This window comes from Neopelma chrysocephalum, unplaced genomic scaffold (genome assembly GCF_003984885.1).
Source record: "Neopelma chrysocephalum unplaced genomic scaffold, ASM398488v2 Primary Assembly neopelma1_147, whole genome shotgun sequence".
In the NCBI taxonomy this organism is placed as follows: Eukaryota; Metazoa; Chordata; class Aves; order Passeriformes; family Pipridae; genus Neopelma; species Neopelma chrysocephalum.
The window spans coordinates 6,292,814-6,567,588 of record NW_020897809.1 but is presented as its reverse complement, the minus strand read 5'-3'; the positions used below and the strand labels follow the sequence as shown (position 1 = coordinate 6,567,588).

General features: G+C 44.4%; 7 protein-coding genes across 14 annotated transcripts in view; 5 read left to right on the top strand and 2 right to left on the bottom strand.

The window, feature by feature from the left end:
- Positions 1 to 12,659, top strand: part of MCM2 (minichromosome maintenance complex component 2) — a 12,804-nt gene extending 145 nt beyond the window's left edge. The window contains exons 2-16 of the mRNA XM_027700917.1: positions 500 to 690; positions 1,284 to 1,459; positions 2,112 to 2,375; positions 3,391 to 3,610; positions 3,877 to 4,084; positions 4,797 to 4,931; positions 5,122 to 5,313; positions 6,387 to 6,480; positions 7,006 to 7,256; positions 7,511 to 7,637; positions 7,857 to 7,969; positions 8,106 to 8,348; positions 9,139 to 9,321; positions 10,557 to 10,712; positions 11,594 to 12,659. Coding sequence (XP_027556718.1) covers positions 500 to 690; positions 1,284 to 1,459; positions 2,112 to 2,375; positions 3,391 to 3,610; positions 3,877 to 4,084; positions 4,797 to 4,931; positions 5,122 to 5,313; positions 6,387 to 6,480; positions 7,006 to 7,256; positions 7,511 to 7,637; positions 7,857 to 7,969; positions 8,106 to 8,348; positions 9,139 to 9,321; positions 10,557 to 10,712; positions 11,594 to 11,704 — 2,664 coding nt within the window. The 3' untranslated portion in view covers positions 11,705 to 12,659. The remainder of the gene's footprint in view (positions 1 to 499; positions 691 to 1,283; positions 1,460 to 2,111; positions 2,376 to 3,390; positions 3,611 to 3,876; positions 4,085 to 4,796; positions 4,932 to 5,121; positions 5,314 to 6,386; positions 6,481 to 7,005; positions 7,257 to 7,510; positions 7,638 to 7,856; positions 7,970 to 8,105; positions 8,349 to 9,138; positions 9,322 to 10,556; positions 10,713 to 11,593) is intronic.
- Positions 12,660 to 23,195: 10,536 nt separating this feature from the next.
- On the top strand, positions 23,196 to 55,684 carry PODXL2 (podocalyxin like 2). 2 transcript variants are annotated; one of them, XM_027700737.1, is made up of 8 exons: positions 23,196 to 23,294; positions 33,548 to 33,841; positions 43,226 to 44,112; positions 45,132 to 45,206; positions 48,107 to 48,263; positions 49,147 to 49,208; positions 50,833 to 51,012; positions 51,360 to 55,684. In XM_027700737.1, the coding sequence occupies exons 1-8, from the start codon at positions 23,240 to 23,242 to the stop codon at positions 51,567 to 51,569; spliced, it is 1,920 nt and encodes a 639-aa protein (XP_027556538.1). In that variant the 5' UTR covers positions 23,196 to 23,239; the 3' UTR covers positions 51,570 to 55,684. The 2 variants fall into 2 exon arrangements, with proteins under 2 accessions (XP_027556538.1, XP_027556536.1); XM_027700735.1 differs by lacking the exon at positions 23,196 to 23,294 and adding an exon at positions 27,587 to 27,749.
- Positions 55,685 to 56,687: 1,003 nt separating this feature from the next.
- On the top strand, positions 56,688 to 84,348 carry ABTB1 (ankyrin repeat and BTB domain containing 1). The gene is made up of 12 exons (XM_027700576.1): positions 56,688 to 56,820; positions 58,458 to 58,520; positions 59,617 to 59,672; positions 60,738 to 60,882; positions 62,776 to 62,935; positions 63,811 to 63,856; positions 64,837 to 64,953; positions 69,768 to 69,883; positions 75,308 to 75,406; positions 75,996 to 76,163; positions 79,085 to 79,285; positions 80,974 to 84,348. Exons 1-12 carry the CDS (start codon positions 56,765 to 56,767, stop codon positions 81,178 to 81,180), a joined length of 1,434 nt encoding a protein of 477 aa, XP_027556377.1. The 5' UTR covers positions 56,688 to 56,764; the 3' UTR covers positions 81,181 to 84,348.
- Positions 84,349 to 90,235: 5,887 nt separating this feature from the next.
- Positions 90,236 to 198,964, bottom strand: MGLL (monoglyceride lipase). Of its 6 annotated transcripts, none has more exons than XM_027700892.1 (9): positions 198,893 to 198,964; positions 194,877 to 195,006; positions 153,199 to 153,337; positions 132,725 to 132,831; positions 106,678 to 106,814; positions 105,062 to 105,172; positions 101,036 to 101,125; positions 95,049 to 95,264; positions 90,236 to 94,050 (listed from the first exon to the last, which is right to left on the bottom strand). In XM_027700892.1, exons 2-9 carry the CDS (start codon positions 194,893 to 194,895, stop codon positions 93,925 to 93,927), a joined length of 945 nt encoding a protein of 314 aa, XP_027556693.1. In that variant the 5' UTR covers positions 194,896 to 195,006; positions 198,893 to 198,964; the 3' UTR covers positions 90,236 to 93,924. The 6 variants fall into 6 exon arrangements, with proteins under 6 accessions (XP_027556693.1, XP_027556696.1, XP_027556695.1 ...); XM_027700895.1 differs by lacking the exon at positions 198,893 to 198,964 and adding an exon at positions 196,043 to 196,124; XM_027700894.1 differs by lacking the exon at positions 198,893 to 198,964 and adding an exon at positions 195,274 to 195,408.
- KBTBD12 (kelch repeat and BTB domain containing 12) lies at positions 169,427 to 211,082 on the top strand. Of its 2 annotated transcripts, none has more exons than XM_027700890.1 (6): positions 169,427 to 169,457; positions 177,830 to 178,964; positions 179,926 to 180,196; positions 183,308 to 183,458; positions 195,101 to 195,298; positions 208,421 to 211,082. In XM_027700890.1, exons 2-6 carry the CDS (start codon positions 177,895 to 177,897, stop codon positions 208,588 to 208,590), a joined length of 1,860 nt encoding a protein of 619 aa, XP_027556691.1. In that variant the 5' UTR covers positions 169,427 to 169,457; positions 177,830 to 177,894; the 3' UTR covers positions 208,591 to 211,082. The 2 variants fall into 2 exon arrangements, with proteins under 2 accessions (XP_027556691.1, XP_027556692.1); XM_027700891.1 differs by lacking the exon at positions 169,427 to 169,457 and adding an exon at positions 172,084 to 172,375.
- A 13,511-nt stretch (positions 211,083 to 224,593) lies between these two features.
- SEC61A1 (Sec61 translocon alpha 1 subunit) lies at positions 224,594 to 235,720 on the top strand. The gene is made up of 12 exons (XM_027700734.1): positions 224,594 to 224,678; positions 226,043 to 226,110; positions 226,783 to 226,848; positions 226,939 to 227,017; positions 227,824 to 227,955; positions 228,795 to 228,904; positions 229,105 to 229,258; positions 229,577 to 229,737; positions 230,391 to 230,588; positions 230,998 to 231,189; positions 232,625 to 232,701; positions 233,377 to 235,720. Exons 1-12 carry the CDS (start codon positions 224,672 to 224,674, stop codon positions 233,561 to 233,563), a joined length of 1,431 nt encoding a protein of 476 aa, XP_027556535.1. The 5' UTR covers positions 224,594 to 224,671; the 3' UTR covers positions 233,564 to 235,720.
- Positions 235,721 to 253,055: 17,335 nt separating this feature from the next.
- On the bottom strand, positions 253,056 to 269,171 carry RUVBL1 (RuvB like AAA ATPase 1). Its single transcript, XM_027700738.1, has 11 exons — positions 268,938 to 269,171; positions 268,091 to 268,177; positions 267,345 to 267,477; positions 263,261 to 263,412; positions 261,909 to 261,998; positions 260,917 to 261,066; positions 260,296 to 260,359; positions 258,950 to 259,148; positions 257,084 to 257,186; positions 253,958 to 254,049; positions 253,056 to 253,650 (listed from the first exon to the last, which is right to left on the bottom strand). Exons 1-11 carry the CDS (start codon positions 269,076 to 269,078, stop codon positions 253,491 to 253,493), a joined length of 1,371 nt encoding a protein of 456 aa, XP_027556539.1. The 5' UTR covers positions 269,079 to 269,171; the 3' UTR covers positions 253,056 to 253,490.
- Between the last annotated feature and the right edge of the window lie 5,604 nt (positions 269,172 to 274,775).

Sequence of the window (274,775 nt, the reverse complement as noted above, 5' to 3'; positions counted from 1 at the left end):
GGGACTGGGACTGGGACTGGGACTGGGACTGGGACTGGGACTGGGACTGGGACTGGGGAGCCGTGAAGCTGGGGTGCGACCCCCTTGGGGTGTGGGCCCCACGTCCTCCCCGGGAGACTTGGCGCTGCAGTCGTGCGGGGTCCAGTGAGGATTTCGGGGGGGGGGGGGTTGTTGGGGGGATAATGGGGGTGCTCTCGGCGGGGGACACCAGAAACGCCGACGGAAGTTTCCCCCGTAGCCTGCACCGGAGAGGAGAGCCAGTCTGGGACAGGATCGGACCCTTCCCCTCCGCTCCGGCTGCACTGGGCTCGGAGGATGGATTTACCCCCGCCCCCCCCAGCCCCGCCATGTGTTTCCATTGTCATTTGCGAGGAGGGTTAATTATTATTATAACTCACCGGTGATCCGTGCCCCCTTTCTGACCGCCCCCCCCCGAAAGCACTGATCCCCCCGCGGCCCCGGGCCCCCCGGCCTCACCCCCTCCCTCCTGCCCTCGCAGGACTCCTCCGAGTCGCAGACGGCGGTGACCAGCCCCGTGCGGAGCTCCCGCCGCGGCGATGCCTTCACGTCCAGCCCCGGCCGGGACCTGCCCCCCTTCGAGGATGAGTCCGAAGGGCTCCTGGGCACCGGGGGGCTCCCCGAAGAGGAGGAGGAAGAAGGGGAAGAGCTCATCGGGGAAGGGATGGAAAGGTAAGGAAAGCGGTTGGAGCCAGCTTCTGCCGAGGGTTGTGTCCGTGGATGGGGTGCTGGGCACCATCAGCGCAGCCAGCGACGTGGAGTGGGGCTCTCAGCCGTGGTGGGGTCCCTCTGTGTGCTCGTGGGTGGGGTGAGAGGGCTGAAGAGCTGCTGCACAGCGGGCAGAGGTCGGGGCATGTTGTCGTTTGAGTCCTGGGAGAACTGAGCAAAGCTGGGAGCGAAGTGTCATCATGGTCCGGAGTGGGTAAACCAGGATCTCCCTGGATGCATGACATGCATCCAGCCCAGCTCTCTACTCCTGCAGGCATAAATTTTAATGCTTTTTTTACTGCCAGCCTGTGGGCAAGCTGAGGAACTTTACAAAGGCTTGAATGCTGGCATTCCTAACCATGGTTCTGGAACCTTGTCATTAGTATCAGTGCTGCTGGAGCCCTTTGCTGCAGGGCATTGTCCATTGTGAAGCGCCTTCCTGCTTAACACTTTTGTCTTGCTGCAGAACAACTGTCCAGACACCTGCCCAGCAGGAGCCAGAGAAGGGCTGGAGAAGGGCTTTCCTGGCCTGATTCCATGCTCTATGTGTGTCCTAGGGACTACCGCCCCATCCCCGAGCTGGATGTGTACGAGGCAGAGGGCCTGGCCCTGGATGATGAGGATGTGGAGGAGCTGACTGCCAGCCAGCGGGAAGCTGCAGAGCGAGTGATGAGGCAGCGGGACCGGGAGCTGGAGCAGGGCATGGGCCGCATGAGGAGGGGGCTGCTCTACGGTAGGTGGAACGAGCTGTACCAGGTGGGCTGCTGATCCTCCTGTGGTTGACTGTAACCTGGCCTGAGTGGACTCTTACCCTCAGGTTAGCATGGAGGTCTCTAGAGCTCTGGTGTATTTGGGCCCCTGTAAAATCACTGGCTGTGGGCTTGGCTGGATTCACCAGTGCATGATCCCTTTCATTTGGGCTTCCTAGGAACTCATTTGGTGTGTTCTTCTGTGTTACCACTGAAACAAATTCAGGATCCTGGGCCAGTATCGAAGGGTTGGGATTCTACCAGGTGTATGCTATAGGGTTTGTTGGTGGTGTTGTTCCTGTAGAGACTTTTGTGGGCTGAATGGAGGGGCCTTTGATGCACTTAGAAGCCTGTCTCTTGTGTTTCTGTTTCTGTCCATTCAGTGCAGTAATGGACGTGAATGTTTGCTGTTACATACAGATCTAACTATTCACACCCCTAAAGTCTTTAGCTATGTTGTGGAAGATGTAGGAGCCACAACAGAACTGGATTTAGGCTGGGCCCGGGATGTCTCTTGGTTTGTATCCCAGGCTCTGACCTATTTGCTTCTACAGCCCATGTAATCTGACTGTGACTAATCCAAAGAGTGGGAATGGGAATCCCAGCTCTTCAACAGTTTTTCCTCCCAACCCTTAGACAGTGATGATGAAGATGAAGACCGTCCCTCGCGGAAGAGGCGGCTGGCAGAGCGAGCTGCCGAAGGCATGGAAGAAGAGGATGAGGACATGATTGAGAGCATTGAGAACCTGGAAGACATGAAAGGACATTCAGTGCGGGAGTGGGTTTCCATGGCAGCTCCCCGCCTTGAGATCTACCACCGCTTCAAGAACTTCCTGAAGACTCATGTGGATGACCATGGGCACAATGTCTTCAAGGAGAGGATCAGTGACATGTGCAAAGGTGGGCTGGGTGATTAGAGGCTCTCTGTCTCCTCTTTATGTGGGTCACAGTACTTTGTGGCGATCCGGTCCAGGGGTGGATTTTTTTTTTCTGCCTGCCCTCTTTGTTCCAGACATCGAGTCAGCACTTTAAGAAAGTCTCATGCTGATGGAGATAAATGAATAATGGAAACATGTCTATTTTCTTTGATTCTGGCTGACTAATTAGAAGGCCCCTGGCATCTGCTGCTCATTAATATTCATATTGTAGAAATGCTAGGGAAGGAATATGTGGGGCAGCAGACAGTGGTCTGCAAGTTTGTGGTCTGAAAGAGACAACAATTGCTTGCTGTCTGCGCCACTAACTTTCTCACACTGGAAAGTGGATTATCCAGCAAGGGGACACAAATAGAGCTTGTGACTTTGGAAACCGTGTCAGTGTTGCAGCCTTGTATTCTGACTAGGCACTGCCAGAAGAAGCAGTCATTAAGACTGTCATTGATTAATTTTAAAAGCAGAAATTGTCACATCTAGGAACAGCTCATGTAACTGTACTTGTTGTATTTCTTCTTTATATTGAGCAGAAGCTTGAGCCATGGAACAGGATCAGTTTTATACAGCTAGGAAATAAAAGGCGTTTGTCTCATCCCTTTCTATGAACATAAGACACAGGAGGTTTTTTGTCAGCCATTCAGCACACATAATGTCCCTCCTATTAACTTCAGTTTCCTGGAGGTCTCTGAGAGAGTTGTGTGTCGGGCTGAGGCTTTTGAATCTCAGGAACATTGAGCCTGGGAAGTATCTGTGCAGAACTAGAGAGAAACAATCACAAGCTTGGTACTGATGAAGAATTTTTTAGAGAAATCAGTTTAAAAGAGTTTTCCAACCATTTTCAAATTGTTGACTTTGAAACATTTTTCAGGGAAGGTGCAGACATTGCAGCCTGCAGGATATAGGCTTGTCTGTTCTGGCTGTCCTTTGCAAACTCCTTGAGTGAGCAGGCTGAAATTGTAATTCACCCCATTTTTTTTCTTAAGAGAACAGAGAGAGTCTGGTGGTGAACTATGAGGATCTGGCAGCCCAGGAACATGTCCTTGCCTACTTTCTGCCTGAGGCCCCAGCAGAAATGCTGAAGATCTTTGATGAGGCAGCCAAGGAAGTGGTGTTGGCCATGTACCCCAAATATGATCGTATTGCTCAGGAGATCCATGTCCGCATCTCCCACCTCCCTCTGGTGGAAGAGCTGCGGTCACTCAGGTAAGCAGCAGAATTACCAGCAGTGGCTGTGGGGCCTGCAACAGGCTTTGAGGGGCTTGAGAGTGCTCACCTGTGAGCTAAACCTCTGGGTAAATCTGACAGGATGACTGAAGTTATCACAGGAAAAAAGTCATATTAAGGATGAAATTCCAAGATAAAACACAAACATTGGTAGAAAACTTGTGCTTTTTAGCAAGAGTATTTCTGTAGGGTGTTTTGCCTTCTGTGCCCTGCATCCAGGGCATCAGTGTCCCCTCTTTCCTCAGGCAACTGCACCTGAATCAGTTGATCCGGACCAGCGGAGTGGTGACAAGTTGCACAGGGGTCCTGCCCCAGCTCAGCATGGTCAAATACAACTGCAGCAAGTGCCGCTTCATCCTGGGACCCTTTTTCCAGTCCCAGAACCAGGAGGTGAAACCTGGTTCCTGTCCAGAGTGTCAGTCTCTTGGCCCCTTTGAAATCAACATGGAAGAGGTAAGAGATGATGTGCTTGCCTGGATGGGCCTGGCTGCTCGTCCTGCTTCACTGCCTGTTCCTCCCAGCCCTGCCTTGGTTCCCACCCTTTGAACAGCTTGTTGTAGGGAGAGGGTCTGCTGCTGTATCCAGGGGTCTGTGAAGATAGCTCTTGTCTATTTGAGGTCTTGACCTGAATGTACTCAGTTTAGCAGCCAAAAGTAAATTACTGTCACATTGTGTTTGGATTGAATCTTTTGCCACAGTCATCTCTGTGGTACACAGTGATTTATCCATATTTTAAAAATGCAGACACAGACTGCCCAGCTCTCCTCCTTCCTAAGTTAGGTCAGTGTGTCCTGAACTGTCAGTTTAGGAAACCAGAAGACAATAGCAAAATCATTAATGTAGAGCTTCTGACTTTCATTCTTTGCTTTCACACCTTTATCCTTCACAAGTGAAGCATTCTCTTCCCAGGAACTGGTCCAGTATTTGGTGGACAAACACTGTGGAGGTTGAAACACAGTGGTGAGATGTGGCAAAGTGTTTTCCCATCCCCATTGTTGCCTGTTGTATCCTGGAATTGCTCCTCACAACCCCCATCCTCCCATGCCCTTAGTTTTCTAACCAAAGTATAGTAAGTCTTTGAATGGACGTTCTCTGGTGAGGTGAAAAGCATCAGCTGTGCTGATGGCTGCCAGACCTGCTGGGTAACTTCTGTTCTGTTCTGCAGACAGTCTATCAGAACTATCAGCGCATCAAGATCCAGGAGAGCCCTGGGAAGGTAGCTGCTGGCAGGCTGCCCCGCTCCAAGGATGCCATTCTCCTCGCTGATCTGGTGGACAGTTGCAGGCCAGGGGATGAGATTGTGAGTACATTGTTCAAGTGCGGGGTGAGCGCAGAGCATTTTTAAATTCTGACAGTGACATCACCGGAACATCTGTGGGGATGTGGGGAGGGATTGTCCTTGGATGCATTTGGGCGGCCGCTTATCTTAAAATGGAGAAGCGGCTGCGTTATATTGTGCAAGCACTGACACAGAATTTCCTGCTTCCCAGGAGCTCACAGGGATCTACCACAACAACTATGATGGCTCCTTGAACACTGCTAATGGGTTCCCAGTGTTTGCCACTGTGATCCTGGCCAACCACATTGCCAAGAAGGACAACAAGCTGGCTGTTGGAGAACTGACTGATGAAGACGTGAAAGTGATTGTGGGTCTGTCCAAGGACGAGCAAATTGGGGAGAAGGTGGGTCAGCTTCAGAGATCCCTTCTTTTCCTTTTGACAGCTTGCTGTGTCAGCTGGCCAAACAGTGATTAAAGGAATCTTTAGAAATCCCAGTTCCCTCTGAATGGTCTTCTGTAGCTCTCAGACAGCTGTCGATGAGAGTCAGTTATAGGATGGAACTAAATAAGAAAGTTTCTTTGTACTTTCGGAGGTCAAATTCTGTTTCTCCCCTTCCTTCTCTGAGCCTTCTACATCCCAACAGGACTGGAAGACAGGAGAGAGGCACTCACACTGCTTGTATCTGATCAGTTTTCTCTCCCTGTATCTTGAAAGCAAAGCAGGGGAAGTATTCTGAGAGGCCAATGACTGTGTCTCCAATCCCCTTAAGAGAGTGTTATTACTTACTTTAAGCTCTGGTAGAGATCTTAGCTTTGTTTCCTCTGTATGCTAAGGCCTGAACCCAATACTTGAAAGAACAAAGCTCCTGGATTGGTGCATGTTCAACCTTACTTGGGTCAGGTTTAAGCTCTGTAATGGGAGACTTTGTTCTGTTGCCTTAGATGTGCTGTTCTTATAGTAACAGCTGTTGCAGTGGATGCAGAAGCTTCAGTTGAGCCAGGACTGTTTTGACATGAGTATTCTCCAGCACCTGGTTATTTTCAGAATACTCTTAAAAAAATAAGCCAGTTTTCCTTAATATCTGACCATGATGACAATTCATGTGTGGCGTAGCCCATTCAACTACTATCATGTGGAGTGACTAAGCCTCAGATCAAGGTCTCCAGCTTTACAGCAGCTGATAACAGCCACTGTGATGTGCATTGTGTACAATAGGGTTGTGGAGGCAGTGGCAGCAGCTTCCAGCACCAGACTAAATAATCTGCCATGCCCCAACAGCACCATTTTTGTGAAGCTCCTTTAGGGGACACTGGGTGGGTAGTTACCTTTGAAAAAGCCGCCACACTCTGGATAATAAAATACTCTTTGGAGACAGCAGTACCTTAAGAGTGGCTTTAGATGTGGCACCTTGCTGATTTTCATGCAAAATTCTGCCCAGAATGGGAAATGGGCAACTCATCTGGCTTTCCTTTCAGATTTTTGCCAGCATTGCTCCATCTATTTATGGACATGAAGATATCAAGAGGGGCTTGGCTTTGGCTCTCTTCGGTGGAGAGCCCAAAAATCCAGGTGAGTGTCACCTGTGTCACTTGAGCCTCACTCGGGGAGGGCAGATGGATCTGGGTTTGTCTGTGCTGTTGCAATGAGAGTGATTACAGTTGTCTGAATGGCTTGGTGACAGACAAGGTAACAGACTGAGGGATATCTGCGATTGAAATGGCTGCTTTTATCACACTGAAAACTCTGTTGTGACAGTAGAAATGCTAGGACTGAAAATAGCTCCTGCTGCAAACTTGGGCAAGTTTTTATCCCTCCTCTAGGAGGTCATGTTCGATGCCCCTTCAGAGGTTAGACCTTTTGGCACCCTAATCTGTTATAATCTTCCAAGAAGGATGTATTCAGGGAGCAGGGTTAGAAAGCCTGTTTTACAAACGCAACCACCTCCAAAACTGAGTTTCTTTTTCCCTCAACTTCCCTGTAAACTGGTTGTCCTGCCTGCTGGTTGCCCTCCCTTCAACTTTGTGGTGCTCAGGGCAGGGTTGCTGTCAAGCCATGCACTCAGCTGCCAACGTGGCTTTCCCATGACTTTTGTAGGTGGCAAACACAAGGTCCGTGGTGACATCAATGTGCTGCTGTGTGGAGATCCCGGTACTGCGAAATCCCAGTTTCTTAAATACGTAGAGAAGGCATCGAGCAGAGCAATTTTCACCACTGGCCAGGGTGCTTCTGCTGTGGGCCTCACAGCCTATGTCCAGCGGCACCCGGTCAGCAAGGAGTGGACTTTGGAGGCAGGAGCCCTCGTGCTGGCTGACAGAGGTGTCTGCCTGATCGATGAATTTGACAAGGTGAGCCCAGCTTCCTCTCTCTGGGAGGGATTAGTTGTGAAGGCACCAGATATAACCTCTGCAGTGAGGACACAGCGTAACTCCTGGGAACATCACCCAGCTGACCAAGGTTCCTGCAGTTTGCTCAGGCCCTTGCTGGTCCATATAGCGCAGTTTGCTGCCTTTTCAGAGCATCGAGAGCTGATTCCCCTTGGTGTGTTGGGCAAAGGGGTGTAGACACAGGTTCACTCTGAGTCATTCTTGCTTTCCTGTAGATGAATGATCAGGATAGGACCAGCATCCACGAAGCCATGGAACAGCAAAGCATTTCCATCTCCAAAGCAGGCATTGTCACGTCCTTGCAAGCTCGCTGCACCGTTATTGCTGCTGCCAATCCCATAGGTAAGTGCTGAGAGTCTACAGGACCATCTCAGGCTTCCGGCATCAATCCATGGTCATGAGAACTGTGGCAGAGCTTCATTTCACTCTGTGTGATTCCTTCAGTCTGGAGCAGAGATCAAGTGAGCGGTAGAGTCTTGAGTAAAGTGCTGAAGGTCTGTACTTGCTCCAGAGCTTCAGCCTTGGTGCCCATGTTTGACTTGGGTTGTCTGTGTGCTCCAGGTGGGCGATACGACCCGTCATTAACGTTCTCAGAGAACGTGGACCTGACAGAGCCCATCATCTCTCGATTCGATATCCTGTGCGTGGTGAGAGACACAGTGGACCCTGTGCAGGTACAGGCTGTGCTGTGAATCTGAGCTTGTGCTGGGCTTGCAGAGCTGCTGTTGGGATGCTCAGCTGCAGTTGCCCATTGAGTTTTTGTGTCCAGTGAGTGTGTTCAGTGTCTATTAGTCTACTCCTCTCTTGTAGGATGAAATGCTTGCCCGGTTCGTTGTTGGCAGCCACATCAAGCACCACCCGGGTAGCAAGGAGGCAGTGAATGGGGACGCTGATGAGGTCATTCTTCCCAACACATATGGGGTTGAACCCATTCCTCAAGAGATCCTGAGGAAATACATCATCTATGCCAAAGAGAAAGTCCACCCCAAACTCAACCAGATGGACCAGGACAAGGTGGCCAGGATGTACAGTGACCTCAGGAAGGAGTCCATGGTGAGAATACTCAGGAAAGGGGGGAAGAAACATGTATCTAGTCTGCAAATCAGCCTGAGACTGCTCCAGCATATGTTGACACATTCTTGCCTTTCCCATCACAAAAGTCTGTGCCACTGTTTTGTGAGAGACAGGCAGATCCTGCAGTGTCTGCTGAACAGATGATTCTTCATCTAAATGCAGAGTCTCGCCTGTTGGTGATGTGTGGACTGATGGGCTGGACACATGTATAGTGCCTGCCATGGCAAAGTCCTCTTGTTGTCACCCAGTCTGGCAGGCCCACAGGAGATGTTTGCATTCACTCAAACCCATATGCTACTTTACAGGGAGCCATTATCTGTAGAAATGCCCTTCTCTTTTGTCTGTGGGATCTCTCAGGCTCATTTCATGCTCTCCAAGTGGAAGAGAGAAATTTTTTGAGGTCAGAGGGAGATTTTTGGAGCTTGGGAAAACTATAGCTTTTCTTTTTTAATTGGCTTTTTGTTTCCTTAATTCCTCCAAAAAGTTGCTGGAGGAAACCGGTTTGCTGATTCTGGAAAGGCCCCAAACAGTGGCAAAGAGCGACCCCACAGCACCCCCTCGCACTGTGCTGAATTCAGATGAACAGTCTGTGCCAGGCTGTGTGGCTGTGCCAGCAGGTGGCAGAGCCTCCTTAGCCTGAGTCCCTGTCAGAGGCCCAGAGCAGCTTCCTGCAGTGTGAAGGGAGTGGGATCCTGGGCCAGAAGCCACCTGTCTTGCCCTGTGTCTTGTATCCTTCAGTAAGGTGTTGCCTCCTTCCCTCTGCCCTCAGGCGACCGGCAGCATCCCCATCACGGTGCGGCACATCGAGTCCATGATCCGCATGGCCGAGGCTCACGCCCGCATGCACCTGCGGGACTACGTGGTGGAGGACGATGTCAACATGGCCATCCGGGTGATGCTGGAGAGCTTCATCGACACGCAGAAGTTCAGCGTCATGCGGAGCATGCGCAAGGTGGGCACTGGCTGAGCCGAGTGCTGGAGCTGCACCCCAGACCCCCAGGTGCAACTGCAGCCTCCTTGCACTGCCCTGGCTGTGGGAAGAAGCTCTTCCATGCTCTGCAGGGGTCTGTCCCATAGAGCCAGGTGCTGAGTCCGTGTAAATGGAGTACTGTGGGTCTGAAGTGTTAAGCTCCTTGCCTGACCATCCAGGAGCCACTCTGGCAGCCACACTTGCACCACCTAAGCTGGGACTGAGGCCCCTTTGCAGCTTCACACCCCACACTCACACAGTCACACAAGGTTTCCTTAACAGCTCAACCCCAGGTTTCCCATAGCAGAGTCTCAGATGTCTGGATCCCTAAAATGATTTAATCATGGTGCAATAACAAAATAACAGCTCAAGCTGGGCGCCTCTGAGGGACCCAAACAAGACACTGTTCCATTACTGCTGGTCATTAGTCTCAGGTGGGGCAATGTTTTTGTTGGGCCTGAGAAGGAAGTGTACCCCGAGCCTCTGTATTGAAAGCACTGCCGTATATCTTCTTTTTTTACACCTTCCCTGATATTTTGGCACAGGGCTCCTACTGCTGCTGCCATCAGATGATTGAGCTGAGCAGGCACTTGGTTTCTGCACATTTTAGTAGGGTCCTCAGGGGACATATAACCATGGGGCAGCACTCACTGGTTTAGTGTGCAGTCTGCCCTTTTCTCTGAGTAGCAGAGCCTGGCTCCGAACAGCTCTTGGCTGGCCACAGCCTGGCATTTATCCACTGTTGAGTGTCTGCCCTCTGTCTGGACGACTCGTGGCCTCTCTCTTTGGCCGCAAACAGGCAGCCAAGTGTGAGCGTCTGCTGAGGAGACCCAGGGCAGTCTGGGTTAAGGGAAGCTGCTCTGTGCTTTCCTCAGGACCAGCCCTCCCACGGCTGTGTCCCTGTGGGCAGCACACCTCCACAGCAGTGCACTTCTGGCCCCCAAGAGGCACCAGTGTGCCCCCAGAGATTTCAGATGGAAATAAGAGCAGTCAGCAGAGGAGTGTTGTGGCTGTCAGAGAGCTGCCACTGCATGTGCAGGTGGCAGCTTGTCAAGGCCAAAGTCACTTGAGAAACACTAAGGGCACAGGTGACAGCAGTGTCATTTGGTTCCCCTTGTGCTCTGTGGGAGGAGGGGGTTGGTTGGTGTTGGGCATGGGAGACTGCAGTGCATCACTCCGTTCCTGATCCTCATGGCTCACCTCATCCTTCCTCCCAGACATTCTCCCGCTACCTTTCATTCAAGAGAGACAACAATGAGCTGCTGCTGTTCATCCTGAAGCAGCTGGTTGCAGAGCAAGTGATGTACCAGAGAAACCGCTATGGAGCCCAGCAAGACACCATAGAGGTCCCAGAGAAGGACCTGGTGGACAAGGTACGGGCATATAACAGGCTGCCTCTGGGGTTGGTTCATGCTCTCTCTCTGCAGCCTCAGAACCAGAGGTGCTCTCAGACTTGTAACTTCTTTTCCTGCATTGTGATACCAAAAAAAAGACTGGTGTTAATCAATTTAACCCAGCATCTTCTCTTGTCTGGAAGCACCATATTCTTCCCCTTCTGTTCTCATACACCCTCGTAAAGCTTTGGGGTTGGAGTGGTAAATCCTGCAGTATGGTGCTTTGCGGGTGAATGACGACTCAGGTTCCCTGGCATCTGCATTTGAAGAAGCAAAAAGTAGAAAAATCTCTGTGTATGAATTTTCCAATCCCTCCTGGGGCTCACTCACCTTCTCCTTAATGCATCCTTATCCCAGTCCAAAGACTGCACTCCTGACTCGGCCTTTCTGTGCAAAGTATTGACCTTGCTTGGCACTAAAGCAGTGTTTGACTCCTGGGTTGCTGCTTTTCTGCTCCTTGCATGGAATGTGCAGAGTAACTACTTCCAAAGCCACAACTTGGTGCTGCTGGTGTGACCACCCCCAGTCAGGGGTCTCTTGCAAAACTCTTACACTGGGTGAGGTACTGGGAGCACTTTTGGATAGGACTTACATTCTAGCTATAGTGGGAGTAAAAGGACAAGCTGAGAGCAGGCAAATGCTGAGCCAGCATCTTTTCTTTGCTCAGCTCAGCTCTGCCAATGCTCCTTCCTCCTGACCTGCAGTCTCCCTTGCTACTGCAGTTCTGGTTCCTGCTGAGCAAAGCAGAGATTGCTGACTGTCAAATTTTATGCAGCCTTTGCTATGGAACACCACATGGTTCTTATTTATATTAAATAAACATTTACCTCTCCCCTCCCTCCTTCTCCTCCTCCTCCCAGGCTCGTCAGATCAACATCCACAACCTCTCAGCCTTCTTTGACAGTGAAGTGTTCAAGATGAACAGGTTCAGCCGGGATGTGAAGCGGAAGCTGATTGTCCAGCAGTTTTGAGGCTGGCAGCAGAGTCTGCCACGTGCTTCTGTGAGATGAGACCTCTGTCTTCCAGCCCTCCAGGAATGCTACAGAGATCCTGAGCTGAAGGGACTAGGCTGCACATTCTCTTTGCTTGCTTTGTGCCTTACGGATTAAGGGAGGGCTGAGCTGCTGAAGACCTTGTAAATAGAACAGAATTAAGTAGTTAAATGCCCAGTCAAGTCTGTTTAGCAACTTTGTTCACTATTTTGCCTTGTAGCTAAGCACAGCAGGGAGAGAATTGCTGGCCATATACATAGCATGTTTGCTGTTTGTTTGTCACTAGTTGTTACGGGCTCCTCTGCAGGAGGGACCAAGTGGGAGCATTCGAAAAGCATTATCCACGCCCCTTGGATTACAAGCACCCTCAGGGATTCTCTGTTCCCATCTCTGGCGACTGTACAGCCTGATGGGTGATAATTGAGACTGCTTTCAACTCTCCATGAACCAGCCAGCCTCTCTGCTCCAGGCCCTTGTGCCTGACACTTGACATTTCCCCAGGTGCCCACATGGGCTGACCTTGTGCTTGGTTTCTGCAGAGAAGGAGTGGGGAGACAGAAGAAGATGAGAACTGAAACAAAGCATAACTATTTCTGATATTAATGGTGATCTGTGTGGGCAGTGAAAACTCCTTCTGTACCTGCTGGGGAATGTCCAGAAGCCCCAGCAAAGAGGCTTCCCTTGCCTTACTGGGTGTTATTTCTGTGCAGCTGCCAGCAGATGTCAATTTATGCTGGATCAAAGTGCTACCTTTGGCACCTAAACCACCCCCTCTCACACCCGTTTCTTAAGGGTGAAGAACCCATAGTGCTAGTTTTGGGCATAGCAATGGAAGAGGAGCCCTGAGCTGGATGTTTTCAGGGAGGACAGGATGGGCTCAGTGTTCTTATGCAATTTTCTTGCTGTATGTGTTTTAAATACATTTTTTTCAATACTTCTGTGTTTCCTCCTCTTTTGGGAACTCCTGCAGCCAAGGGGGAAAGCAAGAGCATAAGCAAGCAACTTGGATGCTGGAACAGCTGTTCTGCAGTTTGTAGGATTGGGTTTGGGTACAGACACATCCCATATTTGCGCTTCAAGTTAGTAGGAACTGACAGTGCCCAGGAGACGGTTGCCCACAGGACAGTGTCGTGAACGCTGCCTTTCCTACCAAAGGCCTGCCTACAGCATCTTTTCCTGTCTTGCCTGCTTATGTCTGTATCCCAAGATACAGACTGTCCTATAACAGTATGTATTTCCCACCTCCCTTCTGTATGCACACGTGGGTTAGACAGCCTTGATCTCATGTCTTGGCTGCCACTTGGATTCCAGTCTGGGCAAGGTGCAGCTGAGGTCTGCAGTGAATGTTTTGCCTGGCCAGAGCCGCGGGACCGTAAGGCATCTCCAGCCTCCAGCCTGAGCTCACGGGAATTTCTCAGCTGGCTACTGCAGTTCTGTGCTGGCCAAGCAGACACGTCCCTGGCTGCTGACACCGACACCGTGGGGTTTGTCACAGTGATGTGTGTGTGTGTGTGTGTCCTCTCAGCCTGGTGTTTACTGGGAGCCAGCAGTGCTTGAACCCTGCTGGGGGCTGAGCACATGACTCTCAGCCCGAATCTGGCTCGGCATGTTGCCTTTTCTGTCTGCCAGCTCCCTCCTGTGTACTTGTTTAACTGTTTTGGCTGTTTTCTTCTCTTCCCACTGGGTCTGTGTCTACCAGGGCTTTCCGCAGGCAGCCCATAGAGACACTTGCCTGGCATTCCCTCCCTGCCTGATTGAGCCCTTTGCCCCTGAATGTGTGCCTGGGTCAGGTCTGCACTGGGGATGGCTGAGCTACTGTGTGCCTGAAACTGCCTGGTGAGGTCCAATGTGGTTCCTCAGGGCTGGACACAGAGCTGTTAGCTCCTCACCTCCTAATGCCAGAGGCCATGGGCAGAGACATGGGGAGAGCAGCTGCCAGCACATGCACACTGTGCTCAGATCCGTGGGAACCCACATACCTTACCAGGGAAGGTGCTGGCCCTGAGAGAGCAAAACCAGTGATAATGAGGGATGAAACAATCTTGTCGAGCAAACTGGTGTGTTGTGATGAATGTTGGGTGTGGGAGAAGAAAGAGGCTTTCTGTCACACTGTAGAAATACAAAATGCTTTGTAAACACTTGCAACCTTGTGAAGCCTCTGCTATGCCTGTAGTGACCCACAGAATTAAATATGTGGGCAAATGTCACCACAAACCATGAGAGAATACACAGGAATGGAGCTGGACTCCTGATTTTCCCAGCTCCTTGCCCTGCTGCTGGACAGGGCTGTTGAGAGGCACCGGTCAGGTTTGTCCTACAGCTTTCTCCTGCCTCCTGTGCTCTGGTCCCACCTCACTGGATACACAGGGGGAGCAGTGGCAACAGAGAGATGCCATTGTTGGAGCCACTTGTTTGTCATTGTGCTCACTCTGCCTCCCAAATCCTCACCACAAAGGCAGTTGTGCCCTCCCACCGTGTTGTGTTGCCAGCATCCAGCAGCGCAATGAATTCTTGCAGCTGCGCCCTTGCTAATGTTGGCATCAGTTGCTCAGTGGAGTGTTAATGCCAGTCTGAAGGCATGTTCCTCCTCTCACGGCCACTGAGCTTTTCAGGTCCCCTGGAGCAAGTTTTGGCTGTTCACAGCATCAGGTGTCTGGTCTGGACAGGGGTGCAGACAGGGGTGAAAACTGATGCTGCTCTGAGCAGGGACTGCCTTGCCAGGAGGCATGTTCCAGCTGAACATAGCAAAGATTTTACTGCAGGGCTCTGGAGATCAGCAAGCCAAGCCACACTCTCATGAAGCGAGGAGTTGCTCCCCTGACAACCCTGAGTTTAGCCAAGCTTGAGCACTTGGCTTCTCGCTGCTGTGATTCAAACATTGCACAGTGCCTCTGACAGCCTGGGGCAAAGGCAAGAGTCTGGGGGAGGTGGGGTCTGTCCAAAAAAGGCTATGCTTGGGTTTAGATGGAAGATGATGAGGGTGCTCCTTGCAGAGCAGGCAGGGCTTTGTGGAGCCAGGTGGTGTCCCTTCCTGTGGTCATTGTCCCCTTGGGGCTATGGTTGTTGGCAAATGCGGGGTCAGGCTGGCTTCGGAGAGCATCTGGATTTGAATAGGGCATGATGGGCCTGATCCTGATCCAGTTTGATTTGAATATGCTGTGTGCACTGAGAAAGCAGCAGGGCTCTCTGCATCTCATAATAAGCTGTTTGACCTTAGCTCAGCATGGAGTGAATACACACACACACACTCAAAAACAGCACATACATACCTGCTTGGGGTACATGAGCAGGTGCCAGCAGATACCACCTCACAGGTCAGGATGTATGATCTAGGGAAAAGGGGGAGATAAGCCCCTTCCTGCAAGCTCTTTCCTACCTACCAGCAGGATTTAGATTCTTGATAGCTTCTGCCTTTACTGTGATCATAAACCAACACACTACATCTGGAAGTCCTGGGCTGTATCCAGTGTGCTAGCGGCTGTTTCTGAGTCAGCCTGTCAAATAGTAGATGCCCCTTGAATAGGGAAAGTTCTATATTCAGCAATGTGTGTTTTTCCTCAAATTAGTGCCAAAGCCTCTTGGAAAAATTAGCATATGCAGCATTTCTGGAACAGCAGTGTTTCACTTTCTCCCATGCCAGACCTTGGCTGATACCCACTCTGTCCAACTCCTCTGTGTATACTAACGAGCTGCCTGGAAACTGGTTCACAAGAGCTGTCACAGTGTAACTGTGCTCAGGATGTAGCAGTTGTATTGGATAGTGTCACCTTCCTGTCCTAGAGCAGTCCAACCAACTGCAGTTCAGCCAGGAGGGCTGTTTCAGGTGCTTACAGCTCTGCCCTTGTTGACCTCAACTGACCTGAATACCTGAATTCCATCTTCTGAAGACAGCATGGGAATATATTTACAGAAGATATGTGTCTACAGATAGAGGTGAGTCACTGCAAACAGCTACCTCTCCTGCTGTGCTGCATGGAGGATGCATTCTGAACTTTTCAGTGTTTTTCTATCTCCTAAAATACTTTTCTACTTAGCAAGGCAGAGCCAAAATTGGATCAGACTTCTGCTGTATTTTGCATCTATTATACAGTCCTCGCTGCCATCACTGATTTAATGTCTCCATTATCATGGAGCACTGGTCTGCCAAGGACTCCAGCCATCCAGCATGCTTCTTGGCCACAACTAAACATCTGTGAGGAGCCTTGACAGACTGCTGAGCTCCGCATCTTTAAAGCAAAAGCACCTTGGAAGGGCTTGTGCCTCTTTCTGCTCATCTTGGAGGTCACTTCCCTCTAAAGGTGAGGCAAAGCTGTGGGGAGAAACCAGGGGCAGCGTCAAGTTTCTTCTTTGGCTGATCCAGTGCTTAGGGAGTTCTGAAAGTAACTGTCCTGTGTAAAAGATGCTGAGGAGCTTCAGTCCCATCAAAACACATGGAAACACAAATGTGGGAATGCCAGTAGTCCCCGTGAGCTGGTGCGTGGCTCTCCTCAGAGCCAAGAGAGACCAGCCCTCTTCAGATACAGGCTGCTCCCTCTGCTCTGAAAATACCTACCCACATTTCAGCTTAGCCAGCTATTAAAAAAAATAGAGTTTTTCTGAAAATGGCATTAGCCTTTTCACTTTAGCAAGGAAAGGTAGAAACCACCTCTGGGGTCTACTCAGTGAAGATACTTTGGTCATTAGGGGATAGAAACTCCCCTCCAATTTCTCAAGTTACTGTGCAAGGAGAGAGGCTTTTGTTTTCTGGGTGCTGAGGGTACTAAAGGGCCTTAATTTTCTGGACCAGGATCTCCTGAGTCTCTCTCCACACCCACAGCTTAGTGCTCTATTTAAGCTCAGCCTGGGGCCCCCTCTGAGCTTTGAGGTGGGAAATACTGGTTTGTGGCTTGCTGTGCCTGGTCACATTCCCCGCTGCTTTGGGCTGTGATGTGTGGACTGCTTTCCTTACCTTTGTTGTCTTCTGCGGCTATGGAGCTGCCAAGTGGTCACTGGATGGTGTCTTACCAGCAGACCTTGACTAACCTACAGACTGACTGCCTGGTTTGCTGTTGGTCAGGCTTCATTACCATGAGCTTCTCCAAGGATCTGGACTCCTGGCTGAATCTGGCTGCCATCTCTGAGCTGCTCTGTTCATCTGCCTTGGGTACTGGGGGGCCTGTCTTGCTGGCTGTGGTACTCAGCTCCCTGTTATGTGCTCCTCAAACCCAGCACAGTTAGGGCTTAGCAGTCACTTCTTTGGGCTCTGGTCATATCTCTAAAACAGGCAGAGCTAAGACCAAACCTTCTGTGCCTTGTCACTGATCTCTTGACTCTACTGGGCTTTAGCCTGCTTATCCTTCTGCCCTAGTCAGAAGCTTCAGAAGTTCTGAGGCTTGCTGCCCTCATGACATCTCCATTTCTTCAAATTTTTCATCCCTTCCAGAAAGGCATTTGCTTAGTGTCTAAGTTGATGAGCTCAACACAGAGATAAAGGGGTTCCCTAAGCTGTGCTGTACAGAAGCCCAGATTAAATGATGTGAATAACCCCAAGCAGATATAGTCCTTTTGCCTTCCTGGCTGGCAGCTCAGAAGTGACCCCTTGTGCAAGTGGAGGGCTGCAACCATCCCCCTGCGTGCCAGCTCCGACAGAGCAATGTGACAGGGTTACCATTCCCCTCGAGTGAGGAGCCCTGTCCCCTGGACTATAAGGAAACCTGCATGAGCTCTCAGCTGCAGAGCTGTCTGCTTCCTTGCCCCAGGTGGCTCTGTTAAAGGTTATTCTGGCCCCTTAATCAAATTCAATATAGCTCTGTTTTGCTCTGCCCTCTAGGAATCCGCTGAGGTTTGCTGTCAGACTGGCTATTAATGCAGCAATCAGCTCTGCTTTGGCGAGAAGAGAAACGTAAACCTTCAGGGATGGGAGACAGCAGGGGCACGTGGAAACTGGAAAAGTAAAGCACAACTCATGCTTGTTCTTCTTCTGCACTTTGCAGCAGGGAATGGGAAACAAGCAGGGCTGGTGGCAGCACTGTGTCCCAGGTGGGCAGCGTGCCCTCCCCTAAGGGGAGCAAGCTGATGCAGAGAGATAAAGAAAGGCTCAAACTGATACAGAAAATCTTGCTTGGGCTCTAAATAGAGCAGAATCTGTTCCCTTCTAATTACAGCCTATCCTGGGAGGCATTAGTTGCTCCAGGTCACTCCTCTTGAAGTGTTTATTATACATCTTCCCCAGCAGGATTTTGGATGAGAGCAGGAACTGTGTGTTTTGCCCAGAGAATGGCTGCGTGCCTGGGCTGCGCAGGAATAGAGCGGGTACCCGCCCCTGCTTGGTACAGTCAAAATGTTTCACGGTGTCCCAGCATTCAAAAGGCTAAGTCAGCAAATAAGCTTATAAAAAGCTTGTCGGAGGCTCTGAAGTAAATTCACGTATTCTAGAACAAGGGAGAGGTTAAATCTTTCCTTGTGCCTGAGGAAGGAGGGGCTGGGCAGGATAAGGAGTTTTCAAGCTTTCCTCTTCTGGAGGGATGAGATGCCAAAAGGCAGCACAGCTTGATAGAAGATGGAGTTAAATTGCATGGTATGCCACAAGCCTGCTGTGTCACCCAGCCTCTGTCCCAAAGAGCCAGCAATTGAGGTAATGGGAACAGTCTGAGACTAGGTTTTTTCCTTCTGATCTAAGAATCGGCACAGATCACCTTCTGCTGCCCAGACAAGTGTCAGGGAAGAAAGGTTAAACCCTTTTCCTGGTACTAGTGACATCTTACATTTTCTAACACTGCAAGAACTTAAACATCTGACTGTTTATTTGTTTTGCTTATTGTTTATTTTCTTACTCTGCTGAGCAAGGGTAATAGATCACTTTCACCTTTGTAGGTGAATTTAATTTTGCTGTATTTAGAAGAATAAAACATCTCACCAGCATATTTCAAGTTAATGTGTTGCTATTTTTTTTAAAGCGGAGTTTCAAAATAAATTTCTGTTGAGACTAGACTTTGTGGTTAGTTTCTTTTTAATTGACAAGTCCTAGGCACCAAATTCTTTCCTTTAGCTATCACCTCATTCCTCTACCTCAGCAGTATTTGTTTGCAGGCATCTTGAAAGAAAATGTGACCCTTACACTGAAATTGGAAAGCTGGTTAAATTTCCTGAAGGCAAAAGCTGTTACAGTAACTCACAGGGGGAGGATGGCAGAAGGATTTTCAGTTTTGCCAGCCTAAAATACATGCTTGCTTTCTGATTCTGCCTAACAGACGTAACTGTGAAATTGAACAATTTTGGGGAAGAACAGAAAAGCACAGATAATGGTAATACCGAGAAAAATTTCTGAACAGCTTTGATGCAGCTATAAAAAAGCATTTAGTGCAATTGTAAAGCCTCTTTTACCAGTGCTCTGAACATCGTTGGAGAATATACACCAGGTAGGGAGGCTGGAGGAGATCAAATGAGAAATGACAAGCCTTTGACTATAAAGCTGTCAATGCCTCAGAAGAGAGCCAAGCCACTTGCACCTATTCCAGGGAGCGTAAAATGGAGATGCAGGGGCTGTGCTGGGTTTAAGTTCATGCTGTTTTTAAAGAGAACTGGTGTTGCCCGTCTCTGCTGGCTGTTTTCTGCTCTGCTGGCAGCACTGACCTGGCTGATCGATGTTGCCACTAATTTTATTTAATTTTCTTGCCTAAGATGTGTCTTCTCCTTTCATACTCCCCCTTTGTTGCTCAGTCCGAGATTGATGTATAACGTCAAAATAAATCCAGCGAGCACCACGAGCTTCTAAGATTTGGGAGCTGGATATGGCAGGGTCAGGAGATCTGAAAGGCTTTTAGTTACCCACTTGTAGTAAGCCACCTGCATGCGAAGACAGCCAAATTACCAGCAACAAAGTGAAAAATGACAAGGGCATTCATTAAATGCCATGCCTGGGCTAGAATCTGAGTGCACTAAAGTGTTTTTATCTCATCTAATGGGTAAGCGACAGCTCGGTAGTTCCTGCTGCATTTCCTGCTCGGTGGGGGCTGGGGGCTGCATTGATTCGGGGATAAAAAGGACTTTCAGAGCACTGGAAGGATGTGGTCTAAAAGAAGCCAAAAGCGAGTACTTTGGTTCAAGCCTGTTGGCTTTGCCTTGCTGCGCTGGGTAATGGGTGCAGCCAGTCTGTTACCTGCCCTTGTCACACTGGGGGGAGCTGCTGCTGGGGAGCAGATGATGAAAGGAGAGAGCTGGCAAAAAGAAGCCGGTGACTGCACAAAGGGGTGGCGTGTGCCAGAGCTGGTCTGGTAGAACTGTAAAGGTCAGTATTGATAGTACCGAGTACCCTCTGTTGGCTGTTTGATTCATTACAGAGTTCAGCAGGCTTTGGCAATGACACCTTTCTTTAGTTGTTGAAAACCAGCAAGTTCTTGCCAGAAAAAAATACCGTCAACGTTTCTTTCAGGAGATTCACTCTTCAACCAAAAATACATTCAATTTATTACAGGGGTAAAAAAAGAATGGAGTATTTTTAGTGAACGCTTCTCTGAGGAATAAGAATGTTTGAATTCAAAATCCTGATCACCTTCAGCCCTACATCCTGCTGTCTCAGGAACATGCTGTATGGGAGAGGTAGAGCACGGGGCACCTGGTACAAAGCACTGCAAGCACAAAGACATTTGGTGAGGCCGTGACAGTGTGGCTGCTTCCTCACTCAGAGCTTGCAATGTTGGATTTTAGCATCTCCTGCCCTCCTAGAGTATGTAATGAGAAAATTGTTTTGAAACCAAAGAAAAAGACTCTGCTGTTGAGGAGAGCTTGAAAACATGAGCCAAGTGCCTAGTGGGAAGGGATAGATACATTTTTTGGTCCTTTGGAGTCATGTTTGTAGCCTTGTGATGCTTGACTAGGTCTCTCAAATATTTGTCTGGGGATGAACCGAGAGCTGCACAGCTCTTCTGAGGGGCCACACTACGAGAGGGGAGCGGAACGGCTGCAGCCCATCCAGCTGGCAAGAGGGGTTGAAGCACAGGGAGCTGGCACGTGTTCTGTCTCAGCTGCTGTGGTATTACAGGACCTGTTGAGCCTTATTTCTTGGACACCTGTCTGACAAAGCCCTTGTTTGAGTCATTTACAGTAATGTCGTGCCCTGAGGCCACTAAAGATGTGTTTAATTTGAAATTGAGTGTAGTTGGAGCAGTTGGCCTTGTTGCTGCAATAATGATTTTCAGCAGGATATTCAGCATGTTCCTTTGCTGTGCTATCCACCAGCACCGCTCCAAGAGCCACAAATCCATGAACTGCTGCAATATACATTTTTTTTTTCAGTAGACACAGCAGTTTGCACAGAAGGGCACCAAGAAGGGGACATCAGTTCTATTAGTATCATAGTGACAGTCTGGGATATGGTGGTGACACACCATGGAATGGTTTTCCCAGCAGGTGTGGGAGCAGCTGTCCCTGCTAGGACAGAGACTCCAACACAGACCCAGCTCCAGATATTGTATGGATGCAGTCGTACAAGTCCCAGGATACAGTGAGTGCCTGGGACTTCTCTGTGGTGGCAGGAGCCCATGTCCTGCAGAAAGTGTGCTCTCTTGGAGGAGCTGTGGCATCAAGAGGAGGAATTACAGGGAGAAGCGAGCAGGCTGCACAGCACCAGAGATGAAGGAAGACAGGATCTTCTCTGAGACAATACAGCTCAAACAGCTCCCAAACCCAGTGAAGGTAGAGAAGCAGGCAATGCCCATCCCTAATTTTAAGGTAAGTGCAATCTCTGGAGAAGGTGAAGGATGGAAACTTATGACATCAAGAGGAAGGCTCCTGCTCCCCCTGAGGACTTACAACTACAAAATAAGTTCATCTCCTTCAAGACTTGAGCCAGATACAGTCCACATCAATATCTGCTGGAGCAACAACACAGAAGGACATAAGCAATCCAGGAGGATCCTGGAGTGTATTGACAATAAACTCGTAAGTGATAAAGGAACCAACAAGAAGAGATGCTCTGGTGGACCTCATATGAAGCAGCAATGAGAGGTTTGTTTGGGCTGTGAAGCTCAAAGGGAGCCTGGGCTGCAGTGACCATGAGATGGTGGACTCAAGATCCCAACACAAACTGAGAATAGCAGCTGACAAACCAGAGTCAACCTTCCATCTAGAGGGACCTTGACAGGCTGGAGAAATGGGCCGACAGGAACATACTGAAGTTCAGCAAGGCTTTCAAAGGGCTGTGCCTGGAGAGGAACAATCTCACACACCAGTATATTCTAGGGCCGCTCAGCTGGGAAGCAGCTTGGCAGGAGAGGACCTGGAGGTCATGGTGACACCAAATTGCATGTGAGCCAGCCATGTGCCTTTGCCACAAAGGCCTTGATAGTATCCAGGGCTGCATTAGGCAAATCACGGCCAGCAGGTCGTGAGGTGATCCTGCCCCTCCACTGGGCACTGGTGAGGCCACACCTGGAGTGCTGTGTCTGATGCTGAGCTCCCCAGTAAATGAAAGGCATGGACATACTGCAGAGAGTCCAATGAAGAGCCACCAAGGTGATTAAGGGACTGGAGCATTTCCCATATGAGAAAAGGCTTTGAGAGCTGTGACTGCTTTTTAGCCTGGAGAAGTCTCACGGGGGATCTTATCAATATATACGAATACCTGAAGGGAGAGCACAACAAAGATGGAGTCAGGCTTCTTCCAGTGGTGTCCAGTGAAAGGGCCAGAGGCAATGGGCACAAACTGAAGCACTAGAGGCTCCCTATGAACATCAAGAAACACCTTTCTACTGTAAGGGTGACTGAGCAGTGGCACTGGTTGCCCAAAGAAGTTGTGGAGTCTCAAAAGCCATCTGGTCATGGTTCTGGGAAACTTGCTGCAGGTATCCCACCTGAGCAGGGGCTTGGACCAGATGGCCTCCAGAAGTGGGGAAATGAAGTTGCCCAGGGGGGAAAAGTTTTTCCAGGTGATGAAGTGAGGCAGGAGCTGAGGAGTGAAGGAGACATAGTGGCCCCGTGGGTCATGGGCAGCTGAGGAGAGGTCAGCAGGCGGAGGTGAAGGGTCTCTGGTCTGGGGACCGTCCCTGTCGGACCTCGGTGTGCCGGCTGAGAGGGAGCCGCCGTCCCGCGGGGCTCTGCCCCTGCCGCCGGCGGGGTCCAGCGCATCCCCCCTTCCCACCCTCGGGGCTGATCACCCGCGGCTGGCGCAAGCAGCCGCTCCGCCGGCGCTCGTTGTGGGCGCCCGGGGCGGCGTGCGGGGCCCTGCGGCCGGGGGGGCGCCGGGCCGGGCGGGGGGCGGCGGCTCCGCAGCCAGAAATTAGGAGCTAAAGAAAGGGCTGCGCTCCGCCTCTGCCTCGCCGCTCCGTCCGCGCACCCGGCGGGCAGCTCGGACCCCCCCGCACCGGTTCCCCCGCCCCCGGAGCGGCGGCGGCGGCGGGAGGAGGCGGCGCTGGGCGGCGGGATGCGGTGCGGGGCCGGGCGGCGGGCGGGCGCGGCGGCGAGGGGCAGAGCCCGGTGGGCGGCGGGGCGGCCCCGCTCCCCGTGAAGAGGCGGCGCGGCAGGGCAGCGGCCGCCGCCATGCAGCCCTTGCACCGGGCCCCGGCGTTGCTGCTGCTGCTGTTTCTGGCCGCCGGTGAGTGAGGCTGGCGGGGCTGGGGGGGACCCCCCCGCGGCGGGCTGGGCAGAGGGTGGGTGTCGGTCCTTTCCGCGGGCACCGGAGCGCCCCGAGCACCGGGACCCCCAGCGGGGGGCGGGTCTGTCCCCCCCTCATCCTGGAGAACCGCGGTCCGCGGAGAGTTCAGTGCTTCGGGGCACCGGGACCTCCGCAGCAGGCAGGTCTCCATCACCCACCCCCGCACAGGCACCGTTGACCCCGCGTACCGGGACTTGTGCGGATCCCCGTCCTCCATCCCGGAGCTCTCCCTGGGTACCGGGCGCTGCCCCCCCACCCGAACATCAGAGCCCTCTGGAGCGGCCGGTCTCTGCCCCGGGACCTCCGGGGGTGACAGGGGACCCCTGCGCTCCCGGCATGGCGGGCTGGATGCACGTGGGTTTCACCCCGCGGGGACGGGGGTTCTCCCGGGCTCTCCTGCCCCGGAGAGGGGGCACGCGGCGCTGGACCCTGCGGGGACCCCGTGAGCACCGGCAGCGCTGGCGGAGCCGGGGGTGGGTGGTCGCGGCCCGGCCGGGGCAGCCCCGGCTGCGGCAGCACTGCCCCAGACCAACCGCCGGGGTATCGATGGCTTCGTCTGGCGTCGTGGTGATTTTGCGAACTACCGCGAAACTGGTACAAAGGAACGGGCAACCGCAAATTGCTCCGCGTTTCCCCAAGAGCCTCCTCTTGAAATTTGGAGGAGAGGTAGGGTGCCAGGGAAAGGCAATTAAGTGCAGGAATAATTATACTCGGAATAGTTGTGAAGGTTCTGCTTCTATTTTTAAATAGTCTGGGGAAATTTTCCAACAAAGGGATCCCCTAAAGACCCGTGAGGCTGAGATTACCCTTTTCCTCCCTACACCATCCCTTTGTACAGAAATCTGGTTAGTGTGGAACAGGAGTTCTGAACGGGGACATTTAAAGTGTGGGGGAGCCTTTGTCTTGAGTCATTCTGGCAGGGAGGGAAGGGCTGAGTTACCAACCAGTCACTGTCTTCCAGCACGACCGAGCTGTGATACAGTGACATCCAGCCCGCTGGCACATCTCTCTTATTACCCCAATCTCCCCAAATGTTCATGAGGGAATGTGTCATCTGTGGAGCCATTCTGTCCATGAGCTGTGAGTCTCTGTCGTCTGGGACTCCCTAAAGAGAAGAGATAAAGCCTTTTAGGTTTGCAAACAATAGTGAGCTTAAAGAGCAAAATGGATCAGAAAACCTGTTGGGGTTTTGTGCCAATACTCAGTGGCACAGAAGCAATAAGTCTTTCCAGAGCTGAGCAGGGAGCCAATTTTGTGGCTTCCTTCAGGCAGGTTGTCCACATTAAGGGAAAACCTCGGGCACAGCTGGCAAAGGTTCTTTAGCCACATTTCAGCAGGAAACCTGAGTCTCCAAATTCAGCCAAACCTCTGCCTCCTCCACAGTGGAGGGCAAGATGCACGGGCGGGGGGGGGGGGAACTGCCATATTCCCACCTTGCCTAGCTGCTGGCAAGGGTTGGCCCCATCCCCATAGCCAGAAAGCTGCATTTACTCTGCACGGGAAGGAGATGGATCTCGTGATGGTTTTACACTGTAGCAGCCAAAAGGACCACCACTGGTACGGTTATGCTGAGGGGAGGGTGTGTTTCCTATTCTGCTGAGGCTGCTGGAAACTTTCTGGTATTGCTGTCCAGCTGGTGGTGATACAGAGGATTTGGGTCCTTGGCTTTCCCTCTGATCCTCTCTGCTGTCCTGGCAGGGATAGGAGTATGGGTGGGAGGCACGTGGCAGCTCCGAGGGACAGCTCAGTTCCTAGTTTAGTGAAACTGATAATCCTGGTGGGCTGTAGAGATACTGGAGGGCTAGACTCAGTTGGCCAGACTTCTCCAGACAATTGGACTTCTACCTAGATGGGAGGTCAGAAGTGGAGATACAGATTACTGGGAATTTATACATTAAGGCCTGTTTTGGTTAGTAGCTTTGTTCAGTGGTTTAGGATCTGTTCCAGTCTGAAATAACTCGGTGCACTCTGGTTTCACTTCTCCAGCCCTGCAGGACGGGAATTGTTAATCCCTGAAAAAGAGCTTCCCTCGATTGGGAGCCTCTGCAGACCTGCAGAATGTGCTGAAATGGGACATGCACCTCATGAGGGTCCCATCAGACTGCTGAGCAGCACAAGTCTGCTGGCAGAGCATGGAAACATCTCTCCAGGCTCTAGGGTATCTAAGCCCCTTTGGTTTTGCAAGTAGGAAAATTATGTGATTAAAAGCAGGGGGACAAGGAGGGAATTGGTCTCTTTCCTCTTTATCTCCCCAGGTGCTTGTCTTCATGTGGGCTATTTAAGGGGTGTTTTTTTCCCTTCTACCTGCTTAGAAGATGCCTTGTTAGCATTGTGTGAACAAGCCAGAGATGAGGGAGTATAGATCAGGATGGATGAAAATTCCCTGTAGTCAGTTTTAGCTTGGCCTCTTCAGTGCCATAAGGAAATGTTCATTTAATTATAGGCATCAGGGGTAGAAATAACTACATTAAGCCCTCAAGGGGAAGCTGCTGGCGACGAGCTACAGATCAGAGCGCACAAAAGTTTTTCCACTCCCTCAGTGTGGGAAGAAGCTCCGGCATTTTGTGGGTACCTGAGTGAGCAGCAGCAGCTGCCCTGGCAGCCCTGCTGCAGGGCCAGGAGAGAAGGGCTGCAGGGAAGGTGCATTGTGGCTTGCAGCTGGTGCTTGAGTGAACTTGCTTCTTGTTCTTGCTGGCTATTTGTCGAAACCAGGACACTGTTGAAACACGTAATCCCCAAAGAATGGAGAGGCTATTTGTCAGCCACATGAGCACAGCCCACACCGAGGCAAAGCAAACACGTGTGTTGATTTGTTCAAAGGGCCAGGGATGCTGGCAAGGAAGATACACCCTGCTGGGGCTCAGATCAGCCCCTCACCGCCCCTGTGGCTGGTTAAGCCCTGTTGTGGTTGCCAGAGTTTGGATGTACATTCTTGTTCTGGTGATAATTTGATTACTGTTGGGCAGCCAGCTTTGCAGCCCGCCCTCTATATGCCAACTGCAACCACTCTCAGCTATTTCTGTCCTGCCTGATGTGTTGTGAAGGTAGTCAGGACCCATACATGTGCTCTGGGACCACCTAACCTTTGCATGAGTTTTTTTTGCCGGGGATGCGTGAGGTTGTTTGGAGAGTGGAGCCTCTTGGGGGAGAATCTGCTATGCAGCATGTGGCAGGGCGGTCGTCACTGCTCTGCTGCAGGGTCTGGAGTGTAACCATTTTGTGTTCAGTGTTGTGCCCAGTGAGTTTTAAAGGCCTTATGGGATGTAAAAGACTTCTATTATATTTCGACAGGCTACCGTGTCTCAAGGGAAGTCCCTCCTGCATCTGAGGTAGTGCTTGCTCTGCCTGAGCAGGGTGGCTTTGAAGATGAAGCAGCCACAAGCCTTTATTTAGTGTGCTAGAAATCAAACTGAGCACCATGGGGTACATAGTCCAGGTTGGAACAGAGCAAGCGCAGAGGAAGCACAGGCCTGGCAAGGCAGATGAAATGCTTTGGGCCTTTGAGAGGGCAAAGAAGTCTGTGGGCTGTGGTTTTTCTCTTAGATCAATGGCTTTCATCCTGTGGTCTGTTAACCCCTGGGGGCCTGTGGGCTGTTTGAAGAGGCCTATGAAAGGTAACTGAGGAAAGAAAATTGACTTCTGCTGTGTACAACTGTCTACCTGATGCTGTTTCCCCAGGGGCTGCATCTCCCCTGGCCCCAAGCTGGCAGCTGCCATTGTCAATAGCGAGAATCGCGAAGAGGAGCAGACGTTGCAGCAGCAGAGGAGGGAAGTGTGAAGGCTACGAGACAATCTGGGGAGGGAGTGAAGGCAAACAGTCTGGGAGACTGAAACCAAGTGAGATTGTGACTCCCGGCATGAATGGCTGAGCGAAGGGGGAAGGACAGGCAGGCTTGTTGGAGTTGCCGTGACCTGCTTGCATGGAGTGTCTTGTGTGCAGACGAGTGGAAGTGTTTAGAGCAGTCGTGATGTTACTGATTGTAAGGACAAGAGACTTGACTCACCTCAGTGCTGGGCTGAGGGTGCCTGTCACCCCTGGAAGGCAGGCCCTTGGTGTGCTTGTGCTGACAAAGGGCACATCTGCAATTTTCTGCAAAAGCAGGTGCATCTTCTGGCAGTGCCGTGCCATTTCCCAGGACATACCTGGGCCTGCGTGCTCTGGATGTTCTCTTCTGGAATGCCAAGGGAGCAGATGTTGGCAGTCCTTTGTGAGGTGGTAGCCACTCAGTACGTGCAGACACGCACTCCCTGTAGCCGAGTGTTGGAGCTCTCTCATTATGCTTGCTGTAAAGAGCTGTAAAAGCTCAAAGATGCTGGCACAGCATCCCTTTAAAAAGCTGTCCCATTGCAAGGGCTTCTTCAGTTGTGCCTCGTCCCTCTTGTTGGTGCAGGTTGGTAAGTATGTGCTCCCTGCTGACCCAAGTGCTTTTCCCATTGCTTTCTAAAATGTACTGGAGCCGTGGGAAGGTGGATAGTTTTAGAGGGATGCTCCGTAAGGGACCTGGATGCTGGCAGTACTGGAGGAGGATGGCAGTCTGATCTTGTTTTCTGAAGCCCTAATTGGAAATGATCTCAGAGATTAGGGACATGGCTGGATGTATAAGTACTCTAGTGCAGCATGGGAGAGCAGCAATGAGGCCATGTGGGAGCTAGACTGGGAGAGGTCTTAGGTGGAGGTGTCCCAGAACAGGTATGGTCTGTAAGTCTGAATTAGCATCAAAGGGACTTGGTTTGATATACAGTCATCCTGTGCGCTTCCCTGTGCAAGCTGTTGAGGGTTTGGTGTGCAGAGACTCCAGGTGACTTTGTGGGAATCAGCTTGGACATCCCTCAGTCAAACAACATTTTCTTCTCTTTCTCCACTGGCCACGGTTGGAATCCTTTTTTGTTATTTAAATTGCTCTGTGTTTTGTTACGTTCCTGAAGTGGTTTGTGCCTTGGCTGCTCTGCCCTGGGGCCTCTCTCCTCTCTGCCCTTGGGCCTTGCTCCCCGGCCTTTCCAGGCGTGGTGGTCTGGGGGAGGGAATATCCCTGGCAGATGCTTCCCTCATCTGGTCATTGTGTTTCTGTCCTAACTGATTATCAGTAAATGACCCATTCCTGACCCAGCTCTCCTAGGAAATAACATTGTTGGGTAGCTCCTGGGTGTGGGGTGGGCTTGAAAGGAAGGTCAACGGTAGCAGGGCCAGATGGACATTGTTGCGGCTGCTGCATTGGCAACACCAAGATGCTCTGACCCCCCTCCCTGGTAGCCATTGTGCAACTGTGCTTGGGAGGAGTGTGAAGGCTCTGCTAGTTGGTGGTGAGAGACAGGTAAGTCAGAGTGTGCTCCAGGCAAATATTCTTCCCTTCAGCAGGCTGATCCTGCCTCTGTGGTGTAGCCACAACACACATGAAGGAGAGGTAAAACCAACCTTCTGTTGGGTAAACTGAAGAATTTTCCATAGATCAAGCCAATGTGATGACATCTTAAGGGATGGTTGTATGTTCCTTGGAGAGAAATTGAAGTTTGCTTGTTATTAATTAAAAAGCAAGAAAATTTTGACACAGTCACAGCCAGGTTCCATTTCATCTCCCCAGATCCCTCCTCTCATTTCAGCTGGACACAGAAATTACTTATTTCCTCTTTCACTCCTAGTCCTATTCAATAGGCCAGTTGGGAGCTTTTAAACAGCTGCCCTCTCCAGTGGAGAGGTGGCTTGCTTTGTGGCAAAGGGATGAAGCAGTTCTTGGTCAGCTAATGTAGAAAATATTTTGGGATTCTCTTAGAATTGTTTAGAACTGTGAAACTGCTCTTATTCACAGCAGTTTGGGAGAGAGATGGCAGATAATTTTTTGTCAGGTATTTTCTTCCGCTGTTGAGCAAAACTCCCCCATCTCCTTGTCCTGTTTTCTTGAATCCTCTGCTGAGCTGAACAGAGCAAGCTTCTCCACTTTGAGCTGGAACTGTTTGCTGTGGGATCAGTGGGGTCAGCGACTAGAAAACTCATTTCATCAGTGTGTCCCCATGGCCAGCTTTTTTCCAGTGAACTTGGAAAGGTAACGTTACAGTATTATTCCCTGCTGTTGGAATCGCCCCATTCTGCTCCTTATAGAAGTGAAGCACCTTTTGCAAGGCCATTGTTACCTCCACGTGTCATCTTTGTGGGTACCAGCAGCAGGACAGCTCGCAGCCACTGCGGAGCTCCCATGCTGGTTTCGGTGCTCTCCGCCTTTGTTCCCTCTCCCCCTCCAGCTACCTCTCCCACTTTCTCTTGTTTCTCGCTCCTCCTCTGTCTGTTCTGGGGAGGGTTTTTCCTCCCGTGCTCACAGCCCTGCTGTTTCCCTGAAGGCTGGCTGCCCTCTTTAGCATGCAGAGCCTCATCTCCTCCAGGTTACGCAGAGGTGCCGCAAAAATAGAAATGAGAGACAAACGCCCCATTGAAGCAGCTGGCAAGCCCTGGCTCCGTTCCCTGCTCCCTCCCATCTACAGTTGCAGGGCTTTATTCGTTTGTGTTTCTTTATTCCTATCTCTTGATCTGCCTTTTAGAATACAAAATTGAGAGACTGACGGCTGATAGAAGTTGTCTAATCCCTGTTCCCCATCCAAGGAGGAAAATGGCCTGGCACCGAGGTCTTGGGCATTAGATTTCCTCTCTCAGCTGTGCTCCCCTGCCTCCCAGCTCAGCTTGTGCTTTGATTCTTTCTTTGCCTTGGACTTGACAGCTGCGTGGAGCTCCTTTATGAGACGCTTGGAAGAGAGGGGGAAGGTGCCAAATCTTGGGGCTGCTGTTTGGCACCTCAGCCCATTGAGTTTTTGCTACTGGTGCAGATGGTATGAATGAAGTGGTGTCAGGATGCTGTCTGGAGAGGTACTGATTTTTACCCTGGTGTGATAGTGCTGTTAGCCCTGTGGCATTCGGGCTGGTGCTGGCACCACGGAGGGTTCCCCCAGGCCAGTCTCTGCATCCTGTGCCTGTGGATCAGGCCCCAAGGTCTTACTCCAGATCCACCCCAGGAGAAACCTGGCTTGCTTAGGCTGTGCATGACTCATTCTTATCTTGGGCTGAGGAAAGCACAGCATCCCAGTAAACCAGATAATGCAGCTTAGGGGGTTTTAACTGGGTAAACACTTCAGAGTTAAAGAAGGGTAAACAAACTCCCAGCATCCAAGCTTCCTGCATGGATGGAAATAACTCTCTGGATGCCCAGGTTCACTTGCCATGAGATGTCTGTTGAGAAGTGGTGGGGTGGACTGTGGCTGAGTTCTGGAGGCAGCCCAAACAGGGTGTAGCTGATGGAAAAAAAGGCCTGAGCCAGCCTGGGAGCTGGCACAGAGTTACATTTTGAGGCTTTGCCTTGCTGCCCAGGAGACCCAGGATGTGTTTTGTAGTGTGGCTGGAAAGCCGAGGTGCCACATCAGCCACATCTGCTAATGGGAACTGGGGGAAACTGAAGCATTGGGGTATATAAAGAACTTACTTAGGATCCAGGCGGTCAGTTACAGTCACAAATATATCAAATAGTCCGTGTGGTCTTGGACCACTTGGTGTCTCCCTGTCCTTCTGCTCTCCTTCGGTGGATAACTTTGAGAATAATGTTTCTTTTCTCCTTGCTGCTCTCTGTCATGTTTGCTTAAGCTGTAAGCTCCTCAAGACAAGTGCTCTCTCTGGTGGGCTGCACGGGGCTCAGTGCTCTCTGTCAGTGATGCAGGTGTCTTGTGTCAGCTGGGGAAGCCCAGCCTGGGCACCGTCGTGTTGGAGCCTGCTGAGCACCACTGGATTGGCCTGGGGGCCTGGCCAGGTCTCTCTGGATCTGTGCTCATGCACAGGAGACATGTGAGCTCTTGTTTCCAGCTGTGGACTTCACTGTGCGTGCAGGGCTCGCAGGGAGCAGGCACATCCCCAGGGATGCCCTGAGGCATTTTGGTTGGCTCAGTGATGCTGGAGTAGCTTCCTTCCCCTTTGATACTCTGCTGTTCCCTTTTTTGTTGCCATGCTGGCCTCAGCTGATCTTGACTTGGATCAATAGAGCAAAATAAACGAGATTGAGAAGTGCTGAAGCCTGGCCCAAGTGCATATGGGAAAGGGTAACCAATATTGGATTTTGCTCGGTTCAGAGAGTAGTGGAAGAAAGTGGAGAGCGTCAGAGCAGGCAGAAGACTTGAGAAATTCATTTCTGGATTTTAGTGTTCCCAGGACTGGTTTGGTAATCAGTCTGGCAGGTGAGCAGCAATTCCCAAACTTTTTGTGCCAACAGGCTAATGTTTTCATCAAAAGCACCAGGGCCGACCCATCTGCCATTGCCCCACAGCTCATCTTAACACTTGTCTTGATTTGAATTTGTCATTCTGGGATGTGAAATTGTAGGACACAGTGGTGAGAAGCAACCTCGGGAGGTTGCCTAGTCTGTGCCCTTGCCTCAAGGCAGTTCAGCTCTGCTTAAATCATTTCAGGCCACGTGTATCCAGATCTGTGTGCAGCATCCAGGTGATGTCTCAGCACTGCTTTGTAAAAGCTCTCTATTTCTAATACTTCAGGACTCTGCAAGGATTTTCACATCTGCATTCCAGTGATATCTCAGAGCTGTTTCTAACACAGGAGTTTTGCCTCTTAAGACATTTCTAATGGATGTTTTCCTATCTTGTATCAGAAATGTTTTGTGCTAGTTCTCAAGGGGATAACTTATCACTTTGTACTATTTCTTTTCATACTATTTCTGTTATTCCCATTCTCAAGATCACCTAGCTGTACCTACGGTCTTTCTGTGCAGTGAGGATGTCTCCTCGCTTTGTGTCCTTGGCTAATTTCATTATCATGTTCCTAATTTTTCTTCCAAGGTCACTTAGGAAAATGTGAAAGAACAGCAGATCCAAGGACAAACCTCGAGGAATTCCACTAATAGCCCCCCTCCAGCACAAGCCTCTGTCATTTTTTGTATAGCCAATGCCATACAGTTTTCCTGCTAATTACTGTCTTTTCTTGTGTCTCTGGTAATTCTGCGTGAGACACTCTATCAGATATTTGACTAAAGTCCAGATGGATTAGATCTGCTGCATTTCTGTTGTCTAGAAAATCGGTTATCAAAGAAAAATACCAAATTAGTCTTCATTTCAGCTTATTCAATTAGTTCAGTTCAGTGACTAGTTCATTAAGAATTGAGAAACTGAGTATGAGCTGAGAAAGCGAGAAAATGTGTCCCTTTTTCTTCTAATCTATGAATAAAAATCAGCTGTGAGAGGATGAGATCTTCTAGTTTTGATATGCTGAAGAACAGAGGGCTGGGAAGCAAATTGTTCAGTTCACCCAAATTAGTTACTTTGCTTGCTTAACAAAACTGTTTTAAATGTAAAACATGTTTTGGTAATTTTATTTTTTCCTTATGTCTCCATATTTATCATGGTATTTATCAGCTGAATAAAGCCAAGTTCCAGGTGCTGTTTTCTTGCATTTTGATTGAAGTTCAATATGCATGTGAATGTACCTTGACACAAATCACAATTAAAGTCTCATCTAGGAATCAAAAAGTGTCAGTCAAACCTTCTAATAGATAAAATGGAAATAACAAGGGTATAATGTTGAAGGAGAAGTGTAAAATGCAGCCTGCTTCCTTCCTTAGTGTTAGGTAGATGTTTGCTATTGTCACATTTTAATTCTTACCTCTGATGGTCAGCCCTTTCTTATGAAAACCAACATTGTGAATGCAAAATGAAGTTCAAATTAATGACTTAAAAATAGATTTTCAGCCTCCTGATTTAAAATATGATTAATATTGGAGTTGTAAATAATATTGGTTTGAATCAGTCCCCCTGCATAAAATATAGCTGTGGGTCGGGACAGTCGGATAGGAAACTATCATTGTCTTCACAAGGCCAGAGTTTCATGGCTGAAGTGTAAGACATTCCACCTCCTCTCCAGGGTGGATGATTAACAGGGCACCCCATCCTTTCAGAGGCAAAAACACCTTGGAAAGAGTGAACCATCAGTACCCCATGGAAGAGAGGTGCCCCAGGCTAGATGGCTGCTTGCCGCTGAGACTCCTCTGTGTGAATGCTCATCTGCATGGTTGTGGATGTTTCCCAAAATACCCTAATTTTCCCCATCAGCTGAGAGCACAGCCCATCTGAGGGGTAGCTTGGTTTGGCAAGAGCAAGGGGAAGACAAGCCTAGTGAGTGTCAGTCCGAGCTCTGATGTGGTTTTGCTGTCATTATACAGGGACCTTGTGCCTCTGTCTCGCATCCTCGGAGGACCCAACTGCCGATGGCCTCACATCAACTTCCCTGCTGGAGTTTGCCATGATGTCCCACCTGGAAGCCATGAATTCCCATGAGCAAACCAGCCCGGAGACTGCAGAGCCAGATCTTGCCCCTGGCTCTCTGCATGCTGCCCCAGGGTCAGGCTTTGCCAGCGAGGAGAATGAGGAGTCCAAGATCTTGCAGCCCCCACAGTACTTCTGGGAAGATGGGGGAGAGCTCAACGACTCCAGCCTGGACTTGGGACCGGCAACAGGTAGGTTATTTTTACCCCATTCTTCCGCCCTACTCTGCAGGGGCTCTGGGGAGATGGAAGAATGCAGGGATCTGTCTTGCTGCTTTGACACAACTCTTGCTAAGAGGGCCTGAGATTAAACGTCAGCTCTATTTTCTCACCTCAGTGCCTGATGTGTCCCCAGTGAACCCTGAGCAAGCACAGGCTTTAGAAACCAAGTTACAGTTGAGCCTTTATTCCTGAGCTGCTATGAGCTGGGAAAAGTGTTGCCCTCCACCTAGTTTCCCATTGCTTCATGTCTTTCTTTCTCTCTCTCCCCCTTTTATGCTCTCTTCTCTCTCCCTTCTTTCTATTGCTGTCTATTAAGCACAACTTTAAGGTCTCAAGAGCCTGACTCTGAGATCAAGGCCATTTTAGGGTTTGACTCAAAGCTGGGTTGCCTGGGTCAAATTCTGGATTCCTCAGTCTGTGACTTCAGTGTGGATTTGGCCAAGAGAAGACAGTCTTGTTGTCTACCCTGTCCTGCTGCTTCCTGAGGAGTCATGACCAAAATGGGTTTCATTAGCATTTGAGCTTGCTTTCCTCTGTGGAGCGTTTTTTTGAGATCACTGAGCCCCTCAGTGGTCTCCCCTCAAAGCCCTCGTTGGCTTTGAGATACTCTCAAGAAGGATGGGGGGAAGGAGGAGGAGCATTTCAGGGTTTCCAGTAGCTTAGGAGATTATTTCACATGCTCCTGCTCTTAAGTGTCATGTGGGTCATGTATTAAGTGTTACCCAAAGGCCAGGCTTCAGCCTTACCCCTCCTCCCTCAGCTGGTATTGCTGCCTTCCTCTCAGCAGATCTGACTGAGGTCTACAGTTAGAAAGCACAAGTCTCATTTTATCTTCATTCCTATTTCTGTGACCTTAAAAAACACCTATGCTCACACAGGGCTGAGGCTGCTGCAGAGCTACGGCTGGGGCTGCCCGCTGGGGCACAGTGCACGCTGTGGGGGCAAGGGCCATCCCAGCTTAGGTCTCCAAAGCCCTTTGCTCAAAAGGCTTTGCTCAGCCTTTGCTCATTGCTGCTGAACTTATCCGGCCCTGCTGTTGCTACCCTGTGGCTCCCTGGCCCCCGGGGCGCTTGCAGACCTGGCCGTGGGGCAGCTGTGCAGATGCTGCCTCACAGGGATGCCGGGGGCGGATGGTGCCCGTTCCTGCCAGCGCATCCCTGGGACAGGCTCTGGCTCAGCCGCTCTCACGCGGTGGCAGCGCTCAGCGGCGCTTTTATTGGTGTGCCAGCAGGCACCTGCGTGTACTCACAGATCTGGACGTGACTTGGAGAACAGCATGTGCTTGTGCATTGAGAGCGAGATGACTGGGTACCGAACCCAGCCGTGCCTCTTGCACGTGCCTTGCCCCATTTGCATGCAGAACACGCTCCTCTCTCCTTCCGTTCTTGCCTGCAGTACTTTCCTCCATGAACAGATGTGCTCTTTCAGCTGTCCTTTTGCATACCCTGCCCTATCCGCTGCCCAGTTAACTGCTGCTGTGCTTCCAAGCACTGTTTCTTCCCCTGACCATTGCTGTGTCCAGAGCTCATGTCTCAATGGCATTTTAGAACCTTGGTTAATAGAACATTTTGAATTATTCAAGAGCTGGGAGCACATTTCTACTTAAAATTTAATTAGAAACCTGCTGTGTGTCATTTTACAATAAAGGATATTGTAATAGCATCCTTAAATTGGGCAGCCTTCTCCTGTCATGCAAGGCCTCTGTATGAGAGAGGCACACAACCAATGAATCTTACATGCTGCATGTGTGACAGATGCCATGTGATACCTTGTGGAACTGTGTGATGACATCTGTTAGGTTATTTTCAATGTATAAATCCATTAAACAGTTTTCAACAGCTGCTGTTAAAGGAGAAAAAAAGTTTATGGTGTAAGTTTTTCTTATGTGAGATTTCTTTCTGTGTAGTGTAGCCCGGCATAGCTGGTACTCTGTCCCAGGCACACATCGGAGATATTGCATCAGTCGAGGCACGAAACAGCATTGTTGTACTACTAGAGAGTGCAAATTCCTTGCTATGAAAGGAGACCTGTGCTGGCTTCTTTCCATGTTTGGTGTAAAGATATTGGGCCTGGAACTGCTGGTGGTCTTGCAGATAGGCCAGATCTCCTGCTATTTCAAAGGTGCATTAGTCATCTCTCCTTTTTTTATGTCCTTCTGAAACCTATGTGGGGAGACTCCCCTGCCTTTGTGTGACTTTGAGGCTGCAAGAGCTAAAAAGTAATAACAATCTGCAGCTCTGCAGCTGCTGCTCTTTTTTTTTTTTTTTTTTTTTTAAGCACACTCGAACATCCTTTAAAAATATTTCTGGAAAACATGTGGCATATAGGACCACCTGTTAGTCCATTAGAAAGTGAGAACAAACCCCCACTGGCAGAGCACAGCTCAGCCTGGGGCTCTGGTTCTCCTGAATAATGTGCTTTTGCAGATTTATGCTACGGAACAGTGAATCTATATTGACATCAGTGAGCACCAGCCTGTGGAAGGGCCCTGACATTTGTCTCATTCTCTCTGAGGGTGCACAGAAGTGTACACTTGCATGTGTGCTGCCCCATGCACAGCTGCTGCCCAGTGGAGCCGCATGTGGAAGAGATGGATTAGGTCTGGTGGGAATGTGGATGCCATATCCTTATGGAAAGAAGCAGCGTGTGCCTTGTACTTTAGCCAGAAGGCAAGTCAGTGGAGCTGTGAACCTGTTACTTCTGCATCCTTTCAGGCTTCCAGGGAACCTGGAAGCTTCTTAGGTTGTAGTTTGGGTATGGCTGCTTTGCTTCACCTTTGATTGTAAATTGGCCTGAACCCCAGATCAACTCTGAAGATAGAGTGAACCTGCAGGGACTCACATCTGGCCCTTCTTGTCCTCCTTTCCTTTCTTCCCACCTTTCCCATTTTGTGTTGCCTGGAGGCTTCTGGTCTATCATGTTTCCTACTGCCACACTGGGCAGCAAATGCAAGATGTCATCTAGCTTTAGGGCTAGAAGATGGGAGTCATAGGGACTGTAGGTCTCTTTGAGTCCCTGATTTTTAATGAAGGAGTTATCTGGTGGTGTATCCATCCCGGAGTGCTCCCTGCTTTGCACCTCTCGGTGTTCTCCTTCATTTCGGTCAGAAAGCACCATCCCATATGTTCCCCTTCCAGTGAAGGCTCTAGGTTGAGGCAGGCTTATCATTAACTGCTGGGAAGTGTGAGCTTCTGAAAACTGATGCAAGGCCTGTGAGTCTCTAGTGGATGAGGTCACTTAGTCCCTCTCCTCCCCTGCCCAACAGCTGAGCCTCCAAGGACTGGAGTGCATCTTCCAGTGTGATGGTGGACTGGCATGAGGCTCACTTCGTTACAGCCAGGGTCTGCTCTTTCAGCTCCAAGGTGCTTGAAGACCAAAGCATGACTGTGCTGGGAGGTATCAAATCTAGTCTTATAGATTGGTGATTCACTAGGACAGCATGTGGCGCTTTGGGGGGTGGGGGAGAAAATTGTAATCTTTTAATTATTCATAGTAATTAGCAGAAGGGAATCCCAGGAGAGCTAGGATGGGGAATAGCAGAACAGACAATTTAGGACTGTATTCAAAGAAAAGTAAGTTTTCTGACAAGCTAATGGAATCAAATACTTTCCATCTCCTCTGCTAGTGAGATTCACTTCCTTCCGTGATGAATTACTTGCTTCTGGCCAGAGAGATCCCAGTATCTTTCAGCCTTACTGGAATCTGCTGCTTCTTCATCCAAACTGACAGCAAATCTGCAGTTCTTAATACCATCTTCAACCCAAGCATTAATGAAATGAAGCACCTGGTAAAGACTGTCTACATAAGCAGCTTAGCGCTGAGCAGCCGCCTGCCGAGCTCAGCTCCCGGGATGCCTCTTGTTTATGCCCTGGTTTAGTGTACAGTGACACATTGGGTGATCTGCCTTGGGACAAGCCATCTCAGTCAAGACATTGCTGGCAAAGGCTGACCTGTGACAGGAGAGTTTCTCTGTGCATAGTGTTGTTCTGGTGCAGCTGTCCCTGACTGACTGTGTTTGGGTGAGGATGGCTTATTCCAGCTTTATTGCAGTCCTGCACTCAGCAGGAAAGAGGTATGAGGCTATTTGGGGAACAGCTGTAGCACTTGGTGCCCGGTGTCTGCCTCAAGCAAATTCCAACCATAATGAGACCTAACAACTTTGCTACCCTGGGTCTCTCTCTTTTGATTATGATCTCTTTTGTGTGTGTGGACCTGGTGTCTTAGAGTCGGAGATAGTAACTTCTCCAGGCTCTTCTGGGAGATTAGTATATTAGCCCCAATTGGCTCAATTCCAGCACCAGTAATTGTATTTTGCCTCTTTGAAATCCCCCTGCAGTTTCAATCAGCTGGAGTATGACTTTTTGCAGTAAGTCTCACTGCTTTTTATATTGCAAAAAGGGAAGCAGATACGGCCTCAGACCTGGCTGCAGTTTTAGCAGTCAGTAGAGTGCACCTTGTGCTTCCAAAAGTTGGCAGGTGCTTTAGTATGAATGGTGCTATGTGTTGTGGTGGGAGCCCAGGAATGTTCTTGTTTTTGTTACAGTGCCCTCTAGTTATCAGTAATTCAATCACTGGTTAACATGTTTCAGTTTAATCCAATAAAGACCTTATGGTCAGGTTATGTGTACTAAAAACAATGAGGATCACCCTCTTCCTGAGCTGTCACAGTTGCTTTAGACTGTTAATAGCAAATACAGGGTAGGGAACCTTGTAGGGCAGTAACTGAGACCTGCTCTTCTGAATGAAGGAGAAGCAGAAATGTAATGAATTAAATGTCTGGCTGGGGAATCATGCTTTGGCACAATGCCATGTCTTGGCCCATCTGGTGTCAGGGAAGTTTTGGTATTGATTTCAGAGGAAGCAAGACATTACTTGAATGGCGGCTTTTGCAGAGGTTTGAAGCTCATGTTCACCTCTCCCAGGGAAAATCATCTCCCCGGGTGAAGAAAATGCATCTGTGCGACCCAGACCTAGGTCTGCTGGGAGATACAAAGGGCAGGACTTGGAACAGCATGAGGGCTGTGCAAGATGGTTTCTTTAGAAAATAGTGCCTGAGGGTCTTTGTAAGAGAGCTTGGAAGGGAAAAGCTGGAGGATTGTGGGAGGCAGCTGGATACTGCAATATGAGTAACATCACCGCTGATGGAAAGCATTTAGGGGCGTAGCTAATGATGTGGTGGCAAAGAGGTTGAGGTAGAGGTGTGGAATTTCATATCGGTGAACCAGACTCCCAAGGGGATGATGTGACTGAGAAGCTCTGGGAGGGTGTGTGATTTAGAACTGTGGCTGCCTGCTTTACTCATCTGGTCCATCCCTTGCTAGACTGTTTGGCCAGAGGTGTTGGGACGGTTTCATGGCTCCAGCAGACGGTTCTCCTGAGCTGTCCCCCTCTGTGATCAGGCTGGCTCCATCCTGGCTTGGCTGCTCTTGTTTGTGGCTGGAAAGGGGTACGTGGTGTGTGCCACCTCTGTGTGTGGCCACAAGCTCCTTCTGTGCTCCAGCCTACTACTGATCTTGGTGGGAGACAGCAGACCCTGGCAGAGAAGGAGCTGATAGTGTGTGCAGTTACAACCTCCTCAGGCAACCGTGGGTTTGGCAGTGCTCTGCTTCCTCGCTGAAATTAGATGAGCTGATAAATGAGCCAGGCAAATCTGGCACTGCATTCAGCTCCATAATACCTACCTCCTTTGTCAGAAGACTCTGCCCCATTTCTGCAGCAGGAACCCAGATCACCTGTATCTCTCTGGCCTCTCTGTTCCATGGCTGATGTTTCTCTCCACAAAAGCTGGTGGGAATGGGAGTGGATAGCACTGGCCTAGGAAGGTTGTAAGGTCTGTGGGTGCACTGCCATGTGCCCAGAGCGTGGGAGCAGAGTGTAGAAGGTCTGCTGAAGGTAGAGGAGAACCAGGTGGGCCAAGTGGGTTGTTTGAGAAGACCACTTAATGAAGGGGAACTGCTACCAGAATGCTGGAAGAGCTGCTAAAAATGGGAGATGCCCTTCGATTTCCCTTAGGGCTGGGGGGTAGAGCAATCCAGGGAAATGCTGAGAAGACTCTTCAAATGGGGAAGTTCTTAGGTCTGCATTGCACAGATGATGAGTGACAGAGGCCAGCTTGTCTGGATGGAGCCTTGGGACCAGCTTAGGGGCTGGGATCATACCAAGGAGATGTACAAGGTACAAAAATTCCTTCAAACTGTAGAAGAGGGATATAAACTAAAAGAAAATATGAGTGCCTTAAAGAGACCTGATCTTGACAAGTTGGCAGATGCCCTTGTTTGTAAGACAGTAGAAGCTGATTCCAGACAGGAACTAAATGTCTAGCTAAAAGTCTGGAAGGAAGGATTGACTCATCATCACTGGCATCTGTATGTGGCACCTGGGGATATGGTTTAGGGGTAATTACGGTGGTGCTGCTGATGGTTGGACTAGATCTTGAAGGGGTGTTCCAACCTTGATGATTCTGTGATCCTGCCTGAACCTGGGAAGTGAATGAACCCTTTTGGTAACTGGGTTGTATGGAGAGCTCCTTGTTTTAAGGAGCACAAACCAGCACCACTGACTAAAATGCCTCAGGTGTCACTGTTCCCCACATGAATCTGAGTAACAGCCCTCAAGATTTGAGGGGAGTTCATTTTCTAATCAGTGGGGTCTTATGAACCAGACAGGAGAAAGATTCTCCAAGCTTAGTATTCAGGGTAGTGGGGAAACTGATGACAAGTGGTAATCTTAACACGGTAGCAAGTGTGAGGATTCCTGTGTCTACTTATACTTTGTGGATTTGCTGTCCCAGAGAAGTAGCTCAGGTTTCAATCTTTGGCTGCCTTGTAGGATGGAAGTCTGCTGGGAGAGAGTGGGATGGGTTCTTCCTGGACTTTCATTGCCCAGGAGAGATGGCAGAGGCGTCAGTCCCTCTGGCATCTTTAGATCTTGTTGGTGGAAAGGCTGCATGGCTGCACCATGCAGGGCTTTCCCCCACGGGAGCTAGCTAATCTGTGATAGAGCACTTTAAGGAAAGGTTGAATGTGTGACTTCAAAGGAGAGCTGACAGGCTGGGAGCATTTCTTTTTCCCGTGGGACAAACCTCACGCTGCTTTTCGTAGTTTGTTTTTTTGCTGTGCCCATCTGCCAGTTCGTGCTCTCCTCCAGGTGGGAAGAGGAGCAGGGAAGAGAGGAGGTGCAGAGGAGTCAAGAATAGCTGAGAGTGTCTTTAGGCAAAGGGGATGGCAGATTGGATCACTGATCCTTGAAAATAACATCTCATCTGACAGGGCCTTGTTTTAAGGCGCGAAACCCTCACTTTTCACCCTCAGCATGTCAGGGCAGACAGGGTTCTTGCTGGGGTTTTTAGTGCAAACCCTGAGTATCCCTGGAGCAGGAGGAGTAGCAGAGCCCTGGGAGATGCACTAAACTTTTATCATCTGTCTGAAGAGTGTCCCAACCAAATACTCTCAATCCCATGGTCCGTGGCTGTTCCTGCTGTTACCCACCATCCATCTAGCAAGGCAGTGGCTGTGTCTGCAGACACTGGCGTGTGTACCTGTGGGTGTGGGCCTTTGGGAAGACCAGTGCCAGACAGTGGAGGAGAGAGAGGGTTTTTTTGTCTGTGCTGCTGCTGATTGCTCTTAGCAGCCTCCATGGCCTCTGGGGGAGCATCACCAGGAAGGCTGTTGGGTAGCAAAAATCTTTTAATCCTCAGGGTCCCTGGGTAGAGCCTCAGTCAGGATGATGCTCTCTAGTGAAACACAGCAGCAAAATGACCTGGCTTCTGCCTGCAATGTCAGTAAATCTCAGTGGCTTCTTTAGAGACAGAACTGGGAGACAGTCCCAACACCATGGCTCTGAAGGTCAGCAGCTGGATCATGCTCATCTTTGGACAACATGTGGAAGGAGCTGCTGACAGCATGTAGGGAATGAGCTGTGGGTTAGGGAAGTTGCTTGCCAGCTAAACAGGAGCATCCCTGCACCTCCTGTTTTGGGGCGGATGGAGCAATGTGTTCTCTGCTCAGGACAGGTGGGAAGGAGCATGCAGGAGTAGCATGGGCAGTCCTGATTCCCCAGGAATATCCAAGGCAATGAGTGTGTTTGATGACATGGCCCTCTCTGCCTGGGAGCTCACACTCGCTCTGGCAGCAGCAAGCGATGGATTTGAGTCAGGGATGCATGGAGTTTTTTTGTGCAGATCTCTGTAAGGCATCCAGACAGCTGCTGCCCACTGTGCTCAGTGGAGCATCTGCTTTGGCAGGCAGGAGGGGAGACAGGAGCCTTGGGGATTTCAGACAGTCACTTGCTTAATAACCATAGACAGGGCAGGGGGCTCATTTCTGGCTGTGAAGGGATCGTCTTCCTTCCCTTTCTCTGAGAATGTGCTGTGCTTGTCTTGGGGAGAAAGGGAGTTAATTGGGATGCAAACTCCTGAAACAGAGCTCCGTGGGTATGGGCAGTTTCTCAAGAAAGATGAAGGTTGATTTATGCCTGCTGGATTTGTGCCTGCCACTCTGAGCTAAACATGTCTGATCTTACAGATACTTTTCTTATCCTGGGGTGGCCTTGCTGGCCTCCAGAAGAAAGCCCTGCCTGCTCTGACCATACATTAGTGACATGCATCTTCCTCTTCAGCATCTACATTTGTCTAGCAACAAAAAATGCATTTGTGGTTAGAGCCACAGAGCAAACAGGGGCTGAAGCTGGAGGGAGGGGAGTTAGATTTGGCTGCTGTAGCAAAACAAAACTGTTCCTTATTGACACAGGAGTCTCATAATGCAGATGTTTGTGAGATGACTTTTATGCTATGAAGTGCTGTACAAACTGAAATTCTGCATTTCAAAGATGCCCAGGTTGATTCAGATTTTGGTGGTATTACTTGGGTGTGCCAGGGAGGAGGATTTGGTTTGCTGCACTTTTGTTTCTCTTCTCTAGTATTTCTCATTTAGCTTGTGACTGACTGCTGCTAGTACCCCTGTCTTTCTGAATCCCATCTGAAATGAATCTCTGGATCCCAGCCTAGTCCCAGCCCGATTCCTAACACTCATAACCTCAACTTAAAGATGCCAGGTGTCAAAACTCTTATTATTGTCTGTAAAAATGCCTCAGGACAGAAAGGATGGGGAGAATGGACATGCAAATTGCCCCTAGGAAATGTGGACTCACTGGGATGGGATGGGATGGGATGGGGTGCTGGAGAAGTGCACTTATTGGATGGGGTTGTTCTTTGCTGTGGCAGGCTACCTGTTCTTAGTGGGTCTCTGCCACTTGACCCAATCTCTGGCTGGACACCTGTAATGGGGCCAGCTCTCTGCCTTTCGGAGTTCTTAGTTGCTTTGGACGTGACATGAAGTATTTTGGATCTTTTCCTAGATTACAGCTTTCCTGCTGCGTCTCAGAAGGCGTTGCTGAAACGGAATGGGACACAGGTGGACAACTGGGAAACAGCCACTGTCCAGCCACCAGCAGAATTTGTTGAGCCTGACCTGCACACGCCTTTCTCCACGCTAGAGGAAGAGGAGGGGCTGCTCCCTATAGACCACTCAAGAGGAGGAGTGGAGAGCCTCCAGACCTCCGGGCCAGAAGTTACGTCTTCTGAACCAGTGGACCAAGAGGACTCCTTCTCCCTTCTGTTTTCCACAGCTTCCGCCAGGCCAGGTATTGTGACTGAGGCAGCCATAGGAGGGCAAGAAGAGGACTCTGTTTCTCCAGGCGTAGACCTCGGGAGCAGCATGGGACCAGGTCTTCTACCTGTGTCCTCTATTTTTTCTACTACTGTTGGTGCAAGATCTTCCAGTGTTTCAGAAGAACTCTTTGAGGTGACAACTGGGGACGCTTGGGCTGTTGGGGGACCAGATTCAGAGCTTACTGTGAGTACCACAGGAGCAGAGCTTGCAGAGACCACAGTGGAGGCTGGTGTGGAAGAACATTCGGCCAGAGAGGAGGTCTCAGAGCCCACGGTGGGGTGGGAGATGCTGAAGCCCACGATGTTGACTGAGATGGAGCAGACAGTAGAAATGCCTGTGGGAACACCCTCTCCTGCAAGCAGCTCCCCAGACACCCAGACTCGTTCTGGGAGTGAGCAGCATCCCACTTCTGTGTCTCCGTGGGACAGAGCTGATGAGCCTGTGCTGGATCCCATTTGGAATGACACTGAGTCAGCCACTGAGACTGTGACAGCAGAGAGGAGCTTGTCACCGCAGGCTGGGGATGCCCGCGTGGCCATGCTGCCAACAGAGCTGCCCTGGGACTCGGCACAGGTAGCACTGGGAGCAGGGAGTGGGTGGGAGGTTGCAGTGGAGGTACTTGGGTGCTTCCCTCTTGTGGGGGTGTTTAACCCCATCCTTAAGTCTGACTGGTGGAAGGAGTTTTGTCTATTCACCCAGCCAGGTGAGTGAACCTTCAGGGAGAGTTTTTCACAGCACTTCTTAAGGGTATCCATCATACTTGGTGAAAACCCTGACCCCTCACATCTTCCCAGCTACACAAAATCCTGCTTCCAATAAACAGAAGAAGAACACCTTCCCTCTGGAGCATGCACAGCAGAGAAAGCTCCTTGTTTCCTCAGCCTGCATTATTGGAAGTGTCAGGACAAAAATGGCCCCAAGGATTTCTGGAAAGAGAGTGAGAAGAAAGTGCTATTTTTGCTGCTGCTGCCTGCAGGGACCAGATGCAGAGCAGGTGGAGCACAGTACAGTGACCTGTGAGGATGTTGTTCTGGGAGTGCCTGTGGGAGAGGAGGGGTGTGGTGAACTGTAGTTCCTGAATCCAGCAAACTGGCAGCTGCTTAAGAGAAGATATGTAGCAGGAGCTGACTGGTGAGAAAGTACCAAGCAAAGCTTTTAATTTTGCTTTCTGCCTTTTGGTACTCAGGAACCTGAACAAGTGACTTAGCCCCTCTGTGCATCCTGTCCTGCCTGCAAAGTGCTGCCTTGTCTCACCAGTCTGTTAAAAGTCCTCAGAGGCTCCTGGTTAGGTTTTGTGTTAAGTGCTGAAAAGGCTGCAGGCTAGAGAGCTTTCCACTGAGAACCTGAGTCCTCCTAGACAGAGGTGGAAGGTAAGCTGGTCTGTGGCAAGGTGGTGTAGTAACTTTGTTCCTGCTACCTGCACTGTCATTGAAATGGTGATTCCTCCTCAGTACAGAGAGTTAGAAGACAGTCACATCCTTTGAGAAGTGCTTCTCAAGGGGGTATGGCACCTTGCTTCTGTCCCTTGTGTACCCTGTGCTTTTAGCAGCGTTCACTAGCTGAACTCAGCTGTCTTTGTCTTGTCTTTTCAGGTGATCTGCAAAGACTGGAGCAACCTTGCGGGGAAAAATTACATCATCCTGAATATGTCGGATAACATTGACTGTGTAAGTCAGTCCAAAGAGATTTGATGGCACAGGGGGAATGGTGCTTAGAGAAGAAGAGGCAGGCCCAGCTCTTGATGTCTGCTTTCACTACAAAACATTTTAAAAGCACTAAATCTGAACTTCCCTGTAGAGTCTGTGAAGAGAAGGAGAGGAGGACAGAAATATTTCTGTTCCCCAAAGAGTGGGCGGAGAGAGATGATTTTGCTGTAAGTCTAGCACATGTCAGTACCATGTTGGATTTTTTACTAACTTCTGGCTTGTAGTCTGTGCCAGTCTGTACCTGGATTGTCATGAGACATGAGAGCTTTTAACATTGCACCTCTTACTGGTAGGAAATGTGGCAGGATTGAAGTGCAATTCTCCTTCCTTCGCTTCCTTTTCCTTCCAGCATGTAGTAATGATCCTCTGATGGCTCAGAAATAGGGACTCCCATTTACAGTGTGCATGGTTAAGTACCAAGCAGCTATCACTAAATCTTCCTTAAGGGCCTCCTCTCCCCACCCTCTTATCTTATGTGTTATCTGGGTCTGTTAACCAGCCATGCTCTGCTAATCCAATGCAGAGGTCCATCCATCCTCATAAAGCTGCAGTTAATTCATGAGCCCAGAGTCCCTTGTGGATCCCTGGTATTGTTCACTTCTGCTTGGCCTTTTATCAGGCACTTAAAAACCAGTTGTGCAAGGCCTGGGGTCAAGGTGCCTTTCATATTCTAAGAAATTATTATGAGCCTGACAGCCTGAGACCAAAATGTTTAATTGAGGAACTGTGTTCTGGCCTTCTGTGTCTGCACTCTTGCTTTCTGAGGCTCCTGCTCTGGGCAGAGGCAGCTGGTCTTGTTCCTGCACTGACCTATTGCCACTTCTGCTGAGTTGTTGGTTGGTTGGGTTTTATTTTTTTTTAAGGTGAACTTTCTGGGGACATGGAAAATGGCAAAATTTCTATACACAGTAAAGCATGTTGAATGCTCTAAGAGTAGATGAAAAGTCACTCTTTTTCCTCCTGATTTAGACAAGCCATTTGGAAGGGGTTTAAGTGTCTCTGCTACAGTTAACAACTGCAACACAGAAAATCAGTCCTTGAAAACCACAGTCCTGCTGCCCTGTTTCCTCCATGTCCTAGTCCCCATCACTCTTTCTCCCATCTCTGCGGACTTTAAATGCTAGGTAATTTTGTAATACATAGTAGCTTCCTTCCTGTGTTCATTTGCATTCGTGTTGTTTAAACCACTGTAAGGGTGAGAACTGAAAAGCAGATGTGCAGATGTCTCTTGATCAAATTATGTCTTTGCTGTTGAATCCTCAGTTCTGCTTTGCTGAAGGAAGACGGTGCCCTGGGATAGGCAGGACTGAACTGTTTTTCTACTTGATTTCATGTTTCAAAACATATTTCCCAGTGAATGATTTGTGCTGTACTACCCCTTATTCAAAGGGACATTTGTCGACATACATATTTAACATGAGCATCACTTCATTCCCTGCCTTCCATTACCACTTTGCATGAGCGAAGCTGGAATCAAACTCTGCTCCTTTCCACTGATCTTGGTGCAGTTTGTTTCCTACCCGTGGTTATTTACTCAGTTTGGGCACCTCACCTACAGTCTGCCTGTCCCTTTTGTTCTCTACTTTCTGTATCTGAGCGCTATTGTGTTTGTGAGGAAGAACCTCTGTTGCAAGTACTGTAATTTAAATTAGTGCAAATGAGGATTCCCCACATATTTCCTGTGTTTTGGTGCCATGATCTGGTGTGGTACCACTGAAAAGCCAAGGGACAAGTAGGGTGCTTAACCCCTTCCAGAGGGTTGGACCTTGAGCTTTAATATACTTCATAGCACCAGGCTTTTACCTGCTGTAGGGATGATGCCTGTATTGCTGGGTTAAGCTGCAAGGCCATTTGTCTTCCCAATGGGCTCTGGGCAAGTGAGTCACTTCCATCTCTTTCTGGGCACATCTCTTGCTCAACATACCTGGGAATTTTGCCCAAGTGAGGACTGCAGGATCTGACCCAACAGTGGTACCTGGCCATATACCGGGAGGTGATCTCTGCCTAGGTGCATGTGCATTCAGACTCCTTCACTGCTCCCTTCTCTCCACCATGGAGAATTTGTCAGTACTCTACAGCCTCTGCTTTCTTCATCACCAGAAACATCTTGCTTCTGTCCTGCTCCTGCTCCTGGCCTCAGCTGCTCCTCCTTCCTCTGCATCCTCCAAAAGAGAGCCTCAGGCTGGCAGTGGGGCCGTGAGTGGGAGCTGCAGTTCATGGTGCTGCATCGTGGTGCTGCTTCCTCCTGCCTCCCCGTGCCAAAATCCATAGCCTGATGAGAGTAGGCACTGGCAGGCCCTTGTGATTCAGGCCCCAGTCATCGACGTCTTTTCCAATTAGGCCATTTTTGGCACAGGCCTGTGCCTGCCCTGAGCGCTTCAAATTGCCATGGCAACAAGAGCTCTCCATTTTATTAATCATCTGTGTGGCCTTCAGGTTGGCATGGCAACTGGAGATAAGAATAGAAACACAGGAGTGAGAAAGCAGCAAAGGAGCCTGCTGAGGGATGGCTGGAGCATGTCAGGCTGAGCGGCACCCGCTGACCCAGCGCTGGCTGTGGGGAAAAGCCTGATTCCTTCTTACCTTACATGATAACGTTGCTTCAGGATCCCTGTGTGCCAGAGGAGCTGGGCTTGGTGTGGGACATATGGCAGCCACAGGAGCCAAGGAGGGTTGGTGCATCAGGAGATGTATGTAGATCCAGCCTGGGGCACTGGGGATGTACGGGGGACTGTTCCACCAGGTTTAACACTGCTGGCTTTTGGGCACGCCTGGTGTGGGGTCTCAGCCGTACCAGCCCTGCAGTGCTACATCTGCCCTGTTCCCACCATGTGCTCACCAAGGTTCCTTTCCCATGGCAGGAGGAGTTTCGGTTGGAGAGGGGTCCCCAGCTGTTGGCACTGGTAGAGGATGCCTTCTCCAGACAGGCCGATGGACTGCAGGACCGCTGGCTGATCTCTCTGAGCAAACCCAATGAGAATGACAAGCACTTGCTAATGACACTGGCAGGGGAACAGGGTAAGTGCTGAGAGAGGGAGCCTTCCTGTGATGTGGGGGTGCATTTAAGGGTCTCCCAAATGGATGTGCTCAGCCATGTTGGAATGAGCTTTTGCTTTCCCTTTCAATCCCACCAGTTCCCAGTGTTCACTAGACTTGAGGAATGGAGGGGGACTGAGGACATAACTCTTTCTTCACATCTGCCTTCTGGCTTGCCCCTCACTGCTTGTACAAAGCTCTGTATCTACAGTTTGCTCTCTCCCTGGATTACCTTCACCTGAGCATCTGTCAGCTTTCTCCTGATGCTTATGTACTCTATGGGCAGGATGCAATGGCAGGGTATGACATCCTGCTCTTGGTTCACTTCCCAACCTATCAGTTCTTAAGTCTTGTCTGAATTAGGATAGTCCTGATGGTGCGTCCCCTGCACCCCCAAAGAAACGAAAGCTGGCAGCGAATATGGGACATTTTACCATCTCTTTATTTCCATTTTGGTATGGGGGTCCTTCTCCTGTACTGCTTCTGTTGACTGCATAATGACAGAGGCCTTCAATGTTGACATTATGGCCTATATGACCTATATGAACCTGCATCCATGACTTTACGAGCGTTGCTGCTTGCTCCCAGAGCAGACACAGATCCTGAGAGCTGCTCTGGCAGTGGGAAGGGTATCTAGGTGGCTTTGATATCAGTTTTCCCTGGATTTTTTTTACTTATTTAGGGAATATTTGGAGGTACCCTTGTCTATGGTCCTTGAGTTCTTTCAGCCTCCTGACATAAAGCACCAATGAACAAAAACATGTGTTCCCCTGCCTCCATCCTGTTAGGGATTTCAGACTGATGAATACATCTGACTGAGTAACCTGAGCTGAGAGCAGCACTGATCTCTTCCTCTGCTTTACAGGCGTTATCCCTACAAAAGATGTTCTCATGGCACTGGGGGATGTTAAGAGGAGCTTAGCTGAGGTAAGAACCTATCTGCCTGCATCCATTTGTTAAGACTGGCTGTACTATTAAAATAAGCAACTTGAAAACAGGGAGCATATCTCAGTCTAACCAAGTGCTGAACCCACAGCAGGCAAACAGATCAGTCAGACGCTTGGCAAACTCCCTTCTCCCCTCACTGGTAGTTGCCAGGCCATCAAATGTCTGCTCTCTTTAAGAGATAACTATGGGTTATTTCCTCCCAGCTTTTCTGTTTTTGTGAAACTGCTTTTCACACATTCATTTTGTTGGGATTCTTGGTGTCATCCCTTCTATGCTATTGTCAGTGGCAATGTGGGTGCTGCAGAGTCCCTGATTTGGCCCTACTCACCCTACAGCTGTTTTTTATATACATTGGCTTCTCTTGACATGTTCACATGCCTTCTGCAATCCCAGGGTCTGCGTTTCACTCCTTTAGACAACTGCCTACACAAGGGCAGGCAGAGGACCAGAGATGATGGATGCCAGATTCCTCTGCCAGCTGCCTCTAGCTCTCACATATTCCTTTCTAACCCTGGGCAGCTTGGAAGAGGATAGAGAAAAGGACAAATTAGTCCCATGATCTCTGGGTTTTTCCCCTTAGCCTTAGAGGATATGTAGGCCTGATTCTGCTTGGGTTTTTTACACTACTGGGAGTAATTTTGCTGATTTTTAGCAGCAGGGTTGGGCCATTGCCTTGTTGGCTGTCTGCTCTCAGTTTTTTCCCTGACCTAAGAAACTGGTGCAATCAGACAAAGCAAATTAAGTGCTCAGTGCTGTATTGATTGGCTTACACCAGAGAAAGTGCAAAAAGCCAACCCTGTAGAAATTGTGTGACTAAAGTATCAGCACCTAGAACTGTCCAGAAAGATGAATTTGTCTTGGTGCAAGGTCTGACTTTGCAGTTGTGGCCCGATGTTAACCTGAGTCCTACCAGAGCAGCCTCACCACATGCCTCCAACTCTCCAGCTCTATCAATAATGAAACACTGCTCACTGCACTGACCTTGTGCTGGCATGAGATTGGAAGGAGGAGGGAGGATATTCTCTTACACCCATCATACTTAGTATTGATACATAACCTGTTTGAAATCTGCTAAGTCACTGGGACCGATGTGGGGCTGTTTGCTGACAGCCACAGGGGGCCCGTTTCTAGGGCAGCTATTCCTAAGCTTTTAGGATCAGTGGGCAGCTGTCCACTTTCAAGACCTCACAAAGACCTCTATGCCCTCTTAGGACCTGAGCTTTAATGGAAACCTATTTATTATGGTTACATCTCTGCCAAGTAGTCACCAAAGCCTCAGTACCCATCAGTGGTCTGTGATTCTATGATTGTAGTTTGTCTTGGGTGGTTTCTCCCATGAAAGCCTCCTTGTTGTGCACATAGGTGTGATCTTTGTGCAGGTGATCAAGATAAGATTGTGCCTACTGTCATTTGCTGAAGTGTCAGCTTTCATGGAAAATGGTGTTATATTTAGTTATGTGCCTTCTAGTCACATAAGACTAGACTTTCTGACTCTCCAACCCTGCCCACAGTGGTGGTCCTGTACTTGGACCCTGGAAGGTCTGAACAGGATCCCACCTGACTGCAGGCCAGGACATTTAGTATACTGCTTTCTTCCTTCCAGATTGGTATCCAAAACTACTCAACCACCACAAGCTGCCAGTCGCATCCCAACCAGACACGCAGTGATTATGGGAAGCTCTTTGTGGTGCTGGTGATCATTGGCTCCATCTGTGCCATCATCATTGTGCTGGGGCTCATATACAACTGCTGGCAGAGACGCCTGCCCAAGATGAAGAACATGGTGAGCACTGGATGGGTGGAGAAGGTGGCTAGACTCTTAGCCGTTGGGAAGGAGGGGACTGGAAAGTTAAGAGGGAGATTGTTCTCCCCTGTCTGCTTACAGGACATGGCTGGATACACTGCTGGAGCAGCGAGGGCGTCCATTCATGCAAGAATGCAAACCTGTCTCTTGCTGTGCTTAGGACAGCTCGTTTCCACTGCGAGAGCTGGGCTAGGAGCAAATTTACCTTTTCCCACTGACCCTGCAAAGTTCTCAGTGACCCTTGTAGCCTGATCTGATTGTGCATCTCAGCAGCTTTAAGACCTGTCCTCTTTTGTCTCCATTTGTGTTCCTCTCGTCCCTTCCAGTCACACGGGGAGGAGCTGCGCTTTGTTGAGAACGGCTGCCATGACAACCCCACCTTGGATGTGGCCAGTGACAGCCAGTCAGAAATGCAGGAGAAGAAGCCAAGCGTGAACGGTGGGAACACCATCAATGGCCCCGACAGCTGGGATGTCCTGATCAATAAGCAGGCGAGCGAGGATGTGGATGTGTTTGAGGAAGACACGCATCTTTAGAAAAAGAACGGAGGGAACCACCCTCTTAAATTCACTTGTTTCTCTCCTATCTTGACTGGTGGACCATGGGATCAGGTGGCTTCTCAGGAACTTCTTAAAACCTTGGAACAGGTCTTTGGGCAAATTTTCTCAGTAGAAGTCCTGAGCCTGCATCTGAGGCTTGGAGCCAGGAGGATCACTGAACAGAGGGAAGAGGGAGGGGTGGGTTTGTAGGTCTCTGTGTGTGTGTTCCTATCAGTAGCACCAATGCTTTCATCACCTTTAAATGCACTTAAATGTAGCTCTCTTGTAGTGGCTGAGAGTGGCTGGGCTTAAGAAGCAAGATGGTGAGGCTGTCTGCCACCAAAAGTCCAGATTTGGGGAGTAAATTCACTTTCCAGATCCTGACCTTGAGATCATGTTCAGTCCGTGCAGGTGGAGTAACACCTGTGCATTCTGAATGGAGGGGAGCCAGGATTCAGTCGATGTCCTGGGCAGAGTTTGCATTCCACATGTGAAAACAGGTTTTGTAGTGCTCTAGCATTCAGCTGCTAATTAGATGAGAGCTGATGTTTACATTCGGGGAAAACATCCCCCCTGCTGTCATCTTATTTCACCCCTGGTACCACAAACAGCCCCACTCTCTTTTTCAGCTCCACAGCTCCAAGCTGAGTTTGCAAAGTTTGAGCACTTTACCCTTGCTTCACTGGTTACAGAGAATTCGGTGCCATGGTGCAGCATCTTAGCTGGAAATTTGTTTTACGTTGGAGAGTTGCTCAAAAATGACATTTACATGCCTCTTTAACGCAGCAGCCTGGGAAATCATCAGCAAAGTATCCCATGTCTAAATCTCAGTTTTAGACTGGCAGGCCTTTTCCACTCCAGTTCTATTTTTCAGGATAGTTTGGTTTCAGTTGGTCATTTTGAGGTAAAAATAAAGACTATGTGAGACTTTATAAACAGTTGAAAAAGTTAAAACTCAGAAACAGGTAATTTTCTGGTCCTTTTGTTTCAGCATCCTGCCCTGAGGGGAGGGTGGAAGTGTTTAATGTCCCACGGGTTTAAATTGAGGTAACATCTTTAAAATTGCTGTATTTAAGCAAGTGTAAGCCAGATGAGATGAGAATCGATCTAAGGGCTCCCCAATGAACGTTTCTCAGGCATGCCTCAGGCAACTTTGAGTCTCCAGCTCCCTGAAGACTCGTGATAAAAGGCACGTGAATATGCATAATTGTTCTCTGAGCCCTGCCTAAACTGAGACTCGAAAACATTTGTTTCTTCTGTCATTGAGGGACTGAGGGACTTGCTTTGGTCAGAGGCAGCAGTACTTCTCTCTGTTACGATGACCTGCACGCTTGCTCACTGAGAGATGCAGTTTCACACTTGGTCTTTAAGGGAACCTTTGTACAGAAAGGCCCCAGATGTGTAGCCTGATGCCGAGCCTGTAAATCTATCACTGTATGTATAGGTATTTTTAGCATGTTCATCCCTGGTGTGTGTGCCTAAAGTCAAGGTGCAAGAGTGTTGTTTCAGTTTGCATAGCGCTTTGCATACAAACTGAATCACAGGTCACCTTGATGTAGGACCACGTTGATACCAGTCTATTGGGGAATCAAACCATTGGTTTCCTATCCAGATTCCAGTTTTCAGTGGTTTTAGCCTGCCTCCATATCTTTCCCTGTTGTGTAGAAGACAGTGGATCATCAGCCCCTTTTGTATCTTGGTAGGGTTGCAGAGATGCTCAGAGGAGTTCCTTCTGCCCCAGCAGTTGGTAGTGGGGGACAGTCCACGTACATGAACAGCCACAACAGCCACATGTGGCCCTTCTTTGGCCACCCCTCACTTATGGCTCCTGCTGAGTTTGATGGGTCTGTGTAGTGTAACTGCACAGCTCCAGTGGCTGTGGTGATGGCACTTTGGGGCTCACAGGATGAAATGCAAGTTGTTGTTATGGTGACTAAATTAAAGCATGGAGTTAAAACTTGAGTTTGTATAGCACTTAGCATAATGGGGGCTGGCATGCCCGTGGCCTTTAGGCAGCTTCACCGTGTAAATGTTTCTAAGTCCAATAATCCTCATTAAATATATTTTTAATGCCCAGTGGCTATTGAAAAGATAAAGCCACCCATTAGATGTGAATCAGTTCACCCACAAACCCCTTCCTTGGTGCATGTCACTGCTAGGAGCTGCTTTGCTGCCCTGTTTCCTCTCCACTATCCTAATTCAGAGAAGCAACAAGGCAGTGGTAAAGCAATGCTGCTGGCTGGGCTAAGCACTTCCTGATCTTGTGTAGAGTCTTCAAACTTTGAAGAAACCAAGGGGGTATGTGGGCCTCATGATGAGTTAAGAAGTTCTCCTGATTTGCTCTTGTGGCTTCTTGTGGCCTGAAGGTTTTCCAGAGACACTCTTCTCCGTCTGGAGCATCCAGGTGATCTTGAGTGTCTAAGGGGGGCTGTCATGAGGCTAAGGACAATTTTCTGCTGTCTCTGACAGGGTGCACCTGGCTGTGTGATCCCAGTTTAGCTCCCGAAATCTACTGGTTGATAGCATTTCACTTTAGTCTGGTGATACTTTTTATCCCTTTACTGTTTGTTTTTTCTCTGTATCATTTTTTTGCACTAGGCTGATCTTTTCAAGTCGATTGCACTGTTGTCCCTCTCCTGCCAGTCTTGCAGAGACGGGTCATCTCCGGGGACCTGTGGGCTGGGGAGCACTGTAAAGAGCTGGATAACCCACTTACTCTGTTCAGTGCTTGCATTTTCAGCTCTGCACAGGGAGGAAGAAAAACTTTGTCTTAGCATTTGTAACAGGAAGCTTTTCTATCACCTTAATGTAGTTAAACTTCTTTTTAACAAAAACTGTCAAAGCTGGACTTCTCAGAGTGGTGTGCCAGGCGACAGAGCAGATGCAGGAGACAAAGCAATTCCTGGAAAACTGTTTGCCACCGACTCGGACATCACCATAGTTCCATCTGCCAAACGTTTGATCGCAGTGACACCTGGTGGCTGTTGGGAGTTGGAGACGAAAAATAATAACCCCCCCAACAATTTCCTTCTTTTAGCTCTGGATATTTGTTTCCTGTGACTTGCCTAGGACAGTCACCTGCTTTATTCACAAGGGACTGCAGGACTTGCCTATGAGCAGAGGGGCTCACACCAGGCGTGTCAGGGATGGTTTGTGTGAGGACATCCCTGTCTGCAAAACAGTGAAATGGCACATTCTCTGGAGTCACCAGTGTGGAGGGCCTGGGTAGCAATACAGAGTCTCAGCTCCATTTTCCTGCTTTGTCCTCCACTTGCCTTCTCTGCTCCTTGGGACCACAGCTAGAAGGCAGAAACTCTGGCTTGATGTGAAGGTGGTTCTTCAGAAAGAGCATTGGGTGCTGGTATGAGGAGTGCAGCACCTTGGGGAACGTCAGCGATGGCAGCATCTGGAGGTACGGCCAAGATCAGAGTGGATCTCCGTTTGTGGAATGGTGGCCAGATGTGGTCTGGGATGGCCAAGCTAAAGATTACTCCAAGATGTTGCCCATATATCTGGAACAGCATCTGTAATATGGAGTCTAACGTGTTCCAGGACCCTGCATCCTGCACGCTGCCTCATGGTGGGTAGGGTGGAAAGAAACAATGAGAAGTGACCCAGTAACTGCACTGTGGAGTATGCAATGCAGGTTCAGAATACAGTTCAAGATACCACCTTAAGGATCCCTCTGGCACAGAATACAGTGTGAAATGAAGGTACATTATCCTATGGATTATTGCAGCATGACCTTAGAGCGTTGCAGCAGGGTCCCACTGCAGCCACTGCTGTCAGCAACTCGTCTGTTCCCATCTGCCTTCACAGCCATGCAGGAGCACATCTCTCCTTCACAGAGAGTTTGGGGCAGCTGGAACAGTCAGAGACAACAAGCTCCTTCGTCTGTGCTGGCTCATGAGAGTCTTGTGGGCTCATAGCTGACAGCCAGGCTCCCAGCCATTCTTCTCAACACCTTCATTCCTGTTGGACCTAAACTGTCTGCAAGCCCTGGCCACTGCTTGGGATTGCTTAGAAACAGTCGTGTCTGGCCCTGGAAGTAACAGGGTTGTGGTTTTGTTTTCTTTGCAATAAAATGCACCTGCGGGGTGTCTGAACACTGACCCGAGTGCAGTGCTTTGCTTGGTTAGATCTGCTTGAATTCACATGTGTTGCATCTGGTAACTCACTGTCATCCTCTGCTGGGATGGGGCTGATCAGCCTGGCCCCCCTTTCCCCACAGTGCACTCCTTAATTCTCCTATCCCAGGTTTCTGTGGAAGCCCTGAGCTGTGCCAGGTGCCCAGGCTGCAGGAAAGTGGCTTATCCCCTGGGGTGTCCTACCCAATACCCGCAGGACCAGCCCAGGACCCATCTTTCCTGCTTGGATGGCTTAGCACGAGCCTCTTTCTGGAGCAGAGCCCCTGCATGTGTGCCCAGCCTGTGCCATGTGTGTCCCACCCAGCTCCCCACCATCCCACACCTGCTCGAGAGCTGGACCCCACAGGGAATCACAAAATTGTTGGGGGTGGAAGGGACGTCTGGAGATCATCTAGTCCAACCCCCTTGGTGAGGCAGGGTCACGTAGAGCAGGGGACACAGGAACACATCCAAGTGGGTTTGGAACATCTCCAGAGAGGGAGATTTCATGGTGTCCCTGGGCAGCTGTTCCAGTGCCACCCTCAATGTAAAGAAGTTCTTCCTCCTGATGAGATAAAACTTCTTTTTTTTTTAGTTTATGGCCATTGTTCCTCGTCATGTCGCTGGGCACCACCGAAAAGAGTCTGGCACCATCCTTTTGGCACCCACTTTCGGGATATTTGTATGGATTAATGAGATCCTCTCTCATTACAACTGCACGTGGTCCAGAGAGAGCCCTGCCGTGTGGTTCCAGACCACCTCGCATCCACGTTCTGGACCAGGTCCCCTCCTCGGCTGTGTCCCGGGTCAGACCCCTTTCCCAGAACCACGTTCCACGCGTGTCCGGGGGCGGCCCGGGCTGCAGTTGGTCCTCCGTGCCGCGGGGGGGCGCTGCGGGGCCCGCGCTGGGCCCGGCGGGCGGCGGCGCCGCCGTGTTTACATCGCCCGGCGCTCCCGCCCCGCCGCCGCTGCCCCTCGGCCCGGCCCGGCCCGGCCCGGTCCCCGCGGCCGCTCCTCCGCCCTCCGCGTCAATGCGGCGCCGCCGCTCCGCCGCCTGTCCCGGCCATGGACACCAGCGACCTGTTCACCAGCTGCAAGAAGGGCGACGTGAGCCGCGTGCGGTGAGCGGGGCCGGGCCGGGGCCGGGCGGGCAGCGGGTCCCGGCGTCCCCCCCGTACCGACCGCTGGTCACCCGGGCTGTGGGGCCGGGCCTGCCGGGGCGGGCGGGCCTCGCCGGGACGGGTTTACCTGAAGCCCACCCAGGCCTCCCTGGCGGCTCTCGCAGCCTCGGGGAGAGCCGTTTGTTTCTTTAGACGTCAGTGCACCTTGCAGCCCGGGGAGCTGGGTGTGCACAGGGTCTTTGCCGGTGTGCTTCGGTTTGTGTGGGGTTTCTGCCAGGTGTCCGAGTGTCAGACGGCCACTGCGTACCCGCGGGTGTGGATGCTGCTGCCAGTGGCGAATGTCCTTGCACGATTTCTCTCTTCAGCTGCTGTTTCTCTACTCAAATGGTGTTTGGGTTGGTAGGAAGCTGGATCCCTGGGAAGCAATCGTCGTGGAAATGTTTAGACGCCTTGTGCTGTAGACTGTGGTAGAATCTCTGAGAAATACCAGGATGCCAAATTTCAGGTCGAGTCTTCTTGCTCACGTCAAAGCAGCACAGCTCAGCTGCAGTGATTTTGGATCAGGAGACATGGGCTTGTCTGCAGGGTGAAGGGTTGGGGTCATGCAAAGGCCCAGGGTTTACAACAAACTCTTCTCCTGCATCTCATGGTTTGAGTGTAAGACTTTCCTTCACCTTTTTATCCTACTTGATTTTTGTAATCATGTTAGATCATAATCATGCAAGCAGTAAATTTCTTGCAGTTTACTGTAGAAGAAAGGGCCTGGGGGGTGGCCTTGCAGAGGTTTAAGATGACCAGTGTAGAAGTGATAATGGAGAAATGGTTTGTCTGAGAATGCTGACAAAGCAGGGGGGACACGTGGGACTGAGTAGAAAGGAGCTGAGTTGATTGGGATTTTGAATGTGATCAGAGGAACCTGGAGTCTGAGACAGGAAAGATGAAGAGAGTGAAAGGGAGGACTGAAGTGGTGGGTGATAAAAAAGCCCAAACTTGAGAATCTTTATGAAGGCTGAGTGGGACTTCTGCGTGTGGTTAGCAGAGGTGGTTGTTGGAGTAGTTGTGGACAGGCTCTAACAAGAGCCAGGCTGTGTAGGAGATTTGTCTGCAAGGCAAAGCCTGGCTTCTAGATATGCCAGAGAGGGAGTGTTGGCAGCATTAGATCTAGCCTGAATGTGCAGGACAAGGAAGTGGCAGGAATTCAGAGCAGTCTGGAGTGACACTGGTGCTATTGCTTGTGTCTGGAAAAGCAGGATGGGAGTCCAGCTTTGGCCTTGTGGAATTGACCACTTATTTGTAAGCATCCAGGCTGTGAACACAGTTGGAGAAAGTACTGCTAAAGTGCTCAGGCTTCTTTTGTGATTACTGACCTGTTAGGGGTGGGTCTGATTCCATTCTTTCCCCATGTACACCACTTAAGATTGAAGGGAGCTGCCAGACCATGCTGCAGAACACCATTCTTTGGGTTGAAGGTTTGACTGATGCCCCTTCAGCTGTAGGTGACAGCTCCCCAAATCCAATGCAAGATCCTGTCATACCTTTGGAAGTTCCTGAGTGAACTCAAAGTTACATTTTTGAAAGAGGAGAATGTTACTGAGTAGCTGCAAGAAGTTGTAACTTTGCTCTCCCTTTTCTTCCAGATACCTTCTTGAACAGCGAGATGTGGAAATTAATGTCCGTGATAAATGGGACAGCACACCCCTGTGAGTGCTGCAGCCTGGAGCGCTGGCTGGGTGGGGTGTAGGGCCTTCAGAGCTCCTTTGCTCTCTCAGCAGCAGGAGCCACGAGCACTGTTACGAAATGTCTCAGGTTCTGCTTTTCGGGAGCTTTGGCTAAATAGTTCTGCTTCTCTTCTCTGCCAGTGCTGTGCTAAATATGTCTTTGTCTCCCCATCTGACTGACGCTTGCTGTAGTGATGCTCAGAAGGGTGGTTCATTTTGTGACCAAATTACCTAGATTAAGCACTCTGTTCTTGGCTAGATTAGACTATTTCCTCATCAAAGACTATGGCATTCTAGTACGTCTTTTCAAGTGAAGGCATGGCTTGATGAAATGCAAAGTGACTGTGGGGTCACAGTGTGTCTGGCAAGGCTCTGAACATGCAGTAGGTAGTGAGGAATCCCTGTGCAGCTGCTGAGGAGCAGGGTGTGAGCTTTTTACCTCCCCACAACTCCAAAGTGCATTTAGACATCTGCAGTATATTTAGAGTACAGAATAACTTCCCAAAGTAAATGTAGACTAACATTTGGCTGCTGCAATGCACATTACAGAATTCTCCTAGTTTATAGGACTGTTTGAGGTGCTTGTGAAAGAGAATCATGAAAGGCTCAGACCACAAAAGAGAAACCAAAACTCATCCTAAGTAGGACTTAGAGGAGTGGATTTGCTGTACATCCAGTGAGTGCTGTTGCCTCCTCATCACAGAGTGCAGCAGTCAGACAGCAGAAGGATCAAGGAGTGTTTTTGAGAATTCAGTAGAATTGCTGAGTGCCCGTGAAATGTTCTCCATTAAAACGAAGATGCATTTGGCAGCTGGTGGCGCAGCAGAAGATGCAGGACCTAGATTGGGACCTTGAGATCTCCTTGCAGTGCCTAGGAGTGCTGAGAACAGATCCTGCTTAGTCTGTTGCTGGGATCAGACTCCTGTGCTATTCAGTAGCAACTCCTTACTCCTAAGAGGAGTCATCTTCTAAGCTTCTCAGGGATGCTCTCAGTGCTGTGGTGTGTGTACCTTGGTGTGCCTAGACACTGAATTTTGCTTCCTGCTGTATCTGATGATCTTTCTCTTGTTATTGTCAGGTATTATGCCTGCCTGTGTGGACATGAGGAGCTTGTACGCTATCTTCTAGCCAATGGTGAGCAAAAGTGTCCTGATTATGGGTGCAGTATCTTTATCCATATCGATCCACTGGGATTGAATATCCTTCTAGCTGTCCCTTGTGGAAACTTCTTCTGTTACCACCAACCATCTATCAGCAATCTCAGGCTACAGTGGGAGTCCTGGACACACTTTCACGGTCCCTTTTGTCGGCATTTGCTGCTTGAATTTGCTTCTTGAAATTGATTGAAATGTCTTGATTTGCTTGAAATCTTGAAAATGCACAGAAAGGGAAGCTTTCTTATGGTGGCTCAAGGCAGCACGACTTTCTGAAATCACAGCTGGTGTTTTTTGAGGGTGCATTGCTGGAGTATGCTGATGTAAGGGTTGTACTTCACATGAAGAATTGTCTGTGTAAAATTTTCTTGTACTGTTCTGATAGCCTGGCTTTGTAAGCAGGATTTAAAGGTGAAATGCAAGGGATTTTGCTAATCTCAAACACAGCAAGACAAATAATCCAGGCCAACTGCCTGCCCATTTGGTTCCCAGCACCCAAATTCCCTTGGGTATAGTGGTGTTCTGGCAGAGGAATTGGAGTGCAGAGTCAGATGTCAAAAGGTTTGTGTTTTTTACTGCATTCAAAGCATCTTAATCAACCACTTGTGTAATTCTAAAGTAGCAAAATGCAAATGCCCTCCAAATTTCTAGCAGAGTCTAACCTATAGAGGCATCTTCTACCTTATGCAAAGCAGAAATGCTTTTTAGGAGGAGCTGTTAACAGTCCAGTAAGTGATCATACTCTTTGTAAAGTAAGATTTGTCTTCCCAGAACACTACTGGAGCCATGCTGAGAGGCTTAGTACCCAGGTCATTTTATGACAAATGAGTCATGACATCTTCAGAAAGGGATTTGGCTGTGGGACAACAGCTTTAGGTTGTACACATGTGAGGGAAGCTTAGTTTTTGTAAATATACTCGGCAGCACAGGGGATCACAGTGAAACATGTCACCAGACAGAAGTCATACTCATTTAGTGACCACCTGGGGACACTTGGGAAGGATTTAACTGTGCCTGCTGGCACATACCTGTGGTGGTTTTGCAGGAGCGAAATGTGAGGCCAACACTTTTGATGGGGAGCGTTGTTTGTATGGAGCCCTGAGTGACGCCATCCGACGTCTGCTGAAGGAGTACAAACAGATCACAGCAAAGTGCATGAGGAGAGACTACTATGATGTCTTCCTGCAGAGGTAAGCAGATGAGGCATGTGCAGAGCATTCCATCATCCTTCCGTAGCTGCTAACCTGGATATTTGAGCTCTCTGCTAAGGGCAGCTCTGAAAGGCAACTGATCAGTACTCTGTCTCATTCCTGAGCATGTAGAACTTCCTAAGGGATGTTCCTTTCTGCCATAAAGGGATGACTTCCAGGTATGTGTGCATATAAAATATAGCCTCCAGTGACTGAGGTACAGACTCCAGAGCCAAAGAAAACTGGTCTTTATAATTCAGAAACACTAAGCTGTCATCTTTGACTGTCAAACCAAAATCAGATCACTAAAACTGCATCAGCAATTTAGGATAATATGTCAACTGAAATTTAATTTCAGGCCTGAAGGTGCTATAGCCTGCAAGCAGAGGTTTTCAACACTGATAACAGGTTTCTCATTTGTGAAATATAGAGCGCTTTAAGAAGTCTGAAACTCACTCATAGTGACAGCGTTCGGTTCTTTCTTTTTGTTCATTAAAATCTGTTAATTTTAAGATACTTCTGAAAGTTGCCTGTCATACATTGTAGTCTTAGCCTAGACCATGAGTAGCAGCCTGACTTGCTCAGGAGTAGAGGAATAGTGTCAATCTTTTCTTCTTGCTCTTTCTCTACCCTGATAGTTCTGATGTTATTGCACAGACTTTTTTTTTCATTTTTATTTCCCATTGGACTGACGTAAAAAACCCCACAAGGTTTCAACGTTTGTATCTTCGAAATTGAGAGCTAGTAAGTCCTAGAAAGATCTGACAATCTTTCTGTTACTATAGAGTCCCGATTTCTGAAGCTGTGGGGAAAGAGGGAAGGAAGGAAACTCATTTATCTGAGTAGAATCCGATTCTGGCTTTCAGAGAAGTAAAATTTTGCAGGATGATTTATTGCTGCACTGGTGACTCTGTGGCTCAGATGATGCAGAGTTGAGCTAAAATGTGCTGGTTTCTGCTTCTCATTCCAAGCAGACCTTGTATTAAAATTGAGGCAAAGGGCAACAGTAGGGGGGACAAAAAATAACCCCCTAATGCTTCTTTTTGATTTTGGGCAAGATGCTAGTAGGAAGGATGCTCTAGTGGCAGGAGACTGAGATCAGCAATCAAGACTCTGCTCTGACATCATCTCGTTGTGTGACCCCACACCTTTCTGTGCACCAGCCCTGCTCTCTAGAAGAAGTATTATGCCTGATGTCCACCTGTTTCGACCTCTTGGTTTGTGAGGATATATATGCAAGGGGTGATTGGCATTAGGAAACACTGGTGATGGTTACTGTAAACTCTAGAAGAAGCAGTCTTGTTTTTTTCCTTTTAAAGGAGGAGGGTATGGGCATGCAGTCATAAAGAATGCTTCACCTCTGATGTGGTAATTGCCTGCTTTTTATACCTGTTACATCCTTCCTTCTTCTGAGGGTGGGTGACATCAAGTCCTCTCCTATTTGCTGCGTGGTTAAAATATGCACACTGATAGTGCCCAGAGAGCAGGAAAGTTGCACCTTACTTTGTAGTGGGGTAATTATTTTTGAGAGTGTGTCCTTCTGCAGAGCTTTTTTGTCATCTGACAATTTAAAAGCAGAATTAACTTTTAGAGATGCATTTGGGGGCAACTAGTTCCACTTTAAAATCTGTTCCCTGCATTCAGGTGGTCCCCTAAGGCAGTAAGGTTTCTTTCTCCAGCCTTCTTGCGCTAACAAAACTTCTTCAAGTTATCAAAGGGAGGGAGAGATCCCAGTCTAGTGTACGAAGTACCAGCCCCAGTGCTGACCTTCTCACTGGTCAGGGAGAGACTGCAATGCCCAGAGGTATTTGTTCATTTAGGCCTAATTGTACCATGTCCCCCACTAGCTTTGCTCCATTCTCTCCTGTCTCATTCTCTCTGTGTCCCTCACAGGTTGCTGGAGCAGGGTTACCAAAGCGACATTGTTTTCATTGTTCATGGCAAATCCTTCTGTGCCCATCGCTGCATCCTCAGCGCTCGCAGTGCCTACTTTGCAGAGATGTTTGAGACCAAATGGAAGGGGAAAAATATGATAGTGTTGAAGCATCCACTGGTGAGCAGGATTGTTTTTCCAGTTCTTTCCTTTCTTTTACTGTTCCAACTACGTGAGAAAAGTGAGTAGGAAAGACAGTTTGAGGATTAACTTCCACAGCGAGTAGCTTCTGGAGCTCAGAATGACCCAGGTTGAGGAGAAGTAAAATGCAGTAAAATAGCATCTTATGTAGATAACAAAAGGCTGCAGACTGTGTACTTCCCCTTTGTTCCCTCTGTCACATATCTTAATTGCAGTACCAGGTAGCTGTTACCATCTGCCAGCTGCATCACAACCCCTCTGTGGGATGAGTTAGGTCTTTCTAATTCCTGGTGGACAGGTGGTCTGTGGTGAAGACATCACCTCCATAATTGGTACTAATTGAGTCCCTTTTGTTGTCTTTGCAGTAATAACTAAATAGGCCATAAGTACATTCCATCCATTAATCACCAATGCTCCAGCACATTTCCCTTGACTCTGGCTGTGCAAAACCCCTTCTAAAAAACATACTTCCAGTTTCTCTGGACATTGCTCTCCTTTCTCTTTGTGCAAGAACATGTCTTTCCTCTCATATTAAGAAGGGGTGGAAATGTTTATGACCAGTGCAAAGCTGGATTTTACAGAGTCTGTATTACAACCATGTCTTTGGAACACCTCCATTAGTCGAGTCCTGTCCCCTGAGGCACTTGGGGGATTAGTATCAGTTGATACAGTAAAGAGCTGTGTAAGCCAGGTGGAGTGACAGCATGAGGAGCAAGGAAGTGGGGTGCAGTGTGTGAGTTGTTATTTAAGTGGGGTTTTTTTGACTGTTCAGGATCATGTTTCAGGCTTGTTATTAAGTTTATGGGAATTCTAACAGTAACTTTCTCATGGTTTTTGGTTTTTTTTTTTTTTAGATTAATCCAGCAGCCTTTGGTGCTCTTCTGCAGTATCTATACACAGGTAAATGACTTACCCTCAAGTGCATGTGTTTGTGGCAGGAGGGCAGCTGTCTGCACCCCTGCAATATCACTGTTTGAGTGGCCCAGGCTGCACTTAGCTGTGTTAGGGTGCACCAGTCACCAGCACATCCTTCCTGCTGGCAGAAGGGGAGAATGTGAGCAATCACCTGCTCTTCCAAATTGTTTGTACCTTTTGCCAGTTGTTTTCCTGCCAGTAACTATGCAGTCAATTAAAAACAAAATCAGCTTGGGTTGGTTGGTTGGATGGATTTGGAGAATGTATTTTTAACTTAAGGAAGGTAAAGCCAGGTTCCCACATAAAACATTTTCAGTCTGGCAGACCTGAGCAATGTGTGCTGAAAGCTTTGACTACTCTCTAGGTTTGTTTTTTTTTTTGAACAGAAATTAATCCCAAACCTTCTCTGAAAATGCCCAGTGTTGTATTGTAGGTATGCTAAGTGCTGAACTATCTCAGGCCAGGAGGGGGTGCCAGAAAGTAACGTTTCCTGCAAGGTTCTCCTTCCCCAGTCCAGTGTGTTCAGAAATGTTCCTTGTCATGTTTTCAGTGATTGTAAAAGATTCTGGGATGACAACTTGTGAGCCTAAAGTCTTCTCTTACCCAAAGCCAGGCAGCCAGTGGTGGCAGTCATGCCTGCTACTGTTGTGCTGCTATTTTTTTCTTTTCTGAGGGAGTTAGACATGTTTTGTGTAGCCTGTTTGGTCTTTGGACTCTTGAATGAAGCTATTAGGATAGACCCTGGAAAGTGGGAGTGTGAATTAAATGCCAAACTGTGATTGATAAGTAGTGGGTGGTGGGGTACCAAGTCTTAGCATCTGGGAGCGAGTCTCAACTGCATGCTGAAAAGTGAGGCAGTGTAACTGCTGAATTTCTGTGCCATCAAGTCTTCAGACTATAACTTTTTGCCATTTTTACACCTAAGTCCATGGGTTAAAAGAGCTGACTGCATTCCTTCTTGACAGGTCGTCTTGATATCGATGTAGAATATGTCAATGATTGCAAGAGGTTGGCCAAGCAGTGCCGGCTGCAGGACCTCATCGATGATTTGGAGACCAAATGTAAAAAAGTCTATGAATTTGGTAAGCATTTTACTTGCTGTTGTCTCTGCTGTGCCTGTGTGCCCTTTCAGGGAGAAACAGGGAGGTGTGATGGTGGATGTTTCATGGTGTCCTTGGGGCTTCCAGAAAATGATTCTGTTGTGGAATTCCCATGTTTGCATGATAGTTTTCAGTCGTGGCCTCTCTGTAGAGCAGCTATAGTGGTTTCTGACACATGCATGTTTATCATTTGTATTGAATGTTTTCATTACAGTGGTAGCAGGACTTTGCTGTGATTGCCAGACATTCAGTGGAGCATGATGGGGTATATTGGGAAGTACCTTTTAGCAGAGAGCTTGTTTAAATCCCTGGGGAGATAAAATATGTACAGTTAAAAGTAATTTTCTGAGTTTATCTGACCCTTAACCAAAGTAAAATGTTTGATAATTGGCCCAAAACGAGTGCAGAGGGAGATATAACACTTCTTTTAAAAGCAGAGAAGTATTTCTGAAAGTGTGCATGTATTAATAACACATGGATGTGCCAAACCTTAAGTGACACAATCCTCTATTTAAGGACTTTTTGTTATCCAAATAGCTTGTGATCGAATCATGACATAAGCTTATTGCATGAAAACCAACACTTGGAGTTTATCATCATCTCTTTAGCTCAAGCTAAGGGACACGTGAAGAGGAATCAAAACAGCACAAGTAGGGCAAAGTGGTGTTAGTCATAAAGTAAAAAAAAATAATCAGGTAACAAAACCTTCAGGCTGAAAACATCTGATTATCATTCCATGCTCTGAGTTAAATCTTTTACTTCAGTCAAGTAAATTTTGGTTTGAGAAGAGACTCCAGTCTGTGGCTTTAAAGTCAATAGCATGTTCTTCTCTGATCAAAGAGGTAAGGGTCTAACTATTCCATCTTTCCCTTTTGAATACCAGTTGTGATTATTCAGCCTCCTGAAGTCGCAGGGCTCAACTGATAGAGAAAATACTTCTGGCTTCAGAAATTCCTCATCTACAAATCACATGGAAGATATTACCATGTGTATGTCTCCCCTTGGGCACGTGCAGTTGTTTGGTGGGGGGGGGTACAAGATCACTGAGGTGCAGCTATTCCCATGTAGACCAGGGTGCAAGTCCTTATGGAAGCTGTATCATAAGTCTTACTTCTGCCATGTAAACACAGATGTAAACATGGATCTGAAGAGATGAGAAATGGATTTCTTGGTTTCTTGCTACAAAAAGTGTAAGATACTGGTTTGTATTAAGTAAGTGGTAGAAAAGGGAGTGGTGAATGAATATAAAATAAAAATTACTCAGACAATCAGGTAACAAAATTATCTTGTGGCATCTTTTGATGTCAGAGTAATTCAGTGAAATGCTGGAGATCTGTTTTTTCCTTTTTATCTTTTTTCCCAGGATCTAGCTGAGACACTGAAGGCGACCATTCCACCTTAATTCATCTAGTTAAAATCTCATATTGTATTGTGGGAGGAAAATAAGGTGCTTAAATTTGTGAACTTCAGGAAAGCTGACTTCTTGGTGGGGTTTAAAAAGGAAAATGAAGTAAAGTTTCAGGTTAGTTGGAAGTTTCTGATACAAGCTCCACTTGGAAATGTAATGCAAATTTCCTGGATGGCATCAGACAAATAATTTAATTTCTGTGTTCTTTGGGACAGGAACAGTTGCTCTTCATTTCTGAGGCCTGACAGAAGATGTACTCAATGGGTGGTGTAAAGCACTGATGGAAATACTAAGCTTGATTTTTATTATGGCAGGTTGAATTCAAAGGAATAGACAGAACTGCTGATAGGTCTGTTAAAAGTTTGTTTGTTGTATCAGATCTCATATGGAAGCCAGGAAAATTTGATTCTGCAGAAATTAATGTATGTAAGACTTACAGAAGTTAAAAATTGAAAAGATCTTAGATCACATTGTGTCTGGCACTTGACAAAGCATTATTTCGAGTGAATTAGAAACCTCTGCCTGCTCAAAGTGCTTCGTGTGGAGTAGACATCTGATTCAGGTCTGCAGAGCAAGGCCATGTCTTGCATCTGTATTATGAAGTTGAAATGTGAAAACAACACTCAAGCCTCTGAAGCTCCACTGGATAATTGCAGTCTCTGCAATCTCATTATCTAGAGTTAATCAGTATTTCAAAAGCACTTAGTATCTTGGCATGCACAGACAGTTTAGGAAGAGGATGACCCAGTGCCTTCTGTTTCACCTGAGATATACTTGGGTGTGAATGCCTGTCTATTTTCCTTCACATGTGTATTGTGACTATAATGAGAAAAAACTATTGCAGTGTTTGGAAGAGCTCAAACAATTTGTCCAGATTAAGCCATAATCCTTCCTTTAGAAGCATATGTATTAGAAATTAAATGTTTTGCAGTTATTTCGGCAAGTTTTAGGGCAAAGAGGGTGAGAACAAGGTTTGTCATGCTTGCCTTTGTAGCAGAGACACTGGCTGTACGGAATCTGTGGTTATAGCTAATTGTGGCATTGGGAGGAGGATGTGTCTGAGTGTGGCATCACTTTGAAGGGTTTGAAATGGGAGTTTGTGTGGCTTTTGTGGCTGCATTGGCTCAATTTAAACAAAAGACTACAGAGAAGTATTGAGCAATAAAACCAAGGCAGCTCATGAAGTGGTAGATGATGTTCAGTGCTGTGCAGCCAGGCTAGACTTGGGAAGAAAGACACAATCCTCTGTTCTCGACTTCAGCCATAGTTGGGTTGCTCCCTCGAGCTCCTTGCATTGTTTATGCTGCTTTTTTTAGAACCCCCTTCATTCCTCTTTCCTGCAACAAGGTCATGATCCCTACTGCTTGCTTGCAGCCAACAGCTTATTCCTATTTCACCACTTTAATTTTTGTTGTCTCTGTTAGGAAAGATTTGCGTGTGATACCGAATGTTGTTCCCTTGTATTTGAGAGATGCAGTGTCTGAATAGATTTACTTCTCAGACAAATCACTGTTCTTTTGTGTGTTGCTGTGAAAGGGCACAGATGCTCTGTGGATCCCAAGAGAACTCTTTGCCTTGACTACTGCTTAAAACTTGCTGGTCCATTAGCACTTACAGAGCCTGACTGATCTGGTGACTGTTACAGTAAGCACTACAGAAATATGAATGATTCTCTCTGCCAAAAAGAATTTCTAATTTCACAGTGAGAAATTTGCTTCTCTCACGCTGGTCTGTAAGTGGACAGGGCTCTTTGAGAAAATGCACTCAGTCTGGTTTGTGTTGGTGCCAGGTCTCCTCTTGGCTTATTTACCTTGGAAGTCATCTATCTGAGGGTAGTGTTTCGTGCTAATAGGGCAGCCTTTCTTCTTGCTGGTGAGCTTTGTGTGTAGCAATCCTGGTACCTGGCTATTTTGTCCTGGTGGATTATCCTTCTCTTTCCAGTAATCTCTCTGGGATATGCAGCCTATTTCGAAGTACAGTGGTGGCATATCTGAAGGGTGCAGCAGTGATGTGGAGGAGGGGGCGGAAAACTTCTTTTGTGGCACGTTGTGGTCTTGTTTCACCCACGACCCAATGGAGTCATCCGATGGAGCTCATGTAATGCTGCACAAAATGTCAGGAGAAATGAGGTCTCAAGGTGGCGTGATTCACCTGTGAGGGGTTTTAATGCCATGAATCATACCTGTCAGAAATTTTTCTGAATGCCTCATAGTTAACTCTGCATCTCTCTGGCTCCCAACAGCATCTCAAGCCTTCCTCACCACAACTTTGCATTTTCCGGTGGTACTCTGTGTTTTTTCACAAGCTTCTCCATATACCAGGGACTCTTGAACATCGTACGTGTTCTAGTCCTCGCCCCAAACCATGCTGACCTGAAAACAAACCTGAGGTGGGGAGCTGTGGGACAGAGGTGGCCAGAAAGAGGAAAGGCTGTGCTGGTGGTGGTATCGCAACACAACAGCTGGGTGTACTTTGAGCTGCTGCTTGTTTGAAGTTAAGATTGGCTTCTGTGAGCTCCACAGGAACTTTGGTCATAGCAAGGCCACTAAAGTATGATCATGTGTTTTGCTTTCCCTTTATTGGGCGGTTTTATTGAGTAGGCTGATAGGGCAAGACAGTAAGACACACTAGGTCTGAAAAAGGCAAATTAAGTTGCTGTCTTTGAATGATTTATTTGAGCTCTTTGGTGGTAGTGATGCTTATTTAACGTTTGCAGAGAACACAGGCACATGCAGGAGTCTGGGTGCTCTGGGGGTCTTTGTGCTTTGGGGATCCACAGATAGAGAGTAGAGGACAGACTCGTGCATGCAGAACTTACTGGCTAAACAGGAAGAAATCCCTTTGTTCCCTGCAGTGAAGTTAAGATGGGACAGCTGAAATGGGACCCATCAGAGCACATGACAGAGCAGAGAGGCATGGAAGCAGAATAATTTTAACTAAGACCTCCCTGGCATGGGCTTCACCTTAGGTGACACTGTCAGCAGTAGGGGTGGTCGGCTGGGGAAGGCAGTGTATGAGTGGCTCCTACAGGGATGAGGGTATCCTGATCCATGGTCCTCAACTGTACTTGATGACATGGATTGCAAAGAGCAAGTTGGGCTTGAAATATGCCTGTGACAACTTTGTGTTTCCCACAGTTGATTATCCAGCATAAGCAATTAAGTGGAGGCTTGAGGAGAGACAACAATACGTGCATCCCCTTCTAGCCCTGCTCACCAGCTGTACTGAGGGGTGCTGAGTGTGTGTTTACAGAGAAGAATTGTGTGTGTTTTGCAGTAAAAGCCACATAGCAATACTGATTTTCCTGGAGTGTCTCTTATCTAAACGGGAGAGAATGTTTATAGAGGAATTTAGGCATCTCTGCTCTCTTTTTTTTTGCTTCTTCCAGTCTCTTCCAAGCCAGGGACCTGTGTGAAAGTGCTGACGATTGAGCCCACAGGTAACTGCCGGCTGCAGGAAGATCTGGCTCTTCTGGCAGACTGCGCCCTGCCAGCCGAACTGCGGGTAGGGAGCACTTCTACTCCTTCTGCTCTCCGTGGGGCTGGGATATCTGGGCACACATGTTCACTTGTGTTTTGCCATTTAGAGTTTAGTGCTTGCCTGTTTTCTTGTGCTCCAAGTGCTGAAAGGCTTTTATTGCTGGGAAATGCTGTAAAATTGTTTAATGGGGCTGTCAGTGCTGGTCCTTCCCCTTGGATTTTCCCCCCAGCAGGGATCTTGTAAATAAAACCCTTTTCATGTGGTTGGTGGGGATTTCCCCAGTGACTGCAATGGGACAAGAGTTGACCCTCAGCTCTTCTCTGTGCCATCTTTCTCGAGAATTAGAAGTGTTTTAGCAGCAGGCATTGGTACCCACAGGGACATGCAGGTGGAAGGTGGCTTGCTGGGGACTGACACTATGCAGTGGAGAGGTGCTTTCAAACCCTGAAAGTGTTTCCGGCAGAAATGTGAGTCCCTCTGAAGAGAATTTAACTTGACTGGCAATAGATCTGCTTTTCCTAACTATGTCTTGACCCTTAGAAATAGCCCCCGAGGTTGATGATGACTGTGTTAAAATACCATCAGTTTTATTAATTAGGATCATATATATAGATCTTCTCTCCCAGTTGCAGAAGAATGGGGATAAGTATTAATGATCTTTATTCTCCCTGCATCTGGTGTTTTCTGTAACATCATCAGATTCATTTTGCTCTTATGTATGCCCTTTTTTCCCCCTCATTCTCATACCAACCACTATATTTAATAATGTGGACTCATTTTAGGTGGCTGCTGTGCCCAGAGTTCGTATGACTGAGTGATATAGCACAGCTTATTGCCTTTTTTCTTTCTGTCCCCTGCCAAATAGACCTGCCTGGTGCAAGACAGCACATGTGTGTGTCAGTACATGGATAAGGTTTCTTACCTTAATAGGCCAATATGTTTTGTACTGGCTTTTTTCAGACATATTTCTTTATAGAGGGAGTTTTTCTCCATCAAGTTTACGATTACCAGTACAGGAATCTTTCCTGCATAGCCTGCCTACTCCAAATAACCGTGCATTTGTTTGTGGCTTTCAATATACTTTTCTGTATGCTTGCAGGTTTTAAAGGGAGGTGATACTATAAGTAAGCCTCAGACCACCTCCCCAGGAATTAAAAAAAGGATAAAGGACCCCAAACAGTGAGATTTACATAAATTTTTAAGTCACTTCACAAATAAGAAGAATACATCCTGTTTGATTGCTTGTTTCCAGACCTTAATGACTGTTCTTCTAGAGGGTTAGAAACACTTTCCTTTTTAATTCTTTCATGTAGAATAGGGGCTGGAAGGAAAATAGGAAAGTTGCAATAATGTAATCATCTGACAGCAGTGTAAATTGTGAGCTGTGGTTTGCTTGCTGTGTTCATGGATCAGAATGAAGGCAAGCATTAGAGTTGTTATGGCTGTAGAAGTAAAGAGGGCATGGGCACACATCTGCTCACTAGAGAATTTGTGTGCCATGCACAAAGGTAGATGTTTTGTTTAACCCTGATAAATTCTAAAAGATTCTAATTTTTCTCTTTTTTTGTGATACTTTTTTTGTGATTAACTTACAAAGAATATATGAACAAAGCTCTTCATCCTAATACCATTTATATCTCATCCTAATGTTTCCAAATTGTTAAATTCTGTGAATCAGGCATGTTTTCTCTGGGACAGAGGCATTGCACATCCTCGTTCTTCCAGGGTTTGTTGCTATACAAGGAATAGTATACAAACTATGTAACTTAAAATGTCAGGGATAACTAAATAGTCACGTACAAACATTCATGTTCTCAAGAGAAACATCCATTATTTTTTTCCAGCCTATGCAGAACAAAATAGGTATTTGGCTTCTGGATAAAAGCCAGAATTTCCAGAATTTGGCAAGAAACATTTGTAGCTGCTGCATGTTATGTAATGCCATATTATATGAAATAGGGATTTGTACAGCTTGCTGTTTCAATATAAACAAATAATTTGCATGTAATGTCTTTGATACTTGAATGATGCAGGAAACTGTGCATCCCAGTTTCATAGTTCAGTAATGTAAAACAATAATGAAAATTTGATATCCAATTACAGTTCATTATTATTTTCTAGGGTGAGAACTATCTATTCTTTGAAATCTTAAACACGTTTATAATTCTGGTAACTTGTTTCTCTTTCCTGTTTATGCTTGGAAGCCTTTTTTGTGTTTTTCAGTGTTTGCTTCTGCAAGTGTGTTCGTTGTCTCTGTTTTGTTTTTGCGAGTGTGGTTGTGTTCTCTGTTTTGTTTTAAAGTAGTAATGGCCAGGATTTTTCTGACCACAACAGCTGCTTCCTCAGTTTGTTGCAATAAAATTTAGTAGTGACAGTTTTAAGTCAAATATCATCAAAAGCCAGGCAGCTGTCAAAAACCATGTGGCTTCCCACTGTCTGCCTGCCTGGCTCTTCATCTCATGTCTGCCAGGTGACCTCTGAGTTAGAAACTCTAGGGCTTCCAGTATATGAGACTGTAGGCACATGGTTTTCTTGTGATTGTTTTTCAATTACCTTTTAACTGAGATCTTATGTTCCAAACCAAGATGAAATCAGACCTAAAAGGATCAGAGTTTGCCACGAAATAAATATTGTTCTTTATCTATATTGTCAGTTGGTGTGGCTGCCAAAAAGTGACCATTTGTCACTTTTGGGGTCAAACTAAGTCTTGCAATGCGTAGGAAGAACAGTTTGAAACAAGTAGATGGGTTCCATTATGTCTGACTCTGCATCTGTGTGCTGGAGTTGTCCATGGCATTTACTCCTGTGCTTTGCTTCGCCCATTTGGCAGAGGCAGATTAACTGAACTATTTACAACATGCTTCCAGTTTAGTTTTTTTTTGTATCCAATCCACTTGCATCTGGTTATGAGCTGCTAATCTTCTCTTGGATCACTAACCCCTGTATTTTGTGTTGTAATTTATTTACAATTTTCTTGCTGAGATAATCTGGCCAAGGTACAAATTGCTGCCACTGATTTGTTTTGTATGTTTTTGCCTTCAGCAACGTTTCTATTTAAGCTCTAATAGGAAATTTAGCGGTGAAGACTTGGTCCTCCACATGTGATGGCTGGAAGATGCTGTGAATGTTCAAGCAGTCTTATGCTGTAGAGTGTTGAGAATTTTTCTATATGGTGATTGAGTTATGTGGAATGTGTTTGCACTTCATAGGTTAGACTGTGTTGTGCTTCCTGGGCAGCATACTTGACTTTGGCAGCTGTGCTTTGCCTGGACAGAGGCATGTGAAGAAGGTTGTATGAATAGGGGTAGTGGGAGGAATAAGCTAATTTTCTGCAGGGAGATCCTGAAAGGGAGATTAAATTCCTCAAGCATGACAAGGGAGGAGAGTAGAAGTAGTAGAGACTTGAGAGGGGAGTAAAAGGGAAAATTCTGCAAAGCCACTTCATGCAGAATGGGAGAGACAAAGACATGAACCTGCTTTTATAGTAGAATTGGAAATGACTCTATAACCTGAGCATCAGAGTGGGGACCAGGAAAGGCTAGAGGTAGAAAATTTAACCCAGAAGAGTTTGTAATCAGGGAGACAAACTCTGAAACAAATAAAACTCCAATGTCCATTCCAGAGGGATGGATTCCTTTTAGATATTTACTTTTGAACAGTGAAAGGAGAGCAAAGAAGGGATGCACGTAGGATATGAGGAGTTTGTCTCAATTACAATTCCTGCGCCACAGAGTGGCATCTTATCAAAGCCTGTTTATGGGTTTGCTTTACCTGTGATGTGCCTCCAAATTTGTAGCCTTCGAAGTCATGTCAGAATTTCTAGGAGAGGACATGGAAGCTGTCACACAGGGTGGGGATAGCAGCAAGGCAAACAGAGCAGGCAGTTGGATCATGATGCTGGTGTTTTTAATGCATTGCTCAGAGTGAGGCTGCAGGTCCCCAGACCATGGTTGGAACCAAGGACCAAAGCCTTGAAACATGAGACTCAGATAACAATAAAATAGCAGCATGGAGAATCTACAGGTGGGACAGTCTGATCTCATCTTCAGTGCTGGAGGTGCCCTTTGTGTTACAGCTGTATGAAAAGCCGGTGATAGATCATGTGGGCAGCATTCCTTGAATTGCTACATCTCTTCTGGAACAGGAGTTTCCCAGTGGAGCAGGAGAGAGGTGCTATGGAGAGCCAGCATTACTGTGACAGCCATGTGCACGATTTGAATGTCCCTGGGCTTATCCTTTGATTAGGAATCAGAAACTGCCAAGTGTTGTTGTGGACAGACAAAGGGCTTGGTAAATGGGTCCAGGTTGCCACGTTCACTGGTGGCGTGAGTTTTTGCCAGCTTGGTGCCTTGCTACATCTGAGAACATATTTTGTGAGAAACCTCACTGCACGTGAGCTGAGCTTGGCCGAGAGCACCAACCCAGTCTGTTGTTGCAGGCTGTGTCTTTGTTGCAGGCTGCTCGGGAGGGAGGAGTCACCTGCTCTTCAGTAAAGCTGAAAGTCAGCTGCTTTCAGTCAGGATGGAGGCAGGCATGTTGGAAATGGTGCTTAGGTAGTCTGTGATTGTGAGACTGATCTTTATGGTCAGCCTGGGATTTTCCCAGGTGCAAGCTTGGGTGTAGTTTTCCTGGATGAGACAGAGCAGGAATAAACTCCTCGGCCCAGATAGCTCAGGGGCATGTGCTTGGAAAGGAAGAACCAGGGGAAACTTTTGTTTCCAGAGATTGTCTTGGTTACATGACTGTGAATATAAACTTTTTTTTTTTGTTACAGTTTAATTACCCTGTATACAGGATAAGGTGAAAGTGAAAATATTTAGAAGTGTCACTTTAAAGTAACATAAGGCAAACAGATTCTTTTTTGTGTGTGTCTGCTGTCATGGTTGGCATGTGGGACTGGGTGGAGGTGTGTTGGTGTTAAAATAATTCACTAGAGTATTAATACTGCAACAACACTGGTTTTGGCTGCAAATCAAAGCAGAAATCTGAAATGTGCTTTAGCAATGTTGGATTATTCAAGTGAGGCAGTAATTATACCCAAACCATTTCAAACTGGTGTATACATCAATGTAATCTGTATGTTACTACATATACCCAGTAAAAGGCTAGTCCTAAGCTCTAGTATGCTTATGATACCTATTACATGCCTCCACTTGGTTATCTGCCTTGTTAAATGGCACAGAAACACCTTCCAGAGGATCATGAAGTTTCCATAGATAACGGAGACAGCTGTGACTTGTACCAGGAATACCTCTGTCAGGAGTGCAAGTTCTCCAGTTCCTCACATTGAAATCTGTGTTCAGAGCGTCTCTGGTGCTCTGCACTGTGCTGAAGGAATAGGTGGATGAATAGGTGGATGATGGTTTCCTCCTTGAGTCCAAACTTGGGACCGTGAGCGTGTTTAAAGCATGAATGTTTTAGGCAGGGGTTTCTGGTTTTTCTTCCTAGGTTGGTTTTGGGGAGTTGCCGTTTGACAGCACCGACAACTTTAACAGCTGTCCTGATGTGTGTTTCCGGGTGGAAGATTACAACTTCTTGTGCCATAAGGTATGTGCTTCTGCTCTACTTCCTTCTCCTTCCCTTTTGCTGAGACTCTGGTCTACCTGTGCCCTCCCTCCTTTTATGCTGGATACACTCTGCAGGAGCAACATTGCCTCATCAGTTGCAAAACCAAAAGCATTATTGCAGCTGGAAAACTACATTTAAAGCATTTAACCAAGCAGCAAACCCTGCCTTTCTTGCAGAGATAAATAGATAAATTTATAGATTTGGCTACAGCGTTCACAGCTGAAGAATCTCCTGCTGCTTGTTTGTTCAGTGTCTGGAGAGTGGAATTTTGATCTGCAGGTGAACAGCAGTAAGAATAGATTTTGAGATCCAACCTCCAACTCAAGGTCCTGCCCTAATGTCATGCTATTTTCAGATCTCTTAAGTTTGCAAATTGTGTTTTTTGTTCTGACAGTAGGCATGTATAGAAATAAGGTATGGAAAAATGTTGGAGATGTAGCTTCAAAATAAAGGGAAAATCAGAGTTACAGGGTCTGAACTTCTGAAATATCTTTCAGCTGCTCTGATAGCCAGCTGGGAGTGCCCTTTGGTTTGGTGCAGTGAGTTTTGGTTTTTCTCCCCTCTCCAGGCATTTTTCTGTGGTCGCAGTGATTATTTCAAAGCCCTCCTTGAAGATCATTTCAGTGAGAGTGAGGAGCTGCAGACACAGCCCAGCATCCCTGTGGTGACACTCCACAACATCTCAGAAGACATCTTCATCCGGGTCCTCTACTACATCTACAGTGATGATACAGAGGTGAGACCAGCCATTGGTCCTTTCCTTCTGTGCTGATTAGTGCTGAGATGTCTTGAGCAGTGTTTTTCTACAACACCTGGAGCAGGGTGTGTGTGGGGGGGTGGGGAGTGTCTTCCTTAATTCCACTGACCTACTCTGCTACCTCACTTTTGTCTCAGGAACCGACATACTGGGACGTACTGTTAGCCAGGCAGGGTTTTAGTTCATATGCATGATGCTTATGAGCAAATCCCTATTCTTTTATCACATAATAAAAATCTGGAAATGAGGTTGCACGTTCTTCATTGACATGATAAACGCAGGGCGTTGCAGCTTTCCCTCTTTGGCTCTGTGGCAGGATAAGGGGAGCAGCTGCCAGTAGATGGCAGATTGAACACATTTGGAGATGTGGAAGTGCTGAGAGATTTTGCTTATTTACTCTTGGCATCATAGCCTACTTTTCCATTTGTAGCAAGTCATTATTTCCAGAGTTATTTATTGCTGGGGTAGGCAGAGGTTCCTCTGGGAGACCAACGCCTTGCTGTGCTCAGTATTGAAGGCAGTAACAAAATGGCCCTAACCCACCTAGTTTTCAGCCTAATGGAAGGTGCAGCAAATAGCAGCATTTAATTAGTTTCCTGCTTTGGTTTTGTGGCAAATGCTTTCAGCGAGGTCTCGCTACAAGATCTGAGAACACATTCTGGCATTAGGGCAACGATCAGAGACGCTGCTGCACCTGCCAGTGTCACTTCTCCCAAGCAGTGTTTGTGCTTTGGGGTAGGTGCCACATGCAGGGAGTGCACACAGCTGTGACCTTGTTTCTGCTGAGCTGTTCACCTCCAGGCAGTGGTAGGGAGAGATGTTTGGCAGGCAGCAAGGGCAGGATTGCCATTGGTATGCCAGAGAGCAGATCCTTCTTGTCTGCACTCTTCCCTCAGCCACGCGCTGAAGGGGCAGGCAGAGGGGGAAAGAAGCTGCTTGGGGTTGTGAACTTGTGACTGCACCACAGCGTGACCCTGTTCCCTTGCACCTCTCCAGTCTGCTTGCCCTCCTCGTGATGACTCACAGGAAGGATGTTTCCAAACAGCTATTCCTTTCCGAGGGATGCCTCAACTGTCCTGTCTGGGTTTGAAGCAGGAGGACAGACCAACAACGAGTAGGAGTCGAAAGGATCTTGCTCATGTGGTTTCTGTGCAGAATGAAACCTTGGGTTTCAAACTGAGCAGCCAAGCTATGAGCCTCTGCAGACAGTTCACCTCTCATGAGAAACTGCCAGGAGAAATGGTCAGGAAAACAGGAATATAGCTCAAGTTCCACACTTCCATATGGAGTGTTCTCTCTGCCCTGCAATTCTCAAACCAAGTATCAGCATTCTCAATTGCATGTTTCTTTTTCCAAATGATTTATGGTGTCTCTCTGCCATGTAGTAGTGACAGTGTTTGCAGTTGTGGGGAAGAGCGTGTGCTGAGGACATAAAGAGTTCCAGGCACAAAAAGAAATTGCTGATCAGAATACTCGTGGGGGCTCAAGGGCAGCTTTTGCAGGAACGTTTGCCAGGTTTGTCCTTGATCAAGCAGTTGGGGGCTACAGCCATCAATACTGCTGACTCAAATGCCTCCAACTCCTGAGGTTCCTGGAGCTTATGAAGGGACAAAGCAGCACTTGATTAATAACCCCAAGAGCTTTGTTACCCCACTGTGCATACAGGCCTCGTGGTGTGCCTCTTGTACATCTTGCATTCTTCTGCACAGCTGCTGCAGGGTGTTACACAGCTGAGGCACTTGCTGTGAGCTCTCTCCAAACACGGGTGCAAACAGCTGTGGGGGAAGAAGTAATCTGCTGTTTGTGGTTGTCAGAGTGAGCAACTGAGCAACCACATGTGTAGATGTGGACAGTAGTGTGTTTGCTGCTGGCTGGTTATCAGGGCAGAGTCCCATGCTGCAGCCAGTTACCATTGCTCAATCCAGACCAGTGCCATTTGGTCTCTAAGTGCAAGGGACCTCAGCTCCTCCACGGCCAGGGCATGCTGCATCCTGCAGATCTGCTGTCAAAATGGATGTGGGGAGCTGTGCTCTTTGCAATTCACAGAAGCAGGAACAGAGAGGCTCTAGTTCCAGGTTAGTGACGCAGATGGCTGACTAAAATAGGATTTGCCCGGCCAGGGGGAAGAGACTGAGTGAAACTGGAGGTGGTTTCTCCGACATTATCTACAGCATTTTTATCCTCAGATCACTTGCAAGTACCCAAGAGGGAAATGGGAGGGTGGTTCTCTAGCTCAAGAACCTGAAAATGTTAAAGGCTGTTCACAATAGTTCAAATTTGAGCATCTAATGCATGAATTTAATTCACTTTCAATTCCTGTTAAAGCTCCAGTAGTATTTGATGTGCAAAATATGTTCCTCACCTAGCTGGGCCTCACTTACAGTTTATTTGGGGTACAATTTTTTTGTCCTTGGGTGTACCCCTGTGCCAGGGAGGTTGTGCTGGGTGAGTTAGCAGAGCCAGTCTGAGCAAGGAACTTAAGAGAATTTTGCATGTTTTTCACAAAATGTGAGTCTAGCAGTATAAGATGGGAGGAAAAATGTGGGGATAAGATTCTCTGTCCTGCCAGTCTGTTCTGTTTGTCTCTTTGAAGTACATCTGGTAAAAGCTACCTCCTTCCACTGCCACACTGAACACTTCTTAGGAGCCAGCTTTCAGGTGCACTGCAGTGTTTCAGCCCTGCTCTGTGCTTAGCTAGAGGGGTTATGTGCAGCATGAGAAACTTCCTGCTGCATTTGGAACCCCTCTGTGGTAGGAGTGGGAGACCCAGCCCGAAAGATTGAGGTCCTCTCTCTCCATAGTTAACACTTGTCCAGTAATGGGCCAAACAACACTTTAGTTTGCCAGAGACAAGTCATGTGCTTAGAGCCAGACAGTAATTCTCATTTTTTCATTACCAGCTGTCACCAGAAAATGCCTATGACGTGCTGTGTGTGGCAGACATGTACCTGCTGCCTGGGCTCAAGCGCCTGTGTGGCAGGACCCTGGCCCAGATCCTCGATGAGGACAACATCATCAGCATCTGGAGGATCGCAAAGCTGTTCCAGCTGACCCGGCTGGAGGACCAGTGCACGGAGTACATGGCAAAGATCATTGAGAAGGTACCAAAACACTCCCCGTGGCACTGACCACATGTACTCATAAATCTAACTGCACAGTGAGCCATAGAGACAACAGATTTTTTGGTTGTACTTTGGTCTGTACTAAATGGTTGGCTGCCCTGGATTAATGTGTTTCCTGAAAATGTGCAGCAGTTAAGTAGCAAAGCACATGGTGAGTTAGAACAGAGGAGGAGTGTGGCAGTACCTGATGTCACCCCAGTAAGCCACGTGCTGGTGGCTGTCTAGCACATCCCTGTGGACTGTGGGGTGAAAAACCTGCCCAAAAAGCTCTGCAGGTACCAGGGGCAGGTGATTTTCACTGAACTATCAGTCACTGTGCCCAGAGTGTTGACTGAATACACAAGCTTCAAGTTTCAGAACCCAATGGGTTGTGCAGGGAAGGTCTATTCAGGAAATGTTTTTCAGTGTTTGCTGGAGGGAGTTCTTCCTGGCATAATGCTCTAGAGAGGAGAAATCGATGTGATCTCTAATCTCCAGGATGACAAACCAAATATTAGGCGTTTGCACAGGGGAAATTGGCTGTTGAACAGCAAGAAGTAATGAATTTAACACTGAAATTTTCTTTATGGGGCTCCATTTAGTGTTATCTGTAGTGATTATAGTTTGAAGTTTCAGGACTCATGGAGAAAGTTGCCATATGGATGGATAAACTAGAATCTATGGAGTGTTTTTAACCTGAGGCAGATCTTTATAAATGGCTTGTACAGTTTGCATGGGAATGTAACATTTTCACCTACAGCTTAAAAGGTGTGAAATTATTTTTGGCATGTGAGAACAGTGAAGGAAATGATTCTAGGGCTGTTACTTTGTTCAGTGCATAGCTTGCACCCAGATTTTGGCTTCTGAAAAAGCTGCTGAATATCCCAAGTAGTGGCTGGGTTAGGGCTGAGGTAGGACCCAAAACTGGCAATGTGCCTTCCTAAGGGTGTTGGCACAGACAGAGCCACCCCAGCTGTTCAGACATCAGCCCTTGCCAGCATCTTGTGGAGATGCACTGATGGCAGCAGGGAGAGATTTTGGCAGTGTGGTAGCAGAGCAGAGCTCAGCAACCTGCTGAGTTCAGTGGGCACAGTTCAGTAGCGCAGACAGACGGAAGCTGCCTCTCACCCTTCAGCTCACCACATGTTCCTGGGGAACCTGATGGAGAATCATTCATGGGTGACCCAATTCTGTCAGGGTGGGCACAGAGCAGAGCAGCTGCCTTGCTGATGATGGTGGGGCTGAGTCATTGTGGGAGGATAGTCATCTATGGCTCCTAGTTCTGAACTGGGCACAAGCTTGTCTGCTACAAGACTTTTCCCCAAAGTGTCTGGCAACATCTCCTGGTTCCTGCTGAGGACCTTTCTCAGGGAATATTGTGTATGTGCCCCAGTACCAAGGCTGGGGCTGCTTAGTTAGACAGTGTTACAGTGTGCTGTTGGAGGTGCTTACAGTTGTGACTGTTTATTGTTGGAGTATTGTTGGAGTATCCTTAGAATGGATGGCAGGATGCATCTCCAAGTGGTGTCTGGAGGAGATGTAGGAAGATTTGGGTCTCCATGTACCCTTAGCATTCCTTTTTTTTCTATGGGGTCCTTTAACAGTGGCTGAGACCATTATCCCAACCCTTTATATTTGTTTACCTGTCTTCTTGTCTTCCTAATGGTTCTTTTGTCCATCCTGCCCAGCTGGTGGAGTTGGAGGAGTTTGCGGCTGCTGTGAAGGAGAACGCGGAGGCTGTGGAGGAGCGGCAGGAGACTGACTCCATTCCTCTGGTCGATGACATCCGCTTCCACATCACCAGCAATGTGCAGACTTACAGTGCCATTGAGGAAGCCAACCAGAAACTTGAAGCTCTGGAAAACCTCCTGGCCAGTATAGGGCTTGAGTGCTGATGAGTGCAAGCCCTGCTTGTCATATGCAGCCTGCGTAGCCCTCACTGGGTTGGCTCAGAGTGCAAGAACATCCCAGTTCCTCTTCTCATTCTTTGTCCTCCTTCCCATCCACTTTCAGGCATGATTTCTTTTTAATTTATTTGTGTCTGGACATTTGCATTTCTGGTTTGTGTTTGGTTTTATTTTGGTTTTTGTTTCTCCTTTCAGAAGTAGCTCCCAGAGCTCATCCCAAATCGTAGCTGCTCCTTTTTACAACACAGTGCAGACAGGAGACTGTGAGCTGTTGGGGGTGGTGATGGAGCTGTTTTGGGGACTTCTACTGCCTGGGGTTAGGACCCATCCTGTTCTGTTGCCCAACAACACACTTCTGGAACTGGCTCATGCCAGAATATTTGTTGAATTACCACCAGCAGAGGAAGAAAACTGGATTAAACTCTACAAATAAGTATATGAGAAGGGAGGTCAGCACTGTCACTGTCAGCATTTTAAGACTGGCAGAGGTGGGTAGTGCTTTCCCGCCAGGGACACAGAGGTACTTGACTATGTAGAAGGCACTGTCTTCACCTGCTATTTTAGTTCTTAGATGAAAAAAACCAAACAAAACAAAACAAAATAATTTCCAAGTCTTCCCTAGCATTTCATTGCTTTGAAGTGCTCAGAAAAAAAAGCTTTACTTTCTGAACAGGCATCTTTGGGAATACAGTAGAGACCAGAGTCCTTCCATTCTTAGAAAGCAGTAGCTTTCAATGCACAAAAGAAGGCAGAGCAACCCTTTTCTTCCTAACAGAGGAAGGAAACACCTTCTTCTCAGAAACAGCACTTTTCCCTTTCTTTTTGTCTATTGTGGTAGAGCAAAGCTGACTTGCTGGTGGGTCAGGGAAGAAAGGGCACTGGAAATCTTTTTTAAAAGGAAAAGGGGTCTTTTGGGGCCTCACAAGGCTGCTGTCCCACTCATCAGCCTTCTAGCTTTTCTCAACCTTGAGCTTTGTAGCTTCATTGTTCTCCAGGAAATTCACTGTTTGTACTAACGAATGTTTTTGAATCTGTGTTCTGCAGTAGGTCGTGTTATCTCGTGTTTTCTCCCTGGATTCCTAATGAGGGTAATGATGTTCTTTCTCCTTAGCACTAGTCAGCAGGCAGTACCCCTGCATAAAGCTTGTCTTGCCAAATAGGCTGCCCTTGGCGCTGTCCGTCTCTGGAATGGTGTGTCAGGAGAGTCTCTGGTCTCCAAGGCACAGGCTGGGTGTGCTTTGCTGTGCTGTGCATTGGGAGGGAGAGGAGGCACTGAGTGAAGCACATAGGGAATCTTGCACGGGCACTGGGCTGCCATTACCACTGCATATTGTCATTTTGGTCACTTTGTGAGGCAAGATTTTGAAATAATCTGTGTCAGGTGCGCTTTTATTGTGTGATGTGGGAACTGGACATGGATCCCTTGCAGCTTCAGGGTGTTGCTTTCTGTAATGGTGGTGGTGCCTCACACAGGAAAGGAAAGCACCTGCCTGTACCTGGCCTGCATTGAAGCTGTTGACAAGGCTGTGGGCAGGCTCAGGGCTGTGGGCAGGCTCAGGGCACCACCTGCTCTAGGCAGAGTGGGTTCAGTTGCAGTGACGAGGGAACACTGGGCTTTGGCCACTGTACTTAGGGGAAGCTGGACTTTGGCAAAATCATGTGACAGGATTGAGTTGCACTTAACAGAAGCTGGGGACAGAGGTGGGGCGGGGGGAGCAGGGATGAGGTTCATTGACATAACTGAGCCCCAGATGCTTGTGCACTTTGTCATCTGGGTTTAACTGGTGTCTCTTGCAGATCAAGTCTCAAGTTCAAGCAGGGCGTGCTTCAATTCTGTTTCAAAATGCTTGTGAGGAAGTGCAAGGAGCTGTTGTGGTTTGTTTTCTGCTGCCATATTAGTGTGAGGGAAGAGATGTGTCCCTGCAGGAGTGTGTTGCTGTGTGGAAGCAGGAAGCAGCAGGAGTGTGCTGGTGACGTGGAGAGAGCTGTACATCTGTGGAATGTACCTACACGTCCATCTCTGAGCTCAGTGTGGCTTTGACAGGACCCCTAAAGAGCCCAGCCCAACTTGTACTGATAAAAGCATCTCCATGAACTTCAGGAGGGGAAGGGCTATTAGGAAAGCTTTACTTTGAAGTCCCATATATTTTGGAAAAGAAGGGTGAAAGCAGAACTGCTTGTTTTCATGCTGTCAGGCTTATGAAAGCCTGATACAGAAACAGCTTAACCCAGCTGGTTCAGTTCCCCTGCGTTTCTCGTCCCTACATGGCTGAAGATGACACTGAACATAAGCAGGATGTTTAGTTTATCACATCCCTTCTACTCCTCCAGCATAAATTCCACATCTGACATCTCAGTAGTTGGCTTTCCACAGCAATGGCTCTGACATCCCTGCACAAGGCTTGCATGGAGCCACCAGAGAACAGAATGTGGCCTTTGCCTTCTGCTTGTACTGAGCGAGATGCAGAAGCAGGATTACCAAAGAATGTGTTAATGCTTTTCTCTGCAGATGCCTCAGCTGCTAAAGCAAATGGACACTGGCAATGGGCAAAGCAGGAGGGAGGCAGAGGAGTGGCAGCAGTGCTGGGAAGTGTTTTCCATATGGCTGCTCTTGAATAATTCCATTCCTGCGTCCTTAAGCGTGGAGCAAGTGAGGCTGCAGTTGTACATGTGGGAGGAAAGGTCAGTGTGGCCTTTTGATCTGCCTCCCCAGTAGTGCAAGTCCACGTGGGCTTCCAAGCAAATGCCTCATCTGTCTGCGTGCACTTAGTGGTCACATCTGTGAGGTCTGTCAGATTGTCCAATTACTCGAGATCCTTTAACCCCCCCATGCCTTTTGGCAAAATAGGGCTATCCAAAAGCATGCATAAGCAGATGGTCAGCATGCAGGCAAGCTCTCTAATTAAGATGAGCCAGGACAAACTTAGATTTGAATTCACTTTATTCTTGCTGCAAATGATTTTATCACAAAATAAAAACCTTCTGATTTTTCTTCTGTTGCCAGCGTCCTTTTTGTGTTTTGTTGCCTCTGTCCTTTTTATTTACTTCTAGCCACTTGCTGAAATAAAAAGATTGTAAAATTTATCAGAGCAACATTATATTTAAGAAGAAATGTGTAAGCATGTGTGCAGCAATAAAATAGTCTATTTCACTATATCTGTTGTGGCTGTGGCCTCTTTGTTACCAACTGACAACATCAGTGTGGCTTTATTTTCAAAAGGACTCTGTGGGCTCCTTTATTTTTTCTTACCCAGGCCAAGGGCTGGCTCTGCACTGCCTGGCTTCCAAGCTCTCCTCTCCTTGTGACCTGTTTGTACAGTCCTGACAGAACAGTTGAGTAAAGCACTGACTTGTTTTTACTGGCTGCTTTTTCCCAGGATTATTCCATTTCTTTAGTAGCACTGTGGCACAGGCTTGGTCAGTGTGGTGGGGGTGCGTCAGGGAGGTGATGTTTGCCTTGGAAAGTTGCTCTGGGCAGCCCTGGACAGGTAAGTTGTTCCTCCCTTTCTTCTTGTCATCCTGTGCCCCTGTCATTGCTGACTGGTCATTAAATCCAAGATGGAGATTTCTCAACTTTTGTATTTAACTACTCTGACTTGTTCAGTGCACTCCTGGAGTCTGAAGCATGTGTTTTCTCTGAAATCTTGAGGCTGCTGAAGTGCCTGGGCAGTCCTTTCTCTCTGAGAGCATAGGCATTGTTTTCTCTTTTGCTTTCTTGTATGGTGGCTACAATCATTTTGGTAAAGGCAGTAGCTGAGCTGTCTGTGCAGCCCCTGATGACTTCAGAGCACGACTGGCATTCAGGGAATGAGCATCCGTCTTGTCTCTGTTGTTCTGGGTAGGAACATGCAATTTTCATGGGGGGGAGGAAGGTACTAATAACATCTGAATGACTAATGCTGTTGAAGGGAGGATTTAGTAAAGTTCAAGGTTTAATCAGGTTTTTGGGACTCAACAACAGTGCACAAAAGGAGCATCATGCTATGAGAGCCTGGAGTAAGCAATGAGCCTCTCCAAGAGGCTTGAGCTGTTCATGTTGTACAGTCATGGTCAAACTGGAGATGGCACCTTCCAGCGTAACAGCTCACAGTCAGTGTGCATTGTCAGGCTCATCTGCTCAGGGTGACGCTGTGTTTTTCTCTCTTGCTGTGGGCAGCCTGGTGAGGCCCATCAGAGCCTGGGGAGCTGGATTGCATCTGTGCTCAGTTTCCAGAGGTGAATGAACCTCGCTGGCAATGGGAAACCACGATTTGGCTTGGTTCTCTTCTCACGGGGCTTGAGGTGTGCTGGCAGAGCAGGTTTTTGTTTTACCTTCTAAGCTGAAACAGATTTGACATAACAAATTGGTTAAGATAATAGAGGCCGCAGTAGCACGTCATTTATCAGAGTCAGGGCCTGTTTTGAATAAGAGCGCTGGCTCTGCTGGGGTTGCTGCATGCCTTGAAGAAGTGCTGAGGGAGAAGGGCAAAAAACTTTTTCTAGGTTGCAAATGGTTTCTAGAGTTCTCAGGCTGGAAATCGGAGGTGGGTTATTGGCAATAACCAAGGCGAGGGCTGCCTATTAATTAGGGGACAGCAGCCACATTTGGGTGCAGCTGTGGACATGCAGGTCCTTAAGCCAAGGTCAAGCTACAACTTCAAGCTTACATGTGAACAGCATCTGGGGAAGGGGGCCAGTGTGCACATGCCCTTTGCTTTTCCTGGTTGTGGTTAACTTTGTAAGCCTACAAGTGCAGGGCAAGGTTTGAAAGGCATTTCAGTAGACTAAAGAAAGCCTTGGAAGAGGATCAGTACCATGCAAATAACTAGCTCTGGTCCCAAGGGTCTGGCTGCTCGGTTCCCAAAATAAGCTCTCAGAAATGAGTGTGAGAGCTTTCCTCTCCCTCCTCCTGTTACCAGCAGAGCAAGCTCAAGGGGAAAGAGAGCAGGATTGGAAAGTGAGATCTGCTCGCTCCTGACGGCAGTGCTTTGCCAGTGGGTCTGTTTTGCTCCCTGCTGTTTGCTGGCTGTTGCTTTGGCATTGAGGGTTAGGAAAGGGATATGAAGGGAGTGCTGTGGTGTGGCCAGATGCATCCGTTCAGGGGCTCCAGGTAGGGTGGGGTTGATACAAAGTAACTTGATGTAGCTTTCCCATGGAGGAAATTGAGCCAGGTCTGTGTTGCACTGGAGTGTCGTTAAAACCCCAGTAAGAAAAAATGCCTCCCTCCTCTTTATTCTTTTATCTTATCACTTGGTTGTGAGCCAGGGTCATCCCAGTACCATTTGTACAAGGCTGCGACAGAGATGAACCGTGCGAGGCAGGCTGTGCAGAGACCTGCTCTGAAGGGAAGGCGAGTGTGCTAGTTACTGCTCCTGGAGATAGGCTTTAGGAGATGAAGGCTGATCTTTCATATCAAGGCTAAGATGACATTCTATCTCTCCCTTCTGCTCAGAAGGTTTTATTCTAACATATTCTTGGCACAGCATAGCAGAACCACCAATATTTCTATAAGTTTTATTAAGCTTGCTTCCATAATGGGAGCCAGCAATCTGCTCTCCAGAACTCCTTCCACCCCCCTTCTCCCTGGATCTGAAACTGAAAATTATCCAGGAGTTTCACAAAAGAAGTTTGTTGGTGGCAAGTTCAATATCCTTCCCTTTTCCAAAGGCTCTCTTTGAGAAGCTGACAGTGCTTCAGAGGAGTTGTTTTCTCCTGTGTTGCTGCTCTGGTCTGAGTGCCAGTCGGGCACAGCAACTTCAAAGCTGTTCAAGTTGCTGGCTCTGGCCACACTGCTCCTGGAGTGACTACTCCTGCCCTACCTGGAGACAGGGGAGATGGTATTTCTTGTTTCCTGATTTTATGTGACCTTTTCCAGTCAGGCTACAGTTAAACAACAGCCCTCCAGGTCTGAAAGCATGCAGGGGGCAAGCATTTCTCTTGCTCTGCCAGGCACAGCGCTTGCAGTGCTGGCTGTGGTAACAGGACACATCAGGCTCCTGTGCAAAGTCCAGTGTTTACTGGGAATCCAGGACTTGCCAGTCACACCAGTGCCCCCAGGCTGGGTTTTGGCACAGAGCAGCTGTAGCGTGGTATGTACATACACTCGGCATGGGAAGAGAGGACTTGGTGTTAAAAGTGCACGGGGTGAGCCCTGGAAGCTTTTGATGTGGCAAAGACAAGGGCTGCCCTGTGCTGTGGGCAGGCAGCTCGCTGCTGTTATTGCATTAACTAACACAGGGAAGGTACCACTTGTCCTTTGCACCTGAGCTGCCACTCCTTCCCCTCTGCCATTCTTGTCTCTGCATGTTTTCTTAGGAGACAACTGTTTTCCATGCTTGACATCTTGCCCTCCCCTCGGCTCCCCCCCAGGCCAAGCAGTTTTCTTTGCCAAGTTTCCCTTGGATAGACAACAGCACATATCATGCGATCTATCCAAACTCCTAATTGATCTCTCAGGAATTGTTTTTTATCTGAATTCCTGGAATGTTTCCATATGCTGAAGAGTTTCCTCCGGAGGGAAGGGAAATTTATCCTGTGCCACTCCCTCCGGAGGAGTGGTGACCACTGGAAGGCTGGTTGTTTGGCTTGTGCCTGTTGGGAGACGTGGGCTCTGCAGTGTTTGCTCGCAGTTGTGACTGTGTTGTTTAAAAAAGCAGCTGCTTGGAGAACAGCAGGAAGGTGAGTGGTTGCTCCGCATCAGCAGCTTCCCTGTCAGATGGAGAAAGAGAGCATCCCAGATGGATAAGCTGGGAGAGCACTACCTTGTTTCTGTGTGCAAAGGAGACTTGCGCTCGTATGTGGAGAGAAGAGCAAACGACTGATCAAAAAAAGCCCCGCTTCTGAGAGCCTGGAGTGAGCAGGAGTGGTGTCTGCAGGCAGTCAGGCTGCCGGCACTGTGTGCCAGAGCGGTGGTCTCTGGTGGTGCAGTGGCACCTGCACAACCCCATCAGCTCCATCTCCTTTTTCCAAAGCTGGGCAGGGACAGTGGCAGCCGGAGAGGTGCAAGTCCCTGCTCACCCCCACCATCAGCTCTGGAGTGGATCACAGCCCCGCTTCTCCCTCCTCCGATGCTTAACCATTTGCAAATGCAACTGAAGCACTGCAGGTTACATGCTGAGCAGACCTTCTAATTAAAATTCCTCACTACTCACTGGAGCTGCAGCAGTTGGTTATTCTCAGTGCCTGAGCCTGGCCAGGGTGATGGGCTGTGAGGTCCCAGAGGTCTGACAGGGGCAGGGGCCCTGCTGCAATGTGACTGAGTGTGACACCTCTTGTGCCATGCCCTGATGGTGAAGCAGGCTGTCTGTTCCAGGGTGGCTGGAAAGGACTCTTAAGGAGCTCTCCCCTCTACTGTGGCACTGCTTTGGCTCCTGCTTTACCATCCAATGGCTGATCCCCACCTTGCACCAACCCCCAGAGCCAGCCTTGGATAACACAAGACCGAGCACAGGCCAGGGGAAGAGAAAAAGGCAAAAGCTTCAGGGTTCCTGCAGACTTGCAGGATCAGACTGGAAGCACAGGCTAAAAACAGAAAAGCCACCAATGGCTGTGACAGCTCGCTGGGCACCAGACGGTGACAGCAGGAGAAATTCATTGCCAAAACAGCTCCTCTGTGCTGGTGCTGCTCCCAGACTCACGAAGGACCGTCCCCTCCTTCCTGTGCTTGGTCCCCGTCCCAGCACCATGGTGTGCACCCTCCAGTGACCCTCAAAACTATGATGGGTTTAATAAACCACCAAAATACCAGGAGAAAGAGCTGTGGACTTGCCAGTATTAAAGGAAATCTCGTTACTAATGATGTTCCTTACTAGCATGGTGTGCCCACTGGCTCGACAAAAAGCCCCAGCTCTGCTGTCTGTGTTGATGTGCATCAAAGTCCTCAGCCAGAGCTTCTGACCCAGTGAGCTGGGGCGTAATCAGACACACAGTCTGCACAGGGCCACACAAAGAGAAAATTATTCTCTTGATTTGGTCATTCGAGGCACAAGGAGGATGAAATGACTCGCTGAAGGTTGCAGTTTAGGTCTGGTGCCACTAATGACTCTGGCCAGGGGGCTGGCACATGGATGCACTGTCTTGTCTGTCCCCTGCTGCAGCAGTCATCACCCATTTGGGAGGGCAAGTGGCTGGGGAGCCCTTACAAACCAGTGGCTTGTCCTGAAGTCTGTGCAGGGAGGAGAGCAGGAGGGGACCCTGTGGCTGCTCTGTGCTCCAGCCCCACTCTCTGGGCAGGGGGGACATTTCTGCAGCCCTGGGTCTGGATGCACCAGGGACTCTTGGAACACCTGGGCACTGCCTGGAAGCCAAGAGCATCAAGCCCTGCTCCCCAGCCCCATCTGCAGTTGCAGCTGGGGGCAAGAGGTGGGATTTAAACAGCAGCTGCTCCTGGCCACGGTACAGATGCTTCCTGTTGGAATTGGTTTTAGTTCAGGACTATCATCATATTTTAATGGGCTTGTAAAAGCATGGGAACCAGGTCTTGAAGCAGGCTAGTTTGCCTGTTACTGCATATCCTCCACTCGCTCCGCACTGTTGTTTCGTCCGGGTTGTGGGAAGCACTTGGGAATGATTGTGGAGGTTTTTTCCCTATTTCTTTTTTCAAGCTAGTACCTCAGCTATAAGTAAAAAAAAAAAAAAAAAAGAAAGAAATGAAAGCTTTGAGGAATGTAGAGCTGGCTTTCCTTGGGATTATCCACACAGAGAGCCCTGCTTGATCCAAGTAAGTTCTAAAGACATCCTGCAGTGCCCTGAGGTAATTTTTTATTGGGCTGCTCTGGGCTATCCCAAATAGACATAGGCATGAGGCCATGGATTTCAGGACACTTCAAAAAGCTGACCTTGAAGCAGAAAGGGAACCTAAGGCCTCCATGAGACTGGGCTGCCCCCAGACTCCTGGTTGGCAGTGGCTGGGAAGTGGGTGCCAACCACACTGGCAATTTGACAGCACCCGAGGGCTGCACCTCTCTCCTCTACAAGCTGAACTGGAATTTAATATCTCTCTGCCTTTCCCTTCTCACCCTCCAGAGGGATGGCAGTCACCAATGATGCCCTCAGACACACTCAGTTCAGAAAACATAACTTTATTATTAGTTGCAATATACATTGTATTCCTTTAAGAATCCTAAATTGTATATGGTTTATCCACTGAAAATACATGTGTATGTATATATGTTTTTTATATATATATATATATATAAATGTATTTTATTGAACTGGAACACAGCGGAACAAGAAAGACGACCTCAGGAATTACTTGTAAAAGGAAATGTGATCCCAAAGGGTTTGTGCTGGCAGTGTGCTAAGGTGAGTGGTATAAAAAGAACAGGCTAAATAGAAAACATGATGGGTTAGGCAGTGGGGAATGGCCTCTCAGTGCTACAGGTGGTGATATATACAGTAGTTACACATTGCTATTGCTCAGTCATGAGTGCCACCTATTCTCTAAGACAGGCTGGTCTCTGGTGCGGCCCCGCACAGCAACATTCCTAGGGCTGGCTGTGCTCCCTGCAAATGGTACCTGCCAGTTGGAAATAAGAGTGTAATTACATTTCCCTCAGCAGCTGCTCTGCTCATTGCTAATCTGGTCAGCGAAGGAAGAATTCCTCCGGGGCTTGGTGAAACCTAACTGGGTCAATATAAAGTAGCTTACAGGCGGGGGAAGGGATCAGCTACAGCAGCAAGAGTTGAAATGTGCAGGCTGAGCTGTGGCAGGTGCAGAGCAGTGTCTCACCTGACCCAGGCTGATTTGCTCCTGGCTCCTGCTCTCTGCACTCATATCCCCACCCGCAGACGGGCTGTGGCCCCTCTCCGCTTGGCAGCAGGGCCGGGGACGTGTGGGGTCAGGGTGGGCAGTGTCTGGCTTTTTTTGGGTAGGTTTCCCCATGTTAAATGCCTCAGAAGGTAACGCTTCAGAAAACTGGCTGAGGTGGCAATAACTGCTGCTGTGCCATGGCTTGGGGCTCATTTGGCATTTTTTTGTTGTTTTTGATGTTCTTCGTAGGTTTTGTTTGTTAACCCATTTTTCAAACACATCCTCCCAAGGCCACGTGCTACTGCTGAGCTTAGCTATAGACAGAGGGACAAGTCTTCCCCAGATCAACGTAATTGATTTATTTCTGTTGAGCTGCAGGTGCTTCTTGGGTGAAAGGACACATTTTAGCAAAGGCACTGACCACGGACCTTCCTCTGCCTGAAGCCAGGTTGGAGGGAGCAGACGGGCTCTGACCTTCCTGCTGAAGGGTCACTTCCCTCTCCCCTCCTGCAAAGTGCTTGTCAGTTTGGAAGGGATGTAAAGAATGTGGGCACTGATTTACTCCTCCTGACTTCCTCGAGAAAAGTGCTTTCAAAAATCCCATCCTTAAGTGATCATTTTGCTACTACCCCCGCAATGTCTGTCACCTCTGGATCACGCCCACTTGTTTCCCCTTCCAGCTGAAGAAGCAGGTGAGATTTATCACTGCTGTAGTGTTTCTCTTCTTACTGTCTTTTGCTAGCAGCATCTGGTCAGGAGGGCACTTGCTTGAGGAAAAGAAGTTGCCTCAAGACAGGCTGCTGGAAAATGGAGAGCAGGTGACCTGTGCATTGCTCCTTCCCAGAACAAGTGTCACCAGAGGTTTAGCAGGGGCTGCTGAGAACAGCTGATTGCACTGGAATAATATGTCAATAAAAAGCTGGCATTGCTGGGAGAACTACAGCTTGTTCCTCTCTTTAGAGGCAAAAAAATACAAATGTGAAAGTGCCTGGATCAACCTGTATAAAAGAGCTTCCCTGACTTGGGCTCCTTAGGGCAATTACAAGGACACAACCTCCATCCACACATCTTCCATCCATCCATGCTGCTGGGACCAAATGGATCCAGGCCCTGATTCTGACTGTTATTGCACAGAGGTCCCTTCCATGAACCTTGCCAGGATTGCTTTCAAAGGGAAGAAAGGTGGGTGAACCCCACAACTGTTGGAGGTGGGATCCAGCCCCAGGGACATAGCGATGGGTCCCACTGCTGCCAGGGAAGGCAGTCAGAGGGGCTGGTTTGCCTCTGGGGGAGATGCCCCACCCTCTCATAGTGCAACATTCGCAGTTTCTTCTTGCAAAACTGGTGGGAGAGGTGCACGTTAAGCCCCTTCCCTTTGGATAGTGCCAAGAAGTATATTCATGATTAGGGCTATTACACTGGACAAATCGACCTGCACAGCCACTGTCATCACTACACAGCTTTTACTGTGTCAATGCAATGTCTCTGCTCTATACCTGAGTTTAAGCTCTTTCCTCTCACCCTGCTGCTACCATAGACCCAGGCAGCTCTAGTATTTGGCTTATCTGCACCACTGGACCAGTCCACAAGCTCCTCCATGGCAGCTTGTACAGTAGGGTCTGCGGGTGCCCCCAGTGCAGCAAGGTGTATGTTGGATGGATGGTCAGACCCTGTACTCTGTCTTCAGCTCTCCACATGTCCTAAAGGGGTGAGCTTGGCCCCTCAGTGACCTACCCCAGTGCTGATTAGGAGGAGACTGGGATGAGCTTGGACAGGATCTCTGTTCATGCTGTGGGTCTTCTGCTAAACCAGTGGACCATGAGGACACCCACTGCTACTCCCCACCCACCAGATGCTCCGTGCTTTTCTCTAGCATTATTTTCAGGACACTTTCCAACTGATGAAGGAAAACAACAGATTATGACTGTAAAGTTATGGTGAGAGGACTGGATCCTGGTAGGACAACATTATTTCTTGCCAAGAGAAGGAACGATTAACCTCTTCTTTTCTCTTCTCCCATTTCTTCCCCAGCTTCCAGCCACCTCTATATACATCATATATTATATTACTATATTCTCTTATATCTTTGACTTTGCTCTTTCAGTTTCAGTAGCACAAGTGATTAACTCCAAAAGAAAAAGAAAAAGGAGAGTAAAAAAAAAAAAGGAGGGAAGGGAAAAACCCCAGCCTCTAGGAGTATTTACAGAATAGTTCATTTTGCAGAGGAGATGAGGTTTGGCATTGGGAAAAGCATGGGATTTGAATGTGCTAAGTGGGTTTGATTCCACATTTCTGCTCTTCCTTCTGGAATTCTGCTCTGATGAGGAAAATTAAAGAGCTGTTCAACATGCTTTCCCCAAGTGCAAACTTGCAGAGGACACACAGGGCGGCAGGGGAGGCTGTCTCTATGCTCTCCCCTGGTCTGGCCTGCTTCTAAAGGTAGTATTCAAAGGGGTCTGATCTTGAAAATCAGCCTTTCACCTTCAGGGAGCCATCAGCTCCATCTTTAGCCTCTCCTCACCACCCAGCACCTTCATTAGTGCTCTCCTCACAAGGACCAGGGCTTTTAAGGTACTGACTGGTGGGACAGGGAAGGGACGGTACATACCTGGAATCAAAACCATGAAGTGGAAGATACTGACTTCTTTTACATACCAAAAATTATTGCAGTATAAATACACCGCTGTCAACCCAGCGAAAGCAGAGAAGGGGAAGCCATGGGGGAAGTTTGGTGGGTGAGGGGCATTTCCGTAAAGTTGCCTGACCCAGAAAGCTTTGACAGCTGCTCTCATAGCTGCCAATTCTTCTCCAGATTAGGGCAATGGCCAATTACATCAGCAAATAATGCCCCACCCTGTGCCTCTCCCCCCACCCTCCCTTATGCTGTGCGTGATAAAATATCCCACAAGTCCCTCCATGTTAAATCTTTTTCTGAGAGACTTCTAATAAGAAAAGCATCTATTCCCAGAAAACCCCAGTAAGAGATGCAAAAGCAATTGCTCTTAAGTATGGCTGGTTTCCCCAGCTGCTGAAACCTTCTGGCCAATCCACGTCAGTATTTCTGTGAAGACAGAAGTAGAGACCTCGGGCAGCTCTTTGTGGAGGGCATGATAGGCTTCCTCATACACCTGCAACCAGGGAGAGAGCAGAGATTAGCACAGAAAAAATAAATCTGCATGAAAAAAAACAGCCACCAGTCCCTTCTCTTCAACACCCACAGGTCCGACATGTCCCGCCCACACCTTGTCAGTTTTTTCCCGAGATGTGGCAGGTTATGAAATCAAAGAGATGTCACTGGTGGTGTTGGCCTTCAGCGAGCAGGAAGGTGTTGACATTGCAGCTTGATGTCTGCAGGTACCCGAGCACCCTGCTGCCCTTTAGGAACACAATGCATGTCCCAGCCCCATCCATTTCTTGCTTCTTATCCCACTAAGGAGGAGGAAATACTTACCATGCCCTTGGAGTGTAAAGGACAATGGGGGATGTTCCCATCATGCCTTGTGCAATTTTACTCCTTTTATGCTCAGACTATCCAGTTACTTTTCAAATGACAAAAGCTTTCCCCGGTCTCCCTGTCTCTCTTTCAGGCTCATTCATGTGCTAACAATTGGTTAATCAGCTGTGGCTCTCTTGAAATGAGCAGATGTGAAGTGGTTTTTGTTGTCCAGCACTTTGGAAAGACCCCCCTGTACCTTTACAAGCTGGGGCATGAGGTAAGGTTGGTGCCTGCACAGTTGGCATTGTTCAGAAGAGCTTTTAGGGTCAGCACTTTACTTGCTTATAAGCCTCACTCTACTTCTATGCCAAGCTGCTTCATGTCCGAGAGACCTGTAGGCACACAGCCACCGCTGGGGCAGATCTGGAGATCACCCACCACTCCCTGCCTGCAGCCCAGCTGCAGATGGTGAAAGGCCACCACACCGTGCCGAGGGAGGGCTGAGCTTGGGCTACCTCCTGGTGAAAGGGGCTGTCACTTGAGCAAGTGACACTTGCTCAGTGTCACCAACCCATCACCCCTCTTCACCTCCAGCTCTGGAGGTCAGCAGGGTCCCTACCCCTCACAGTCAGTCATGCTCAGGCCAACACTGACAGGATAATACCCTAAAAATCAAGAAAGCAAGAGGACCTTGAGCGTTTTGTCTTGACTCTGCACTGTGTCCATCAGTAAGTAAGACCCTCTGATATCACAGAGCTTGTCAGAAGAGCCGTGTAGCACCAGGATGGGCAAAGTCAGCTTTGGCAGAGCTCGCTCAATTCTGGCAATAGCATTCATCAGCTGGATGACAAAGGAGACCTTCATGCCACCGTGGTAGACCAAGGGATCAGATGTGTAAGACTCCATCTGCCAGGAAGAAAGAGGTAATTTAAGGTTAGAAATATTTCATGCAGACAAGGAAAAGCAGATCAGCCTGGTAGTGAGGAATCTCTTCCTTTGGCTTGCACAGCCATTTCCTACTCTCTCAGGACATCCTGCCATCAGAGTCAAGGTCAAGGTCTTTACTGTGGCTTCCCAGAACTGCTCACACAACCTGGCATGCTCTTCGTTTTGTGTTTCTCTCTTACACCACTAGAAAATATTCAAGCTAAAGCTCTTTCTGTAGGGAAACAACCAGTGTTGAACAAAGACTGTTCCCATGGGGGCACCTCCCTGCATTTTCCTCCTCTGCTGTGCCCTTCTGTTGCTCAAATGTGATATATCTTCTTCAGACGGTTCTTCAGACTGTGTTACTTAAAAGTGGATGTTCTCCAGGTCCTTATCCTCTCTGCTGAGGGCTCAGATGTTCTCAGACCATGACCTACACCTATGGACAACTGATAAATCTGACTGAAAAGCCAAGGGGTCATCTCTGGATGCAAAGTGTGCACAGACAAGGAAGCAAATGATGTTATTAGGTGGTAGGCAAGAAAAAAAATAGTCAACAACTTGCTCAGCCAGACTGTGAGGGGATAAAAATGCACAAGAGCTGGTGCAGAAAGTTGCTAGGAAGGAGTAGTTACCGCAGCAGGCAAATCTACAGTAAATATTTGTATACTGTATGTGGAGACGGCCCACACAGCCCCTACCATCGCAATATTTGCCAGAAAGCTTTGATTATGGGCTGGTCTCTGGCACAGCCTTCAGTTTCTCCCAGCCCTGGCAGATGTTTATAGAAATCATGGTTATTTATAGGTTAGCTGAAAACAGTCTCCTCCTCTCAGATCAAGCAGTGGGGTCTGTTCAAATTCTCCCTTGATTGCAGAAACCTGACATCCTCTTGCTGCAGCATGTGCCTGTCCTGAGAGGACCATGGGTAGGAGCTGAGCCATCAGGCCACCCCAAGGACACGTAGCCATGTGTAGGTGTAGGCACAGGTGTGCACTGCAGGGCAGCACGGACAGAAAGGTTTTGGGGTGGATTCTGCCTTCATCTCCCCATGAGATGAAATTCTCAGGGTGGCAGAAGAACACTACATGGTGGGGCTTTCCCACTGGGGCCATTGAGTTCCCAGAGGGTTTAAAGCCACTTTCCCTTGTTGTCATCTCAAATGTGCTGGAGTACAAAGCACTGGAAATGGAGCTGGCAGTGAGTTATGCTCGTGCTTGCAAGTCGTTCCCTATCACTTTGCTGTTTCCAGTCTCTACCATGTCCTGCCAATTGAATCCATGGTTCTATCCCTAAAAGCAGGGATTAAGAGCAGCTGGTGCCCTTCAGACCCAGCCCACAGTGCTGAAGATGGTCAAGGGAGCTGTAGAGCCAATTTGATTTGCATTGGATTTGGACCAACGAAATTCAAGTTGTTACAGAACTCACTAGGGGTTCTTGGATGTGGTGGATGCTTCTAGTATTTGATTAGGGCCATTGTTGTGTTTTGGTCTCTGTGCAAGATCATGGCTACTCTGAAGTGAGGGGTAATTTTTGGCAGGGAGACAAGGATAATCATCACATCATAATATTACAACATTACACGTAGTATCTCCCTTTCAAAGAAGCAAGTGCCTGTGCATGCTGAGAGTCTGGAAATCTGTTTGTAAGAGGCCACTGCAAAGAGGCTGAACATCCTCTGCTCCTGCTAACATCCCTAGGAATGTTCACCTAGAGGGTGAACAGCACATGGTCCCTTTGACTCCGCATGGACCCTCCAAGTGCCCAACCAGCTGGTTGGTGCAGAAACCTCCACCTGCATCCTCCATCCCCTACATTTCTCAGCTGTACCTTCCCTGCTCTCCAACGTCCTTCAAAAAGGGCAAGAAGCCACCTGTGCCTAGAAAGAAGTTTCCTCTTGTGAACATGCTCATGGAAAAAGTTCAGATTTGACATCCAAAACACCAAGCACCCAGTGTGGTGTTGCTTGCTCTCCTGTTGACAGATGGGTGTACCCTGATATTCTTAGCCAACATGTTGACTTTTCACCAGCATTTTGAGCAAAACCCCTGTGTTGCATTGGCTACTTAGCAACTGGCTTCAGCCTAATCTGGATCTACGTCACAGCGCTGTGCTAAAGCAACACAGCTTTAGAATGAATTTATTTTTATTTTTTCATTCTTTTTTTGTTTGTTTGTTTGTTTTAATTGAAGGTAATAAATGAGGGACTTTGCAGGGGGGATTCAGGAGGGGTGGGTGAATGGATTGACAGCAGGTCCCTTCCCATGAAGTGAACAAGGTTGATGAATTCATGTGAGTTGGCCCCCTCCCCAGTCCTATAAATGCTGGAAGAATGACCTAATAGGCTTCCTTCTTTCTCCTGTTCTTGTCTGAAAGAACAGGGATTTTTTTTAGCTACTGAGCAGCCAACAAATATTTTCATGTAGATGATGACGGGAGAAAAAAATAATAACCCAATCCCAACCCAGATTGATCAGGACTGATTGATCAGGGGGAGTATCCTGTTCCCAGTCAATGAACAGGAATCCTTGTCAGAGTTAATGCTCAGTGCATGGGAGGAGTGCCAAGCAGCAGCTTGGTGGGGAAAGAATGGAAAGATAGGGAATGGGCTTTATATTCTGCAGGCTGTAATCTGCAAACCCTGCAAGCCCAAAGCTGTCATTGCTGCACTGAGCTCTGAGGCAGCGGGGGCAAGAATTGAAAGTGACCCTGCAAGAATCTGTAACTGCTTCCAGCCGCACCCGATGAGCGCTCTGCAGAGTCCATCACAACAGCTCTTTTTATTCTTTGTGTAATTCTAAGACAGGCAACCATCAGGTTGCTGCATCACACTGCCCTGTGCACCTTCCCTTTGCATCTTCCCTTTGCATTTTGCAGAGCAATAGTCATTATAAGGTAATTGCAGCCTTATTGTATGCGGGCTTTGCAGGAACAAGACTGAAGTCAGGAGGACCATTCCACTGAAATCAACAGCAGCTACCACAGAGCAACAGGGTACAGAGGTGCCTGCCACTGTGATGTCATTCCTCCTTGGAATAACACGACTGGGTTTTTGAGGTTGCTTCTTGCTGTCTTTTGTGTCTCATGTTTGATACAGCAAACAGATCAAACAAACATCTCCATGTGTCTCCCCGTGTTTTAGTCTGTATACACTGAAGACAGTCTTCTGGGAACACAGACTCATCAGGAAATTCTTGGATGATGTCTCAAAAATATTTCTAGCGAATAGAAAGTTGGTCTGGCAAGAGAGTATGTGTAATATATAAATAATGGATGTTTCCAGCACATTGTGTGCTTTGAAGCTGAGCTTCTTGAGTCCAAAAGGAGGGTGAAGTGTGCTTTAGAAGCAGCCAGAGGACCAAGATACTGTGTTGTTTTCAGTGCGTGCCTGGAGCCTCAAATCCTGGTGTTTGAAGGGGGTCAGGAAAAGTGGTTTATGTCACAACCCACAGCTACTATCACCTCCGTGTTCACTTGCAGGTGTGAAGGCAGCACAGAACACAGGGGTTTGTTGTCTTGTTTTGAAGTGTTTCATTATAAGCAGGCTCTAATGTAGCTGACCTACACCTTTATTCATCGCAAAAGGGTCTCCCTTGCTCCATGGAAAGGGAAAGAGCAGAGGAAAAACAATACCCTAAGAAAGCTTTTGAGACTTGAAGCATCACAGAGCAGAGGAAGCAGCAGGAAATACGTGGTTAGAAAGGCAACACAGTAGCATTTATTATAAACTATGTCCAGCGGTTGCTGTGGTGACTCCTAACATCACCCCAACAAGGAAATGCTCAGTCAATACTATGCACCAAATTAAGGGAGCTCTCTGACACTTTCCTAAATAGATTTATTATTCAGGATGTCCCCACATCATCACTTTTCTCCTGCAAAGTTATCGAGTGCAGCACAGCATCTTCCAGCAGAGGATCCAGCTCTCAGAGGTGTATTTGAAACTGCCACCCTTAAGGACAAGCTGCAGCAGAGAGCTCGGGTGTCACACAGGAAATCAATGCAGAATCAGGCACAGACCCACACATCCCAGCCATGCTCCCTCTTCAGGTAGAAGGTAATGCTCTCAAATTCCTCTCCTCCTGCAGAGCACTGATTGTTTGCATCCTCTAAACACAAACAAAGACTGAAAACTTTCTTCTGTGTGATTTTAGTGAACTGGCAGTCTAATTTAAACCTTTTCTCTAAATTACATGCAACAAGTTATGGCAGCTGAATGTGATTAAGAACAGGTTTCTACAGCTTGATTTGAATCAGCCTTCTTCCCAAGTATATATTTTGTGCAGCCTCATATGGTACTTTAGAACATATGTCCCACGGTGCATCAGCGGATGCACATGATCTCGCTCCATGCTAGTCCTCACAGTTTCCTAGGACTTTGTCTTCTTTTCCTCAGCTCCTTGAATCTTTCCACCTCCAACACAGTGAAATCTTATGCTCTGTTCACAGATAAGTGAAGTGAAGGTTGTTGGGCCAAAAAGCTCTCTGGCAGTGCCAAGAAACAGCCCTGAAAGCCTTGAGGCTATTCTGGGAGACTCTTTGCTTTCCAGTTTTCTGAATAGGTAAAACAAAGAGATGGGCTGTGCTGGGGCTGGATGCACTGCACTCACATCCTGGCACTGTCTTTGCCCCTGACTCTTCCAGCTTCAATTCTAATGCCAGTTGTGCTGCCTGTCCAGAGAAAGGCAATTTATTAACTCCTAGTTAAGATATGAACCATTGCATGAACAGCAGATAAAATTACAGTATCTCTCAAAGAGATGTGAGAGCACAGGAAGAAGTGACCACTGCATCAGTGAAGCTCCTGAGACACTCTTGGGTGCCATTTTCTATCTTTCTTTCACCAAGTTCTGGGTCCAGCCTAAGCACCTTCATTCACTTACAGTTCGTGTCTCCCTCCTTTCACTCCTCTCACGACAGTGAGAAAGAAGAACCCTTGTTAGGTGTTGTTGCAGCACTTGCAACGACATCTGTTTTTGCAGTGATGGCATGAATAGGCTGACACTGTCATTATTACTAAGAGTGGGTGTGAATGGGAGAAGAGTCCAAAGCTGCTGTGGCACTACAAAAACTCAGTCCTGGGACAGTTCCATGCACAGTCATAGTGGTGAGGCTGGAGCTGGGTTGTTACAACAGCTGCTTCAATTGCATCTCCTTTAAGTATTATTCTTGGGTGCAGCATGAATACATCATTTATTTGTAAAGGTTGTAGCAGAGTCAGAGTGTTATCCAGACCTCATAGCAAGTTCTTTGGGACAAGCATACTCTTTTGCTCTGGTGGAATGTATCTGGCACAATGTGATGCTGGTTTGGAAGCAGGAAAACAAATTTCCAGTACTGCAGGGTTTTGCACAATTTCACTGCAAAGAGCAGACTTTGACAAGCTGACTTTAGCAGTGTGTTTGCAACCTGTTCGAATTGGTTTTTGCTGCTGTAATGAGCAGTGGTGGTGCAGCAGAGACCAACGTGTCTCCCATGTGCTGCCCACCACAGCTGTAGCTCTCCATGATGTCTTGTACCCAGAGTGGCTGTGGATGCAAGGGAAGGGAAGGGAAGAACAGCTGGTTTCCTACAATCTTCTGTGTGCAGTCAGTTCCATTGACTTCAGAGATGTGTCACCTTTTTACACCAGCACAGATTTTGCCCTCCTTATTTAGCAAAACACTTGTGATTGTTTTTAAGAGAGAAATGGTAGGACTGGGACAAGATACCAACTATGCAGTGACTTTCAATGGCATTAAGGTTCTCACCTCTTTCTTGTTCCGGGAAATTGCATTTGGATCTATCGATCCCAGTGACAGGTTTGGGAGAACAAAGTTGAGCACTTTTGCTGCAAAAACCTGTGGGAGAGGAAAGGAAGCAGTTAAAGAGCCAGTTAGAGCAAGAGAGAGAACATAGAGGGCCAAATCCTGAGCTGATGGGAATCAGTATGGGAGGCAAATAGTTGAGAATAGTCAACTGACTCTGCAGAAAGATCTGTCCTATATTTAAAACATTTCTCTTAACGAGAAAGTGTTTAAACTGCTCCTGGGACCGGGGAGTGGGTGTGCTAGACTGAAATGCCATCAGCTGTCCATCCACATGCAACAGCACAACTTCATTGTACTGCGCCTCTTTCTCATTCTCGAGTTAATTTCTGAAAAAGCCTCAGTCAAGCACTTTGATAGGAAAAGGTCATTTCCAACTCTTGGGAAGGATGGGTTTTGGTGTTTTATTGCCCTTTCCTTGCTGCCACAGCTCTGATTTCAGGCTGCAGTGCATAAGTGATATTGGGTGCAATTTGCAGTAGTTGCTTAGGCTGCACTCATTTTGATAAGCATATTCTCCGGGGAACCTGTAAATAAACAACAGCAAAGTGAGCATGCATTGGCTATGGGAATCCATTGCTCACACGACTCCTGGGAATGAGACACAAAAGGACTCAGCAGCCCAGGCTGAAAACTGCTGGCAGAAGAAAGGGTAATATCTTTCATTTCAATAGCAGTACAAGAATGTCGATACCAGGGTTCTGCTCTGAATCTTTGGTAGCTGCCTTTATGTGATCACCACTTAAGTCAGCAATTAGTGTTCACTGGTCTGTTTTACGGCCCTTTGGTGTTTATAGCTAACACTTACAGGTAGGCTGTTGCCCGTGCCCTCTGTTTCTGCAGATATATAATCACTTCTGAAGCACTCCCTGACATTTCAGATCACAGATGACACACGGCTGAGTAATTATGATGTTAGAGGAATAACACAAGGTTGAAGTCAAAGCCATCCAAGAGTGAAAAGCAGTAAAGACTCACAGCAGACTTGGGAGCACGTGTGTACCTTGGGGTGGGTATGACTAGGAACCACTGTCACTGTCTACCAGTACAGTAGAGCCCCTCACTGGCTATGACATTGTGGCAGCAAAACTGAGGTCTCTGAAGCTAGACTGGTAAAATAACACATCCTCACCAATGCAGGAATGACCTTATGATGCAAACAAGCAGGAATGGGGGTTTCTTTGTTTCATATTAACTCCAGGCAATGATGATTTGAGCTCTGCACCGTAACGAATCGTGGGCAAGATTATGGTCTGTGAACCTGATGACTAACATCTATACTAAACTGGACAGAACAAAGCCAAAAAATGAGGTTTTAATATAGTACTTTCTTGCAGTTTGATTATACCTTAGAAAAAGTCCTCTGCACTGTTACTGGGTGCAGATTCAGGCTGAATGACAGTGAGCAACATAATGTCCAGTCGGGTTGGAAAGCAATAGATCAGCAAGAGGCAAAATGGAAAACACAAAAGGTAAAGAGAGAATATTCTGTAGTGAGTCCTTACACAGGAGGCTGAGGGTTAGTACAGGATTAATCACCAGGGGATGTGTCCTAAGGGGTTGTCCTGCCCACCTGATTTCAAAGCATTCAATAGCAGAAATGAAGTCGGAGATGCTCCTTCACCCCTGCTCTGCCCTTTGCCAGCATATGTGACTCCTATTTCTGCATCCTTTGAAATTTTGAAGATTCAGAGCTGAATTTTGTACAGGTCATTTGAGAAGAAAAGGGGGAAGGCAGCAAGATCCTTCTCACTCCACTGGATTTGAACTGGATGCTTCCATCAGGACACAGGATTTATAGGGCACTGATGAAATTGTGAAATTCCTGCAAACACACTGTGCTTCTGCTGCTGCCAGGGCCAGTTCAGCAGTGAGGGAAGGTATTTCTAAGAGGGACTGAAGGACCCAGTGTGTAGTCTGGCTTGCTGTTATTGTTGCCTTGAGCCCTCATTTGTTCAGGCCAAGGTAAATTCTTGCTCAGCTGGAAACTTCCCCAGCAAAGGGATGAATTCAATGGTCCTTGGGAAATGGCCCAGGGCCGAGAAGTCATACCAGTTCCAAGGGAAAACCCAAGCCTTTGTGCCTCAGAAGAACAACCACCATGAAATGTTTTTTGAGTCTCAGAGGAAAAAAACACACAGCATTATGGGAAAACGTGACTTATGAAGGAATACTCTGCCTGTTTTCAGTCCTTCCTCTTGTAAATTCTTTTTCAACTCCAGGACTGAATTCAACTGAATTTGACAGAGCGGAGCTATTTCAGGAATAATTAATTTTTTATCAGTTTTGAGATGTAACAATAGATTTGAAAGGGAAAGAAACTTATTGTGCTCTTGGAATACTGTATGTAAGAGAGTTTGTAGGAAAGAGACCGCATAAACACCTCCAAAATACTTCAGTTAGAGAACAGGATTTCCTACATAAATGCTTCATTGCGTTTATTTCCTACACTGAAATAAAGCAATTATCTGGTACAGATTTGCAACAAACCAGACTACAGTAATGCTACTTCCCACAGAACCGTGAGCCCTTTTTTTCAGAAAGGGTTTAGCACCGAGCAAAAGATATAACTCTAGAAGAAGGAAAATGTTTCCCTATTTTCCTTGACTCAGTCAGAAAAAGAAGGCTAACTATCTCTCGAATTCAGACTCATGGGATTTTTTCCCATTCCAAAGCAAGAAAACGTAGGGGTACTGGTGCTCATGGGACCCTTATGTTGAGTCAGGTGTAGTGTCACCTGTGGAGAATCAGTAACCAGCCTCCTAAAAGCAGACTTCTGTGCTGACTCCTATTTAAAATAGTTTACCTGGATTAGATGACTTCAGGATTCACTTCCCCTCTGAAAAATAGGTGGGACTGTGGGAAAAGCACTTAGAATGAAAATATTGACTGGCATCCAGATGGTGCAGATCTCAGCAGGGTTTTGCATTTTAAGGGTAGAGGTCTTACTGTATTTCCTTCAGTGGAAGAGAGAGGTGATTAGAAAGCACCCTTTGGTGCTTGTAACAATTTGTGAAGTCAGTAGATGTCTTTAGCTACAGCAGAAGGTAGGACAGGATTATACTGAGAGGTGAGGTAATCTGGTTTCTTCCTCTCAGAAATAAAAAAAAGGAGAAATAGCTTAGAAGTAGATTAAAACAAGAAGCTAGTCCTAGGAGAAGAGTCTAAGGAGAAAGGATAAAGGGACACGTCCTGTGGGAATGAGATGCTTTGTCCTTCCTGCTGGCTTAGCTGCTCCTTCCCTTTGCTTCCAGCTTCTTTTAGGATTGTTATTTATTCTTTTAAAAATGCAGAAAGGAGGAGAAAGCTGAGGCTCAGTTGCCTTGCAGAACCTCCCTGGGGAAGGGCAAACAGGGCAGTGCAAATGTGAATCAGAAATTGCTCTGAAAGGCAGATGTAAACGGGAGGGGAACAAAGCCTAAGTGCACACCAAAGGAGATGGTCTTGACAAGAACCAGTTATAGTACCAAATGGGGTGCAGCTGGGGAGTGATGCTTTAGCTAGAAGCCTTCTTTGAGGCTCATGAAGGATGCCTGGGACTCAAGAGCTCTAGTTCTGTTTAGAAATCAGTCTATCCCCAAATGCCAAAAATAACCCTGACCTTACTTAGCCAGCAGTCTGTGTTGCAACTATACCAGACTCTGCATGAGTCAGGAAGAAAGATGTGTGAGAGGAAGGGAAAGGACAGCACTGTGTGGGCTGACACAGGGTGAGGTGAAGAAGGCACAGTCTGCTACCACCTTCCAAGGTACCATCATTACCTGACTCTTCATTAAATAAGTTCTTCTGGACAGGTCAGCATTCACTTCCGCTCTGAAAAGTAGGTGAGACTGTGGGGAAGGCACTTAAAAGAGAAGTACTGACTGGCACAGATCCCAGAAGGGTTTTGCATTTCAAGGCCAGATGTCTTAACACATTTCCTTCTGCAGAAGAGTGAGGTGACCAGGGGCAACATGGGTTTGCTCTTACCTTGATGGGAGTGGCGACTTCTGGGCTGGCTACCACTAAAGGAGAGATTAACAGCATGCCTGAAAACTCACTGGGTCGCTCACTAGCTGTCAGAATGGAGATGGCTCCCCCCTGCAATGCAAAATAACAGCCCACAGCTTAATACAGGTGCCAACATCTTGTTTTTATGGTAATCCTGTTACATGAAGGGGTTTAGTCCAAGCAAGCAGTCATTTCTGCCCCACTGAGAGTGCAGCGTGGTCAGTGAGTAAAGCCGGAGGAGTAGGAGCACCAGAAGTGTCTGGTTTTTGTGGGGGAGAAGAGACCTGGTTTCTGTTCTCATGCTATAAACCCTCACATCACACCAAACTCAACTCTCCATGCAATGTCCATCAGCTCCCTTGTGTCCTCCTCACTTAAAAGGACTAAGAAGTAAGAAGAAAGTGTCTGAAGTGGTAGTTCAGGTAGGACTTGAAAAATAAGTTGAGGCTCTATCAGCGTGACAGACTAGTGCTGCATCGGGAAGATGCCGTGAAGCCGGGCTCACTCCGTGCCAGGCACTGGTAACCTGGGCAACAGCAATGCTGCCACTGGCATGTGAAAATCTTCACTAATTAATGGGAATTAAATATTCTCCTCCTCAGAGTCCCCAGCCCCTCTGGCCCCACAGTGCTGTGCCCAGGGCCTGACAGCCAACACACAGCCCACGGCGCAGAGCCGAACACCAGCCAGGCTGAGCCGTCCCACGTGAGGACAGGGGTTGATGGCAAGGGGTGGGGATCAAAGGGATCTGGAGGGCTTGCTCAGGAAAGTTTGCAGAGGATTAGTTGCCAAGGGAAATATCTGGTGAACTTCCACACTGCTGGAGAACCAGGGGCTTGTTAAATGGAGCAGCAGCGAGAAGCATCTCAAAGACCTCACTGGGAAATTAGCTCCTTGTTACAGCGGCTTTGGAGCCTGGCGAGCCCTTCAGAGCATGCCATGCCTTCTTATGCAAGAACACTTGTTTATCTGAGCATGGGCTGAATCCCAAAGTACTTTTTCATTTTCTTCTCCTCGGGGAAGTCAGGGAGAACAGATCAACGACATCAGTGGGAATACTGCTAGCTTGAATAAAGGGATTTGGCCCGTGCTGTCAGAATCAGGCTTCAGATCTGTTCACCAAATCAGTGCCTTTGTTTTTGTAGCCCTAATCCTTGGTACATTTTCCTGTTAAGTTGTTTAACAGAATGAGGCTACAGAGTATTTTCATGCTTCATCCCCATGCTGCTCTCAAAGCTTTGGAGGGCTTAACCTCCTGGTTACTGGTTAAAATGAAAGGGGAAGCCCGATGCTGTAGGGAGCTGGTGAGACTTGGTATGTACCTTATGGGAATGAATGGTCCTATTAAAGAACAGGCCTGTTGTAGCAAATGCCACTGATTAGGGCCATGATGGGGGTAGAAAAGTTAAGGACTAACTACACTCATTGCAGATCTCAGGATTATGGCATGCTGGCAAATCAGTCAGTGAATGAAACGAAAGGGAACATTCCTCATAGTTTTGTTTTCCTGCTGTGGAATGAGTTATTTCCTGCCATCCACATGAGTATCACAGCATGTGCCCTGGATGCTGGGAGGGGTAGGGGATGGTGCTTACCATGGAGTGCCCCAGAATGAGAACAGGCAGGTCAGGGTGCTCTTTCTTCATGAGGTCAATGTGCTGCAAGCTGTCCCTGATGAAGATGTGGAAATCTGAGACAACCATACGATCACCCTCACTCTGCCCATGGCCAACTGTAGGGGAAAAGGAGAGCACACATCTAAGTCCTTCAAAGCAGTGGTTGCAATCAAGAAAGGACCTAACAGAAATAAGCCTGTTGTACTGCTATTGTCCTAACTTGACCTTCTCCTGCAGTCAGCTCTCAACAGAAAGAGTGCTGCAGAAATAGAGAGAAAGCTGCACAGAGCTTAACAAGTGCCATACTGTCTATGATCTGATTTAAAAAAAATAAATCATAGAATCACAAAACGTTAAGGGGTTGGAAGGGGCCTTAAATTTGGACTTCTATTCCTCTGTGTTTCTACCTGCTCTTCAAAACTGAGAGTACTGATCTATTTCTTGCAGCCTTCAGGGTGAGGAGAGCAGAGAGGCTGTCTTGCTGTGCTGTAGAAATTGTGGGTTGTAGTGGTGCATTTTCCCCTGTTCCCCCCAGTCACCGCATCCTGGAAAATGGGGTTTTGCCTCAGGGATCATATGGATCTGGTGGTTCACTCTACACAGCTGTAACTGCTGTGTAGAGTCTTGGCAAGAAACAGAAAAATTCTGGAGACTTGATGTGGTCACTGTAAACCTAATGAGCCATGGACACTGGCTCTTCCAGGGCTTGGGTGTGCATGAGCTTCCCAAGTCCTGCCTTTTCTCATGGTACCCTGGAGCACCAGGTGGGTTGGAAACCTCCCCTGTACGAGGTGAGGGGTCAACAGAGGAGGCCAAGTGATGGAGGCTGCAGCAGTGGGTAAGTATCCAGTGGCATCCTCCTCCTAAACAAGTGTTAATGCAAACTGTACTGCACCTGGACACTGCTCCCTCAGTCTGTATCTGGGAATTGTCTTGTCTGATCAAAGGGAAGGGGAAGATTAAAATGGGAGATGGTGAGTTGCCATGGGAACAGCGGCATCCCTGGCAGAGGTGGAGTCAGCATCGCCACCAACACAGCCCCAGGCAATTCTGAGCTTGCAAAGGCTTGAAATTAATACCACCCTGGGAAATAAGTTTGCATGTTTACCTGACCATGCATGCATGTAATTGTCTATCACAAATAGGATTCATGCTTTAAAACAGCCTCCTAGCTTGTTTCTGTTCCATGTACGTTTTTAAGAAAAACTGTGAAGGGGAAAACACATCCCAGAAATAGGATAGGGTATAGGGAGTCTCAAACAACATCTCCCTCCTGTTGTGTGTTTCTCTAGACTTTCTCCAGTGGGCACCAAGGCACAAAGGGGCAATGACTAGTCAAAGAATGTGAAGTACCTGATAATTGTTTACATGCTGGAAGGTTGCCCTTCCCGTGACCAGCAAAGAAAAGCATTGCTGGCCCAGCCACAAAGGTAGTTACATCTGCTGCCAATGGTCATACCAGAAATCAATATGTCTCAATTTTCTTGTAAGCCATCCAAAAAATCACTTTGCAAATTAGGCAGAACTTCTAATAAAAAGCTGGACTAAATTCACTCTGTCTAGGAAAAACTGAACCCCCAAACTTGTTCTTTTGTCCTGCTAGGTGGTCTCCACAGCTGGATCATCTGGAAGTGAAGGCTGCAATCAGCCACACTGGCTGCCAGAGAAACCCATACATGTTATGCTGGTCAGTTATAAATAGCATATTACTGGTTCTGCTTTCCATGCACATATTCCAATTCCTGCCAGAATATGGTACAGCAAGCATCCTCCATGGCTCAGTGACCAGGAACAAATTTAAGAGCAAATTAAAATGCAAGTTGTGATAATCTACAGAAGTAAAACCATGTGTGTGGCTAGTGGATCTATTAATTTTAAACTGATTTTTATTACAGATGGAGAGTGAGCTTTTTACACCTTTTATACATATCCAGTCCACTCATTTTATGGCCCTCAAATGTGTTATCTGCCTATTATTTAACTTCAAATGTAGCAAGTTAACATGAGTTGAACAGTCCAAAAGGACTGTTTTCTCTTAGCAGAGCTCTGCATTTCAACTTCTTTTTTCTTCAGTGCTGCTTCACTTGCTTCTAGTCTCTCCTCTCCAGCTGAGCAAGCAGAGACAGCAATCCCCCGTGGCCCAGGTCTGTATATGGGCCATGACTCCCTGTTGTGGAGCTGTGAGGATTTGGTCTATTTTTGAACGAGAGAGAGACAGTTTTGAAAGCCTTCTTGGTCCTCAGTGTGGAGAATTTCCCCTGGTCCTACCACACAACAGTGACACAGCTCATAACAGTGAGAGTAATGACTGTGGAGTCCAAGAAACACCTGTGCAATGCTGTGACAAGCTTCTCATTGAATTTCTGCAGAGTTTGGGGTTTTTTTTTAAACTTAATGAACCCCCACTCAGATGGCACAGAGCCATGCCTGAGCAGCAGTCTGTCTGCATGTATGGGAAGGGAAGGCCATGCAAGTCTTCACTTTGATACTATCCCTGCCCCTTATGCAAGGTTAGCTGGGTGGCATTGCTAGGTCACGTTCTTTTATTTTACTATTTTTCTCTCTTCCCCTCCAAGAAATCGAATTTATTCCACCAGAGAATGAGTTTATTGCAAGTTTGAATCCCCCAGCCAAGAAAGCTTCAGGGTAGGGAACTAAGACCTCTTCTATTAGGTTGAAAGACTTTTCACAACCAAACATCAATACAGTCAAGAATGTTTTTCTTTGACCTTTTGCCTTTGGAGCTATTAAGAGTGAAAGGTCAGGTTCATCTTTGATGTAAAGCTATTTGCTTCGTGTTTTGCTGGAATGAATCTGATGTAGTGGTTCCATAGTGCCAGTGGCAAAACAGTGGGTGCAAGAGGAGGGGAACCACCTTCACCCAGGAACTGGAACTAACCAGAGGCTGCTCTACACCCAAGAGACACTACACAAAGGGAGGCAACGGAGAAGTGTGTCACAAGAATCACAGCTCCATGAGTTCCTCATCACAGCACTCCCCCAGGGGCCCCCGGGTTTCAACAGGGCAATGTGAGGTTATAACCACGAGATTCTCATCTGTACAGAGTTGTGACTGATGGTGCACATCCACATGGCACCCTCAGTGTTCAAAAACTATCAGAGGTTTTCTTATCTATCTGGCTTCACATGCAGCTCGTGTGGTTCACTGCTAGGACTGAGCAGGTGCAGTGGCTCAGTGACCGACCACTTCAGGTTGCGAGGACTGAGCTAACTGTGGGCACCCTTTCCTTTAAAAATAAGAATTCAAAACACATATTTTCAAATGGCAAATCTAGAATTAGGAGGTCTAGGTATCCATTTCCAACCAAACACACCAAAAATAACATACTTTGCTCAAACGAAGTCTCAATAAGGGCTGTGATGAACTAGACCAATGTCATAGCTATTCAATTCTTCCCTCTGTATTTTCTGCATGAGCTTGCTCAGACTGTGGCTCTGCCACCAGAGAGTCAAGAACAGCAACTCATGATCAGTCAGTCTGTCAGAAAGCATGACTTCAGAGCGTGATTTCACCTATGATTATAGATTCTCCAAAGTTACACATGTATCTGGAGGGAATAATACTGACTGGCTGTGCAGGAAGACAAAGCTGAGAGTTCAGCAACGGAATATTTGAGGGTGTGAGGGCTCTGAGGAGTGTGTATAACCATGTAGGTATGACTCTGCCTTTGAAACAGATTCTGTGGCCCTGCAAATGTGTACTTCTACAAGGCTCTCCATTCCTCAAATCCCATATTCTCTCATGCTCTGGGAGTTCCTTTTGAAAACCATTCCCAAACAGCCACATTATTCATCTGACATTGGCTCACATGCCTCAAAAAATGTTACATCCTGGTCAGATTGGAGATATGCTGAAAAACACGTAAATAAAAAGCACAGTCCAACTCGACACTCCCTTCCCTTCCCTTCAGTAAAAGCCAAATAGGAACTGCCTGAAGAAATAACCAGCCCAGCTCTGGGCTTGCTGGGCAGACTCAGTCTGATGAGGAGAGCTGTGCTGGATCGCCACTAGCATGATGCTTTTCTGCTGGGGCTGTTGGGGCGCATCATAGCTGAAGAAATCTGTCCTTAAATGTACTAAGCAAGACCAACAGCAAAGAGGAAAGCCTGACAGTGCCTGTCCCTGCACACCACAGGGTGCATCAGCACCCAGCCCTCCAAGGCACCGCAGGGATGGATGAGTGCAGCAGCACATCTTGTCCACCCTCAGACACCTGCACTATTTGTGCTCTAAACACTAACTTTTACATGAGCCACACACTATACATATTCCTCTCTCTTTCCAAGTGCCCAACCCTCTGACAAAGGCAGAGCCTGACCCAGGTGAGAACTGAATTGCTCCTCAGACCTTCAGCAGGAACGTTTTGCTGCAGAAGATGAGGTGACAGGGGAAATGCAGGGTCAAATGCTGAGTTCAGCTATGCTGCTGTAAATTTACCAATTTCAGTGACGTTCCTTAAAGCTCACAGTCATGGGAAAGCAGAAATTATAGGCTGTGTTGTTTTATCAGCCTTTGCTCCCTATTTATTATGGAAAAGCTATAAAACAAAGAGACAGGACAGGGGAAATCTGCCTGGGGAGCAGTAATTCTTCAGGTAGAATTTGGATCTTGACTTTTCACATATTTTGATGTTTCCAGCTTTGGGAGAAAGGGGATGGTTTGGATCCATTTTTATTGTAGTGAGGACACCATCAATGGGGTGAAATGCTCTCCCTAGCCAACTGATGGTAGAAACAATCAGGAGGGATGCAGGACTTGCATCCTGCCTCAGGATCCATCACACTATCTGTTTCTTTTCCTCTCTAGATGCATAATTCCAAGATTTTGGAGTGAGAGAACCAAAACAAGGAGAGTTAGGAGTAAGGCCAGGCACTCCAGGCTTACGACTCCCTCAGCATAAATATGTTTTAAATTGCAATGGTACTAACACAGGAGCACCAGAGTTTTCAGTAGTTAAAGGTCAGAACTGCCACCACTGCGAAGTCAATGATTCACAGACACAGATGAGGAGCCTCTCTGGTACTGCAGAATCTCACACTGGAAAGACACATCTTAATTATGGCAGAGGGGGCCATTGGCAAGGCTTTGTGTTGTAGTGTCTGATTTAATAAGCTGGAGCATGGGTGTGATTCCATTCCCAAAGGAGCTGTTGGAGGCCAGAAAAGGTGATTTTAGTGCTTTAGCACTGGCACTGCAGCAGCAGTGGGCAGTAGAACATTACAGCATGGACAGGGGTGTGCAAAGGAAGGGTTTTTGTTAGAGCCCACATCCAAGCTTAGGCTGAAGACCATCTTCCTTCGCTGCCTCCTGCTCAATAAGCTTGCTGGAGTCTGACATATCCATTTGAAACAAATGCCTAAATGGCTTTTGGAAAAAAAAGGTATTAAGGTTAGTATTATGTGTTTATTAGCTTTCTGAAAGATTTGTTTTATTCCTGAAGTCATCTGCCTCTATTTTCTGCCCCAAATTTGAGATGGGATGAACTTCTCACTGGTGTTTGGACACTGCAACATGCAGGAAGGTGAGCCCACCTCACCCTTTTTTACTCTCACCCCACCACAGCTGATGCTGCTGGTGAGAGACATGAGAACAGTATGTCCTCCCTGCTGCTCAACTATCTGGGTTAAGGAAAATACTACATAATTAAAAGTTCTCATAGATGCTTTCCCTCTGCAGGTGGCCCACACAGAGGAGCAATGGAGCTCCTCCTGGAGCCCGTGGGAGGGAGATGCTAGTGACAGAAATTTGGATGACTCTTCTGGTGCACAAGGTGTAATGTGCCAACTTAATCCCTCTCCCACAATCTTCCTGAGCTTGTGACAGTTGCTCAGGTTGGGACCTCAACCTACCCTGAGATCCCGCTGCTATGGGAAGGGACCATTTCAGCAGCACACTTTAATACCCAAATTCCATAGACTGTGAGACAGAGACCCTTGTCTGCCTCTGCTTTCCTCTCTGCCTTTTCCCAAAATGCATTCAGAGTTGGAGGTAAACCTTAAAGCACAAGATGCAGTAGACACAGTTTTCCAGAATGTTTCGGTTTTGGAAGCCACTGCAGCAGTTAATGGAATGGTCTCACAAGGCATTGTGGCTGATGCCTGTATTTATGAGCTCTACTGAAACTCCTCTGAGCTTTATTTTACACTTGTACAGCACCCAGCGCCGCAGGGCATAACCACAGACCTCGGTCCAAAGTACAGCAAGATCTAAAAATATTAATTAACTCTAATCCCAGACTGTAAGGCAGCATGGTTTTGCAGAGGAGGGGATGGGAGAAAGCACATAGATGGAGAATGTGGGGGAGACAATACACAAGACGACACTAATAACGGGTTACATAGCAAATGTTGTGTGCAGCCTTGATTTTCTGCTTGGGTGTTTTTTAAGGTTTAATGAAAAAATATTAATGAACTAGTAAACACTTGAAATTGTCATAGCAGTTCACTACTGAAAAAACTATAGTTGTGTTGTAATGAATCAAGTACAGATCCTTTTCATCAAGTGAGCAAAGCTCATTAATTAAACATACTGGATTTCAAAGCTCTCAATGTTTAATTATTTGTTTAACAAGCAGTACATAGAATCCACCATTCAGACACACAAACAACTAAAACAACAGGAAGAAGCTTCAAAGCAGGACAATCAACATCTGGAAAAGTCAACGGACTGGTTGTATTGTCAGTAACATGTAAAGCAAATGTTCCAGTGGCAGAACAAATACACACAGGAAGCACCTCGGAGATCATCCTGCAGATTCCTGCCCACCAAAGCAGCTTTCTTGCCCTCAGAACAGACTCAGCACAGCGAGGGAGCCTGTTCTGGTTGTATTTCCCCAATTTTTTTCCATTCCTCAACCAAATCGAGTCTGATGCACAGGGGGCACTCTGAAGTGTCTGCCCTCCATCTGTAGCTGCTCTTCATTTTGCTGCAGGTGGAGAGCAGAGGCAGGACAGACAGCTGAGCTAGGAGAAAGCAGGGTAAGCTGTCCTAGGATTTGCCATGCTACCTTTTCTCCAGTCAAGCTGCCATCTAGGCCAGCTGCTGTGCTTACCTGGTAGCTAAACCTTGGAGGTGAGTCTCAATGTCCACCTGACTGAGCCTTACCTGTGCATCATTTCTCTCACCCTCTTCTGATAGCTCTGGTTTCCACAAGAGCAAGCAGTCTGACACAAGCCTACAGTCTAAGGCTTTTCCAGGAGGACTACTTTCACATCAGATGGGAAACATTAGAAACTAAAAGGAGAAGGTTCCCTCTCGCCACTGATTCCATTTTTATGTTCTTCAAGGATCTGAAATACAGCTCAACATATGCTTATCCTTAGTGACTTTTGACCTCTCTTCTCTGTCTGGATAGTTCTCAGCATCCCTTCTTTTGCACCACCTGTACAGATGCAGTGAGAATGCTGGGCTTTCCATGACCATATGCATATTGTACAACCACTAGATATGGTACTCAACAGCATCATCTCTCCACGCTTGGTGTTTTATGTATGAAGCATGTAACTCAGAACTACAAGTGGATTCTGCCTCTCCTACCAAAAGGGAGTCTTGTCCTGAAGGTACAAGTCCGTCAGCCTCCCTCTTCCTCCTCAAGGTTAGGAAAATCATTTTCCTTTCAGCATTTGCTGGGTAGTTTTTATTCGCCTCATATAAAGAGTGCAGCAAATTGAAAGCCGTCTCCTCCCACATCAGAGACACATTTGCAGAGCTGAGATATTTTTAGAACAGTGCACACAGAGAAATATTGTTTGTTGTCTTGGTTAGGAAAAAAAAGAAACACGCAATTTTCTATACTAAAATGATTTGTGCCTTATTGCTGGGGTACAGAGAACCAGTCATCTTGCTGAAGCTGTGTAAAATTTTTTCTGTACTCCAGAGATGACAAACAAAATGCCCTGGTACATATCAGAGCAGCTGTTAATTCTGTCCAACAAGGCAAACTGTTTCTGTCAATGTTAAGCGCCAATTCTTCTCTAATGGATACAAACAGGGTTCTTTTGGCTTTAGAAGTCTTGCCCATTTCTTATGCTGTTGCTGAATTTGGCTCTGAATTGCAGTTCCTTAAAAGTCTTCCTGGAACATCACGTTGCTCATGAAAATATGCCGAAAAAACCAAGCTGAGTGCTTCTGTTGCAAAATAATGAGCTGCATTTACAAACAGCAGGTACCGTGGCCAGACTGGAAACGTAAGTGTCCCCTGGGATGTTGTGTAATGAAGGGGAGCAAAGCAGTAGGAAAACCTGCAACATACCACAGTCACTTCCCACACTGCCTGCAGTAGGGCAGCTTTGTCTTTCCTACCTCAGAATCAGGAAGATGCTATGGGGTGGCTGGTGAAGCTAAGGGCCACGAAAGAGGAATATGGAGCCCACCTCCTTTTCCACAAACCACATGGACAACTGTATTCCACTTTCTTCCTCGGGCCCTTCTGCAATGCCACCTCAGCCAGCCCTCAAGAACATTAAAACAGAAGACAGCTGGCAGGAATGCCCTTCTCTGCCAGGCTACTGGGATCCATGGTTTGATAATGCAGCACAAAGCCACTTTAGATGGTTGAGCAGCTGTTGAGTTCCTCTGCAAAAGAGTTTCTTTTGCTGATGGATGAAATGACTCCTGTCTAATCTCTTTTCCCATGGAAAAGAGATATTATACACAATATAAATATAAGATATATAATCAGCGAGGCACAACTTACTGTGCCTCTATGGAGTCAGAGACACTAACTAATCAGGCACTAAGTGATTTTATTGAAGGTCCTATAATAATTTTTAAAAGGCCCTATAATTTTTAACTGTTATTCTTGCAGTGTTGCACTAAGATTTTGCCCTCTTTCAAGAGGAGCAGATAATTTTCTGAAGTATCATTGAGATGACTTTATTTAGCAACAGATTGGTCTTCAAAGACTTATTCTGGTGTGACATAGAAGCAGTATCAATGCCCAGACACTGCAGAAAAAAATGCATGGACTTTGCTGGAGTTAATCCAGGGTCCCATTAGTTCATTTGACCTATATGCTGCTGATCTGCTAAGAACAGAGAAGAGCCTCTTTTCTGCTCTCCACATATGACTTAAGATAACACTAATGGTTGCTAGAGTTTCACCTTCAGTGGAAGAGGCAAGCAGACAAGGACAATCTCCCTGTTATTTTAATTTAGCTTTAAAACCATACAAAATTTTCTTCTCTTGTCTTAGTATCATAAATTCAAAAAAAAAAGGGTGCAAACTTTATTTTTTCCTAGCTGAAAACAAGGATGAAAGTCCACTTGCATTAACTTTCTGATCCAAGTTACAGCTTTAAAACAGCTGGGGCACCAATTCCAAATGTCAGGATTTTCAATGAAAAAGCCAGTGCTGGAGTGGAACTGCACACCCCCCTTCCCCTTCCCTGCCCATTTATTCCAAAGCAGGCTGGCATGTGGGCTGGCTCTCCAGCACGCACATGCTTTTAAGTCCTAAACGACAGCTTGTTTAACTAGAAAACATTTCCATTTTTTTCCTTAACAAAGGCCATTCATTTCTTGCTCTTCTATTTGCTTAAAGACGGTTTCATTTGCCCCGCTTGAGAGTTTGCACAACCCTCCTGATTGTTCCCCTGCAAGTTAATGACCCACCTCTGGATGGCTGAGCAGGGAGCCGTGCCCGGCGTGCTGCCGCAGCATCAACCCAGCTACTTACATTGCAAAATCCATACATCTGCCTTGAATATTTTTATGCTTGAGAAAACAATTGAATCAATTCATGTTGTGGAAGACAGACCTAATTCTTCCCTGCTAACAGTGGATTAGGCATCACGAAGAAAAGAAGATGAAAGCTGGATCGTGTAAGAACTCCCTCCATGCTGTTGATGAATGTCTTGGGGGACAGATGCAACTTCCTTTCAAGCTATCTTCAAAAGGTTCCCCTCCATGCAGACCACCCACTGGGAACCCACATCAACAACAACAACAAAAAAAGAATTCAAAAGACCCATTTTTCATCCGATTTATTTACATGTTAAAATAAACATAAGTTCCCATATAGTGCAAGGGTTCCCAGTGGGTTCTGTTTAGTCTGTGAGATTGCTGGCGCAGGAGTTCAGCATTTCTCTACTCCAAAGCAATCTTGGCACAGATTTTTTAGTTATATAATTTTTTTAAAGTAACTGGCAAATGAATAATAATAATGTTTCTAAAAAGAGGGACTCGTGTTCTAGGATACCAGTAAGGTGTTTTACCAACTAATCTGCCTAAAGGTAGTCAGCAAACCTGAGCTCCTGAGCTCCTAAGCTCCTGCCTTCAGGGTCAGCTTTCCCCGTGGGTTGCACTTCCAGTTCTCAATCAGCCTGTCCAAAGGGAGCTTTCCCACAGAGTTAAAGAATTTTCGCTTTTTGCTTCACTCCTTCGTGTTCCCACATGGCAGTGCCACCCTCATTAGACAGGATTTGTCCCTGTTTCTGACAAGGCATGAAGGAAATACCACTCTCCTAGAGCCGATAGCTTTTTATACCCACTTTGCACAAGCTCAATGGGTGAGCAGCAGGTGGATTATTTGAAATAAGGGTAGGCTTTTTTTAATTTGAGGGTTTTTTTTTTTAACAGGGTACATCCGCACAGAGCTATAGCTCACTCAAACCCTACCAAACCTGCTTGGGAGCAACACAATTAAGGAAAAAACCTCCTGATTAAGCAGGTCTGGCAGGAAGCATTCCTGGGTGGGCCAGTCCTGCCCAGGGTGCCAGAGCATAGTCCCACGGCTGCCAGTTGGCTCATGGCTGGGTGGCATTTACATGGTGCTTGGGGGAAGTCACGGGGAAGTGGCAGGGCAGAAAATAGCTCTCCTAAATTCGTCTTGCAGCAAAGCTGTTGTCCTTTCTTGGTAGAGATTGATTTCAGAGTTATTGTTTCAGCTGCTTTTTCTCACTTGATACCGTTTTCTCTGTAACTCTCCTCCGTGCAACTCTGAAATTCTCCTCAATACTTATATATTTACCAAACGAGCCAGGATCCAATAGGTAGGTTATTGCTTTCTGTGCTCTATCACTCATTTCAAACCATGGCTGGGTGACAGTAGACAGTGAATACTGCCTGGCAGGTCTGTAGTTCAGTAAACAACGCACAGATACAAGTGTTGAGCTGCTGAAGGTTACAGACCTGCATGTTGCTTCTGGGCTATGAGAGCTACTACACAATCAGCCAGCAAGGGCATATTTGCAGCTCAGAGAGAGCTCTCTTCAAAATCTGGGCAGCATAGGTGTAAGGTTCATGCAAAGGCCTGGGACTGTAGTCAAAATGACAGGTGGCATCAGGCAGTCTCACATAAGAAGAGCCCCCAGCCTCCTCTCCCTTCCCCCAGCCCTCTGCTGAGCTGAGCATGAACTTGGCACCAGGACGGGTCAGGTTGCCTGCTCCATAGCATTAGACAAGTTGCCAGGATCTGCCAGCAGGCTTTGTCTCTGGTAAATTCAGAACCAGAAAATAAATGCAGCATGGAGAATGTCAATTTTAAGGAATCTGGGTTGATAGCATTAGTCTTTGTACCATCTACAATTCAGCACTTTTTTTTTAGATTTTATTTTTGAATCTAAACAAGGATTCTCAGATTGGAGAGTACTGCCAAGCCCTGAATAAATCCCAACATTAGCGATGCTGTGGGTATAGCAGCTCTCCCCGTGAACTGAATCTGCAGACGGCATCTTCAGAGAAATTAACCCTCGAGTGCCACAGGACAGGCTCTGTGGCATCAATTTCAATGCTCTGGGAAATCTCACCTTGTGGTTAAAACTGGTTACTCCTATTCATGCAGTAATACTGATGAAGGGTGGAGTAAAGCACAAGCTTAGAACAACTTAGAATAGCTGGCACAGAACAACATTTCTGCATTGTTGGTGAAGTGGTCAAGTTTCCAGGCGCAATCCCAAAGACAAATTCAGCCAAAGGACATGTAACTATACCAAACTAGTCAAGTGGCTTGTAATTACCTGACATATGACTGTTTGTTTTCCATCCACAGCCCCATTCCTCAGTAGTTCTGAAAGCACACACTTAGCATTTGGACATAAGAAAACACTTTATAGTTGCAATTTAACCTTTTTTTATTCTGCTGCTTCATCCCTTTAAATATTGGTGAGATTTATTCTAAGCTGCTCTCTTCACTTGCTGAATCTTCCTTTCAGCCTGTGAAGAGCCATTCACAGTAATGGTTTTGCATTCTTGGAGCTCAGGGCTTTCCATCTGCAAGCTCTCTAGAAATGGGTCAGCATCATGTTTGGATTTTGCCATGACTGACCTGAGATATACTGAGGTGAAGTGTTTTTTCTGAGATCCAAGACACATCTGGGGCAGAGCCAAGTGGGGGTTTCCAAACACCTTCTTGTATAGTTTGCTACTGTGATATAGAATGAGCCACATCCTCATCTGAATCATACAGGATCCATTGTAGGACTAATGAAAGGACTACCTGCAAAAGTTATCTATGGCTAAAACTGCTGCTCTGTTGAAACATAACAGACCATAGGCCAGATCAAAGCTATGTGAAATTCAGGGAAGTCTTCAGAAATATAACCAAAAGAGCTTTTCTCATTTAGGTCACTAAAATTTGGCCACAGCTGTCACAGACCAGGACATGCTACCATCTAAGGACTGGCTGTGGCTCACAGAAATGGGCTGATGAGTTCTCATTTGATGTCTTAGTGCATTATTAAACTTAAATACCCCCACTGTGACTGGATCTCTGACAGCCAGAATGCACAGGAGACTTCAAAGCAGGCTTCACATACACCTTCAGGTAAGACTTCTTCCAGATGGCCTTAGGTTTTGTGAGACCTTTTGCAATCCTCATTTTGTTATTATAAAGAAAGAAGATGCTCAAGGCTAAAAGGAATGTTACTGGAATGCTAGAGAATCTCATCTGGGTTAGAGAATGAACCAGAGGCTAACCAGATGTTCTGCTTTACTTTACTAGTGGGCTCAGAAGTGAAGAGGATCACACTGCCAGAGGCTTTAAATTATCAAGATTAATTTCCTAAAATTCTGAAATAATTTTCCCAAATCACCAACCATGATTCTTAGTTCCCTGTACCCCCCTTTATCAGCTCAAATTACGTTTTCTTCTCTAAAATAATAGTCCAAACTATGTTAGCTTTTTACTAAAATAGGAAAAACAACCTTAAAACCTGAGTCAAATTCTGACCCCACTGAAGTTACTGACATTTAGGTACTGCCTTCAGAGGATGCAAGCATGTGCTTGTAGAGGTAAAGAAGCAATTAAGGCTCGAGCAACTAAGAAATAAATCCCCAAACCATGTAAGAATCACATTATAAACATAGGTTTAGATTAAAGGCATTCTGAAGTGAAAGAGAAGCTGCAGTGCTGTGCTGGGCATGTACACACTGGCATCATCCCTGAAAGAGTGAGAGGCAAAGCTGGGGGCATCTGGCCCTCAGTATGAATCAGATGATGCTTCGAAGGGGGAAGGAGAGGCAGAACCAGGAAAGGTCCAAGGGATGTGTAGTAGATAAGTGAAAGATGTCAATGTTAATGCCTGCCAGGCTCCACAGACAATGTGTGAGACCAAAAAGACCCCAGTGTAGGCAGGAATACGTCGGGACAAAAAGTGAGGAGCTTCTAAGAGTCAGAGGAGTAAGAACCTGGAACAGCCTGCTCAGCTGGAACAGTGTTTGCTGGCGATCAAACTTGGTTAAAAACTGAGCTTTAACCACTTGTGAATAAGACAGAAGGATGCTATTTGCAGGAACAAATGCCTAGATAACGCAGGGAGTGTCTTCCTGCCTGTGCTGCTAATACAAGTATGTTTTAACAAAAATAAATGTCCTCTTTTACATTCAAAATGAAACTGCAATAGCAGAAGCATGATAAGCTTAAAATACCAGACACTGTAACCAAATATGTTTCTCTGCAACACCTTTTTGACTTATTGAAGAGGGAAGAACCTGAATATGTGAATCAACAAAGGATTAATTTTCCCATTGTTCACTATTTTGCTTCTGGGACTTGTTGCTGCAATATGCACTTGTTTGCAGTCATTGCTAGGGAACATTTTTGGTTTTTTAAAAATTCTCTCCATTTTTTGTTATAAAAAATATGTCTATTCATTTTAAGACTTGTGAGACAGTCCCTTGAAAGGTCTGCTCATGGTATGTAATATACAGAGCTGCTCCCAGGAAAATCAACAGGGCTAGTTATTTATGGAGGAAATCCACCAGCTGGAGTCAGGCAATCCAGCCCCGAACAACATGCCACATTTTATGAATGAGCAAATAAACAAACAACAAACATTAGAACTACAAAGTATAAAAAGCAGTACATGGGCTGCTTCTGTGTCTTTATTTTGTCAAGTGTAACTCTGGTCCCAGCCCTTAACCTGATATAAGAGCTTGGGCCATGAAGGAACATGAGGCTGGGGGGGCTCATGCCTCACAAGGAGCCTAGAGTTGGATCAGACCCTGCATCAGCTCCTGGCATTTCACACTGTGCCAACACACACACAGTGCAGTAGGTTTGCCTGGAGCAGGCCCAGAGAATCTGTTAACAGCAAATTTTGGTGAAAATTACACTGAGACTGACACAGTTTTGATCAAAACACACAAATGCATGCAGCTTAAGTGAGCCTTCCCATGACTTCAGACCACTACTTATGTTATAAGGAAAATCAATTCTGTCATTACAAGTTTTGAGAAGTTTTGCTGCTTTAGTCAATCATTTCCCCTGATACTGTGGCTGTTCAGTTCAGCAAGAGTAATTTTATTCATCACTTTCCAATGTAGGCAGGGCACAAAGAGCATTGAAAATGAAGATGAAATGGCAGTTTCAGACCATTTATTGACAGGTTATACATTTTATTTCTCTTTGTAAAGCTGCCTGTCCTTTGGTTTTGTTCAGTGCAAATAGGAGCTCTCTTTGCATATCACACTCCTTGACAGGTTAGTGCTGAACTAGGCACTAAACTAAGCTGGACTGTACTCCTTTGAGTCCTGTTATCTATTTAAAAAGATATTGAAGGAAACCAAATAATATTTTAATCCAACAGGATCATATACACCAAGTAATTTTTTCTTTACTTTTCAGATGGTGTTCAGTAACTTGAAACTCATTTGAAACTCAATACGATGACAAAGTCCACATCTGCATGAAGATACATTTATAGGTGAGGAATCATCAGTAATTAGCTTCAGAAACAACCTCATCCAAATTAGACACGTCTGACAAACAATAGGAAAGCTAGTCACATTAATGAAATGCTGTTGCTATGGAAAAACTGTCCCTGTAAAGGTGAAAATAAACACGTTTCCTTTTTCTCGTTGTGCAAAACCACCAAAAAGTATCTCCCTGAAGATGAAGCTGTTCCTAACTGTAGGTACCATTAAAGTCTGCATTTAAGAGGGTCATTTCTTCACCCATTTCAAAATCTTCTGTGCTTTATTTTTGGAAGCAACATCCCAAATAGTAGCAGCTAGGATGCTCTTTAGCTCTTAAAGAATAACTGATGCTGGGACATATTCAGTGATTATCTAATTCAAGCCCCTACTTCATTCAGTCAGGTTTTTCAGGGCTTTGTGAGTGGGGTTTTAAATATTCCCAAGGCTAGGGTGTCCCCATCTCACTGGGTCCTGCTCCAACATTTGATTGCCCTCATGGTGAAAACATTCTTCTTGTACATAATTGGGATTTCTCATGCTGTGACTTGTGTCAGTTCCCTCCCATTCCATCACCGGGCTCCTCCAAGATGAATCTGGCTCTGCTGTCTCCACATGCTACCACTGGGGACTTGTAGACAGCAGTAAGATCCCTCTTAGCTTTCTCTTCTAAGGCTAAATAAGCCTAGTTTTATCAACCTCTCCTTGTACATCTTGTTCTTCAGTACCCTAATTGTTTTGACAGCCCTCCTCTGGCCTTGCTCCAGTATGTCAATGTTTTCCTTTCACTGGGGAGCAAATTGGACCCAGCGTTTCAGATGTGGTTTCCAAAATGCTGAATGGAAGAGAATAATCGCTTCTCTTTGGTTGCTGGCTATAATCTTTCCAATACAGCTCAGTATGTGATGGCCTCCTTCCCCAGAAGGTCACACTATTGACCCAAGTTCAACTTGTCTGCAAGGATCCCCTGGTCCTTTTCTGCAAAGCTGCTTTCCATTCATTCAGTGCCCAGCCTTTAGTGCTGAATGGGGTTACTCCACCACAGATGCAGAACTTCACAAGTGCCTTTGTTGAAACTTCACAAGGTCCCTTCTTCAGCGTGTCAGGGTCCCCATGAATAGCAGCCTTCCAGCATACACTCAATTTCTGCCCTGTAAACTGACTGGAAGTGCCCTTCATCCCATCACCCACACCATTAATGAAAAAGGTTCACTGATAATATATGTAACACTGATTTATTTTTTTTCCTTAAAGACTACAGATTCCTCTAATGCTTCTTGGGGCCAAAGTCCTTGATGACATGAACTAATGTCCTGTTGTGGAAGTCAGCAAAGGAACAAAGTATGAAACAAGTTTGATGTCTATCCAGTAGCCCCAGAGAACAGACATAGCGAGCAACATGAAAGGATCTGTTCTCTCAGTCTTCGCTCTAATAACCATCTGGTCCTTGTCCTTCCACCCTCAACCATCTTGCATGCAGACATACGCCTACAGCCTGCAAAGCTGGTTATGGAAGAGCAAGTAAGCTGTTGAAAACATTACATGAGGTTGCCAACCCTCCTTCACTAATAGGAAATGCGGTTGCAAGTTGAACCTCCTTGAACTTGCTTTCTGACATGGTGACAAGGTTATCCTGGATTTACCTGAGCAGCTGTGAAAGCAGAATTTGACCCTTGCATTGGGGATTAATTTAAATAGGTAAAGAGTGAGTACAGATTACGATTGCACAGAAATAAGACAACAGGCTGTAAAACAAACTGAGCTGAGTTCAGTCAGGGCTATTTCCCCTTTAGTTTCTCTTATTCACCAAAGCAAAATTTTTGTCCAAATAAAGGATGTTTTATTCCTGATTATCAGGACCACTCATCCAAAATGCCTACCACTTAGCCCCAACATTATCAGCACCACACACAAATTCAGTGGCCCACTCCTCATTATCTCAGAGGGTATTTCTCATCTGGGAGGCAGAATTGTGGAAGAGGAGCCAGAAGGGCTCAACCCTTATAGGAAGAAAGAAGCCTTTTAAGTTTCCTGAATGAATGACATGTCTTTCCTCTGTCATGCAGTCTGTCTGTTAACAGTTAACAGTGACAGGTCGAGGAGCACGGTCTGGACAGTGGCCAGAGCTGACAGCCCCACGTTCAGTCGCTGTGCTCTAAAGGGAGCACTCTGTTCCTTCTGCCGCCGTGTCCGCTCTCACTGGGGACTGTTGTTCCAGCCTCACGCCTCCTTGTGTGAAGGCCAACAGCGAGGCTTTGTTCAAGAAGCAGCTGCTGAGAAGATGTACTATCTCATGGAATGACCCACTGACATTTCTCCCCCTGCTCATTAGTAAGCAGTGAATAATTAGGAGAACTGGGGCGGATTGCACAGCCCATTTCTTTCAGAGTAAAAAGTCAGACCCTCAGAGCCCAGCGTGCCCCAAAAGGGATTCCCTCATGAAGTGGGCTTGCAGCAAAGCCAGAGGAGCTGGCTCTCTAACACCTTCTCATCACCTGATGGAGCGAGGAAAGAGAATGGTTTGTGCCAGAAGGTAGATGGGGCATGACTGGGGTACAGGGAGTCCCAACTCCTCTTCCTTCAGAGCTCACACCACAGCTCTGCTGCATGACAAGTGAGCTCAGTTCAGCCAGGACCCAAGCCAAAAGTCCTGTTCAGCTGGATGACAATGTTGCTGTTTATTCAATAATCTATTGTTACAGGGTGGATCTACAGCAGTGAGGAAATGGTTGAGCAGCTGGGAGGAGCAGAGTAATTGGGAGAACTGAGGAAACCATAACCATTCTTTTGCAATCTCTACTGCAGCCCAACATTATCTAGTGATGTCCACATACAAGGGCAGTGATGAAGGAGCATCTGCATTGTCTTCCCCCCATTCCAACAATGCCTACATCCAGCTCTGGGTTACAGCACAGAACTTACCTGCCTGTCTTACATCACTGACTGTACCTCAATTAAATCTGACTTAAGAATAATAATCGGTCAGATAAACAAATAGATTGCTTTGAGCAGCCCGGGTGTGATAGGCATGTTTTATTAGTATACAGCAGATGACACTACACGTCTGATTTCAAGTGGTCTTGCTTCTAGTGCCTGTGCTAAAGGTGTATCCAAGTCCTCACAATTTCCAAACTCCCTTGCCTAAAAGAGAGGTGCAGGACCAGGTTTTCCTTACTTTTATGTAAGCATGGCTCCGGTATTACTCTTGGGAAGTCCACAAAACAAACAAAGTCTCATCCCCTGAGTAGAGTAGAGAGGAAACAACTCTGAATATCCCCTGCGCCTTTCCTAACCCAAACATTTTAAGCAAAATACTCCACTGCAGCATATATGTGCTCTGTCAGACACATCAGCTGTGCGGAGCCTCTCTTTATTTTTAGTTTGCTGTGGTCTAACTGCTTCCTGGCTCGAGAGTGTTGTTTCATCTGCCTTCAAATGACAAACAAAATAAAGGCTGTGCTTGCATTTCCAAGTCCCAGCTTGTGGCCTCCTCTAGAGCATGAGGCACTGCAGGTATTTGTTTTTTACCCAGTTTCTTTCTGTTGTGTAGTTCCTCCTCTCAAATGGAAACAATGCTGACTGCCCTGAAAGATGCCATGGGGTGCACACAGAGATTCAGGACCGTGTGATCCCAGTGTGAATGAAGGGTGAGCGCTGAAGTGACAGATTCACTGCTGAAATTGCTTCACCCGAGCAGGATCAGGCTGTGGAAGTCTGTAATGAGCTTCTCAAAAATAAAAATAATAGTGTGCAAACCTCCGTTTAATAAAACCCATCTCAAAGTGCTTACAACTGCCTGTTGTGCCACAGGATACTCCCTTTGGTATACTCACTGTATTATGATACAATTACAGGCACATTTCAGCATCATTATGTTATAGGAGGTGTATCCAGAGCACTTTTTCCTACATGAGCTGTGGTCCCTCTGGGAGGTACCATCTCACAACCACCAACAGAGCCCAACCCCATGCAGCCATCTGGGAGTAAGCAAGGGAAAATACACCATCCAGCCAAAAGACTGTGTTCAAGAGCTTGTCCAATACATGGGGAAAGTTGTGTCTTAGCAGTAGGAATCATTTTGCCTATAATTTCCAAGAGGCTAAAACTGAATGACCTGGTTTTCTCAGCAAGCTGTCAGTGCTGCTCTGAGATCCAGTGCTACAGGGCACTGCAGAGGAGCTGGAGGTGAGAAACAACTGGTTTCACTTTGACTGGAGCTCGTGGGTGGTGAGCAGGCTGATCTCCCAGTTCATCTCTTTGCATGAGAATCCTCAAAACCAAAGCAGAATTAGAGAAGGAAGGCAGAACTAAGTTTACTCACTAGCTGTTTGTTTTACAGGATGACTTTGCTCCAAGTTCTCATGGTTGTCTCACTGCCTAAGGAATTACATGGTGTACTGCAGTATCTGAACTCTCACCCTGCAAATGCGCGCTGTGGTTTCACCTCCTGTGTGCCCTGCACATGCTGAACATTCCTCACCACTCCCTGGAAGGCAGATAAGCCTGACTGCTACCTTTGTTCATCATCTGGAGAAGGAAAGGCAAGGAAAGGTTTGGGACCCTACTGAACATGGAGTCTAAACAGGGATAAAATGGCAGTGGCAGTGCTCTGCCAGCCAGGACAAAGAGCCATCTCCTCTGGGATCCTGCTGAGAGGAACCTAGAGTGGATGCTTACAGGAGAGAACAGGAGAGGTGGGGCAGACCAGGGTGACTGTCCTCTGGTGTATCCCCTCAGTTTCCATCTCTGCCCACATCACTGCTTGCTTCTGATGCCGCAGCTGTGTTTAAGACTCAATGTTCCCCAGGTTAAAACAGGAGAATGGATGAATTCCAGGCAGGGCTCACAGGTCCATATGAAACTTAACAATGATCAAGGGCCAAGGAATCATTAAAGTGTTCCCTTACATTCTTGCTGGTTTTACTCTGTCATGACTTTTCAATCTACCAGTTTTCAGAGCTATATGAACAAAGATTTATGTCTGTACACTTGCATCATGGTACAACAGGTTAATCACCCCTTAGCAGCTCTCTCTCCACTCCAAATCAATTATCATAAAGGACTGACAGACAAGTCGAGATAATTTGAAGACAAAAGGTCTAATTTCTCCACAGGGAATGTACTTGCAAAATTTGATCTGAAACTCTGAAGAATTTTCTTCTTTGCTTGGCAATTCTCACTGCCACAGCAGTCTCATCTGACAAATACGAACAGGCTGCGAGTCTTCAGATTCAAACCATTAGTAAAAACATTAAATGTTTTCCTGACTCTTCAAGAGTGGGGTTTTATGCATAGGCAGAGAGGGGAACTCAACCTGACAGCTGGGCTCTGACTCTCCTTCTGCCCTCACAGTCTGTGAAACACTCTGCTCTGGCACAATGCAATCTCACTGCCTGCCAGCCATGCTACCCTACCACAGGACCTCAGGTTCAGGACAGTAGGTTCAGGACTTTAATTTTTGCATGGGGTTGCAAAGCACTATGAATTTCTCCTGGGAGAACAATTCTCATCCCTCCAGAAAAAGCCTGGAAGAGGATGCACTAACAGAGGTACACTATAGCTAATGCTATATTCTCTTTCCTACCCAAGAAGAGCATCTGTCCAAGGATGAGTGCAACAGCAGAGGCCCAACTGCTCTGAGCACAGCTGCTAGTAGGGTTCAGGCAGTGCAACTTTGTGTGCAAGCAAATCCCAGTCCTGTGTGAGGATCTTCCTGCTGTGGGGGACATGCATGAGAACAGTATTCATGGGGAGAGCAGTCATTTTGCACTCCTGCAAATGCTGATGTGTCCATACCCATGGTTATGTCCAGTAGCGCATATGGAAGATTCTATTTCCCAGCAGTGTTCACGTATCACGCTGAAGGCCAGGAGCCCTCATTTGGAAAGAAGTAATTAAAAATGAGTGCCATTCTTTCCTATAGTTCTGCAGAAAAGCAGTTTAAACCTTTCCTGCTCAAGTGCAGTAGGCTCTGCTGGAGGAATCGGAAAGAGCAGACTGCTGTGGTGGATAAGCAGGCCCACACCCAGCCACCAAGGAGCAGCTGTGCTGCTCCGTGAGCAAACCAGCTCCAAATAATGCTTGCCAAGGTTTTCCTGACTCCATCCCTAAAGCCTGCCCTATCATAACATCAGGGAGTGCTGCTGTCCAGAACATTCCCTCATGCTGATGTGCATGAGCTCTTACTTCAAACTTACAGAGCTACTTTAATTCTTGTTCTTATTAATGCTGACATCTTTCTTGGTCATTTTCCTCTCACATTTGACCATGCTTAGTCCTTTTTAACCTCTCTGTGTAGATCAATCCTTCTCAGTGCTATGAATAAATAAAAGCCTTCTGTTCTCATCAACAAAATGGTCTTTTAACAGTTGCAAGAACAACACAGTAATCACTTGGAAAAAAAAACAAAACAAAAGCAGCTAATATTTGATGCATTTAACAATCTCCGCTCCAGCTATTTTCTACATTTTGGAAATAAATCCTTCTTTAAACAGAGAAGGCAGTGAGAAAATTACTGGAGAGCACAAGCAGCAGTGGGTGTCTGACAGGGACCTGCTAGCCCATCAGAAATGCTCACCACACACAAGGCACCAGCGGGGCTGCCAAAGCAAGCTGAACTTCTGTTACAAACATCTAAGGAATGTGGATAAGCTGTTAGAGCTGCAACCTTTCCTTCTGCTTTGATCTGACATTAAACATAACTCGAAAGTGGGAAATTCAACAGCTTCAAAGAGGGTCAAAGAGTCAGAGGTCTCCATGTACCAGGACAGGTAGAGGGTTTATTCTGCCTGGAGAAAGCAGGAGGTTGGAAGTGAATCTAGTGGCTAGGGACTGCTGCCAGGTCAGGGCTAAGTATTTCTCCTTCCTCATCTTCACATAACACAGCCACAATAACTGTAAGAAGCACCAGCAACTCCAAGTGAAAAAGAAGGCTACTTTCAACTACTGTTAAAAAGTGTAAGAGAAAAGTAAACACATTTTTGTGGCTCCTGCATCTTAGTAATGCATTTTTGACTGCTGTTAGTTGACATTAGGGCTTTTGAAGGTTAAGTTGTGGTTGTTCCGGGCTCTGGCCATGCAAATGCAACCATAGACCATTAGATCTCAGCAAATGAGATGTTACAGGAAGAGAGAAGAGGATAGCTGGAACATCATGTGCTTTACCAAGTGAAAATGCTTGGTATGAGAAAACAAAGCCACATTCTCTATCCTTTATTCTTGTTTTCCTTGGCTCCCAGCTTTACAGATCCCTAAAAATACTGCATTATAGCTAAAGGAGCTGCAATTGGCAGCTGACTGAAGAATTACAATGTCATTCCAGTTTGATGAATCCCCACAGGTATTCCTTCTAAGAGAGCTTTCCTAAATTGACTGCCAATAACTAATGTGTTTGTCTGTCTCTTTTTTCTGTCATCAGAATCTTGCCATAATAAAATAATAGCAATATAGAAACAAATTTGAAAAAGTGAGGTGTCATTTCAAAATACCTAAACCTGCAGAAAGGTACCTGACCCACCAGCCTTAACTCTGCCTTCATGAGGCTGCATGCCAAGCAACCCCAGAAATCATGGGAAATGGTTATCTGCCTGTTAAAAGCACCATATAAGAGACCACAGAAAAAAATGCTGTATTACACAGAAATTCTATTTTCCTCTTTCATGGGATTGATATAAACCAAAGCCATTTAATAACGTTAGATGTAAGGTAAGGTTAAGAGGTCTTCTGGAATTCAATTTCCACCATTACCACAGAAAATTTCTAATACATATCTATGAGGTCCAGCAGTCTGTGATTACAATGAAATACCCCAAAGAGTAAACGTTCAAATCTTGACATCCTAAGAGAACTGAGCCAGTGATACCTTCTACAGGGCAATAAGGTACTAAGACACAGATTGGGGTGAATAGTGTTATACTCTGTGAAGTACCAACATTTTTGCTGAAGCCTTGAATAAGAGGAAACAACGATGTAGAGCAGCCTTTGGCAAGATTTAGAGCCACTGTGTAAGCTCCTACAGACTCAGCAATAAAAATGGAAATTATTTTTCCTTCTTTTGACTGAAGGATAGACACAATATAAATCAGTCAAGTCACGCATATTACAGCCCTAGTAACTTCCCAACTCATTTGGGAAATCACGCTAGCCACACTGTGGAACTGCATTAATGACCTCATGGATAATGTGCCTGTATTGGGAATTTTATCCATGAGAATATCAGAACCAGAATAAATGTCCAGGTCAGGAAATCTACACCGAACTCATATGACCAAGAGCCACTGTATGAGATGGGGAACAGACAGTTACTATTGTGCTAACACAATGGAATAATTAGTATTACCCACAGATACCCAAATGACAGGACACAAAGGGGGAACACACTGTTTAAGTGATTTGGAATAGATAAAATGGTGGAGAAAAGCTATAAACTACTTCTGACTGAAGCAGTTTTGGCAATGGAGGTGTTTATGTCCTTCAGCTCTCTCTGCCATCCAGCTCAGGCTGTAACTTGCATTCCATCAAACAAATTTTATCCTTCGTGCTTACCTCTTTATGTGCAAAGATTTTGTTACATAGCCTAAAAGATATTAATTGTCTTTTTAACTCACAGTGAATCAAGGCTTAGTTAAATCAGCTCTTTGTGTAACACAACTGTGTTCCCACTGTTCTGCTGTCAGGTTCCTCTTCACCTTCTCCTCTCTGCTGATGAGGAAAACCAAAAGGAATTTACAAAGAAAACTGTAGGTCTGACAGAGAGAACGAAGTTGACAACTGGCCTGAGCAACCAGATTTGTACTAATTAAACTAATTAATCCAGCAACATCGGTACATTAAAAAAAAAACAAACACCAAAAACCAAAACAAAAACCAAAACAAGAAACCCCATGAAATATTTATGCTTCTCTAGTGAAAAAGATATTCAAGGAAAAAAGAGAGCAAATAATCACACAGCAGAAAACAAGCCTGACAGGAACCTGCACACCAAAGACCCTTCACCACCAACATAAGAGGCATTCTCTGTATCAAATCCATGTGATAAATACAGTGTTTTGTCATTTTTTTCTAGGTTTGTTGCTTCAACTATTGTTATTTTAGCTCTACTTCTTACAACCTTTATCAGGCTTTAAGGGAATGAGGAACTAAGGCACAACATTAAGCATGCACAGTCTCTCACAGGCTCATGGGGACTCTGCACAAGTGGCTTGTGTGTCCTGTAGTTCAGTTACTTTTTGTATGGACTGTCTGTGGTCTGCTAACAGCAGCTGCAGAGTGGGCAGAATTGGCCTGTTCCTTCCCCTTTCCCATGAACTTTGTTCCAGGCAGATGAACAGAGGGGGATGGAGACACTTTCTAATGGGATTACTGCAGACTCCTGCCAGCCTACCTCCAACTCAGAGCAAAGTGTATAGAAATGAATGAATCAACACTTGGAAATACTGTGCATATACATGGAGAAAGATACTCAGGTGGTCAGCAACAATACTTCTGCACAGGTCTACTGTCATTGCAAAGCCAGCCCCCCACATGGTGCGTGATCAGTTGTTCAAAAAAATCACATGAGTCTTATTTATTTTCCTTGCAAGTTGTCCTGAGAATCAGGTATTCTCCTCTTCAGAGAAAATATAGGTGGTGTTTCTGCACATCAAGTGCAGTGCTGTGACTGAGAGTGAGTCACAAGAGCAAATGTGAGGGGAAGCCTTGGTACCTGGATTCAGTAATGTTTCACCTTTCCTCTCTCCGACTAAATGGTGCAATGATTCACATGCATTTGGGATCTTCAAGCTCAAATTAAACAGTCCTGTCTTTGAGGAGACCTAAGGGCAGGTTTGAGTCTTGGCTTGTCAGCCAAGTAAATTGCAATATACTTTCCAATGTCTGTGAATGATCTGCCCAAATGACATGAGATTTACACCAATTGATATTCATCCCATTTCAACCTGTCAGCTCAGAATTTGCCCTTGCCTCTTGTCCATTGCCATTATTAATCCCACTGATTCATTTTGCTAATATCCAGACTGGCACTTGCAGGGAGGCAGTGGCCTGCAAAGTAAAATCAAGGCAAAGATTTCCAAGCACATGGAAGTCATGAAATTGCAAGGGTGAGGTGTGACAGAAGGCTATCAAACAAGCAGGATAGATGGTTCAAATACATTACTGAGATGTCCTAGTCCATGCACTGCAGGAGATCTGGTGATACCCAGCATATCTATGTCACATCATGGAGCAAAAAGCAGAGATCTTCAAGCCAGAAGAAGCAGGGACAATAAGCATATGTGGTCCAGCATCACCCCAACCTACTAGCTGAGGGCCAAAGGGGTATTGCTGTGTTATCACAGCCTTGCACACACTCAGGCTGGTCCCTCATCAGAGCTGAGCTGTGCACAGACAGCTCCAGTGTCTCTGCTGGACTGTGGAGATATGTCCAAAGATGTCTGTGATGTCTCCGTGCCCCTCCATGTTCCAAGGATGCAGCTGTCTGGTTGTATCCATAAATGAAAGTTATGCTGACATTTCAGCGTTCCCTCTGGGATCATTTAGGACATCAACCTAGTCCCACTTCCATAGTGGATAATACCACTTCACCCCCAAGAGGCAGGTAAAAAGAGAAATAATCCCTTACAGAGAGGTTAAAATAGCACCAGCAGTAATGTCAAGGGCAAGGCTGAGGAAAACTCAAGGCAAACAAGGATAGCTTTAAAAGATTCAACATGCAGATCTTTACAATGCAACAGATGATCCCTTTCTCATTTATGTCTAGTTGTAAATATTTTATTGACTCTTCTCTCAGTGCTGAATAGCTGAATAGCTTTAACAGCATTTACTTCAGAAAAGGCCTGAGCTGCTGTAAATCAAGTACAGATTTAGGGCTACTCACCATGGTCATGGGCAAACACAAACAAGTTAAGTCCTGTCAGCTTCTGGGCCAAGTCATCATAGCGGCCGCAGTGCTCCCCAGCGCCGTGGGCGATGAACACGAGGGCCCTAAATGGAGCATCAATGTATAAATCATTAACGTGGAAATCAACCCACAAAGGCTTCAGAGCTGCAAGTGAAACCAGCGTATTCAATTCAGCAACAGCATTTCAGACATCAGCAAATACGAGGCAAATATCTAATGGTTGAGAGGGTTTGAACAGAGAGGAAACCATTGTCATCCTCCATTGACCCGGTCTTCACCTGGTGGTAGCAGGACAGACTACATGGGAGTCAACTGCTCATGGGACAGAGCCACCGTGGTCTGCTGTGAGTGAGTGAGTCCCTGAGCTGGATAACTCCACCTTGGGCTTGAGGTGCCTACACTCTCCTACAGTGTAAGTGTTGCCAGTTATTTCTTTTGCAACTGGTATTTCTCTGTGGATTCAAATACAAATATTGTCCTTAACAATATAACTTGCAACATTGTCTGATGCTCGAGAGCACCCCAAGATGAAATTTCAGCCAAGAGCTTTGGTTGGACTTTGGAATTTTATCTTTTGACCCAACTCCAGTAATTTTACCATTCCAGTTTCTGCCCCAAAACAGTTGCTTTGCTTTCGTGAATAAAGTGACTCTTACATAGCTACTGTAAAGCTACAGACAGAGATAATAAAAAAAACCAGTCTACGGACACTTATTTTTGCAAATACTTATCTTTGAAGATTCCAGTTTTATGAACAATACTTTACTTTTCCTGGAATGGCATCAAGTGAGAGTGACTGAACTTGAATAAACCTCCGCAGTGTTTTTACTAGATAAAGTTTGTATAGACTTAGACTAGAACTATAGCAGAAGTAGCAATGAAATTGCAGAAGTTTTGCTGGATTTGACAGGTGACTATTTAAAATCCAGCTTTAGCAACATAAACATAACTTGTTTGTTTAAAAGAACCATTTGTCATTGCAACATCAGCAACCACAAAATCATTTGAAGGCTACAAGTCTGACATTTTCAGTACATGAACAGTGAAATATTACATGAACTGACAACATAAAATAATAACAGCACTTAAGAGCTAGTGAATTCCTCAACTTTATTTTGACTGAGATTTTGAATATCTTTTTAGACTGTATTCACTGCAAAAAACTGCAATAAAGTCTTAATATATTTAAACTTTAAAAACATGATGGATGATGCAGAAACTCCTGCTCTAGCTCTTTGATTTGCATCTGCTTCAAAGTATTTTCTCAGCTAGACAACTTGCAAGAGCATCCATTGAAACCAGAAGGATTGTACAGAGCAGCACCACAAAAGCAGCAACACAGAGATGCTCTGGTATCTTGTCTAACACCAATTAGCAAGGCTGAGGTTAGGTCATGCACCGTATTTAACTTGCTTTGCCTTACAAATCGTCTTATTGTCACTGAGGGTTTCAAAACAATCTGTGTGGAGCAGTCATTCCTTCCTTTGTCATCGTCCCTGGTCAATAGGTTTGTCAAGTTATCTATGCATCCGGCAGACAGACTGATTTTAGGAGTGCAGGGTCTATTAAAGCTCCAAACACTGAAGGAATTGAGACATTGCTCATTCCACAGTGGAGAATATTAACTTTCTGCAGCAGAGGCGTTATAGCTTTACATGTCCCACCTCTCCCAGACACAGGCAGCACAGTAGAAATGCTGCAGCCAGTGTTGGAAGAGCAAATCATTATTCTGTACATGCTCCTGAAAACTGGAAGCACCATCCAACTGCTTCTGCCTCCACCTACACCACATGGTACCCCAGCCCTCATCCTGGGCCACCTAAAGAGACCTCACGGGGGCTGGCAGACGTGCCCAACATTCAGAAATGCCACAGGCGGTGAAGCAAAGCCAGGCTGTTAACCCACAGGCTCTGGACTCTGCAGCACAGTGAACAGTGGCACTGCCTGCATAGGACACTGATGCAGAAAATAAGGGAATGTGAGAGAAATTCCCGTGTACCCATCACCTCAATATCCAATACACTCAGACAGGTTAAGTCTCTCTGCCATATACCTCCTTGACAGCTTCCCTGCTCAGTGTCTCACTTAAGCCCTCAGTTACTCTTTAGAGGACCTACATTTGTTTCTGCTGACTAGGTACAGAGATTAAGGTGTAACTTGGCTGACTGAATAAAGCCCTTCATTTCTCAGGGAAATATTATTTGAATTTATGCACTGAATGGCATCAAGTGAATGAAACCTAATGGGAAGCTCTTTCAGGCAATTCTTGGTTATTTCATCCCCTGACAACAAAGCCCTCATTTTGCTTTCATTCACACTGATACAGTACCATGACTTAGCCTGTCAGCATCCTCCGAGATGCTCAGACCCCTCATTAGCTGTGAAACCAGTGAGAAAAGAAAAAACCTCAATTCTTCAGAGAAGCAAGGTGTTCCTGTGACCTCTCCTCTCACCTAGCACACAGCTGCCAGAACTGAGCAGAACTGAGCCTTTGCACACCACAGGGAACAGACCTGGGTTATTATTTGTCTGCAAAACACTGAATAAAATCCCTGAGCCTGCTTGTGACTTAAGAGCTCTAAAGACAGCAGTTGTTGAGGAGACTTAGATACTTTTGAAAGTTTTGTCCTATCAAAAATCATAAACAAGGAGTAAAATTTCCAGATTGTCATGATGAAACAAAAGTAGCCTGTTCTGTGGTTCAATAAAAAGTGAGAGTGGCTTTGCTGACTTAGAACTAGGTCACATCTACACAGCTCTTTAGCTCCAGTTTTCAGGTCTAAGCACAGAGGCCATACATTAAACACAACAGCTTGAAAAATTGAAATTAGTATGAGTATCATCTGAACAGTGATTGAAATATCTGGCTCTTTCGCTTAATCCTTCATTTTCCATTACAAAACAAATTTAGATTTGGCAAATAATACCTGAAGGCAGTATAACAAATACATGGTTCAATGTATTTTCACTAGCAAGCTGCCAGAAAAATGCAACGAGTTATTAGATTGACTGACAGCAGTTCTTTACTGTATGTAAACATTTTTTCAGACATCCCTGCTCTGGAATCACAGCCTGCTCCTTCCTTACCACAATGGCTGGAATAACAGAATATCAGAGATTGCTTTCCACAGACTCATTTAAAATTAACACAGGAATCCTGCAGGGTTTAAGATTTTGCAGGACTGCGGTGCCTCTGTGTGCAGCCTCAATGAGAATTTTGTTTAAAAAAGGTTTGTGTATTGGCCATGTATCAAACTGGTACTGGGGAGAAATTTCTTCAATTCCAGCTCTTGAAGTTGTGCTGCTGAAATCATTGGAATTTCAAACATGTCACGTAGAAAACATAGTGCACAGCCTGCAAAACTTTCTGTTGGAGACTGACCTGTGCCTGAATACCTGTTAATTCCAATCTCCCCGACCACAGACAGGGAAACCTGATGTATCTTTGGATGCTCCAGCTGGCTGTGGCTGGTGGAACTGTAATTGCTGAACACCTCGAAATGGCATTACTTTGGCATCTGTTCAAGAAAGCACCTACTCACACAACAGCACGGCTCCCCCACACTCAGCAGGTGTGTCTCCACACAAAGCAAGGTGTGAGCTGAGCATGAGTAATTGCCCACGCGCTTGCTCTCACCCAACTGGTGCAACAACAATTGTGGCTATTAAAGGAAACCTGTTTATTGACTGCTGTTTGCAAAAGCAACAGATGGTTTTCACAGATCCCTTGCCCTTCCCATAGCCTTCACCACCTCCTCCTCCTCCTCCCTCCCCACCGCAGGTTTCTGCCTCCTGGTACCGCACAGCTTGGCAAACGGATGCAGTTGCTTATTGCAACAAGAGGGCAGGACAATATTTGTCTTCTGTTTAAATCAACTACTGGCTGTATTTAGTTCTCTCCCATAAGGAGGTGATGGTATACATCAGTGACCAGTCTCTGCTCCCACAGTCCACTGTGCAGGTCACCCATCACTGGTATCAGTCCCTCCTATGTTGCAGCTGTGGCTTGTTAATCCAGTAATATGCAGCAATGTCACACCTGCAGTTGGTACAAGGCACGTGCAAACACCTTTTCCTGAATCGGGGATGTTGGGAGTTGGTGGAGGCCAGGTTGCCACACAAAGCCAATGCCACTGTGCACAAATCCACATGAAAACATTGTCTTTCTGTCCTGCTTCTCGGGGAGGTCACCAGTTGATCCAAACTTTAGCTGTTTGCAACCTTCCCTATTCCTCACTGTAATTTCACCTGCACTAATATTTCACTTCTTGTGTGGGGAGCAGCTTCACAGGGCAGGGTGGTGTTCAGGTTGCAGCTTTACGTACAAAGGCAGATTTAGAGGTTCTCACTTTCTTTTGTGCTGGACACATGTTGCCCCCTCTGCTGTGCCAGAACAATTGTTTAGAGATGCAATTCCACAATCAATCGCAATCATACATGTGAGTAAGAGCCTCCTTGAACTGAGGCTCAGTCGTTAGAAATAAAATGAAAACACTCAGAAAGCTGTTGTGCTATGAAACCTTGCAGGCCAGAAACACCACTCAGCACTTGGATCCTGCTGGGTGTAAGACCCATGTTCTTGCTTTGCTTTCAACAAAATTCATGTTGAAGCTGAACTAAACAAAGGAGGTAGTGAGCAGGATGGTATGACTTTAACATCTTGTGTCCTCTGGGGAGAGAGCCACTACTGTGGGATCCTGTGCATGCTCTTTTATTGCTAGAAAATAACCCAAAACATTGGGACTGGACTAAAGAACGGAAGACAAACTTCCTATGACTGCATATATGAAAAATGCTATCTTTTCCACCTCATTCAAAAGCATCCCTCTTCAGCACAATATTTAAGTACTTGCTTAACCTCAGGAAACTTTCTTCAACACATGAAAGCCAACAGGACTTGCAAAGTACAAGATGAAAGTTACAAAAGGATTTATAAATGCTGTCCGGAATAAGGATTGATTTAATCCCGTGCAGAAGTGATTTCCTGAATAGAGTCCTCTCAATTTAAGATAATACCATGTTATTCTGTGTAAGGCAGCCATGCTTTTCATTTGGTCTTATGTATGTTGTTATCAGAACCAGATCAGTTCTAACAAAGAACATCTGACTTGAGCAGTTTTGAATACCAGACACTAAATTCCTAAAGTAATTTTTAAAAACTAAATGACAGGAAAGCTCTTAGCCAGCTAGACTGCCAGAAAAATGACTGGCTTAAGTATTACATTCTGTTGTTTTGAGTTGATTTATCAGTTCCTTTGCAGCTGAACAATTAACCTTTATTTATCAAAAACATTTCACTAGTCACATTTTTGGACAAGCAATTGGACAGTTGCTCACAGATCTTTTAATGTGTTAAAAATGTAATGCTATGTGTGTATTTTGCTTCCAAAGTATATTATAATGAAAAGTCACTGAAAGGTGTGCATTCTAGTGTTAGCTGGGTGACTGAGCCTCACTGACTATGAAGATTAGTTTTCTTTCACCTGATAAGATTGTGCATTAAGCATCTTGTAAGTTTGTTGGATTTAAGCGTCAATCTAATTTTCTACCCTTGGTATTTGCTTAAAGATTACCACTAAAAAAAAGAATTCAGCTAACAATTTCCAAGAACATGTAATAAAGAATGAATTTTTTTGTTCACTATTGGTGACCTTTTCCCTGGAGGCCTCTTCAGCCCCTTGCTTTCAGTGTAAGACCTGAAGTTTGGAAGAGGGATGTCTCTGTGCCTGCTTTTTGAGTCAGCTTTTGCATTTTTTTTTCCTGAGGTGATTTGTGTCCCACCTGACCCTCATAAAACTTGGGCTATGGGCAGGGATCACAAAATAGCTATGACAGTTTCTCTCATGTTGTGCTTAGCCAAGAGTTCAGCCTGATGACTCCAGTTAGACAGGAATATTTATGGTGGAGTCAGGTGTGTCCCTTCATGCCATCCTTCCGTCTCTAAGAAACATCTGAGTTATGTCCTTCTGGAGATTAAGAGGCAATGACTTTGCTCCCAATTCCAATCCAATGCCAAGGAGGCATTATATCCAAGGGCTTTGCTTGCTCTCTTGCTCAGGTTTCTTGAGAACTGTGTTCTTAGCCTCTGTCCTACTGGCCCACAGCTTTGCCATGCAGGTCTGTAATCTGGGTAGCCAACTCTTTCTTCAGCTGCCATTGAACATTGTTGTGTGAAACTAGCAGTTCTATAGCTATTTTTAGCAACTCAGGGGAAAAAGCAAGTCAGAATGGCAATAGCCCGGACTCAAGTCTCTATCAGCCTTCTCTCAATACCACAGACCACAGAGCATCAGCATGGATATCTCACAGAGCTCCCAATCTGGAGGAATTCACCTCTTCTAGATAGACTGAGGTAAGTAGTGGTTCACAAATGTAGTAGTTTAACTGTGAAAATCCTTTAAGCACAACAGAGCATGCCAAAGGAACATGCACTATGTCACACTGCACAATTTCTGCTTGCCTTCACAGAGCCTGTGGGGACTGAGGGTTCTGCACGTTGGTGTTTGATGTGGTTTGGTCCAGTCTAGTAGAACCAGTAGCTTCATTCCTGTCCAGATCCTAAACTGGCAGTTAAAAAATAAGCCTCTTCAGCAAACTCTGCTTCCCACTTTCTTTCCTCATTTCCTCAGGCTTGGAAGTTCCCATGTAAGCCTGTCCGAAGGGGCTCCTGTTGGTGTAAGCACCATCTTACTGTCTTACACCATAGTGATTTCGGGCTCAGTCTTAAAAATCTGTGCCTGCTGGTATAAGCAGCTCTCTTGGAACATGTCTGCAAGCCTACTCTCATGACACATTTCAAAATCACAATTCCTCACCAGCACAGAGTTAGGAAGGCATTTGAGAACTGCCATGACATTCAGGAGTAAGCTTAAGTTCTCCAGCAACACCAGAAAAGTGCAGACACCATAAATCAATGGAGCAGAGACAGAACTGGGTAGTAAAAACATATTTCAAAACAAAAGGTTCAACAGGATCTAGATAGAGCCAGTGCAAAACAATGTGGAGAAACAGTTTACACTGATTTATTGTAGCTTTTCAAAATGCAAGCCCTCACCAAGAATAACTCGAGTTGTCTAATACAGGGAAAAGACAGGAAGGAAACTTCAGGTGGGGGTGGGAGGGAAGGAATTATTGGATCCTTGAAATTGCGTAGCTCTGGATAAATCTCTGCGAAGTTAACATTTGAGACCAGCTGTATTTTGTTTCAAGGAAGCTTTGAAGTAATATTTTAGGGGACGTGAGGCTGAGATCAGAGTTGAAATGCATGGCGTGTAGCTTAAAACTCATGGGCCGGATCTTCCCACCCCTTTCTTGGATAAATCTGAGGAGGAGGGATTCTAGGGTTACACGGACTGCCTCGGGGAGCCAATCCTCCACTTTGATATCAGAGATGGGATTTTCCTTGGCAAAACCGACTGCCAGACCTGCTGCTTTGAATCTACAAGGAAGACAAGATCCTTGGAGACACAGGCAGCCCAGGGTTGGAGTTGCACTTCCCTCTTACTGCTGCCCTTCTACAGAACACAGGAATCTTTGAAAGAAGAATTACAACCTCTGTTTCCAAAGAGGGAAGGTGTAGGCATTGCCACACACACAGGACTGAGGAAGAGATGATGCTGGGGGAGCCTGGACAGAACTGTCCCAGGGCCTGACTGGGAGGAAGGCTGGAATTGGACATCTTGGTCCTGTACTTTGTTCTGCTTTGGCCCTTCTTCAGTACAAGGGCTACAAGAGAGATAAAATGGAGGTCAGATCTCCTAAGGGGAGCTACAAGGATAGATGCACAAAACAGTCAGAATCTTTCTAAAAAAACTGTGCAAAGCACAGCTGCAAAATTCAAGTCAATCTGAAATCACACCCAAAATTTTTAGAACAGCTTTAGGGTGTGAAGAAAAGTTAGGCAAAGAAACAAAAGAGTTTCTGGTGCAGATCCCCTTGGAAATCAGGAAAAATAAAATACTTCTGGTTAATTTTATTAAAAATTCATGTTGACTTGGAAGCAAAGCTACTGCAGATGGAAGGCGGCTGCAGGACCACCATTCTCAATGGGGAACCAACAGATAGGGAGTAAGAGCAAGAACAGTTTTCACAGACTCCTCCTCCTCTTTCATGGACTTGCACTGAACCTCTAATGATTTCCAAAGGGACAAAAATTACCGTTTAGCCAGTCATGTGGCAGTTTCTTATTGAAATCAAAATGCAGGCACTGCCTGGTGAGCCAAAGCCTTGGAAAAAGAAAGTCCCATGTAATGAGACAGACTGTCCTTTCGAAGCATGAGAAAGCTGCTGTTAAAGGGCCAGAAGCTTCTTCTGCACAGTTACTATGGCTTAAACTCAGCACTACACACTAGTTCAGTACTAGACCCGTTCACTAAACCAAAAAAGGGTTTTTTTTTAATGTGAAAGTATGTCTCTGCTTCAAAGCAGCTGTGCAAAGCCAGTTCCTTTTTACTGAGCTCGCTTGCAGTCTCGGCACATTCAGAACACTGGCACCTGTTCCAGTGATAAGTCACTACTGCTGCTGTAAGTTCATAGCCTGACAAACCCAACTCAACCCTAAAAGACCAGGGAGGCTTCCTAGAAAGGAACAAGGTGTGCTTCATTAATTGATCAACTCAAGCCATGTAAAAATACTCCCTGCATGGCATCCCAGCCATGGACAATTTAATTTCACCTTGTAGCATAGCACAGAAGATGGAAATAGATAGCAGTATGCCTGTATCGAGGTGGGGAGTTCTAGATGACCCTCTGTAGCTTTCAAATGATGGAAATTATTGGACTTAGTAAAGCCATCCCTCTGGTTTGGTCCACACAATTACTTGCTAACGTTCAAGTCCTTAGTAACATGCTTGTTTGCTTGGTTATTTTCACATATTTGTTAAGAAGGGCTCATGATTTGAGACAAATAATCAAGTGCTGCAGAAAACACTACATCTAAATGTTAAGCATCATTTGCTAAAGCCCTCTAAGACAAGTCTGCAGATTTCTTCTGACTTCAGTTTCTTCACAAGGTATTTCTGATGAAGGACATCACTATTGGTCTGAACCTGGGCACACCAGAGGTCCGTCAAAGTCAATCTCCCCACAAAATTTATGGTTTTCTAAAATGTGATTGTCCATGTTTTATTCTCTAGCCATGACTCTGATCACCTCCATTCTCAAGTTGCTATTTCAGGAGCAGATGGTACAGACAACTCATGACAAACAATACTGAAAAAGCAATAAAAGAAGAATTGAACTCATCACCTCAGCACCTGTGCAAGGAAGAGGCTGAAAAGTGCACACTTGGCACAAGGGGTCAGAGCATTTCCAAGCTACTCCTCGCAATAAAAACTGCATGACTGAAGTACTTTGATCAGGTATTTTGGGCTTATGTGGGCAAATCTTCACTAGCTCAGAATCACAGAATGGTTTGGGTTGGAAATGACCTTGAAGATCACCTAGTTCCAACCCCCCACCACGGTCAGGGGCACCTTTCACAAAGAGAGCTGTGAATAAAGAAGGAGCAAGAGAGATGACACCTTACCTGTTCTGTAAACTCAAAATACAGTGTTATTATTACTTTTTAATAAAGCACTGAATGTACAATTCCCAATTGTATGGCAACGGTTTAAAGAAAAACTTCAATTCCCTGACATACTTAGACCTAATAGTACTGTTTGTAGCCAGGCAATCCCACCCGTAATGTGCAACTCTTGATTGCTTCCTGCACTGAGTCAATTGCCAATTTTGTCAGCAGTCCTCTGTGTTGGCAGAGATCTTAATTGGTTATCCTTAACTAACTGATGAACTCATTAAAAGTTCAAATGTCACAGGTAACACGAGTCTCCAAGTTGCCAATCTTTTTCCGTGTGATTTTCCAAAAGCTAGGACGGAATTATCCCATAAACTTAGAGACAGAAACTCGAGGACTGATTTCCTAATCATAAAGCGCTTATGTATATTTTAACATATTTTGAGATTAAACACATTCATTTCCAATGAAATCTTGGCACATCCCAGAGCTGCACTTCAGCCCTGCCCAGCTATGAGAGGAATCTTTACAGTGAGTCTTTACAGGCTCTGTCAAAATCAATATCAGGAGCTATTCCTCTGGGAAATCAGGAATGTCACAGGCAAAACGTTTGCCAAGGCTTTGAGCTTGTTCCAATTAATTTACTATTCCATGTTTGCTGTAGACCTGAGGTAGGAAGGAAAGTTGAATGTAAGCAGCTAAATGTGAGACATGGAACGCTGCTGAGACAGTGATTACTGCAACATGGGCTTTAAAGGCTGAAATGTTTATTCACATTTTGAATCAAAGTAAATTTTAATCACAGGTGAGGTGCAATGGTTTACCTACAGACGACTTGAAAGTTAACAAACAGATACAGACTTCAGCCTATGGCTGCCAAATCCAGATGAGTTATTTCTTGGCTGCACTGAGCTAATCTGTGTGTCCAAAGAATTTAACTACTGAAGGTTTGGTTCTGAAAATGTTCTTTCATTTCTAGCAGCTAGGCATCTTCACCTCTGGCAGTGAGGGCTGCCATGCTAACATAAATAACCTACCTGCCACGAGTTTTAATCACTGTCTTGTTGATTTGCTCTCAAAAAGGGCCAGATGTAATAGCTTTAAGCTCCAAAATGTGGATGGGGTCCTGGCCAGCTTGGGGTGCAACTACTAAAACAAGGATAAGTGGTAACAATGAAATAAAAGAGTATTTAGTTAGATAAATACTTGGCTGCAATCACTTTAGCTACAGGCAAAGAAAGCTAAAGGCATGTGGGATGTCTTTTCTGCAGAAAAGCTTAAAATAGAAAAGGAAATCAATACTCATTTACAGTATCTGGCAGCCACTGAACCAAAACATATATGTACACCTACAGATGAGCAGAAATAACAACATTTATTTAAACCACAAGCTGTTATTCTGCTGCAGAAATGCTGTGTTTTCTGTGGAGTGCTTCACCAGAGGCTGTACCACATATTTCTGACCATTTTAAAAAAGCATCAGCAATATCAACAGCAAATACTTTCGATACCACCGTTATTAACCCCACTATTGCCATGCCAGCTCCGACTCCTTCAATTCCAGCAAAGAAGGAGCCAGAGCTGATGTCTGAGCTAGCAGCATGGAAGATGTTTTGCCTTTCCTCCCGACTTTCTCTTCTGCCAACTTCCAAGACATGTGCTGGATCACATGTGAGGGGTGCACCTGTCACAGCCTGCCGTGGGAATGGGAAGAGCTCCATCAGCTCTGTTGCTGCAGCACAACACCAGGGTGGCTCAAGGCATGGGAGACACGGAGCTCCCAGATGAGGCTTGAACCATTGCATGTGTCATGTGGGACCCAGGGCGGGAGAGAGCCCCGAGTTCTGTGGCTGTGAGGCAGGGATGGGGTTCACTGGAGCACTGTGCCTGTGCCCTGCACAGTGCCCAAGAGCTGGCAGGGCCGTTTGGAGCAGCATAGGTTTGGAACTGCCTGCAGGATGATGGGTCGGCTCGAGCAGCGACACATCTGAAAATATTCTGGGCTCAGCAAAATGTAAACAAGCCTTGACAATGCATGTAGCTGTGCTGAGGAATCTGATCACCACTCCTAAAGCAACAGGAGAATGTGCACAGCAGGAAGAAAACCTCTGACAGGCAGAACCCTTAAATGGTGCTTCAAAAGGGAAACATACCCGTGTGTAAGAATGAGGCAATGTTTCCACGATGTAAAACTAAGGTCCTCAAAGGAAGGAACAGTGTTTAACAAATCAACATTCCCCAAACACTGAAAGTGAAATGAAATGTAAACAAAGTGAGTCTGCTGATTGCTTTTTTTTCCCCATTCCCCAGCTCTGAGAAATGTGACCAGTAAATAAACAGGATAAATAATAACAACAGCTGGCTTTTGTACAACACTCCTCATTCAGAAAACCCAAAATGCTTTACAGAGGATGCAACTAGGCCACTTGTAGAGTCACATAAGGCAGAGATGAATGGCACCTCGAGAGATCCTCTGATCCATTACCCTGTCCCAAGCAAGGATCAACCTTTTCTCCCACTGCTACACAAACTGAAGTACGGAGGTAAAAAGCCTTGCCCACGGCAACACTGCATGCCAGAGGCAAGGATGGACACACAGCATGAGGCAAAACATGACCCTACAGCAGCCAGCAGGAGTTCAACAGCAGAATTCAAGATGCCACCGTGGGTTTCCTGTGCTACATGCACGGGGCCACAGTGAACCTGGAAAAAAAAATTTTAAAAAGCTTTCTGCCCTAATGAATTTGTGGGCATCAAATAATGTCATAGAGGTGCTCCATGCATTTTCAGAACAGCCTGGGTTGAGATGTTCCCTGCCCCTTGTTTGCAGTGGGCCAGAGGACAACTGAACGCTGATTGCCCGAATATCTTTTTAATAACATGAGATTATGAATGCTGCTCAGAATACAGTTTTTAATATAATAATAATACATATTATATAATAATATATTTTTTCAAATATTGTAGACTAGCTCTCACACAAAATTGAAAAAATGAAGAAAAAGCTTAACCATTAAGTCAGCAGATGTTATCTCTACTGCAATTTAATTACTTACAGCTTCCCCATCACTCCTCATGCCTTTCTCCCAGCAAATTAAGCCACCACAGATTTCTGGAATTTGACAGTTGAATTTGAAACCCCACTGAGATAGTTTTGAAAATAAAAGTAAAAAGTACATTGAAAAATTATAAAAATAAGCACATCTTGCCGGCTGGTGAACCAGCTAACCTGCTGACACCTACAGCAAATTAAACCAACTTTCTGTTCTAAAGAAAGACCAAAGATTTAAGTTTTGTTCCCTCAGTCTGCAAGCTTCAAGCTTGAACAAGGAAGAAAAAAACATATAGAGCAAGTTCTTTTACCATAGGTCAGATAGACAGCTCAAAAAGATCAGTAATCTTCCTTGCATAGCAAATCTATGGCAGTTTGTACATTTTCTCCTTACCCTTCTGAACACAACACTGGAGCAAATGATTACTGCTGAATGTTTGGCTTTAGCCCAGTTGTCAATATTTTGTTCCCTTTTTTCTTCCTATCCTTTCTTTTCAGTGATTGCTGCTGAGACCATTTACCTGTAGCTGAACCACAGAGAACTAATGCATCACTTAGTAGACTTTTTCTAATACCTCTCTTCAAACATCAAGCCCTCTTCAACCACCAGCTTCTCAAGGAATAACTTACTTTCTCTGGCTACTTTCGTCTAGGGACTCCAATCTCAATTTGTATCACTTGGATGGATGACTACACCCAATTTCAGTCAAGGAAATAAAAGCACAGTGAAATTAAGAGTCCGATTCTGTAAATCACTGGTCATTGTGTCACTGCCCAATGACTGTCTTGACCATGTGTTTTGCCTGTTCTCTGCTCCTCATTGGCTTCTTTATTCTGTTTTCTGACACTAAATTCTCTAGGTCTAGCAGGCTGTCTTTGCTATCACTCAGTATGGGAGGGTTCAGAGGCTCCCATCATCAAGCGAGCGCCTGCCAAACAGAAATGAAGACAGCTCCTGGCTGGAGAGCCAGTGTCTGTCATGCAGAAGGGAGACTCTTTCATGTCTGTTGAAGTACTCATGAAGTTTGGTGTTACTCAAGGTCTTGGGACATTGAAAACTGCTACATGTCTGTTACTGCTAAAATAATTAGTCCCTTCAGACACAAACGTACTGCATCTGTCTAGGGGAAACAAATACATTCCCAAGCAGAGAAAGACCAACACCTACCCCATCTCCTGTGACCCGCTGATGGGGACATCCTGTAGAAGTGTGCTTGGAGGCAGCTAAATCTGACTGCATCACTTTGGCCACCAGGACAGCTTCCACCAGTGGTGCCCTTCCTGTCTCCAAGGCCACACTTCAGTGTCACTGTTTAGGCAGTGAGTCTGGTCAGCTTTGAGACGCCTTCCTGACACCACCACCGAGTGACTCCCCCATGTCTGGTTGCTGTAGAAGATGTTTATGGTTGGGACTAGCCCAAGGTTGGTATTTGGGTTTGCTGTACCAGTACTTTTCTTTCAGTTAACATAAGTGTAATTTTATGGGTCTGCAAAAGGAAACCCTAGAGGAGATATAATTTTAATGATGTCTAAAATTTTCCTTACCCTGGTGCTGCTAATTTCTTCCTTCCTATTATGGATAATAAGCCATACTGATATAGTGTTGGAATGCTATCTCCTTGGATATTTAGGATAATCAGCCATTTGCTATCAGGGTTGTGTCACATCTTTTGGATAAGGGACAATAGGAGGTTTAAAACACTGGTGGCTTCCATTCAAGTGGAAGCACATTAGGACAATGGCAGGTCTGGACCTAGGGAAGGCAACTCAGCCAAATGTGTCTGCAGGGACAGCTCTTAGAACAATGCAATTTCCCTACAAGAACAAAGAGATCAGATCATCCTGGCTCTGAAAAGCACGAAGTCACAGCAGCTTGAAGGGAACTTGCAAGGCCAACTCCTCTGCTACAGGCATCTAGAAAAAAATACCCTCCTCTACTCCTCTACCTATACCGGCCAACTCTTTTTGTAGATATATTCATGGTGACCTAAAAAAGTTGCTGTGTGTTCCCAAGGGATGTTCAAGAGTGCTGGAGAAATTGAAGCAAGGAACTGCGTGCAGCTGTTTTATTATTTTGACTAAACCTACATATTTCTTGTACTAGTGAAGTGCTCTTGCATCTGGAACCCTGATAAGATCAATGAGTTTGTCTGCTTCAGCTATGGCATCACTGTCAACAAAGAACTGGTTTGAAGCTGGGGTCAGTGCAGGGTCTGCTAAGGATAAACAGACCTGGAGGGACTGGCAGGTCTCTAATTGCTGAGTGACCAAAGAGGGGATCGGTCACAGTCATGGCACAAAGCCAGTACTGATCATCACACCTGCATTCCAATTAAAAGCACATGAACTGTTTGCATGAGAGAAGCAAGGTTTGCTTATCATTCAGTCTCTGGCAGAATAATGAGCAGAAAATGAGTTTTGCAATACAATCTCAAGACCATTTCTCTTTTTTTTCTCCTATTTCTACCTCTCCCTCTGATATTCACCATGCTGCACAGCACCGTTTCCAATTCATCAGGTGGCACACTGAGAACCAACACTGGTTTTGCTTCTTTTGCTGCTCCCAGGATCAGGATGAAATTTTACTGCTTTGAGACTCACAACAGGGAACTCCAAAAGTCACCTTGTTTCCAGACACCGATGTCACAAAGTTGTATACCTGTGCTCAGAAGCTGATCCTAACAGGGCAATGAGTAAAAGGGGTGGTTTAATTAGTTGTTATTCCATTTGTTATTCTCCTTTTTCCTTGGGTTCTGTGTAATAAAAGGCAGATTTGCTTCTGTAGAACACTCCTGTGGAGACTGAAAAAAAAATTATCCTACTGAAGAAGCCTGTTGGAAGTATCTACAGCAAGAACCAAAGCTGTTCTCCTGTCTTTCAGAGAAGACAGGAGAAGCTGGTTTGCTAATTTGCCCATCCTCTGAAGCTGCATAAGGAATCATAAAAGGATGCCCCTATTCACAGTGAATAACAGTCACATGGAGCAAAGAGAACAGAGGCATTAAAGGAACACATACATGGCTGATGAATAGAAGGGAGGCTTTAGAAACTCAGGCAATAGCAATACAGCAAGCAAAGCCTGGAATGTTGATTCGACAATGATCATTGTTATTTCCCTTTGCAGTGTGTGTGATGTGATCAGACACACAGAGGGAGATGAATTCATCCTATGACAAACTGTGCTGACATAAGTCACTTTGTAGCACACAGATTTGGCATTAATTTGAAGTTGACCTCATTAGTACAAACAAAATGCTCTTCAAGAGTGACACTGAATTAGAAACTCCTTCAAGTATTTCTAGACACTAAAACCACACACTATAATTAAAGATATTATAATCAGTGACTTGACTCTCTTTGCTTTGACTTCACTTTGGTTTATTTATTTATTTATTAATTCATTTTGGAAAGGTCTGAAAGTCAAATTCAACTTTGTCATCTGCTCCTGCTGGGAGCTGTGCTGTTCTTCTGGAAATGCTGTGGAAGTGCTGGTAATGAGATGCCAAAGCCATCAAGCAATATTTACAATTTGAGGGCCAGTTCAAATACAAATGCAGTTTGTATTTCTGCACCACAGGCACATCTGCAAAATCCTTTGGGAAGAGAGAAATTTATTTTCTCCTTATTGGATTGGCCTTTAATTTCTAACAAGTCAGAATGAATGACAGGTATTTTTCATAGAGTAAAACAAATGTAAAAAGCAAATAGAAAAATGGGTGCTTTTTGTTTGTTTAATTTTCTATTTTTAATCACACTTGCCGGCTGTAAAAATGAAAGAACTCCTACAAAGGCACTGTTTAGTCAGACAATTGCAACTCGGTTCACTTAAACTGTGGTCATGATGTCTAAAGTTGAGGCAACCCATTCTAGTGTACATTAACAATTGACCAGGAATGCATCTGTGACCCACGTGTCTCAGTTTCAGGCAGACCACTTCAGTTGCTGGCAATCATCTAAGAGAGGATCACCTAGAGACCACTACATGGAGAGACACAAGTACCATGCCAGACAATGATTTCTGTCTGATAGCTGAGGAAGGTCAGGTATCTAGACCTCACATTTTCAAATACATTCTCTAAGTACAAGTGTCTCAACCTTCAACTGCCCAACCTAGAGTGGCTGATCTGCCAGGAGAGACTCCAGCATCACTCTGTCTAAAGTCAGTGGTGGCTGCAGCTATAAGCAGCTCTGGGTCAGCTGGCTCAGCTCTGGAAAAAACTGCTCTGGGTCAGTAAATTTCACAGGGTTTACCTGAGGTCAAGCAGAGGGACTAAAAGTGCCCCAGAAGAAAGCATTTATGCTTATCTAAACAGTGAAGAATGGAGAAGGAAGCATCCAGAAAAAGCTAAGGGTATAGGGAATACAAAGGAAAAGAAGGTCATTTCTCAAGCTCTCCAGGCCCTTTAGAGGCCTCAAAGGAAACATCCTGACTTCTCCTCCCAACTTTCCTTCCCCTTCCTCATCCCACCCCTATTCTTAGCAGTTTTGTCTGAGAGCTGGGAATAGAGAATGGTTCCTCAATTTCTCACCTCCTGTTACCTCATATTTAGACTCAGAGTTCTCAGGGTGGTGGCAGAGGTTTTAACCTTGCATGGAGCTGCTGTTTCTGTTTACACAGTGACTGCTTTCCCATTAATTGGGTTTCTTTGGCTACTAGGACATGGTATAGGCATGAGATCAATCCTGTTTGGTACAAATGATTTAATTCCTCCAAACAACATTACATAGTCCTGAAAATACCCTGCCTTGCCCAAATCTTAAGTATTGCACTGAGTAGTGAGCACTCAGAGCCAAAGAGTTACCCGATTTCATTCTCCACAAATCCTGCTGTTGGCACAAAGCATGGAAACGACACCAGAACATTCTGCTTTTTCTTCCCTGCTCCATTCAAAAAGACCACTTAATTACACTTTAAGATGGAACTGGCTCAACAAGTTGGGCAGCTTGCAGGGCTGCTGGTCGAGGAAGCTGCGTCTGCACTGCTGCCAGCAGGCAGCAGAGAAGACAACACCCAGTCTCCAGCTCTGCTGTTGGGAATGACTTCCCACCCGAAAAACAAGTGGAAAACACTGTCTTTCTCCTTCCTTAATGCCATTACTACCTACTCCATCTACCCCATCTAATCATTATGACATCTGAGTGCCTTTGTGTGTCAGCTTCCTGTGAAGTAATCACCTAAATCCCCCTCTGAAACAAAGCGGACCCTGCTGAGGAACTCACAATAGGTGCCTTTCACTGGCAGGACAACCTTGGCCTCGGAGGCACTTATAACAAAGCTTCCATATGTGCACCAGTACGGGCTGATCAGTCAGATCAACACCACACAGGATCAGAGCCTGGGTATTTGTGAGTACGGAGCAATAAAGCCTCACAAAATTTCCCCGTCTTCCTGAAAAATAGTTGTTTGTTCTTTTTTTTTAAATATGCTACAGCATATTAATCTGCCACAGCCTTTATCCACCTTTGTGGGGCTGTTCAAGGAGATAAAAAAGAAGCACCAGCTCCAAGGGGTGATGTCTGTCAGTTGTCCCCACTTTCAGAGGCTGCCTGGCCATTGTCTGCTCTTCAACCCCAGGCGAGGGCTACTTTTTAATTTTTCCTTTGGCAGATATCCCGGGTTTTCCCCCTCCCTGGGGGTGGGATCAAGGACGATAAGTTCTATTCTAACAGAAGACAAGTCAATGATAACCTTTGGGCATCTGCAGTGAAGAGGTATTTCTATAGCCCTGGCCGGGATTAGACACATAATGGATCAATGAAAGATCCCACCGTCTGACGGTTATAGCATCATTCATTAGCGTTAAGATTTGAACCTGAATCAACAATTGAGTTAGAAGATTGAAAGAACTGCCTTCAATGCTTGAAATAAATTGTAACGGGCCTGTAAAAGTCCCCTGAGGTGTCTTTCTCTCCCTATACATATATATAGATATCACTTTTGCTGAACATTTAAAATTAGATGAAAGTTGCTGAGCTTCTACATAGGAAGCAGAAAAGCAGAGGTTCTTATGAGAAGTGACGGGGGAAAAATATTGTATTTTTGGTCTGCCTATAAATGCATTTCAAGAGCATTCTTGACTGTAGGATCCAGGCACTGACTTGTTATTCAGTAACTTACCATCTCTCTCATATATAACAATGCATGAAGAGCTAATAATAAACAGTGCACCCCCTCCTTATACACAAACACGCAAACACACACACACATGCATGCACTCAGGAACTACTTGTAAATGAGCAACACTGATTCCATCCACTTCTGTTGTCACAAAACTAGGGCAAGCTCACTCTCAATTAACTGCTTGGTGCACAGAGCTCTAAAAAAAATTAACTACCCAGAGGACTCAGACACCAAGTTTTAACTCTCAGCTCTTTATCATCCTTTCATTTCTGGAACAAAGACTCATCCTGTCACCACTAATTTGGTAAAAAATTAAACACCAAAAAAAGCAATTCCACAACTGGGTGTTGAAGGTTATGGGTAGTTAATGATTAATTAGCATTATAATGCAAGACAGCCTGGTTTCACAGTAGAAGCTTAGTTTCATAGCGTTTGTTTTCTGTAGAGGAAATCTTCAGGTTGGCACAAAGATTGTGTAATGCCTCAGTGCCAAAAACTTTCCTCCTTGTTTCTGAAAGGCAGTGCCTCCTTGTTTCTGAAAGGCAATGAGTAGAAGTAACTCGAAAACTCTAAAATGGGCCAGGTGATCTTAAACCAGACCCTGCCCTACAGCCCAACCAGTGCAATGGAGCTGTGGTGGGGTAGCTGCACTGTCCTCCCCTCTGGGGACAGTGTACTTCAGTGCTTGTCCACCCTCTACGTTACCCAGGTGCTCACCCAGCCCTATGTTATTCCCATTGTCCCTTAGTTTTGTAGGCATAAAACCCAAGGCCATCTAACTTGGACCCGTATCCCTCTCTCAGCGCAGTTGCAGTTGCAGATTTGGACACAGGATGATGTCTAACCTGTTGGGTGGTCAAGGATAAAGTTTAACTCCCTACAACAGCTTGAACAACTTTTTCCTGTGACTGTTTTCTAGCTGTATAAAATCAACACAGTTCTTCCTGTTGGCTTACAGAAAAAGAAAACAATAAAACAATATCCAGATTTTTATGAAGTAGGTACGTACATAAATAACTAGTGGCAGCATAAATACATGCCAAGCCAGCAGATACTGCATAACTATAGGAGTAGCAGAGATACCTTTCTAGAGCAGATCATAATCAGCACAGAAAGTTATTACAGTAAAGGGATTATTTAAATTATGACAAAAACATTAGAAAATTTTCTCTGTCTGGTTCTTCGCCCATGTTTATTACACAGGCCAGCTTTGAAATTGCAGTTGACTGTGAAAAAGCTTCCTAAATCATTTACAAACTATAAATAATTTAAAACAAACCAAACAACGGTCAAAAAACAATGCTGTCAAACATTCTGCCTGTTGCCCTGAGATTTCGGCTACTACTGTTGAAACCAAAGTCAGATGCTGCTGATGTTTCATTTGTTGACAGAGAGAAACTCAGAAAGAGTGAACATCTCTAAGCCTGTATCCCACCCCTCCCTAACTGCCTGTGCCATTAGTTTAGTTGTTTATTGCTGATAGGCATCAGCCACCTGCCAGAGCCACTCGGTAGCAAACCAAAGTGCCAACCAAGCCAGTAACTCCATGTTTTACATCTGTAAGGTTGACTCGAAAGAGTAAACGTTGGGAGAATACAGTCTTTACAGTAGAGGCTCTCTCAGATGAGAGAAATCTCTCTCAGTGGCTCTGTAAAGCTCCATGCAGACAGCCCTGTAATGTCAGTCAAGCTATAAATAATAATTACATGAACAGAGTCTTCTTTACTGATTGTAAAAAAGGACATTTGCTTTCAAGTGCTCACCTGGGAGTTGCTGCTGGCTTCCAGTACCTGCAGAAGAGATACTGCCCATCAGCATTGATGATATGGGGCAGGTCCTTATATGGGATGTTTTGAGGACTCCGCTTTGGCGAACTTTCCTCTGGCATTCTGGAAGAATGACCTGCAAGGTGTTGGGAGAAACAAGACATACTTTAAAACAGGTGAACCAAGATAAAAGCTGATAGGCTCAATAGCCACAGACATTCAAGAAAGTCAATCAGAAAGGCAAGCATCACTGATGGGAGCCTCCCTCCAAAACCCCAGCCAAAGAGCCCCCAAAATCTTCACTTTAAAACAGAGATGTAGCAATGTTTTCATTCAGAAAAGGCTCACATTTGGGGATAGAGCACTGGGGGGAGGGGGTAAGAAGGGAAAATCAATCCATCACCAGTACTTCATTATAGCTTTCTCTCCCCCACTTCTCCCATCTGTGTTTGTTTTGCATCATTTTGTCAAATGGATCCTAAAGAGAATATTTTAACTGCAATCAAGTGCAGATTGTGCAGCAGTCGCTACAGATATGAAAAGGCAGCTGCATAAAAGATTTATCTCTGCCTGAACATTTCCAAAGAACAGTGGAGGGTACGCAGCAGAGGTATCTGCCACCCTGTCATCATTATGATCTCCTCTGACATCTCAGACAGGAAGGTGGCGGCGACGGGGAGCGAAACATTTCCAGGAGAATTTGCCACAAACCTGTTTTCATCCTGTGCAAGGGTTTGCATTCTAGTGAGGAGCCGGCATCGCAAGTCAAAAGCAAGCAGATAAGGGTTTTTGCATCTCGCCGCGGAGCCGCGTTCACACCCCGGCAGCCCCGCGGTCCCCGGCGGGTCCCTCCCGGCGCTGCGCGGGGCTCGCCGCGGCTCCTCTCCCCGGCTCGCTCGCTCTTTGAGGAAAGTCGCTTGGGTAATTCACCACTTCTTGTTCATCACTTTTTTTTTTTTTCCTTCTCAAACAAATTGCGTGTGTGGGCTGAAGTGGCGGTGGTGGGAGGGGAGGCTGGGAAGGGTGGGGGAGAGGGAGGGCTGGCGGGTGGGAAAGCTGCAGTCCACTTTCCAGAAGCTGCTGCACGTACATCAAAGGCACCTTGAACACATGCAGCTGGAGCAGCTCACAAAGTTCCTGCCGCTGCAGGTTGTTTGCAACTTTACTTCCTTCCTGCCACTTACAGTTCGGAGGCCGCGGCGACGGGGGGAGGCGAGGGAGGGGGAGCCCTTTTCTCAAAGCGATCGCCGCTGCGAAGCCATCTCGCTTGGAAGCGCAACTTCCCCAGCCCCGCGCTGCCAGGCGGGGAGCGGGAGGGAGGGGAGGAGGAGGAGAAGGAGGAGGGAGGATCCAAGGACCGACGCGATGCCAGGTCGCCAACCCCGCACACGCATCCTCCCGCCGCGGCCAAGCGCGGCCGCCCCGCGTCCCCCGGCGGAGCCGAAGCGCGGTGGCTCCACCGCCCGGTACGCACCGGCTGCTCCCGGGGAGGAGGGAGGCAGCGGCGGAAGGGCGGTGGGTGGTTGGATGGATGGATGGAGGGGCGGGCGGTGCCGCGCCCGGGACGCGGTCGGTGCTGCCGCCCTCTCGGCTGGGCTGGGCGGGGAGCGGGGGAGCCCCACGGTGCCCTCCAGGCCGGGGGGAGGGAGGAGGCACTGCCGCCCCCTCCCCGGGTGTGCACAGGGGGGTCCGAGCCGGCGCAGCCACCGCCCCGCTGTGCTCGGATGGTTGCGGGCGGGGGGAGCGGCAGCAGCGCTCCCGCAGCCCCCCGGACCGGGCTCTGGCCATGGGAGCGACCCCTCAGCTGCCTGCTGCGGGCTGGGGGACACGAGGGGACACCCCGTGGGCGTGGGCGGCTTCTTGCGCTGAATTTCAGGGAGGGGAGACCGTGGAGTCTTGCTGCCTCCTGGGCATCCCGGTCCGAACCGCTCCTTGAGATCCCGACACCAAACTTCGCTGTTTGCGTCTAGATGTGCATCACTTCAGGCTTTGAAGCAACACCGAAAAGATCGTTCAGATACTAGTTCGGAAGAGCACCCTAGCCCCTTGCTTTGCACCCTCATTCAGGGTAAAGACCATGAATACAGTATATAATTTATAAGCACATCTTTTAATAGTGCCCCAATCACCGTAGATTGTAAGCAACACATATGCTGCAACTCTGTAATGTGAGATCTGTTTGGTGGTATATGATACTTGCTTATAAAAATTGTCACAGCAAGGTTTCCTGAAGCTAAAATAGCTTCCCAGCCTTAAGGCATCCAAATACAGAGTTTTGTCATTTAATACTGGTAAGTGCTTAGCATTTATTGAGCAGAGATTCAGGCCTTTCACGTTTCACCAGGTTCTTTAATTTTTACATATCTACATATACTTAGAAATCTCAAGCCTTTCTAAGAAGAGGCAGCTATTAACCCTATTTTTTAAAGTGAGGTAATGTGCTCTTCAAGTGCAAATCTGTAAACGAAGGATGAGGAAAGAAAAAAAGAATGTGCTAACAATAATAACAATAAATGCAAAACCTCAGAGATGAGCCATATAAAAATAAAAAGGAAATCAAAACCAGACCTTATTTTATTCCTCTTTCATTGTCATTTATATTAAATGCCCTAGGGGAGGTGTTAGTTATAAATGGCAAAAGCAAAATTGCATATTCCTGTAACTGCTGTTGTTTGAAAAAAAATAAACAAACCCAACATTTATGGTTGTTTATAATGAGCGAGATTTAGGTCAGATGAGTCTTAACCAGAGCCCTGAGAGCTGTACCTGGAGGTGTACCATTTGCTGGGCCGGCTACTGTCTAAGCACAGATGGGTGGAATTAAAGAGTTATCACAACACAGCTCCAGAGTTGGTAGAAGCAAGGACATATATATTTATTTAAAGGATACAGATCAGATAATAACTGCATTAAGAAAAAAAAAGAAGGAAAGGAGCCTCCTCTCCTGCTCACGGTTTATCTGCCAGGAGCAGTTTACTGCTTCCCTACAGCCACCCATGAAATCTGATGCCAGGAACAGGCTCCTCTCCTGCTGTGGTGCTGGGAATATCAGAGTTCCCAGGGCCACAGAGGGGTAAAGGGAGTTGAGGGAAAAATCTCTTTCTAAAATTCAGGTTAAAAATAGCATCTCAAGGAAAATGACCTTTGTTAGGACACAAGGGGGAGATCCTATATTTGAGAGCTTGGCCTGGTCAGTCCAGATACACGATGCCCTTGATACCCTGTTAACCTTTGTGTAGCTGAATCTGGAGACAGCAGAACTGTGGTCCAGCCTGCCCTTTCTTCCAAGCCCAGACCCTCACCACTGCACTGGAGTGAAGAATCAGCTGACCCCTCCTTCCCTTCTCCCCAGCTTCCCTGAGCCCCTCAGGAATTTGAGGAGGTTTCCTCCCATAGGTAGCAACCCCCCCCCCCCCATGCCAAGGTTAACATAATAAAAAATGAATGAGAAGCAACTGCTGACTTGTTGCCCTATTATTTTGTGGAGTTTAAGCTGTGAATGAAAAGGCACCTGAGAAAGCTGGATTGGGTCTGAGGAATTCACCTAGCTGGTATCCAGAGTGTACACTGGGCTTTAGCAGAGCAATTATTGCATCCTGGCTCCCTGAGAGAAATCAAAGGGCTACCTGAGCATGCAGTATTTATGAGACTGTAACATCTTCTCTTGTCTCAGTGGAGTGAAGTATGTTTTGGAACTAGAGTTTAAGCTAAATCAACTTATAATAAAAAATAGATTCACACTTGGTGAATCTTTACACTGAGTCAGTAATTGCTCAAGCCTTGTAGGGAAGGGTGTTTGGTTTATTAAAGGCTGAGCCCTGCTTAATTTCAGCATCTCTATTGACCCCCAAGGTACACAGAGGAGTACTGAGAAAAGGAATACACCTTCAAGTGAAGAAATTTTAGGAAAAAAAATTACTGGAATGACAAAGAAAACATGTAAAATGAAATTTGTTATCAAAGCAAGGAGTGAGAAAGGGGAGAAGGGAAGGTTTGGGAGGGTTTGGAAAGGGAAGGTTTGGGAAGGTTTGGGAAGGTTTGGGAAGGGAAGGGAAGGGAAGGGAAGGGAAGGGAAGGGAAAAGAGCATAGCAGGCTGGCATGTGGTTCTGATGGTGGGGTAAGGGAATGAGACAGAATTTTCTTTGCCGTTAGGCTTTTGTTCACAAAATGAATTTTTTATGGATCCTATCCTGTTTACATGCAAAGGTAAATCCTTCTGCTGCGATTGAGGATACCATGCTCTTAAGATGCAAAGGAGTATTTTTGTTTGAGAAGTGGATTGGACAGGGTGTGGGTGCTAAACTGTTTGGGATTCTGCTCACCAGGACCACAAAGTGAACTTTTGCTGGCAAGAGGGAGGAAAAAATGACAGAGGAGGAGGACAGAATAATAAAATATCTAAGAAGTATGTGGTTATGGAAATATCTGCTCCAAAACCAGAAAAACACTGGAAGTTATAGTAGTCAGGGAGCAGCTGGAGAAAGCAACAGACAGTGCAAGCAAGAGAACATGTGGGAAACGATGGGAGATGAAGCATGAAGAGGAAGAATTAAAATCAAGTGAAAAGGAAAGAAGCCAACAGCACTAAAGCTGTCAATTTAGAGTCATTAATTTGGATTTGCCCTTCTCTTTGGCTGTTTTTTTTTTATGAATCCCTAGACAGAGTCCAGTCATTCAGCTTTACTTATTTCTGTAATCTGCCTTTGCTTGCCTCTTGGTATTCCTGAATAAGACATGTATAGGGATGAGACAGGAGTGGGGGCTGAGATGAACTGCTCTTATTTTCCTCTAAATATCTATTTTAATGTCCTACAGCCAAAAAACAAACTTGGTGTCAGGCAAACCAGATTGAGGAAGAAAATTTTAAAGGACAATGTTGTACTGAGCATTTAATCTTAACAATATCAGGAGAAATTATAAGTAGCTTGGCATTAGTCTGCAATTCTGCAATCTCATGGACCTCCTCACAAATTAGTGCCAAGGGAAATGGAGAAAGGTTGAAGGGTAAGCACAGGCATATCTTAATATCACAGAAATTGTTTGCAGGCTTCCACTGAATTTGTTGCCTATCAGTAATTTCACTTTCCCCGATCCGTTCAAATGGAATTATTAGATTAAGCTACAAGTGGTTTAATACCCCTACATGTAAACTACAGTCAAGTAATAAAATAATTTTACCATGTAAATGAGAATAATTAGTGGTAAAAATAGTCCTAATTTTTTTGTAGGTAATAAAAATTCTGCAAATCATGCTGTCATTAGAAGTCACTTGCAAAGCTGCAAGTTCCAAACGGTAGCTGTATGAGTGGAGTGATTCGTATCCTGCCTGTGCTCCTTATTTGACAGGGCCAAAAATACACACTTAAAATTACATTATTTGAGTATAGCTTTCAGCCCTTTAAACTGATGTACAGAAGATGACCCATCCTACATAAATGTTAACTTGAGAGCTGGTTGTTTTTAATTACAGAAGCAGTACACATTTTGTTTGGTCATTCATTTGGGGGTTTTTCTTCGTTTGTTTGTTTGTTTAATTAAAAACCCCACAAGATTATTAGTAACAGGTTCTGAGACCTTCTTAGCATGAAATGTATGGAAGGCATCCTCCCAAGGTAGGAAATTCAAAATGGAAGGGGAAATTCTGCCCTAAAGTTTTTTTCTGTGGAAGGGGAGTTGATGGAGTAATTCTAGCAACCCTCTTGCTTGAGAATAGATCTGCCTTGGGAATAAATAGTTTTTCTATAGAGGTCTGGAACTGCAGGGGCTCAGCAGTGTTGTATCTCAGCTCAGTGTTGCAGGTGGCCGGCACTAGAGGGCACAGCCTCAGCTCTGCTGGGTCCTGGGAGCGTGTGGGCATGGCAGCCCTGCCAAAAACCCCTTAGCCTGATTTTTTTTTTCCAATCATGTTCCCCTTTATCTCGAGGTTTTCTTTAGACATTTGTTCCTTTTTATCTCTGCTGCTCAGTATTGGTTTCTAAATAAAAGTTTCCTGTGCTGGTATATAATTAGTCCAATTTTCCCTCTGGATTCACTAACATCATGAGAATAAACTTCAGTAGTTTATACCCTGGACAACCACACTGCTGCAGCACAAGAAGGGAAATCCTGTCCTTGTCACTGTGAGGGCAGACAGATTAAAGAGTGGGTTACAGGATGGCATTTCCTGTTTTACCATTATATGACTGTTTGTGGCCATAGTACTGTTCATAAAATGTTGGTCACCTTGATTTTGATGGCAGAAAACATAACTGAAAGGCATCCTAATGGAAAAGGTCCTAAGCTTTGAATTTTAATATGCATAAAAATCACAGTAATACAACTTTAGTAATTTTCTCCAGCAGGAATTATGGTCTCAATTTTGAGGAGTGCCTGACCGTTCCTTTTCTCATTTCTATTCCTAAGTTTGACGGTGTAATCCACTCTCCATACCCAGCATCGCTGTAGTAGGACTAAATCATACAGCCAAAAGCTACTGCTGTTCTGCTGTGGTTAGAGTGGTGCTTTATTTTGGTAGCCAAACTGGAAGCATTGACTGGAGAAGAGTTATTATTGTGCCGCCTGGTTTTCTTGCTGCTTTGCGACTGACAAAGCCTCATTTATCACGCTTTGCATTCCAGTTTTTCTTTGCACGTTTTCCAGATCATCATAACATAATTATGTTTCTGTTTCCTTCAGCCAGGGGCCGATACTTTCTTTTACTAAGACAACAGCTGCACTGCACAACCTTGATGAATCCCCATAAGGGTAAAATGTGTCTGTGGTGCTCGTTTCTGCTTTGGCAACCCAAATGTTCAAGTTCTTTTTTATGACAAATGCTGTTCTAAAATGCACCCAACCCTGATGCTTTCATAGCATTTCTCAAAATGAGGTTTTATATTGCAAATTAGACTTGAAATATTAAGCATCCTGGCTGGTTTGTAATTTTAAAATCTTCTTTTGTAGCGTTTCTGTTTACAGTGTTTGTAGGTTATAAACGATAGAATGGAATTTAGAAGGCTAAATTTCACACTGATGTGTGAAATTTCACACTGATGTGAAATTTAATTTTTGAATGAAATTGATTTTATGTGTGACAATAAGCACGATCCAGAGGTCTGCATTATGTCCCTAAAAGGCATCTTAAGGCAGCTTTCACAGTACAGGTGAATAATTTCTGTACTTGGCCTCAGTTGTTCCAGCCACACTGTTGTAAAGGGAATTATACAAACCTCAGCTGTGAAGTGCACTGACTGCTAGTGATGGAAAAAGACACACAGTATTTTTATTATTAGTTATGGAGATATTTTATTTAACTCTAATTTAGTACCTTGAACCTAAAGATTTCAAAGTACTTGAGAAAGGAAGGATTTTTTTTTCATAGGAGAAATCAGGGCAGAGAAAAGTAGGACTCAACACTGGAGGCAAGCTGAGGGCAGAATCCATTCTTAATGCTCCTGATTTTGTTTACCCAATTATACCATTACTAATTCCCATTTCATCTCAAAATCTATCTCTCAAAGCACTGTGTACAATGGAAGCAGTAACTTTTTCAGTCATTGAAGATTACTCAGATTTGCAAATGTAGGGAATATTTTGTCCTGAACAAAACTACAGCCTGGATAATTGCATTCTTCAGGGCAATGTTTTCCCTACAATTTTGCTTTCTACCCAATTCTCCTGATGTTATTATTCCTACCACCATCATTTGAAGATTTTTTGTAGTTATATATAAAAATTACAATCATTCTGTACATGCAGACAAGAGTTTAATGGATATGATCAGTCCTATCAGTCATATCTATGTGCTCCATGATCTAAGGATACTTTGGGATATCTGAGAGTGTTTTAGTTTTGCAGTGTCTTAGTTCTGTCCACCACATTGGTCACTGATGCAATTGCCTGAAAGGCTGTTAGATGTTGATGGGAACTCTCCCTGGCCAGCCAGGGCCAACTTCTCTCTGTGAATGGTGAGTATGGTTCTGCTGTTGATAGAAAAGGTAGTGGGCTGCTTGTTTTGGAAAGACAATGAACACATGGCTCATGAGAAGAGATTGCTTTGTGCTGTTTCTTCCTTATAACCCTGAGGGAAATTCTGGCAGATTTCACTAAGATATATTTTAGATTTTTCTCTCATCTATCATCAGTTTCTTTACTGAGTCCACTCACACACGTTCATTGTAAGATGTTAATTTTCTTTCTGATTCATGTACAGTAATTGCTTCCTAACATCTGCCTAGCAGATTTTGTAAGAAAAGTAACTCTGCAAATATTAAGAAAAAAATTAATGTATGAAATCTTTGAAATCTCTATTGCTGGGGTTTGTTATCCACAGCTGACTGGATTCATTTCCCAGCCAGGAAGCTGCTTCAGCAAAACAGCTGCATTAGTTATTTAACTGGAGGCCTGATCCTGCTCTTGCTCACACTGATATAAAGCAGGAATAGTACCAGGGAAAATAAAGAATATCCCTTGTGTGAAATGCACATTGGAGAAAAAATAAACATTGTATGGAAAAGCAAGAGGATTGTAGCAGATACTCTGCCTTCCTGTTATAGGTGCTAGGCAGTACTTCCATGTCTTGCAGAAACCTTATCCCAGATACACTGCTTGCTCCTAGGAGTGTTCTTTTACTTGGTAGCACCAAGTTGCCAACAGAGTTAAGGCCCAGTTGTGCTCAGTGTTGTGCCCTAATACCATGAATTCACACAATTTATTCTGTACTAAGCACCACAGTCATTATTGTTTGCATCTGGTTCATAATTGTTCCCTCTCAGTTATTTAATTTTTACAGTGTCTGCTACAATTACTTTATACTTTCTAGTGCAGGAAAACACACTCACTGGTTTTCCTCCTAGGCTGAATTAATGCATGTGATAATTAACCCAGAGGTACAGAGAAAGGAGAAATCAAATGAGCATTGCAGTGAAAAGGGGGACAAAGCTTCCCCAGTCAAAGTATTTCCTATAAAAGATGACAATGTTATGTCTCAGGACAACAAGGGATTGTTATCAGAACCTCATGGGCTTTAGAGATGAATGGCTTCAAGCCCCAAGGCCATTAACACCCTTCATTTGATCTCATTGTCAGTTAGCAGCATGTACTGTTAATAACATCACAAGTTACAGTATCCTGGAGTTCACCCCCCAACCCTCATCCTGTTTCCTCCAACACGAGTTATCCATTATATCTTGGCTACAGTCATTGACTCTCATGCAGCAAAGGTACCTGTGGTTTTGTTTGTGCTTTGGAGTCACAGGCATCTGCAGTTGCTGTGGGCTTGTAATGTCAGTTCATATTCCTGTTATAGACCTGTTGGAGGGGATTCCTGAACTCCTGCACACAGGAACCTTTCAGTCCACAGTTCTATGCTTTGATATCAGCATGTGTTGGGTTTTTTTACTTGTTGCCTTTTCTCAGTAGATCACTGATTCTTCTCTGGAGTTACAGTAAGTTTTTAAATGGAAACTAAGGTTTGGAGATGCTACACTTTCAGACACGAGCAAAGACTCAGCTCATGGATGGAGATATCTACATGAAGTTCCATCATTTCTAGACCTTGGGAGGTTTTGAGTAGAGGAAAAGCTGCAACATTCAGCACCTGAACGAGAGACCACAAACATCTCTTTCCCTCCTGGGCTGTGAAATGTGTACAAGACATGCTAAACAATGTGTGTGTCCTCAGTTCCACCCCAACACCTGTACCCAGCACCTCAGTACCGGCGAGGGACGGGACTACAGCAGCAGCTATGCTTTGGTTTAAAAAAAGGATAAATTCCTAGCCTTTGGTTCTGTGGGGCTCAATCTGAAATGAGACAGGAGTGAAACCAAAACGATGATGTCTGCCTGAGTCCAACACCTCCCTCTGCACCCAGTCCGGGCACATACCCCAGACTGCACCCTGGCACTACAGCTCTGCTGGGGCTCGTCTGCCTCCTCCTCTGCCCCCAGTTTCAAATCTCTTCAGCAATATGTTCTGTAACAATCAAGGATTTCTGTGGCAACTCCAGTAAGATTATAAAGATATCCTTCTGCTTTGAAGTATGTGAGCATGAATGATTCATTCAGCGCAGCACCCCTTGGCCATTCATATCTATCTGATGATCAAATATATTTTTAATTATCAATCTATCTGAGGGGATTTTTTTTTCACTAGACAATACCCAACTGTATTGTAAGAGCCATTTGGATTGAGCCAGAGAATTTGGCAGCAAGATAGGGAACATTTGGGCTTTCAACACTTAGGAACATATGGAAAGAGGTTTGGAAGACTGCCACATGGGATGTAACTTGGAAGATGCTACATTTCTTCATCCTTTTTTTGTGAAGAAAAGTAGAAGGAATTTTACTTTTTCTGAAGGATCCTAATTCCTATTTATTTTCTATGATATACTGCTGCTCTAGGATAAACCACTATGCTCAGCTGCAAGGTTTGAGCAAAATCAGCTGCATGTTTATGGGCAACTGTAGGTGGGCAGTTAAAAGGGAGATGGTACTGGAGATCTTTCCAAGTTTTTACCTCCTAATTCATGAGATCCCTCACAGGTGAACTCACAAAGCTGCAGCCTGGTGATTCAGATCATGGGGTGAAGGAGGATATCTGGCGCCCAGCCCGAGTTGGGATGTGCACCATTTACTGAGCTCTGGGAGGATAAGGCTCTGGGAGGATAAGGTGGTCCTTCCTTCATGCTCCTGCTGTGACCATCTGTCTCCCTGTCGCCGTGACACCCATGGTTGGACAGACAGTTCAGGCTTGCTGTGTGCCTCTGGGACAGAGATTCACTCCGTGGCTTGGAGCTCCAGCACTACATTACAAATCCCAGTCACCTTTGGGGCAGCATGGGAATGGGAGAGAGGACTGGACATGTATGAATCAGCATCATCTTCACAGAATCACAGAAAGGGTCAGGTTGGAAGGGACAACAGTGGGTTATCTTCATACCACTTTAGGGACAGATGCCTCATGCCCATGATGCGAGAAGTCTATGTCTCTGAGTTATTGCCTCTGTTTGTCAGAAAAATGATGCATAGTTTGCTTCATATTTGATAAATCATTCACCATAACCACTGTGTAAGAAAGGGGTTTTAAATTTATTTTTTTTTTGTGGCTCAGTTGTGTGACAGGTTGGGGGGGCTGCAGCAAATGGAGAATTTATTGGAATATACAAACATGTATTTGCACAATTGGCAAGTGGACCCTGCAGCTTAGTAAATGCTAATTAATCTCTCAGACTGGTAAGAAATCATCTACATCCTGGTTTAGTGATGAGAGACAAAGACCAAAGAGAGTGACAGGGGCTTGTACTGAATGGCAGATAAAGTCAACACAGCCAGAATTATGGTCTTCATTGGTGTCCTGAAGTCTGAACAACAGGATGAAGGCACTTGGGGCCTTCCCTGTCTCCAAAAGCTCAGTTCAGGGAAGGCTGCAGCTCTCATCCCACCTGAGTGCTCAGGTTTCCTTTCCTCAAGAAGGAATAAGAGCAATGGGGTGGAGGTGTATGCCAGCTCTGCCTGCAGCAGGGAGCTGGAAACCAGTCTGACTATGCATTCACTTCTGGGAATTGGGAAGCCCTCACAGGCGCTGTGTTTTGGTTATAGTCTGAATGTTTCTTGTCCACAAATTCATTGTGGCTTTTATCTTGCATTTTCATGTGAGAATTTGTTTCAACATATGCAGTCAAATAATGACTAGACAGGACAAGTTCCTGTTATTTCTTTGCTAATGGAATGCCAGAGGTCACTAGGTTGGGAAAAGTACTAAGTGCAGGCTAAGATGACATCCTGGAACAGAAATTGAGTATGGAGGCATTGGTGACCAGAGCAGGGGAAGGAGCATCTTCTCCCCTGTGGCAATAGCTTAGACAGAACTGACTAAGTCAGAAGAGCAAAAAAGATAGGCAAATCCTCAAATCATGGGAACAGGAAATATTTTAGAAGAAAACCTCTGCCTTTCTGAATAAAACCTGGAAAATACCTAGTGAGTTTTGAGTTTCAAGTAATTTTTGAGCCTTATATCTGTGGCCTCAGCATTTTGAGCCAGCTAAAATTTGATTTAGAATGTTTTAATATCTTGCTGCTTCTCACAGAACATACCATGAAAAACATTAATTATTCCTACTGTCTGTGGCCATAATAGCCCCAAGTTCTGCTATTCTGAGTATGCACTTCCCTTTCTGAGTTTCAGTTTTGGTGTCCATTTAGAAATCTTTTGAGCCTAACACAGTTCTATCCATAATTTTCTTACAGAGATTAAAGAGGACTAAAACTAATGCACAGAACAACCTTTCCACAAACCCCATCCAGTTACATGCATCTTTGCATCTCCATTCCCATCTCTACTGAGCTAAAAGGAGAAAAGGTTCTCTCCTATCAGCCCATTCCTGCTGTCTGATTAACTGGCAGCTATCACAGCTCTTCCTTTGCTCTATTACAGTTTCATTTCCAGAGGAAAAAACCCTGATGGATGTTGAGCCTCTGGATTGTGGCACCACTGCAAATAAAATCAGGTTTCTGTTTATACCAAAGGGTTGGCAGTACCTCTCTAATCAGGCTCTCTGTTCTTTGGAAATCAACAGATATTTTGCCTAAAAGCAGTGCAGTGTAACCCAGCAATAACTGCTTGTCGGGGCTCAGGAGGGAACCCCCAGAAGAAAGAATGTAGGTTCAATTAGAAGCACTTGTGAGTAAGTTGACTTCAGGGGGTTTCTTTTGCCTTTTTTTTTTTTTAAGATTGCCTGAACTTGATGGAGACTCTTTCATTTAAAAGACAGAAAGACCTACAAATTAAGCAACATCTATCCCCTAATGTGTGAAACTGCAATTTGCATACATCATGGCAGCTGCTGAGTCGGTCCTTATTACCTCCGCTGGAGTGTTAATTTAACCACAACTTTCTCATTTATTTAAATGAAAAAGCAGCGGGTGGCTGGCATGCCACATTATCTGTCAGGCAACCTGGGAATCAGTTGACAGAGCCAGAAAGAGATTTCAATTCTGAGGGGCTGCAGGGTGCTGCCCCCCGGACCGGTGGTCACAGGCAAGCTCGAGATTGCCCTTGGTCTGCTTTAAAGGTCAACACTTACCCTAAGAAAAGAAAAAAATAAAATCAATGTTGTCTCTGGACTGACAGAATAGATAACAGGATTAAACTGGAAATCTCTGTGCTTCTGCTTTTTTTCTCTCCCTATGCATCCAAACTGGCACTGTATTGATAACCAAAACATCATTACTGGTCCTGACATAATACAAATAGAAGAATCACCATTTGTAGAGCACCCAGAGTAACGTGGTCCAACCCCACCATCAGGGCCTGAAGGCACTCCAGCTCTCTGCCCAGACAGGAGGATGCCAAAGCTGCCCACACAGGACGTGCTGGGAGGAGGGAGCAGCTGTGGCAATGAGTGGTGCTGGTGCCATCCCTACTGCAGCCAGTCTGGAGTCACTTCCACGCATGGCTGGTGCCAAGTGGATGAATGAACATGCCAGAACTACTCATGTGGGAAGTAAAGCAAATGTAAGGTACCAGTCGCCAAATCAGAGACTGTCTCGCTCTCCAGGAAAAGAGGCTGAGGAGCTTCGAGGAGCTGCTGAGATGGGAGATGTGAAGAGCAGTGGCCACACTGGGAAGTCACCTGGGTTTACAGAATCAACCATGAGAGTCTCTTCTGAGCTATGATGATGTGTCACCACTTAATGATGCAACTGTGTAAAACGGTGTATTTTTCAGTGGAGGATGAGGTTCTGCTCTGGACCACAGCAAGAGTGACAGAGGACACGAGTTCAGTTCAGCACCTTGGTTGTGATGTTTCAGTGACAGCAAAGAAAAACCACATCCTGATGCCAGTCAGAGTTTAACTGAGCTGATGTAGGTCTCTTCTGAAGTTCAGCTATAACTGACTGTGGCTCATGGTCCTGTTCATGGCAAACCACAGCAGAGCTTCACCCATGGACAGTTTGTGTGCACCCGCCCGTCAGAACAGGTGTCCTGCTTTTCGATGAAGTGTGACTGTAGTGTAGCTGTTCCCAAAGTCTGTACTGGTATAAACACACTCTTGGAAACTGGTCAAACGTTTTCCTAAAAAAAGGGCTATTTTCCCAGTAGGTGAATTGCTAGCAGTTGAGATTTAGAAGGGAATATTTGTTAATGCAGCGCCAGAATGTACTGGTGTCATGAAAACATTGTTCTAAAACATTGAATTCAACACATATTTCCTAAACACTGACATATTCACATCAAATGAGCCTTTTCTGTTCCTGATGCCTACTCTTTTTCATTGTTTTAAAATACACTGTGTAAAAAAATCACACATTTGTTGAATTACCACAGATACTCTTCCTTTTGCCATTAACTTAACAAAGTTCAGGGAAAACTTTTGTCTTTGCCCACTTCTCAGCCATTCATTTTTATAATTAAAATCACCATGACAACATATAATGATATCAGAACGAAAGGATTATGACTTAATCACATGAGGGAGAAAACAGGCTTGGCTTACAGCAGAGAGAGCTTTTAATTCCAGCAAAAATATGGGGGGCACACATTCCATTTATGTCATCATAAAGTGTTGCTGAGATCTGCCCAGCCGGTTGCCCCACTGCAAGAAGGGGTGTCCCACTTAATTCAGTGATGTGCAAGAGAAATGTTCAGAATTTCATGAGCAATAAAAGGAAATTTGTCTTAAAAGCATTAGTGTTTTTATGAAACAGGTGCATTATAGAAATTACCTCAAGAAACGCACCATAAGGGAAACATGATTATTATTATGGTAGTGGAGTGGTTTCGTATAAATAAAATTCATTACATAAACATTCCATGTTAACCAGCACCATATTATAAATTGTTCCAAGTCAGAGGAGAACAGAGAAATTTAGGGGATGTGGTCCATTTTTATCACAGCTGTGGCATTTCATCAGCTCACTGTTCCATCTTGGCTTCTGCGAAAGCTGTGGTATCAGATTGGCTATTTTTATTTCTAAGATAAACCTGAACTTTTAATAAGAACAATCTGGGAGTTTAGACAATATATATCTTCGTAATCTGATATCTTGAATTCTCTGACATGAGTAAACTTTAATCACTTTGATCTTTTTCCTAGTTTTGTTCACAAATGGTATGAAATATGCTTTTAAAATTATGTACTTTAATTTTGCCTCTAAAACCAACAAACTGCTATTAACAGTTGAATGTTTCTGTGCACTTCCTCTATGGCTTTTGGAAAAACTCTGTAATAAACCCATCAGACTAAAAATCTAGAGAAGGAAATACATTTCATTTTCAATTTTCTCAGAAGCTATTATGATCAATCAACCAATTAGTACGGTGAATAAATAAATTAATGCAATTTTAAAAAGAACATTCTGAAAACCTCTTAATGTCTTTCTCAACCAGAAGTATAGGCTCAACATTAATCAATTTTATAACCCTGAATTTTGCTTAATCTTTTTTCCATCTTTGCTTAAACATATGGAGATATAAATAGTGTATTATGGCCCTCTCTGTTCCCCTTTAATTTCCAGAGTACAAGATCTGCAGCTGATGTAAATCAGTGTGGCCCCACTATTCTGGACCAATTTAGTAGATCTGTTTCTGATTTACACCAGCAGAAACAAGAAGATAGTGAGGCCTTAAAATATACAGATAACAATTGGCTGGCAATCCTTTTATGTACAACTTCTGCTCTTAGTGATTGAGCAATAGGGGTAGAAGAGAAACAGTTTGGGAAAAATTCTGTCAGCTGTGGAGACAGACAGTGGCCTTGGCTTTGGAGTGACTTGGATGGCGTCAGTGAGTAACAGCATCTCTTTCTGGTTTGGTACCCAGACCTCAGAGGTAGGTGGGAGTCAGTCTGAGCATCGCAGACGCTGGAACTGCTCCAGCCACCCAGGAACAGCTGCCACACAGAGATGTGCCCAGTTCTGTGGCAAGGTCTGCAGGGAGACATAATTCCTGAGGTGGGCCACCAACACAAGCTGTGGCCATGCCATCCCAAAGAGGAGTCTGCTGCTCCTTAGCCCTGGCAGGCTGCAGGGCAGGCAGGAGGGCAGGCAGCACACCGATGGGGGGAAGGAGAGCAGCACTGGTGCCAGTCAGCTACGTCCTAATGTGTCCCTGTGCCTGACATTGGAGCAGCTTCTCATCCCAGCCAGGAGCCAAGCATGGGCTATTTATAGCCCTGGCACCTCAGTGCTCACCAGAAGCTCTGTGCTGCTGTGTCAGAGCTCTGTTTCCCTCTCCCACCCACTCTCACGGACACCTGCTGCTCCCAGCGTCGGAAAGGTACATTTAAATCCTTTCCCCACTCGGAACAGGAAAAGGAAGGGAGTTTAGTGCTGGGACAGATGGGCAATGTGAAATCACCAGGTCTAGGCTGCTTTAGGTTGATGGTTACACGGGAAACTTGTGGGCAGGGGCATTTGAATGTATGTCTTGGGGAACCCTTAAAGATCCTGGAGAGGGAGCCTAAATACGGTGATGCAGGGCCAGCTGCAAGGCAGCGACACGGGGAGGAGGCTGCAGGACACACTCTTGGTGCCAAAACTGAGGCCCTCTCAGTTCCTTACAGGTCCTGCTGTCCAGTTTGTAAAGGAAATGTAAGAGATTAATAACGAAGTTAGGACAGGAACCACTGAACTATATCAAACTTGGGGTCTGTTTGCAGCTATATGGGGTTTTCCAGCAGTGTGGAAACAGGATCAGCCTGTGGACGCAGAAATTTCAGTGCCTGAGTTCTGTACACGGTGGGAAGCTTTGCATACTCCACAAACCTGCAAACATCTGGACTTGCTTCCAGAAAGGAAGCTTGGAGAAATTCTTCCTTCTCCCATCAGGGTGTCTCTATGTGCCTGGCACTGATCCCTGTCAAGGGGCTGAACATTTCCAACATGAGGGTTCAGTGGGGATTGCAGTTTTAGCAGGTATCGAATATATGTGTTAGTGCAGGGGCCATTTTGGAGGTGGTGTTGTTGCCATGAATTTTTGTTTCTGTGAATATGGACATACCCAGATATTTGCTTGATAGAGATTGAAATTGAAACTTGAGAAATTTAAGGGGAAGTCTGGATTCAAACAGTAATTAATGGAATGCTGATGTCAAGTTATAAGGATTTACAATCTGCCCTTTATTGTAATTTTGCTGCTGAGTGATGAGGATATTAAGGTTTTTACATACTAGCATTTGCTCACCACAGGGATGCATGCTCCAGAGTTATATAAATATTAGCAATAGGAGTTCACAATATTTTCTGTTGTAAAAATGCAAATAGAGCCTAGTTTGCACCAACTTAATAAATTATGTTTCTTTTAATTATGATAGAGTGCAATTTACACTGTATGATATAACTGTTCCAGAAAGTGGGCCTTTCCTAAAGTCTCCAGTATATTTAGAGAAATGCAAAAAGAGAAACCTCTAAGACTTTTGCCAGGCTACTTAAAGAGCTACTGAAATGCATTTTAGAAATACATTTTCCTTGGCATCTGTCAGTGTAAAAAACTTGTGCATTCTCCTTCTCTAAATGAGCATTTTGTGATTTCAATTAGTTTTTATTTGTAAGAAAAATGATCTACATATGTGAACTATAAAAGAAATGGGCTCTGTATGTACATCTTTAGCCTCTATTGTTCTCATGCAATTAGTGCACATAATTGGCTCAGACTGGGCTTTGTTTATAGGTATTTGTTTGTGAACAGAGCTACATCCATTTTCTACTTAAACCATGGGATTCTTTTGACTGACTTCACTGAGCTTTGAATCAGAGTAAAATTAAGGTCAGGTGAAGGCATATTTGAAAAGGTGGTCCACAAGTCTTTCATTTCCAGCTGCTTTGATTTTTTTCATGAATCTATAACAGTTTAAAAAAAAAAAGCCTGGTATTTGCTGAGATATGATCAATATTAATCCAATCCCACATCTAGGCCCCTGTCTTGGCAGTAAACGGAGCTCAAACTGTCAAATCTTCCCGGAATCAGAAACTACCCAAAGGCTTTGAAAACTGATCAAAGCATCTTCAGGTCTCCGATGGTCAATCATGCTCCCAAACACAGTTTCTAGAGCTTTGCAGACTGCTTCAAAAATCTCCCTGTTAGGTGCCAAGTTTCTCCTAGCCCAGAGAGTCTTGTCGAGTCCCATTTTATTGTTATTTTAAATTAAGAGCCATGAAATGAGAAAGAAAATGAACAAAGCTGCTGCAGGAAGGCCAGGCTGTGTCTGTAGCAGTCTGAGTGGAGACAACTGCAGGCTCTGCTGGCAGTGGGATGCACAGAGGGGAACACAGCACTGCCACAGCTACAGGAGCCTACATCTACAGGAGCAGCCTGCAGGTCAGCAGCCTGTCTTTCTGCACTGAGAGTCTCCTTTTATATCGCAGCCTGTACCTGGCTAAGAAAGCTCCCATGAACCTGCCTAGCAGCACATCCCAGTAGGACCTGGCCATGCTTGGATATAGTGAGACCTCAGATACCTTGACTCAGGCTCCTCAGTATCAGATGGCATGTGAAAATAAACAAGGTGCCACAGGGACGGAGGGAGAAAAATAGTTAAAGTCTCTCTCAGAAGGATATTTAAACTTTTATCTTATGTAGGCCAATTACATAAATTGATTTGAAGTGTTCACAGATTCAAAACCTCAAAATTCCTCCTTCCCTGGCAGCAATGAATCAGTTCAGATCACCGGAACTGTACCTGCTATGGGGCTGATCCTGGGAGACTGAGAGGGCTGAGCAAAGAGGGTTCTTTATCTGACTTTTATGGAAGGAGATTCTATCATCTGGCAAACCTTTTAAGATTGCCTAAACTACTTAAGGCTGAAGTTTTACCTTTAAAAGTGATACAGACACTTCAGTCCCTAAATTGCACAGTGAGCTTAAGTAGGAGCTGGACTTTTAACTTAATTAGAAGCCTTTGGAAGTCTGATAATCCTAAATCCCCAAGTAAGTGGCAGCTGGAAGAATATGCAAAACTTCAGGAAAGGTGCTGAGGCTGCTCGTAGCTATGGTGATACTTGAAACACGTCCAAGCACTACATGTCTAATTGTCACAGAGAACCATTTTTAAGAGACACTTACCTGTATGCTCATATAAACATAAATTTCTTAAAAAGAATCCTCTCACTTAATGCTCTGCCACAAGTCTGTGTATTTTTTCTGGACAGAATGGATGAAATTGATTCAAGAAATAATATCTGAATCAAAACATGAAGGTAAGTGTTCCCTGAAACTGTGAGTGACGTTTTCAGCACAGATCTCCAGCCACAGGCTAGAGGTGCTTCCCAGTCTGACCACCAATAACTATTCTTTGAATCTGCTTTTTCAACCAGTTGGGCACCCAACTGATGTTGATTTAGTCTGTTGATTTCATCACAATTTGTTTGCAATATTACCACATAGGACCATATCAGTAACTCAAGATAAAGTATCTAATTTATCCCTTATTATTCCTGAAAAAAATTAAAAAATTAGAGTGGATTGACACAATTTGTTCTTGATAAATAGGTGTTATAACTGCTTTTATCACCTTGTTACCCTCTAAATCCTTATAATTCAATCACATAATAATTTCTTCTGGCATCTTTCCAAGTATCAGAATTAAGAGAATAATTCCTGTTATCCTATAGACACAGGAACATCTATAATTCCCCCAAGCTTCCTTTTTATATCTTATTCTTATTATACTTTTTCCTTGTATCAAGATTAGCATTATTATTTGCCCTTTTAGAGCACTGCGGGATCTTTTGCACGGTTTAAAATCTTGATCTTAAATGCCAGCACGGCTTTTATAATTAAACCCTGAGATTATAACATTATTATCATCTGGGTACTGATTTCTGCCTTACTGTGGCTGTCAGCCAAATGTCATAATGCATACAATTAACAGATTTGCTTCTCAGCTTACTGATAACAAAGGAAGCACAAATAATTCATAGGCAGAGGCACCGGTTCTTTGATGTGACTGAACTCTGATCCTTTCAGCACCTGAAGGGAGGCAGGCTGAAGGCAGGGCAGCCTCATTAAGGCAAAGGAAAACAAAAAAAGAAAAAAAAAGCAGAGGAGGAAGAGGAGGATGCAGGAGGTGCCCCCCACGCTGGGTGCTGTGACCTCTGCCGGGCCAGGTCCTGCAGCTCCCACCCTCCCACCACGGCACGGAAAGAGGAGATTCCTTGGGAAAATACAAGAAAAACCTTTGTCCCAGACAAAAATACAGACAAAATAATGTCTCTAATTACTAGGTAGCTTTTTTTTTCCAGAGGTTGAGAGAAATTCCTGATGAGATACTTCCATCTGGTTTACAGTGCCTTTGTGCTGGGGCAGTTCAAAGAGGCTGCAATGTAACTGAGAATCGAGGACAGCATTTATTTATAGTTTGATAGCCTCATAAAAGCTGTAGAGCTGAGCTCACAGCAGTGTGCTTATTTATGTTTTAAACTGCTCATGCAGCACCCTACTGCCTTGCAAAGCGTATGCTGGAGCTCCTGCATAAAATTATATATGGCTCTTCCATGGCACAAAGGCAAAAAAGAAAAAGTGAAATTAGACTAACAAAACAGTTGATAAAAAAATTAAAGTAGCAGCCAGAACTGGAGGAAAATTAATAGCCTGGCTCTGAAATAAAGTAACATCCAATGAAAATTTGCACCTGAATCCATTTTTCACAGTAGAAGAAAAAATATCCCAAAACTCTGAATAAGGCAGTAACTCTGATTTCAGCTCCTGGTGACATTACAAAGGATTTGAACCTTGTGCTGGAGGTTTTATAATGACAACCCAGCCTCTGGCACAATCTCAGAGCAGTCTCTCACTGGAAATTATATTTGTATCACATTTATCCTTTCTTTTAATATCAATATACCATCTTTTCCCCTCTGTAACCCAGAGGGAAAGCAAAGCAGCACTGTTTCATTATTACCCTTTAATAGTCTTTCCAGTGATATGAAGGAGAATATTAATATTCTTCCAGTGACCTCACCTAAACACTGCTAAAAGCCAGGAGGGAAGTGACAAGTTTGCAGCTAATGTACAGGGATGAATTTCTGAAGTTAATGGAAGGATTTCACCCCTGGGTTTTAGTCCTGTTTTCTTTTTAACCTTTTAACTTCAGTTTCCTCAGCTGTCGGATGGAGAAAGTAGACTTACATACAAGTCAAAAGTATGATTTTATTGAGTACAGTTCAGTCAGGAGCTTGCTGTGCTATCAAAGCACAGAGATGAAGAAGGTGCATTCTGACAAGGAAAGGCAAATACTGTCTTCTTGAAAGCGTGAGGTAACCACACTTTTCCTATAGCTCTGCCTGGGGAAGCAGCATTGCTCTGCAGAGCTTAATGAGGTGGGTGAAGATGGGTTGGAGGGTTGCAGGCAATCCTGCCTGCAAGGTGGACCCTCCTTGCAGAATTCTGCCCAAGGATGAGGTGATGGTTGAATATGGACCAATTCCAGGAGAAGAGGAGCCTCACCATCTACCATTCCCAGGCTGTACATAGTTCTGCTGCTGCTCCTGGGGGCGATGCCCAGAGCCAACCCAGCAGCTTTGTGGGCAGCTGAGGAGCCCACCCGCCCTGGGTGCAGATGGGCAGTGCCTTCATTGCCTGGGTAGTGGGTGTAGGACCTATCCATCAGATAATTAGTACCTAAAGTAGTACATAAATGGCATGAGCTACACTATGCCTCAAGATCCCTATTGCTAATGTCTTACTGATGAAAGAGAGGAGAAAACGGCTGCGAGCATGTTGTGCCAGATATGCTAATCACTGGTATGAACACTTAAAATTCACAAATCCGATGAACAGTGTAATCAAAGACAAAGTGTTGCTCTTAAGAAAGCTAAATTAACAGGGAAAAAAAACCTTAGAGGTGACCAGCAAAGGAAATGAAATCATAACTCAGTTCTACACACAGCTTCTTCCTGATCTGCACAAAAGTCTGGGAAAGATGACGGTGATTAATCATCTCACTTGTTCTTCACATTAGAAATGCACATTTTGACCATTATGGAAAAGCTGGGGGATGTGTGATGATCTGACATCGCAAAAGAGAAAGGAGAAAAGTTGATCATTTTGGAGGAAAAGTCCTGATTAGTCAGATTGCAAAACAGAATTGGGGACTTGTTGGTAGTTACTAGCACTTCCTTACAGTTGGAGAGTGAACAACCTGTTTCAAGGCACTACAACTCATCTTCTTTAAGGTGTCTGTGCCTATGATCTTTGAGATATAGTATGGTTCCTTTATCAAAATGCGGTGAAGATCAAATACTGTAAGGTGATAAAATAGCACAAAGGGAAAACAATAAACATCTAATTATCATGTAGGATTTAAAAAAGAACATTTTCTATCTCATAAAAGACTTCTTCTGACTGTAAAGATTTCTCCAGAGGCAGTTGATGCAGGATTAAGACCTGTATTTTCTCACATGCAATATTTAATTTCAATAGAGCCAGGGGAAAAAAAAAGAAAAAAGAAATCTAGATTTCAAAATACCATCGCTGTATTTTTGTACACAACTTCCTGTCTTTGATTGGTTTTTAAAAGTGCCATAAGAAGAGATCAGAGCTTGGCCCACATCCAGACTATAAAGTTAATGTTTTGTCTTCCAAATCCATTTTTAAAATCTGGTAATAACTCAGATTCATTTCTCAGATTTGTTGCTTCTAGTTCCAGATTTGGAATATGGAAAGAATTGGTAAAATCAAGGAAATGCTAGTCTTCAAGTATACTTGGCTTTTAATTTAGCACTCAAAATGAGGAATCTATGTAATTTGCAGAATGATGACTACTTCCAAACCCAACTGAACAGCTAAAAGAGTAGGTTTGAATTTGATGATATGTAGATTTCCGTTTCACCTGGGAAATAACTATAATATTTTTAAAAACCCATCCATCTAAATCTGTAGAGAAATCTGAACTGTTTTTAAAAATACATTTAGATGGATTTCAAAGAATTTCATATGCTTATTTTTTATGTCGATACATATTTCTTTGATGAAACTAAGACTTCTCTTTGTGCTGCCAGGATTTGAGAAAACCAGTTCAATCTGCCATATGAGCCCCTGATCCTGCAAATATTTAAGCTGGTGAGGAATGTTATTCATTTCAACGGTCTCATTAAGCACTTCATATCATGTTTACAATGTGTTTCAAACACAACTATGCCACAGCTTTAGGATTTGTTCGAGTATTGGTGATTCATGACAAGAGTCCTTAATGCATTTCCAAAACAGAACTGTCTCATGACCACAGTAGAGGCAAAAACTGTGCTAAGGACTGGTATCTCTCAAGTGATGGGTAAATGTCATTCTCCCACTGAACCTCTACCACTGTACCTCACATTCTGCAGCTTGCTGATCTGAAAGGCAAAGAGGTTCACTACAGGATCCCCCACTCAAAAAAAACCCCCAAACACCAAAAAACAAACAGAAAAGGGACCATGGAATTCCTTATTTTTTCCCCATAAATAAAACTGGGGGGAGTACGTGAATAATTACAATTTAATTAAAAATCTCCTTTGAGCTTGCAGTAAGTGGAACCACAACTCTGTGAATCTGCAGCACATAAACATCCCACTGAGAAGCAGGATTACAGCTCAAAATCTGGACCCTATTTATTGACCCTTTATTTATCCCAAAGGAAACCAGTATCAACTCTGTAGAAACCAGTGACCTATGCTTTGGTGTGAAAGAGTAAGGAATCTGGCCAATGGGACCGAGTTGCTTCCTGCCTATTTGCCACCATCCTTTGGGGCTGAAAGCTGTCTCTGCCTGAACCAGTCTTGGCTCTCTCAGCTTGGAGCCTGGGGAGAAGCTATTGGTGAAGTGGGGAGTGATGGGACACAGACAAATCCATTGGTAAAGTGAGGCAGCAGCTTCCTGACTGCTTTGCAAGGCTGTAAGTACAGGGCTTTTGCATCAAAACTGTTCTGCAAACTGGTACCCAAGTCTGCTGTAAGGCAGAATATTAAATATCCACACATCCACTTATGGCTCTGTAAAGTGCCAGGGAACTGGGTGGTACTATTTATTTCCCACCTGCTTTGCAGAGGTGTAGATCACTGCAAAAAATAGTGAAAGAAACAAGTCTAATGTTTTTCCTTTTTTTTAATCTTGTCAAACCCTCTTCTGAAATCTCTGCTTAGACATAACTCCTAGTTTGAGAGATGCTGTGAACACTGAGAAGGCCTCATTGCAGCAGTCTCACCCAAGGGCCTGTTGGAAATACAAGATACTTTCAGCACTAAGCAAGGACTAATGTCCCTCAGGTGCCTAAGAGACAAAACTTGAATAGCCAAGGGACTAATGGACTGATCTGGAGTTCATTAAAGTCAGGGGAAACCTTTCCCTCAGTTTTAACAGGCTCTGGATCAGCAACAGAGAAAGGAGGGAGAAGGCGATTGAAAATGACTGCTTTGAAGGGAAGTCTATAATTGTCTTTAAATAATCACAAAACTTGGGGTTAGGTATTGAATACTGAAGGTCATTAGAAGTGTTGATTTTTCTTGTATTTTTTCTTGGAGATATTGAGCCTGAGACCTCACCATAATTTTACATACTTTTTGTACATTTCTGATTTATATCACACCCTACAGAATGACTATCTTTAGATATTAACAGCAATATTCATTTGCCCAATAATTTGTTCCTGTTCGACAGTGTTGTGCTTCTATTTCTAGAAACATTCCCGATGAAGACCTTGAATTCTGAGGATATCTAAAGAGAGGAAGTTTGAAGGTCAACCATGGATCGCAAGGCTGAGGAGAAAAGGAAGCAGCACCACAGCTTGACTTTATTAGAACAAGTAAAGAGAATGAAGGAATCAACACAAATAATTGATGTTGTGCTCGTGGCAGAGGGTGAGAAATTCCCCTGCCATAAGGTGGTGCTGGCTGCCTTCAGTCCCTATTTCAAAGCCATGTTCACCTGTGGCTTGGTTGAATGCACGCAGAGAGAGGTGGTGCTGTATGACATCTCTGCAGAGAGCGTGTCCACGATCCTCCACTACATGTACAGCGCGGATTTGCTCCTCACGAATCACAACGTGCAGACTGTCGCACTGGCTGCGTATTTCATGCAGATGGAGGATGTTTGCAACATGTGTCAGAAATACATGATGGACCACATGGATGCTTCCAACTGTGTGGGCATCTACTACTTTGCGAACCACATCGGGGCAGAAGATTTGTGTGACCAAGCACGGAAATACTTGTATCAGCATTTTGCTGAGGTGAGCTTGCAGGAAGAAATACTAGAGATCGAATTCCAGCAGCTGATGGCTCTCATAAAGTCAGACGATCTGAATATTTCCAGGGAGGAGAGCATTCTGGACCTCGTCATTAGATGGGTCAAGCACAGCAGAAAGTCACGTTCAGAACACCTTATTGAGCTCCTCAAGCAAGTGAGACTGGTACTTATCAGCCCTTCCTTTCTTGTGGAAGCCCGGAAAAGGAACACAATGATTCTGTGCAATTCAGAATGCAATGACATGTTTGAGGAAGCACTGAAAACCATCAAACTGTCTAACCACCCTTCCCTCAGCCTGCGATATGGAATGGAAACTACTGATCTCTTGCTCTGCATCGGCAACAATTCTCTTGGTATAAGGTCCAGACATGGTAGCTATGCTGATGCCAGTTTTTGTTACGCTCCTGCAACACAGAAGACTTACTTCATTTCCTCTCCGAAGTATGGAGAGGGTTTAGGATGTGTTTGTACTGGTGTTGTCACGGAGAAAAATGATATCATTGTGGCAGGAGAGGCAAGTGCCGTCAAAATGTCTAGACAAAAGACCAGGAACATTGAAATTTATAGGTGTGTACCCTCTGTCAGAAAATCCCCGATTGTTTAAAAATTTTAAATCTAAATAATGTTTCTGGGGACAAAAAAAAAAGTCCATTAGACAAAGGTTCTTTCCTTGAAATTATTTTTCCCAGAGATTTTGATTACCTTAATCAGTCTGTCACAATTTATTTGCATGTCACTGAATTATATACATACAACCAAATCGTGATGCATTTTCTCCTGAAAGATGGAAAATTTATTCTTATGGATTTACTCTTTCTCTCTCTGTTTAAATAAGCTTGATTAGATCAATGCATGTGGGTTTTATATTCTCCTTACTCAAATCTCAATATTTTCCAAGGATACTTCTTTTCTAGGTCACTGGCAGGGGGAAATGAGGCAAGCAAATGACCCATTGAGTCCAGCAAGACAGAGAAAACTTAATTCTCTGTTAATGTTGATGATAGCACTTCATAGATTAAAGATAATGATTGATATCTCTAAACCCTCATTCTGTTCTTACTCATGTCTTTTTCAGATGCATCTATTTTAAAGAAAAACAGATATTTTGTGGATTAAAGATAAAACTTTAAAATGGTGGCAGCATTTTCAAATACAAATGCCTAAATTTAAGAAAATCAATCCATAATGAGTCAGCTAAAGTAGCCCTATTTTCTGCAGAGTTGAGCTCTCTCTCTTCCCACTAACTTCAGTGGAAACTGTGATTGAGCACCACACGCAGAAATAAGGGGCTTCTTACCTTACTTATGGTCAAATATCTTTCAAAGGACACCTAGAATTCCTCACACTAAAAATGCTTGATCTTGCTAACATTGGGCTCAATTTTATAACTTCTCTGTGAAGGAGAAAGCTCCTCTTGCCATTGTAATATTGTCTGAGCAAACATTGATGATTAAGGGGGTAATGCTTCCAAACAAGCTGATGGGACTTGGGTGAACCAGGGCATTTACAACTCTGGATTTTCCTACAGATACCACCAGCGAGGAAACCAGTTTTGGCACAGCCTGTGCACCGCTCAGCTCCGTGAGCTCTACGCACTGGGCACTGTCCACAACGACCTCTATGTAATAGGAGGGCAAATGAAAGTGAAAAATCAGTATCTGGTCACAAACTGTGTGGAGAAGTATTCCATGGAGCAAGGCACCTGGAGAGGCACGGCACCTCTTCCAATACCATTGGCATGCCATGTGGTGGTGACAGTGAAGAACAAGCTGTACGTGCTGGGTGGATGGACACCACAGGTTGAGAAATGTGCCTGTTACTGTGTTTGGTTTGTGCACTAACAAGCAGCGTTGTGTAATTTTACAGTGCTTCTTGCATGGGAAAAGCACATCAGTGATAACAGAAGAATAAATTGCTCACATTCCTCTGGTCTTTTGTAGGAAAACCAAACAGGGTGAGGAAGAACAATATCCATCTGTGACATCCTTGATGTAAATACCAACTTCAGGAGGGGCAGTTCTTTATTTATAGAGATGTGCACAGTGAGCAAGAGTTTAAAATACATTTCCTGTGTCATCATGGGTTCCAGCCTTTGTATTCCTTATTTACCATCTTCTTAATTTTTCCAGAAATCATAAATAATGGTATTTAATTATACAGGCACCTTTAACTGTGACCTGTCTTCAAAAAGCATGTACACGGGCACACTTCAGGGGCAGATTTATATATGACATTTAAAGTTCACCTCAATTTCTCAGGAAGCTTTCTTGGTTAACTAAAGTTAATTTATTCGATTTTAATTATATTACATTTTAAATGAAAAGTCAAAGCATTCTCTGGAAAACAGAGTCCTTTAACCAAGCCATTAATTTGTTTCAGTTGTATTGCTTGGCCATGTAAAGTTTTTACAGGAATTTTCTGCAGGGCCACAGGTAACATGTTTGGTAGTACAGGGAATATACAGAACTACGCTACAAGGAAGATGGATGTCAGGAGCAGTGCATGCTCTCTCCAGTTGCTCCCAATGCAAAAGATCTTTTTTAAGAGCATAGTCCATTTTTAGTTACTGCTCGGTGCAGTTTAAATTTGAGAGTTCAGGATAAGGTCCCACAGTTACTTGACAATGAAGTGGAGCATCTGTAATCCTCGTTGCTGACAGCAATATGTTCAGACTGTCATCACAATTCAATGGATTGTCCCCTCTTGAAATAAATTAAAGTATTTAAAAGGGAGATGCATTCAGCTAACAAGAATTCCATCTCTTTGGATATTTTGAGTGCAGGAGTCCCCAGGGAGACAACAGAAAGATCAGAGAATATTTCTGATACAGAAGCAACTGAGCAAGGGTATCTCACTATTTAAAGAATTAAAATATGAAAACACTTAATGTAGAAGTAGTCTGTCTGTAAAAAAAAAAACTTGAACTGAAAGATATGTCATATAACAAAGATAGGTGTTGAAGTCAGACAACCAGCTCTGTTAAGCTTTTTTCCAGAACAGATTGTGAGAGGGGAAAGTGGCTTACAAGCACAAGTCAGGAATATGGAGCCAAGAATGGTTTAAAAAAACCACCTAAATTGGATACCTGCCTACATGTACTATCAGTAACAATGCATGGGAGTCTGAGTTTATATATAAATAGGTTTGAGATGAGCAAATTAACAGTAATTGATTAAAACCCACAGCTTTGCAAGATTAGGGTGTACCAGAACAAATCAGAATAAATTAGCTCAAGCTCTCAAAAAAGTGCTTTAGGACCAGCACTGCAGAGTGCTGAAATCTTCTGGTACTATAGATCTTCCTCCTGTCAGATGCAGCAATTGTATATGTGGGGATACCACAGCTGCACTGGGAAAGCAAATGAGCTCTCCAAGGCAGGGGTTGTCCCTCTGCTTGAACAGCACTGAATGTTCTGTCGATCCTGAACAAACACTAAGGATGCAGCATTGACAGAGTGCCCTGAGTGCACGTGTCCATTACAGGACAGAGATAAATACATGTTCCCTTCCCTTTCAGGCTTTGTAATTGAAACAAGACAAGACAAAGTCAAGCCAGGACATCAAATGACAGCTTAGGAGGGCAAGGACTCGGCTCACATTAGCACTGCTCTGCTCAGCTTTGGTCTGCCCTCACTGGTGCCAGCAGAGTTAGAAACCCAAGCAACTCCAGTCTTGGTAACTGGGGGCTGTTAAAGCAGAAGGAAGCATTTGGTGAGGCTGAGAGGAAGGTTCCAGACCCTTCAGACACAGAGAAGGGCTGCTGAAAGTTATGTTTTCTGTGCATAAAGAGCACAGGGTGCACTCTGAGGCAAGTGTTACCACAAAAAATGAGGTTGGACATGAATTTACAGCATGTCAAATGGTGCCTGCTCCTAAGTATATGCTTAGTCTGTGTGGAAAATACACAACTTACCCCCCTCTCAGTGAATAAATTAGTGTTTTACACTTACCACAGAGAATGAACATGCCCTGGGCACTTACAGAGAGTAACCAAAGGGCTATATATTTACTTTGTAGTTTGCCTGCTACTATCTTGTCCATGGCATTAGTGTTGGAAAGGTCTTTTAGGAAAGAAAAATAAGAAGAAAATCAGGAACACATATAACACCATCACAAGCAAGCAAAGTAGTTCTCTCCTTCTCACTCTCTCTATGTGAAAACTTTCAGCCCAAAATATTTCTGGATCCTCCCCCCACATCCCACAGCTTACATTCAAGGGTGTTGTACCCAGAAAATATAATCTGAGTTCCCTGCATCATATGAGACAGGCAGAGAAGGGGGAAGAAGATTAGAGAGAACAAGAGGAGTAGGAGTGAGTATAAAAGGAGTATTATGGCAGCAAAGATATTGCAGGGGGTTAGGAGCTTATTATGAAAACCATCAAAGTTACAGCAGTTGAACAACATTACTGTGATTAGACTGACTAAATAAACATGCAAGTGTTTATTAGAATAAGTTATGTGTCTATATAGGCCTGAGAAAGGCCAGGAAAGTACCTCACTGAGACTCATGGTATGGTCTGAGTAACAGTGGGAATGGATTTCAACATTCAGCAAGAAAAAAAAAGACAGATTGACTGGTTTTCCCTCATTATTATGAAGACTGTACAGCAGCCTTGTGAAAGGGGTATGTTCTTCCAGAGCTGGGACCATGAATGAATTGTTATTACCCAAATCCTCAGCTTTATTGCTGCAGAATATAGATGCCCACTTATTCCTTTGCCTTCTACAGCGGACTCCCAGCCACAAGCCACGGGTGCTGTTAAGCCCTGGGGAGTACAATCCCCTGCGGCTATAATTGATGTGTTTATGCTATTTATCTGCCGAGCTGTCTGCTGTGATTAATTGCATGCAGGCATGTGCAGAGGGCTCCAAATGTTGTATTATTATATGGCTGTCATATTTCATACAGATGGATCTGCCTGACGATGAGCCGGATCGATTAAGTAACAGAACGTTTCGGTACGACCCAGGCCAAGACAAATGGACGGAAGGAGCTCCAATGAAGTACTCAAAGTACCGCTTCAGCACAGCCGTAGTCAGCGGGGAGATTTATGTCTTGGGTAAGAGGAAACAGATTTTTAACAGATAGTACCATGACTTTTTCTTCTTTCCAGCAGTTTGCCTCTGTGAAGTGAAATATCTCACCCTTTGTTATGCACTGTAGGACAAAGTACGCTGGACTAAATGGGTGGTATTTTTCTAAAGTTGTCTGTTCCCCTCATTATTTCTTCCTTCCTTGATTTAGGTAGATTAAATTAAGTGAATGTTTAGTGTTCTGGATTAATGAAACAAAGATACTTCACTTTTTAAGCTACTTTTCTTTAGGGTATCAGTGTGTGTTACAAATAGTAATGAATTTTAAAAGGTGAGTAGAGAAGCCTTGTAAGGACCATTTCACAAGTGAGCGCTGAACAGCTAAGGAACATACCCAGCACCATGAAACAATGGCATAAGGATAAAGAAAATTTCGATCTCCAAGTCAAAAACAACATTATTTCTATATCCTGGTAAAACTCAATGAATCTTTCTTCTCCACCCACCTCAACGCAGTGCATTCCTTGAAAACTTAAATCTCTCATTTTGTCATTTTTTGACTGAATCTTTACAATTTTTTTTGTTTCAAAACAGAATTTTGACCAAAAGTCTTGATTTGTGTGAAAAAGGTCAATAATCTCCTACCCTAAAATCTTTTGTCCCAAATGATTCCCACCCATGTTCCTCAGTTCTGCAGTAAATCCATAAAAGGATCCTTTTCCCAAAGACCATTATTCATGGTCCCATCCCAGCCTATGTACAAGCTAACAGAGAGAACATCACCTGTTTCTGAACACTGGCAAACAGCTCAGAAGGTGGCAAGCAAGGGATTTTTCTGAAGAGAAAATGAAGATGTAAGCCAGGGAAAGGCAGATATAGAAGAAAGGCATTGCAGATATTGGGAAAAAGTTAAAAGGGGCATCTTAGAAGGGAAATAGGAGTCAGAGAGGTGTCCAAGTAACAGAGAGAAGGATTATAGGTAGATGTGTGACTGGAAAGTTCTTGGAGAAGTGAGGGAAAAACTCATACAGTCAAGTAATCCACAAGTGGGCTGTGAGTGATTCACACCCTTCCATGCTCCCATGGTCTCATGAAGAAGGCACCAATCGCATCGGTATCTTGGGACATTTCAATCCCTTCTACTTCAAACTATTCCTGCTTACAAGCTTATCAAAGTGAACACAAAAATACAGTCTTATCAACATAATACACCTCCTGCATCGGGGTGTTCTGTTTTTGTCTGGGTTGTTATATAATGTGGATAAAGCAGAGCTTGTTCCCTGCATGTAATACAGAAACTGTTTTGCAGGGGCTGTATGTAAGAAAAGCATCTTTAAAGTAGAAGAAGAAAGTGGCTTCAATGCTGCATCTGTCTTCTTTTAGAGAAACTTCTTTCTCTTAAGTGGCTTGAGAGAGGCCCATAGTCACAACCAGGGGGAAGGGTGAAAGGAGCCCATATGGAAAAGAGAGTTTTGCAACCAGAAAATCATATCATTATTGTCAAAGGTTAGTGATAGAGAATGTCAGTGTGCTGTTAAATAATAAGAGTGTTGGCTGCCCAGGTTCAAAGGTGCTTCAGAAATGTGGAAACTCCATCCTTTGTAAAAGGTTAAATATGTATAATTATTTATACTGACATTGATGCTCTAATGGGGCTGAAGAAGCAGCTGGAATAGTTGGGAAGAGAAAGGCTGCATTCATGGTTCTCAGTAAGACAGTGCTCCAAGATCAAGACCTTGAACACTGTGATGACACAAGAGAGTCAGGGAGCAAAAAAAGGAGCCGCCTTGGGATGCATGTGATAAAACAAATTGACAGTCTTCTTCACAGCAAGCCTGACACTGAGACAAGGAAAAGGAGTGGCTAATAGGGAAAACTGCATCCATTTTCTTCTTTCAAATCGCACAAAGCAAGAAGCATATCTGAACAATTACAGTAATGAAATGTGCAGATTAAACACAAAGCACAGCATTAAATCTGAAAAGTGCCTGTTTAAATGGCATTGAGGCAAGTTCATGGTCTCACAGACCTGCAGAAGCATTTTGCTAATGTTAAAAAAATAAAAAGCCTTGTTTTTGTATGTATAGCTGGCAGTGTTGCTGTATTCAGGGAGCTGAATACTGACTTGAATTCTTTCTTACATGCTAGCCAATACCAATAATTTTTGCGTGTGTCTGAGAAAATCTTTGCTAACAATCAAATCTGCACATGGGCTGTAACAGGCTCTTGATCTGTCTCCATCACTTTGTTGGTTCACATACCTTCCCATGGCACTCCTTATTCAAGCCTATTCCTAAGGGAACCAACACACTTAATGCTGAGATTAACAGTTTGCTGCAGTGGACCCTTCACTCTTGCCACTAAATCTAGTTAAGCATTCATAAAGGCAGTGTTTGTTCTCAGTTTTGACAGTGTAAATCTGAGGTAATTTCACTGTAATGGACAAACTTGCTTGTGATTTATACCAAGGGTAACTAAGCTCACATGCTGCTCCAAGGAGCAGATTTTTGAGAAAGATTGGGCTATTTTTACTATTACATTTCTGAACCTGCCTCCCTTCTGATGCTCCATCCTCTCAAGGTGTAACTGCAGCATGTGGAGACATGAATGAGTTACCATCAGGTAGCAGGAACATCAATTGCAGAGAAGATATTTTGACCAAGGTCTGGGCTGCTTTCGCAAACTCCTGATTGCCTGTTTTCACAGACCTCATGAGGACTTCAACATCCATTAATCTGCAAAATTTAGTTGAAACTGGGCAACTGGCACAAAAGCTATGAAAGGCAAAGAAACTAATGTAAGTGCAGATAGAGAACACACATGTAGTGAGGGTAACTGCATAAGACTTGTTTTCTTAGGAAAACAAATAATATTACAACTACATTTTTAATTGAAAAACATGCCTGACACTGAGCCAAAAATGATTTGTCAACAAATTCTGTCTTTGAATATTCTGGTTTAAATCCATCTGTAAGTATATGGGTGGAAATGGAAATTTATCTGTTAAAATTAAGAAGACAATGTAGTTGGTAAATGTTAACCATCATGATCCGAAAACTCTGTGGAAGACATTAAAGCATTTTCCAAGGCCTCTCAAAATGATGGAGCAATTTCCAAACAAACTCTGTTTGGAAGCAGTGATACAGTCATGACATTGACATCTCACTCTGCTGCTATCACACATGGCCTCATATCCAGCTGTAAACTCACACTCACCAACTGTAATTAGAACCTCACACAGAAAAGCAACATTCCACAGTTTATCCATGGTGACAAATTCTTGTTACCTTGTGAGTTGTCAGGCTACTGGGCTGTCAGGGGGGTCCAGTTTTCCTTTGGAAAGAATTGTGATGGTAACCCCGGCCAGGTGAATGGGAGATTCATGACATTGAAAGGAAGGCAGTGAAAATGTTCTTAATCTGGCTGATGTGGTACTTGATCATGCAGATGACATTCAGGAGAGAACGGAAATGGAAAGAACAGAGGTTGACAGTGACAGAGCAAAGAATAGCAAGTGTCATGAGGGCAGTAAAAGCATAGCAGGCTCCTCAAAGCTATGGATCCCTTGGACATCACCCTGCTTCAAAAAGGGTGTTGAGCACCCTGAGAGTCTAGAAAGACGCTGTCAAGGGTGATTTGTGCAAAAAGACACATTCTGAAGAGGAGAGTTTGTTCTCATGTAGTGGCTCAGAGATGTCTGTACTCAGGCATAATGACTAAGCTTTTATGCTACAGATGAGAGGGAGACTTTTGTGGAGTCTCTACCACTGCTATTGATCCCCCTCCTCACTCCAAATGGGGATTCCCCATGGTGCAGTCTGTGTGCACAGAACTTGAGCTTCTAACATCCCCAGTGAGGGAACACTCAGCGAAGGGGCCATTCAGAAGCATGGAATGGCATTCCCACAAGCATCCCCCACTTCTCATATCATACTTGTTCCTCCTGCAGTCTGCACCCAGCTGAGAAGATCTGCTTGGGGGCTGCTGGGGACAGGGGAAGGAAAGGGAGAGAGGCTAAAAGGAAACAGAAAAAAGTAAGATATCTTCAGTATGTCTTCAGGACCAAGCCCTGCTTCCCAGAAATAAAAACATGAAATAAAGAAACAGATATCTCTAGCTGGGTACATAAAGTAGTGTTGCAGAGAGATGAGATTTTTTTCCAGCAAGTCTTGAAAACAAAGTCATTAAGTGATGTGTGTCAGCTCTTTCCAGCAGGATCTCCGTCTTTCTATATAACTTATACAGGTGTCAGCACGTTGAGGACTCTAGAGCAGAAACAAAAAATCACTGCAGAGAAAGTTGATCCTCTCTAATATCTCTGATGTATGAAAAGTAATTTCTATCATAAATATGAAGCAGAAAGAAGATACGGAATACTAGCTTTGAATAAGGTGCAGTAGCAGTTTCTTTGACAGACAAGTCCAATCATGCATGCAGGTGTAAATCTGTAGTAAGTAGTCTGCTAATGTCAACTGTGTTGTGTCAGGCTCATTTTATTCTAACCCAGATCAGAATCTGATGCTTAGCCTTTGAAGTGTTAATTTCTGAAAAGTCTTATTGGCACAGAACAGAGAGTATGTAGTCACTGTCCAAAACCTCTTCCCAGCCTAATTGCAGCTTCAGCATGTAAAACCCTAATGACTTAAATGGAATTATTCCAGAGTCACATTGATGGAAGGAAAATGAGAGATAGATTAGAGTTTTTGGTCTGAGTAATAGCATTGTTCAGGAACCTGTACCGTGTGTCTTAATCAGCAGTCCTGCAATGTAATTGTCTGTTTGTTGTGTAATGTTCCTAGAGAATCTCATGCTATTTATACACCATACATAATCCTCATAAGTAAATGAACAGCATTTCCTAAGGCTCAGAATCCTTTCTCCTATTCATCTCATTTGACTGGTCTCAGCTCTTTCTCTCCATATTTTCCCAGGAACATAACTATATTCGTCGGAAAGCCCAAGAAAGAGCAGTATTGTGTTCTTAATGACAGAGGCAATTGAGACACTTCTGGAAGAAAACCAGATGGGAGGGCTTTATTTAAGGTCATGCATTTTAATCTCTCGCTTAAAAAAATGTCCTTTCCAGCTAGGTCTCTGAAAACTTATCACAGCCAACATACAAATTAGGAAAATTTATCCAAATGAATCCATCTGAATGCCATATTCATTACTTCATGTTAAAACACACTCAGTAGAACTACTGTCTCTGAAATACAGGTCACTGGTAAAAGATGTTGTATCACCATGACATCCTTAACCATATGTTGCTTTTATCATTATATAATTTCTACCTTATAAATAAGAATGTATAGAAGGATTTAAATGAAAAATCCTATTAGGGAAGATTTAGAAACCAAAGAATTTTCAGTTATCCTCCTCAGCCCAGCATCCCACCTCTTACAACTTGGTTTTTTTCTCCCCGAGTTCTTGCTGTGAGCTTCTTTTAAAAATTTTAAGCAGTCAAATGAAGTTCAATTAAATACTGAATGTCTCAATCATAAAATGTTTATTTGAATATGTACTTTGGGGTCCCTCTGGAAAAGAAAGTGTGTGTGGGAGGGGCTGGAAGGAGACATTTTAGCTTTCATGCTTGAGTATTAACTGTGCATTTGAATAACAACTTCTTCTAAAATAAACCTGTCTATTTATAAATATGCTTTGGACTTGTGACAAGTAGCAGCTTATGGGCCTGATTCTGCTCTGTTATACCTGTGCAACAGCTTCCTTAGTGTGCTGGGAGGAACAAAAACAGGCAAAAATAGGTCTGATAGATTAGATCAGAAATGCTCTCTACACACTTTGGAATTATCAAAAGAAATCAGAAAAAGGCAATTCATGAGAAATGGAGCTGGATCCGAAACACTGACCATGTTCAGGAAGACAATCATTGGGGGTTTTTTCAGCCCCGCTTCTAATCAATCTTTTGCCCTCACATCTTCTACAAGCTGCATTACCTCATCTGCTGTGCTCTGGGTTAGTAAAGAATGACAGTGCTTCTCGGTTTCATCTTTGGATGTGCCTGCCAGGGCTTTATGGCTCCCTCATTTCTCTGAGAAACCAGCTATGCAGCCCCGCTTTGCAGAGAGAGAGAGAGGAACGTAACTGCTGAGACTCAGCTTGAGTGCTGTTAATGAAGGGAAACGTTACCTAAGAGATTAGCACTATTAAATCCATTGTGCATTCCAGAGATCGATTTAATAGTGAATTATTTTACAGGAGGCAAAGTTGGATTTCATTTGCTTGTTGGAGAATTACTCCTTTTTGGTTTGTTTTTTTTACCCATTCCCCAGGTTCCTTTGATAAAAATTCAGAAGCAGTAGTAAGAACACACACTGCTTGGTATTATGATCTGAGGACTTGACTATATGATAAAGAATAACAATGTCAGTGCCCTGAGGGCACTAATAAGTCTTGATCATCTTGATCAGCATCACCTGGGGCCTCCACCCACACCCTCTGCCCATAGGTCCAGGAGCACCATTTAAACACAGGCCTGGGAAGTTGGTCCTTCCTTGTAACCTTGTCTCTGCCTGACAGCTGCTGGTGGGACCTTCTGCAACTGCCTGTCCCTGGTTCTGTGGAGCTGTGCCCTGATGGTGAGCTTGTTACCTGGGTCACCTTCCTTTTGAAAACAGCTTTGCTCTAGTTGTTCCCTGATATACTGCCCTGGCTGAGAGAATGTACTTCATGTCTAACTTCGGGTGTCTGTTAGTGGGGGAACCAAATAAAGTGGTATGAAATCTGCTGCCAAGTCTCAATGGAGACCTCTTTTCAGTTCTATCTGGACCCCAAACCACCTTTGTGGTGGTTTTGGTCAGCCACTCTGTCTATGCAAAGAGCAATCTGGGCTCGGAGCTGTGTGGTTTTCCTGTAGGAAAGAAAATTATCCTTGTTGAACCCAGCTGCCTGGGAAATTTAATTGCAAAAGAGTTTGGTGTGGATGCACCTTAGAAGTGCAATTGCTCTGTGCCAGTGCCTGCTTTTACAAGTATCAGTGACATGGGTGAAGTCACTGGGTGCACGTAGGTAGGAATGTTCCCTATAAGTTGTAACTCAACTGTATGTCAGGCTCACTCCTATAGAAATATTGCCTTTGCACCTGCTGAACTAATCATTACCAGTGACTCTTTACCACTTCACCATCCTTTATAGACATTTCCCCTTAAGTGCTGGAAGGGTGTGCTGTTATTAGAGCTGATGTGGTTCAAATTGCATTTGGTCTTCTCAGATGAGCGTGGGGCCAGGGAGGCAGCTGACCTGAGCCAAAGCTGTGTGCTTTGCCTTCAGCCAGCTACGAGCAGTGTGTGGGCAGAGCACAGCACAGAGCTGTGCCTCATTGAGATTCTGAAGACATACTAATCACATCACCTACCCCGCCTTGCCTTCCTGCATCAAAGACTTGTCTTCTCAATCCTGATTTCTTAATAAAGATCATGTATTTTATTTATATATTTATTTTACTAATGGAGCTTCATGTTAAATTTAAAGTCCATTAGAAACACTGCTTACAGAGTGCCCTTGAAAGTATGTTTGATTGCAGATTCATCCAAGCGTGATGTAGAAAGCTCTCAAGCATTAATGGATTTGGGAACACAAAGGTGGCTTCACTGGCTTTTTTAGTCCTTCGGTGGCACCTGAAATATCTCCTAGGGAAAATGCATAATGTAAAAAGACTAAAGTGTTGAAAGGGTGCATTTGGAAGGGACGAGAGGAGAAGTCTGAGCTCTGTGATTAAATACTCTTGTGTGATCAATGTGAAAATGACAAAAATGTTCCAAACTCCAAGCGAGAAATCCATCTCCCCTGCACAAAAGACAAGTAATTGGGCTTTATGCAGGGAGCTAAGCCAGGTGGAGTTGAATTCACCTGCTCTGTTTGTGAGTGTGGGTTAATGAAGGACCCTCCCCAGCAAAAATTCCAGACCATGGGCATGGAAATAGCCATTGCTGCCCTTGGCACACCTGCTGGGGCTCCCAGGAGGCTGTGACCACAGCAGGTGTGTTTTAATGACCCCATCTATAGCTCTGGGTGGTTTAAGGTACAATTGCAAGTACACCATGCACTGTTGACGGGTCATTTGGTACAAGAATCTCCCCCAAATGACCTAAGTACCTCTGTCCTCTTTCTGCACCCTGCCTTAGCTTCCTAAAGCTTATCCCCATTTCATGTAGAGGTTCCTGTAGGAGTATGAGCTCAGTTGTTCTGCTGCTTTACCCAGAGAATATGAGATAAAGACAATCTTAGTGGTCTTAACTGTAATTCCCTGTGTCTCCACTTGCCCTCTTAATGGTTTCCTAAATCTAAATGAAGAAGCCTGTGGGATAGGGTTATCTGCAGTCTTCAGTGATGGATCAGAAAGTGGCCTGAGTTGTCTGACACAGAAAGCTTTTTTTTTCTGCCAAATTAAATTCTACATTGTACATGATGAATCGCCTGGTAAAAGTGATATCCCTCCAGTTGGTTGTCGATGTGAATTAATTTAAATTTGAGATTTTTTTTTTTCTGATTTGTGTATTAATTTCTTTGGGAAGAGTCCCGAGACATCAGTCTCCATAGAGGAAAAACTATATTGTCACAGAGGAGCATTTCTCAGCTAGTGCATCTGGGAACAGAGCAAAACAGGGCTCATAGAGCCTAATATCCTCAGATTCCTTGTGAACAGTATTTTAATGTTAGAATTGCTTTAGGAGAGGAGGTTGAAGTTCTTGATTTCTTGTTTTTCAGAATGTTCTTTTTCTAAGCTTGAAAATTAAACTTTATTCTGCTCTGATTTTTCCTTCTTTCTTTTTTTTTTTTTGCTGAGAACTTAGCTTTGCCCTTGTAAATTGAATATAAAATTTGATTTAGCTGAAATCACTGCAGGGTTTACATAAAAGGGAGATATTTCCTATATTCAGGACTGTCTCTGATAATGACAGGATTAAAGGAGGTTAAATATAAGTTGCTTAAACTATCCAATGAATGTTTCATAAGTGCTTGAGAATATGGTAGCTCTGAAATTTTTTAAAAGATGCTTTAATAGGTCCTGGAAAATTACTTTCCTAATAGTTATATATGAAAAATGTTTGCTGATGGCTCCCCTGAACTGGCAGCTGAATGTCTTCATTTACAGGTAATGGTTGGGATTTTTTTTTTGCAAAAAGCCACTGACTGCTGTATCAGTTTTGTACCTGATTATTTGTGTTCTTTCTGAAGTTACCTTGCCCTATAGTTACTCTATTTAGAAAATTACAATAAAAATACATGAAGAAATAAGCAGCTATTATCCTCCTAGAAGAGTTCTGGGCCATTTTGTTCACCTTCCCCTCCCTGCTGAAATATTGAGGCAATCAGCAGAGCTATTGTTTTTTGACACGCCGCATGCATTCCCTAACTGGTGCCATTCATTCCTCTGATTGAACAAGAAGCTCTTTCATTTTTCAAATGAAGACTTTTCTTGTGGGTGAGTGCATATTCTTCAGTGGGGTACAGTAACACCTGGGCTAATTTTAAAAAACCCAACTTGATAACCAGCAGCAATCCAGTTTTGGCACCACAAAGCTGTCTTTTGAAGGGGTCAAATTAGCCTGGGGGAGCTTTAATGCTATTAGTTCCCGGTTAAAACTGCCTTGAGAATCTCTCTCTGCATTACACTGCACTCTGTAGACTGTACATGCCCTGGTAGCAAATTGTCTTGCATTCTGTACTCTGTGATTATACCAATGGATGCTGTAGAATCAGAAAGCCTGTGAGATAAGCAATCAATTAAATACTTATCAGTTAAACATTTTTATTAGCTCTTAAAAGTTTCCTTGATAAATTTAGGGAAATAGTGTCCTGTCCTAAGAGTGGCACCTCTCTTATAAGTCATTAAGGAGTAGTGGAAAATACTACATAGAAGAGGATAATGCTTTTGTCATAGAGAACAACACAATAAGTAAATATCTGAAGTCTGAAAATTATTTTTGTTTTTAAATAGCCCCAAGGAACAGCTCAGTGAGACTCCATCATGAGAAAGGCTCAGTGGGGTGATGCTTCCCTTTTTGGCATGGAAATGATTAGCAAAATTCCAGGACCACAATTAATCCCTACCTCAGGTCTCTTAGGTGAATCAAGCCTCAGAGGAGGAGCCCATCAGAGCAAATACTGCTTAGTTGAGGGTGTTAAGCTAATACCAAATGCATATGGATGCCAGCCTAGTTCAAGCAAACACTAAGGGGTACCAAACTGCTAGGACCTTGCTGGTGGGTATTGAGGCAAGTAAAGATTTTATGTGCATGGAAAAGGAACTCAAAACCCAACTCAGTTAAGGTTTCCAAATTCGAATATTGAACAAAATCAGATATTGCTAACTTCAGCCAGAGGAAAACTTCCTGCTGATGATAAAGAACACTTGATTTGGTTCTACTTTTGCTGCTCCAATTGAGGGTTAACTGATTTTATCTTTACCTGACTCCAAAATACAGATCAGAAATACAATGCTTGGAGCATTGTGGTCTCCATTTATATGTAGTTCCTTCTTGCAAACACCTTTGGAGAATGCAAAAAGGTTATAAAAAATAACACAGTTTTAAGATGTAGAGGGAAAACCATATGCAAGTAAAACTTGGAGCTCCACTGGGGGCTGTTTTCTCTGACAGACCAGCTTAACAGCATTCTAGGGGCAATATATTTTAAAAACAGCTGCACCAACCTTGCATAGGTTGCACTTGCAGTCATTTCCTTTTGCATATGCAAGGGCATAATTACATGCCACACAATGCACTTTGGATTTCCACAACCGAGCAGTCCTACACGTGTATCTGGGATGCCAGCCTTCATGTGGAAATTGCTTGCATATTGCAGTCATTTTATATTTAAAAGTGGTCACATACACACACATGCACAAAAGAACCTCTTCAGCACGCCATCAGTGCTCATTATGGGTATTGTGTCCATTGGCACAGATGGAAAACCTGTGTGGGTACGTCAGCATAATAATTCTGGAGAACCAAAGGCTGTGAATTCAAAATCTGGATTTGATTGCTTGAAGGGATTTGGGAAGGCAGTGTTTACACTGATTTTTAGTGTTTCCAGCACGCACTGATATCTCAGGTATATCTGCAGCCTGTTGCCGTATGTCCCAGCCAAAGAAAACTGGGATCTGTTTTAATCCTGCACACTGCCTTCAAGCACCCTAATTAACCCTTCAACAGTAATATTGTTGCAAATAACCTGGTTGGTGTTCTGGTGTATAGGATGGGTTTGTTTCTGGAAGTTGATTTGTCGTAAGAAATAGGTGTAACATTTTTCTTTTATTGAAGAAAACTAACCGACAAGTGGAAATGATTGTTGGTTAACATGTGTGAGGGTCAAATCCACTGAAGGTACTTGAAAAATAGTTTTTGATCCATTATAATTTGTCCAGCAAACAGAACAAGTAATTATGACAATTTCTACTATATGGGGAAAAAAAACCAAAATACCTTTGTGTTTTGAAGACATGCTGCTTGTCCTTATTTGGATGCAAGACTTCAGAAAGGATCTTGCTTCGGTGTCTGTAGATAATACGCGGTAGCTTCTGCTTTGAGTTTACTTCCTCACAAACTTCTGGAGCTGCAAAAGGAAAAGAGAGGGAGATGAGAACATGTAAACAGAAAATGCAGCCAGCTATGTATGGGACTACATTTGACCTACATATCTTTTGCAGGAGGAATTGGGTGCCTTGGTTATGACAGAGGACAGACTCGGAAATGTCTTGACGCAGTGGAGATTTATAACCCTGACGGAGACTTTTGGAGAGATGGACCTCCTATGCCTTCTCCCCTTCTCTCCTTACGAACAAACTCTACCAGTGCAGGTTGTGTGGAAGGGAAGCTGTACCTCTGTGGAGGATTTCATGGAGCAGGTACTAAAATGAGTCCGATATTCCTTGTGTAGTTAAAATCACTTTCACAGGACACAGACTGAGCTGATGAGTGATAAACCCTATCAGGCGGCACAGGCATGCCCTGGAATCACAGACATGATTCTGCCCTTTGGACTGCCAATCCCTAATGTCAATATGAATTGTGTTCTGTTTAACCTTTGCTATTTTCCTTAACAAAACATAAACATTTAAGGATGTTTCCAATATGCACTAAACCTCTCCAAATCTAAAACCTCAGTAGAATTATTCTGGATTTATATCCAGAGCTACAGATCAGGAGCTTAGTGTTTTATGGACATTAAAGAACTTGGGCATATTTGTTGAACGTTACGGTCCTGTCTATCTGTCCTTTGCCACTCTATCTCTGCCTATTTACTTACATGCTTTTTGTTATTGCTGTTGGAAAAGATTGTGTATTTAACGAGTACTCTGCGTAGGGAATTGAGATGCAAACAGACTAAAGTTCCAGATCTGGTGATTTTAAATAAGCCTAGCCTCATGGACACCTTTCTTCTTTTTTCTTCTTCCTTCCAACTGTGCTCAGCTCTTTCTAAATCTCCAATGCTTATAACCATTATTTTTTTCATTATAAATGCAAAGAGTCACAAAACAAGCACACTTAAACTCCTCTACTACATAGAGCTGCTACCCTAATTTCTTTCTAGGAGAAAGGAATAGCACAGATGCATTATCCACTGCTAATAAATGTCATGTCAGGCTCACTCTTGCCCAGGAATGGCTACGTGGTATCACTGGGTGACATGTCTTCCTATTGCACTGATTCCAGTTGCATTGACTTGTATAACCTCTAAACATAAAGCCACTGTTATTTTAGAATGGTGATTTTCATCAGATAGTTCACATCTTGCTTTCTAACCCCTTTACTGGCTACTGTTGAGGAAGCTGCTTCCTGAAAACAATTGTTTGGCAGCCTCTAACAGGCTTGTTCTCCTGTCATCTCTGATAGAAGTTTTGTGACTTCAGAGCAATTATGGTTATGACACATCACTGTGTTTCCATAGCGCCACCATAGTTGTCTTTTTCTCAGCAATATTATGAAAAAACCTAAAGTTAGTGGGTACAAATCTCAAAAGGCTGATAAAGGAAAGTGGTTGAGTCACCATCCCTGGGGGGGATATGAAAGATGTGTGGATGTGGAGCTTAGGCACATGGTTTAGTGGTGGGCTTGGCAGCACCGGCTTAATGGTTGGACTGGATGATCTTAAAGATCTTTTCCACCCTAAACAATTCTATGACTCTATGATCATTATCATTGAGAAATTAAGCAATTTTGTTCAAGATGACTAAGAGATTAATATGAGATTTTTCTGACTGGGGAAGCGTCAGAGCCATAAAAACACTTTCTGTACAATACCACCATGTTCTGTCACTGAGTCATGTATAAAGAGTGGTTGTTCTGGGAGAGTTTGAAAGTCCTCCTGTGGATTTCAGGAAGGCCATCTTTTGTATGTTTGACTAATGCCAGCTCAATGGGGTCCTGATTCCTCACTCTACTATTACAATCTATATAATTATGTATAGAACTCTCCTGCACTAATACTGTTATTTAGATTGAAAAACAAGAAGTCAAAGCTAGAAAATGCAACCTGAATTCTGACCTCCTTTGTGTGCGTTCTGTATACCTGTAGCATATGATTTGTTGTTAGATGTTATGGTGCCTATTAACAGGGGAGCCAAAATAAGATTCTCACTGTCAACTGTAAATCAGGTATAACCACATATTTGAGGAGTTGAGAGGAACCTGTACCTTAAAGACAGGTTTCTTAATGTGACTTTCAAGTTATTAAAGGAAAAGGGCTTTCTAAATCTTGACAACAGTAGCAGCTTCTAGCTACCATCACGAAGAAAAAGATGAGTGTAGGCCATATGTTGAACCCGAAGAGGTTACCTAGCTGGCCTCTCTTCCTGACCCCATCTGCTTTGTGTGCTGGAAAGGGCTCTTGTCTGATGTGCTCTTTGGGGATGAAGGGTGGAGTGAGAGGTGGTTGTTACTGTCATATGGGAGCTTGGAAAGGGTGGCTTGACTCTGCACTTTCACAATTACAGCTGCTCAGCAGCTTCAAGGTACAGAACAGCATGTGCTGCTACTGCTTTAGTAGCAGACAGGGTTATTTTAGAATGTGCTTGTTTGGTTTTAGTCTTTTGGGCTTCTTGGCATGTCACTTTGGTTTTTATGAGGGATACAACCAAGAGAGGATATTCCAGTTTTACAAAACATTGTAATTCAGCTTCAACCAAGTGGAGTTCTTGGAACAAGCTGAAAGCACAGCTGTAGTCTTTGGGTTTTCTGCCTGCTGAACGCTAAAGGGCTGCTGGGAACATTCAAGAAAAAGTGCTTCAGAGAAAAAAAAAACAAACAAAAACAAACAAACCAAACAAGAGCAAATAAGCCAAAATCATTGTTGCAGTGGAAAGTCTTAGCCTAAGGGGCTGAAACCAACCCCTTGTATACTACAGATCTATTCCAAACTCTTCAGCCTCAAGTTGCCTTTGCGTTTGCTTAAACCCACTCTTGATCCAGCAGTGTGAAAGTTAGCCTGCTAAAGACATTGTTGCATCTTAATTTTACTGGCATGTGTCATGCTCTATATGCCTTTCTGCATGTCTGTAGACCTAAATAGGGGACCCCTGGTGGCCTAGTGGTTAGCATGCAGGACTCTCACCTCTGCGACCCAGGTTCGAATCCCACCAAGTCCCCCGGGCAGATGGAGCCCGTTAGCCCTGTGAGGCCATCCATCTATGAGAAGGTCACTCTAAACAAACCTACGTCCTGAGGACCTCACTGCCATTGTCCAAGCTTGCTTGGCCCCGGCAGATGAACCTTAGGATTAAAGGGTGGGCTCAGTTCAGCGCAGGCTGTCTCTCACCTAAAAAATCCATTGCACAGGCTGGAAAGGTGAAAAGACCTTTCCCCAAATCTTCGTTCGCGAAGACTGGCCATTATTATTATTATTAGACCTAAATAGCAGAATCAACTAGGTTGAAAAGACCTCTGAGATCAAGTCCAACCTTTCACCTAACATCATCTTGTCTACTAGACCATGGCACTGAGTGCCACATCCAGTCTCTTCTCAAGTACCTCCAGGGCAGCCCATTCCAACGCCCAATCACTCTCTCTGTAAAGAGCATCTTCCTAATGTCTAACCTAAACCTCTCCTGGCACAGCTTAAGACTGTGCCCTTTTACTCTCCCTAATACTCCTCAGCCTTTCCACTTCTTCCTTAGGCTCTGCCACTGAGCAGAGCAGATCATTCACCTTGATCGCACCTTACGCGGGTGTCTTTTGCACTGTCCTCTGGTGCTAATGCCAGGCTTGGACACTCCCTGCAGCTGGTGACCTGGACAGATGTGTCCTTCCTGGGGGGTTCTGCCTGGGTCAGCACACTCCTGCTGGCAGCAGCTGCAGCAATGGCTTTTGATCCTTTGTAAACCGTTGCTGGATCTAGTCGAGTTGGGAGGGGGAAAACAAAACCCGAAAAACAAAACACCAAAAAACCAAACCAGCCAAACAAAAAACCATGAAACCCCCACGCACACCTATCACAAATCCACCAGCAAGAGCTGGCAGAATGGCCGTGCCCTTCCTGCTCGCCGTGCCTGCACGAACTGCCAGGCAAACTGCCGTGCCAACTGCCCTGCAAACTGCCGTGCTACTCCCCTGCCTGCCCACTCCCGTTCGCAGCGCTCCCAGGAGCTATTTAAATTACCCTCAACTGGGCCTGGCAACACCCCTTGCTCGCCTGATTGGCTCCCAAGAGCAGCCAAGTCCAGGCCCAGTGGATTATTAGAGTCCAGAGATGCTGTACACAAAGCTGAAAAGCAGCTGTCAACTGCTCAAAGGGCCTTAAATTTGGATGATAAGGTGAATACTGCTGAGCTACCATCTTTTCTGAGTCTCATGTGACAACTGAATTCTTGTGATGGCAGGATTCCCATTCTGTATATATTGCCTCTCACAAATCTTTGTCTGCTTGAAGGGAGGACAAGTGGTACAGCCTGAACAGCCCCCCTGTGAGCAGAGGAAGAAAACCTGCAGCTACTCAAGAGGAAAGTCAGCTTGACCAGCTGAAAGTAGCAATAGCAGTCTTTCTAAAAGATGAGTGAGCTCCAAAGTGTGTTCAAGCTTCCTCTGAACTGTTGTTCAATATTGAGGCGTGTTGGTAAAGCTTGTAAGGCTTCCTCAAGTTAGAAGTTTGCTCAAAGCCTGCCCATGAAAAAGGAAAGGAGTTTGATTCAGCTGAAGCTTAGACACTTCTCTGCAGTGCCTACACTAAGACCTTAGTGACCCCAGGCTTCCTGCAGCAGATGGAGAAGAACACACGCTTCAGAGAGAGATTCAGGTCCTTGGTGCTTTACATCTGCTCTGAAAGACCAGAAGGCAATTCAGAACCCTGAGGAGCTCTCCTGTCTCTTAAAGCTTTGTGTTTTGATCAGAGTAAAAGGGGTTCTAACCTGGCTTACCTAAGCCGAACACGTGAGGATGTAGGTGTCTATGCTTTGATGGTACAAACACCTCTAAGACCTCTGTGTTGTATCACTAGCTGATGAATGTTGTATGCTCTTACAGTCATTATAACTACCCAAAAAGAGCAATTCTTGTTCTGAATTTTTCTCCTTAGCAAGACTTGCAAAACTTCATCTGTTAGCCAGTAGTTTATACAAATTAGCTCATTTTCTACTAAAACTGCTGTGTCAAACAGGAACCATTAATCTGCTTGTCTCAGCTCCAGCTCATGTAGCCTTGTGTTGTGAATGTTGTCATTTTTCAGCAATGTTGTAGCATTCATCAGGATAATCAGACATGTTTTAAATGGCTGATTTTGTCCATTAGTTTATAGTGCTGTACAGAGTGGAAACATTATCCCTAGTATGAGCACACAGCAGGGCTCAGCGTGCAAACGGCCAGCAGCTTTCCACTAACTGCTAAAATACACTGCCACATTTCCTGCTGTAACTATGGATTTCAACCCAGCCTTTGCAGTCTGACTGTACAGTGTTTTTGTTGACATGTTTGATTTCCTTTGCATCGAGCTAAAACCTGTCACCTGCACATTCTGACAGCTACTGACATTACCCTGTGCCTGGCAGAAGGAGCCTCATTAGTGTGGCTCCCTGAAGGAGGGGGGAGCAGCTCTTCAGGTATGCAGGATTGCACCCTTATAAAATGCCTGCCATATTGGGTTGCCTTTCTTTTGGACTGCTTCTGAGCATTATAAATCTTTTTTTTTCTGGTGAAAATAATGAAGGCAAGAGTGTGTGCCTGTTTGCTGGGACCATGTCATCTGCTGTCACTGTCACTTGCTGAGGCAGATGTTTGTTGACTTTCTGTTGTTGCTGCACAAATACAGATCTCATAGCCTGTGTCTCAGGGTTGTAGCTTTAGTTTCAGATTATGGAGGTCGGTACAACTGCCTGTCTCACAGATTTGAAGTAAGAAATTGAAATCCAGATTTGGATTTTTTTAATTTAATTTGATGCATCCTGGTTTGTATCAGCTATAGCATGGCCAGTACGACCAGGACAGTGACTGCCCCCCTGCACTTGGCACTGGTGAGGCAGCACCTTGAATTCTGTGTTCAGTTTTGGGCCCCTCACAACAAGACACACATTGCCCAGAGAAGGGCAATGGAGCTGGGGAAGGGGCTGGAGCACAAATCTGATGAGGAGTGATTGAGGGAACTGGGGCTGCATAGCCTGGAGCAAAGGAGGCTCGGGAGGGACCTTATGACTCTCTATAATTACCTGAAAGGAGGTTGTAGACAGGTGGGCTTTGGTCTCTTCTCCCAAGCAACAAGCCATAGGACAAGAGCTGCTCAACTCCATTTTGTTATTTACTTACTGATATCAAGTAGAAATTAATTTTTCATTTAAGTGTTGTTACAGTCAGAGGAAGGGTAAAGGTAAAAATTATCTATGCAAGAATCTCAATTTTGTGTTTGCAACTGTTAGCCAAGATAGATGATAGTGATACTGGGTCCTACAAACTATGTAATTCTGATTCTTAAAAAAAAAAAAAGGAAGAGGAAGATGCAAATTAATAGTTACCCCGGATTAATTTTCTAGCCTTTTCTGCCTCATTTACATAAACTGCAATCCATGCATTGGAATAGAAGCAGCTCTGCTTGCAGCAGTGCAGAACTGTGTAGTAATTACTGTGTTCCAGCTGAGCTAATGAGTTTGCATCTCCACCCCATGCACTCCTGACAGTGGACTAGCTTAATAGTTATTTATTTTGACTAATCTCCTATAAAAGCTGATCCCCTTAGTCTCCTCCATTATGTGATTTAGATGGAGAATCGTTCTAGTGCTTGTTTTTTATTATAGTGGTTATGGAACATTACTGGAATCAAATTAAATATAGACATATTAAGGAGTCTGGCACAGTAAATACTGCACTTGTGAAGTTTGGGGGTTGAGAGATTGGAACAAAACCTGTTTCTCCAGCACCTTCCCATGTTCCCAGCTAAATAAAGCAGAGGTGCAAACCCCGGGCTGCCTATCTGCAGCACTGTTCGTTTCCCTCTGTTAAAATTTACTGGGCACTGATGAATAATTAAAGCTCTCCTACCCACAGTTGTTACCATTTGAATAAATATTCCCACCAGTGGAAGGGGTTCAGGGCCCCTGTGTTCTGCTCAGCACAGAAACGTGCTCCTGGCCGGCCGCTGTGCCGCAGGCATTGCCACAGCTCTCCAGCCCCAGTGCCGAGACCACCCCCAAAAAATGCCTCTTGACCTTTCACCGCATTCTCCCCCAGCACCAGCGTGAGCTGCTGGGACTGGGAGAGACCTCTGCACCGGGCTGCCTGCCCAGGGAGGGCTGCCCATCTACCCCGCTCATTAGCTGGAGATGTGCTGCCATAAATGAGGCCAAATCAGGTCAGGGGAATTGCTGGGGAGCAGCACCTGCTCGTTCCACATCTAAATTTGACCCACTCTCTGGCAGCATGGTATTAGCAATTCAGCCCTGCTTCTTGCTACATCTCATTTATAGTTTATAAAGGGTTAATGAATGATTAATAGATATTTTAATGCATTTTAATTAATTGCTGAGGAGGTCAATAGGTTGTTTAGAAACATGGCTTGTAGCCATGTATGACATCTTCTATTGTTGTTCATAACTGCCTGTCATGCATACAGTCTAAACATGCTTTATATCCTCTATAAATAATGTATTAACCCATTGTAAGGCATTTAGAAACAGTATCTCAGGACGGGCTGGGCCCAGTAGTTCTTATTCTGATCCTGCAGCTTATACGAATGGTGCATTGACTTCCAGAGCACGGACCCCACTGCCTCTGTAACCTGTGATCCTGCTATCACCTGCAGTGCAAGCAGGACCAGTGCTTGTAAGACTGTCTGAAAGGGGCCTTGACTATGAACAGCAGGCAAAATCTAGAAAGATTTTAAAAGCTGAGGTAGCTGGATTAATCAATCAAGAAAAACAATTGAAGTAACTGAATTAGAAGTTTCCTTCCATAGACTATCCAGTTCTTTATGTATGTTTTTTAAAACACTGATTTGTGAGTAAATGGGTGGATCATGAAACTATGATCCTGAAGAATTACACAGCAGAGCAGGAGGATAGAGGACCTCTCTATGAGAGTGAATATCTTACCTTACTCCATGGAGGTGCTCTGAAAACAGTAACCTTCCTCCCAGTTTTGGCTGTGTCTGGCGGGATACACTGCCTTGGTACTTCACATCACGAAGGCTGGCCAGCATGTTAAACAGCCAAGCCAAGTTCCCTCTCCTGTGTATTCTCTGCCTGCTTCTGCCCACAGGCACAGATGATGGATGTCCCTGACCCCACAAGGGGTGCTGCCTGTGTTACACTGGTGGAGTTTGGGGGCAGCTCACATACACAAATGGGATTGAAGGCCACAGACTTGATGAACTTATTATTTTTCCTACTGCGAATGAGGAGCCAGGACATCTGGTGGTAATGATCTAAATGCACTTTTATCCCATTGCAACACAAACATGAATTCCCAGGTCACCTAACTCTGCATCTTGTAATTACGAAAGTAGCTATTAGTGGTGAGAAAGATAAGTAGCAGAGGCTAGTCCCATATGTTTGAAATCATTCTTTGGTACAGATAATGGCATGAAAAAACAGGTACAAACAAATAGTGGAGGCTGAACTGCTTCAAGGCAACTCTGGGGTGGCTTTATGTGTCAAAAACTGGGGAAACCAGTGAAAGAAACACCTGAGTAAGCATTTCGAGGACTGTTTGGGAACTGGCAAGCACCTTGTGATGTACAAGTGCTTTTTTCCATGGAAAGAGCAGAGAGGTAGCAGTTTAACTGCTACAGGTTTGGTGTGGGTTTTTTTTCTTTAATATAAATTGATTTATGCAAAAGAAGACAGAGCATATTAGGAAATTGCAAACTGGAAAGGAAAAGGTGCTATGACAACCTGAGGATAATGTCAGGAGGACTTCAGGTGAGTGGCCTGTGTGAGGACGTCCCAGGGCACAGAGCTCAAGGACAGATATGCCATTGAGACTACTCCCTCCACACAAGGTGGTTCTGTGCTGAGGTTCTGGTTCTATGCTGGCCTACTCTGGATAAAGTTGCTAAGGTGCTGCTGGCCATCCAACAGTGGGTCAGTGTGGTTCTGTCACTGCTAGTGGGCAGGTGAGCTTGTCCCCAAACTACTTTGGATGTCTCTGCCCCGCACTGATGCAGAGGCACTCGTGACTTGGCACATGCTCTCACCATCTCCATAACTCTGCTTCCTCATTCGTAAGCTGGAGCAAATATACAAGCTGATGTCAATGGAATTCTGGAAGAAATAATGAAATATTGACCACGTTTTGGCAAACTTGCCACAGATTTAACTCCAGTTAATGGAATTTCAGCATGACATTTTTTCAGTTCAGTCCTCTGGACACTAAGCAGGCTACAGCACAGTGAATTTATTTTTCTTGGCTTACAAACATAATAGCTGCATGATTAATAATCCTGGATGAACTATGGATTTTCTACCTGTTAAGCATATTGCTTAATTCTTCTACATCTGCCTCCCTTTAACCCTCACAACCCAAACCCTAATAATTGTGTCTGAATTTTTGGTTATGAATAGGAAAGAGAAAGCAAGGTAAAAAAAGGACAAAAGTGCTAATAAATACCGTTGTCACATGGAAAGTTCTTCCTCCCCTCAACCCCCAAATCACAAATGGAATGTGGTTTAAAAAAAAGAAAAAAAAACAGATGAAAAAGCAGATCAAATATTTATGTTGCCTGCAGTCATACTGGGGGCCTTTCCAAGAATCGTTCATCAAACATTCAAACGACATGAGAAAACTTACATCATAAAATGAAGTCTGGCCATATTTGGGGAGTGAATCATAAAAATCTTTTAAAGAAAAAGCATGATTGTGTATATGGAGTGCAGGCAGGCACTTACTGAAAATTAATATTTTTATTCTTCTTCTGCCCTTTCAAAGAAAAAAGTCATATGAAAAATTACGGGAAAGTGTTGTGTTTACAGATGAGAATACAAAAGATAATTTAAAGATCAGATTCATTTTGCTTCAACTACTGTGTTTGCATATATGAAATACAATTTTAGTGTCTATAAAGTAAACGTTTTTAGGTATAAACTCAAGTCTTGACACTGGGAAAAGATAAGTTTAAGTTTATAGGCTTGGTGTAGCTTCAGTCTGCACTTGCACATCAAAAAGGCATAACTGTACCAAAAGTGTTCTGACTCTTTTTAACATACCATAGTTTCTGGTGGTGATAAATTTATGATTAATGTTCCCTATACTGGTTTAGCATTTTCCTTTCCTGAATATGAATAAATCATACTGTTATAAACACAGTTTTACTGCTGGAAAAGGGTCTGCACTAGAGTTAGGTTTGTACAACCAGAACAGTTCTCATTTTAACTCCCTTGCAGAAAAACACAGTGTAAGTTTCTTAAAACTTCTCATGTTTAAACAAGAAAGTGTAGAAAAATACTGCCTGGTTTTGTAGGAAAAATGAGTGAAATCCTTTCATTAGGTAAGGTGGTCATCTGGTAGGTGAGGCAGAATAATGCTATGATGACAGGGAGTTGTGTGGGGTGGCTTTTTAAGTAGGTAAGTTTTTAAACTCTGTAATACAGCCAATTTTTGTAGGTGTGCCATGATTCTTTTGTAAGCAAATTGGCTGCTAACATATTACCTTTAAAAAAATAAATTACAATTAAATAAGGTGAATCAATGAAGCAGAATCAGGAATTATTTGCACCTTCAAGCTTAAAACTTTAAAGCTGAAACCCAGCATCAGAGCCTGAAGTCAAAGGTGCTATTCTCTTTGAAAAGCATCACCTTTTCTATTGGTTTTACCAGGAAAAATTTAAAAATAATTTTAAAAAAGGCTTAAGAACTGAGGTGCTTTAACTAATTTCTCTTTTCTTTTTAAAAGATGTAATTTTTTTTTCTCAAGTTTGACTATTTTCAGCAGTGCTTTTCCTCACATGAACTTTCTCATCTAAAGAGTGCTGTTTCCTTTCATATCAAACAAGATAAGACTAGAGAAATTACTGCTTCCCTTATTTAAAAAACATACTCTTTTTATCTCCCAAGGGTTAAGAGTTAACTAACACTCCATGTGCTGGAAAGCAGAATTTGTAGAGTGGAACAAAACCAGTTATAACATCCCACAGAAAAGGGAAACATGGGACACCAAAGGTGGGGAGTCACCAGGGTCAGGAAAAAACACAGCAAGGCTTGTAAGGAAGGGTTGTTGAATAAGCCTTTGATGTTTTAATTATGATCTTTTTTCTGAAGTGTTGCAATCACTCACAGAATGCCTTGGTTCCAACATTTGATTATTTTTCCTCTGATTGTCTCATTTTTGTCATCACCCATGCCAAAGAAAACCCAGGCATAAAAATTTATTGTATAAAAGAGATGATCTAATAAAAAAATACAGTGACTGGAGCCTCCCATGTCACAGGTTAGGTCTGTTTGTGTCTCTGTATTTGCCTCTTAGGAAAAACTTCTTGACTCTTGCAGGGTCATATACAAGTGAGCTCTTTGCTGGTACTCGTAACTGGCTGGTTATTTGTTTGCTGTTTGTCAGTCATGCCTTCTCTCTTCACATGTAACTGGGTTTTTTTAGCAGTTTGCTGTCTTATGTCTTGAATGGCTGCACCCTTACTATAGATTATTATTATTATTCTCCTTTAATATCCAGGTTCAATAAGCAAAGCATCATAACTTGTGTCACAGAATGGAAGAGAACAAAAACTACTCAGGTGTGACTGTATCCTGAAATCTTACTCAAATTTTACTCAAGCAAGCTCCCAGAGATCTGTGAGAGTCTCAGAGGTCTGGGTTTGGACCAACAAAAATTGTATCAGAAGTAATTGTGACACAACTGAGGGCAAAATGAGTACAGGCTGTGGATGGTGGGGTAGAAACACTGTGCTACCCTTCTTTATTGGGGGGGCAGAGATGGTGAATGGTTGGTGAATGGTTTCCTTAGATAAACATGACAAAAATGTGCAGAAATGTTCATAAAACTGCAACATCCACAAATCTCGTGCATGTGCAGGACCTGCAGAAAACAGAGCTGTCCTGTGTCCACTCAGTAAGGAAGCCAATCTTGGGAGAAGTCTTGTTTCCGTGGGACCTCCCCACATCCTGAAGCTCCTCCTCACAGAGGAGCCTTAGAGGTATTTTACGTCCCACCACACAACATCATAACACCAACACCAATTTTGCATGGAACCTAAACCATGACAGCACTGGTTTGGGGGCACTAAATCCCCTGGGTTGTTGTCCTCTGGAAAAGTATGTTGTCTGTTTCCAACAAGGGAAACAATATATGCCTCTGAATGTTCTTCTGCTTTTCATTCTTTCCCCCTTCTCCAATCCTTTGCTGCCAGTTGCACATAAAGGCAGTGCCCAAACAATGAGGTGCAGCTGATAGATGTGAGACAGCGTTGGCGGTGGTGGGAGTTTTTTTTGTTGTTGGTTGTTTTTATTTTATGTTAGAAAAAAGCTTTCTATAAGGGGTAGCTGAATGGGAACCTCAGTCTGGACCCTGTAAAATTTATCCTGTCACCAGTCCCTTATGACTCAATAAAACAGCATGGAGTATTCAATGCTTTTTTGCTATGATGGTTCTTATCCTGATATTTGTGGAGTGTCTGTTTTCTTGCATCTCTCCAGAAACTCATCTGACAGCAAAGCATGTGCATGTCCTCAGCTCAAAGTAAGAAAAGTTTAGGCTAAGGTTACTTGCTGTGAGAAAGCAACTTTAAGATGAAAAGAAAAAGTGAGCAGAAATAAATGAAAGATGCTTTTTATTTTTGGGAGAGAACTTGGGTTTGAGTAACAATTGTTGCAGAGTTCAGGACTGTTGTTAGCAAAGAAAGGGCTTGTGGTCTTGTAAGAAGTTTAATATAGCACTGCTGGTTGACAGCTATGGTTCTCTGCTGCATGGAGATTCTTTCATTTTTTGTTAGTCTCTGTAGAAAGCTTCTTGTCTGGAGACTGGTGTGATTTAATGGCATTCTTCTAACCTGACTGTTCATGACAAATTCCTCAGCACTTCAGACCATCTAAAGTACATTTAAAGCCTTGGAGGTTTTTTATTTCTCCTAAATCACAGGATGTCCAGACTTTGCACCCAAGGAAAAAATAGTCTTGGAGTGCTTCCAGCAGCCTGAGAGCTGCATTTTAGTCAGGGCAAAGAAAAGACAATATACTGCATGTAGGCATACTTGTGAACAAGAGGCAATACTCTGCCTCGAAAAGATGAACATTTGACAATTGACTGCAGGCTGAAATGCCACCTGCACACTTGTGCCAAGATGGAGCACTTGATGCTTTTGTCCCTGCAGCTGCACCTGGAGCCCAGAGGGTGAGGACTGACTGCACTGCACAGATCTCCATCTGCACTATTTCATTTGCTGTATGTTGACAACTTGTGTGCTCCTCACACAGTGTAGTCATTCATACCACAGAAATTACCTTTTTATTGCCCCCTTTCAGAAGGGTCATAATAACAACTGTAAAAACCTCTTTGATCCTATTTGACTTGCCTCCTGATGCCTGCTGTTGTTGCCTCTGTCTTTCAGCTCGTCACGAGGTTATCACCAAAGAGATCCTTGAGCTGGATACATGGGAGAACCAGTGGAATGTGGTGGCCACCAACGTCCTCATGCACGACAATTATGATGTTTGCCTTGTTGCCCGGCTGAACCCACGGGATCTTATCCCTCCTCCCCCAGATTTAGTGGACCAATAGAAGTTCAGTGACTCTCAGTGCTTCCAGATTCTGCAGAAATTGAAGAATGTGGAGACACAAATGCTGCATTGGCTCTGGGTGAGAGCTGAGTGTCAGAGAGAGGAAATGGCAACATGTGCTTAAGGACAGAATTGCCTTTGGTCTGTGCTTCTTGGACAATGCTTAATTTGCTAGTACTGGTACTCTGCACTTCTGTGATTGAAAGTCAAGGTTGTCCAGCCTTTGTGTGTGGCTGCTCATCTTCAGTCTGGCTGCACAAGCTCCAGCTGCACAAGCTGGGACCCTTTGCCTCACAGGCAAGGGGCAGCCAAGGGCTCATTTCACAGCAAAGCATGACATATGACAGAAAGCTTTAGCCACGGAAAACCCTCCTTTGCTGTTGGTCACACATGGTTCTACTAAGCTACCCAGGAAGCTAAGAAATATATGAAGTCAGCTGATGAAAACAAGTGCCAGACCATAGTTGACTGATGCAAAGGGAAAACACAAACAAGCCTTTGTTTGTTTTAAACAAAAACCCATTAACCAAGGTTCATTAGCCAAGAACACAAGCTACAGCAAACATTATCTAACCCACAGACAGGACAGTCAAGAGATCCTGTCTTTGCCAGTAGAGCTGAACCTGTGCTAGTAGAAAACTAGTCTTTTGGCAACAAGTCACAAGAAAGTCTTCCAGCAAGGTTAGTCAGTCTGTACCAAAGACAAGAAGAATCCTAAATTTTCACTTAGAGCCTATCTGTTACAGGGCCTTTTGTGACCAAGATCTTAGAGCTCTGTTAGGAAACTCCCTTTGAGAGACGGAGAAGGGGATGCAAAATAACAAAGCAGATCAGTATTATCTGCATAACAGCTTTGCAGCTACAGGGAAAGGATAGACATGCTAAACAATAAATTTTTATATAATAGGAATAGCTTTAATGAAGTAGCATAAGGTAAATTCTCTACCAACAGAATTTGCTATAATCACAGGGAAGAGGAATAATTCAAACAGTGCTTCTGAAGGCCTAGTTAGCCTTTGTAGAGCTTGAAGACAGTAGGTTAGAGAGAAAATTGTTTATAGTACCACCATCCCATTTAAATTACCAATAACTATTCATCAGTTCTCTGGTGCCTACCTTACAGTGTATCTGTCTGTCACTGTCTGGGCAGTACAGACAAGGGAGTTGGAAATCTCAGTTGTGCTCTTGGGCCACAATTGCAAATGACAGTATGCTGCAATGCAGAATGAATGTCAGAGACAAACACTGAGTAAAGTATGATATATCATACTTTATGAGATAATATGAGAATGATCATTGTCATGATCATTGTCAGCAAGAAATTGCTTTTGATCCCACAAAAGCATCAACAAAACTCAAAGGAAAGAACTGGCAATGAAATGAGGGAATCCATCGGGTAGTTCATGCATAGTTATTTGCAGGATTGCACTTCAGAGCATCTCTATTTTCTTTTTCAGTCTTATTTTAGGCTGCAAAAGTATTGGCTATTTTTTTTTGTTGGGTTTTTTTTGCTTGAAATGCTTATGGCAGAGAGGGATGGAAAGGATGACCTGAAAGCCCTTTCCGAATTCTGACTTTTCTGATTTATGAACTATTCTCTAAAATATCCAGTGGGAGTATTAAGCTGTCATGTAAAAATTACTAGCATGAATGTCACTAAATCTTATTTGATAACACCAGCAGGACACTAAGAAGTGCTCAGGTAATAAGGGAGCTGGGGGGAAGAAACTAAGGAAAACATGTAGAAAAGAAGTAAATCTGTGAGCAGATAATCACTTGTCTCTCCTTATGTTTCCCAAGAAGAATGAGTGTGACAGCCTAAACTCTTGTGTTTGTATAATTTCTGTATTATCCAGCCATTCTTTTTTCTTTCTCTTGCTCATATGTAGGTCATCATCTGCCTAGAACAGAGCTGTGAAAAGCATGAACTTCAGCAGTACAGATCAGCGGCCGGTTCCTACAATCTTAACCCCTCTGGTCGCTAAGTGCAGTTGTAGGCATAAGATTGAGGAGGCAAACTCTGCTTTAATATGTTTTTAAACAAACTCAATGGAAAGTTCTTCCAACTGATAACCATCCAATCTTGGAAACTCTTTGACTTTTGTTGTTACTGTGAAGTAAAGGTAATCTTGATCTAACTTCTCTACAAGATTCTTAGGGCAGCTGGAAGCAATGTTCTTGAGCATATGTTAAGTGTTTCCTTGTGAAATTCTGTGACTGTAGGTACTGCTTTTGCTTCTTTCACCTTTTTTGTTTTAAGGAAGAATGTTTAAAAGGGGGTTTTTTTGTCTTTGGTCTCTGCTTTATGGTCTATTACTTATGGTTCCTGAGGTTTAAAGCCTGGGCTAATCTACTTGATTTTACTCTCTGAAAGACAGTCCACTTGGAATATTTGAAGGGGAGAAGGAAGACATTTACAGGCTTTCACTAGTCATATTTGACCATGTATGTGAAACGCAGCTGACGCTCCTCTATTAAACTTTTATTCCAGTAGTGAACTGGCTGTTTCTTTCCTACTTCATGTGTTTTGGTTTTTTGACTGATATTTAATGAGCTGGATGAAAGGAAAGTGTGTACTCTGAGAAGGTCTGACTTAATAACTGAGGAGAGTAATGACATATATTTTAAATACTGACCTTGCAACCAGTGATCTTGAGCTGTAGTGGGCAATTAACAGATTTATTTTTCATGCAGCACTGGCAAGTGACCTTCCCCGTGTGCACTGAGCATCACCTTTCCTGCTGCCCACAGGGTGTGACTGTCAGTGGGGACTCTCACTTGTGTGTGTCTCTCAGTTTCTGTCCAAGTTGGAATGTCTAGCACTGTATGTCAAGCAGGAGAATTTTTTTTTCTGGATTAAATCTAAAATGGGGGCACTAACTTCTTAATTTTATGTTGTCCCTATGTAGTTCACGGGTTCTCCTTGGGGTGACTGCAATTTCTAAACCAATATTTGGAAATGTAGCTTGGCTGAGGAAGGAAGAGGAAGAGAGGTATAGATCTCAACCAAAATCCTTCTGAGACTATGAGAATACTGCAGGTCTGCTATGTGCATGGATAATCTCACATGGCTGGTAAAGTCCTTAAGAGTCTTAATTTCTTCTATGACAAAACCTGATGCAAGAAAAATTATTAAATAATTACAGAATATGCATTCTCCAAGCTTGTGGGTTTCACTGAAATAATACTTTACTGCAGCCCTTTTCAGTCCGAGCAGTAGTTAGCTGAGTGTTTCATCAAGGCTGATTTGACATCACCCATAACTCTAAAATATAAAAAAGCAGTGCTGGAAGCTACTAGCTGTTTAAATGAATGAGGGGTTATGAAGCAAAGGCATATACAACAGTTTCACCTGAAGTGCTGAAGTTACATCACTGGTTCCCAAATATTAAGAAAAATTTTGGAGAGGTAGCTGTTTGTGTGGCATGCAGGGAGTAAAGCAAAAAAAAGAAGTGCTATAAAAAGCTAATCGAAGCCCTCCATTTTTATCCCCAGCTAATGTTTTATTTTGAAACTGTACATATATAACTGATTGCATAAGGATCCCTACAGATTTCTCATCTCTGTTTTCATATGTGTGGTCACAGGAACTGCCCACATATGTAAACCATCAGGCATCTGACTACCCCCCCACACACACCACTGCTGGGATTGCCTTTGCCTCAGTCCCTGCCCGTGCCAGGCAAACACACACACACATTTTGCACGTGTGCAATATCGAAATTTATGGGGCAGTGTCTGCATTGTGTTCCAGCAGACACACACTGCACTTGGAAAGCCTTGATTTGCCAGAAGCAAATTGCCTTTGTGCACACAGAGCTGTCAGCTCCTCTACCAGCACTCCCAAATACGCTCCAGGTAAGAGGCCGAGGGAGTATCAAAACTGAGAGACCAGCAACAAGACATGAGAAGTGCTCCCAGAGTGTTACAACACACAGTGGAGCCAAGGTGGGATGAATGATCCTCCCCATCTCCTCCTAGGCATGGTTCAGATGTAAAAGGATTTGGCCCTGGATCCTTGTCCTGTACTTTTAAATCTACTTGAAATGTGTAATGAGATCCATGGTCATATGAAAATCAATGGGAAAAATGCTATAATAATTTCTTTTTATGTTAAAATATTTTCATAAACATCTATGTTGTTTTTCTGCTCATTTGGTAGATGATGACATTCTTTTAATAAGCTCTTTTACCTAGTGATTGCTGTCTTAGCTATGGGGATGGTCCCTTTCACAGGCTGCTCTCCTAATGGATTATGCAGCTCCTCTGAAAATATATTCCATGAATCACAATGCTTTGAAAAATCACCTGGTCAGAAATTCAGTTACTCATTTGCAAATGTCTGTGCCTCTCCCTACAGCTTTTCAAGTGGACTCTAGCTCCAGCTTCAAAGAAAAGCTATTTCACCCCCAGTTGTGCTCAGCTGGAACTAGTACATTTGCAATTTGCTATCATTTGACATGCAGAGGTTGAAAGCAAAGGAAATATTGGAAAATGGCTAAAATATACATAAAAAGTACCCGGAAGTGCACTTTCCTTCTTTCTGGGTGAATGTCCCTCGGTGTGTACTGCCCTGCCTGGTGTCTGATGGAATGATTTGCTAATCACCCATGACTGCACCCACAGCACAGATCAGGCTAGGGCCACGTGTTTGTGCTGCCAGGGCAGAGGGACCCAGCATGGTGTGGAGCTGTGGCTCCTGACAGACTGGCCTGCCTTGCCATAAGGAATTACCTTCAAACAAAAATGCATTTAAGTGTCCCATGATGTGCACTCCTATGTGTTTTATATACACATGTGTAAGGTTAGTTTTAGAAGTTCTTTACTGACAGCAGTAAGATCCTTTTTTATAAAACATACCTAGCAACTGTGTCTTCTGCATAGCTCATCAAAGTACTTAAAAAAAGGTGCTGGTCTTTAAATAATTGGAACAATTCTGGGCTTCATGTCAAAAAGAACCTTAAATTCTCTGCTGAGGTAAGGAACAAATGGGGAAATCTTTTATTACTCCCCTATGTCTTCCTTCTTCTCCAATTTTTTGCTGGATGCAGCTCTCCCCTCAGAAGCTCAGAGTTCTCTTGAAAGCTTTGTGCGAGTCTCTTCTGTTTCTCTTCCCTTAATCCCGTTTCTGCCCCAGCTCACTTGTCTGACCAGCCCTTGAACTCCTTTGTTTCCCCTTCAGTTCCCCAGAATTTAGGGACAGCCACACGAGGTGTTCACCAGGCTCCAGACCTTACAGAAACTTATTGCTCGAGGATCAAATCATCTTTGAAGGGCAAAATAAAGATCACACCAGCCCCCGGGATGGGAGGACATTCATCTTTGGGCAGGTTCTAGCCCCAGGCCAAATTCTGCTGTTCATTCTCATACCAAATAAAACCTGCCTGCTCTGCAGTGTCACTGCTCCTCTGATTACAGCTGGGGCTGGAAGGCAGGTGACCCGTGTTCCACTTAGCCCTGCCGCTGTCTCCCTGCGTGGTGCTGGTAAGTTTGACATTAAATGCCTCGCATACTGTGCGTGCCAGAGCTGTAATGACTGCAGGCACAAGCCATTATCATTATCTCTGATTTCTGAACACTAGTTGCTAGAAAAACTGACTGAAGCACAGAGGGAGGTGTCTTCATTATCTCACTGTAGCTACATCTTAAAGCCTGACTTCCTCCCGCATTTTCAGCCAGGCCAGGTTTCACTAAAGAACTGAGTCTCTAATTTATCTGGTTTTAATATCGGTATTTTTTCTCCACTTTGTCCTATTCTAGTCGTCCTTCATAATAATGCAAGTGACTTCATCAGCTTTCCTATGGAATGCATTATCCAAACTGGCCTCCCGAGGCCACTGGCTTTTCATTATCAGGGTCGAAGTACAACCACTAAAATGCCAGTCAGCTGCACTACTTTATTTTCTCATTCAGCAACTTCATAGTAGAGGAAATGTATTTCATCCATACATGCAGTAGTGTGAGAGGAAACCACTTCCCACACACACAAATTTCTGACTCATTCCTTTTGAATGTGGCTGAAACAACTGCTGAATCCAAACATAAAAAGCTATGATAGCCATTCAATAGGTTTTTTCCAGGATTTCCAATATGAGGAGGACGATCACAGGGTGATGTCTTGTAAGGAGAGCACAGATTGGAAATTTGAACCTCATGTTTTCAGTTCAATGACTCCATTTACTAGCCATGGGCATTTGGTCTCCCCTCCTAGGTTCACCCATATAAAATAGTTAGAATAATACATCTCTACTCATTTTGTGGGTCTGCCTTGCTGTGTTTTCAGAGGGAGTGGCTCACGTGTCTGTGATGTTATGTTAAGATCCAGATATCTAAAAGTGTTATACAATAGTAGAACAATAACATTGTTACACTGCTGTCATCTCCCTGATTTTTGGTAACATGGTTGTCCATTGCATTCAGAAATTGAGCCTTCCTGGGAAAGGAGATATTTGCAGCTAACAAGGGCATTTCGTTTACTGCTTCACAAAAAAACAACAACAGATATCTAATCCTGTGATACATTAAGTAGAAGAAATGTAGGGCTTGTTACATGTGCCTTCATAGCTAGTCTCACTTGTATAGGCAGAACTAATCTCAGTGAATTGAGAGGTCACTAATTGAGGCTAAATTTGAACAGTAGTAATTAGAAAGATGAATGAACTGTATTTTTCTCAAAGCAGATTTGATTTAATAAATTATTCCACTTAGATAGCCACAGTTGCTATGAAGCAAAGAAAGAGAAGGTGCTTTGCAGAAGTGTAGTAGATTTACTGGGTAACTGAGACCTGAATTTAGATGATCTACCACATCTTTGATAGGAAAGCTTCAGCTCTCCAGGGAGTTCTGTAACAAACCTGTGGTGCATTAAGTAGCCACTAAAAGGCACTGCTGCATCCAAGGAATCACCTACAGAATATGTATTAAAGGGTTTTAGGATATTGCTGAAGTGTAAACAACGTGGCATCTACTTGCTCAGTTACAGAACTGAGTAAAACTAAGTAAAACTTAAAGGCTTCCTAATTTGCTCATTCCTTGACCATCCTTCTGTGATGACACCTTGTAAGGTTGTGTTGCCCACTGAACTACTTAAACAGTCTACAGGTAGATTACAAAATGTATAAGGAAAGGTAAGAAGATAAAAAAGTAAGAAGAAAAGTGGTCTTCAAAGGTTTCTGATATATTCTAGCCCCTCTTTTCTGTCAGCTGGGACACACCTGCACTTAAGAAAGCTACATCCATCTTGCAGTTGTGAGAGGTGATTTTAAGCTGAATAGATGTACCCAAGCCAGATGTGATGTGATGTAGTGATTAGCATGTGAAGATTCAATAGTCCAGGTGTCAGCTGTCGTAGCAATTCAGTGTGAACTTTAGCTGGCTTGGACAGCCCATCATGAAGCCCAAGCTGTTACATTCTCGCTGCTCTCATTAATTATCGGGCTCAACTGAAGATAACTGAGGTATTCACTCATGTTGCAGCCAGAACTCCTAAACGAGTATGAAAATGACTAACTCTGTAATTCAGCTGCAGGACTCGAAAAAGTCTTTTGCAGCCAGATCATTTTGTAGTCCATGTTGCCATGAAGCTACAAATTGCTTATACTGGCACAGCACAGAGAGAGGCAGAGGGAACAAGTGCTCACTAACAGGTGTGTGGAATGGCAGCCGCTTGTGCCAGCACTGCCACTTGAAAATTCACTCATCAAACTGTGCCTTGATGCACCAGCATTCACCTCAGCTCTGGAGTCAGCCCACTGTAAGGCTGGCTCTTCGGAGTGCTCTAAGGGGACGAACAGTCAAAGACTACACAGAGATTGATAATTGCTCCAAAGCCTTGTCACGACTGGTGCATTAACAGCTTACTGCTTGGTGGCTTCTCAGGCTCTTACACAAAGATGCCAAATAGCACATGAACAAAACCACAGGATAGGAAGCTCACCCTCTTTCCAGTATTCACAGCTGATAAAACCTTCCTAAAGGTTTTCATTCAGTATTTTTCAAAATGGGTTAAGAATCCACCCCCGCTCAGCACTGCAGCATGGAGCACTCATCTGATGCCCAAAATCACAGCTCTCTTGCCAGGAAATTTGCTGTACTAATGCTGCTGTCCTAAGCAGCTCAGTCTTTAATCTGATTTCTTTGTTTCTTATTTCAGGCAAGCCGCTGTAATAGCAGCATTCAGCAGAGGCTGCTAAGCCACTTGGCATGTCTATAAAACTCAACCGTGTTAGCTGTTCTCCTGCTCTTCCCAGTTGGCCAGGGGCCTGCTCACTTGCATTTAAGGAGGACTTTAATGTGTTTGCATTTCTATGATATTGCGCAGATCAGCATGTAGTTACTGTTTTATTTCCCTAGCTGAGCTAGATAAATATTGAAAAAGACTTCTACGGCCTAATTTTATAAGGAAAGTAAATCTTTATAAGTAAAAATTCAAAGTGAAGCTATAGCTCGGGGGTTTTTGGAACCATCTGTGCTCTGTGTATTTAATCATATTTCTGTTGTTACAAGATTTACTGGATACATTTTATAAAGTGCATTAGGAGATCCATAGGGATGTGATCCACTCAGAGGCTATGACCCAGTAGGATTTTTGGCGAATGATTGTAATAGGAGCAGGATCAACCCAAGCCTGTCATCCTCTTAGTATTTTAAAAAGCTTTCTCTGAGAATGAGAGATAAATAGTAATCAAAAGTTGATAAAAAGATGTGATACGTTGTAATTTATATCTAGTTTGGATTTAAACTGTAATTTTTAGAAGGAAAGAGTTATCAAGTAAGCACTTTGTATGCTCAACCTGAATACAAGCCTGAAAGTATTCAGCTGCTGAAAGTCACTATTGCTCCACCGAAAAATAGGGGTGGATCAGTTCTAGAGAAGGAACCAGCTATTGGGATCAACATAAAACCCACTCATAAAGAGTCACCCACAAAGGTAATCTTCTCTATTTAAATTATAGTAGGTTTTTGAGGGGCATTTGTTACAAATCTATACCAAGTTTCATCTCGGTAAAACAGTGGAGACAAAATTGGAGCCAGAGAACACCGGAAATATAGCTGCCTGGGGACAGCCCACAGTCCAACTGCAGAAGCACTGGTCACTGGGTTAATGACACACTGAAACCCCTTTTGTTGTATGGGAAAAGAAAATCCATTAGAAAAACCTGTAGAGACATCTAGCTCTATGACCTAACTCCTGCAGTGGTATATTATGGAGAAAAGCAAGCATGATAAAAATGTTATAATAACCTTTAAAAGTGGGAGACTGGAAATGCAATGCTGTTTTTACTTGCAAAGTGTTTCTCGTGCAAGTGTCCCTGGGAGATGTTTTATAATAAAGTTTGAACGAAATACAATAAAAATCAAATCAAAGCTCCTTCACTACATATCAAACGGAACAGCCCAGGTTTCAGCTTTGGTTTTAAAGCCAGGAAGATAATTTACTTGACGAATTTCTGCTGCTGCTGCTGCTCAGAATTTAAAAAAAAAAAAAGAGAGAGAAAGACAGTAGCTCAAAAGGTAGTTTACAAACAGTTTGTATTTAAAAGCTGATGTTGTCAAGAGATCAAAATTGAAAGACTCACAGAATTATTCAGCAAGCTGCAAATATCCATAAATTAAACAGAAATCAGTTCTATTCCAGGATCAAAAGCAGAATTTTACATGTGCAGCATTTTCTTTTCAAGTATGCATATGATAATTACTGCATGCAAAAATGTTAATGTATTACATGTTTCATTTGCATGAAAAAGTTATGCAACTACAAGCAGAGCTCAGCCCCGCTCTGTGTGCACCCCAACAGAACTGCTTTATGTACAAGTGAGGAGTGTAACTCCATGTCACTGTGTGCACAAGGTTATTCAAATTCGATATCCAAACATTGATTTGAAAAACAACAGCTGATGCAGAAGTCCAATGTTCACGTTGTTATTTTTTTGACTACTGTCAGAACTTTCCAAGTGGACTAAAGGGATCCAGTGTCATTTAAGATTTGCTGACTTGTAAACCAGAAAGCCTCCTCTTACTGGTATTTTTCCATTCACAAATATAGGTCCAATGTGTTTTTAGTATGAAAGGTATTTTTGCTAATGACTCATAAAGTTCTAGGTGAAATTAATGCTCTGTGCCAAAAGCTGTCTCCATAAATGTGTAAAGGCTCTCAGGTTAATAGGGATGATTCTAGTCCTGGCCGATTTCCACAGGGTGACTGTTCCAATCAAGCTGGCAGTGGTTTTTATGTAAATGAGTCCATTATCAGAGCTGTATGTATCTGGTTACTAGTCTATAGGCCCTTAAGGGAAATTGGCATCAGTATTTCCAAGGCAAGCACTCTTCTTCTTAATGTTCCAAACACTGTTGTTTGTTGGTTTTGCTTTGGGTTTTTTTGTCTCTAAACAACGGTTCCAAGTTTATAGTTTGAGGATTAAAGAACAGATCATATAAGTGAAAGCTAGTTCTTAATCCCCTAGAAATACAACACATTTGGGTTAGTTAGCTCTATTATAATTTTTTTACAGAATCCAGTTAGATAAGCCACAGTAAACCAAGCAGGGCATGAAAATTAACCAATCTATGGGTTGTTTTTTCTTACATAAAAAAACATGTTGAAGACTTCAGAAACCTTAAAAAAAGCAGGAAAAGAACATGTGGGAAGCATTTAGATGGTAAAAAGACTTTAACCTTGTATTAGTTGTGGGCCTTCCAGTCTTGCTAAATATTCACCTGTTGGTTCACCATGAGCAGGTACAATTTGTAGGCTGTCAGCTGAGAACCAGCCTTTATCAATCTGGTCTGCATTGATGCTGTGGCCAGCATTATCCAACACTGCATCCCCTCAGGGAAGGATGTAAAACCTCTTCACTCTTCTTGCATATATTTCAACTGCATTTACTGACAGTGGCAAGTATCTGCCTGACCTTGTTTGCTGATCTGCATAATTTTACCATAATTTTTATAATCTCTCCTTGTGGCATAATTTAGCAAACAGAAGGTAGCTTTGTTACTGAGCTTTTTCCGAATCAATAGCGCTGCTCTCATTGCAAAACTACGTTACAATTTGTTTCTACTTGAAATACTGAGGCTTCACTTGAAGATGCGGGATGAAATGCTGGTCCTGTTGGAGTTTTGTTGTTGTTCTTTGACGGGATCAGGGTTTAGCCACCGACTCTTTGTGTTACACAAAGTGTATGTTATATAGAATGCCTGTTTTATCAGAGCTAGAAATCAGGATCCTAGTTATTGAGAAAGCAGTGCTGTAATACTGCCAGCTGGGAGCACAGCTCATTAAAGGTACAGTGTTATACAGTATTTTAGATACCTCATTAAGTATTGCCATAAATGCACGGAATAAAGTGATGTTCTAGGAGCACCTGGGTGAACAAATTTGAGAAATGGGGGTGTGAGTCATAACAGGAGTTCAGGATTCAAAACATTTCATGCAAAGCGGTATAAAGACTTTCAGTTAACCTCTCATGTCCTGATAATGATGTCGGAAATGCTTTTGTGCATTGCAATATTAGACTTCTGCCTCGCAGGGAAGTTAAGCATACTTCTTTTGATATATTCTGCTTAATCAGTGGTTTGGGTACCTCATTTTAGATATCGAAATTGGAAATTTTTTTGCAAATAGCCACAGCTATGAAACAGCCAAATGCAGGACCTGGCACGTCACCTTGTTGAACCTCATACAATTGGCCTCAGCCCATCAGTCCAGCCTGTCCAGATCCCTCTACAGAGTCTTGTCCAGCAGATCAACAATCCCACCAAACTTACTGAGGCCGCCCTTGATCCCCTTGTCCAAATCTTTGATGAAGAAATTAAACATAACTAGCTCCAATACTGAGCCCTGGGGAACACACCACTTGTGACTGGCACACTGCCTCAGATTTCTCAGGCAAGCTGGGAGATTGTCTCCTGATTACAGACTACGAGGGAAACTCTAGCTCTGATGAAATCAGTGGAGTTGGGCTGTTGGCTTAAAGGAGCTAGCAGTTAAGTCTCTTTTAGGTTAGTACCATAGTAAACAATTTGCTTTAGGAATGTTGTCTACTCAGGGTTTCCTGAAGGTCATCCTTATGTATCTGTGCTCAGCTGTCATTCAGACCATAAGCTTCAACTTATGACCTTGTTTCACTCATGCTATCACCTCTAGAGCCCATCTACCTGCATGAATAAATCAGTAAGGACATCTGACAAGCACCTGTCAAGCAGTCTGAGAGACAGCATGGGGGTGGGAGGCAAAGGGGAGGTAAAGCATGTCACAGTTGCGGTTGTTTCTTGGAATGCTCTGTCAGAGCATTGGAGATGCAGCTGCTACATTTGAGCATAATCACATGGAGCTCCCCACGTGCTGATCTTTTCGGGGAACTCACTGAAGCGAAGGGATCTCTCACAGTATAGCTGTGCTGTGCACAGAAAGAGGTCACAGTGATCTTCTGGAGCATCGCAGACCCGAGCACTCTGTGGGGCCCTGGGATCTATTTACAGGAGCTCGGGGCAGGACTATGGACTGTGTTACATTGCACTTAACATGAGGACTTCTGGTCCTGAACGTGGCCCTTGGGCATTGATGCACTGTAACAATTAAATAATGACAGTAACAAAACTTGCCTGCACTGTTGTGTACATCTCATACAAGCTGAAGGAAACATCATAAGTAAAGCAGTTCTTCCACCTTGTGGTTAGAGAGACTACTACTGGCAGAACCTGTACATCAAAAATCAGACTGCATATGAACGCTGATGTTAAACAGACCAAGCACACATTACAGGACCCCTCTTGCAGACTGATGCTATAGGTATTAACTAGTCACATTTTGTAAAGTGAAATGTCTGTCTGCATGTATGTATTTACACACACATGTACACAAACAGCTTTATAATGCCCTCTGGCGATCCCAGCCCACAGGGGCTATGAGGCCTGGGTAACAGCAGCTCCTTCATCCTCCTTGGTAAGGAGAGACCTCAACTCAGTGCAACAGCCAAACTTTGACACCCTGGTAAAACGTACTGGTGTGGGAACAGGGTGTGAGCATGTCATAGATGAGAAAAATGTGATCTCTTCAAAGAGAGATTGTAACTGATTTCTGCAAGCAATGACACTAGAATAAAAAGGAACTATTTAGAGGGAGTGAAAACATATCTGTGCTTCTCTCCCCATTTCTTCTCTCTGCCTCTATTTTCTGCTTTTTATCTCTGGCTATTGAAGCAATCATGTAGTCTTCACCGTTTGCATCAGGGTGCAAATTCAGCACAATTGGGTCCAGCATCTGTAGTCAGTTGCCACAGAGCAAAACTTGATTTTAAAAGCAGTAATTAAACATCAGTTTTGCACTAATGCAATAGAGGTATATTGAGACATATAATTTTGCAGTAAATGCTGAAGATTCGCACTGTGTGAAACAGTGGAACACACTGGCTAATAAACTTCAGTGCCAGTAAATGAATACTAATGTTTTTAATGGTCCTAAATTACATTATTTCTGAAGCAGGATTAGCTTGGTTATATAAGAGGGACTGATTTGGTTCAAAGAAGAATAGCAAAACATGAAAAGAACAGGCTGTTTAAAATCTACGTCTGCTTCTCAGATGTTTGTGTTCTCTAAAGAGCAGTTTATAAATTACATGCTATCCTCCTCGTCATCATCATCATCATTCCAGTTGTACCAGCTGGCACCACTCTACACGGAGTCCTCTTGCAGTAGTAGGTGCTTCCAAAACAGTATAAAAATCAGCCCTAGTGTATAAAATTCCATTTTTGTCACACAGGCTGCCAAAATAGTACTCTAAGATAAACTGTCAAAATCACGAGTCATATCAGGCCAAAATTTGACTCGATGTCTCCCATGGCTTTACTGTAATAATGCCCCAAGAACTGTATCTTCAGTTTCTTTTGCTCTTCAGTTCTGCAGAGTGAGACTTGATTATTTAAAGGAGCTGAACTCGTCTCCTCTCTATGTAGTTTTCTACTGCAGTTGGCAAAACAGTTTCTTTTTTCGCTGTAAGATCTGAAGAAAGCTTGCTTTCATCAACCATGTTTTGCCACCTAGAATTGAACTCCAATGGCAAATTTCACCTGTAGGACTGTACCCACTTCACCCAAAATGTGAAGTTGTTCAGACCCAGGATGGACAAAACAGAAATGTCAGCAAAATCTAATGAGTTTTCATCCTCCATGTCTAAGTAGTCAATTCTATGTAACGATAAGGTTCACTTTTTTACAGCAGAAAACAAAATTGTTTTATTGTCTAAAATTAATTTTAAAAAACCCAGGAACACAAGAAGACTGACAGGTAGGTCATGCAAAGAATAACAGCTATTAAATATTTTTCCCTATTTTTATGACACAGACAAAGGTTACTATTGAAAAAGTATGCGTGACTGTGCAAATTCTGGCATCTCATTGCATGCTTCTACCACTGATCCCCTAATCACTGCTGTGTTTCCTTGTCCAAATTTCCACAAAACCACCCCTGGTTCTCCCTTCATCAGTTCTGGTAAGCCAGCACAGTGCTGACATTAGTAGGTCAAAACAATCTTATCAAACCAACTCTGCAAGACAGCATGTCAGTTGGAAAGCAGCTCCTTTATCTCTAATTAGAAATGTGTGGATTAAAACCAGTTCCAATAAACTGGATGTTTTGAAATGAGTAACTATGGATAAAAACTAAAATATTCTCCGACCTATTGGCAGATGTCTTCGATGCATGGTTTCAAAATCCTGGAGAAGGACAAATATACTGTCCACCAATAAAAAAAAGTAAAAGGAAAAAAACCACATGAAATGGGAATTAGGCTAGTCTTTTAAATTAATCTCAGAAAATTAGGGATCAAATAATCAAACAAAGCATACCTAAGCACCTAGAAAATATTAGGGAGATTTGTGGAAGCCATTATGCATTTTATAGAGTGTATACACTGTCTTTAATTGCTTTGTATTAACACCTCTATTTGTTTTAATCTTTCCTCTGACTTCTGTTTACCTTTTCCTTTCAGACTGCTGATAACTCCCCCTGTAAAGGCCTGGGAAGCACACAGGACATGGTGTGACTCTCAGAATGAAATACCTCAAACAATCAGCCATTGTGAGCGTGTTTCCCCTGTTGGTGCTGCCAGGTGACACAGTGACATCTTGATGTACCGTGACTTTATTGACACAGAGCCCAGTGCTTCACATTTTCACCAGTGTTTCATATTTTATTGAAGACCAGTGGGATGGGTGCATTAAATGCAGCCTCAGGCACGCAGGGATCATGTGACACTGTGTGACACCAGGAGGTGTCCATCATCAGATGCCTAAATATAGATATCTAGTCTGAAGTTGTCACCTTAGTTACCTCTATAATCAGTAGAGATGAACACCTCTGGAGGATGGTTCATCTCATCTGAAAACAAACGTATAAGGTAGGTAGAATGTTTCTCCAGAGGTGTCCACTTGAGAGTGGTGTCCATTGACCACAGAGAGTCCAGACAACTACCTACATACCCGACTTCTAAAAGGGCTAAAAGCAGATAAGCCATTTAGGTAAAGACACATCACCCTTTCTACCACCTGACATGTGACACCAGGAGGTCACTGGTGTTGGGGGAGAGGGCGGGGCGCGCAAGGAGGTTCTTACTGGAGAGAAAGACCTGCAATGTTCTGCTATGAAAATACAAAACCAGAAAACAAATGTTAAGTGTTTATTTATTTATTCACTTGTTTATCCACATATCAGTTGAAATCTCTTAAAGTAGCCGTACGAATTCTGGTAACCAAACCACGCGTCCCTCCCCACAACCCACGTCCCCAAGGACGCTCAGGGTCCACGGTCTCTCACCGCGCCAAGATGGCGGTCGGGTGGGGGCAAGACTACAACTCCCAGCAAGCCGCGCGACAACCTAGTCGCCCGCCCAGTGGGAGGTGTCTTTCCCTGTGGCCGCAGTGCATGATGGGAGTTGTAGGCGCACCGCAGCGGGGGTGGGCGGTGCCCGGGCGCGCGTGCGCGGGGGCGGCGGACGCGGCGCGTGGCAGGAAGCGGAAGGGGGCGGGTGCGCTCGGAGCCTGACGTGTCCCTCCGCGGCTGCCGCTCGCTGCTCGCCGGGGCCGCCATGGGCAGTGAGTACGGGGGGTACGGGGGGCTCCGGTGCCCGGGCGGGGGCGACAAGGGCGGTACGGGACAAGGGCGGGTCCCCTCGCACAGGGAGCTCGCCCGCGGCGCGCCCCCCTCACGGGCACCGCGCTGGCCCGTGCCCCCGCACCACCCCCACACACACGCTGAGGGGCGGCGGGACCCTTCTGGTTTGGCGGCTCCCGCTGGGTTGTTGCGTCTCCCCTCCCGGGCATGGCAGCTGGTTCCGGGGAAGGAGCTCACACTGTGTGCTGTGCCAGGCTGAGGTGGCGGGTGGAGTGCCGGGGCGGGGGTGTCACCTCGGGCAGGGGGCACAGCGCTGCCAGGGGCATTGCCAGAGTAAACCATAAACTGTGTCTGCAGCCCGGAGTGATCCGAGTCAGTGGGAGTCTGCAGAGTCCCTCACCTCGAGGAGAAGCTGCTTGAAAAGCGTCGTAGCCGACTGGAATATTGTTGTAGATGTAGGAGAGAATCTTGGTTTGCTTTTAAGTTGAAAACCACGATCCAGTGGAACTTTTCAGGCACAATCGCTTGAAAATAAGTGTATATCTTTTGTGGGCTTGTCTTAAAGTGTTACCAAGTTGCCACCGAAGTTGCAGCCTGGCATGAAGAAGTGGAAGCCACCAGTAGTTTCGGTTCTTCTGTGCTGTCGTGTTCTTTTTAGTTCAAATCAGTCCAAAATATGACTGCAGTCTTAGATGTGTCTTAACCAGGCTACTGTTAACTCTGTTCAAAATCAGATCTCTCTGCTCATGGGAGAACTTGCGACTTTGCAAATACTCTCTTCATTTATAGGATTATTCTAAGACAGACTTTTCTGATCTAAGGATGTGTCCTTTTGGCTGGGAGAGAATCATGGCACGAGATGTTCTGGAAAGTAACTTGAATTGATGCTTGTGAACAGTGTGTAGGAATTTTTAAGCTGCGTGGCCCACAAGTAATATATATACAATATCCAAGGTACTTTTTTCTCAAATATCAGGCTCAGGGAGAAGCTACTATGAAGTAAAAGTTTCAAAGGTATTGATAAATTCATGCAAAGCAATGACAGGGTTTTTTGGCACTGTCAACCTATACAGTGAATTAGGAAAACTCTTGACTTCTTTTTTTAGTTCTTTTTCCAGTTCATACTGTACTTAAAATGTACTAGCTGAACCTCTGCCTATCTGGAACAGATAAGAATTTAATAATACAAAAAACCCAAACCACAAACCAACCAGTCAACAAAAAATCCCCAGAACTGGGCTTTTTAATATGTAATGTACATGTCCAAGTTGAATTTTGCTTGAGCTTTTCCCAATATTCTTTGTATCTCTGTGTTCACTTTGTCTTTTAACTAATTTTCATACAGTAAAATTTCTCGAAGTGATCAAGCCCTTCTGTGTTATCTTGCCTGAAATCCAAAAGCCAGAACGGAAGGTAAGTTAATAAAATTTACTTCAAAGGTTTGTATTTGTGTAATGTAAAATGTTTACAGGTTGCATTTGTGGGATTTGGGGTTTCTTCTCCCTGCTGGGAGAATGGCAGTTTTTGACACAATTGTTTTTAGTGAAGTGCTTGTCTGGTGCATCCTGTGTTGTGGATGGGGCTGTGCAAGAATATATTTGCTGGTAAATGCAGTTGTGCAGATTTGGTTATGCCACAGCAGTGTGTGGTGAGATGCTGGAAGCAGTACAGAGTGTAAACTAGAGTAAGTTAAAACAGCAATACTTGAAAATCTTTTCTTCATAAGTTCTAATCTAAGATTATTTGCTAAGATAAGCTGCTCTGTATTATTGTTTCTTTCTCATCATAAGCTCTTTCTAATAAAAATGTAAGACTTATTTCTGTGGAAGGACTAGAATTACCTTCCATTGACATAAGCTTGTTTATTTGGATTAAATTTTCAATAAAGCTTTGTAATTTTCCTTCATCTTATGTGGGATAAAAGAGATGAACTGTAAGTTATTTTCTTTAGGATGTCCTGTACTTTGTCCCTTTACAAGAAAGTCAAATGTGCTACTCTGAAAGTTTGCTTGATTGACTAGGTCTTGTTATCTTGACAGCTTTATCATCTGGTGTTGGATTTTGGTTTTGTTTTTTTCCCTTTAGATTCAGTTTAAGGAAAAGGTACTATGGACAGCTATCACACTCTTCATCTTCCTAGTATGCTGCCAGGTATGTTTCCTTCTCTTGTTTTTAAGGAAGAGCTGAAATATTTAAAGCATGCTATGAAGTCTCTAATTTAATCTCTGCTTGGAAATGCAGATCCCCTTGTTTGGCATCATGTCATCAGACTCGGCAGATCCTTTCTACTGGATGAGAGTGATTTTGGCATCAAATAGAGGTATGGTCAGTCTTTCAGGAGGGTGGGGTTTTTTACCTTGAATGAAAATGGTTTTGAACTTGTTCTTGCATTGCACTCTATTTTAATGAAGACAAAAACTGAAGTAGAGATGGAAAAGTATTTTTTTATATTCTGTAAAATCGTAAACCGGTGCGGCATTGGGAAAGGCACAACTTACAAAATGAGTTTATGGTTGGCTGTGTACACTCTATTATATACATAAAAATTGAGCATTTTTTGAGGGAAATGGTTAGGGAAGAAACAGTTCCTAATTACCTGCATTGCTGCTGTTGCAATCTTCTGTAAATATTCCAAGGTTTGTGATTTGTGTTTCAAATCATATTATATATGTGCTGTGGTTTCCTGGGTGACATCTTTGAGTCTGTCTCACAGAAGATTGAAATGCATTGTAGTTTATATAGATTTCAGTTTCTTGAGGAAGCTTTCTAATGCAGGTATGAATTAAGAATGGCGACAGTTTCCTGAGTTCACTTTGTCATTCTTTATTATTTGGGCTGTCTTATCAGTCTATATCATACCTTGTTTTATGCAGAATAAATCTATTCTTGACAGCAAAAGTCTTTTTCAGTGGACATAGTTTTTGAGGTACTGAGCAGTACTGCATGCAAGACTGACTTCTAACAAACTTATGTTATCATTGATACCTTTTACATATATGGAAATTTGTAGTTTTAGATCTTCTCCATCATGATGTAAAGGATGGAAAAAAAAACTTTGAACTTCAAAAGTGCCTGAGTATGATACACCCCAGTATTTTCTTTCATTGTTATTCCTGTGTCTGGCAGGCACGTTGATGGAACTGGGCATTTCACCTATTGTCACTTCTGGGCTCATCATGCAGCTCTTGGCAGGTGCTAAGATAATTGAAGTTGGTGACACCCCAAAAGACAGAGCTCTCTTCAACGGAGCCCAGAAATGTGAGTAACAGCTCATATTGTGGTTTAGAGGTTCTGTCCCCAGCAGTAGAAAGTGTAAATTTAATGTGTCATGAATGGTGGAGTCAGAAATGTGATTTTCTGTTGTGCTGTGTTTATGTTCTGCTACAGATGTCTGTACTTCATCAGTCTTTTACTGACTGCTCTCTGGCTTGTTGGCTGTTAAGATTTAGAAAGGTGTGAAAAGAAAAAGTATCTGTGCAATTGGCTTTGCTGCCGTAATCTCCCTAGATAAGCAAAGCAATATATAGACTGTGGGGACTCAACTTTTGAACTGTGATGGTCAGCATTAACCTAAAAAAGTTCATAGTGATTAAGATGTTTGTTGTAGCTGTTTATACTTTGCAGTTTCAGGCATGGTTCTTTCTCAGCAATAAGGGGTCTCTGTGCTCAGTTGATAATGACTTTTAGAAAAAAATGGGTGTTGTTTAGCTATTTAATGCTGTACCACACTTCTAACTGATCTGTTTACTGGAAAAAAGAATCATAAATTGCTAAGGTAGTATCTTAACACCCTCAGAGTTTTCAGTATCTAAAGCAGTCTTTGGTAACCAAACCCACTTGCTTCTAAGTATATTTGTTTCTGAAGTTTTTTTGTGTATTTCTATTTTCAATGCCAGATTTCAGATCACAAACTTAACTTGTCCTTGATTTTAAATGTCTTGTGACTTCTGCATCCCTTCCCAACTGTTGTGGTTTAACTCTGGCTGGCAACTAAGTATCACACTAGACACTTGCTCACTCTCCCCCTAATGGGACTCTGATTGCCCTGTGTCATAAACTCCAGAACAAATACATACTTTTTTCTTTTTATTCTGCAGTGTTTGGGATGATCATTACCATCGGACAGTCTATTGTCTATGTAATGACTGGAATGTATGGAGACCCATCGGAGATGGGTGCTGGTATCTGCCTGCTTATCACAATCCAGGTAATTTCTAGTCTCCTCTACTTACTCTTCCCCTGAAAGGGCCAAAAAATCAGCCTTATGGACAGCTTGCCCCACATGCAGAGGAAAAAAAAGGATCCAAGTGTATCTTCTTCATATGGTCTTATCTTTTAATATGCATCATTGTTTTAACAAAATGAAAAAGGCATGAAACTAATACTGTGTTCCTTTTTCTACTGCAGCTTTTTGTTGCTGGATTGATAGTTCTGCTCTTAGATGAGCTCCTTCAGAAAGGATATGGTCTTGGTTCTGGCATCTCTCTCTTCATTGCTACCAATATCTGTGAGACTATTGTGTGGAAAGCATTCAGCCCCACCACTGTGAACACAGGGCGAGGTAATGTGATGTAGACCATGTTCTTTTTTTTTTTCCCCCACTGTGTTAGCAGAATGGCAAATGCTGTTATTGGCATCTGAGCTGTGTAGTTGACATGTAGTGAATCTTGCTAAGGCAGCAAGTGCTGCTGTGCAAAGTCCAAACACAAAGACATTTCCTTCTCAATTTATGGTATCACACAAGATATTTACTGAACTCGAATTGGAGAAATCCCATTCTGAATCCTGTAGTACCAAAGTATCCCTAATGGAACAAAGCACTGAAATTTGGAGATAATCACAGCTCACCTCTAATTTGTTTTTCCTTTTCTTTTCGAAGGCATGGAATTTGAGGGAGCCATCATTGCTCTGTTTCATCTTCTGGCTACTCGTACAGACAAAGTCAGAGCTCTTCGTGAGGCCTTTTACCGTCAGAATCTCCCCAACCTCATGAATCTGATCGCCACCATCTTTGTCTTTGCAATTGTAATTTATTTCCAGGTCAGTTGGAGTGATGAGGGTTGTAAAACTGTATGGAAGTAGGTCCACTTCCTTCTACATTTCACTTCTATATTTTCACAAGACTAATTTTTTTACCTGCAACCTCTGTTTGTTCATTATACTCTGCCTTTTCCTAATCAGTTCCCACACTTGCTATAGCCACACAAAAGACATGAGACCTACTTTGGTCTCTGAAAAAAGAAACCAAAAAACAAAGAAAAACCCAGATGAAAATGCACATGTGATATTGTCTAACCCAGCTGCTATTGCTTTTTACTGGAGAATACTTTGAAGTCTCTAGGCTTGTGTGTCCCTTACTGTTTGCTGCAGCAAATATATCTGTTGAAGAATATTGGAAGTTTTATGTTTCTTTTCCTGGATGCTTTTGTTCAGTCTTCTTGTAGACATCAGAAGAAATCTAAAGTTTTATCTTTCATCCCTTCTTATGTGTGTGTATTTAGACAATCCTGCAGGATTGCAGGCCCTTTGCAGAAGAGTTCCCCTGTAAGCCCTCTGGATGGAGTATGTCTGCTTGCACAAAATGATTGCAGCTGTTTTCTGTTGCTGTCAAGGCCTTGCACTTGCAGTTTGTGGCCTTTGATATGGGTTCATGCCCAGATGTAATAGGGGACTTTCTTTTGAAAACTTTTCAGGGCTTCAGAGTGGATCTTCCTATCAAATCTGCTCGCTACCGTGGCCAGTACAACACCTACCCTATCAAGTTGTTCTACACTTCCAACATTCCCATTATTCTTCAGTCTGCCCTGGTGTCAAACTTGTATGTCATCTCCCAGATGCTCTCTGCCCGCTTCAGTGGCAACTTACTGGTCAGCCTGCTGGGCACTTGGTCTGTGAGTATCCCTTCTAATCTTGCATACAGCTTTATAAAGCACCATTAAAATGTGTGGTTGAAAAGATGGTCTCTGAATATTAGGACATCTGCAGGTGGTCATGCACACTAAACTCCTAAATTAGTAATTTGTTTAAATTGATGGTATGTATGAGACCTGCTGTGATGAATGTAGAAGTTAGGTTTTCATTTACCTTTTTCCTTGGGCTGTTCTTTGCTGTCAGAAGTATTTTTTCTGTTCATTATTGCATTTCTGCTTAGACAAACTACTTGTGATAGTGAAGTTGAGTCTTTGTGTGCTGCTGCAGTACTAATGCTACACAGTGACACAAAGGTGATACAAACCCAGGCTTAGCTTAATGCCTAAGAAACAGTGAGAAGGTTGGTGACTGCTTTCTTCCTTCTTCCAGGACACATCGTCTGGAGGCCCTGCTCGTGCTTATCCAGTTGGTGGACTCTGTTATTATCTGTCACCTCCAGAGTCCTTTTCTTCAGTGTTGGAAGACCCTGTACATGCAGTTGTTTATATTGTATTTATGTTGGGCTCCTGTGCTTTCTTCTCTAAGACATGGATTGAAGTCTCTGGCTCCTCTGCCAAAGATGTAAGTTTAAAATGGCAAATTATGTCAGCTTACCTGATGAAAACAGATGGAGTGTTGCAAGAATAAGACTTTCTGCTGAAATAGCTGTTCTGCTGATAATATTGTTGGTAATATTTATCATTTGTGTAAACAGGGACTGTGTCTTTCTTGTAAGTGAGGAGGATGGTTTCTTTACTGCTTTTTCAAAAACAACATCAAAACTTAAATAGTTGCTTTCACTGGCATTAGGGAATTTAGAACTTAGAAACATCTGATCAGTGTGAGAGCTGGCAAGGTAACAGGAGAGGAGAACTTCAGTGCCACATGACAGGTGCACCGTGTAGAAGGCAGTTGCCACTTAAGAACTTGCAGGTAAAGCTCAAATAGCCAATGGGATAGAGAGTTCTGAGCTTCTTTTGTGGGAAGATTAACTACAGGTTGTTATTTTTATCTTGAGAGTGCTGATAATGGAGAATATAGTGCAGTGCACTGATGTGCCTGAGCCTAGCTTCTCACAATTTCCATTTGCTACAGGATATTTAGTATTCAGGAACTATATCACTCTGAAATTAGAATTGGAAAACAAGACGGTAAATAGTTGTCATCATGGTGTGTTTGTATTGTGTGGTTTTGTGTAGGAAATCAAGTTTGGCAGCCATATGGAATGGTTTAATCCATTCTTTAACAAATATGTAATAGTTGCACAGTTACTGTAACAGCATGAGCACTCTTGTTTTGGACTTGCATCTTGCTGCTTGTCAAGGCATGCGGGGATGCACTTGCAGCCATGTATAGTCAGGTTTTTATTTCAGAATAAGCCAATGTACGTTTTTTAACACTTTAATATACTTCCCTGATACTAAGTAAAATTATTTTAAGTTCATGTAAACTATATAGTGGAAAACTGGCAGCTTATTCATCTGAAAGTGTGTTTTTTCAGTTCATGGAATCAGTGACAAGCACCTTCAGAAATACCCCAGCTAGAGTTTGTTACCTGCAGTTGTTAGTAAAATGTTTGCAGGGTTCCACTGTAACCCTGTATAATTGCAGAAATCCAATTTAAGAATAATGTTTCAAGAAAGGTTTCTAAAGTCTGATTTCTAGTATGGGCCCACAAAGAGTAAGTGGCAAAACACGGATTGAATTATATGTATGAGAGCCTACCAATGTCCAAATTTTCCTCTTCTCAATAGCACTAGAATTATCGAAAAAGCTTTGTGTAATCAACAGGTAGAAAAGTGCCTGTGACTACAATCAATCTGAAGTTAAAATAATGGATATTTTAAGCTCAGATGAATAATGTAGAAAATAATCCAAACCCCAAAACAATACAAAAAAAGCCCAAGCCCACCACCATTTACTGCAATATCTTGGTCCTGTTTCCTCATAGTACTGCATTCCCTGATCCTGACAAGTGGCACTAAACTTACTTGCTCCGTTCCTTGGTTCAATACAGGTTGCCAAGCAATTGAAAGAACAACAAATGGTAATGCGAGGCCACAGAGAAACTTCAATGGTACATGAACTCAACAGGTGAGCTACACATTTCACTGGCTGTTTATGCAAAGTGTTATGGGCAAACATGGGGCAAGTTTTGCTTTGACTTCCATTTTCTAGATCCTAGAACATAGATATTCTTTCAGCTTCAATGTTACATGCATGAGGCTTAGAATATTGTCTCATTAATAGACTTGTGCAGTACACGTTATTCTTACCTTACAATTAGAATTAGCCTTAAGTTCCGGAGCTTGTATTTTCCCGTTGTTAAATTTTTTCATTTATATAATTTTTTCAGGGTAGCCACAAGCTTAATCACTGTGCTTAGTTGCATGGTAGACTGTAATTAATACCTTCTCCCTTAGCATAACATTCTTTTCCCCTCCAGTCAGGTTGAGCTTTTCATTTCCTCACCCAGTGTACATGGCATTGCATGTTCCTTACCTTGGACTGTAGACCCATAAGAGAAGAGAGCATTCTACCCTTGACTTTTTTTCCATTAATGTAGTTTCACTCTTGTTTTCTTAACCACCTGGTTAGATTATCTCTGTAGTGGTCTTTCTGTTCTCAGTGGGATTGCTTTTCTAGAAAAATCCTGCCTCTGATACAGTTACTTTCCATAGACCCCATGTGTGACTAACCCTCTGTATTTGTTACTATCCTGAACAAACTCTAATGGCCCCTTTTCTCTTCTTGTTTCGTGTTTTGCAGGTACATCCCCACAGCTGCTGCGTTTGGTGGGCTCTGTATCGGCGCCCTCTCTGTGCTGGCAGACTTCCTTGGGGCAATTGGGTCTGGAACTGGAATTTTGCTCGCTGTCACTATCATTTATCAGTACTTTGAAATTTTTGTAAAGGAACAGAGTGAAGTTGGCAGTATGGGAGCTCTTCTTTTCTAAACCTAGCTTCTCATGGACCCAGGAAAGAGGGGAGGGACATTCTCAAAAGGGTAACCAGTCAGGTGAAAAGAAGTATCATAAACTTGATAATGTTGTTCTATAGAAACACATATTTTAATAATGTTTCCAAAGCACATTCCCTTATGTTCAAACTTTTCTAGCATACGGTTTGCATTTTATAAATTGATGAGGAAAATGTGCAAAAAATTTTTTCTTAAGAAAATTGTTTTTTAATTATGTGTTAGGAGAGTCAGCTTTCTGACTTGGATTTAGTTCAACAATTTTTGGGATTTTTTTGAGCCCCTTTCAAATTTAGTAACCAGAAGCCTTTGCAGGTTTTAATAAATGTTTGTTAAATGAATGTTTGGAAGGGATTTTTTCCATTTAACTTGTTTTTGCAGCTCCTTTGCAGTAATGCTGAGAAAAATCTCTCCATCTAATGCTCAAGTTTCCATGATTATGGTTGTAAGCACAAACAGTGTTTAATGTGTTTGGGTATTTTTTCAGTGTGGCAGATTTGGAAGGCAGTTGTTTCTTTTTACTGAATGATATCTCTAATTCCAAATGTCTTGTAATTACTACACTAGACCTTGTCAGATGTTGAGTATTGGCTTGAGACTGTTGTCAAGTTTCTGAGTAAGAAAGGAATGTGTCCTTTCCCATCACCTCTCCTCCATAAGCAGAAAACTCAGGTCAATCTCGATTCTGCCAGAGCCTGTGCCTAAGAGTTGCTGCTTTGAAACTTGGTCAAACTGGCAGCTTTGTAAAGCCTTCTACTTAGTTTTCATTGCCATTAGTGGCAGTACTGCTGGTTCTGATGCTGGCTGAAAAAAATGGGTGTTATGGCTGCTTAGATGCAAATCTGCTTGTGCTCTTTGCTAGAGCGTAGTTTCTCTCCTTGATAATGAATTCTGGTCTTGTAGCGATGGGGATGTTATCTGACTACTCATATCTAGTGAATTTTGAGTCTCATTACCACAAAGGACTGTGGAAAGAATGTATGTTACTTGGCTGTTTCTATAGATCTAGATATGAGACCCTTGTCAGATAACCCCACTAAGGGCCTTATGTAGAGGGCTTTTCCACCCTATAATCTCATGGATTTGAGTGGTACATAGAAAAATACTTTCTCAGAAGGTATTGGGGCTCCTCCTTTTTTTGAAGATCACACCTTCAAATTGGGGAGGTTACAGCAAAAGCTTTAATGGACCAGAATAATACTTAATTTTCCATTTAAATTTAGATTGTCAGTACTAATCAGGTGCCTAGGACCAAATGCAAATATTTGTGTATGAGTCTTGTAAATACACTTTTCCTCAATCAGTATTTGACAACATGGAAACCAAAATGAGGAGTTGTAACGCTGGGATGTTTCTCTACACTGCATCAACATGCCTTCTGTGCGTTTTTGCATGTTGGGCTGACAGTATATGAGTCACTGTTCCTGCTGGGAGTGATGGGACTGTTATGGACCCAAGGAGCACAGATGACATCCAGAAGCCCTTGTTAATGCCCTGAGCTCAGGTATCAAATGCCTGAGGAATCTGCAAATGTGGAATGAGATGCACCTATCAACAAAAGTCAAACTCCTGGGGTGAGGATCACAAATGGAAAAGGAATAAAAGTATTGGGATAAAGGATCCATGAAATTCTCACTGTCAGCCATTCACTATTACTTCACACTACATTCTATCATTTTTCTGTTTTTCATTAAGTACTAGTGCACCACAGCACAACTGTGATGTGACATGGGGACAGTTAAAGAGTGACTTTAAAAGGAGAGGGAAGGAGCACGGTGTGGTTCTGGCTTTGGGTATTTTTGTTGTTGTTTTTCCAGGAAGCCCAATGCAAACTTTGTTTTGATATAAAAGACTCCACTTTTTGGACATGAAGCTCTGGCTGGGCTGGAGCTGTACTTGTATTTTTGGTCATATCATCTGTTTGAACTGCTTGCAGTTTAGACTTCTCTCTTCAGTGTCTAAGCAGCACTTGTTCTGTGCATCTGTATTTTTGTTGTCTAGTGGTGAAATCTTTGTCTACTATGAGGCAGCTATGTCCTCAAAGCAGGACCTTCTGGTCGTACAGTGGATGTTCACAAAAAGAAATAATGCCTAAAAAATCTGCTTTATAATGAAATAAAGTACATCTTTGGAGCTAATGCTTGTTTGTTGGGGTTTTTTTCTGAGTTGCAATTCAAAAGGTGCTGCACGAGTAAATAGTGGGAGAGTGGGACCATGATGTATCAGTTTAACAAAAACTGTTTCCATTGGAGATACAGTGCCAATCATTTTGTAGCATGATAGTAGTAATAGGATGTTAATTGAAACAATGCAAAGCTGCTGATATTCCCAATATGCCCTCTGAGTTCCTAAACTTAGAGTAAGGGAAAATTTTGACTTCCTTCTGAATAGAAATATCCCAGTACTTGAAAGCAAATTTGCTTAAAATAGCAGTACTGGATGCAAGAAGTTCAGCCAAGATTTTGGTTGTCATTCTAAACAGCAGCTTGATTTCTCCCTTGCTGTTTTATATTTCACCAAGAAACTTGCATTAATAACTGTGGTTGCTGTTGGAATATTATGTCATCACACATGACGGCATTGGGGTCACCACAGATGTGATGAGTTACCTGCAAGAGCTGGGGGAGACACCAACACCAGGGCAAAGCCTGAGATCTCTCTTTTTGGCATTTTAAATGCAAAATTCTTGGCATGGCCTTTTCTTCTGCACTGCAGGTTTCATGCGAAAGCTTTTCCTGTAGCACTTAACTGCTGGGTGTTTGATTTTTGTCCCTTTTGCCATTATTCAGGAAGCCTTAAAAATCATCTGTTTTATTCTAGTTCACTTACTCCTGGGGCCCATCTCCATATAATTTTGAGATGGCAAACAAATGGGCTTTTTTTCCTGATTTCTCAAGCATTTTGTTTGTTGTTGGGTTTTTTTATATTTAAAAATAAATAAATAAATTGCTCTTGGCTGCAACTTTAAAGGTTGTTGCTTTGCTCTAAGCATTACATGGCTGTGCTCCTGTGATTTCTCCAGGGGATAACCCTGTCCTTCTGCTGTAAACAGACTGATTTGTGAAGTAGATTTCTCAACCAGCTTTCAGTAAAGGAGGAAGCCGGGTGGCTTGGTAACTGCTTTCCCTAATTGTCCCCTCTTGCAGCAAGGAATAACAAGCTTTAGGTGGTCTTCAGTTTTACCACAGCTCTGAGGAGTCTCTCACAGGTTTGTGTGAGCTGCTTGTTTACAGACGTGGTGGGACATGCTGTGAGGTCCGCAGCGAACCTGGACTAGTGAACCTGCTCCCTGGACTAGTGAACGTGCTCCCGAAGTGTCGCTGGTGCTGACGGCAGGCTGGAATCCTCGCAGCGCGTCTGTCCAGGTCCGTGCTGGCTGCGGGGTGTTATCGCCGCTGGAGAAAGGGGCTGTCGGCGAAAGCGTGCAGGGAGGGACAGCAGTGACAGCTCTGACACTCTGGTTTGCTCGGTATTTCGGCCGGCCCTCGGCTCCTCTGCCAGCTTTCTGCCACGAAACCCCAGCCTTCACCGGCTGCCTGCCCGAAAAGGTCGCGGTTTGAAGCGCGGCCAGGGACGAGCGGCTCCATCGGCCCCGGCCCGCAGGTGTTCAAACAACGCCGGCTTGTCTGGGGGGCTGCGGCTGCCAAAAACCGCCCCGGAGGACAGAGCCTGGCACGGGGAGCGTCTGCCCGCCGGGTGGCAATGTTACACTGCGATTCCAGGCACCGGCTCCGAGGCAATTTGGATCAGGGAAATGCACGTTAAATCTATTCCAAATGTGTGTTCTTTCCTTTCCTTCCCTGCTACGCCGATGGGCGTCGTACAAAGTAAGAAGTTGGGAGCGGAGTTCGCCAATATTTATTTGTATTTCCTAGAGCTGGGGCCAGGATTGAGGTTGTTTTAAGCTGAAATGCTGAAAATAATCTTTTAGGGAGTTCATAACATTTACAATATTTTCTAACATTTTTCAAGCATGCTAGGTGTCAAGGGGCAGTTGCTGTTACAGCCTTTCAGTCTTCCACTTAAGCCTAGACTGAGACAGTCCATGGGATTGGAAAGAAGACAAAAAAAGAAGCATTTAAAAGGAAAATCAATATTCTAAGCTGGGGACCTAATTAGGCAGCTAGACTTTAAGCTGCTGGTTTATAATATGCCACTGGATGGATCTGCTAAAATTGAAACTCTTCTGTGGGCCAGGTTGTAGCAATCCTCTGGCTATTGCCAACGTGATGCCAGCCAAGCTGGCAGTGCTTGGCAGAAAGGAAATACCCTGACAATTGGCACCTCCTTTGGCAGCTGTATCAGAGGGACTGGAGACTGAATGAGCACAGACATGATATACTTTGTCATCACAGAGGGGGCTGTCAAGGTCAGAGATGAGATGCCAGCTCTGAGATATTTCTTGTTGGAGAACAAGAAGACTGGGCCAGTCAATTTTCCATTAATAGGAATACCTGAGAGCTTAAAACAGAGGGAACAAAAAAACAAGAGAACAGCAAAGATATAATTTTTTTAAGAAGCTGTTTCAGACATTTTTATATTGCTTTGGAGAAAATCAGGATACATGACGTATATACAAAACCCCAGATTCCCCTTCTTAGATATTAAGGCTAAAGTGGATGGTTCCAAAACTGGTATGAGCGGGGCCTGGGAGAATATTAGCTATCTGAAATCTCAGATGAGTATTATCCACTTTAATCTTCAGTGTGTCTGAAGCCCTCTGATGTTCTTACAGCTCTGATGTGTCTCTTCTATGTACCCGTGTGAAGATTTATAAAAGAAAAATGCAGCAGCGAGCAGGGAACAGCAAACAGAATATTTTGCCTGATTAACTTCACTACATAAGCGTGAATTTTATTTTTGTTTAAATAGCTTTATCTTTGGGCAATGCAAGAACCCAGAATGTTGCTGCTGCTGCTGCTGAATTCCCAAGGGGTGCAGAATTACACCTAATGCACACAGAGCAAGGGCTCCCTGTGACCACAAATGTGGTAATTTACACAATGATTTGGGATTGCAGAGCTCAGCTGCAGAGTAACTGGTGGGTGTGTGGTGAGAAGCCGTGAAGGAATTGTGGGAAGAAATAGTGCAGGAGCCAAGGCAGTGAGGAGATGTATCCTTGTGAAGCTGGGGTGTGGTGGTGTACGAGGGGCCTGTATTTGAGTGCATCCGAGAATGCTCTCAAGCTCCAGAGTTTTGAAGACTGTTGACAACAAACTGTGAGTGTGTTGTGCGGTTGGGGATGGTGATTAAAATGCAAAGGGGCAGCTGCCTACTGGATCTCCCCTGCAAGACAAACCCAGAACACCTCTGTGCTATAGAAATCAATGATTTGTTTAACCTTGGTATCCCAGCCTGACCTGGTGTTCCCTTTGCACCATACAAAGTTTTCTTTGTGTTCCACAGATGTAGAAACTTGTAAGATAGGGAAGTGTGTTTGTTAAAATAATTCCTTTTCTAAGCACTTTTATCTTGGATGTTTGAGGATGAAGCTTGGACTGTTGATTTTTAAGTTATTAGAAGAGCATTTTTTAACCTTGCTTTGAGTATCTCTTGAAAGAAGAAGAGATTTATGGGGGAACATGTTAACTTCTTTAAGTAGGTAGAAAAGAGCTGCCTCTTATCTCAGTCCCTCCCATTTCTTAAGCAGTACTGGCTGGTGGAAGCAGGCCAACATTTGGGATAAGGCTTATCTAATTTAATGATGGAATACAGTAACAGAAGCCAGGGGATCTGACACTACTTTCTGCAATTGAGGTACATTGAAGTAATTTTTATTTAACTTTAAACACAGGTATCCACCTTTCTGTAGTGAATAGTTGGAAGCTTACATGATCCTTTAAACTGGAATGGTGACAGGGGTATCTCACATGTGGAAAGAGAAGAGCCTTAGCTGTAGAGCAAATAAACTAGAAGGGTTTTCATTTTTATGAAATGAAAGTTCAAACTCCAGCCCACAGCTTGAAGACCTGAGTAAAAGCTACCATCCTATTTTCTTGTGTTCCACAGGTAGATCTGTGGTGGGAGGTTCTTGAACAAAACAGGTATTTCTCGTGTCAGAACTTCAATCCCTCTGTGAAAGTGATCCTTAGGCTATTCAAACCTCACATACCCATGTGAGCTTTGTCCAACACGGCCTTTTAATTGGTGTGAGATGAGCTTCACACAACTTGTTTTCATCTTACAACAGCAAGAGCACTTGACCATGTAAAGCTACTTTTTTGTATTTCTGTCTAAAAGGCTTAGCAACTCTTGGCTGTAAATTTTTAATTTTCTCACCTTCTCCGATGTCTGTGTTCCATGGGTCTTTAGATGCACACCTACTTCCTGTCCCAGCAAGGGTGGGATGGAGTTACCCTGCTCTGATTCTGTGTGAGGGAAGGTGGCTGGTGTTTCTGAAGGCAAGTGATGATATGTGTGGATAGTCCTGGCAGGATCCTGCCTTCTGGATTGGACAAAGCAAATTCATCCTCTGAAAAAATCTATCCAAAGGGACAGGACCCTTTAGGAATATATAGTTATCAGTCTCTCTAATCTTAGGTGCCTATCACCTGTATCCAAGTTGCACAATACAGATGTCCAGACGGGCTGGAGGCATTCAATAAAGCTGCTGCTATAGTTCTTCACATTAATAGTGAGTTTGAGCGCATCACTCCTGCGGTCAGTGGTCTAGAAAACTACATGCAGCTCTCAGGCCTGGAGAGAATTTGGGAGGATAAAAGAATGGACAGGCTGAAGCAGGGCTGAGGATCCTGACAGTCACCACTTGGGACCCAGAAAAGATGTGTCTCTGGTGCTGGGGAATTGTCTTTGGCCTCTACAGCAGCATTTGGCTTGCTAGTTCCCAGTATTTACCTGAATATATTTTGGATTGTTGCAGCTCCTATTGTTTGTGATAAAGGGTTGGACAAAAGGTCCATTGATCAGGCAGTCCTTGCTATCCATCTCTGTCTGCCTCTCGAGACAGCCAGTTTGTGGTCGTAGTGATGCTGCTAAGCCACTGCACTACATCAGGCTGGCACAGCAAGTTGTGCTCACTGGGAGGAAAGAAGGTGTGATAGTGTGTGCAGATCCCTTCTCCTTTCTCACCACTTGCATATGGGAATCAGGGTGTGAATACCATGCAGTGACTCGCTGTCAGGTTCAAAGCTGATGGTGATCTTGCTTCCATGGTCTAGTTTAGCAGGGAACAGTCTGCCAGGTTTGAATGCTTGTGATATTCAAGCTCTGCATGGGAGAGAGATTATCACAGACAAAGGTGCTGAATTTCGTAAATTTGGGTTTTTTTAAATGAAGCCAACTATTGATTAGAAAAAATATTGTTCCTGGGAAAAAACCCTAGTGTTTTTCACAGGAAACGTGAAATATCTCCTGTAGTTGTTGTTTTAGCTAAACTTTGTCTGCTTGTCTAATGATGAAAAATAGCGTTTGGTGCAATTACGGAAAATAGCCATGTTTCTGAAATACTCGGTATTTCTTTTACTGTGTCATAGTCAAAATACAGCCCGTGTTCAAAATGAAATTGCATTTTGTGCAAAGATTCTTGCACTGGCAGAAAAATTAAATACTTTTATCCCTAAAATAGGAGGGAATAAGATATTGAAAATAAAAAGCATCAATATTGCTCATGTGTATATGGAAAAGGTTATATCTTATGGCTCTGAAGTAGAACTTAAATCCAGACATAATAATGAAGATACGCAAAAACTTCTGTTTTGAAGAACTAGCTGGGGGGAAAAAAAGATGTGAGATTTCAATATAGATTCTTTATAATGTAGTTAACAGAGTGCAATATTAGGGACTGACAGTAAAGTTGGCCAGCAATAAATGGGAACTATAGTTACCTACTGTTTTAACTCAAATTGAAATACTTATTCATTTTATAGAAAGTTTTTTTTCCCCCCAAGTAATGGAATACAGAAGTAATATTATCACTTTAAAAATTAACATGTGGGAAAGGACACTACCATTTTTTCCTAAGTTTGGGGTTTTTTTTTAAGTTGAACCTTCCCTGTTTCTGATACCTCCCCTTCCCAATCCTGTCATCTGGCTGGATCCAGGGACTCAGACTTGCACGTGGTGGTGCAGAAGCTCCAGCTATGCTGGGTCTAGGAACCTTTAGAAACCAGGGTGTGAGTGGTGCCTGTAGAGCACGGGCAGCAGGAGTTGTTGGAGCTGGTGACAATGCCAAGGCAGAGCTCCCAGCTGGGGCACTGGGAAGAGCTGCTGCCTGGGTGCAGCCCCTGTGTCTGGGTACAAGTAGGACAGGAGCGGGAACAGGAGCCCGTGTCTCCCTGTGATCTCTGCAGGCTTTGGATGCGTCCCCTTAACAGACTCGCTGATGACAAGAGCTGGAGTGTGGAAGTCATTACCTTCAGCCAGATGCAAAAATTGTCTTGTGCTCCTGCTCCAAAGGGAGCCTGTGGTGGCTTCCTCCCTGTGACGAACGCAGGCGGTGGTGTCCCAGCCCGCTGCCGCTCACCGACCTTCTGACTCCTTCCCCCGTCTCCGCTGTGCCCGCTCCTCTGGTCCCCTCTGTCATCTCTCGTTTGCCGTCCCTCTCATCTGCGCGGAGCCGGCCCCGCTGGCGGCTCTTGCCGGGGCTCTCTCATTGTCCATATGCGCATCGGGAAGATCAAGGAGCGCTCTGACAATCGGCACATTGTTCCCGGGTTTCTGCGCCCCGGCTGGGGAAACGAGCCTGCCCTCCCATAGCCAGGACCTCGAATTCCCGGGACCTGGCAGTCCGTGGGCCGGATGCTGCAGGTCTGATCCGGATGAGTTGTTGGAGGGAAGTTGTCCCAGCTTCGGTGGGAGTGAATTGTCAGTTGTGATGGCTTCTGGCTGATGACATATTTGAGGGGAACCAAGCTTTTTGAGCAAACAGCATGATAGAAGGAGGTGCAGGATTTGAGGTCCCCCATGCACACAGATTTGGAAAGCATGTGGCTGTGGAGGTCTCTCTAATACAAGCTGAATACATGGTTTAATTCATAACTTGAGGTACAACCTGTGCCTGGTGTTTTGGTGGATTAACTTCTCTACTTGATACTTTTTTTTTTAATTCTCCCTTTTCTTTTCCTGGCATCATCTTCTGGGGAACAGGGTTGCCAGGGAGCCTGCTGCATCCTCACGGGAGTCCTGTCTTTTTCTTGCCTTCTCCATTTCATCTTTCTACTCTTCCTCTGTCTCTTTCCCTTCTCTTGTAATGCACAACCTTTTTTCAAACATCCCATCTCTCTCGTGCTTATACTCTTGCTTTCTCTGGGATTGCATCCTCTGTACATGGGGTTTATGCCTCCCCTCGGATTGATTTTCCTTCTTCTTCCTCATACTTTCTTCTCCTGTTTGGGGAAATTTTATTTTCCATTCTCTTTTTCCTTGTCCCTCTCTGGTTTACCATCCCCCTTTGCAATGTCTGCTTCTTGCTTATCAGCCCCTTTCCTTCAGTTCTTTCTACCCCTCTCCTTATCCTCCCAGTGCTGTATCCCTGGTGGGGACCTGGTTCCTTAATTTGTTCGAGAAGCATCATCCTGCTGAGCTCATCCAGATGAGTGATTTATCTGAGGACAGTCTTCGTTCCTGTTGGACGTGGACAACAGTCCTGTATAGCAGTGAGGGTCCTGCAGTTCTGTGGGCCAATTGGGATCCAACATCACACCACTCACACCTCCACACTTGGTGTCACTTGTCATAGGATTGAGCCTATGACCATTCAAGCACAGCCTTGGTGGTTCAGAAATATTCCATACTTTCTTTTTTGGGCTGTATATTTTTCCAGACTTTTCCAGAGTGTGTTGCACTATTCTGCTCCATCAGAGTCACATCTCACCCCAGAGAGGGCTGCCTCTCAATAGCAAATGGAGTGGTTGAAGGACTACTAGGCTGGGCCATTGTAAAATATTCTTTATCAAAAATGAGCCTTGCAAAGAGTGCTGTAGTTCTTTTGACACCCTCCCCCTCCCTTTTTTTATTTTTCCTGTAGGAGTATTTCAGCTATTTAATTAATTTTTTTTTTAATATCTCTCTTTCCAGACTTTTTATTCCAGCCCCACTGCCTGCGATCCCTGTGGGGTGTGAGGAGGAGGGCTGAGTGACAGGCTAATAACCTGCTCCGGCTCTCGCTCCAAGCCCAGTGGCAGGTGTCCCAGCACCCCTATTGAATGCCACCATCCAAAAAAAATTTATCAACAATCTTCCTTCAACGATGATTTATTATTGCCATAATTTGCCTTGGTACAATGAGCTGCAGAGTGTATTTCTGCACCCGAGTGACAGGTATTTGATGGCTCCAGGTTCCTATTTTATTTAGTCTTGAGCCTAATATGATTTGGTTACCCTCGCCCCCTCCTTCCCATCCCTCTCCTCCCTCCCCACCCAACCTTTTCTCATTTTGTTTTGTTTTCTATGAGTGTGTTTCGCATAACCCTGGGCTGGCTGACAGCGCTTGTAAAAACCAGAAGTCGATCTTGCAGTGGCTTTTCACCATTAATCAAGCTGCCTGGAATTGGAAAGTAACACTGACAGGCTTTTATCTTGGAGAGAAGGAGGATGGCAGATGTATTTTATAGTGGATGAGCCTTCACGGCTTCTATTAGACTGGGACTTCAGTGGTACAAGGTGGTGGTTTGGGGGAGGAGGGGAGCGAGGGGGAGGAGAAGCCAGGGAGCAGCCTATAGATAAATAGATCCGTCAGTCAGGCGATGTGGAGGTCTCCAGGCGGCCAGCCATTGTAGGTGACAGAAAAGGCAATCAAAGACAAAACAAATCAAAAGGTACATCTTATCAGCAGCAGGCCAGCTGGACTTCCACCGCACTCGGAGGCCCCGCCGAGGGCAGGAGAAATTAATCGTGCTGTCGAGGCCAGAGAAATTGTCGCCGCTGAAGGTCCAAGTTCAGGCGAGCAGAGGTGGCCAACATTAAAGGAGAGGGAGAGCAGGGGGTGGGAGGAGAGGAGTGAGGAAGCGAGTGCCGCCGTCCCACCACCTCTCTCCCTCCCTCTCTCCCCCGGCCGCCGCGGGCTCCTGACAAGTGCATTCATCGTGCGATGATAGCTCGGCACCTATGATTGGTACCTTTAATAATATAGCCCTCGCTCAGCTGTCACCCTGAAAGAACAATTTTTCCTCCCGCTTTCCTCGATGCAAAGATACATCTGTAATGAGAAGGGTGACAGAAAGTGGGAGCGCGGGGAGCCAAGGAAAGTTTGGAAGAACATTAATCAAAAAGTGAAGTTGGAGGTGATGCCGGCTGCTTGAGGCGCCCGTGCCTCCAGCGGGGAGCCAGCGGTGGGTTTGAAGCTGCTGTCGTGTTTTCTGGCCCACAGTGCTTTGAGGCCCCCTTTGTGGGGGGGAGAGGGAGCCTTTGCCTACTCTGGGAGAGGAACAACTTTGAAAGCCACCATCCTCCTGCACAGCAGACCTGGTCATGATGGGAGGGACTGGGGAGTAGCCCCCTGTGCTGGGAGTCCTCGGTGTAAACCAGCACAACTCCATGGTATCCAATGGATTTACCGTTGGACAGGGATCTCTCTTTGCCTCTTCTGCCTGGAGGAAGAAATGTGTGGTTACAAGTCCTGTGAGTTTCCCTGCAGCAGGGCTCTATTTGTGCCCTGCTCTGATTCATCCTTTGGATTCAGCCACACTTGATCCCCAGTCCCATCCTTAGCAGCACTGTGCAGAAACTGCCTTATTTCCTCAAAGGAAGAGTTCTGCCTTCCAGGGCATGATGCTATTTTCTCCAAGCTGCAGCATGGCTGCCCCTGGCCAAGGTGCTCTTACAGCTCCTTGTGCAAAACCCCCAAAGCCCAAAACCTTATGCAAAAACCCTCAAGCCCTGATTATGGCCCAAGCTGCAGCGTTGTGGTGCTTGGAGCCACTGCATCAGCACAAGGTCCTGCATTGCTGTGTCCGTGGCCATCACAGGAGGGGCCAAGGACTCCCATTGCTGGTGCCCAGCACTGCACACCCCTCAGCCTTCCAAGCAATTCTGTGTTTTTGGGGCAGCTGGGGAAGTTTGGAGGAGTATATTCCGCCCCAGATGTAAAAGACATGCTGGCAGCCCTGTGTTGGGGGCTGGGGAGAGCAGCAGGCGCCTGCATTGCATGAGGCACTGAGAGGGCTCATGTTTGCTGTATTTAAGAAATGTGTCTATTTTAATTTAAGGGATAGGCGGCAGCATCCTCGAACATGGTTATCTCCTGTGGTTTTTAGCAGCTTTCCAAGCTGCCCAGCTCTGCTCTGCAGTTGTCAGTCCCTCCCTGGGATGAAGCCCTTGGGCTTGAATTCTTTAGCATTAGCATTTGGCAGTCAGTTCTCTCATTCTGCATATTTGTTCTCTTGTACCTACAATTGATTTGCTAATCTGCATCTGTTTTTTTTTAATCCTAATAAAAGGGGGGATCATATTAAGATCTGGATCAAACAGTTTTGTCTGTAAAATCGAGGATGCTGGTCTCTGCTACCCACAGTCTCAAATCCCAGGGGATCAGAAGGAAAGCAGGGAGGGTTAGGCAGCATCTCTAAAAAAAGTAGTTTACTCTATATGGTTTCCAAAAATTGAATGGTGATTACTTCCTGCTTTCTCCATGGAAGCAGATAACTTCTGCAGACAGTGGTTGATGGGTGTGTGAACCATATGGCTGGGATAAATGTTGGTAATAAGGGGTGGAGAAAGCAGTCTTTGAGGAATGTTTCCCTCATCCATACAGAACAGTTGAACCCAGAATGGATGAGCACAACTCATGTAGGGAAGTGAAGCTCTGGTCTCTGTGTAGGTCTCCTTACCAAGAACATACAGGAGGGGAAATGGGTCCTGGACAGTTGGTTTGATCTGTCCGTGCAGGAGTTTCAGAAGAAGCTTAAAGGGATGAATTCTTCACATATCCACTGCAAAGGTGATTCAGATATATTTTGCTAGTGCCAAAATGAGGAAATAATGCTTTTGCCTGGTAACATTTTCTGCAGTCCATGGCCTGGAGCTGTAAGAGCAGGGATCTCTAACTCAAATGCCTGAGATGATTTTGAAAACTGAAAAACCAAACCCTGAGTTTCACTGAGCCTTGGAGTCCTTCCAGATGTTGAGATGCTCAACAGGTTAATTGTTTTTTAAATGCTTCTGGCCACATGGAAGACAGGGCAATTTCTGACCTTGATGTGTATAAAGAGGGGGAATCAACTTTGAGGTAGTACCACACCATGGCATGGGAAAAAGTGAACCCAGCACCCACATTCCTGAATTTCCACTATGCTATCAACCTAAGCCTGAGAGCACCTGTACAGCTGGAGCTTGTACTTGAAGAGATACTGCAAATTTTTAACTCTCGTGTGCCTATAATCTCTAAAACATGTGTCCAGAATAATAGATGTTGGGAAACTGTTAGCTCAGGTAATGACTCGTTGAAGACTGCATTGTGAATCAGGAATAGACTTAGAATCAGGTCTTGGGAAATCAGGATATGACTCCTGAATTCGTTTCTGCCATTACTTCTCTGGTGGAAGGATGTGCTGTATGTGAGACACAGGCTTGGATTCATAATTTCAGAACTTATAATGAATAATCCTCTGTATCTCCAGAGTTACTGCATCTACAGGGGCTTACAAGCTGGGAGATGCAGAACTGGCAACAAACCTCTGCCAGGTGACTGCATCCAAATCAATGGGAACCTGGGGAACAAGTTCTTTTTGGTGCAAACAGTCATCATGCTGGTGTTACTCCCTAGACTTGGCCTGAATACCAACCTTTTGGGACTAAACCCCCATCTGTTAGGGAATCCTGCACAAACATCCTACATGCTGCTGGGGAAACTGCCCCATCCCCTTTATGAATGAACCCCAAACCTGCAGTCCTAAGATATATGATGATGTTGACATGCAGCACATACAGCGCAACCTGCCTGCTGAGAAAACTGTTATTTAATATTGTATTGCTTGGGCAGGTGTGTGGGAGGCTGAGCCAGGCACAATGGCCTCAGTTAAAACTGGACAAAATGACACTACACAAAGTCCATCTTCTCTGTTCTGATCCCCAGTAGTCTCACTGAGACTGAGGCAGGTTTGTAATGACCTAAGTGGAGCCAGGGCTCCATTCATAATGTAAATCTGGTGAATTGTAAAACAAAGTAGTTTTCAAAATGCTTTCCTGGCGTGTGGTTAATATCTTGCTAACTTGAACTCTGAAGTATTGCATCAAACAACTGGGCCCTGCATGAAGCCTAACCAGGGAGGTTATCCCAAAGCACAGGAGCCCCCAGCCAGCCTTGCTGTCTGCTGTGCTGTTTGAGCTTAGTATGGAAGTTGAGACACCAACATGTCTTTATCACAGCTGCCTTTAACAACCTCTGTGGATTCCACCTTCCCACAGGAGACAGGATCTACATGGGGCTGTGGATCAGGGGCCATGGTGAGCAGGCAGTAAAACCTCAGGTTGTGCAGTTTTCCCACTTCTCATTGCAGACTCAGGAATGTGAGCTCTCTTTGGGAAAGAAAGCAAGCATCTGCTGCAGATGCTGAGAGGCAGATGTGAGCGTGCTCTTTGCTTCCTCATCGTCCTTGCGCTCCTTTTTATGCCTGGTTTCCGATCCAAAACGTGCTCAAATCTCTCCTCTTTCTCCTTATTTGGCTGGTTTTACACCAGAAAACTGTCACAAGCTCCCTCAGAGTTGTGGGGCTGTCGGCCAGTGGAGATGAGCAGTGGCAGAGCTGAGAGGCTGGTGCCAGGTTTGGAAATCAGGGCTGGGAGCCCAGAAGTGGCTGCAGTTACAAGGTCAAGTGAGCAGCATTATGTCCTCTACTCTTTGGAAATTTTTAATAGGTACCCAAAAAAAACCCCAAAAAAACAAGTGAAGGTTATTGAAAATGTTTTGTAATAAAAATAACCTAGTTCTTAATTTTTAGTGATTAGAGGACAAAAAAAATCTACTCTTTCCCTGGCTTGCTCACTTTATCAGAATGTTCCCACTAAATAAATTTTGTGGCTGTAACTCCCAGGATATCGGTGCTGTCGCTTTGCTGATGTCGATGACTCGCTGGGATGTGCACAATTAAAATATGTACATTGATGCACAGGCTCAAAGCTATTAATCAGCAGAGGAGATACAGACAGTGAACTGAGAGTGTTTATAACCAGCTCCCAGAGCTGGCACAGAGCAGAGTACCTGCATTTGGTTATTTTAAGGATATCAAAATGTTAGGCAGGAAAAGCTCCTCTTTGCTTCTGGGCATTCTGAGGCTGGATGAAAACAATGGAGTTTAAAATAAACTCCAGCTGGTATAATGGCTCTTGATTACCAGGGTATCTTCTACCTAAAGAAATAAAAAGCATCATCATTTTCACCTCTCTGGAGTGTTTCCCACCCTGAGGAACACTGATATACCTCACACCCTAAATGTGTGTGCAGGCATCAGTGCAGAGGAAGAGCTTCCCAAATGTGTGTTTTGCTGGTCCTGCTTGGTAATGAGGATGCAGGTGTAAAACAGGTCACTGGTGTAACACCAACACATCCTCTGGCCATCCTGCAGCCTGAAGCAAGGTTGTATGTGTGTCTCATGCCTGCTGACCTGCAGCAAAGCCCTTACCCTGCTGTGAGCAGCTGCATTCAGCCTCATGCTGCTCTCTCTGGGTACCCCAGTTTCAAATGGTAAAAGCCACCAAAAGCAAGGAATCAAAGTTTTTTCCATTGAGGGCATCTGGATCAATTTTTAAGATGGAAAGTTCTCAGGATGTGTAGAGTCTTTGAGTTTTCTTGACCACAGCAGAGGTCTCACAGTTGGGTCAGTTTTCAGAGTATCTCCCATTTTTCTCATAAAGGTTAATTGTGTTTTAAATGCTTCTGGACACATGGAAGACATGACAATTTCTGACCTTGGTGTGTATAAGGAGGGGGAATCAACTTTCAGGTAGTACCACACCATGGCATCTGCATAGGAGGCACGTACACTGGATTTATGTGTATCCACTGTCTCAGAGCAGGATCCGAGTGTGGCACCACTCCATTTAGAAAGGAAATCACAGCTTATAATATTCAACTGGTTACTATAACCCCCACCCACCCCAGGTTTAATATTGGAACTATTTTTCACGTTGAAACCGAAATAGTACAAAATATGGGCTTGCTGTAATTGTTGTTAGATTATGTGTCACCCTGATAAGATGTAACAAATATTTTCCTACACAGCAGGGCCTGTTTCCCTGCAAGTAATGGATGGAGAAACTTCTCATAGTGTGTAGGCAATCGGTCGTAAAAACTTCGCTGAGAAGATTAATGCATTAAGCACAACCTTTGTGGAAAATAGGAGGAAAAGAATTAAAATAATAGTTTGTTCTTTCATGTTTAATATTAATAACCAAACTTATTCGGTGGGAACGTTCCCTGCTGCCATGTGCCTTCCTCCTTCAAGGGGCAGCTTTGTGTCAGGAGTATTTCTATTTTTCTAAGGATCTTTCAGCAGCAGCTATTGTATGTGGTGCAGTGATTCTTTCAACAGAACTATTTTTATCGGTAATATGAAAGACTTTTTTTCATGGGCAAAGCTTTGACACCAATAAGTCTGCTGGACGTCACTTAATAGGTTAGATAAACATTGGCTCACCATTTAGCGTGGAAGGATTTTCCCTTTCTTTCACAGCTCTATGTCTTCCTTAGACACTTAACGGCCATGAGAGAGGTGGCACCATGGGGCGAGGGCTCTGCAGAGCCTGTGCACGGCCAGAGCCTGGGCAGGGGCTTGTTTGCTGCACAAACATTAACACGCGGAATGGAAAAGCAAGGTCCTTCTAGAAGGACCACGCCAGTAGATAACAGCACCCCCTCCTGAGCACACCCTGCACCCAGTTCTGCTGTTGCCCATTAGAAGAGTCCTTGCTCCTTTCTGGGGTTGTTTGGGATCAGCTCTGCCACAGAGCAGCGGCTGCGGTTGACTCGGCAGGTGTAAGGATGGTCTTACGTGATGATGTAATGATGTGGGGTTTTTAAATTGCTCAAGGTTTGGGAAAAAGGCCGATTTAGATTGATTGCTGCTGCTTTCCTCCCAGGTATACTTTGAGATCTTGTTTTCTTCCTGAAGTACACTTCTGTACCTGCAGTCAGTCTCAAGTGACAGGGACCATCAGTCATGGAGTCTGCTATGAAACAAGGGTCAGATGGAACTGCTTATTTTCAGTGTGTGGCACACAGTTCACTTCTTCCCAGGTCTTTGCTTGTATCTGAGGTCTGGTAGGCTACCCAGCTTGAGTTTTACAGAGAATCACTTGTTTTACTACTTGTGAGAACAGATATTTCTTCCCAGTTTTACAGAGCTTGAATTTTTATAAAGAACACTTTGTAAGCAAAGAAACAATTGGTTTGGTAAAGGAGAAATGAGTTTCTGCCCTTTCCTGCTGATGGTGGGCAAGTGGGAACAGTGGTCTTAAGATTTCAGTATTCCAGGAGGCACCACTCTTCACTGCCCCAGTAAGTTTTTTGCTGACAAGAGAACAGAGATGAATTTACCAGTAAAATGTCAATACCATCAAATGTTGATTGGGCCTTTCAACTGCTCTGGCATTCAGAATTATTAAGGGCTTATTCAAACTTCTTTCTAAATTGATCAGTTAGATATTTCAGAAAACTCAAAGAAAAATGGTACTTATATTCTTAAACAACTACATTTATCATTGCCAAGAAGGACTGGCAAACTGCAACAGAAAAAAAAAAGGTTCAATTTTGAGCATGCAGCAGCAGCTTAATTCACTGTGTCTCTTTCTATCCTGCCATATCACTAAACAGAATGTGCCATCCAGCTCCAGCAAAAAGAAAATTAGTCTGATGGTATAATTGCAATCTTCATTCATTTGGAGTCAGTAAGAGAGAGGATTTTTAGGTTTGAAAACAGGAATGCTCCTTGGCCAAAAATAGTCACAGATAAACCAAAAATCATTCATTAAATCTCTCTGTCACTATTGTTTAGTTGCAGATGTGGAGAAAGGGGTAGATAGATTATTTAAAGTACAAAAGCTAATTAGGGTTGGCTGACAGAGTACTGAATTTTGCTTTGAAGAATGGGACAGGTTTTACATGACTGAGATGGTAGAATGTGATCAAAACATTATTAAATCCAAACCATTCAGCTTCCTTCCAGATCTTTTTTTTTTTTTTCCCCAGCAGTCTCCGCTGTCCAGTCCACAGTTTTTGGAGCTGAAAAATCATTAGCAATTTCCACTAAAGTACTTCAGCACAAGAAATAGACAAGTCTCTAGAGCATAAAGGAGTGAGGACAGAGGTTTTTAGCAGCTGGACTCCTTCTCCAAAAGGATGATGACTGAGCCTACACATGTTTTAGAAGTCAGAATTCTCTGATTTAACAATGAAGCTTTGTTACATTTGATACCTAGCAATTGAGCAATGTTTTTTATACAAACAGGCATGCTATGGCTTTGTGATTATTTCAGCTTCTCTAACTACCATGAAGTCTTAGAAGAAAACCTCTTGGGAAAGCAAAGTGAATAAGACAGTTGGTTTTCACCTTTTAAAAAACAACAACACAAAAAAGCCAATTGCCCATGTCTGCCTAATGTTAATACTGCTGAGATTCTCCCCGTGAGGAACCAATGACTTGTTGTGAAGGATTCATGGAAGGCTGAGTAACTCTATACTTGGTACTTGTGAGAAAGTGTCTCATTTAGAGATACAGATTAAAATTTTTGATAAGCCAGAATTATTAATTGAAAATTTACCCCTTTCACTTTGCAGATGCTAAAAAGGATATGTAAAACTGGGCTCTTGTGACAAGTTATTATTTCTTCCCTTCCCACCCTATCCCAAGAACTGTGCGTATTTAATTAAGTGTACATAGAGTGTTATAAATCCCTAAAGGTTCTAATAAGGAATGTGAGGTTAGTCACTTTATAAAGCTTCTACGTTTTTCCCAATTCAACCATTGATGTGGTTAGAGAGATTTGTATTTCGGTGTTAGAAAGACCTAAATCTTTAAATCATTTATCCTCAGAGTGCTGTGAAGCAATCAGGTATCCATGCTTTACAAAATAAGAAGCACAGTTTGTGAACATGAGACTAAGGCAAAGTCATACAAAGTCTGCGTAGAGCAGGATTTCATTTTCACTTTGAAACTTTTTCCTGATCCTGGGTGATCAAGGAAGTGGTGATAGTGGAAAAAACAACTAATTGTGATGGAAAGCAATTTTTATTTAATCTGCTGTAAGAAAACACAAAGAAAGTGTAAGTTACTCCGGGGAAGAGGCTTTAAATAGGGCCATGATAATTGCTATTATGTATTTCTCCATTCTCCAAGGAAATCTTCAGAAAATAAAACCCAAAACCTACAAAAAAGTAAACACTTTTAAAAGGTCTCATTACTGTTTTCCCCCATTGCTGCAGATGTTGCAGATCCATTTTACTCATATTTAGCTTTGTTAATTCCAACTTATTTTGACTGTTTCCTTAGGCAGGTCAAGACCCAGAGAGAACACATGCACACTTCCAATATTCTTGACATTTTTATTATAAAGCACTTCAGACAAACTTTGATTCAAAAAAAAAAAGTTCTCATCTGTAAAAGGAAACTATTTTAAAACAACACTCATAAGGAAAATAGACTGTTCTTAAGTATCAACTTCAGTTAGAGCTCTTCTGTAACGAAATCTAAAGACAAAACCAAAGGGTCAAGAGCTATTAATTTCATATATACTCATAAAAGGGAGACTAAGATGTTACACACACATCATGGAGCATCTGATGGTTGATAACGAAATAGGAACACTTGATAGTTAATTCTGTCCTGACACAGCAGTCCAACATTTAAATAATTTTTCAGTCCCAAAAGAGACAAACCATTAACATTTCTCATTCAATAACTAAGCCAGCCCTGGCTAAGGCTTAAAGCCACTTCAAAGCATCTAACATGATAAGCTTTTCATTTCATGTACTTTTCCTGTTGATCAGCCAAGATTTTTGCTGAGGATTTAGCATCATAGAAAAGTTCATTTATTTCTTCAATATGCTCTTTCTCAATGCTGTCTTTCCCATTAATCTTGGCAAGCAGGTTAGCTGGGGTCAGCAACTGCACAGCGTACCTGTGATCAAACAGAGACAGATGAGTAATTACAATTCAGTGCATCCCAGTGAACTGAAGCCATGTAGGGGTGGGACATTTGTCAGGAGATGCACAGCTCTACCAGCAGTATGAAAAGGCAGCAAGCCCTCCAGCACATACATTCCTTAAAGGAGGAAAGGTGAGGATTACCACTCTCTTTTATGTTAGCACTGTTCTTAACAGACCACATCATTGTAAGGGAGAGGTTTGTCTCACGTGAGTGAGATATTCTACAGTGAGTGTTTTTAGACCCAGTCATGCTTAGGAGAAAAGTGTGCCCAACTTACCTTAAGGTTGTCTTGGTACCAATATCCCCTAAGTGGTTTAGAGCCTCTTCACTGATATTAATTCCTTCTGTCTGAGCACGAAGTTTTGTGATCTGTTGGGAAGAATAAGTGAGGTACCAATTAACATGCTAAACTACTTAGCTTGGTATCTGGAAACTGTCATCTCAGAGATGAGACAGGCTATAAAACAAGATCATGTGAAGTTACTCTGATGTAACTCACCACTAAACCAGAATTTATAGAATTTTAAGTCTTTGAACAGGCAAATATAAATGTTGAAAAAACTATTATCACAGAAGGCAGGTAAAGCTACCCATTTGGACTGCTAACCCTTCATGGTAACACTGCATGATTAGTAAAGTCTATCTACTGAAAAGAAGCAGAATATGAGAACTTCTACAAGAAAATGGAAAATGTATGCAGGAATTAAGCAGCAGCTGGAGTCTTGTGGGCAGGCACCCCAGTTCCTGAATTCTGCAGTGTATCACTGCTGCTATACAGCAGAGCCCTCCAAAGAGCCCTACAGAAAGCTACACTCTTTCCTTAGCAGCTCACAACACACTTTTTATTCAATTGACAAGAAGATAGTAAAATAAATCAAAAAGTTACTTTCTGTGATTCACCTATTCCTGCAAGAAGAAAAAAAAATCACTAAGAAGAATCTAATCTTTCAAGAACAGTCTCAGGCTTGTACCAGTTTGAAGATCTTTACGAAGTTGGAGAGGAAGATATCACCAATAAGCCTGAGCATATAAAGCTGTAACAAAAGTGGCACAAGTCTCTCGGTAGTCCGTATTACCAGCTGAGTGATAAGGGGCAGACTGGATAATGATGTTGTGTTGTAGTGCTGAGATAACTCTGGAACTGCAAGCCTCATATAATACAGGTATTTTTCACTTTGGCAGCTTTGTAAACAAGATATCAAGAAGCACTTGTTTAAATTAAAGCCATAAAAATGTGCTCAGGAAGCCAGGGTAGGGAAGAGAGGAAGAGAGGGGCTTGGAATGGAAGGAAGTTTGTGCTAAGATATTAATACTGAATATTGCCAATGCTGCTGCAAATTGCAATTTCAGATTGAAGATTTTTTTACTTTTAGATCACCTGAACATCACCTTCCCTTCATTCAAACATTGTTGCTTTGTTCTTCTGCTAGAAACATCTTGAATGCCACATCTTTAACAACCTTTTTAAAATAACTTTTTATCTAGCAACCTGGTAGAACCTTACAGAAAGACTGGGGCCCAAGCCATTAACCCAGGAGCTTGCTTATATATGCATTTACTGTGGAATAGGAAAATAACTATTTACTAGGTAAAATACATTAGGAACAAAATGTCTCAGTTATAACCTCTAATATCTAACAGCAGACACAGATGCAAAATGCCTGATTACAACAATACTTGACTAGAATATGCATAAAAATTTATTCTTTTCCCTATTCTGGTTGCACTAAGGTAACTGTGGGTCTTCCTCTTGCAGCAGAGCTACACAACAGGATTTCTACTTTATCAACACAAAAAGAAATATTTTGAACTGGTTATGAACAAACTTTCAGTACATCCATGAACAGATTCTGTGCAGATAAAGAAATCAATTGAGAAAGGCCAAGGCAAAGAGTCTTACACAGAAATATCAGTGGCAGAAACTTCTTCCTAACATGAAAGAAAAATGGGAGCAAAAATAGAGAACTAAATTCATGGACATCTTATTTTTAAACACCCACACAACCATATTTAGTTAGAAACCAAAGTTAAGTGTAATAGCTCCTCCTCTTCTCCCATGAGAAATCGTCATTCAAAAGCCTTAATTTAAGGCGAGATTATCTGACTATGGGAACATGATTTATGGGACATAATGTCTGGACTCTATTTTTAGCTTTACGAAATGCTACTGTAAACACTTCCTTTTCTTCACCCCTGGGGACAGTGGAAATCACAGCACTTACTCAGCTCTTTAAAAATCAGCTGCTCAGAAACAAGCTCTTCAGCAGTTTAATTTCTGCACAGTAATACAGCACTAACTACACAGAATTCACTTACAGTACAGGGAAATCCAGACAGTGTTTAATATCCCAGACTGAGTAAAAGTCACACTTTAAAATTTGTTTTGTATACAGACCAAATCTAATTGTATTGTTAAATCACTGGGCTGCTTCTACTGCAATCTACACCATGATGCCTTAAAGTGTCCTTCTAGGTATAAAAAAATCATCCTGAGAACAGCTCACAACAGCATCTGTGAAAAGCTCCTCAAACCAAGTGAAATGAAGCTTTGCCTCTACGTTTATGTTCGATAAATGCCTCGGCTTCACCTTGGCACTTATCCAGCAGCAGGAGACTATTATCTTGTGACAAGGCTCTCCTCCATTGACAGTATCTCTTAAATAATACAAAGAATTGACATGGTAAACCGTAATGTCTTCTGCATTGTGTCACTTCACAGCATTGAGAGGCTAATGAGGGGGGATCTTTGACACAATGCCTCATAATGGCACCAAGCATTATAATCGATACACAATACATTGTGATGGCCCCACAGGAAAAGTTCCAGGCATTTGGAAGCATATCTCTGCAGCACTTGCTGTGCTTACATTTCCAAACTTGACTAGGAGCAAGAAAATTCTCCCAGTTTCAGGAAACAGCCCCAGTAGGTTAAAGCTACAGTACAGGGAATAGAGGCAAAAATGCAGTTCATGAAGTTGCACTTCTCAGTCCCTCTCATCTCTCTTGTGAGGGAAAAGCCTGAGGACTGAGACCAAAGGTCCCAAGATGTAACACTTCATCTCATACCAACTGAAAAAGCACTACTTGCTGGAACCTGCCAAGTATGGAAAGCATATTTGTGCAAGAGATCACTTCAGCTAACAATTCGTGCCATTTCATTCAAGTGAGGTGTCTCAGCTCTAGAAATGCTTAGCAACTCCTCAGTGGGTGGGAATCAGACAGAGAAGTTGCCCAGTTTTAACAACCTCACTGTAGTGGTTCCTAAAGCAGCAGGCATTTAGGAAGTGGAAAGCTTTCTGGCACAAGCCCTGGTGACCACAAACAACTCTGTAGTAACAGAATAGGTAGAAACTGAGCAGAACTCCGGGGATTTCTTACAAGTTCTTTAAAATGCTGCATGTACCTGCTTCATTTCTTGGGGTGTATACAGCATGGTTCGGATAATCATCACTCTATCCAGCAGGTCCAATGGTATTCCATGAGGAGACACGATATCCTCTGTGCCCCTAAAGAAGAAACCAAACAGAAAGAGGTCAGATACTATTCTGAGTTCAGTAAATTGATTTGACTAGAATCAGTAAAAAGGGACTACACATCTACTAGTTTACAATTGTTGTGTGTCTGTGCGAGACACACACACTCCCTGGACAGGGACAGGAACATTCCAGTCTGAAGTTCATACTGGATAGTCCAAGGGAAACAAATACAATTTCTGGAGCTCTTACACATGCCACTCAAATGTAGTTAGAGGTGCTTTCCTTCATGCTTTCCTATATCACAATATCTAATGTTCCAAGTTGTCTTCCAGCAAGGAACAAATCATTCTTAGTTGTTTAGCAGTATCAGTAGAAATTATATACACTATCATCTATTTGAGAACATCCTCTCTTGCTGAGCAAGCCATTACTCTGTTCCACCCTTTCCCCAGCCTCTCCAGTGAATATTTCAGTGGTTTACATCCCATGCTTGCAGTTGATCGAATTGAGAAGTGAAGGTCTGTGCGTGAAGGAAAGAGCAGGATCTAAATCCCCATCACTTCATTTGTCTGATGTACAACACCCAACAGCAAAGCCTGCAGACACAGGTACTCTTGGTTTTCCAAGACCACCACAATTTGCTGTGAAGTCAAGAGTGAAAGATACCCAGATTTAATGAGAATTACAGAGATTGCAGTAAAAACAGTAAACTGCTGCTAAAGAACTACATTTCTAAAATTCCGTGCTAGAATTTAGGCATTGGTCCTCCTTTAGGCCCTGGACCTCCTATATTAGATGTCACTATTATACAGAAAACTTCCTTTCTTAAATCAGTTTCTTCATAAGAAGTTCTGCAGTGAATCCATGCTGACAGACCTCTACTTCCTCTACTTTTACAAGACAGCTTTTTTTATGCCTTTGCAAAGAGAATGCTGCAATGTCCACCTTAAACATTTTTGAAGGGCTTATCACCTTTATTTCTAAGCAATGCAAACAGAGAAAGATTAATACCAGATGAGCCACTATGAGGGAAAGGAAAAGCTGGTTACACGGCTGAATTAAATTAATTTAAAGAGTAGCAATCATAGCTAATGACAGCTTGTTTAGACATAATTAGACCTAGACCACAAATTAGCAATAGAACTTACAGAAGACTCTGAAAGGGGAGAGCACTTTTACTGAACATGTAAAGAATGCATTGTGTGGGTGCAAAATATCAAAGTGGAGGCATGGAATGGAGATGAAAAACAAGGTAATGGGTGAGACTGAAGAAACACAAAAAGCCAGACCAATGTAGCAGAAAAAGGGACAGGCTGATCTTTAACAGGGAGAACAAGCAGCTGAAGTCTAATGCAACTAGGATAGCAAACAGCAAAATAATCCAGAAGCAGCAGGAAACTATGATAGCAGAGGTTTGTAGCTCTGGTGCTTCTGATGTCCCTAATGTGCAGGCAACAGATATATTGAGGTATACAATGACAATGGTACAAATCTGTCACAGATCACCCAAGATGTAAGACAATTCAGAAGCTGTTAGAGAAGGAGATGTGTTAGTGAAAATAAAAGGAGGAATTCCATTCTGCTTTAACTCAGCCTGGCACTAAATGCTTGTCCCATCATGAAGCTCACTAGCAGTTTCTGAGCACTGATGCAGCTTGCAACCCATGCAGGGGATTATCACAGGTGTCAGTGTCACAGACAAAAGCCTTCAGAGATTGTTACTCGACTGATACAGCTAATTCCAAGGCTTATGAACCAATGCAAACTGGAAAATTCAAGTGCAGACATCATACCTGATGATGCAGTTTCCTCTGTTCGAAGCAAAGATGACAATGGGGGAAATAGAAGATTCCAACGCTCGGTGCAGGTACGTGAAACATTCAATATCCAGCATGTGAACCTCATCCACAAAGAGCACACCTGGGACCAGCTCTGCAATGCCTTGATCAATGTATTTGTTCACCACCTTATTTATCTCTCCTCGAAGTTTGTCTGAGAACAAAAAGAAACTGTTAGTTGTTTTGTTAGTGAACTATAGGTCAGTAGGTCAGGCTTAAAGCAAGGAAAATTCTCCCTGAATATTTTCATAGTTTGGTATTTTACTGCCACAAAGAAAATCTCTGTGACATTAAAATTCTGTGGCATTTAGCACTGTATTGGGGAGACATCTGTGCAATAAAATACTTCTAAATTGAACTTCTCTCACTTAACTGGGGTGGTCTGTCTTCTCACAAGGCTTGTGAAAAATTGACTGTTGTGGATTTGGGGAGTTTGGCAGAGGTGGAGGAGTCAGTCAAACCTCAGTTTAAACCCTGAAACTTACTGAAGTTTCCAAGCATGGCTGAAAAGAATGTCACTGAAAGAATGAAATCTTGCTACCGTATTTCAGCAAAGAAGTTGCATTTAACCAAAAAAGAAAAACAAAATGGCTATATAAGTTTCTATGAACATATGGATCTCAAAACTATGCAAGATCTTACATTGACAAATCTGATATTAGGACAAGCAAAGCGATCTCTGGGACAGACAAAATACTTTGAAAGACTACCATTCAATTAGGTACTGAAACAGATTTTGATCTAAATTTAGATAGTCACTTAGTGAAACATCATTTCTTTCAAGGGAAAAGGAGAATAGATCTCTGTAGATACTGTTTCCTCCAAAGATCTGTAGGTAGGAAGAGCAGCAGTGCACATGGAGCATCAGGTCTGTAGAGAGCTGCTCCACAGGGGCCATTTCTCTACTCCACTGAAATTCAGGATGGTTGCTTCACATAAAGATACACCCTAACAATATTTTTTGGATTTTGTGTATTATTGCTGTTCAGTTTGGCTCTTTGTTGAGTGTGAACCCACACTCTGTGGCAGGAATCTTATGAGAAGGGGGATGGCAATGGTGTTCTGACCTCTCTCCCCAGGAGATGGGAGTAGAGCATGGTATGTATTTTACCACTACATGCATGAACCAATAACTTGTTGTACTGTTTCCAGCTATTGCAATTCTAGCAGCTGTATCACTGCTTTTTGAAATCTGAATGTTTATGAATAAGATGCTGCAGGAGTAACATGATTTTTAATCCTTTTGTAACTGGCAAACACACAGGTTATATTGGTCTAAAGATACCATGCAAGATTCATACCGGTAATTTCAGTTTTCTTAGGCTTCATCAACTGTCCCATCATAGAAAGGATGTCTTGCCCTCCCTAGGAAACAAAAGTTACAGATCAGCTATGAGGTCGTAGTAAGCACATAACTTGAGAATATCATAAATCAGGAATTGGTTAAAGAAGTTGTTTCTTACAGTTACCTTGATATAACAGCAGTCTTTGATAATCTGTCAAAGTTTATGATTTCTGCAAGGGATGGGGCACAGTGGTGGAGGGAAGGAGAGCTAAGGCTAGATTATACATTTAACTGTGAAGGTAACAGATCCCAAATACCTGTGTGGAAGCTCTGCTATGGCTCTAAGACTGTTCTCTGTAGTGCCAGGAAAGGTATTCTGGCAAATATTCCATGACCAGGTGTACAAACCCTAATGTAGCAACTGTCTCTTTAACAGGTAACCTGCTGCAGCATCACCTCCCTGAGGAAAGGAGAGGTAGACTGGCCTTAAAGGTGTAGCAACTCCTGCTTTTCCTTTAGTGTAATCTTTGAGGGTGAGTTAGAACAGCTCAACTTTCTACATCTCCATTATTCTCATAACCACCACATTTATATCAAATAATTTTTCTGTAAGGACTTCATCTGGGAAGTCAGATACCTGAGGTCGAGCATTGGCCACATCCAAGTCATGGAGGGTGACATCCTGAATAATTTCCTTTTTCTTGTGCACATCACCTTTCGGCAAGGGAACATACTCTTCAGCTTCAAGGTCAAATTCCGTAGCATAGATATCACACCTGCCTTGCCTCTGAGGAAAAGCAAAGGAGAGAAACCCAGGTATAGAACTAATTTCAGTGCCCAAACCTTGAGTGACACAAATTTGATAAAGGGCTTAGTTCACAATTCCCATTCTGACAAGCTTCATCTGACAATTCAGACGTCCCACTCCCTGCTTAGCAACAGGCATACCCTATCTACTGATCAAAGCTCAAAAACTCTGTTGAAAAATACCTGATATTTGCAGTGGTAAGAATATTCCATTCCTCTCTCCCCTTCTTTTAACCGTATGCAATTCTTGCTAAAGGACAAATCCAGCAGATTAACTAGAGATTGGGAGAACTGTTCAAGACTCTTTTGTAGGTGGGTGATTTATTATATGATACAAAATATTATGCTCATCCATTAAACAGCAAGTATCACTGTACACTACTTTCTAAATCAGATATGAAAAGAATGCTAACTAATGCAGTATTCCCTTCTACATGTATATATCTTGTGGAGAAAATACCAGAGCGATAAAAGAAAGATTAAATACACTGCACGTGTCAGCCTGAAAATGACTAAAGTTGCTTGGTTTTTATCCCTCTTCCCCTAAAGATGTCTTGATCTTACAGAGAAGAAAACTCATCCAGACAGCATCAGTGATAGCTTCCTTGCCAGATGACCTTAATTGTGAACCAGATCACCACGTTCTTTCAGTGCAAAAAGACTTTTCTCCCCAGATAAGGAAAGCAGTGGGCTCTTTTTAAAATTTCCATGTAACCACTTCATGTCAGTTAAGGTTAATAAATCAGAGAGCCTTCCGAAAAAGGCAGAGAAAGGTCTGCAAGAAACATACACCTGCATAAAAGTCCAGAACTTTTCTCTTACCTTGACGGCTCCACTGTTTGCTTCGATATAAATAACGTCACCAGTTTCCACTCGCTCCTTCTGCAAGCTTTCAAAGATGCTTGGGTCCAGCTGGAGACCAGAAAACGGCACAGTTGGTCAGAACAGTTCCATATTGTTATGGAAATTAAGGTAAAGAAATTTAGTCTGAAGCTCACTCCCATCAGAGAAAATTAAACTGCAGCTCACCCCGACAATACCTCTAGGATTTTATAAAGCTGTAACACTTGGAGTGGGGAAAGAGAATAAATCTGAAGGACACACAGAACTTACTGTCTTACCAAAAAACTCTGCTATCCGAAGGAAGTGACAGTGCCAGAAACATAATGATACCAGTTACTATTACAAAATATACCTTTGTGTAATGTGACAATATATTTATACTTAGGAAGCAGCACTTCTCTGGCTTTCTAGCAAAACTTTTATAAAAAATCTGGCTATAGCATTGAATTATGTTACTTGATTTCTTGAGTCCTTACCCTCTGTGGAGCTGCGTGAGGGAGAGTGGGTGTGGAATATATTAAATGCTTTTGTTTCTCTAGGTACATGTTTATTCACTTTTGCTCTTCATTTTGCTTTCAAAGTGAACAAATGCAAGATGATACTTAACAACAGAGACAGCTTTCAGTTTTCTCCCAGTCTGACAGGGAAATTGAATGGACACTTGTACAAGAAAACAAAGGGAAAGTGGGCCTGAGCTGGCAGCACACCAGCTCAATTTTCAGTTCTCTATCAAATATTCACTAGAGCACATCTCCGCATGTAAAAAGAAGGGATGTGACAGAAAGAACAATTTATTCTGAAACAGGCAAGATTTCCCAAAACCATCCTCAAAACTTCGGTTGAGAATTAGGAAAACAAAACCAAACAAGAGCTTTCTCCTACGCTTATTATCATGAACATGAATTTATAGCCAGGGGCCGAGTGAGGGTATCACAGACTGAGAAAAGGTTCAGATTCCCAACTCAGCCCATTTTTAACGGTACTAGAGATCTACAAAACTGCATAAGGATCTCTTCCTGCTTAAACTCACCTTTAAATTGTTGAAGACATACAGTGTGTGCTGCTGAACAGAAAAATAACGGGCTGCTAACCAAGCAATGGGTTTATCCAAAATTTCAATTAGTAGGAGACAAGACTAATATCTAAATATCCTACACAAAGTAGATAAACATGTACAGTCAGGATAAAGTTGTCTAGCAAAAGAAAAGAGCCTCTTGACCTCCCCACTCTACAGAGATGGGGATCAAGAGCTTGAAATGGAAATAAGAAGTGCTAAAAATAGAAGAAAGAAGAAGAAATAAACTTAATTTTTGAGACTCTACTACACATACCTTCAACTGTTTGGTTCCCTTTGCAGTTTTGAGTCCTATAATTACATGGCTGATGGTTTTGCCATACCCTCCCATAGGATTTTCAGTCTCACATGGAGTTAGTTCTGTGACTTCTCCTTCATAAACCTCCTTGGTCTCTTTAATCCTCAACCCTGCAAGAGATTGTTTAAAATAGTTTCAGTACACAAATCAACAGCCATATACACTCAGGAGTCTGCTGCTTTACTATCAACAAAATGTAACATATTGTTAGGCTGCACTAATTTCATGGTAATATTTTACTTCTAAAGGTAGAAAGATAAAATATTGTTCTCTTCTTCAATATTAAGTGAGAATATTCATACTGTGTTATCAGAATGAAAGCTCATTCTGACCAGCAAAGAGGTTTATTAAACTCTTAGAAATTGTTTTCTTCTGTTCATTATTATTAGCTCTTGAAGCAAATGTCAGGACTATCTCTCTTTTCCCTACCCTGAAGAGGGGATTTGCTTGATTTGTAACCCTATGCTAAAGTCAGAGACACAGATCATCTTCTGAAAAGTAGTGACATTAATATAACTGCAAGTTTTACACAATTTTGTACCACCAGATAAAACCCTGCAAAGTTAACAAAAAGACAGAAGAAAAAGGTAACCTCATAAAAAGGTTTATTTTAGCAACTGAGTTAAAAATAATAAAAATTAGTTGACACGTATTGTGTTAAACATCATAAAATTATGAAATAGTTAATGTATCATTCAAAGTATTTTTCAAGTTAATAGCAAAAGGTGAGCTAGATAAAATTTAGCAGAAATTGCTATAATGAAAATTTAAAACTATTTCAAAATAGCTGACAGTGACATCCTTACTTTGTTATTTTTCAGACAGCCAAGCAATCATCATTGTATCTGGGTATCTTCTAATCACAACTATTGTAATTAGCTGTTATTTTAAACTGATGAACAATACAGAGCTGATGAGTTTTACAGTTAGACTGTTCCAAAGAAAAACCACTATCATCACCACCACAGCTACAACTATGTATATGTTCTAACTACACAGAAGTTCAAAGAACCCACATCTGAAGAGACTCTATAAAGTATTTTATGAGACACACATGCCATACCAAAAATAATGAATGGACTGTAACAAGATATAAGGAAGTCATCCTGCCCAGTCTGAGGCTATTAGGACTTTATAAAACTTTCCTTGTTCTGTAACTTTTCCTTTTGCTTTGAAATAGATCAGACACTTCACCGATAATCTTGAGCTGCTGATAGGGGCCATAAAGAACTGACATATACGAGTCTGTCTCCCTCTACTGGGCCCAAATTCAGACCAGCATTTGAAATGCAAGAAATAAGTTAACTGTGGATAACGTGACAATTTCTTGGTAAGAAATGTTTGCTTTCTCTGATTTAGGATTACATAAAAAGTTGTACATAAAGTTAATTTCAGTAATTTTTTAAATTGTTTTTCAGGTATGCCGAAACATCAGACAAAAAATTGTTGAACCTCTGAGTTATAAAACAGACCTAGACAAGGCTGCATCACATAAGTTCATATGTAAGGAATGTGAAGCAATACGGGAATCTATATAATGTAACTTGTGGTGCCCCAAAAACTGGACATTCATAGGTTTGCTTGTCCTTTTTGCTTTGCTTTTAAACTTTTAGCACAAGCTCTATTCTGCTTTGAAAAACTGGAAGCCTGTTTGTGTTTGGGGTATGTTTTGTATGTTGCTAAAGCACATCTTCCAGTTTCATTTCATCTGAAAAGAATCCAGTCCACGTGCTCAGTCTGTTCCACGACACAAGCCAAAGCCGAGTCAGCGAGGACAACTCAGGGATTTGCTTCCAAAGCCTGCCTTTAAGCCAGATTAATGTGCTCACAGAGAGGTGTCTGCAGAAAATATTTACAGATGTTGAACAAAGGTAATTGATGCTTTGAACTTGCTGAATATCCTTTGCCTTCAAATCAATCTGCATGTATTGACTAAGAACTTCATTCTCAAAAGGCTTCTTAAACAGAGACATCTCCTACTCCCAAATCAGACACGAGCTCAAGGTAGCAATTGTGGGCTACTTCATGTTTTGGTTCAGCAGCACTCCATGGAGTTAAATGGTACTTGTTTGATTCACTGCCAGTTACAGTTTGGAGACACAAGGAGCAGTTATGCTATTTAAGTGGCTATTCCAGCAGTTATTTTTTACTGCACCTGAGCTCTAACATTAGCTGCTGTCATCATCCTCACCCGCTGCTAATGAGCTCTAGACTGGATTAATCTCTCCCTCAGGTTAACTTTCTTTTAACCCATACAACAATTCCATGTTCTCATTTCCCACTCTGTCCTTTTATATTTCTTACATGTTATAAATCCTCAACTATATCCCAAACACTACGTGACCATGAGACTAGGTCAAGTCTTTTATTAAATAACTCTCAACAATAAAAATTCTGTAAACTCAGAGTCACTCCTGCTTCCTTCTACACTAATGGGTCCAAACCAGTCAGACACTGTAGTTTCCAAGAAAAAAAACAAACCAACCACTGAGTAAAAAAATTGATGTTAACATCTCTGGTAATTTTTAAAAATTGAGGTGGCTAAACTCCCTGAAAGCAGAATGCATTATATCAGCAGTAAATGATGTATACAGAACCTGCTAAGGAAACTCAAAAAGCCCCTTAAATTAATACTTTATGTACTGATGAGCTGGAGCTACTCTTGCACCCAGTCACAGGTGACACTGCACTGTGTGTACAAAATCATTTTTTTAAAAAGTGAACCCTTGTAAATTATTTCTTTACCAGCAGGAAAGCTAAAACCTACGTGAGATTAAAACCCAACTGGAACATATTACATTATGAGAAATGCTGGTTACCAGTCCTTTAAAATATTTCAGATTTTTTTTTTAATACGGATAAAAATATTCAATAAAGGTTGTGTTATGAAAATGTGACATGGAATTCAACAGAAAGGAATTAAAGAAGTTCCATCTTTCATTAACACTAATATTTGTTTAGAAGTGTCTCTCTGTTGACATTCAGGGAATGCAGGGAACTAACAATGTAGCTGGCTGTTAAACCTCAGAGAGTTAAAATACTGCTATCTCTAGAAATGACAACATGGATGGCATAAGTTTCATCTCCTGGTTCAGGTTTCCAAACCTCTGACAGGGAACTTCATCACATCAAGGAAATTTTGCAGACTACTGAGTCTCTGGCTTCCCTCCCCCAGGCCCTGCCAGATTCATGGTAACTAAAAGACTAGGGACTACTGACAGTTGCTTTCTTCTAAAAGTCAATGGAATACTTTTGTTTCACTGGAGAGCTGAGAGTCTTCTTCACCTTCCTGCTGCCAAATACTCAGACAAAGTCCAAGAGGAAACATGGTACAGAGGCAGCAAAATCAACTGTTAATATGTTCAGGACTAAAATCAGCTGGGCTGTCTAAAACCAATCCTCACACAGAAAAGGGCCACATTTATCTGCATTTATCAGCTGTCAGCAGTGATGGTATGAGATTTTAGATTGTCACTGAGGGTGTGTCGCAAATTAAACCAATTTACATCAGACTTGTAAATGCACTCCAGAATTGAAGAAGACACTGAGTGAAAGCGTTTATTTTGTAGACATGGAACTTTCTTTGTGCTTGCTGGAACAGTAAGTCAGGTTAATGCTGCCATTTAGGAGCCCCTAATTAAGACCGTTTGTTTTGCAGGGTGAACTCACTACAGGAAAAAAGGAGAGAGCATTTTTCTGTCTGCAAGTATTTCTGCTAACATAAGAAACTAAAAATCATTTTTCTTTCAGCTTTATTCAGAGTCACAGGCAGAACCAGGAGGTGAATGCAGAGTATGAGAGGAGAATTTGGGGAAGCAGAATAAACCATAATACAGTAATTAAATTATGGTTTATAAACAGAAAACCTGACTCCACTGAGTGTGGAAGAGATCCACTAAATTAAGATCAGCGATGAAGAAAATAGGTATACAATAATCTGAGAACACCATGACCACTGAAAAGCTTTTGCTTTTCAGATGACTGGAAAAAAGCAAATATGTATCATGCAAATACTTAATTCTTCTGTTTTCCTGAAACTTACCAATTGCACGCCGGAAGTTTTCCATCAGAACTTCTGTTTTCTTGATCTCAGTGGAATAGACCTCACTTCCAACCATAGGACAAAAGGGAACTTTGCTTCCCAGTTCCTGAGCAATGGCTAAAGCCAAAGCAGTCTTTGGAAGAAAAACAAAACAAAACAACAAACCCCCAAACTCATACATTAATTTCTATGAGAATTGACAAAGGGTTCTTTCTGCAGTTAACTTTTCTCATCTTTCATATATCAACTATCAATTTAATGTTAAGACTATTCTGTCTGACATGTATTTCTCACATATAACAACCCTCCCCCAAAACACATGACTTTGGCCAAAGACTCACAAAACCCTTAAAGACACAATACTGTGCATTCCAATTTGACACCTGATACAAATGTAAAAAGCCTTAAATGGCAAGGGGAACAAAATAAAGAATGCAAAAACTACCCAGGTTTTAACACAAAATTAACTTCTAAGACTTTTTCAGAGCCCATGTTATCCATGCGTTTGGCAACCTAAAGAGGTGGTTTCACATTACCAATGCTGAACACACCACTAGGTACTGCCAATGTTGATGACATGGCAAAAATCAAAACATAAAGCAAGAAATCATGTCAATACATTGATGAAAAAAAATCCAGTAGACTAAAACTTTATGTAACCACTACCCTAAAATGGTTTTGACAACAAGTGAAAATAAAATAGACTTGTGAATACTTTATTTCATACCAAAAAAGAAAAATAATACCTTGCCAGTTCCAGGAGGTCCTGCCAACAGTACAGCTCTGCCAGCCATTTTCTTGCTTTTGATCAGCTCCACTATGACCCCACATGCCTATAAGTTAAATAAATATTCACACTGTTAACACAAGTTGTAACATCTATACACAAGCTTTAATATCTTTTGTTCCAATATTACTAGAACTGTTTGGTGTGTTTTGCGATCCCACTATAAATAAGGAAGATCCCGATTTCATGCACACGGAAAGAGATTCAAGACCAGAAAAACCTACTTCCTACAATCGGTTTACGTGACACAAAGGTTAAAAATCACAAACAAAACTCAACCCGGGAGTCTCGATCCGTTGCCCCTCCCGCCGTCCCACGCACACAGAGAGGTTTGAAAGTAGAGCAGGAAATCAACGCTCGGCTGCCTGAGACGCCGATCCGCTACAGATCCTCTTCCAAAGCCAGGCTGAACGGGGCTCGAAGCAACCTGGTCCAGTGAAGGTGTCCCTGCCCACAGCAGGGGGTGGAACTGGATGATCCTCACGCTCCCCTTCCAACACAAACTATTCTATGATTTTACGATGATTCTACGATACAGCATCCGCCGGGGGCCGGGCCCGCGCTGGGGCAGCTCCAATCCCCGCTTGCAGCAAATCTCCTGACTTTTGGCCGGTTTCGCTGCCTTTGACACCCAAATTTCTACTCTTCATCCTCGGGGGATTGCACGGAAGTGGGAGCGGCGCACCAACAGCCCCGAGGGCCCCCAATCGCACCTCACACGGCAGCAGCGACTCGCAGGAGCCCGGGCAGGGCTTCCCCTCACGGCCGGGACCCGTCAGACCCCCCCGGCCCAGCCCCGCGCTCACCTCCCGCGCGTTCTCCTGCCCGACCAGCCCGGCCCCCGCCGGCTTGGCGGCGCCGCTCTCGTCCAGCCCCAGCCCCTTGACATGGCTGTGGGCGGCGATGCGCTGTGTTTTGGAGGTGCTCTTCACCTCCTCGATCTTCATGGCGGGGCTGGGCCGGGACAGGCCGCCGCGCGCTCCTCGCACGCGGACCGCGCGTTACCAGGGCTCCGGCGCGCGCCCGCCGGGCCCCGTCCCGCCCCGCCCTCCCCGCCGCGCTATTGGCCGCCGCGGCGCCGCTCCCGGTGTTCATTGGGCGCGGCGCCCGCCCGTCACCCTGCGCAGGGAGCGCAGATTTTTAGAGTCCGCCCGCCGCGCTTCCGCGTGTGTGGCGCGCGCGGAGGGTCCGGCCGGGCGCGGGTGCTGCGCAGGAGTCGGGCCGGGCCGGGCCGGGCCGCGCGGGGAGGGAGGCGGGGGAGTCACCGGCCGCAGAGGGGCTCGGGGGAAGGCTGGTGCCGTGGTCTGGTTGGCATGGCGTGCTCGGTCATGGGTTGGGCTCGACGATGTCAGAGGTCTTCTGCAACCTAGTTCATTCTGTTAAATCGGTAGAGGCCGAGCCCGGGCTGGGGGTGGTTTGGGAGGTGGGTGAGTGGAGCCCTCCTGGAGGGGGAAAGCGGCTCGTTCTTGCCCGCAGGTTTCTTGTTCCTACAGCGACAAACACCTGCCTTCCGTGAATACTTGAAGCCAACTCTTTCCCCCTGCCGGGGCTGAGGGAGCCCCGAGTGTCCCCATCTCGTCGTGGGGCTGAGGGAGCCCCTTCCCCACAGCCAGGTGACAGGGGGCCAGGAACGTGAGCTCTGTCAAAACCTCTGCGGGGTTTAGCTCACAAAAGTAAGCTGAGGCTTTCCAAGGATGTTTTCTAAATCTTGGCCAAAGAATCACAGAATCATTCAGGTTGGAAGGGATCTCTCAGGACCATCCAGTCCACCCCATTGCCAAGGAATGGGTGGTCTCTTACATGCTCAGCGATGCTCACTAACTTCTAGTGTTCAGTGAACTGCAAACACTCCAGATTCTCAGCAGGTAGTTTTATGGCCTCACAGACATTGCCCTTTTTTCATCAGATCTGTGACGCTAAAGCTTGCAGGCTGTTACAGCTCCTGACTCTGGTTCAGGGGTAATTCTGCTGCACCTTTTATGAAGTGTTTAAATGCTTGAGATGGAGATCACTCACAGTGAAATTTTAGATGGGATCTGGGAACCTGCAGTTCCAGTGAATTCTCCTTGTTTGTAGGTATTGGGATCTCTGTCAGGAAAAAGACAGGGGACTCTTCCCATGGATATGTATTTTTCTGCCATTTTAAAACTATGGCTGTGTCTGCAATGTTGAAGGCCAAGGGATTATTGTGGTATGAGGCAGGACTGATGTCTGGTGCCATCTCGGCTTTCCTGTCACTGCCAGGGGAATTGCAAAAGCAGTCATGTGACAGCACAAGCTGGGAGAGCAGTTTTAGGGAAGATGGCAGTTATGGTTCAGTTTGCAGAAGCCCAGTGAACCATATAGAGGGTATTTGTTCCCTTTTTGTTTAAGAGCTTCCATTAGTTTTGTTATAAATGTCATTTGGCAAAGGAAAGACTTCGTTATTTGTTGCTTTCTCTTTCTGTTAATTGTTCTGTCAGCTTATATTTACATACTCTATAACTACAATATAATTGCACACATGTGTAGTTCAACACCTTTGTAAGGGCATCCTCTTATACAATTTAGCTAAGAACTTCTGAATCTAACAATCATGAGCTATTCTTTAAATAATTGGAAAAGTGTGTATGCTATTAGACTCTGTACATCCTCTCAGGGTCATATTAGTCACAGAATACAAATGCCTAATGCGTACTGAATGCAGACTTTTCTCTTTGTAAAAGAGCAAATATACAACTTTGATTTCTCCAGTGCATTAAACTGCCGCAAGTGTTGTGGGTAAGTCTGGTCAGAGTTCAAGTTTCTGCCAGTCCTGGAAGAATAATTAGCAAGTCTGGTAAGAGCTCTGAAGGCAGTGATGTTGTTATCAAGGGGTCCAGACTAGCTATGGCCCTCCTTTTCAAAAGAGCTAGCAATGGGTGAAATACATAATAGTTTGTTAGCTTAGACTGAAACCTTTCCATGTGGTTCATGTTATCCTGTCTGATGTTGCAGCTAGACCTATTTTTGAGATTATGGCATTTCAAAGTCTATTTAATAGTACTTGTTTATTTATGTTTTTGTGAAATTCAATATATAGGAATGTAGATGGCAGGAATCAAGAATTGCTGTTAATCTTCAATGTAATTTAGAGGAAGGAGATAAATATTCCATGTCTGTAAAAATCAGATATGCTACATCAGGTTCTTGAGCTTTAGAAATACTAATTCAATTAGAGATTTTTCCTGATAAAAGTGGGTAACAAACAGAGTGTTAATTGTTTGTCTACAGCAATATGACATCTCAAAAGCAGAATTTAGAGCCTAAAACATCTGTCTGGTAGTGACCATTACTGTTCAGTAAATAAAATCTGCTGCCACAATGAAGGTACAATTTTAGTATTGACCTGCAGAAAATGTTATTAAAGTTATTTGGATTTGGGTTTATAGTAGAAGAGGATACTTCAATATAAAAAAGAATCAGTGAACAATTGTTTGCTTGATAGATGTCAGGCTGGTTTCTCCCTCTTATGTGCTCACATGAGTATTAATTAACAGGGTTTGCAACCATCCATAAGCTGTGCCAGGTTTGGTGTCGCTCATTGTATTCATTGTTTTACTCATTCCATATGTTCTTTGAGCATTGTCCTGAAATTGCAGTTAAAGAGGGGCAAAAGAGGACATTTGGGTGAGGAAAAATAAACAGTAATCCTTTAGACCACACAGGATTAATTGTTTATTCCCCAGAAAGAGCAGAGCACAAGTGGAACTACTGGAAAGTTCAGAACTGAACTTCAGTAGCATAAACGATCTTTTATAATTGGTGTCTCGTGTTGTGGTGCATCAGTATGAGAAAATATTGAGCCTCAATTTTTACATTATTTTTGTGATTTTTAATAGTTAACATATTAGAAGGGAAGGATAAAATAATTTCATTGCAAAGCATGAGTCTTCTTTCTCCTTTGTCCATGCCACCAGGTGGAACACAAGTAGGTTGTGCGACCATTCTGCCCAGCTCATGTTTTGGATGCCTTGAGTATAATTTAATATTTCACTAGCCAGCTAACCAGAAAAAAAATAATACCTGTCACTAAGAGTCTGAACTGTTATTCCCCAGGTTTAATCAACTCACTTTACCAACGTTTCTTTTGCCCCCTGGTTCGAGGTCTCCTATTTGGCACAGACGTCATGCGATACCCGATGTGGGAGCTGGAGACTTGAGAGCTGTTTTCCTAGACTAAATGTTTGAGGTTACAGGACGTGGCCTAGTTTCACATAAGCTTTCAAATTTCAATGGGACATGCTGAATCCTGAAACTGTCAAATAGTGTATTATTTTTGGAGTGAGAGAGAGTACGTGTGTGTGAGTGTGTGAATGACCTTTACATTTTTACCCTATCCCAAAAGTCTGACTTCCTGCCCTTTCTCCCATGAGTCCATAAACTTTAGCCATTAAAATGAACACTTTTTAAGGGAGAAATTCAGTATAGGAGAGAATGAGTGGAAAGAGGAATGATGTATTAAGGGGAAAATAAGGAATACATCTAAATGCTACAAACTTCATGGAAGACATAGAAAAATCTGGAGAATTTGGGATTCTTTCATTTTTTGCCAGGTTCCCTTCTTCCCTTCCTTCAAGACCTCTGTGTGTGGGTGTGTGGGGGAAGTGATGAGGGGGTGAGGGGTATGTTCTATTTTGTTTCCCACAAAAAAGCTGATTTTTTTGCTACTCTTCAAAGCAATAGGAGTGATGAATCTTACCTAATTCCTTTCCAAATTTGTAACTAATTCTAAAACTTTGTAAGCTCACAGAACGGACCACTCTAAATGCTGAATAAAAGTGCTTATGTCTCTATCAGATTTCTCCTCCTCGAGATTGGTGATGTAAGTTATTCATTTCACAGATACAGTGTGCACTCTGATATTTCCTCAAGTAATATGTGGCAAAACCAGAACTCTAAAATCCTGGAGACAGAGCTATGTTCTGAGTGGTAACAACAAAGCTGTACATATTGGGCTTTTTTCCTTCCCTTTACCCAAGAACAACTGGCTGCTCTATCTAGAGAGTTGCAAATCTCTTCTGTGTCTAAAGGAAGAAAACACTTTTCTACCTGACAGTTCTCCTTGGACGTCACTCACGAGTAAAAGAAGTGCCACTATTTTAATGTAAGCAGTGGAATTAAATACATTTTCTTATGGATTTTTATCATCCTTATTTTGATGTCCTTAACAGAGAGAATTATCTTTTTTTTTCATCCCAGGAGTTCTATCCAGTATCCCATTAAATACTGTCTGAGCAAAATGCAGTTTCACTGCTAAGTTGGCAGACCAAAATAGACCACACCTGATCTGGCTGTAGCCTCTTGCACTGTGAGTCATTGAAATGGGACCTCCTTGACCTCACTGCCAGTTTTCTCAAGAGTTGTAGAAACTTTTAGGCCTTTCTACTTTGTCAAAGCTTGTTGAAAAAGGCGGTTATTTTAGGTGTTTTGGGAGGACTTCTGGATAATGCCTCCTCTGGTTAGGAATCAGACTTTTTCCCACCTCTTCTGAACTCATCTAACAATGCTAAAAAAAGGAGTAAATGGTAGGTAATATGATGCAGGGATATCTTTGTGGATTATAACTATGGGAATTGATGTAAACTTTCCCTTCCCTTTGGAAGTACGTATCAATATAACACGTTGAGACGTTCAGCACGATGAAGTATATATGAGCCTTATGATTTAACAGGAAACTATTCAAAGCCTGGGAACTTGGTCTGAAAAGTGACATTATGCTTAATTTGGCTCCCAAGACAGAGCTCCCATCAAGCTGAACTATTCTACTCGAGAAGCCGATTAGCCAGGCTAGCTCAGTGCATTGCAGTATTCCTCATGAGTTCATGTCTTTCCTTTAGGGAGACAGTTGTCTCTCAAATAGCATTGAGTACTAGGAAGGAAAGCTATTCCCCCCCCCCCCCGCCCTTTTTCACTAAGGCATTGATTCTGTCAGCTGTCTTCCATGTGTTTGTGAAGGAGGGATAATTTGTATCCAGCTTTAAACCAAACTCTTCATATTGGAAGTGTTATATAAAGCAGCTTTCTTTGTAAGGAAAAAAAGCCTGGAGTTTGGAGTCAAAGCCTAAAAACTAAATCCATGATATTGACAATAGCCTTAGGCAAGTCATTTTACACTTCTGGCTCATTCATTAGTTATTCAGATGTGAATGCTAATACCATTAGCAGTATGTATTACTGCATGGGGTGAGCAGAAAAGCAACAGCGCTGCTCTCGAAGAAAATAAAATGTAGAATACAGTGCAAGTCCAGTCTTCTTTGACACCTGTGGGAAGTCCGTAACATAGTATTGGCTTCTTGGCTTGTAAACAGCTGTTGTGATTCAAAGTGGTACTTTGGGCCACTTAGTCACTATTGAAATGCTGAGCACTGTGTTAAGCTTTATCCTGTAATACATTTGGTCCCATATGCTTCCCGGGTTATCAGCAAAGCCAAGTGACTTAAATCAGGGAAGTATGGTCCTGCCATTCCCCTCTGAGCTGCTCTCAGGCCTCTCCAATGCTCATCTACCTGCTGTTTTTTGTTTGGGTGGTTATTCTTAGTTTGCAGAAGAGCTGTGAATAATCTTGATGATTCTTAATCCATTAAAGGTATGATTTTTTTAGGTGGCATTTTACCTAACATAAA

Coding starts and splice junctions, on each gene's coding strand:
- PODXL2 (XM_027700735.1), top strand. CDS start 27,632: ATGCTTGCTGTAAAGAGCTGTAAAAGCTCAAAGATGCTGGCACAGCAT. Junction 27,750..33,547: donor CCTCTTGTTGGTGCAGGTTG/GTAAGTATGTGC, acceptor GTCATTATACAG/GGACCTTGTGCCTCTGTCTC. Junction 51,013..51,359: donor TGCCCAAGATGAAGAACATG/GTGAGCACTGGA, acceptor CGTCCCTTCCAG/TCACACGGGGAGGAGCTGCG.
- ABTB1 (XM_027700576.1), top strand. CDS start 56,765: ATGGACACCAGCGACCTGTTCACCAGCTGCAAGAAGGGCGACGTGAGC. Junction 62,936..63,810: donor TAGTGTTGAAGCATCCACTG/GTGAGCAGGATT, acceptor TTTTTTTTTTAG/ATTAATCCAGCAGCCTTTGG. Junction 79,286..80,973: donor TGGCAAAGATCATTGAGAAG/GTACCAAAACAC, acceptor CATCCTGCCCAG/CTGGTGGAGTTGGAGGAGTT.
- KBTBD12 (XM_027700890.1), top strand. CDS start 177,895: ATGGATCGCAAGGCTGAGGAGAAAAGGAAGCAGCACCACAGCTTGACT. Junction 180,197..183,307: donor TGGGTGGATGGACACCACAG/GTTGAGAAATGT, acceptor TATTTCATACAG/ATGGATCTGCCTGACGATGA. Junction 183,459..195,100: donor CGGGGAGATTTATGTCTTGG/GTAAGAGGAAAC, acceptor TATCTTTTGCAG/GAGGAATTGGGTGCCTTGGT.
- MGLL (XM_027700892.1), bottom strand. Junction 101,126..105,061: donor AAGTCGCCACTCCCATCAAG/GTAAGAGCAAAC, acceptor CCTCTCCCACAG/GTTTTTGCAGCAAAAGTGCT. Junction 95,265..101,035: donor TTTCCCGGAACAAGAAAGAG/GTGAGAACCTTA, acceptor TCTTCCTGGCAG/ATGGAGTCTTACACATCTGA.
- SEC61A1 (XM_027700734.1), top strand. Junction 229,738..230,390: donor CAATTGTAATTTATTTCCAG/GTCAGTTGGAGT, acceptor AAAACTTTTCAG/GGCTTCAGAGTGGATCTTCC. Junction 230,589..230,997: donor GCCTGCTGGGCACTTGGTCT/GTGAGTATCCCT, acceptor TCCTTCTTCCAG/GACACATCGTCTGGAGGCCC.
- RUVBL1 (XM_027700738.1), bottom strand. CDS start 269,078: ATGAAGATCGAGGAGGTGAAGAGCACCTCCAAAACACAGCGCATCGCC. Junction 268,178..268,937: donor GGCAGGAGAACGCGCGGGAG/GTGAGCGCGGGG, acceptor TTTAACTTATAG/GCATGTGGGGTCATAGTGGA. Junction 261,067..261,908: donor CAAACAGTGGAGCCGTCAAG/GTAAGAGAAAAG, acceptor GCTTTTCCTCAG/AGGCAAGGCAGGTGTGATAT.